At 39.9% G+C, this 234,543-nt stretch overlaps 14 protein-coding genes and 1 long non-coding RNA gene across 22 annotated transcripts in view; 6 read left to right on the forward strand and 9 right to left on the reverse strand.

Moving 5' to 3' along the window:
* Positions 1-3,811, forward strand: part of ppm1e (protein phosphatase, Mg2+/Mn2+ dependent, 1E) — a 67,864-nt gene extending 64,053 nt beyond the window's left edge. For all 4 annotated transcript variants that reach the window (XM_004561803.3, XM_004561805.3, XM_004561804.3 and 1 more), the window contains one exon: positions 1-3,811. This exon is cut by the window's left edge and continues 4,844 nt beyond it. The gene's annotated coding sequence lies outside the window, so the exon portion shown is untranslated.
* A 3,785-nt stretch (positions 3,812-7,596) lies between these two features.
* On the forward strand, positions 7,597-16,522 carry LOC112429853 (uncharacterized). The gene is made up of 8 exons (XM_076889388.1): positions 7,597-7,941; positions 9,689-9,807; positions 9,890-10,078; positions 12,410-12,553; positions 12,648-13,649; positions 15,020-15,178; positions 15,624-15,719; positions 15,798-16,522. Exons 4-8 carry the CDS (start codon positions 12,551-12,553, stop codon positions 16,116-16,118), a joined length of 1,581 nt encoding a protein of 526 aa, XP_076745503.1. The 5' UTR covers positions 7,597-7,941; positions 9,689-9,807; positions 9,890-10,078; positions 12,410-12,550; the 3' UTR covers positions 16,119-16,522.
* Positions 16,523-21,510: 4,988 nt separating this feature from the next.
* Positions 21,511-47,640, reverse strand: trim37 (tripartite motif containing 37). 2 transcript variants are annotated; one of them, XM_024803984.2, is made up of 26 exons: positions 47,403-47,640; positions 45,525-45,594; positions 45,259-45,360; positions 43,918-43,958; positions 43,431-43,547; positions 43,027-43,114; positions 42,788-42,910; positions 40,518-40,641; positions 39,334-39,401; positions 38,301-38,425; positions 37,981-38,031; positions 37,544-37,625; positions 37,335-37,411; positions 36,486-36,665; positions 36,272-36,386; positions 35,833-36,024; positions 35,346-35,479; positions 35,138-35,220; positions 33,105-33,353; positions 31,648-31,956; positions 29,440-29,586; positions 26,861-27,056; positions 26,663-26,754; positions 25,104-25,214; positions 24,030-24,072; positions 21,511-23,883 (listed from the first exon to the last, which is right to left on the reverse strand). In XM_024803984.2, exons 2-26 carry the CDS (start codon positions 45,543-45,545, stop codon positions 23,874-23,876), a joined length of 2,880 nt encoding a protein of 959 aa, XP_024659752.1. In that variant the 5' UTR covers positions 45,546-45,594; positions 47,403-47,640; the 3' UTR covers positions 21,511-23,873. The 2 variants fall into 2 exon arrangements, with proteins under 2 accessions (XP_024659752.1, XP_076745504.1); XM_076889389.1 differs by having other exon boundaries at positions 21,511-24,072.
* A 16,580-nt stretch (positions 47,641-64,220) lies between these two features.
* On the forward strand, positions 64,221-82,788 carry pou2f3 (POU class 2 homeobox 3). Of its 3 annotated transcripts, XM_076889391.1 has the most exons (13): positions 64,221-64,336; positions 64,660-64,716; positions 69,842-69,870; positions 71,382-71,483; positions 72,604-72,709; positions 73,261-73,349; positions 75,698-75,904; positions 77,405-77,546; positions 78,549-78,682; positions 79,358-79,522; positions 79,802-79,844; positions 79,951-80,065; positions 81,390-82,788. In XM_076889391.1, exons 2-13 carry the CDS (start codon positions 64,668-64,670, stop codon positions 81,430-81,432), a joined length of 1,224 nt encoding a protein of 407 aa, XP_076745506.1. In that variant the 5' UTR covers positions 64,221-64,336; positions 64,660-64,667; the 3' UTR covers positions 81,433-82,788. The 3 variants fall into 3 exon arrangements, with proteins under 3 accessions (XP_076745506.1, XP_076745505.1, XP_014264727.1); XM_076889390.1 differs by lacking the exon at positions 64,221-64,336 and having other exon boundaries at positions 64,591-64,716; XM_014409241.3 differs by lacking the exon at positions 64,221-64,336 and having other exon boundaries at positions 64,591-64,716; positions 75,728-75,904.
* Positions 82,789-84,013: 1,225 nt separating this feature from the next.
* On the reverse strand, positions 84,014-105,673 carry slc37a2 (solute carrier family 37 member 2). The gene is made up of 18 exons (XM_004561807.4): positions 105,146-105,673; positions 103,384-103,465; positions 102,527-102,617; positions 100,877-100,955; positions 100,649-100,784; positions 97,847-97,923; positions 93,833-93,999; positions 93,698-93,735; positions 93,460-93,621; positions 91,660-91,750; positions 91,489-91,551; positions 90,232-90,317; positions 88,921-88,969; positions 88,373-88,446; positions 88,209-88,287; positions 87,127-87,224; positions 85,989-86,053; positions 84,014-85,352 (listed from the first exon to the last, which is right to left on the reverse strand). Exons 1-18 carry the CDS (start codon positions 105,208-105,210, stop codon positions 85,337-85,339), a joined length of 1,518 nt encoding a protein of 505 aa, XP_004561864.1. The 5' UTR covers positions 105,211-105,673; the 3' UTR covers positions 84,014-85,336.
* A 1,472-nt stretch (positions 105,674-107,145) lies between these two features.
* ccdc15 (coiled-coil domain containing 15) lies at positions 107,146-117,108 on the reverse strand. Its single transcript, XM_004561808.4, has 10 exons — positions 116,658-117,108; positions 115,823-115,972; positions 115,019-115,114; positions 113,916-114,032; positions 113,723-113,824; positions 110,368-110,475; positions 110,183-110,286; positions 109,692-109,886; positions 107,895-108,043; positions 107,146-107,814 (listed from the first exon to the last, which is right to left on the reverse strand). Exons 1-10 carry the CDS (start codon positions 116,829-116,831, stop codon positions 107,765-107,767), a joined length of 1,245 nt encoding a protein of 414 aa, XP_004561865.2. The 5' UTR covers positions 116,832-117,108; the 3' UTR covers positions 107,146-107,764.
* A 573-nt stretch (positions 117,109-117,681) lies between these two features.
* psmg1 (proteasome (prosome, macropain) assembly chaperone 1) lies at positions 117,682-127,865 on the reverse strand. The gene is made up of 7 exons (XM_004561811.4): positions 127,649-127,865; positions 126,149-126,252; positions 125,190-125,335; positions 123,557-123,619; positions 122,289-122,487; positions 120,377-120,507; positions 117,682-118,174 (listed from the first exon to the last, which is right to left on the reverse strand). The coding sequence occupies exons 1-7, from the start codon at positions 127,765-127,767 to the stop codon at positions 118,097-118,099; spliced, it is 840 nt and encodes a 279-aa protein (XP_004561868.3). The 5' UTR covers positions 127,768-127,865; the 3' UTR covers positions 117,682-118,096.
* Positions 127,866-140,463: 12,598 nt separating this feature from the next.
* LOC143420692 (uncharacterized) lies at positions 140,464-141,566 on the forward strand. The gene is made up of 3 exons (XR_013100420.1): positions 140,464-140,667; positions 140,838-140,929; positions 141,484-141,566. It is a non-coding gene; the product is annotated as an uncharacterized LOC143420692 (long non-coding RNA).
* A 9,547-nt stretch (positions 141,567-151,113) lies between these two features.
* LOC101484903 (uncharacterized protein C11orf87 homolog) lies at positions 151,114-153,515 on the forward strand. Its single transcript, XM_004561812.3, has 2 exons — positions 151,114-151,501; positions 151,980-153,515. The coding sequence occupies exon 2, from the start codon at positions 152,066-152,068 to the stop codon at positions 152,495-152,497; it is 432 nt and encodes a 143-aa protein (XP_004561869.1). The 5' UTR covers positions 151,114-151,501; positions 151,980-152,065; the 3' UTR covers positions 152,498-153,515.
* An 8,487-nt stretch (positions 153,516-162,002) lies between these two features.
* mybbp1a (MYB binding protein (P160) 1a) lies at positions 162,003-188,023 on the reverse strand. The gene is made up of 27 exons (XM_014409258.3): positions 187,778-188,023; positions 187,098-187,193; positions 183,739-183,822; positions 183,582-183,656; positions 183,215-183,322; positions 182,929-183,119; positions 182,581-182,748; positions 181,966-182,083; positions 181,239-181,528; positions 181,017-181,127; positions 180,807-180,932; positions 180,471-180,677; positions 180,275-180,383; positions 180,083-180,176; positions 179,313-179,470; positions 178,306-178,428; positions 177,942-178,118; positions 177,010-177,183; positions 176,734-176,891; positions 174,889-175,023; positions 174,704-174,773; positions 171,419-171,550; positions 171,270-171,338; positions 169,215-169,328; positions 165,508-165,609; positions 165,302-165,426; positions 162,003-162,829 (listed from the first exon to the last, which is right to left on the reverse strand). Exons 1-27 carry the CDS (start codon positions 187,952-187,954, stop codon positions 162,487-162,489), a joined length of 3,834 nt encoding a protein of 1,277 aa, XP_014264744.3. The 5' UTR covers positions 187,955-188,023; the 3' UTR covers positions 162,003-162,486.
* An 860-nt stretch (positions 188,024-188,883) lies between these two features.
* On the reverse strand, positions 188,884-194,797 carry tbl2 (transducin beta like 2). The gene is made up of 7 exons (XM_004561813.3): positions 194,583-194,797; positions 192,391-192,512; positions 191,954-192,138; positions 191,521-191,672; positions 190,979-191,105; positions 190,486-190,638; positions 188,884-190,347 (listed from the first exon to the last, which is right to left on the reverse strand). Exons 1-7 carry the CDS (start codon positions 194,707-194,709, stop codon positions 189,888-189,890), a joined length of 1,326 nt encoding a protein of 441 aa, XP_004561870.1. The 5' UTR covers positions 194,710-194,797; the 3' UTR covers positions 188,884-189,887.
* A 1,459-nt stretch (positions 194,798-196,256) lies between these two features.
* On the reverse strand, positions 196,257-206,602 carry pom121 (POM121 transmembrane nucleoporin). The gene is made up of 13 exons (XM_014409234.3): positions 205,994-206,602; positions 205,131-205,337; positions 204,826-204,975; positions 203,060-203,140; positions 202,776-202,947; positions 202,597-202,685; positions 202,437-202,516; positions 201,632-201,750; positions 201,444-201,543; positions 200,770-201,048; positions 199,203-200,678; positions 198,555-198,653; positions 196,257-197,990 (listed from the first exon to the last, which is right to left on the reverse strand). The coding sequence occupies exons 1-13, from the start codon at positions 206,566-206,568 to the stop codon at positions 197,890-197,892; spliced, it is 3,528 nt and encodes a 1,175-aa protein (XP_014264720.3). The 5' UTR covers positions 206,569-206,602; the 3' UTR covers positions 196,257-197,889.
* Positions 206,603-208,393: 1,791 nt separating this feature from the next.
* LOC101485474 (G protein-activated inward rectifier potassium channel 3) lies at positions 208,394-213,330 on the reverse strand. Its single transcript, XM_004561814.4, has 3 exons — positions 212,837-213,330; positions 209,407-210,557; positions 208,394-208,930 (listed from the first exon to the last, which is right to left on the reverse strand). Exons 2-3 carry the CDS (start codon positions 210,530-210,532, stop codon positions 208,734-208,736), a joined length of 1,323 nt encoding a protein of 440 aa, XP_004561871.2. The 5' UTR covers positions 210,533-210,557; positions 212,837-213,330; the 3' UTR covers positions 208,394-208,733.
* A 123-nt stretch (positions 213,331-213,453) lies between these two features.
* Positions 213,454-223,228, reverse strand: zw10 (zw10 kinetochore protein). The gene is made up of 16 exons (XM_004561815.3): positions 223,004-223,228; positions 221,979-222,113; positions 221,759-221,857; positions 220,923-221,000; positions 219,574-219,733; positions 219,197-219,349; positions 218,721-218,918; positions 218,409-218,545; positions 218,133-218,315; positions 217,597-217,820; positions 217,280-217,351; positions 217,015-217,184; positions 216,627-216,757; positions 215,762-215,893; positions 215,375-215,577; positions 213,454-214,052 (listed from the first exon to the last, which is right to left on the reverse strand). Exons 1-16 carry the CDS (start codon positions 223,106-223,108, stop codon positions 213,932-213,934), a joined length of 2,301 nt encoding a protein of 766 aa, XP_004561872.2. The 5' UTR covers positions 223,109-223,228; the 3' UTR covers positions 213,454-213,931.
* An 895-nt stretch (positions 223,229-224,123) lies between these two features.
* mks1 (MKS transition zone complex subunit 1) lies at positions 224,124-232,142 on the forward strand. Of its 2 annotated transcripts, none has more exons than XM_004561817.2 (18): positions 224,124-224,436; positions 224,684-224,805; positions 225,603-225,655; positions 225,785-225,952; positions 227,055-227,149; positions 227,372-227,500; positions 227,852-227,956; positions 228,109-228,217; positions 228,317-228,373; positions 228,443-228,485; positions 228,582-228,644; positions 228,820-228,890; positions 228,983-229,052; positions 229,140-229,247; positions 229,654-229,787; positions 230,362-230,444; positions 231,130-231,227; positions 231,552-232,142. In XM_004561817.2, the coding sequence occupies exons 1-18, from the start codon at positions 224,360-224,362 to the stop codon at positions 231,653-231,655; spliced, it is 1,689 nt and encodes a 562-aa protein (XP_004561874.2). In that variant the 5' UTR covers positions 224,124-224,359; the 3' UTR covers positions 231,656-232,142. The 2 variants fall into 2 exon arrangements, with proteins under 2 accessions (XP_004561874.2, XP_004561873.2); XM_004561816.2 differs by having other exon boundaries at positions 227,052-227,149; positions 231,552-232,139.
* Positions 232,143-234,543: the final 2,401 nt, after the last annotated feature.

The raw sequence follows: 234,543 nt of genomic DNA on the forward strand, positions 1-234,543 counted from the left end.
GTTGATTTTTGCCACAAAAATGGGATTTTTGTTCTCCATTAGCCACCATTGTTTCTGTTTCTCCCACATACTCTGGATTAATTTAATGCCATCTGTCTCTTAGTCTGCTTTAATACTAGTAAACTAGTTATCCAGCTGAGCAGATATATAAAAAAGGTGGCGCACCTATATATTTTTTACATATTCGCCATGCTTTATTTGTTATTAAAGTCCAACTTCAAATCCAGATTATCAAGGGTAACCAAACGAAACAATAGCCAGCGAGATTGCAGCTATTTAATGAGGTTACAATACGAGCAAGTGCACAGACAATATAAAAGATGGATGTAGCCACCATGACGTTACGAAGCCTTAGGCGGAACTTTTTCAGTGTTTTGAAACTCGATGCGACAACTGATCAATCAGAACTTGTTAGCCAGTGAGTATACCCTGGATAATTCTCCTTTCTGACAATTAACAAAGTGGACCTGACGGTTTATTTGATATGACCTGAAACTCTGAGCTATATTTTTCCATAGGCTTCTCTAGGGCCAGAAGTCCTTTTGCAGCCAGAGAAGTCACCTCCTGCTGCCCTTTAAAAAAATGTATCTTGAAGGCACTTCCATGCTGGCTTCAGTTTTCAGGCCTGGAAGCTACACCCATTTTTTCATTGTCTATGCTAGCATACAGAAGCCCATTTTGAAGATGTAAGCCACCTGTACCCCCTCCTCCAACCCTCCAGCCTGTGAGTCCATGCACTGGTCCAAGAGGCCTGCTCACCATGGGATTACTTACCTTTGTTTCTTGTGTTTTGAGGTTTGGAAAGGCTAAAAATCTGGCTGCTACGCTTTTGTGTGGACATATTAATTCTTCCTGTAACACTGTACCTCCACTCTTTCCAAATGTTAGTGATAACCTGGATCTGTAAACAGTTCATCCACTTTCACTGGCTGACAAAACACCCAGCATCACTAACCCTGTTGCTGTTGTCTCCTGTAACCATCCTGTGGACTGAATAGTGACGAGCATGAGCAGAATGTACCTCATGTCCCAGAATGTCCTGACAGACTTGGTGAAGAGGGTCAACATGAGGTGTTTACTTTGTTTTTGTTTTTGTGAGGGTAAGAATAGTTTTTTGAGGAATGTACCGTCCAGACACTCAACAAACTACAGCCACTGGATCGCATTTTGTGGGACTGTATCTGCAGTGTTTGTCTCCAGAAGCGTGAAGATGATAGGCAACCAAGGAAATCAAGTCATTCTAAAAAAATCACTTAGGAATGGATGTGTGTATATTATGAGTAATGTGAGTTAATTGGGTGCTGGAGGAGTGTACATATAATAATTCTGTCTTGTAAATCAATGGTTTTAGTCCATCAGCTGGTGAGATATCTACTTGAAAAAGTCATGAAAACATACATTAAATTATTGGCTTAATCTTCTGCAATAGCTTTGATTTTTTTTATTAGTATCAGCCTTAAAAAATGCCAGTCATATCAGTAGGTTTGCGTTACAAACACAACCATTTTAGCTCAAAGATTAGAGCTTTCACAAAGCCTCGAACTCCAGGGAAGCAGAGCCGCCATTGGGTGACAGGGTCTTGTTATAATGATAGACATATGACAATGTTGGAAATACATTACAGGGTTACCTTGGCAACTGGAGCTTGGACTATCCACCAGCTGTTAGCTAAAAAGGCATGGGTGTGCGTCCACAAGCGACTCGCCTATAATTCCCAGCCAAAATCCTGCAAATGCATTGACAGGTTCCCAGATTATTGCCGAACATCTCTGATCCAAATTATGTCACTAACACCAAAAGGCAGCGTCCATTTCTATTATATTTTGTTTACTGCAGGGGAGCACAGTGGAGCAGTGGTGCAGTGAGGACAATGAGACAGTCCTGGGTTCAAGCCCATGAGCCGGCTGGGGTTTTCTCTGTGCCTCAGCTTCCCGTCACAAAGACATGTACGTTAGGTTAATAAACTACCTGTCAGGGTGTACCCTGCTTCTCACCATGATGGCTGGGATTGGCTCCGGTCCCACTGTGTGACACTGAATTGGATAACTGGAAGATGGACAGATGGATGGTAGTGATAGAGGGGAAATCATGGGTCCACCAAAGTTGTTAGGGTTCATCCTCTGGAAAGCATGAATTTCTGAACAAACTGTGGAAAAATAGCAGTAATACTATCAGAGATCAGTTGTTAGTCAAAATACAAATGCATGGAAGTGATGCAATGGTCTGTACAAGACCATACAAAAAGGAACAATCGCACCATTATTCACTACTTAATGATTTTTGCATTAAAGAAATGGTCCAGATATTCTCAATTAAGAATTAATAACTCTCCTAGGAGTTATTAATAACTCTCCTAGGAGTTATTAATAACTTTCCTAGGAGTTATTAATAACTCTCCTAGGAGTTATTAATTCTCAATTAATAACTCCTAGGAGAGACTCGAAAATTTCATTTTATTTACATTCATTTCTCTAATGCTTAGTTTAATACAGTTTTACTTTGGTTTAGGGTTGAAATATTGGACTATGGTGACATATCTGTCTCTTGAGTGAGCCGCTCACAGCCTGAATACATTTCAGATGCATTATTTTAGATCCTGAACCCATATCTGTTCAAGCAGAGAAACACTAAATATCCAGCAAACACACAGTCTGCACCATCTACTCCAACATAAAATTGTATTACATTAAGTTTGATGGTTTTTCATTAGAACGAGATCTCCTTTGATGTTGAGGTTTTGATATTTGGTGGCAGTTCTGCTCTGCTATAGGAAACTGCTGTGTGCACACTGACACTCTGAAGCTCGTTTTACTTGTGCCCACTCCAGCTTTGCAGTGCAGTTGTAGTTTTCGGTGTCCTGTTGTTCAGTTTTTCAAACCGTGACAGCTCTCAGTGACCAGGAATCCCCGCTGGCTGCATTCATGTGAATACAGTGTTACCCATCATACTGAAAAACCACAGAAGTTGTCACTGTATAAGCAAAGAAAGCATTTGCCATCATTCCCTGTGGTAAATCCTCCACCTTAGATCGAGAAACCCTACACTCCCGACCCGCTCACACTCTGCTTGCTCTTAATAAGTTCCTCCGAGTCGGACGTGTCCCCACTCTCATGATGAAAGCAAGCAGAGGTTCGGCTCTGCTCTCCCATGATCACCGTCCAACTATAGGGCCCTCTGTGAATCTGCACTGTGTCTATGTACACAAAAGCTTTTTCTTTTACTCTGTAAGCAATAATGACATTGCATTAAAGGCTCTCTGTGGGTTTGTCTTCTGCTGAAGGATGCAACAAAATACAGTTGTGTTAAGCCATACTTGAAAGGGCATAATGGGCGAGTCCATGAAGTCCGTTTCCCATTCATTTTATCTGCAGATGAGTCCTAATATGTCTCAGATCAGCTTTAGCATTAGATAGAAGAATGAATGTGAAGCTTTCTTCTATAAAAACAAAAACAAAGGAGCTGGGATAAAAGAGGCAGGATGTTTAAACTTGTATAAGCCATCTGTGTGCGTTAGAAAAGGAGTCCGGACTTCTGAGACCTATGCACTGCTCAAATGTAGACCAGTGGATATGTGGTGAGTTGGGAGTAGGGCTGAGAGTGAGAGCCTCTCCCCTTCTTGTCCTCCAGGCTTGAAGACAAACCCCATGATTGGCACTTCTTCAACATGCAGGTTAGGTAAAGAAAAAATTATAATAATAATAAAAAAAAATGTAAAACACACACTGAGTACCTGTATTATCTGTGTTCCTGTAGTATATAAATATGTGTATTGTAACTGGTGACTAATTATGTATATAAAGATTAGACCAAGTCTCTGGCTGATGCTTTTTCTTTAACTGTGACTGTCTGACATCGCATAAAAGACTGTCGGAAGCCAATGAAGGGAAGCCAAAACAGGAGAAATCTGCTCTCTCTTTCTAGTCCCTGTCAGGACTCTTGCTGCAGCATTTTGGATTAGCTGAAGGCTTTTCAGCGAGTTTTTTGGACATCCTGATAATAATGAATTACAGTAGTCCAGCCTGGAAGTAATAAATGCATGAACTTGATTTCAGCGTTGTCAGGATATTTCTAACTTTAGAGATGTTGTGCAAATGGAAGAAAGCAGTCTTACATATTTGTTTAATATGTGCGTTGAAGGACATGTCCTGGTCAAAAACAACTCCAAGGTTCCTCACAGTGTTACTGGAGGCCAAGGTAATGCCATCCAGAGTAAGAATCTGGTTAGATACCATATTTCTAAGCTTTTCAGGGCCGAGTACAATAACCTCAGTTTTATCTGAATTAAGAAGCAGAAAGTTAGCGGCCATCCAGGTCTTCATGTCTTTAAGACATTCCTGCAGTTTAACTAAATGGTGTGTGTTATCTGGCTTCATGGACCGATAGAGCTGGGTGTCATCTGCATAGCAGTGAAAATGTATGCTATGTCTTCTAATGATACTGCCTAGGGGAAGGATGTATAATGTAAATAGAAATGGCCCTAGCACCGAACCCTGTGGAACACCATAACTGACCTTAGTGTGTGAAGAGGACTCTCCATTTACATGTACAAATTGGTGTCTATTAGATAGATATGATACAAACCACTGCAGCGCAGTACCTGTAATACCTACAGCATGTTCTAATTGCTTTAATAGGATATTATGGTCAACGGTATTGAACGCTGCACTGAGGTCTAGCAGGACAAGCACAGAGATGAGTCCACTGTCAGAGACCATAAGAAGATCATTTGTAACCTTCAATAAAATATACTCACTGTACACTTTTTAGGTACAACTAATTTAACTGGTTGTTAATGCAAATGTATAATCTGAAAATCAGAGGTCACAGGAGAATGGCCGACTGCCTCGAGCTGCGGAAGAGCATCTCTGAGCACGCCACACAATTGAACCTTGACGCAGAAGCATTGGGCAGCAGAAGATCACACTGGGTTCCACTTATGGGAACAAGAACGCAATGGTAAAATTTGACTCAACATTGGAAAATGGAAGAGTGAAAAAAATGGTTCCTCAATTTCTGATGCAACATTTGGATGGGAAGGTTTGGCATTAGCACTATGACTGTATGGATCCATCCTGCTTTGTATCAATGGTTTTGGCTTTGGTCTCCAACTAAGCATCATTTAGCCACTACATACAACTCGTTGTATTGTTGCTGACCACATCCAACCATTTATGGCAGCAGTGTGTCCATCTGTATCTTCTGATGGCTGCTTCCAGCAGGAAAACACACCATGCCACAAAGTTCAAATAATCTCAAGCTGGTTTCTGGAACATGACAGTGAGTTCACTGTACTCAAATCACCTCCACACAGTCACCAGCTGACAACTTGGGAATTGGAGTTCATTATGTTTGGTTTAGTTAGGTTTTGTGTGTTTTACCCCTTCTCCTGTTTTTGTGGGCTGATCAGCCACTATTTAAGTTTCCCCTTTGTCTCGTTAAGTCAGGTCAGTTTGAATTATCAGTTGTGTTGTCAACTTTGAGTAGAGTTTTGTTAGTTTGACCTCTTTTATGGGCCCAAGATTTTGATTCTTTTTGCATGAGTTAACCAATTATGTTTTTTGGGTTAAATAAAAAAATCATTTTTTGGACTTTAACCTGTGCCTAAGTTTCCTTCACTGCTCGGTCCATCACAAGTGGTGTCAGGAGTGGGATCGTCATGTTGCATTTCAATAATATTAACAGGGATTTTGAAACCCAAAGGTAACTCAGGCTCTGTGCTAGGAGCTTCTCGAACAGCAGTATGTAGAAACTTCTCTTGCCTTCTCTGTCCACATGACTTACGAGACTTCCCGGGTGCAGTCTCTATGTCCGCATCATAGAAGGGCAAGGCACGGAGTGGGTGTAGGGACTCCTCTTTCTTCTTAGCTTGAGCTCTTGTTACTGCAACATTGCATGTATGACTAGGATTCAGCAAGTCAAACAACACAGGCAGATCTCAACCCAGCACTACTGGAAATGGCAGATTCTCTGCAACACCAATATTTAGAATATACGTTTGTCCTTGTACCTTGATGTACAGATCTGCTGTTGGATATGATCTCTCATCTCCATGAATGCAGCGAACAGGGATTGTCTCCACATTAACTTTATTTGCGGGTACAAAGTCTCGGTGCACAAGAGTCTGAGTACTTCCTGAGTCAACAAGGGCCTTTAATGGTTTCCCATCAACCTCAACTAAGGTCATTTTGAAACCATTCTCAAACTCCACTTTAGGCTCCACACTTTGTCGGGGCACAAAACACATCTGAGTTATTTTTGTAGAATTCTTTGGGCACATAGGTTTTGTGTGGCCCTCCATCCCACACAAATAACAAATCACAGTCTTGGGTGGAGGTCTTGACGGCATATTGACAGACTGGCTCTTTGGAGGTTTACTCACCCCTGCTTTCTGGTAGTGAGGGACAGATTTTGAACCACCTCTCATTTTCCATGCTGTGTGGCTCCATGGCTGTCCTTTTCTCCGTGCTGCCACAAACACATCAGCCAGCTCTGCAGCCGCCGCAGCAGAGTTTGGATTGCGTTCTTTAATCCATATCTGTAACTCAGGAGACAGCATTCTCAAGTATTGTTCTAAAATTAATATTTCACTAACCTCATGCACCGTTTTTCCTTTTGGCTTCACCCACTTCTCATATAACTCTTTCAATCTTGCATATAGTTCTTTTGGATTCTCATCAGGTTTTACCTCCAGTGAACGGAATCTCAGTCTATATGTCTCAGGATTAATGTCATATTTTTGAAGGATAGCTGCTTTAACTTTGTCATAGTCTAGAGAGTCATCCATATCCATATGAACATACGCACCTCTTGCTTTGCCAGTGAGTAAAGGAATCAGATGAAAAACCCAGTCCATTTTTTGCCACCGGCAAACTACAGCCATGCGTTCAAATGTTGTTAAAAAAAAATGTTCAATATCATCCTCTGTCAATTTTTCCAGCCTGGGTTCATAAAAGCGAGACTGACCTGACTGAGGATGTATTTGCTCATTACTGGAGCCAGCACAGGGAGGATCCTCCTCTTCAAAGGACTCTACCTCTGGTTGTTCAGGTTCCTCCATTTGAGGCTCAGGGACCGGGGAGGTACGAGCTTGCACTTCTACCTGCAACAGCTGAAACTGATGTTGCAGTGCTCTAAAGCTTCCTGCTTCCTGGGCCTCCTGCTGACCCATATGAGAACGAAGCATGGAAATCAGTTCTGACATTGTCAGCTCCTTACCTTGGCTCTCAGTACTATCCACCCCTCCAGAGGCTCCATTTTCCTCTCCTCCTTCTACTTGCTCTACCACTCCAACTGGCTGGTTTTGACAATCTCCTTTTGCTCCTCTGCCACTCCTTCCCATTCTGTGCATGGCTTGATGAGTGAAGAGGGGAAAAAAGAGAAAAAAAAATCCTGTGCCTTCAACTGCTGATCCCACTCCTGACACCACTTGTGATGGACCGAGCAGTGAAGGAAACTTAGGCACAGGTTAAAGTCCAAAAATAGATTTTTTATTTAACCCAAAAAACATAATTGGTTAACTCATGCAAAAAGAATCAAAATCTTGGGCCCATAAAAGAGGTCAAACTAACAAAACTCTACACTGTAAAAAATCAAACTTGCAGTTGTTGAGCTTACAGTCATTTCTTTCACAATTCAACAATAAAAGTTCAGTTGGCCCATAAACTCAAATACATTAAGGGTTTCAACTAATCATTTAACGTTTTGGAGCAAAAGTTGGTCTCAGATGAAATTTATTGCTGGCAAAATGAATGAATTCAAGTTTTACATGAGTTGAAGCTGTTGGCGCCTTTCTGTGCCTGAGTACGCATGCGCATCTCATATTTTTGGATGCTACGGGGTCTACTTTGCGCTTTTGCAAGGACTGAAAGCCACCTGCCCGTCTGCCTTAATGAGAACGTGAGGCTAGGAGCTGGATAGATCGTTCATCTCAAGTTTCTAAAGGCAAGTAATGTTTCTTTTATTATATCAGACAGTATATGTTTGAACAGTCTCAATTTGTCTGTTAGAAATATCACAACTGAAGTTCTTCGTATTTTTCCGAAACTTAGCATAGCATTACTTTCTTGGCTAAGAAGCCTTGTGGCTTATGGGTATGTGTTTACTATATCATTTAAGATTCCATGTCACAAACTACGTGCCATGTCACAAAACAATGAAAATCCGACAAACTTCGCTACTAAAGAGGCGCGCTCATATCTGACAAGCCTCCGCGACACCCCCTATGCGTATTTCATGAAGTGCAGTCTGTGGCCGCCATACCACCGAACGAAACAAAATAGGCTGGCTCACTCATGACCAACGGCAGCAACCCCCCACCGCTATTTAAATAAAATAAAATAAAGTTCGGGGGCGCCTGCTGCCATGTCGTTTAATTTGTTCGAATCACATCTAGCCAATAAAATGTGTGCTTTAGTTTCTGTGTGAACGGGGTGGTGGAGTCCTCATGGCCAGCGAGCTCCACTAAATGAAATATGAGATGTGACAATATAGTTTATATCGATATAGTCTACATTATCATTATACTCGTGGAGCCGCAAGTTTGCCTCTCTTTCGTCCACTTTTGTCTCTACGCTGTGTTACTCCGCCTCTCTCCTTCACTGAACACAACTCCCCCTCCCCCATCGCTTCACCTGCAGGCAACGACAAGATGGACACGGCAGCTATCAAAGAGGAGCTGGTCGGTAAAAAGAAAACATTTGAAGATTACTATTTTAGTACTGTCAGCGTAAAGTTAATGCCATAACTGCATTAACGGGGCAAATCTCCGTTAACTAGTTACCGCGGATCACCCCGTGCGTGGGGCTGAGTGGCGTTAGTGAGCTAACCGGGCTAACGCGTTGACGCACGGCCTAAAATCCTTTCATCTCAAAAATCGACAGTCTGCCTTATGTATGAATTCTGGTTGTGCTTACTGACCTCGAACCAATTTTATGTGGTACACAGCTTAAAAAAATATGTCAAAAAATGTTTTGGTACGACTTTGGTAAGCTATGAAGCTGCACTGCTTGATGGATTGTTGGAGCATTACGGCTACCGAGGAGCCTCGCAGAGTGATACGTACTCTGCTTCAACGTAATATTACCATATTATGCGTGTAAGGACCATAAATGGCGCCTGTAAGAGACACGGTTACAAAGAGGATTTCAAACTCCAGGCTGTCAGTTGCGCAGTAGAACTTGGAAACAGAGAAGCTGCAAAATCTGTCTTTGTTATTATGCTCAGCATCTTTTATTTTACATTTTGACTGCACAATTGTGAGCTTTTTGTTATGCACAAAACAACATTGTTTTGGTTTATTTATGGAGCACCATTAATAAATGCACTGATAATTTAAACAGATGCTTCAGGAGTTTTATCCCACTCATACTCTCAATCCAATGTTTGTCATTCTAAGTTGTAAAACCAATCACACAAAATTATCCTTGGCTTACATAATACATCCCAGTATACTGTTGGTGCATTCCATGTAGAATACAATTTGTTAATAATAAATTAAATAAATTAAACATTTGATGTAATGTATGTTTTGTAAATTATTTGTTTTACTGTGTTTCACATGGCATTTTACAAGGCAGAATCAGCTCACTTTAGTGAGCCAAAAAAATTAGGACAGGAGAAAAAAATTCTTAAGTAATGTCAGGAAGCTGGTATTTTATTTTAAAACTAATTGCTATTTTTATTTATTTAGAGAATTAAAAGCCAACTCCAGACCACTGCTTGTCCTGATTTATGAGGGACTGATGAGGAGTTGGTAAGGAGAGGAATCAGAACAGGAGTGCCTGCCCCCCGCCCCAAACGCATTATCAGGTAATGTAACTTTGGTAATTTGAGATTAATTCAGGTTTCTTTTGAATTGTTGACACTGTCCTCTCCTCTCTTCTCATTATAGCTTTTGTATGCAGTGCCAGTTCTGCTCTTTTGTCTGTTCAAGCCAAGAAGTACTCTTAAGACATCACCAGCTACGACATAGAAGAGGATTTTATTTGCCCTGTGTTTACAGTGACTGCGTCTGTTCGTTCAGGACACGAGGGGCATTGAAGTCTCACCTCAGCAGATCACACAACAGGGCTAAGAAAAGGCAGGAGATCTCAACATTTTTTTGTGATTTTTGTGAATTTAAGGAAAACTGCTCACAGCATACATTTATTTCACATATTTTAAGGCACTTAAAAAAAAATCAGACTGTATCCTGTCCTTTCCAAAAATGTGACTATGCTACCAACAATTTAACAACCTTTACGTCACACACAAGCAGAAAGCACAAAAACTCAAAAGATATAAAAAACTGTATTAGACTGATTTCTCATGCAAATGCATGTCCTAGTGAAAGTAGCTCCCCTGATAAATCCTTAAATACCTCTCAGGAGCCAGAGACATTACCAAGTGGTTCAGGTGTAGCATCAAGTGATAAAGAGGACAATGAGTTTGTAGATTACCAATGTCTTGAACATAAAATAGCTAGACTTTTTCTATGCATGCAAACATTGTTACATGTTTCTAAAAGTGCTTTGCAGAGAATTATTGAGGAAATTAGTGACATTTTAAAATTTTCTCAGGTTCATTCATTTCAAAGAATCAAACAGGTGCTTGCTGAACAGAACATTGAGGCAGATGATGATGTAATTAAAAATATAAATGATGCACTTTTCAAAACCAACCCATTAATTATCTCAACAGAACCAAAAGGTGCATTATCTACTGATTACAAGAGAAATATTTATTTCAAGAATAATTTTCATGTAATTGAGCCTACAGAGTACATCTACAAAGCGAGAACTAGAAATACATTTGTTTATGTCTCAGTAAACCAGGTCTTGGAGAACTTATTGAAAGAGAAAAGTTTCTTTGAAAAGTTAGCATTTGATAAAGAAATTAGTGAAGGTTACAGATCATTTAGAGATGGGCAGTATTTCAAAAACAACAAGCTTTTAGGATTGCAAGATACTTGCATTAGTTTAGCTTTGTATATTGACGACTTTGAAATATGCAACCCTTTAGGAACATCTCGAAAAATTCATAAAATAACTGCTGTCTATTGGGTTGTACTCAACTTATCTGCAAGGTTTCGTTCTACATTACACTCAATACAGCTTGCTCTTCTTGGTAAAAGTGTAGACGTTAAACAGTTTGGGTATGATGCTTTTCTTTATCCACTCATTGAGGATTTAAAATGTCTTGAAAGCACAGGGGTGTATGTTGAATCTTTAAATAGTTTTTTAAAGGGAACTGTATTTTGTGTCTGTGCAGATAACCTTGGGGCTCACAGCCTTGCAGGCTTTTTGGAGTCCTTTAATGTCGACAAATTTTGTCGATTTTGTAGTATTGATAAACATCAGATTGCAGCTCTTGATCCTACAGAATTTCCATTAAGAACTGTGGAACAGCATAACATTTTTCTAGAAGAGCTTGAGGATGGTCAAAGACAAAGTGTGTGTGGTGTCAAAGGTTCCTGTGCCTTAAGTGCGTTGTCCTATTTTCATCCAGTCACTGGATTTCCTCCAGATATATTACATGATTTCTTTGAAGGTGTTGTCCCTGTGGAATTGTGTTTGTGTCTTCAAGATTTAATCAGAAAGGGTTTTATTACATTTGAAGGATTAAACAAACGTATAAAATCATTTCCATATAAATTCTCTGATAATCTCAACAAGCCACAACAAATTACAAAAGCCAGTTTTGGAACAGGAAGAGTGAGTGGCAATGGACATGAAAACTGGACACTTTTGCGTTTGCTGCCTTTTATCATTGGGACCTGTATACCAGAACATGAGCCATCATGGGAAGTATTGATGGACCTTAAGGAGCTTGTTGAAATTGTTGTCTCGACAACTCTATCAGAAGAAATATTGTCATACTTGGACACCAAAATATTGGATCATCGACGATTACTGATAGAGACTTTTCCTGATTTTAATTTGAAGCCAAAACACCACTATATTGAACATTATAGTCATCTTGTGCGTTGTTTTGGTCCCTTAGTTGATTTGTGGACTATTCGATTTGAATCTAAGCACAACTTTTTCAAGAAAACTGTGCATGATGTCCAATGTTTTAAGAATATACTACTAACACTTTCTTCAAAGCATCAACAAATGATGGCATACTTGTTAGATGGTCACAGTCTTTTTAAACCAAGTCTGCATGTTGATAATATTGACACAGTTGACATCTGTTTCTTGAATGAAAATCTTCAGAAGTGCTTGAAACTGAAATATCCACAGGTAAAAGCTGTGTCATTTGCTAAATGTGTTTATCTGTATGGGACCCAGTATGTTAAAGGCATGATCATTTCATCAGGACAACTGAGTGGACTACCTGAATTCTACAAGATACTGAACATTTTGGTAGACTCTGGGAAAGTGTCATTTGTTGCTACAAAGCTCTCCTCTTGGTTTATGGAACACTACAGATCATATCGGCTTGACAGCAGCTACAAAGATCTGGAAATACTTGACCCAGAAGATTTGAATGATTACCACCCTTTAGCTGAATACTGCGTAGATGGACAACTGATGGTGACACCTGTTACGTGCCTCCTGCATTGAAAGTGATGGTATGTATTATTCATAAATAGTTTTCAGTTGATTACTTTGAATTTGTCAATTATTTAGAATTGCGCCCTTTTTTTTTTTGGTTTGTCTTCACAGGCCCTGTTACTGCGAGTCCACGTCAGTCCAAAACTTATCAGAAAAATCCAACTGTCCACTGTTCCAGAATCTGTGAAGCAGCTTCAAGATGAACTACAAGCAAAGCTTGGACTTGAAGGTGACTTTGCAATACAATATGAAGACCCAGATTTTGGGAACGCACTTTGCAACCTGATGGATATTAAGGAGCTACCTGCTGGACGGGCAGTGTTGCACCTCATTTGGGAGGAAAATGCATCAGCCTCGCCACCACAGACTCCATCTGATCATAGCGCTATCTCATCTATTGATACAGCCAGTGTGAGTTCAGCATCTTCTTTCAGCCCATCCTCATCCACAAAGACCTACATGCGTAGCACTTCACAGTGGCCAAATCCATTTCCTATCCCAACCTTTTCCTATGATGTAGCGTTAAAACTTCGCAAGGGCAATGAGGTATATGAGAAAGCAGGGGCAAATTTAAGTGTAACAAGAGACATCAAGATGGAAATTCTAGACAAGTTGGCACAAGAAATGTTTGCAATCAAAGCGTACCCTGACAAGAATGAAATAACATCTGTTGCACAGGAGCTAGTTTCCAAACATCCCTGCCTCAAAGAGCCTGGCAATGGCACAGGATATGATGGTTGGGCAACAAGCATTAAGTTCAAGCTTGGCAACTACCGTTCCAAGCTAAGTCAAGCTGGATGTAGTGAAGTTGCAGTCAATCGAAAAAGAAGAGGGGAAGAAGATGACAGTGGCTCAAATAGATTTTCCTTAAAGAAACCAAAGCGAGGTGAAGTCAACTTTATCCCTGATGGCCCAGAAAACTACAATGATGAGTCTCTTGAAAATGAAAGATGCATTTTGGAAGATGAAATGAAGAAGAGGGATAAGAACATGGCACTCATCACCCAAAAGATGGACATCACATTCTCTCTCAGGAGGAAAGAAGTTGTGGAGATGCAGCCCTTGGTCAAGGAAATGCAGCTCAGATGGCCAGCTCTCTTCTTGAAAGAACAGGTAAGATAATCTCTTAAATATTTAAAGGAAAACTTCCGTTTTTTTTTTCTTCTTCCCTTTTTCCCCAGTGTGGTCTTATTTCTAAAATGGAAAACGTTCATTTATTCACCCAGAAAAATTTCAAGGCATTTGGAGTTGTTAGAAAGAAATTTTAATCCCAATGTTACGAGTCAGTCGTTTTGCAAGAGAGAGCTGAGCCAAGGTTATGGGGAAAGGATTCACTGAGACAACTAAGAAATGCCTGAATTAAGCCAAAAACCACTCTGGAGGGTTTTTAATCTAAGGAAATAACATTAAAATGTGTTTAAAAGCTCCAAAAAGTTGATTTTACATGATATAGGACCTTTAAAAGCATCTGTTTGTATCACTCCAATATCTTGTAGAAAAGGTTGAAGGCTCGCGATGAGCTAACAATGCTAGTGGTAAAATATAAAAAAAATACTTGGCTCTAAAAATATGAAGCTAATTTTGGTATTACCAACAACTATTGAAGTGAAATCTATTTACTTGTCAACTTGCTGTGTATAATAACGGATTGCTTTTATTTCGCTCTTCTCTGGGCACCCAAAGCGCTTTACAATTCCACTACTCACTCACTCTCACATTCACACATCGGTGCAGGGAAACCACAATTGTAGCCACAGCTGCCCTGGGGTAGACTGACAGAAGTGACGCTGCCATATCGCGCCTCTGGCCAACACCAGTAAGCGGTAGGGTAAAGGGTCTTGCCCAAGGACACAACGACCAGGACAGAGAGAGCTGGGGATAGAACCAGCATCCTTCCGGTTACAGATGAGCTTCCCAACCCCCTGAACCACGGTCGCCGCAATGACTTGTCTTCATTGGGCATCTAGAATCTTTTGGTGCTGACCCTTAGCAGGCAACAGCCATGAAACTCACAGAACAGGATTGAGAAAGTCACTTACGTGTTATGAAAGTATACAAATTTGACCACAGGATGTTATTCTTACTTCATTCCTACATAACTATAAAATTAATGGAATTTTTTCAATGAATTTAAAATACAATTTATTGATTTATTTCTTTTCTGCAATGAATCCTGTAACAATTGAAACCATTATTTTGTCTTATCAACATTTGATTAGGTATTCTATAGACTTACTGTAAGATCTGCCGATCAGATTTTTCTTGGGTTTTTTTTTTTTTTGTTTTTTTTAATACGTCAGTTATAATTTGTACCACCACTACCACTAAAGGAAAAAAAAAAATCCAATCAAGGCCTGACCAATAGATCAACCGAGACTAAATGTTTTGAAATTAAGCTCTTTTAACCAAATTTGAAAACAATGTGATTTTTATATAATGTACCTTTAAAAGTTTTCTTCTATATTTTTTTTGTTGCTTTGTAGATTTGTGCGGAATTCTCACGCATTACCACCAAGGATCTCATGGGGACCTTCTTGACTGCCCTCGACACTTACTCACTTCGGCTGATTAAGCTGTATCGAATTAGAAAAGCTGCTTTCCGCAATGACATGGATTCCCTGTTGCAGAAGTTTGATGAACAGGTAATATATAAAAATGTATTTGTGTCTGGTTTATGAGGAACCTGAAGTTCCCACTGTAACGAAAGATACTTTATTAAATATTTACTAAATTGATGTAAAAATTGTTAGTTTTCAAAAAGTGTGTCCTGAATGGGATTATAAGCTAACAAGCAGCGCTGTGTTTGGCAGATTGCAGGTCATGACAGACAGTTCAACTCTCATCCCACTCATGGCACTTTTTGTTATAAATGTTGTAATAAGTGTGCTACATTTGTTGCACATCAAAATTACTTAAAAAATAAATAAATAAAAAAAATCTGACAAACATGACCAATTATCTGTAATAACCCATTTCAACATCTTATTTCTTAAGGCTGTATTTTGAGCAACAACACTTAATGTGTTTTAAAAACAAAATGGTAGGTTTATAAATGAGACTGAGTCTTATTTGATTTCCTTGTTTTAGGTCTCAAACATAGTCCAGCATCGACGAACCATCAGTTTGGAAGGGTTACCGATATTTGTTCGCGACGACGAGACCAAACTCTTCTTAACATGTCTGGTGAGTATGCAAATCTACTCAATCTTCAGTTTTGGTTTTCAGAGACTTATATGTACTGTTGTTTTTTATTTTGCATAGGATACAGATCCAGTTGAGAGGGCAACCCGAGGTGTTACGGTGGGCATCCTCACTGTTCTGGAGGACTACGTGGGACCCAACTCGCAGTCCACAGTGGTCAACACTGCCATTGTTTTGGAAGAGGACATTATTCTTGATGATCTGCCAGACCTTCCCACTGCCTTTGCCTACTTGTTTGGCCTACTTTATGGGCTCAACATGGAGTTTCCCAAAGAACTCAAGTACACATTTGAAGCTGTGCAACACATTTTTATGGAGTTGACATCTACCTGTTCCCAGAGGATAAGAAGCTTCAAAACCAAGCTCTTAACCAAAGTCTAACCTATTTGACAACATGTTCAACTCAAATACAACTTGTGTAAAACAGAATGGCAATTTGTTTTGATTTACAGTTTTTGGGTTTCGTGGCAAGTTGCTCTGAAAAAAGTTCATTTCTGTCTTTAAGAAAACTGTAAGGTGCAGAAAGTTCTGAATCAATGTCTTCTGTTCTAACTTTACTTAATGTGGCTTGCATGACTGATTGCAGATTTCATGTATAACATGTTATTATAAAATGTTGAAAGGTTTTATTCTAACTTGAGCTGTTTTAAACAATTTTTATAATCTGGTTTTAGGTACATTTGTACTAGTTTTATAACAAATGTGGCGCGATACTGAACTTCACAGGAAATTGGAGTGTTGATTACTATTAAAAGACAAGTGGTGGAAAAATTTGTTTGAAAGTTGTTTGCTGTATGGAAACCAGATAGAAGTTGTTCACATCCTGCCATCTGATGTTTTGAATCCGTTTGTTAGTGACTATCTATCAAGATAGGTTTGATATTCTGTCTGACAACACCACCTTTAAAATTGGATGAGTAACATTTGTTACAAAAATTTGACTTTTTTTGTGTTTTTGGAAGGACTTTATTTGTGGCTGAATGTTGTCAGTATGTTAAAAATGGCTGATCTCAAAAGTCAACATTGTCAGTGGTGCAGTTGTGTTTGAACACAAAGTTATTTGAAAATCAACTGTGTAAACATTCATTGGTACAACAGGGAGCACCTCATGAAAACTATGAAAGATACTTTTTCTAAACTTTAGGAAATTGATTGGCAAAACAAAAAAAAATATGTTGTGTAAACTTTAGGAAATACGTTGCCGAAACTAAAACTAATACCTTGTGTAAACTTTAGGAAATACGTTGCCGAAACTAAAACTAATACCTTGTGTAAACTTTAGGAAATACGTTGCCGAAACTAAAACTAATACCTTGTGTAAACTTTAGGAAATACGTTGCAAAAACAATAAAATATGAGTTGAGAAAAAGGACAATTATTAATTTTGTCAACACAAAAACATTAGCTAAAGCAACTTATCTCCTAAACTTGAAATTATAAGTTATCCATCAGAACCTAAAAACGTAAATGCAGTCGGTTGCCTTGAGTTTTTAAGTTTTAGCAACGTTTTTTTTTTTACAGTGTACTCAAAGTTGACAACACAACTGATAATTCAAACAAACTGACCTAACTTAACGAGACAAAGGGGAAACTTAAATAGTGGCTGATCAGCCCACAAAAACAGGAGAAGGGGTAAAACACACAAAACCTAACTAAACCAAACATAATGAACTCCAATTCCCCCCCCATGGTCCTGAGTTATGGCGTGAACCAATTTGTAGCCTTCCTTTAAACCTCGCTCCGCCCCTTTTCCACCTCTTGGCTCCTTAATCAAGGGACTGGAACAGCTGCAACTAAGGTAACTCAGAAAACAAAAGATTAATCATACATAACAGTGTAAACTAAAATGTGCGCACTTATTTTAGAATGCAGTCTATGTGGATATGTGAATTACCTCCAAACCAAAACCAGTTATTTATTGTCCTGTCAATAAATTCCTATATTTAAAGAAAGAAATGTGAATGCAATGTTACTTATAAGCCTCTACACTAACATGGTGATATTACCACTGTGTGGCTGTAAGTGCAGCCATCACACAACTATAAACCCCGTTAGTTAGTTTTGTATCTTTTATTAGTTTAATTCTAATTTCATTTTTTATTTCAGTTTCCTGATTGAGTTTGACATAATTATTTCTGTATTACTTTTACTTGTTTCTTTATTATAATATGTTTGATGACGCCTGACTCACATTCATGTAAACATCCAATTTGCAATAAACATATTAATCAAAATGACCACAAAAAAACATTAAAGACTAAAAAACATTCCATCTCTGTTGGATTTACTATACTTTAGTTTTGTGCATAATATACACTGCTTGGTCATAAAGTAACACGAGTCAGTAAACTGTCAGGGAAATCAAAATGCCAACAGGTGCACGAATGGTAGCATTGAGGTGTAGGTCCCACTGCGGGACGCTGGGTCCTCGTGTCATCCTCATGGAGTCCATCTCTGGCCAGAAACATGCACATGAGCAGACATCTGGAGGTCATTTTCAGGAACTCTGGCAGTGCTCTTCCTGTTCCTCCTGCTGCTAGGTTGTTGCCCTTTTATGGCCCCTGTCTAAACCATCTCCTGGTATCACCTCCACACTCTTGAGAGTGATATGAGAGAAAAAGCAAACCTGGATGGATCTGCCACCGCAACCCGAATGGGCTGCAGGTATCATGCCACTGGTACCAGCAGTGACAAGGAGACCAGGGAGGAATAAGAAGAGAGAATTGGTCTGTGGCACCGCCTTGGGTTTGCTCAGCTGAGACAGGTTCACAGCGGTTTCTGATTCCTGATTGGGCAGATAAATATCCCTGAAGTTTAACTGGCTCTGTGTTACACTGTGATGACCAAGTAGTCCCTTAATTATTTGAGCAGTGTACCTTCAATCAGTTTGTTTATTTCAAAAGTCTAGTTAGTTTTTATTGTATTGTATCGTGGTTGAGAGCCAGACGATCACTACACTTCTGTTTCACTACATTTCAAAAGGAAAAAACTACATACAAGTGACTTAAGCAGTGGTGAGGAGGACTAAGGTCCTCTACTGAAGCAACACCACCATGTATAAACCAGGCCAACAAAACACCACAAAGCTATTGAAAGTTCTTCATTTGAAGCCCTGAAAAGGTGACTCATCAGCTACATTTAATTAAATATCAACAGTAAAAGAATTAATTTACTTTGTAATTATTAATACTAATATCTAAGTGATAATAACCAAACAAATGAGAGGGCTCAGTGCTAATAAAATACTGAATTTTGACTTTGTTTCTTTCTTTTCTGTTTAAAACAGGGAGTTTTAGCTTCAGGGGAATTTCTTAATGTAAAACAAGTCAGGACTGTAAAAGATGGCAAAGAGTCATAACTAGCCAGTATTGATTTAATCTTCACAAAAACAACCTCTGTTGTCTTAACCCTAACCCCTAATACCTGACCCTTTTTAGTTTGGGGAAATTCTACTAAGTCCTGGAAATCAGGACAAAATGACTTAATTTTCTGAATTTATTTTTAAGGATTTAGTTTTGTTGTTTTTTTAACAGTGTAAATAACCTGAAGGTGAAGTGGAGCTTCTCTAGATTTTCAGTGAGTTTTAGGCTAGGTCTAATACTTATGTTTAAAGCTGAGTGCTCCAGTTAGGGTTAGATCTCATAGGGTCAGTCAGTGTTGAAATATTAAAAATAACTAAAGCTGTGTGAGAAATGTGAGAATTGAGCATTTGCCTTTCTTATGCAGTGAGGAAGAAGCAGAAAGTTTCTTGTTTTGCATTAACTTGAGAAGCAAAAGGCTTTGAGTTAATAAATATGTAGTTGCCCTCCACGACTGCTTTCGCTACTTGTCACAGGTCTGAGGCAAAAAGGTTTGGATTGGTTTAATTAACCTTTTCAGGCTGAAGCAGGTCACATTCACAAAAAGCGAAGGTTGATTTATTTTTCCTTTCCACTCCGATTAATCGTCTCACACCTTTTGGCCTCCTGAGCTACAGATGACGAGGATTTTCTAGCTCCGGTTACTGACTGAGCAGTAAAGCCAGACCCGAGGGCTCAATCATCCCTTTTGACTCCCGTGGGTGACCCCACAGATGGTCCCTCTTTTGTTTTCTTATGGCCTAAAATTAAAAAGCAGCCATCTGTGTAAAGGCAAAGAAGGTGAAGTCACTAATGTGGTCTGGTCAAACATGGCCCGAGGGATATAAAATCCATCCACAGAAGGTCTGACATTTTTTTTGTTCATTTGCAGCAGAGAATAAGAGGAAACCTGCACAAAGAGTTTTCACGTATGGCGAAGTGAAGCCACGGTGTGCGGAGATGTGATGCCGTAACAGGGCTTTCATGTGGAACGGTGCTGTCTGCTATTACATAAACAGCTTTACAAAAGTGAGCAGTCCTCCACATTCTTTCTATAAAAAGACTCATCACTTCACCCCTATCATAATCTGGCTTTATTCTCTCCATTCCAGCAGTTCAGGCTCCGAGGAAAATGAGAATCAGAGGTAAAAGGGAGAACGCGTCAATGTTTCTGTTCCTTATTCCAGTATGGAAACAGGAAAAGAACCGGGTTCGAGTATGGGAACCAGCGCGCGAATACTGTGTAAATAATGTGTTTTACACGTGACATTTAAAGATTCTCTGCAGTATTAACCCGTACCAGAGTGTAATAAATATGATTACTGATTCATTTCAATACACTGAGCATCTAATATCAGGGGCTCAGGTCTTTCAATTCAGTGAAAGCTGCTATTTGATGCTCCAAATCGACACCGCTTCCCTCCTGAGATCCAGACTTCTACATTTTGTGTCTTTCTGATGCACATTTTTGTCTTTGTTTAGCTGATTTGCATCAGTTTGAGGTCTCTTTGAATCTTTCTTGTATTTTCAGTCATTCTCAGTCCTGCTTTGAATCCATCTGATCTTCTTTCCACTGCTCACTTCCAGGTTGACTACAACGAATAAGGAGCATGCCCCTTCTCTCAAACCCACCATGTGCATGCTGTTCTAAACAACATCCATAAACCCTCTCGTTTTTGTTTTTTTTTTTTTTTTTACAATTACAATTACAGTGACAGGAGAATTAAACATAATTAAGTAAAAGGATGAAATACAAGCTGCACATACAAGGGCTCTGAATTCAAACTCAGGACCTCTGTAGTCTTGGGTTGACAGTGTATTACGCCTGTTTCAAGCCTAATTTTTGCACATCTCATTTTTGGTAATTTGCACTAATTCTTCCTCTTGCCATCATTTTGTGAGTCGCTTCAGTGCCACTGGATTTTTTTGTTGTTCCAAGTCTTTTAGTCCTGTTAGAATGTAAACCCATGATGAAAAGGTCACATGTATCAGAATTTTTAAATCACAAAAGGCTTTAGTCTGTAGGCACTGGGCGGAGCTATGGTGGCGATGTCCTTTCAGCATGTAGATGTCTCAGCCCTGGAGGTTTATCAACCATGCCAAACTCACAAAGACGTGAGTTCTGATAACTTCCAACGCTATGGCGGATAAATGGCATTCTCCAAGCCGCCACAGACACACCCGTTAACGAAGCTGCAAACGCTTCACCAAGCTTAGCATCACCAAGGTCTTTGGATGAGATTGAGAAACAAAATTGATCAAATTGAATCCCTAGTAGTTGGTTGGAACATAACATCCTAAAATAGCATAAGAAACAGGGCCAAAATTGAGTCTTAAATTCAAAATGGTGAACTTCCTGTTGGGTTTCGGCTACGGCTCCAAGAGCTTTACGAGCATAAGTGAGCTGTGGGGTACACAAATAAGCAACCGTGCTCTTTCTCAGTATCATAAAACATTTTATTTATTACACTCACAACAAAAAGAAAATATACACATAAAATTATAGACTGCAACTTCTGGAAATGTAAAACAAAAGCAGCTTTTGACAAAACAACATGTGAAGAATATGAGCTTTTCCATGTTTCGGTCATGTATGTGAAAGTGCGCAACAGTGGAACAGACGAAAAAGCAGAATTTACAAGATGAGCTGCAATGGACTTTTTCAATTATTAGTGTAAAGACTTGGTGCGCACAAGAAGTCCATCTTCTTTCAGTCCAGCTGTTAAAGCCATGTGCATTCAGGCACAGCCTCAAAAGAACATACTCCAACATATTTACAACACAAACTCCCGATTATGGGAAGAATAAGTGGCTTTTAAAATGAGTTACAGCTGAGGGGTGAAGGAGAAAGGTCTGACAGAGTGCTCGACATGTTTTCTCCCAGTGAAGTGCAGCAACAGCGTTTCACTCGTGTTCGCTCTGTTTGTTCAGAGAAGTGAGGTGAGAAATAATAAATCCATCAAGAAAAGCCAGCAGGGCAGCAGAGCACACGTTACATAATTACAGCGATTCTTATTAAGCTCTGCTGTCAACTCCTCAGAAAACTAAATGTGCCTCGACTTTAAAGGGTCAGTTCACCCAAAATTAGAAACACACTTTCATTCTATGCAGATTATTTTTGTTTAGTTTACTCCCCCACCCAAAAAAAAACAAAAACCAAAAACCTTCCATCCTGGGAAGTTTTCATTAGAAGGTCCCCACATATTTCCAATTAAATTATCAATGGTAAGAGGGTCTAGAAGGAAAGTCATTTTTCAGAGCTCCCCAAACTAATTAGCACTCACCTAGAGGTGCAGCAATTATTCAGTAAATCTAGATAAAGAGGAAATTAACGGGCAAACTTTCTGATTAGCCGATCGTTTTTTTCTGCGACAGTCATTTTTCACTCTTTGGAACCATTAAATAAGCCAAATGAAATCCTGAGAAAATGATCCGTAGGATTAATCGAGAGAGTACTAAGTAAATGCCCTGCGTGCCCCTCCATCGTGTCCATGTAAGAACAGCAATCTCACTAATAGATAACACTACGTAAGCTTTTTAATTTGGGTGTACTAGCCCTTTAAATTTTGCACTTTTGTGCCTGAGTACAGCCCACATACAGAAACTCTCCAGAGCAGATGTGCTGACACACCACATCAGGAACACAGAGGTGTTACTAATAATTTAAACAGAGCTACTGCCTCAGTTTCAGCTTTTCAATGCTCGCTTACTCACTGCAGACTTAAAACATGGAATAAAAATAAATAAATTTTAAAAAAAAGGCAGTTGTTTTAGTGGTGTTTGAATCTGTGGGAGTGGAGAGGAGCAGGTGTGGATAGAGTCCAGTAAAGCTAACAAAGATTTTTACAGAATCAAGAGAAGACCCAAACTCAGACTGCTCCTTTAAATTAATAATAACTGATGAGCTGCCAGGTGTGCTGTATGTGTGTCAGTCTCTGCGGGCAGAGGCCCGTTGCCCTGCAGTCACTGGTGTTTATGCAGATGTTGAACTGAAAACACCTGCCTGAGAGTCTGAGGGTCACCGCGGAGGCTGCGGTGTGCTATGAAGTTTCAGCCCACAGACTGCAGCGGCAGCTTCATAAACCACGTTACTCAGTTGATCGCTTAGCCTTTTCAAATGTCAAATAAAGTCTGACGCGGCTGTTATTAAGAGCGAAGACATTTACATGACTTACAAGGAAAGCTAATGGTTCACCTCGAGAAAAAGAACAAAAAAAAAAAAAACTGTGTGTCTGAAACGAAGCGTTTGAGCGGTGGATAAAGAGAGCCGAGTGGGTGAAGGAAGAGGAGAAGGTGCTGGGCCTGAAGGGCAGGAAGACTGAACTCAGCATGAACAGCACAGCAGTAGAAACACTAAACTCTTATTGACAGGCTACATATTATTTACATATATATGCTGTAGACAGGCCAGACTTAGAAAAGCATTTATACACAAGGAATTAAATAAAGTGACTAAAAAGCACTGCAGTCCTGCTTCTATGCACCTAACACTGTTAGAAATTCAGTCATTAAACAAACAGCAGTGTCGCCATTAGTACGTGGCTATTAAATAATGAGACTAACTGACTTACGTAAACCCAGTGCTGCTATATAACAGCCACACTGACGAGCAAAAAGCAGCACCGAGGGGTCAAACCCCCGAATGAAGACAAACCCAGAACAGAGAAAAACAACTTTAAACGCAAACGGTGATGTTGTTTGTCTTGAAGGGAGCAGCTCTGTTGTTTCTGCACAACATGAAGTGACGCTCTTAACAGTTATTTCATTAACTTCTGCCATGGTCCTATAATAAAGACATTCAGGAAACTCTAAGAAAAAAAAACAAGTGTTTGTTTTCAGTTCATGCATAACAAATAGTTTCTACTCTACAGCTGTGTGTAACTAGCATGTGTGTCCTCTCCAGCCATTATTGCATCGTTATTATGGCGTGAAGCTGGCGCCCTTCTGCGCTCACCTGTCAGCAGGTAGACTCATGTCATCAGACAGGAGCTGCTCTCCTGGAAGAAGTAAGGAGGAAAAACACGCCAATCTGTGTGTTACTCATAACACTATTACAACACAAAATCAGCATCTGAACAGGAGACAAAAAGTACCAGGAAATTCCCAAACATCTGACTATTAAATTATTTTAGCTATCAGTAATCCACAAATATACAGATGAGGGAAAAAAACAAAACAAAAACTGCCAGGGTCGAAATCATTAGTCTCTCTGATGATGTGCATCCTTTTTGCTGGATAACAGTCTGCTGTCTCACACACCACCCCTGTGGGATCCCACTCACCTCATCCAGTTGCTCTCATGTTTTAAAAAAAGTAATAAAAAGAAGTGGTACTAATACTCATCAAATATAGTCGCCCCCCAAAATCTGCGGGGATTACGTTCCAAGAGCACCAGCGAACTGTGAAAACTGTGGATTTTGGATGTGGTCAAAGAAAATGCCTATAAATGCCTTTAAAATAGTTTAAACCCTAAATATGCATTTGGGCAGCATCATAGAGCTTTAAGAAGAACAAAATGAAAAACACAAGAAAACTGAGCAAAACACTCGAGATGGCTACACGTGGTAAACTGATGATGCAGGAATGCTGGACTCCATCTGCCAGAGACGCAGTAAGGAGAAATGAATAACACCCCTGGACTGGCTACCTTTAAACCTCCTGCTTCTGAATACAGGGGTGGTACACCATCCCAATCTGCCTTCTCCTTAAAAAAAAAAAAAAAAGAATAAATAAATAAAAAATAGTAAAGGATGTGCAAGGCTGTACATGAACGATTATTATTTAGAGTCTAAGGAAAAGTCTGCGAACGACTGAAGCTGCGAACTCTGTACATGACTGTACATGTATACTATACACACACATACCAAAAAAGCGCTAGAGCAGAAAGAGAGGGAGGAGTGTGTAGAGATGATAACCACCAAAGAAAAAAGGGAAACATTAACAGATTCTGCAGAATCTGAACAATGATTTTAGTATCTACATCATGCACCTTGGCTCTGCCTCATTTCATGATGTGTGTGCTGGTTACCTGTGCAGGGTGGAGTGTGGTTGTCGTAGCGAGAGTTGTTGCTCTGCAGGGCCTCGTCCTCAGTGTCGCTGTCGCTGCTTGTAGCCGTCACCAGGACAGATGCCGGCTGATCTGCAGACGAGACGAGAAAGAATGAGACTGTTACACGTGTGCAGAACTCTTTAAGTTCCAACTTCTCAGGCACGCTCATAATTCAGTGTTACAGAATTCTTATTGCGGGAGTATAGGGTGTCTGGCCCATTGCTACGGGCCATTCGATCCCTATACAACTGCTGCAAGAGCTTGGTTCGCATTGCTGGCAATAAGTCGGACTCGTTCCCAGTGGGTGATGGGCTCCGCCAGGGCTGCCCTTTGTCACCGATTCTGTTCATCATTTTTATGGACAGGATTTCTAGGCGCAGCCAAGTAGCGAAGGGCTTTCACTTCGGTGGCCTCAGAATCTCATCTCTGCTTTTCGCGGATGATGTGGTTCTGTTGGCTTCATCGGGTGAGGGCCTCCAGCTCGCACTAGAACAGTTCGCAGCAGAGTGTGAAGCAGCGGGAATGAGGATCAGCACCTCCAAATCGGAGGCCATGGTTCTCAGCCGGAAAAGGGTGGAGTGCCCACTCCGGGTCGGGGATGAGTTCCTGCCCCAAGTGGAGGAGTTCAAGTATCTCGGGGTCTTGTTCGCGAGTGATGGGAGAAGGGAGCCGGAGATCGACAGACGGATTGGTGCGGCGGCTGCAGTGATGCGGATGCCGCACCGGTCCGTCGTGGTGAAGAGGGAGCTGAGTGTAAAAGCGAAGCTCTCAATTTACCCGTCGATCTACGTCCCTACCCTCACCTATGGCCACGAGCTGTGGGTAGTGACCAAAAGAACGAGATCACGGATACAAGCGGCAGAAATGAGCTTCCTCCAAAGGGTGGCTGGCCTCTCCCTTAGAAATAGGGTGAGAGGTTCGGCCATCCGGGAGGGGCTCAGAGTAGAGCCGCTGCTCCTCCACATCGAAAGGAGCCACGTGGGGTGGTTCGGGCATCTGACAAGGATCCCTCCTGGGCGCCTCATGGGGTTGGTGTTCCGGGCATGTCCCACCAGGAGGAGGCTCCGGGGCAGACCCAGGACACGCTGGAGAGATTATATCTCTCGGCTGGCCTGGGAACGCCTTGGTGTTCCCCCGGATAAGCTGGAGGAGGTGGCTGGGGAGAGGGAGGTCTGGGCTTCTCTGCTTAGGCTGCTGCCCCCGCGACCCGGCCTCGGATAAAGCGGATGAAGATGGATGGATGGAGAATTCTTATTGAATTGATGGATTTCACAGACTGTTACACACCGGCCCCCATCAGTCAGAATAGGGGAATGATTCCTTTTTTAAAGTATGCTGAGTGCCAGATGTTCTTTTTTAATTAAAGAAAGTATCATCAAGCTTCAATTTTGCAAACTTGTACCAAGACTAAATTAGACTGACTGACGGGGACACGGCCTTGTAGCATGACGCACAAAACCCTGCCTGGTATACAGAGAGCCAATCCAAATCATCAAACACAATCACTCCTGAGGCTCACAGTTAGAAGGTGAACCAACCTTCACATGACAGCAGCTGTGCAGACGGCACCTCCGGCAAGGACTGATGGGAGTTTCCTGAGCTCTCAGATTCACAGTCCAACGCAGCTGCCCTGCAGCGGGAAGAAATGAAAGACATATGGGACCCTGGCGTTCCATTACACGGCTGTCTCTTGCAGATATAATTTTTCTTGTGCGTGAGGAGTCTCTGGGTCGTACCCCAGGCTCCTGCTGCCACAGTTCTTGCTTGAAGCCATGTAGCTCGATGCTGCCAAGGTGAAGATGTCTTCCCTGGACCCCGAGGCCCCGTATAGCTGTTGCTCCATCGTATATTGCTGCTTAGAGGTGGAGGGCTGCTCTGATGCGGTGCTGAGAGACACCAGGGGTCCCTGGAGGCTGTCAGCCTTCAGCACTCCTGGAATGAAGACAAAAGCCAAGTCACGTGATGGAAAAGTGGGAATGTGCTAAGAAAAGATAAAACAGGGAGCTGAGTGGGTGTGACCATAAAGTAATATTGTGTATTATTTTTCTAAAAAAAAAAGCCCTGCTGGCGAATCCCAGAACCCATCAGTCATTAAACTGCAAATCAAATCTGGAAGCACTGAAGACACTGTCATAATAAGTTTCCTTAGAGCCTGAATAAAAGAAGCACTAGCGTAAGCATCGTCTTGAGGAGTGTGCAGAAATCTCTAAGTTCGACCTTTTTTGGCATGGCTTGCTCGTGATTCATTAAAATCAGAAGAGTTTATCTTCTTTGGAGCATGAAAAGTGTTTCTTGGGAATCAACGTCAAAGATCGTGGGACGTTCAGTTTGAAAATTCCACTATGAATAAGTTATAAATGCCTCTGCAATGAAGCAGGATTTTGTCTCATCCAGGTTCATCCTGGGTTTTCTGTACCACGGAGGAGGTTCACACTTCTTATCAGGGTATATCAGCTTGGTAACTTAAACTGCGAGCATAATTAGAGATCAACAGATATGAAATCACCGCCTGCTGATTAATTCCTTGGAAAACAGCATCACCATTCCTGGAAAAACCCTCGGACCACTGTGTGCAGACAGTAATATCTAATTTCTTTCCATTTCCCTGATGATCAGCAAGAAATACAAATTCTCGGAGACAATTTTATTGTTTCATTATTTTTCTGTTGGCTGTGAATAATTTTTATTGTTCTACAAGCAGAGCACTTCTTTGTATTTGTTGACCTTACATCCAGTGTGCATGCAAAACCAACTTAAAAATTTATTTAATAAAATAATTAATCTTCGGTATCTTTACACATATTTACACAGTTGGCGCACTTTCTTTCCAAGCTTCAAATAAGTTCAATTTCATTAACATAGTAGCTCTTTTATTCAGAGCTGTATGTATTAAATTAATGTAGAGTGATTGGTTATCTCACATCGCTGACTCATCTGGAGCAGCTGTGTTACTTTTATTCTGTATTATGGCTTTACTTGCTGATACACTTAACAGTGTGATTGTTCAGATGCTGGCAACGCCAACCATTTTTACGTAAACGTTCATACGCACATCAGGAAACCCTGGGATAACTAAAAAAGTTCATAACCAGCTTTGTGTAACCACTCATCGTGATCGCCAGTGTTGGGGTAAGTGAATCCCTTCATACTGCAGGTTTAGGAGAGTGTATAATGTCTTTGGATATCTATTTATTTTGATCAGATGGTGGTGCTACAGAATGTTCAGTGGATAATAAAAACCACTGTGATTTGCTGCCTTAACTTTATACCTCGTGAAAACCCTACTAGCAGTAACCCTTGTTTCCCTTTTCTGAACCAAACAGTGTCTGCTTATAGAACAAAATGACTGGGTTTACTGCAGGTGGTCTCCGCCTATACAGTTACCCCTGAAAAAAAAAAAAAACTATTCTAATGGTCATTAAACTAGGTCGTGTCAAAACTAATCATTATGGGTACAGGGGAGGTCATCACATATTGTCTGTATTGGGAAGAGAGTTACGATGATTTTTTTTCCCCAAATGAAAAACCTCATTTAAAACCCTTTAAGGGTTTTTTTTGTTACCATGATATTCAGAGTGTCTTAAAGGTGAACTAACTGCAGGCCACACCATAATACTGATATGAAAAGTTTTAAAAGCTCAACCTCTTAAACCACAATATATAATTTATGATGATTACATGACTCATAAAGGGGAGATCATGAACTGCACGTCTGAAGGCTAATCTAATAAAGTCACCTATAAAAGTCAGGAATCAGATTTTTTTTTTTAATTCTTATAAAAGAAAAGTGTTACTGTTTTTGTGTCGATGTTAAAACATAAAAGCAACTAAAGAATCACAAACTATTTTAAGTCTTAATGAAGCAGTACAGGGGAGAGTAAATATAAAAATCAACTGCAGAAACTTCAGGATCCATCAGGTGGATACTTGACTGAGTAAAGTGCACTCAAGCAGTCAAGCTCTGCACCCTAAATTTTCAGCACAATCACTGTTGATTCTCTAAAACAAAATCAAAAAAATAAATAAATCAACCCTTCTCTATCCATATTTTGTCTAAACAGTTGTAAATGTTCACCTGAAGTAACAAACAAATGATCACCTGACTCTGCCGTTTGTCTTTATTGCACTTTAAAGATCAGTGTTTCGGTTTTACAACATCTACTGTTCACGTCATTCTCACAGATTTGAATTCGGTTTTTTAGGACAATGTTACACCTTGGCTGTGATTTTATGCAGGTTTAAAGGAGAATAAAAAACAAACAAACAACAACAACAACAACAACAACAACAACAACAACAACAAGAATACACTTACCCTCTGCTCCTCCCATCCCATCTTTAGGATGCAGGCTGAGCTCCAGAGCAGCTTCTGCTCCCCTCAGGTCTTTTTCCATCTCCTCTGGACTCCTCCTCTTCACAACCAGAGAGCTGCTGTCCAGGACAGGAGACAGAGACTTCCTGGCTGCACACAGAACACAGACACACAAATGTAATAATAATAATAATAATAATAATAATAATAATAATAATAATAATAATAATAATGATAAAAACCATATTGATTGTGCCAGCAGAAGTCCCGTGAGCCTTGTTATCTGGAGTTTAATCTAAAGATAGTGAGGCAGGCCTTCCTGGCTTAGTGTAATAGGGGAATATGGAAAGTAAACTAATCCATCTCTTCCTAAGACTGTGCCAAAACAAAAACAGCATAATCTGTCCTGACAGAATAGAATCTCAAAAAGTCCAAAATTTCTCTGGGCACATTTTTCCAATGAAAAATTAGCCTGAATATCATCCACTGATGTTTCCCAGAGCTAGCAGGCAATATTACAAGTTTTATGCAATGATTAGGGTTTAAAAGAGTTTATTTCCCTTATAAGCTATAAATAAAGCTACAAATGATGTAAGGTTAGTTGGATCCAAAGAAGCAGCAAATATTGACTTTCAATGTTGTAATTAAATGGTAAATGGCCTGTATTTGTATAGGGCTTTACTTAGTCCCTAAGGACCCCAAAGCGCTTTACACTACATTCAGTCATCCACCCAGTCACACACACATTCACACACTGGTGATGGCAAGCTACATTGTAGCCACAGCTGCCCTGGGGCGCACTGACAGAGGCGAGGCTGCCGGATACTAGCGCCACCGGGCCGTCTGACCAATTCCCAAAAGACACAGAAAAAAAAGAAACTGAGGCTATGCCAACCTGTCAACTTGCTTCAGTCTCAGCAAGAGCATGTTAACCTGTTAGGTTTTAGCTTAGTGGATTCTGAGAGTATACGTATATCTGAGAATATAATGTAAACATCCTGTTCAAAAACAGTAAAATTTAGACCATGTAACATGTAACATATTGGAATCATATAAACACTTGGCAATAAATGAGTAATAAAAAATACTGGTGGCTCCCAGTGCTGTCCCTTAGCCTTGTAGTAGATACACTTGTGGTAAAATCCTATGTCGCCTTGTTCTAATGTCATTGCATTCAGAATATTTTCAGAAAACTTGACCTCTGACCTTGAGGTTAAAGTCGCCAGGCTTTGAAGTTGTCTGAGATTTTTAGTAGATGTACCTGTGGTATCAATATTTGAAAATATTAGGCGACTTCCTTCTTGAGTTATCACGTTCACAAACTCGGGTGTCCACACCGCCCACCCAGCCCACAGCAATAGCTCATCAGCCTTTTGCAGCTGATGGGTAAAAACGATATGTGTCAATTTAATATTTTGCAGTATTTTATGTTTCTGACCAAGTCCGCTTAAAAATGCTGGCCATCTGTAGTGCATTAATCTGCACTCTGCAGGCGAGTGCGATTTTTGCGACACTCGAGTATAACTTGGAAAATATTAGCTTATAACCAACTGCTGTTGTTGTTTAGCCAATTCATACTACTTCGCATGTGGCCGCTTTCTAAAAAGATACATAAAACCTGATTAGGTAGAACGGCAATGTCCAACTTGTCACTGTTTTCAAGATTGCAGGGCAACATGGTGGATTTTTACAGTGATGAACAGCTATACCTATTCAATAGATTTACTGTTCAAAAGCTAAAGAAAAAAATATCTGTAGGTCATCATGTACATTTTCTGTGATCTCCCAGCACAGATACGATGCTCTCTCTCTGTTATGTTCATTTGCTTTTGCAAAGCACCCCCCCAAAAATTTTTTTTAAACAAAAGTATTCGGGACAGCCCTACATATGAGTACCCTTGACAACTGACAGTGTGGCAACCCACACAGATTGTCTTCTCTATTCCGGTTTGCACATTTGCTGTGTACTTTGTCCACCAGAATAACATGCCATGCAAAAAGAAGCAGCATAGTTTTCACACAGCTCTTCATTTCTACAATGTTTTTTTCTTTTCAAAAAGAATTCAATAAATTCATTTCCTCAGGCAGAGATTGAGATAATCAAACGGACCAACTGTAGCGTGGGTAACCAGATAACTCAGATTCCCTGTTTGGTTGAAACTGTCACTGTTTACACATTAACACTGAACAGCTTGCAACAGCAGTCCTCACCGGGGCGGCAGGGTCTGGCTCGAGTCGCAGCTGCTCTCCCCACCAGGTCAAGCTCGCTGGGTTTATGACAAGCTGCCATCTCTGAATCGCCGTGATGAGACGGGAGCTCTTCAGCACCGAAGGCCCCAGATGGGCCAGGCCTGGGCTCCGCTGACCCCCGCACCTCCAGCACTTGACTCTTGACATCGGCCATCTTGCTGCGGACCTCAGCCATCTGAGCCTTGAGGCGGATGAGGACCCCCGAGTCCGGAGCTGATCGTCGCACCACCTGCGGACGCCGCTCTCGTTCCTTCCTCGAGTGAGGATGAGCTGAAGACACAAGAAACAAGTTAGAGAAGCAGATAAGGTGAAGCTCCAAATATACAGCTTAAAACTATGTTTGGGGCTATGGTCGCAAGCTGCATGGTGGTTCGGGGACCAATCAGAAGCTTCCCTGTTGGTACTGAGAAAAAGTTAAACATCAAATGTACCTAAAGTCTTTTCACAAACTGCATGGCAGTTATGCTAAGTTCGGTTTAAATTCTCCAGATACTCAGGAAAACACTTCAATACTTCCTTTATTACCTCCTTTAGCAGAGGATAGCGTCCTATAACTCACAACAAGTGGTGCAGATCACATAAATGTTAATTAACAGTCTGTTTCCTATTTCACGTAATAAACTGCTGAACTAAAGGTCTCAATGTGGCAAACATCTTATTTTATTTTATATTGTTTTTTTAATGACCTGTAAAAGTACGTAAGATGAGATTTTTGTAGTCCTTCAGATCACTGTCGTTTCAGACTTAATAACATCAGCTGTTACAAGGTGAGAGGGTAGTTTGTTGCCCTAAAAACTGTTTTTCTCTTTCCACCTTTCTTCAACGCTTTTAATCGAACAGGTCAAGAGAAAGTGGTTACAAAAGGATGCTGGTGGTAATGGTTTTGACCAATTTTTAAAGAAAAAAAAAAAAAATCCACAACAAATTAGCTCCAATGTTTCTCCTAGCAGAGGTGCTGGGACAATATTAGTCCCAAGAAAACTGATTTTGGTCTTTTTCTTTGTTCTTTTCACAAAATTCTTGGCGTTCGCTGCACCCTTCTTTCTGATTCCTGTAAGTTTAATTTTCCCCCCCTGAAAATGAAAAGTTTGGTCTAATGTATTTCTTCTCCATAGAAAGCAGCAAAACCGATTCATATCGAAAGCAAGTTCAAATCCATCAAAAGAGAAAAAGGATGAGACTGATAAGAATCAGCATGAGGCTCTCTGGTAATCTTGTGCAAACACAGCGTTTATCCCCAAAGCCTACAGAACATCCTACATGTGTTTTCTATACTTAAATATGTTGAAACCAGTGCTGTTTACATGCTAACCTGTGACCTTACAAAGTGTTTTTTATTTTGAGGAACTCCTGTGTCAGAGTTTGAGTAATGACTCCCAGTTTAGTGGGACTGATATTTTGTTAGCGTGCCTACAGACCTTGGCTGTGGAGGAGAGACACCGGAGGCCGAGGCTGAAGACCCCACAGGGATTCCACGCTGCTGCGCTCCTTCAGATCCAGCAGCTGGATCAGGATGACCGGGTCGATCTCCAGGAGGCTGTTACCACCTGGCCCAACAGCACCGGTGGCGGCAGCAGCAGCAGCGGAAGCTCCACTGCCACTAGTACTACGACCGGCAGCAGCTGCAGCACTACGGTGTAATGATCGCACACTGGAGTTGGAACCGCCTGCAGATCAGACACAAAAACAGGGTTTATATGGTTCATGTGTGGCTGTGCTTAAATTAAAAGAGGAATAAGGGGTTATTTAAGTGATTATTGCTCCATTTCTCCTTCCAAATATTCATGTTTATGTGTTATTTGAGCTGTTTCTTTATGTTGGAGATCTGGTGCTCTTCATTGTTACTATAGGTAACTAAAACTAAACTAAAAGGCATTGTGAAAAACCTTTCAGTTAACTGAAATAAAAACTTGATTCAAAAGTAAACGTCTATAGGATATATTGTGTCCTTAAGTTTTTAATATGGTTAAATTTGCCAACAAAAAGCCTGAGGAGGTTTTAGCTGTCTGAACTTCTTAAATTTTTTAAAATACTTTTTTTCCCCCTTTTTTCTTTTTTTAATCTTTAGACCTACTGAATCTGGGATTCAAGTTTAAGTGAAGCTCAACAGAAACACTGATCTGGTTTCAAGCAGCAGTGAGACATGTTATTATCTGTACAGCCCACATGAGTTTCTGACTGGCCAGTTTCCAGATGCTGGGAGAGAAAATTCTCTAAAGGTTTTCCAGACAAAGAAACCTGCATCAAAAACAGAGTTACAAAACAGGCTGGAGTCTCTCGCTGAATTGTAACCTAATCATAAAAAAATAAAAATTACTCCAATGTGGGATGTAAACAATATGCAGCAAAGATATGTTCAACTCTGACATCTAACACCCCCTCCCCACACATGTACACACACGGACACCAAGTGCTTCTATATCGGCAGGCTGCGAGGGGCATGGTGCACCAACACTGACTCATCCTCTTCATGCCTTTCAACACCAACACAGTCAAACACGCCTGAAGGAGCCGCTTTGAGGTCCACCATCATATTGCTGTGATCTGCCTCTACAGTTGTCAAACAACACAAATAGATTCCTAAAATTCTCAAACAGAGGCTGACTTTTATTTGCCTCAACTGAGGAGACAACAGGGCCTTTATTTGAGAAAGGACAATAAATATTTGATGGTTACACTCCGTAAATGGAGGGAATTGTTCAGTAAACCCACTGGGCTTTTGTAGCAACTTTTAGATGAACATTTTTGTCATGAAAATAATCAGATTTAACGGTTTAACTGCCCTACTGAGTTACAATGAGAACAAACACCATATTTTATTTAAATAACTGAAACATATTCATTTATACTATTAACCACAAGTTACAGCCCTCTAAGAAGAACTCAAGCATTTAGAAATCTTTTTTTTTCCTTTTTTAAAATCATGCTTTCATGTAATATGAATTAAGACTGGCTAAATTGCACTTGTATTTTGATTTAAGAGCTTCCATTTGATATTTCTAAGTAAGAAATAGAAGTTTATAATCAACTTTAATGTGTGAAAATGTCCTTATTTAGAACATCTGCTGTAAATGTACAACATTACACCTTGAGTAATGTGCATATTTAATATTACTTTAAATTGTGTTCTGCTTTATAGTCATTCATTATTGATTTCTCCTCCTGCTGATTTATACTTAAGAACAAATTAATGAAAGCTTATTTCAGGACACAATTTGCAGGGGTAAAAAAATAAACAGTTCTTTGTTGTTCAGCAGCATAAATCATGTGTTCACAAATCATGGTTCTAAGTTTGTTTCTGTTTGCATAGGTTAAATAATCCTTCAAGAACATAACGATAAAACTGACATCTGACATTTTTAACACTGCTGTGTGTTAAAAAAACAAAACAAAAACATGTCAGCTGTGGGAAACTCAAATCAAACAGTTTTATGAATGTTTTAAATTATACCCGTGGCTCCAGCCAAGTCATCAGGAAGCTCTCCTTCTTCTGTGTCCAGGTTGCCGATGAAGTCGACATCATTCTCCCCGGACCTGTGAAAATATTTCTGTTAGTATCCATTTCTTCGGCTTACCAAAGAAACCAAAGCCTTCATTATCAAATTACCACCAAGCACATTTTTTGTAGAAAGTTTCACAATAAAGCCATTTGTGCTCACATTGTCTCCTCGTCTATGTCATTCTCCTCGGTGTTGCTGGTGGCTGTGGAGCTCCCTGAAGTGCTGCTGCCATCCAGAGGGTTCACCTCCTCTTCTGTCAGACAGTCCACCTCCAGGTCACCGTCTGACAGCTCCTGGACAACAGAGGAGCCAGGCAATTAATGAGCTGTATCTCGTACAGGAAGACGCTGGATCCCAAAACCTCCAGCTCTTATTCATTTGATTTTTAATTAAAATTCAATGAAATGCCCCATAAAAAGAAAATTTTAACACCAATAAATTAATAGCTTAATAAATAAAATACCTAAATAATACTAGATAATTAGTAGTTTTTGACATAGTCATAACACCTCCAGTGAAAACATGATGCCCATCACCTAAGAAAACCTGTATAAGCTCAGCTATGCACAGACACCCTCTCGAATAAGAAAACATTAAGAAGCAATCAGCTGTTTTTTCAAAGTCAAGCAGTATTTTCCATCCTCACATTAGAGTCATCGTGTTGCGTCCTCTCTTCTTCTTCTCCTTTCTTATTATTGCTCAAAGTGGTCTGAATCTCATCGTCACTCTTCACCGAGCGAGGGTCTCTTTCAGAGGTCGTGGTGCCCGCAGCAAGCCTCAGGTCAGGAGGCGAGGAGCTGCGTGAGGTCTGACGGCGAAATAGCTCGATAGCGAGCCTCTGGAATCAGAAATACAGAGATTCGGGGAATATTATTTAGCTCAAAATAAACAGACACTTAATTATGGAAGCAACTCCAACTAGATGAGTCAGAGTGACTCAGAGACTTTGGCATCTTTGAAAACTTTGGAATCTGTTTACTCTAAAACAATGGCTGACGAGAGTCAGTGAATCCTAAATTCAACAAACAGTAAAAAAACAAAACATGCCTATAAATACAGAACACAAACACGGACAGACAGAGTACCTCTTTGAGATTGTTGATCTGCTGGATGTAGCCACTCTGGGCCGACTCCAGCTGGCTGATGTACCAGTACTGATCTCGGCACTTCTGGAAAAAGGTAGGTGAGCGAACCTGATAGCTGAGCAAAGAAAACCAATGATACTCAGTCACACTGGGATAAAAGATCTCCAACTCAACCTGATTCTACATGATTAGAATTGGGCGTGCGTGTTCTCACCGGAGGACCAGTGTGTCTGTCTGCATGTTCAGGTATCCCTCACTGGCTAGAAGATCAAGCCTGAAGAAGCGGTTGTAGCCCCAGCATTCACCGACCTCAAAGTCAGAGGCAAACTCCCGAATTATGTTCTTTGTGGGGTCACTGGAGGCCTGATGGACCATCTCCACACGGTACTCATATCTACGCATATCAAAGAGCATATCAACACACAGGAAATGCAGCAAAAGCAGAACTCATCCGGGACTTTTGAGGATGTATTTCTTTAAAGAACTAAAAGACAGTGAACGGATATTTAACACACCAAACTAGAAGTGATTAGTTTTTCAAGCCACAAGTATTATTGAGTCCAAGTAGGATCACCTGATTTTGGTATTAATCGGCTAAAAATGACAAAATTTGATGCAGTTTTCTCGTTAAATATTCAATCAGGGGTTCCCCTGTTGCTCCCCTGGTTGAAGCGGTAACACGTCTTTAAAACATGAAAGAAAAAGTATTATCTCCTCACTGATGCCAAACTCATTTTTCAAATATCCTATATCATGTAATGTAGTGGTTTTTGTTATACTGTGCATCTATTAGGACCAGATTTTCATTTCATTTTAAAACAATCTTGACGGTTTTATGAAAAACACTGGCTGCATTATAACTGAACATTTTTAATCTATGTGTCTTCCTGCATGTTAACTGTAAATTATTCAAATTGGACTTGAAAATAAATCTTTTACGCAAGTCAATTTAGCCCCAGGCTTGACTGTAAAAAAAATAAATAAAAAATTGTCACAGAAAGAAAACAGAGCAGAGGAGGAATTTATTGAAAGAGCAGTCAATGTACAACAAAATATTACATACTTTGATGTTTCGGGAAGTCCTGCAGACAGTTCGAGGAACACAGACAGATAGTTTCCACGAACCACACCGTTACCGTCCTGCAGAAACACAGAGACATGTGCTGCTTTAGCAAAGACAACGTGATTTCTGTCTAAATTACTACAGTCACAATAACCAATCGATGTCAGCTAGAACTGCAGCCAGGTTTTAAAAGGCATACATCAACTCACTGGGTAGACTTTGAGTCTCCAGCAGAGGCCAGAGATCTGCAGGGGAGGGCTGTAGACCGGGTCAGCCCGCTGCCTCAGGGTGCTACAAACAAACATATATCAAACGAGCTGAAACCCTATCAGGATGTTTTGATAGATTTCCCATTTGAAGCTTTTAACTGGTTATTTTTACTCTGACTCATTTTATTTTGCATTTATATTTGAGTTTAACTTGTAACATTGTAATAGTGTGTAAAGAGATTTTAATCTCAAGGAACTTAGTTAAATAAAGGCTAAATAAATTTTTAAAAAGTACCTTACATTTTTCCATAGTTTATAAAATCCTCAACAAAATTTAAGGATGGTGTTTGAAGATAGGAAGAAGCTGACAGTATGTCAGAGTGAGAGTTCCTTGTTTGTCTTCTCTATGACCAAATGCAGCCTCAGAGATGATTTACCTGAAGTTGACTAGAACAAAAGTGCTGGAGTCATAGGCAGGAACCAGCTCACTGAAAGCACAAAGAGGAAAGATGACTGCACATAAAAGCACAATAATTAACCTGTAGTTTACAGTCACTGTCAGGTTATTTCCTGTAGTATTATGAGCCATAAAATTTAATCGATTGATTAAAAAAAACAAAAAAAAAACAAATGGGAATCTCCTGCCACATAACATTTATTATTGATGATAATTTTTGTTATCCCTAGTAGCTAAGGCATTTCGTTGCATCCTCCCTGGACCGTGAAAAGCGTCTGGTGTTGCAGCTGAGGATATTACCTAGTGAAGTCTGGAGGGACGGGCGTGGTGACGAAAGACTGCATGGGTTTCCGGTGGACCTGCTGGAACATGAGGAGGATCTCTGGGCTCTTTGAGATCAGTTCGCTCTTACTGCAGGAGTGAAGCTGTTCAGCATACACACAATTCAGGAAAATCATCTCGTTACTGCCAGCAAGCAGCTGAACAATCGATGATGTGTTGATTTTTGCTCAGAAAAAATAAACAGTTAACTGAAATTCAACTAAATGTTTTACTTAATTCAGTAACAAAAGAAGCAAAGTCAGAATATAAAAGTTCATTTCTTAAAACAAAAAACAGTCTCCCACCTGACCCCCTCAAAATCTGATTCTTTTGTAAAAAAAATAAATTGTAATTGTAATTCAGTAAAATGTTACATTTATGCTATGAATATCTATGAAAAATAGTAAAGTGCAACTTTTTTGGAGTCATTTTACAAAATAACTTCAAGATGGTAAATGAGATGACCCATCCCTCAACGCTGCCAGTATTTCTGTATTTAATGTGCTGTAATATTTTCTGGCTGCTACTCTTAGTGCAGAAAAGCTCATGATTCATCACATCACATTGTAAGAAACAATCGTGCAAATGCAACATGCCTGCTCGCCCGATTTGTCGTGCAACATGCTCTGCTACTCAATAATGAATAAAAGAAGTTCCCACAGTGTAAAATAAAGCACTTACAGTGAATTCTCACCAGCTCTGCAGCCATTACATCATACTTTTGGTTTTATAACTTGCAGATGTATTGTTTGGATAGACCTCAAATTAGTCGTTTCCTTTTTAAAAACAGTTAACAGCACAGTTGAAACTTTTAAAATATTGCACCAGACACTTGCTATAAGAGAGGATTTAAAATATACCTTGACCTTAAAGACTGGAATAGTGTTGAATCAATGAGACAGCATGTATTGCTGTATTGTGTGTGGGGTTTCTCAGCTTTAATATTACACAACTAACAATATGCAGTAGGAAAAAAATGAATGGAGGCTTTGATCTGCTGCAGACGACCAACCTGATGCTCCACCTCCTGCAGCAAAGACTCCAGCAGCTCCGTCTCCTGGGTCAAGGACGTCTTCTGGCCTGATGGGGAGGAACGCAGTTCTATTTTCAGTACTCTTGTGCTGAATGTCAGCCCTGATGGAAGCTGCTGAGTGAGAGTGTGTGGGAGTGCAGGTTGTGTATGTGGGCGCCAAGTGCACGGATCCACTCAGTCCAGATAAATATTTCATATGTATATTACCCGCAGCTATAAAGGGCGCCTCTCACTGCTTTCAGTGGGGAGTCTGCGTGTTTTGTTGGGTGAAGGTCTCGACCTTTAGACACATTTAAAGCCAGTCTTGCAACAACAAGAAAACTAAACACTGCCATATATCTTTAACCTGTTAAAATGATGCTTATTCTATTGGGAATGCATAACCAGGTGGCGACAGAACTGGGATTAATTTATTTAACTGCTGAATATTAATTAATGACTACAGTTAGTAAGGGTGACCCTAACGTACCATTCTCTTCAGATAACTCTAAATATGTTTTTTCAGCAGTTTCATCTCTTATTTTTTGCAAAATCCTGCTGAATGCTCCTTAATTCATGTTTAATGATATTTTAATGGTAAAAAGATTTTATGTCACCCCGTCAGCAAAACATTCATTTTTTTAAAAATACTCCTGGCTCTGTATGATAGCCGAAATCTGGTCATCTCAGACATGCAGTTCTGTCTGTGAGTGCCCAAGCCCCACCCGCCTGCTTTTCAGCCAATCGGAAGACAATTGTTTGACCTTGTTCTAAACAGAGTTTGAACCATCTAATGGGCTGCAGGACATTTTTTTGAACAGTTAATCGTGCAAAGCTACTCTGGTGAAGTCAAAAAAATGCAGGTGAAAATGAGAATAATGTGTCCTCTCCTGCAGCCTAAAAGCCAGTCATTCAATTCAGCTTACCAGAGTTCTTTCAGTATTTTTACATAAAAGTAGGCAAGGTGTTCAGACATGGAAATAATGAGCTTGAAAGTGGTCAAAAATGTTTTTAAAATAAGATTTGAGGTCAGCTCTTTTTCAGATAAAAGCAATGCACTGAAATGATGTGTAATTAATTAAATTGAAGGTTAAAATGTATATAAAAAGCTAAAAAAAGAAAAAAAAAACATTTATCTGGACATCTGCTTTTGACAGTGAGTGTGTGCACAGTGTGAGTCCTACCCATGAGGGTGATGAGCTTATTCTTGAGCTGGTTATCCAGACGAGCGATCATCATTTCCACGGCGTTACGTATCTCTCGGACCCTCTCGTCTTTTGCACCCCTAACTGCCTCAACGTTCCTCTCCTGAACCATCAAACAAAACACACAAACACACTGTGTTAAATATGCGTTCACTGTGTCAACTTCACTGACAAGCTTTTATTAAAACAACAGTGCCATCTGCTGGATGTCAGCAATACAGCACGCCCATACTGTAGGCTGCGGATTTGATATCATTTTGAAGTCTAATCCTGTGTGTTGATTAGGACTGTTGTTCAATTCAATTCAATTTTATCTATATAGCGCCAAATCACAACAAAAGTTGCCTCAAGGCGCTTTATAATGTACAGTAGATACTTTATTGTTGTGGTCGCTATATCACAATGTCACATCTATCGTTGGATGTGAAGCATAGGAAATTGGGGGTAACAAAATAATTCAACTTATATGATTTATCAAGATGATATTTCATTTTCGAATGGAAGTATAATCACAATATACCTAGAGCTAAAATTTGACCACTATGATAATCTGGGATATGGAATTCAGATTAATGCAGTCCAAAGTTTTTGGTCTAACAGACAAACATGAAGGTATCCCGAGGCTATAGAAGCATCCTAAAAACTCTCAGGATACATCATTCAGTAGACACACAAACCAACAAAGTCAGGCACAATCACAGAAAGCATTTAGCCTTTTAAACAGGAGAGTGAGCTCATCCTCTCGCAGGACGTATTATATTCAAACAAAAAGCAAAAGCAGACTCCACAGACACTGAAACTGAACACAAGCTATGACGCAAACAGACTGAGTGTTTTTGCCTTGTAACTGACTTGCACTTATTTCAGCATTTATGGGCATTTTAATTTATTGTGTTATAGTTTTTTATTATCTATTCTTTGTTTCACCTTTCGTCTCACTCTGTCCATCATGTCAGGTGACACGATACGTGTGAAGAAGCAGTTAGAGAGTGGATGCTTTCATAAGAGAGATAGAGAGACAGGCAGTCTTCATACAACTCATCTATGTGTATCTTTCAGGAGTATCATGATAACAGTTCCCTGAGTTCACTGCTGTTTGCTTTAATGTCACTGCTCAAATTGAGAAGGCCAGAGTGACCCTCAGGTGCTCCTGAATCCCACCACCGAACTACAATAATGTAGCAGTGTAATCACACAAATAATGACCAAGAAACACTGCAAAGTGCTTTGTCGGGACATTTCATGCTGTACCCAGTTGACATTAATAACCTGAAACTTTAAAGTGGGCCTCAGAGGTCCTAAGTTAAAACAATTTCCACAGGCTCTTTGACTTAAGCTTTCCTCTACAAGTGGGTCATTAATTGGGCTCTATGGATTATGGAGCTGATTTTATTTCTTTGTGCAAAACAAAAATGCTAGTTATTTTTTATATTAATGTCAGAAAATAAAAACATTTATGCCTTTTCTGCATCAAAAAATGAATGTGTATAAATTCCTATGGCAGACAGTGTAACACATTGGCTTATCATAACAGTGGCATGTAAGATACAGCAATACATATAAAACTTATTCCTTCAGCAGAGAATCTAAACTCTACTTAAAGCAGCATAACTCATCGTGGTAATCTAGACCAGCGGTCCCCAACCTTTTATGCGCCACAGACCATTTTATGCCCGACAATATTTTCACGGACCGGCCTTTAAGGTGTCGCGGATAAATACAACAAAATAAAACTAGTACCGGTACCGAAAAAAAGAAGATTTATTCATAACACACGTGAAATGACCCAGGAAGACCGAGTTAACGATAAAAACGATAACAAAATAACGCTGAAACCCGATAAAAACCCTGAAAACCACACATTTCACACCTGAGCCTCAACTCTCGCGGCCCAGCACCAAACGACTCACGGACCGGTACCGGTCCGAGGCCCGGGGGTTGGGGACCGCTGATCTAGACAGCTAAGAAAGGACACCTTTGTAATACTGAAAACTGAGTTTGCCTCAAGATAACTCGCCAACCCATTAATAATTCTTCATAGTTGAGGGATGTTCTCTCCCTCAAGTCCCATGAATGTCAAGAAGAATTCAAATATGTACTAGGATATGAATCTGCAGTTAAAAAGATTTACTGAAGAGGTGAAGGTGAAAAGTGATGAGTGCACGAAACAGAAGGAGTTTGATCTGACAGGACAGTAAATATCAAACTATTGAGCATTTGTTGTTCATAAGAGAAAAAGCAGTCCTCACCACTTCCTGCACCAGACTGATGAGCTCCATGAGGCGGCGGCGCAGCTTGGCAACCTCCTCCTTCACCTTGGTCACATGCTGCTCATAAATCTCCACCAGGGGCTTAAAGGTGTGGCCGCCGTGCTGGAAGCAACCAAAACAGCAAAATTCACCGGACGCCATCTGACTTTTATGTAGCGGAAAACTCATTAATGAGAGCGTTTCTGACTTTGCCAACTATTATATAAGTGAAGCATTACCATGCCTCCCCAAAGGGCACACTGGTGACAGATGCATTTCTTACAGGTCCAACAGAAAACACTCAGCTTCTCGTGATGGTTCTCACATCTGCAGAGCAACAAGACAACCACTGTTTGTTTCCCACAACTGTACCAAATTTGATTGTTATTCTCTGAGTTGAGCATCACAGAGCATGTATAAGTAACCCCAACCAAAAAAAAAAAACCAAAACCAAAACCCTGACAAATATAAAACAATGGTGACACAGAATGAACAAAACTTCTTAAAATAACTTTTCATAGTTCTGGCATTAAGATTTGATTTATGAAGAGAAATTTAAGGAAGACAGGGATATAAAAATGACAAGAACACTTTCAACTCAGAAAACAGGACTGGGACTGAAAGACACTTGTCAAGAACTCACTTGTCTTTATCGTTGTCCTCATGCTTGGTGAGGCTGCAAAGCTGCAGGGTGTCCAGCTGCTGGGTGACCTCCTCCGCCCAGCGACAGTTGACAAGCTCCCTCAGCTGAAGTGGAGCCCTGTACAAAAGAATGCACACACATATTTTAATAACTGCATAACTATTCTAACATTATGAAGCAGATCAGAAAGTTATCTTGAGGCTTTTTGTCTGTTTCGCTACGTTTCATCAGTTTTATTGGTGTTCTCCTTGCCCATAGGATATACTAAAGACATAATATGCTTATGTCTTGCTGAATTAACTCACATCGAATTCATATGTATTCCACGCTGTTACATTGTGAGTTGTATAGCTCTTACACACTGTTTTTAGTCATTACTCTGGTCTTACCAGGTACCTTATGAGTTCAAACAAAATTCACATGGACCATGAATTATTCCACCAAATGTGATTAGTTATATGAAGTGTGTGTGTTAGCAGGTGCTTACCGACAGTGTGGACACTGTGCTCTCTGCTCCGTCAGCCATCGCTGTTACACAGGAGAGATTTCAGCTTAAATACAAGCAGCACAAACAGTCTGCCAAAGATTCATGATTCAGGACATTTTATATTTTTTTCTTATTTGTACATTCCTTATAAAGACCAAGAAAAACTAAACTACACAAACTGATCCTACTGAGTGTGAGGATAAGCAAAGACTGACTCATGTGAATCATCGGCATCCCACTGCTGCACTGTTGACCAAATATTATTGAAAGGGAACAGTAACAACTGTGGTTACTGTTGGTGGTTATTAACTTGATAAGTCATCTCAGTATTTATCAATGTAGCTATAAAACATGAAAGAAGTAGCGGTGGCAGCACGTGACCGATCCCAAAACCAGTCACCATCAAATTTTACAAAGATAAAAATAACATGTATAAAAAACACGAAGATCTTACACACATAACGGTGGGCTGAAAGATACACAGGTGTGCTGGACAGTGTGTAGTTTATTATTTTTTAAAAAGTGCTGTCTGAATGTTTGTGTGTTCTTTAAGGGTTTGGATAGTAAGACTGGAAAAGCTCTACATAAATCCCAACTGTGTGATTTAACAGACTTATCTGTCTCATCGCTTTATCATTAATGGCTCAATCACATTAGAGTAAAAATAGGACATCAACCTCATTTCAAGTTGGAAAAAAAAAAAAAAAAAAAAAAAAAAAAAAAACCAGCCTAATGCCTGGTGACTTCCATTATTTTATTTATTCCCCACATTCAGTGATTGATTTCTAGTAGTTGCATGAAAACAGTTGGTTGCCCAGAGGCTGAGCGTGAAACACCCTCAACCAGCAGGTGACCACTTTTAATCACAAGGTGGCTGCACAGTTTGGCTGCTTGGAGGCAACCTCTCAAATAATTGTGGTTTAAGTCTGATTCTATGATCACTCACGGACAGGTTGGCGAAGTTTTGCAAAATCTGCTGTCTATAAAAACGGACTAGCAACATGCTGCAAGCAATCTGAGTCAGTCTGCGCTAATAAGCATTTGCAACATGTGTTTCTGTAACAGGGGACTCGACAAAAATTGTTGGCAACTGGTTGCATTTGGTTTATATTCCTCTATAAAACCAAGGTTGTCAAGTACGTATGTTGTTTTGTGGCCCTTGTCTTTGAAACAACTATTAGAAAAGCAACAAGACTGTACGTTCATTGCACATAGTCGCAGTAATTTTGGTCACATCACAAAATTGATTAGATAAAAACTAAGATACTTGTAAAAACTGAATGCAGAGTTGTGGAGTGAGGAGAACATTTTCTGATCGCTGCTATGTCTAAACAGACTCACTCGTATACAGCTGAAGCAGCAGAGTTTGGAGCAATGTGGACAGAGGCGAGCATCCCTCAGTTTCTCCATGCAAATGAAGCATCGAAACACCTCAGCAATGCTCTGCACAGGGACAGAAGAACGTTTTAAACCGACTACAGCCACAGAACTCAAGACCACAGATTATGAAGATTAAACCATGCACATTACATGAATTTGGTAAGTAATACACTATACAATACAATATATAATGTAATACATCATAGGAGTCTAACAGTGAAACTGACCTCAACACTTTGCTCATCCATTTCAGCCAGTTTGATGTTCTGGGCCTCACAGACAAGTCAAACAAGTATTCTAAAAAAGAAAAACAGTATAAGGATATATCAATAAACAAACTGTGCTTTAGTTGGACAGTTGAAAGTAGGCACCTGACATTTGAGATCAAGGTTTGCAGGATTTGAAACCTCACAAGCATTTCAGAAGGTTTACAGATGTGATGTAGAAACTTGATGGCTTTACTGCAAGCACACTGAGAATGGACCCCTAATTTTTGCTTTAATTACTTACATTTCTTAAATAAAACATCACTGTATAGAAATAGTTTTTTAATACAATTTAGTAATTTTAAGTATTACTAAAACAAATAATATTACTTTTTAAAATAAATACATCACTTAATTGTTAAGTTTAAATCTATACTCACAAGCCACTTCATTATTACCCCCATTCAACTGGTAGTTAACACAAATATCTAATCAGCCAAACACACAGCATCAACTCAGTACATTTAGGCATGTAGACATGGACAAGACGGCCTGAGGAAGTTCAAACCGAGCATCAGAATGTGGAATAAAGGAGATTTAAGTGACTCTGAAGCATAGCTGTTGGTGCCAAATGGGACCTATGACTGCATAACACGTTGAACCTTGAAGCAGAAGATCAGATGACCACACCGAGGACCACTATTGACAGCCAAGAACACGAAAATGAGGTTCACCAAAACTAAACAGGACAACAGAAGATTGTTGAATTTAGTGTAAAAAATTGGTGCTATAAAGATGTGGGGGACATTTTTTTTGGCACACTTTGGATCCGTCATACTATGTGAACGTCTTTTAAACACCACACTTAGTATTGTTGCTGACTATGTTCTAAAAGGTGCTTCTAATGAGCTAATGTGCCATGTGAAAAAGGTCAAATCCCCTCAAACCCGTTTCTTGACCATGACAACAAGTACTCAAATGTCATTTACAGTAATCAGTCCAGTACAGTACCTTTGGGATGTGATGGAACAGGCGATTCACATCATACATGTGCAAATGAAACACCTGCAGCTGTGTGATGCCATCATGTCACTATGGACAAAATCAAAGGAACGTTTCCAGCTATTTATGCCACAAAGAATTAATGCACTGCTGAGGGCACAAGGGGGTCAAACCTGGTACTAGGAAGGTGTAATGTAGCTGGTGAGTGCATATGGTCCGGCATGACTGGAGCCTTTTTTGCAACTTTAAAAAGCAATTTACTCAAATGCTTAATAAAGAGAAAGTAGCATAAGTTGTATTTATTTATTTTTATTATCATTTAATTATTTCTTGTGAAAGCAAAAATGGCACATCTTTTACTTTAACATATCGTATATTAAATGGGGTTTGGAAGGTCTGGCCACATAAAAATCCAGGAATGTGCGGTAGTAAACAGCAGTTTTTTTCAGGTATTTTTTTAATATTATTATTATTTTTATTTAATATCCGAGTAAATGGGGAAAACGATCAAAATTGTCACCCCTGCAGCTCTAATCGATACTCAATAGTAGCACGTGGTGAAGATGAATGTAAACCTCAGTAACATCAGTGCAACTGTGTCTGTAGAGCACAACACAAACAGCGGGCTCGCCTACATTAGCAACAACATGACAGTTGTTGTGAACGGCAGCCTGCAATCTGTGCCAGAGGCCCAGCATCAGCAGACACAAAACCAGTCCGACAGCAGCAATGGCAGCAGCTATAGATGGAAGGAAGATATACCCTGACAGCAGCATATAGCAGGATAGCCTGAATACAAAAACATATATAAGTGCGTGTATGTATATTTATATATCTAGAAAGAGAGAGAGAGCTTTCATAGCTAGCTTGCTCGCATTAGCAGGGTCGTTCACTCACCTAGACGGAGAATCGGCTCTGTCCACCCCGCCAGATAAACAAACCACGGCTAACGGCTACATTATAATATATTACAACACCTCCGTCGCGTAAAGCACCGCAAAAAAATAAAAAAGACTAAAGTGCTACTCAGATTTAGCTGCGACAAAATAGACCTGACACTGTGCCGCACCAAGGATGGTATACAGCTGCCTTTCTACCTAAGCTGAAGATGTAACAGTGGTTGGTGAGAGGCTGTTTGTCCCCTAGCAATAACCAATCGAATGGCTTTTTTTCTTCTTCTATTAATTTTATGTGTTTGCAAGTGACAGAAAGTCTGTGGGGCTTTGCCGCCCCCAAATGGAAAGTTTGGGAAAGTACAGCGTAAACCTAAGGCAGGGCAAAGCACAAAGTGTACACTGTATATCGTAAACTGTATCGTATACTATATATAACTGTCTAATATATATATATTAGTATATTAATAATATGAATGTATATATATATATATATATATATATATATATATATATATATATATATATATATATATATATATATACTAATATGAATGTATATATATATATATATATATATTAGTATATATATACTAATATGAATGTATATATATATATATATATATATTAGTATATATATACTAATATGAATGTATATATATATATATATATATATATATATATATATATATATATATATATAGGTTAGAGTGAGACAGTTCAACTGCCAGACTGGGAGTAGAGGAAAAATTTATCTTAAAACCTTCTCTTTAAACTGCTGCTGTGTCCACAGTGTTCGGTCTACAGCTATTATTTGACCCTCAAGACGTAGCCATCGTTATTCTCTTTCCAACAGTGTGTCTTCCAAAGCTCAGAGATGTAAACTTTTTGAACTGTGTGGATCCAAGTAGGGGGATCACATTTCAGTCATTCAGTGATTAAAAGAATATGAACTTTTAATATTCTTTCGGTTGTTTTCTGACTCTATTTTCGTTTGTCATTACTCAGCTTTTTCTAATTTACATTTTAAACCTGTTCAGCTACTTTTCAACTTCTTCTGTGTGAACGTCAGCTTTCAACAGTTCTGCACTTTTTTCAGGTGAAAAATTCAGTATTTTTCAGCTCATTCAATATTTTTAACTTAACATTCAGCAAATATATCATTTCAGCGCGAAACATTCAGTTTCTTCATTCATTCATTCTTCAGAAAATGCATTTTCTAGCATTCATACTGAGAACATATTCATACTTACTTCATCACTGGATTGTTATTAACTTCATAGCTGGGAGGCAGTGATTACACTGGAACATTATTAACAATTCTGACACATAATAGTTTGAAAAAATCCCCTGGTTTGTTCTCGACACCCACTCACAGAACCGTATTAATTTTCATGGCATAGATAAAAGAAGGTGGTGGAAACATTCCTCCAAGATTTTGGTCCTTACCAACATGATAGTATCACACAGTTTTTGCATTTGTTGGCTGAATATCCAGGATGGGAGTGCCCCTTTTCACCACATCCAAAAGGTGCTCTATTGTAGTGGGATCTGGTGACTGTGGAGGCTACAGTGGGGCGATCGTGGCTCAAGAGTTGGCAGTTTGTCTTGTAATCGGAAGGTTGCCAGTTCGAGCCCCGGCTCGGACAGTCTCGGTCGTTGTGTCCTTGGGCAAGACACTTCACCCGTTGCCTACTGGTGGTGGTCAGAGGGCCCGGTGGCGCCAGTATCCGGCAGCCTTTCCTCTGTCAGTGCGCCCCAGGGTGGCTGTGGCTGCAATGTAGCTTGCCATCACCAGTGTGTGAATGGGTGGATGACTGAATGTGTAAAGTGCTTTAGGGTCCTTAGGGACTAATTAAAGCCCTATACAAATACAGGCCATTTACAGTGAACTCATCATTATGTGCAAACCAGTTTGAGTATATCTAAGCTTTGTGACCGTGCTGGAAGCAGCCATCAGAACATGGGTACTCTGCTATGGATGAATGGATCCATGCTGTTACTGTCACTGAATGCATATTTTCGTTTTCTCATCAGTCTCTATAAATCCCAGAATTGGTTGTGAAGGAAAATCCCAGCATACATCACCACCTATAACGGCTTCAGCTCTTCTGGAAAGACTTTCGGCATTGTTTAGGAGTATGTTTCGGGGAATTTTTGACCGAAAGCACATTTGTGAGGTCAGACACTGATGTTGGACGAGAAGGCCTGACTCACAGTCTCCGCTCTAATTCATTCCTAAGGTGATGACAAGTTCTCCTGGGAACTGCCAATCCCAGACTCATCCGTTGGCTCATCAGGCAGAGAAGCATGATTTGTCACTCCAGAGAACACATCTCTCCCCTGATGCCCTGATTTTTTGGCTCATGATCAAGAAAGCATCTACCTTAATGCATTTCAGTTGGCCTCTTTTACCTTTCTTTGAGGTTAACGATTAGTTATGTAAACTAAAAATGAACACCATGTCAGGCATTTTTTTCCTAACCCCCTTTGTTCTGTTGTTGTGTTTAAGTATCTGCTGTGGTTTAATGTGCTGCAAGGAGATGTGCCACTCTCTCAGAGATATAAAAAAACAGTCATCCCACAGAACAAGAGGGAAAACAAAAGGAGCTGCGCAACTTAGCAGAAGCACATGACTAAAGACAACAAGTATGTGAATGAATCTCGTAAAACCCAGGGAGTTGAGTCAGATGCTGTCTAACTGCTGGGTAAAAAAGTAAAACAGCAAAAATGTTAAACATGTTGGATGGTTAAATGCATTTGGGGATGAGGTGTTTTATTATTGCTTAAATTAAACAACAAAAAATAACTAGCTGTGAACATCAGCAGGATCTACTTCTCATGTTAAAAACTGTGACAAGTGTCATCAGTTTCTCATATAATGTTGTTACAACTGCTGTTGTAATGTTGTCTAAATATGCAAATCTCAGTGTGCAGGTGCCTCTCCGGGATTGGTGGATCCAAAGGACTGACCATACAGACTGGCTAAGTAGTTGGACACGACTTATTTAATGGCAGTGCATCAGGAGATCTTTTGTTACTTGCCCAGTGCCATTCGCCTTATACAGGAGTAGTAGGGGTGAACTACCATTCTGTTTGATTATATTAGGTTTTCCATAGTTAGGGGGGCATGTTGCTGTCATTTGGTTTCATTCTTATGAGCAGGTAAGTTTGTTAAATCGTTGAGGTAGGCCCCTTTTTGTTGTTGTTTTGGCATTAGGTCCATCTTGAAGTTATAACCACCTCCTTCTTTTGTGAAAAATAACCTAACGAATCAAATTATGATAAATAAATCATTGTCAAACTTTACCAGTTGTGTGATGTGGCTGCTGACGAGGATAGATCACCCTTGTGTTGTGGTCTGGCCACCCCTAGATGGGCCATAACAACGTAAATTTGCATGTTTTTCTGCTATTCCTGGGTTTTAGATGAATTATTGTATAAATGCATTCAATCAAAACCTACAGCACAGATCTAGATGTGCAAACATGAGCTGTTGAGTTAAACATATATGTGCTCCACCAAGCAGCACCTAGTGCTTTCATAGGTTACTAACATACACTAATACTATAAATGGCTCCTGCTTAATGAGGAGTTTTCTAACACGTTTACATGAAACTTAGTATTTTTTATTATTATTCCCCATTTAGTTCTATCGTTTTTTCAAATTGCTCGATATTTTAAACTTTTAAACTCATTTCAGTCCTCCTGTTATAGCATACAGAGCCAGGACAGAAACGTAGGACAAACACAGCAGAAATAAACAAAAAAAACAAATCAATTATCAGCGCAGGAATCTAACGTGAGAGCAAACCAGGAAATAACACAAGTGCAAAGCTGATATGAGCATTACATAAAAGAGGAAAAATGGAAACAATCCAACAGAAAGTCTGACAAAGACAGGTGAGGACAGGATAGACAGATGAAGGACAGATGGTGAGAAAGAGTTAAAGAATGAGGTGCATGTAAACATAATCCTACAGACGTGAAGACGATCAGTAAAAAATAGACAAAACATGTGAGGAAAACCCCCAGCAAGGTAATACAGGAAGTAACCAAATGAAATATACTAAATACAAGATGATAACAGAAACATGTAGGCGAGCATGTAGATGGGACAGGGTTACCATCAAGCTTCTGGAAAGGCCTTTCCAAAGCCCTTACCTCAACTGCATTGAAAATTTGTGGACTATGTGTAAAAGCTGGGTCCCTGTAATGAAACCAACCAGTTCAAACTAACTGTGCCACTTCTGCCAAGAAGAGTGGCCAAAATGTTCAGCCAGAATTATGCCTGGTGGCTACCAAGAGTGAATAGGTGAGATGCAATTTGCAAAGCAACATTTAACCAAATATTAGTGGGGATGTATGCATATATTTGACGCTGTATGACCCTGTGTAGATTAGAGATTACGTAAAGTTAAACTTGCACCCAATTCTTGTCTTTTTTGTTTTGTTTTGTTTGTTTTTTAAGTAATTAAAAATGTATGCTTTCAAATCATTTTGCCCTTGAAAAAGAACAGATCAATTAAACAAAAAATCATTAAATTACCGTGACATTAATGCCCATGATGAGTATATGAAAACTTCTGACCAAAATTGTATATACTGTTGATTTGACACACTCAACAGATATCAAACAAAACACCGTGGTTGGATGGCAGCAGATGACTTGCAACAGGTGGTGGCTAGATTATATCTATCTATCTATCTATCTATCTATCTATCTATCTATCTATCTATCTATCTATCTATCTATCTATCTATCTATCTATGCATATATATATATATATATATATATATATATATATGTGTGTGTGTGTGTGCGTGTGTGCATAGCGAGAGTGAGTACTCAGTACTTTGGGAAAGCTCCATGAAGGCAACAGAAAGCAGTGATGAAGATCTGACCTGTAGAAACCTTTTAACAACTTTTAAATCTATTACATCAGTATTGCTAACCAAACACTCTCTTTCTGGCATGTTGGATGATCTCTAAGCCAATATAAAAAAAAAAGAGCAGGGTGTAAAACTGAAAATAAAACATAATGGAGTACATCCAATCAGACCCCACCCCATGAGATCGTACAAGTCATCATTTTATGTATTAGTATCAGTGTTTCTTTATCAGCCTCTCACATCATTATGGAGGAATTTTGGCCCACTCTTGGTGTTTGTGGTCATTTGATTATTCATAGCTCTCTTACAGTTTTTCTCAGTCGCTTTGGTGCGTTTCTCAGAACACCATTAACATTTGCACAGCAGTTAGTGCATTTCCCAAAACAATTAGTGCAAACTGCAAAACCTAGTGGATAGCCTGCAAAAGCACGTCACATGCACAGAATTGATTATCCATACCTCAAAAGCAAGTATCCATGTCAATGAAACTGTCAGTGCCATAAAAATGAAAAGTCTTGACACCATCTTTATGAACAAGATAGTCAAATGGCATTGTCATGTTTCCACTATGACAGTTTATAATTTCAGTGTTTCCCATTGCAAAAACAATTGGTGACACCTGAAAATGCTGACGACAGCACTATGGCCTACCTGTACAGCCATCTGAAATGTGTGGTAAAGTCACTGTAGATGTTATGGGAGTCTTGGGAGTAACTGAGACACTGAATACGTACGTTTCACATTTCCATTGTGTAGAAGTGTTTGTAATCCTACAGAATTGTGCAAAAGAAAAATATGCTACAGTCACTTGTTCACTGTAGAATACATGTAAACATAAAATCACCCATTTGGTAGAGCTGTGCACTAATGTGAACAATAAACAGCACATGTAACAGTACAGTAAATCATTCTGGCACATCCAGACGTTCCTGTCTGTCTGGCCACATATTTTCATCTACATCACAACAGATGTTATCCCTCGCAATGCAGCGAGGAAAGTATCTCCTGGAGTGGCGAATCCATCCTCTGCAGGACCCTGCTGTGATGTCGTCACATGCTGCATCCATGGCTGCTAGCAGGGCCATTTGCTCATGTGGATTTCATTTTTCTTGAGTACTCTGTCAATTGTTGAAATTGAAACAGATTCAATATTGCCAAATACCGTGTAATTCTCTATGACAGCGCTTTGTATTTCTCTCAGCTTTATTGCATTGTTTGCAATGACCATTGTACAAATGGCTTCTTCTTGCTGTGGGGTAAAAAGGGGCCCTCTTCCGCCTTCGCGAGGTTGTCTTACAATCCTATGTGGTGCAGAGTAAACTTTTTGTGAAATTGCAAATACAGTACAGTAACATGTGATGTGTCTGAGATGGCACAGTACAGTACAGTGTATTTCTGTTTGCATACCTGTTTTCCCTACGGAATGTTTGAATGATTGAACTGACAGTAGTTCTTCCAATATTGGGTTGCACCCTTCGACCAGCCTCCTCCATGGTGAGGCCGTGATTGACAACATGGTCCACAATTGTAGCCCTTATTTCATTAGGAATCCGCCTATATCTGCCTCTTCTCCCTCTTCCCCTTCCCCTTCCTCCCCGCATCCTCACCCCTCTTCCACGGTGCTGACCTTCCATTTTGTGTCACAGAAGTGTAGAAATGGTACACACTAGCTCCTGCGCAGTTTATATATGCTTGCCAATTGGGGATTCACAGGATTCATCCATAATTGACAGTGAACAAGTTGTTTGTCATTGGTTACAACTAAACTTTCACTCGCCTCCTCATGAGTGACAGCTGTAATTCACTTCAATTTCGGAGACATTTCCAGGAACAATGATACAGAAAGGTATAGGATTTGCTTGACAGATGGCCAATATTTGGCATGTGATAACTAGTTCAACAATTTTGTGTGTGATGACTCAAGCAATGGATGTATGACTATTAGTTTTATTGGGAACGACTATTCAGCATCCATAGGTATGATTACTTTTGACTGACATGACATAAGCAAATGGAAATGTCAGAAAGCAGCAGGGAAATGTATGGAAGCAATTGATTCATGTCCAAAATCATTTGCAGTTTGTTCAGAGAGAGGAGAAATTGCTACTATGATGTGCACAAATGACTGAGTGTTGTGGAGGTTGAACTAATAGTTATGAGAATTTCAATTCTGATCTGAGAAACGCACCAAAGCGACTGAGAAAAACTGTAAGTTCCTGCCACACAATTTGACTTACAGTTTTTCTCCATTGGTTTGGCTCATTTCTTGAAACAGAAATTACATTCTCAAAACTCTAAGATCATTTGGCAAAACACTCTTACAGTTTAGCACAACACTATAGCTCACCTGCAAAAGCTCATATCTCTTCCAAAACTGTTCACTCAGGCTTCAATCTAAATCCCTTTCTCATTTAAACAGTCAGTGTCTCCAAAATGGCAAAGATCCTTTTCAATAGCTTTGGCTCATTTCTCGACACAGATCGGACATTCTCATCATTCTTGGTGCTTTTGTCAAAATAAACCTGGATGGTTGATCACAACAACATGGTCCACCTGCAAAAGCTCATATCTCTCCTAAAACAGTTCACTCATGTGTCAAAACTACATTTCTTTCTAATCTGAATAGTCAGTGCCCCCAAAATGCATCGTCCCCTTGGCATTGTGTGAGTGCTGCCATACAAAATGTTTAGATGTTTTGTCACTATGGCAGAGGTCCAACAATATACAACAGAAAAGAGTAGCCTCCAAGGTTTGACATCACAGATTGCACTCACACTACCAAGGAAATTATAACCATTTTTTATTCACACGCAAAGAAAGTTTCATACATATGTAAAAAAAAAAAAAAGTACATTACAGTAGTAAATTGTATGAACACAAAATCAAAAAACAAGGACTTATTCAGTGGTCGCTGTACTCATTCTCCCTCTCTTGTCCACTGTCTTCACCCTCCTGATTATTTACACGCTGTTGTCCGTCTGGCCACAGATTCTCGTCCACATCACAGCGGATACTTTCTCTTGCGATGCAACGAGGGAAGACACGGCGTGCATGCCGCAACCATCCCCTGCGTCCATAGCATGGAGCAGGGACGGCTGATCCTGAGCATGATGCTCATACACTCTCCAGCTCCAAGCAGAGAAAAACTCCTCTATCGGATTGAGGAAAGGAGAGTAAGGTGGTAGGAACCCCGTGATCATCCTTGGATGCATTGCAAACCAGCCCCTAATGAGTGGGCTATGGTGGAAATTGACATTGTCCCACACAATTACATGAATGGGTAGGTGAGGCCCTATGAGACCTCTCTCATTTTCAGTATAAAAATCGGTATAAAGGCGATCCAAGAAGATGAGGAGCTTGTGTGTGTTGTATGGGCCAAGACTGGGGATGTGAGTGGCCACACCATTCTCAGAAATGGCAGCACACATAGTTATATTGCCCCCTCGCTGACCTGGGACATCCACTGTGGCCCAGTGGCCAATAATATTACGGCCACGTCTTCGGCCCTTGGCCAGGTTGAAGCCAGCTTCATCCACGAACACCAGGATGTGAGGGGTCTCATGTCCTTCCAATGACATTATTCTCTAAAATAGAGTAAAGAACATAAAATCAGTCATACAGAAGAGTCATATACTACAGTTAGACAATTACATGTTCTCCCCCACAGGTTCAATATACCACAGGCCACTACTCCAGTGGTTCTAAACTAGTGATAGGCCTATGAGGAAGTACTGCAGGGGTATTTGATAGAAAGGGGAGTGGGAAATACTGATGACTTACTGAGATGTTACAGTAAAACCTACAGTAGTAGATAGATTTGATTGGGAGACAATAAAATAAGGATTATAATGAGAATTGTTTCATACAGTAAACTGCAGTTTTCTGTTGAAATTGTTAGTCAGATGAAGCAAATACTGATTCTGAAATCAGGTAAAGGAGGTATTGAAACCAAATAAGTGAACTACTGCTTACTGTGATTACAGGTAAGGTTATAATGAGAGACAACCAGTAACTGACTTACATTTATATACTGGTAGCGCAGCTCCTTCACTCTGTCAGAGTTCCTCTCAAATGGTACCCTGTAGATTTGTTTCATTGTCATCTGATGCTTCTTCAAAACCCGGTCTATTGTGGAGATGCTTAATGTGTTTATATTCTGGAATATATGATTGTCCTGAAGGATGGCATCACGGATCTGTCTCAATGTGATGGCATTATTTGCGGCCTCTTCCCCCTATTCCTCCACCACGCATTCTCAGTCCTCCTCTTCTTCTTCTTCTTCTTCCTCCTCTTCCTTGAGGAAGAACTTCCCCTTGTCCGTTTGCTTGGCCTTGTCTATCCATGTTCAGAGATCGGACTGGCTCTGGTCAAGCTCTATATATCTGTGTTTGGCAGCACACAATCATGGAACACACCTGTGTGTGACACTCCCCCTTCGTTAGTCTAGTTTCACCTGACTGTCAATGACTGTCATCAATTTATCAAATATTCAAAGAAATTCATATATGGTATTCATGGTATTATGTTCTTGACCAATTTTGACAATTGAACAGACAGTTGTGCATGCGAGTACTTATACAATGAAATCATGCTGACATGTTTTGGAGAGAATGATCATTAGACTGAGAATCAACTAATCAGTTTAGATCTACAAGATCTATTCATTTGGAAAATGTGCTAAATGTGGGCTAACTGTATAACTGTAGGCTACGTGTACTTAATCATTTGCAAAGATGCACTGAGACAATTGAGACATGTACTAAGGCATTTGCCATTTGATAAAATGAATGAGAAATGCCATTCTGTTGTGAACATTTGCCAAGAGGTTTGGAGGTTTGTCCATGTTATTTTGAGAATGTAATTTCTGTTTCAAGAAATGAGCCAAACCAATGGAGAAAAACTGTAATATGGGCTCTGGGCTATTGCAACACCTTGACTCTTTTCATTTTCTCATCTCATCGTCATCCATAGGCTTTCCCATGGCAGCCTTTCCAAATAAGGCACATGTCTTCAGTTTTCTAATTGTACTGTCATGACTTTTAACATTTAACATGCTCATCGAGGGCTGGAGAGCCTGATATGTAGCTCTTGAGCTTTTTGCAGTTTCTGACGTCTGATGAGGAGCAAGACTTGCTTCTTTAAGATGATTGCTGATGTCTTTCTTGCTTGGCACTGTGTTAACACACACTTGAATGCTGCAGACCAGCAAACTGCCAAAACCTCTGTTTTTTTGCTGTGTGGTTGTTTTTTGTTGACAGTTAAGCCAATAAACTCAAAGCAAAACTGGTGTGATGATGAAGACAATAGCGAGCTACTATCTTTATTTGCTTATTTGCTTTTTTAAGATGTCAAACACATGAGGTTACTTCATGAAAGCGCAAAGAAGAAATGCATGCACTCCTTAAGGCAAAACAGTTGTTTACTCTTAGGCCCACAAGATCAGTTAAGCTTTGGCTCAGGGGAAAAACATATGGGGAGTTTTTTTTCTTTGTCTATCTTCACCTGTACAGCACTACAGGTAAAGAAATATCCAACTGTCGTATTTTGTGGAGAAATGCAAATGGTAACCAGTACACCAATAATAACATTTGTTTATTCTGGTTTGAGAAAAGCAAGCAACAGTATATAACTATACAAAGATTGTCCTATATGAATATTAATATTACATATTAATAGATGTATAACACCATGCTACTGCTGTTTGTGTAATGCTTCAGCTGCCAATATTCCAGTAGGGGGCACTATAATCTTCATACTACACATTAAATTAGTGAAGTAATAAAATAACATATGATAATATGTTATACTACTCCCTACCCAATCCTACTCCCAAGAACAACTACCTCCTAAAAGTTCCACTCAACCGCTTTTGTTTAAAACTAAACTTACATTAAATTCATTTGTGTCATGGTTGGCTGTGTGGCAGGCGTGCAAGCAGGAGTGGTGGATCCAAAATGCAGGACTCAGACACAGAAGTTCAACTTAAAGCGCAGCTTTATTGCTGGAAACCCTCTTACTAACTAAAGGCATCAAAAGACAAACAAAAACGCTGGTGGACTAAAACACTGAAGCAGAAAACACTGAACTGGAAACACGGAGGCAAAACACACACAGCTTGTTGCGGGTACAACGCAACACTGACTCAGAGAAACACAGGGACTAAATACACTGGGAAGTAACGAGGAGAATGAGACACAGAAGGAGAGCACAGCTGGGGGAAATTAGAACTGACGAGACAAGCAAAGCAGGACACATTCACATAAGACACGGACCTTCAAAGTAAAACAGGAAGGATCACACAGAGACGCGAACTTGACACAGTGGAGACAGCAACTAAGAAACACAGAGACATAAACCATAAGGCAGAGGACTCTAAGAACCGAGAGACACAGAGGGGAAATCAAACATGCAGACACAGACTTACACAGAACAGAGGGGACATAGAGAAACATGAAGGGCAAGGGATCGAAACTAGAAACTCACACCAAGTACAATAATACAAAAATCACAAAGAACTAAAACGCTGGGTCAGGAGACCCAGGACCCTGACAGTACCCTCCCCCCAAGGGCTGGCTCCCGACAGCCCAACACAAGAAAACGAAAAAAAAAAAAAAAACCAAAAACCGCCCAAAACAGAAAACAACCTGACCAGGGCGGGCGGCGGGGGCCCAGGAAGGAGGGCACGAAACAAAAACACCAAAGCACAAGAAAGCCCCAAAACAAAACACGAGCCCAGAAAAAAGAACAATGCAGGGGGCTGGGCAGGGGGCCGACAGCACAGGAGTCCAAACAGGTCAGGGGGCCGGCTGTGCGGAAGCCAACGGCGGCGACGAAGGAGACGACGGAGCAGTGCAGGGGGCCGGCCGCGTGGAAGGCAGCGGCGGCGCCCCAGTGTCAAGCATACTGGCTGAGGCCCGGTGGGCACAGGACCAGGCGGGGCAGGACCAGGCGAAGCACAGGCAGAAGCTGGACCAGGCGTGGATGAAGACACGGAGGCTGGGCCTGGCGAGGCTGAAGGCTCTGATGAGGCTGGGCCTGGCGAGGCTGAAGGCTCTGATGAGGCTGGGCCTGGCGAGGCTGAAGGCTCTGATGAGGCTGGGCCAGACGAGGCTGAAGGCTCTGATGAGGCTGGGCCAGACGAGGCTGAAGACACGGAGGCTGGGCCAGACGAGGCCGAAGGCTCTGATGGAGCTGGACCAGACGAGGCTGAAGGCTCTGATGGAGCTGGACCAGGCGAAGCACAGGCTGAAGCCGGACCAGGCGAGGACGAAGACGAAGACTCGGATGAAGCCGGACCAGGCGAGGACGAAGACTCGGATGAAGCCGGACCAGGCGACGACGAGGCGGCCGCAGGTGGCGGCTGGACAGGCTCCTCAGGCCCTCCAGCGGAGACAGGAGGCTGAACGGGCCCCTCGGACCCTCCAGCCGACGAGGCATGAGGCTGGTGTGGTTCTCCGGAACCACCAGCTGACGAGGAGGGCTGCTGGACGGGCTCCTCGGGCCCCCCAGCTGAAACAGGAGACAAAGGCCGGAGCGGTCCCTCGGACCCTCCAGCGGAGACACGAGACGAAGGCTGGACGGGCCCCTTGGACCCTCCAGCAGAAGCCATCACAAAGCCAGCAGGCATGGAGTCCACTAGCAGACATGAAGGAAATGGGTGCTGTGCTGAGCACTGGCCCTGCTCAGACAGCACTGACACGGGGCACTTCCCAGGTGGCTGCTTAAACTCCAGGGGTCCAGCATCAGCTGAGGACTGGGACCTAGCCTCTGGGGAAGCCCTGGAGCGGCAAACAGTGCCAATGGCGGCTGAACCATGAAAAGCACCTTGAGTAGGACTTAGGCTTTCTCCCTGCATGGAGTGAACGAGTGGAACCGGTAATGCTGGAGCCAGAGCTACTGGGGCCTGCGCTACAGGCGGCACTGGAGCTACTGGGGCCTGGGCTGAGGGTGGCTGCGGGGGAGCTAACTGGGCTGAGGGTGGCTGCGGGGGAGCTAACTGGGCTGAGGGTGGCTGCGGGGGAGCTAACTGGGCTGAGGGTGGCTGCGGGGGAGCTAACTGGGCTGAGAGTGGCTGCTGAGCAGGCGACACTGGGAGCTGAGCTGCTGGAGACACAGGTGACACTGGTGTACTGGGGTGAAGGCAACGAGGATGCAGTCCCTCTCTTAAGGGAGGATGGAATGATTTAGTGATAAAGCTTGATGGGAACAGATGCTGATGCTGAGAATACCAGGCAGCGAGGGCTTCCAGGAGGGTAGCTGACTCTACCTTGCCTGGACCGCCCATGCCAAACAGTTCGAAGCAAATCCTGGCTCTCAGCGCTGTTATTAATTGTTTTAATCCGTTAATGTCCAAAAAACCAGCTGTGCAGAGGGTGGAAGACAAAAAGTTGTCGAAAAAGACCACCTGAAGGAGTCTCTTGGGGGTGTCCTCAGCGTGGATTACCTCCCGGCAGTAATTCCACAACTGCGCGAGATACTGAGACCGTGAGTCCGCAGGATCCATTTGATGGTTGCGTCATTCTGTCATGGTTGGCTGTGTGGCAGGCGTGCAAGCAGGAGTGGTGGATCCAAAATGCAGGACTCAGACACAGAAGTTCAACTTAAAGCGCAGCTTTATTGCTGGAAACCCTCTTACTAACTAAAGGCATCAAAAGACAAACAAAAACGCTGGTGGACTAAAACACTGAAGCAGAAAACACTGAACTGGAAACAAAACACTGGTAACACGGAGGCAAAACACACACAGCTTGTTGCGGGTACAACGCAACACTGACTCAGAGAAACACAGGGACTAAATACACTGGGAAGTAACGAGGAGAATGAGACACAGAAGGAGAGCACAGCTGGGGGAAATTAGAACTGACGAGACAAGCAAAGCAGGACACATTCACATAAGACACGGACCTTCAAAGTAAAACAGGAAGGATCACACAGAGACGCGAACTTGACACAGTGGAGACAGCAACTAAGAAACACAGAGACATAAACCATAAGGCAGAGGACTCTAAGAACCGAGAGACACAGAGGGGAAATCAAACATGCAGACACAGACTTACACAGAACAGAGGGGACATAGAGAAACATGAAGGGCAAGGGATCGAAACTAGAAACTCACACCAAGTACAATAATACAAAAATCACAAAGAACTAAAACGCTGGGTCAGGAGACCCAGGACCCTGACAATTTGGGATTTTCTAAGTGATTATTATTGATCAATGAATCATTCTCAATTATTTGTTTTTGCTTTTATTGGCATATATACACAGGCAAATAGTTTTAAGTGCTTAAAAGTAACTATCAAGCGAAAGCAAAAGTAAAAAGGGGAAAAAAAAGATAAACAAAGTGCAAAGCATGAAGAGCGAAGCATGAAGAGCCCAGCAACTATGGTCTCAGACCTCTTATTGTAACAACATGACAATTGACAACAACTCTAATAGAAATCCATGTGCAAAAGAGTTAAAATAGGAATGTCATCCTTTGGTGGTAGACATTAATATTGCTGCACAAATGTCTATACTTGCAGTAGATGGCATTTGACAAACTGGTATTGTGTTGTGCTCCTTGATGAAAATACACTGCATGTCCTCTAATGCTCTCAGGTCCAAGACTTATTCATGATTCCTAAAAGTAGAATGACAGGTAGAGCCTTTAATAACAAAGTTATTAAATCCGCCCATGAAATTTAGCCCAGTTTAGTTTCGTTTTTGTCAAAATTTCCCCAAGTTCTTTTTAAACTGAGGGAAACAGCATTTCTAAACATACTAGTTTTCTTTAGAATCATAAATGACTTCTATTTGCACACATTAACTGACAGAATTTCTTGAGAACTATCAAGAAATTACAAAGTGCAAAATAGTACAGATCAAACCTGGCAGACTTTGGAAGCGAAAGATTTCAGAGACTTTGGAAAGAAAACTAGTAAGAGATGTGTCTAAAGACCCCAGAACAAGTGCCAAGACACTACTGAATAACTTAGCCAAGTGAGGTAGTCTCAAAGAAGATGATCACTAGACCCTTGCACAGCTATGGACTGCGAGTTTGTAGACCAAGAAAAATTCCACTTCTGCAGATGAGACACCTTCAAGCCAGACTGAAGTATGCTAAAGACAACCTAGAGAAAGATTGTACAAACTGAACTTTGGTCAGATGAAAAAAAAAAACTAGAACTCTTTGGCTACAGAGATGCTGCTTATGTTTGGAGAAAGAAGGGAGAGATGCACAACCCAAACACTGTCCCAACAGTGAAACACGGTGGGAGGAGTCCAGTGGGTGGAAGGAATCATAAAGAAAGAAAGACGTGAAGAATTGAAAGAAAATGTCAATCAGTCCACAATAAAAAAAACTGAGTCTGGGTCATCACTTTGTCTTCCAACACAACAACAACCCATGCATACGTCGATGGAAGAAGTGCCTCCAGAAAACCAAAAAGAATGTAACTCACTAGCCTGCACAAAGCCCTGACCTGCATCCCATTAAAAATCTGTGAGGTGAACTAAAGACCAAGCACCATGCCAGATCACCAAACCCAGAGGACCTTCAGAGATTCATCAGCGAAGTGTGAGCTGGGATTGCTGAGGAGACGTGTGTGAGACTTATCCAGCAACAAGGATACATAACTGACACTTAGCATCAGGAGGCCTAATGATTTTTGACCCTGGTAGTTTTTGATTTTTGTAAACGAATTTTGTCTCTGTGCAAAGTAAAAAACATATAAGCATCTAAAATAAAACTATGAAAATTTCATTTTTATTTTATTTCATTCAGCCTAAAAATGATTTTTTCTTCTGCATCCAGTAGAAAAGAAGGTAACCCTTCACCATCTCTTAAGTTGTTGGGAGACTTCCCATGATGCACTGAGTGTTTATCCTCCACTCCTCTCTTTTCCTTCCGTGTTCCTTCCTCTTGTCTTTCAGCTATTTGTCTGTCCCTTCCTGAGCATGGTACTTGAGGTCTTGTCCTGCTGAAAAGGAGTTCTTCCTGCTCACTATTGTGCTATACCACATTACATGTAAATAGATGTACTTTCTTTTCATAACTTGGGATGTTCCTAACTTTCATGTAGTACTGTAAATATAAACTTAGGATAAATAAATGACTAAAATGTTGGATGTCTCAAATAACCTTAAAAACACTCTATATTTTCCAGCTAGTGGCAAGGCGATATGCCACAGTCACCTTTGTCTCTAGCCCTGCACTTTTTAATTCACACGAATCTTGTTTCTCACCTAGCGCCTAGGACCCCTTCAGATGTAAACACAGCTCCAAGCTGCCCAGCTCCTAATCCTCACAGCTGCTAACTACTGTGCAGGCCCTGCAGCCTTGAACTGTTCCCATTATCTCAACATATTTTAATGTTCTTTGAATTTCAGCTCCTTGACTGACTCATTTTTAAAAGGGTGTCATTTATTCTCTTATTTCAGTTTTGATTTGGTGAATTATTTGTTGGAGGGCTTTCAAATCTCACTCTGGAGTAGTGACAGGGTCAGTGAAATTTATTGCATTTCAGTACTCTCCCAAATGTCTCTTGTCCATGGAGCCTTGGCATATTTTGTTTCTATCTTATAGTTTTGCAGCTGTTATAGATTACATTTGTTTTTTTCAGCATGATTCAATTTTTAGTATTTGTTGCATGATATGAAAATATTTTTTTTCTCAAGACAGCCAAGTTAATACCTTCATGAAGGAATCACACAAATATCACTTAGTTATTCAAAACATACAAGGATAACTCCACATGAGGTTTTGGTACACACATGCACTCACACACACACACACACACACACATGCTCTAAAATTTAAAGCAAGCCCATTGTTGTTTTATGCAAAGTGTCTGAAGCTGGATAGGTCGCACAGAGACATATGCAAATCAGCCAGAGTCATCAGCAGGGTGTACTGCTGAGGTGAATGCTTTCCCACTTAGGAAAATCCTGATGAGCAGCAGTAAGAATTACAAAACTTCTTATTCCAACATTCACTTGCTTCCTTTTGAATACTTAGAGAGTGGAGGAGACAGCAACTGGAGCAGCACAGGCTTTTAACTCAAGGTGAGTCACTACTCCAACACCTCTGTTCATCAATGACATTTTAATATCTTTATTTCATTTTAAACGCACGGGTTGAGTTTTAAGAAGCGTTCCTGTGCCGCGTGGTTACGCCATATGGAGATGAGTGTTGTATGGGGCTATCGGCCTTGCTTATGAATATTACAAGTAGGGATCACACAGGAGTGTGTAAAGTTTGTGCGGTGGTGTGGAGGGGAGGGCGCATTAGAATAAACTCAAGATCATTTTCCTGGGTGGCCTGAGTGCTTCATTGTCCTGGTAAAGTTACAATCCTGTAGGAAAATCAGCTATATTTATCATTACAGATATTAAGATGAGCGCAGACACGGCAGAGCACACGGAGGCTCCAGGTGAACAGACGGGTAAGGATATTTTACCTTCTTCATGGTGCACGGATGGAGTTTGGAGTCTAGAAAGCTGTAGTTTTGGCCACTGCAGCTATCTTTGGGGAAAGATAGTGGAAAAGTTACAGGTTTATTTAATCTAATGTTAACATGGCACCAACAGCTTATTAAAATCTCTTTAAATGAAAATATTCTGAAATTTTAGGTACTTTTTATAAAAAGGTGAGGATCTTTATGTGTGACTTTAAGGTCACACATTAAAAGGCCAGATTGAAAACATAGATGGGTCTATGTTTCATCGTATTCAATAATATGCGGTGCAGAAATGTTTTCTGCTTTTAAAACAAAAAAAATGTCATTCATGCCTCATGCATGTAAAACATTATAAAAGCAACATGCACCTGTCTGGAAAAGGTGTATTTGTGTGGGGAAAATGTGACAGTTGGTTTCGCTTGAGGATGCCCAGAGGCTGAGGATGCCAAGCAGCCACGAAACAAAACCAGGAACCAGCAGCAGCAGAAAATGTGGAACTTTTACTCAGACAATAGCTGTGCGAGAGAAGTGAACAGCTCAGTTTCGTGGAAGTGACAAATGTCTGTACTTTTGCCAACATATGGTCAGGTGCACAGCTGCGTTTGTTTTCCCCACAGAAGATATTTTGATGCAGCTAATCATTTCATTAGTCATGTGATGATCTATTTTAAATGGATGAGTCACCAAATTAGTGACTACACATTGGTGTATCTGCAGATATTTCTATTTGTCTGGATGTTTCGAGTGGATTTTAGCCTCCACTCAAGCGCTCAGAAACTGAGTGTTTTAAGAGGTGCTTCTTCCCAACAAACACAAAAATGGGGACATTTTCTCTGGAAATAAATTGCTGTTGACGGTTTTGACATTGTTTTCAGTGTTGTGGGCAAACAGAAGCCCCATTGAGGTGGAGTGCAGATAGCAATCTCAGAGACAAACCTAAACAAATCAAAAGTATCTGCACGCTAACAGAGATACAACTAGATTTTCTTTTTTTTCCTATGTGAACTTCATAGTCAGGAGAATCAGGATGGGACAAAGTTGCCCTTTCTTAAAGGGCAGAATCCACCACAGACATGTTTGGACTATTGGATGGAAATGCTCTATTTACATTAGGCGCGGGAACACAAGTTTGAGTACAGCTTTCAAGAGGCATCATATACAGCACCTTCTTGCATGCTATGAATTTTCACACAGCTGGACTTCAAACAGACTTCCTACTTGAGAGATGAGATGTTAAAGACTGTTTAAAGCATGATATGGGAATGTGTGCTCTTGTATACAGCTTCGCCTGGCAATGTCTAGAAAAGTTCATCTGTATGTGAAAACTGCTCGCTTTGAGATAAACTAGAAAGCAAAAAAGGCAGAATATGAAGTGTTCTTATCTCAGGAGGATCTGCACCTGCACCTGCTCACTTACTGCAAACCTGTTGCTAAGAAATAATGTTTACCTTCACGCTGGATGCATTCCTTATGTTCAGAGGCGACTTTTATTTTCAGTGCAGGCCTGTGACAGCGAATGCTGTTGCCTGTATCAGATCCAAGTGTGATTAGACAATAGAAGATTGCGGTGAAAGGACAATAACCTCCTCTTTCATGTTTGTACTATTAAACAGGAAATAAAACATTGGTGTTTTTCCCCCCACTTTTCCAATTTAATTAAGCCCATGCTCACTTCATTTAAACTGGGTGCCTCACAGACTTGCAGGATCAGAGAGAGGAATCAGTGGGAGGATGCAGTTTTACAACCACACTCCTCACTGACACAGTTCCAGTAAGGAGTGAACATTATTGCCATTTTCCTTTGTTTATCTTTCTTTAAAACAAAGTCTTCCAGATGTCTGAAATGCTGCTCGTTTTTAACCTTAAATGTCACCCAGTTTCACTGAAAAGCAGCAAGCAAATATAGTTTTCCTGCAAATATCTGATAAAGTATTGACTTTAACAATTTTTTCAGCATCTTTAACTTTAAAAGGACAGCTACTGTACATAATCTATATCTTGCAATAACATTCTAGACTATGAAACACAGTGTGCCAGGCATTTTTTTAATGCTAATTTATTGTTAGTTAAAAAATTCTGTACATAGCAGCAACATTTAACACTTGTGTTTTAGCCAGTTTCATTTAAACTGCAGTTGTTCTATGCAGAGAAACAGGCTCATGGGAAACACAGGACTCAGACTTGTTGAAGGACTATTTGGTAACTAGATAAGATTAATAAAGAGAGGAGCCACGAAAACCATAAGAAGAGAGTTGAAGAAATTCTAAGGAAAATGAAAACAGAAAAGCAAAAACGCTACAAGAGCCAGCTTTTACATGGAGTTTACATGGAGCTTGGGTGAGGAGCAAAGGGGCAGGGCAAGGTGAAAAACACTGAAGCTTGACGAATATTTGACCAGGTGTGCCAGGAGGGGGAATTGTGTTTACAAAAATGTATATAAGTCACAGGAATATAAATAATATGATCTTATGCTCTTTGGTCTATAATTGTAAAGGGTTTTTTCATGGGCATGGAGTGTGATTATTTGTTTTTAAATTTATTTAGTTTCAATTTAAAAACATTTTTTAAATTAAGTTTTTTAATTAAGTAGGTAAAGGTGTATTGCATGTGGGCCCATGTGAAGCCACACTTGTCAAAGCAGTTCTAAAAAAAAAAAAAAGGTATATTTGGACTGCAAAAGAAAAAAAGAAAAAATAAGGCACATGTGCATCATTAAAAGGCCTTGAAGCACAAGCCACAGAAGTAATGGATGATCACAGGATCCTTTCCACTGTGAAGAAAAACTGTCAGAACTTCCATCCAGTGACACAACGAATCTAAAATGCCAGAGCATCTCTGAAACAGCACTATTGGACAGATGAAAGTACAATCAACATATATCCAAAACATTCAAAATGTGCTTTGCTAAAAAGGTAAAATAATCGTGTGGGTGTATCCAAACATATATGGACCTAACTATATCTCATTAACTATATCTCTCAAATAAGTTAACATGTTCAAAAAGGAGCAGGAAAAGGTTTATTTAATTGCTGTCCTTTCCAACTGTTTGGTAACTAATAATTATAACTTGTCTTTCCTGTTTATGCCCAATGCTATCATAACTCCTTCCCTGCAATTTGCTGACCAGAGCTCCATATTTAGGCTTTTTTGATGCCATGATTTTACAGGGCTTCATTATGGAGACAGTGCAGGTGGAGCAAATTAGTTTGCTGATAGGAAAACAGGGAAAATCAGAGTGACTGATTATTGTTAGAACACTTTGTCCATGCTTCACATGTGAACTTGTGACTATAAGCAGATTTTTAGGTCATTTGGAGAGTTAGGCAACAGCTGATGATACTCAAATATGTATGCTTTTCTTATCTGAAAGACCAAAAATCAACAATGAACACATTCATTAACTGTCAGATATTTAAAATACAACAATAGTTTGTTTCTGTCAACATATTGCCACAAATACTCACCAAAGCATCATGATTTGTGCTATTTGTGCATAAAAATAGTCCCCAAAAGGTGCACTGTGTACTTGTGTTTGAGTAACAGCGCCTGTTTTAGAATATGAAACTGTGAACATGTCACTTATTTTTAAAGCCTTCTCTTCATTTGGGCCAGAGCCAGGGTAGAGAAGTATTTTCAGATGAGCTAACACATCACTGCTTCTGGACCAGCAGATTATTCATAGTGTTAAGAATGTAAGGAGGGGGAGGTGGGAAACCTCTCTCTATATATAATATATCAAATATTTAAATGAGTAGAGTTTATTTTGTCCCATGTGCTCCCTGTGAAGTTTGTAATATCTTAGCTGGATTCTGTTCATTGTTTAAGGACTAACAGATGTAACAGATGAAACTTTTTTTCTTCTTTTAGTGTGCGTGACTTTTTGTGTCAATGCACGGTTTGCAAACATCGAGTATCTATGTGTGTGCGTAGACACAGGCTTCCTGCGCTCACAGCTGATTTGCATGTCTTGGTCATTTCCATACTGGAACCTAGGCTGTGAAGCTGGCTGTGCCATGGGGGAGGAGGTCTGGTTGGGAGTAGGTGACATAGTGATGGTGGTGAGGAGTTATGGGTGTATTTGCATTGTGTGTCTCCAGCAGCTCACTGCCTCTCTTTTCCCCAGTGCGCGCACACACGCAGTGCAGAGGGATAAATTTGACATTCAAATGATGTGAATTTATCCAGCACACCTCTGTGCTCTCCTCCCCTGTGAGATCGCTCTCTGTCCATTTAACATACGTTTAAAAGTGAGTTTTCTTGAAAAGACTTCAGACTTCTGAGCATCTGTGTGAAGAGGGGGCATCTAGATACTTAAACACCATTTAAAACATTTAAATATGGGATAAAATAATGAATATTAAGCAAAAGATTAAAAATAAAAAATCTAAATTAGTTTTCTTTCAATATCATTTAACAAGGTGCCAATTTTATTATCATTAAGTTGGTTGTTTAGTTTAGAAAACTTTAGAAATACAATAAAAACAGTTAAATGCGTACATACATGCTACCAAACTGATTCTTTCAAGTTGTATTGTCTGACTTATGATGTCTTCACACTTGCACTGAAGCCCTAAAGTTTCTTGTGAGAACATAAATGTGTGAGGTAGCGGCGTGTACTTTAAACAGTCTTTAATATTCTCACCAGCGTGAGAACATAGCAAGCAGTTGTCCTGTGAGTGTGCAGCAGGTGAGTGAGCGCCACGGTTCCTTCCTGCTGCTCTACCCAGGAACAGGTCTGAAGTGGATGTCACGTCGTGCTGTGTGTCACACGTGAGGAAGGGCAACTGCAGACAATGTCCTGACATTTTTCTTCAACATCTTAAAGTCAAGAAAGTCAAACCTCAAAAGTGATATTTTCTTCAGCAGCAAATTCTCACTTTATAAAAACCTGAAATATCTGATGTTGTTGCATCATAAAAAGCTAACCCTACAGCCTCATACCGATACATTTAACCTAACTCCAAATCTGCTTTTGCTGCATGCAGTACGACTGCCACAGAAACTCCTTTATTTAACAGCATTATTTCACTTTAATTTACAACAAAAGTTTGTCACAAATCAAAGTTTGATTAAGTCTGAATTATTCATTTTTTTCTGTTTTGACTTTCAGAGCGAAACGGAATCGACTTCAGTCGTCAGGTGAGTAGGAGCGCTCACGATATCACTCCCTGTGCTGAAATTTCCACGAACAAGCTCTCTGTTATCAGCAGCATGACTTGTATTGCTTTAAATACAGTAACGGCTTTAAACTACGATGTGTGTGTGAAGCTCACTGGTGCCTTTTAAGGACAAACATGGATCAGATTCACATTATTGACATGCACACATTTACTCAAACAACACATACATATGCTAAACAAATAACTGAAGAGCGCCTGTAACGTCTGACTGAGAGTAGCAGGGAGTGGATAACAAGCATCAAGAGGAAGCAAAGATTAAACTCAATCTCCAGGATCATGATATTGTTATTATTATTACTATACTGCTTTGGATGATTAAGCATTTTCTAATATTTTCATATTAACAGCTGCTCTCTGCAGCACCACAGTCCAGCTTGACATTGTAGGTTTTTAGCATTTTGGGACATATCTTCAGTGGTGAAAAAATAACATTTGCTGTGCTGTTATTGACTTTGCTCCCAAACTCTGTGGTTTGGGAAAAGCAACACTACTTACAGACCCAAGATACAGAGCCAAAAGTCAATAATTTCCCACATTACTGATTCCCAGACTGTTGTCGTCACTTTTTGGAACAAAAGCTGACTGACCTGAGCTTTAGGAGTAGACAGAAGAAATAAAAAATGATTGGTGATTGTTAGTTATTTGAAAATTTCCCTTTTGCTTATTCTTTTAGCAAATGTCACTCAAATGAGTAAATGGTAGATTTAGACATAGATATAGACAGTTTTGGTCTTAAACAAGTTTGCTGATGATAGGAAAACTGTATAACTTTCTGTAACCTTTGACACTCTAAATAACAAGGCTCATTTGCAAAATAAATATCCTACAGGCATGGGAACGGTGCTGAACTGACTAACTTTTTGACAGTTAACATCCTCAGGAAAATCTGCCTGCTCGCCAATGTGAATATTACTGTAATCTCTTTTGAAACAGTCTGCGGCTGTTTGGATACTTCTCCAAACGTTCTCTCTGGCAGAGGAAAACAGGTCTTTCAGTTCTCGAGCTTTCAGGAAGTGCCATCGCTCTCAGGGGTTAGTTAGTGGGGGGTGTGGGGGAGGGGATATTTGCATACTGACTTACCCAAAAGCAGGCAGAGAGAGTCTATCGTTCTTTGTATCGTGTTTAGTTACCAAACTGGTCTTGGCAAAGGTTCACAGGTTTTCTGTTTATGTGGTCTGTCTCTACACCAGTGGTTGCTAAACTTTTTCTAGCAAGGCTTCTTTTTGATTGAAATTATTCACAAACCCAACTTACGTGTTTTTGTTGGCCAGAAACAATTAAATAAAGAATTTAAATTCCGTTAAAATGAGATTAGATGTCAGATTCACTTATGTTCACTCCCATGGTTCCACATGCCTGGTGGCTCTGTGCCACAGGGGTCTCACACAGCTGTATGAGGAACGGTTTTTAATATCCTCATCAGAAGTTAATAGTTCATTGTGTTGTTTGGCTTTGTTTTCCACGTCTTAGATAAAAACAGAGGACATTCATGACTCACCTCATTCAGGCTCCACCGTAAAGACATGCCACCTGACACAGAGCTCTCCAGTGCACGGAGGTCAGCTGACTGGGGTAAGATATAGACTCAGATTTAAAAATGGGAGTGTATTTTATTTTCTTATAGGGCGTACTATAGAGTAACTCTCAGGGAATCAGTGGCATACTCTTATATTAATTTGATTGTTATTGCAGATGCATTCATTTGGAAACAGCTCTGTATTGAGAGTGCAGGAACTTTACTTACCTAGAAAACAACATGTTAACTAACATTATTTTCTGCTTTTACCTTTATTTCATATATTGGATATTTATAAACTAATGAAACCAAAGTGCTATTACAGATTAAACAACCCAACACTGATTGATTAGTACCATCTCAACCAGCTACAGAGGAGAATTGTACTTACATAGTTATGTATCCATTATGGTAACGCAATCTCTGTTTCTAAATGATGTGTAGAGTTTTACTATAAATACAAAAATCTTCAGCTTTAACAGAAACCTTAGAGCGGAGGAAAACTTTAAGAAATGCTAAAATCATTGTGCTCTTAGGTGATTAACTGACAGAAAAATATGTTTTTGTCTTAATACTTCAAATTCCTACTTTTGCATGTATAATTTTAACGATTTTGTATAATTTTTTTAAAAAAAATTTAATTTGTGAACTTTTTGACCAATATTTTGCATTTTAGAAATCTGTAGTCATTATCAAAGTACTTCAGCACATTTTATTGCTTTGGTAATTAGCATTATTCTTTAAATTGTGTTTTTGCTTTTTGTAAGGTAAGTGATAAAATAAGAAATCAAATGCAGTTTTTTTACTACTTCATCTCGTGTTTTATTTTAACACAATCATCAGGAAAAAGTAGCAACAAAAATCTAAATATAAAGTACAAGTAAATTAAAGTTAATTGACTTATTAATTTACTTCCATCCATCCATTCGCTTCCGCTTATCCTTTTCAGGGTCGCGGAGGGCGCTGGAGCCTATCCCAGCTGTCATAGGGCGAGAGGCAGGGTACACCCTGGACAGGTTGCCAGTCTGTCGCAGGGCTAACACATAGGGACAGACAACCATTCGCACTCACATTCACTCGCACATTCACACCTAGTGGCAATTTGGATTATCCAATTAACCTATCCCCACAAGTTGCACTTCTCACTCATTTTTCTTGTGGTGCTTTCTGCTCCAGGAGCTCACATCTCTCCACCCCATGCAGCAGCTGGTTCTGATGCCTCCTTCTCACCTGCCATCTCCCTCCCCCTTCCTGCTCTCCCAGAGTTCCTCCAGTCACCAAGGTGAGGTATCATAAAACATCCAGTCAGATCACAGCTCTGGGAATAGTTAAGACCAGTGCTTTCCTTTCAGGGGTTAAAGGCACCATTACATATTAGAACAGACATTTAATAGACAGCAACTTTGCACACCACATCTACACATCAGCTGGTTAGCTTACCACAAAACAACCTCTTAACGTGTTATAGCTTGTTTTATAGCTTGCTATCAAGCTTGTATAAAAACAGAAGCATAAAACCAAGCCTGCAGGAGAATTTCTTTCGTACCCAGGCAAAGTAAGTTAAACAAATGTCTTAAAGGAATAGTCAAACATTTAAAAAAAATAGGCTTGTTTTTTCTTTAAAATTGTTCAACAGCAAAATACTCTTGCTAGCAAACATCATGTGCATTTTAGCTGACTTGTAAGCTTATCCAAAATCTAACAGATGGCTGAAACCAAGAACAGTTTACCTACTTGGCCTTATGTGGACACCTTAGGCTATGTCAAATATTTAAATATAAACACACAGTCACAAACAGTAATATTATTATTCTGTGCTGTTTTTCTTTGCAGCCCTTCTGCAGCAGAACCTGCTATCTCTTCCTAGCCAGAGCCCAACTGGTCTTCTTCAGCATCAGCCTGGTCTGGCTCTGACTCCACAGGTAAGTCCAGAACACTTCCAAGTGTGCTGCACCAGAGGCAGACAATAAGACTACAGGTGTAAAACTGCTTTATTTCTGTGGAAGCACATTTGACAAACAAATGAATTGTGGTTAAGCTTTGGCTAATTTTAGATAACGGACAACTTTGTTGAGGTTTGGGAGACATCGAAGTCATAATACATTTAAAAAAAAATAGTTTACATCATCAAATCTGAAAAATGTTTCCACCTCACCTCCTCGGATTTAGCTGATTTTTATTGTTTAGTAACGTCGATCTGTTGATTGAAGGCATGCAAAATTTTACAATGCCTTCAAAGTTAGGTCCGAAAAATAGAATTTTCCAACAAAGTTCCAAGTCAGAATTTTCATCTGCAACTTGGAGTCCCAACTTGGAAAGTTGTAGCAGCCTCACTAATCTCACATTAATGGTCCAAGATGGTGGCGGTGAATGTAAACATAATAAAACTGCAAAACTTGTAATCTGTCCTTCCTTTGTTGTATATTTGTAACTTGCAAAAAAAAAAACCATATAAAGAGTGCTGACCAGGATCTGCACATGAACATGGGGCAGCATTGTGTTTAAGCACCAATAAAAAAAACTACTAGTGCTACATAAATTGCTTCAGCTTACTTAGCTGAGTTTAAATATGTCAAATTAATTTATATAGCCATTTTCACAGATGAAATTCGTAAAGTGCGTCACAGTAAAACACAAGAAATAAAAGTATAACATAACTTTACTACTGGAACAACTCAGGAATTACGTCACTCCCACCTCCAACATCCGGTTTCCGAGGTATCTGGAATGTGGAAAAAATAATAAATTAAAAAATTAAAACAATGGTATTCTCCTTTAACACACGCTACCCACTCTCAAGCTATGTCTTCAAAGCTTCAAAGGAAAAAAAACATCTACTTATGACTCTTTGTTTTTTTTACTTGAGATATTTATTGAAAAGTAATCATTTCAATCTATGAAAATCTTCCATTTCCTCCTGCGTGCGCCAGCGCATCACAAACTTCTCCAGCATCTAAACATGTTTGATCCAAGCTGTCATAAAGCAAATGTGAACACCGGTGATGTTTCTCTATTTCACAACCTTAAGTTAGATTTGCATATGTTAAATTAAGGCTATATTAGACATTTACATTGATGCAGAAGGAATCACAGCTGGAAAATGAGCCTTTTATCAATATGTAGGTAAAAAGGAGACCTTTCATGTGATATGATCAATTGTTTTGACCAGCCACCTATCAAACAACATGATGACATTTTAAGGATTCATGCCATGAAGCTCCCGGCGCACAGTTTTTGTGCTGATGTTAATGCCAGAGGATGTTCGGAGCTCTGCAGTTACTGAATCAGCAGAGCGTTGGTGACCCAGTGACCCTGCTCTGTAACTTTACGTAGTCGCCACTTGACGGCTGACTTCTGAACATTTCCACTTTGTAATAGTGCCACTTACAGTTTATCGCAGAATATCTAAGTGGGAGGAAATTTCACAAACTGACTTGTTCCACTGGTGGCATCCTCTTACAGCACCATGATCGAATTCAGTATGCTCTTTAGAACAATACATTATTTCACTATTGAGCTTATTTTGTGTTGTCTTTACCTAACCTTGTATAATCTTCAGGGATAGTGTTGCTTTTAAATTGGGAGAAAAATGAGTCAGTGAATTCACAGCAAGCCAAGTCAAATGTTCTGCATTTTGCACACTCTGTCTAAGGAATCATCCTTAATTTGACCAGTATTTCCAGTAGAGAGGAGACTCTAAATAGTCAGAAATTTGTATACGGGCTTCACATCTTAACCTAAAACAGAGCAAACTAATAATGCACTAAGATACACTGCCAAATGGAGGTTCAGAAAGCAAAAGAAGACAGTTGTTTGATTAAGTTTAGATATAAGGGGGAACAGTTACTACAAAGGATAATCCTCCTTTCTGACTCTTAGAATGATCATATTTTACAAAATGAACATGTTTTATTTATCGTGGCCTGGAAGTAGTTACCAATCACAGAAAGTCATCAGGAAAGTGTTTAATGAGGGTTGCAAAGGACTGTTTTTCCACAGACTTCTCAACAGTCCAAAGTCCATTAAACTCATAGCAACTCCAGAGAAGTCGCCCCCTGCTGGCCATTAAACAGAATGTGAGTTGAAGGCACCTCAGCTGGCTTCACTGTTCAGCCCAGAAAGCGATATCTATGATCCTGCCAGGAAACTAAACAGTAAAAGCTGAAGTTGAAGCTTTTGTCCTGCATATGCATAACAGTCGTTTTTTGTCTCAGTACAGTAAAAACTTGTGTTGTTGTTTTTTTTACCTTACATCACCTGGAAACTGAAGATTTCCCTCTGTGATGTTTCTCTGATCCAGGCTATGGGTCGCTCGGGTCTGGCAGGACCTTCCATGGAGAACCACATGGACATGTCCCACCTGCAGATGCCCAAACACATGTCGGTGCCTCCACAGGAGGAACCTAACGAGCTGGAGGATCTGGAGCAGTTTGCTAAAGCATTCAAACAAAGACGGATCAAACTGGGTTTCACTCAGGTAAATCAGGCCCTATAAAAAGACCTGAAAGACTGTATTCACTCAGTGCATTGACTGTTTTCTCTTTTTATGCTGCAAAAAATATAGAGAAAGTTACACAAGACTCTGGGTGTTGCAACATGCTCATGAAAACCAGATGGTAGTTGTGAGGTTTTGGCCTGTGGTGACCACGCTTAATTTATTCAGTTATGCATCAGAGTCCAGATTTTTTTTAAGACCATGTTTACATAATCTTATAATTAGAAATTAGGAGGCTGGAGCCTATCCTAGCCCATAATCCACCAATCATTCCATGATTTAGGTTTACACTGTATCTAGCTTCACCTTTATCTTTAAGTAATTAGCCTATATCTTACAGATTTGTTACTGCTTTTGCTTGGATACTTAATAATAATAATAATAATAATAATAATAATAATAATAATAATAAAAACATATATGGTCACAGTTAAGCAGGTTAAAAAAGAGGGCAAAGAAGGCCACATGTCCACCCTCATGATTTTATAACCACAAGTCATTTGGGAGGGATTCAAGTTCATGTAGATAAACGATAATCAGTTCCAGAAGAGTAAAACCAGACTCTGGCACCACTAAGTGTTTATTCAATATTGCTGGTTTGCTTCAAGGGAATTTCCATAAACCTTGCATGAGAAAATAGAGGGGCGGATGGATCGTTTCTGACAGAGTATTTACAAATTCGCCAGTACACCAGGTCTTGCATAACCCCCTGCAAGTCCTATACAGTTTTATTTATTTATTTTTTATTTAAAAGCTACAACTAATAATTCAGCCAATGCCTCTTTATAGCCTAGTGTTACCTGTTAAATCTCATTAATTGATTTTATAGCCTTATAAAAACAGTTTAAAGAACTTTAAAGAAAAAAGCTACAGATCCAAATGTAATGACCATTTTTCACAGTTTCTAAACCTAACCAAGTAGTTTTTAGTACAAAAATTTAATGACGAAGTTCATAGTGCATAAGTCCAACTAAGAAGTTGTATCCGAATAGTGATGAAACTTATTTAGCAAAGGACAGCGCAAGTGAGAAAGAGATAGAAAAAAATAAGTTAAACAGAGTGCAAAACTCAAAGTCATTAGGGAGGGATTTTAATTTGTTGCAGTGAGCCATGATCAGTTGTGTAGGAGAAAAACTAGTACTTGGCAGTCCTGAGTCTTTTTTTGGTTTGTTTTTTGAGAATCTCAAATAGTGCAGAAACCTTCCATGGAAGAATAGTTTGGCAAAGGGATCGTTTCTGCATTGCAGGCCTTGGTTGATCCCTAAATGTAAACAGTTGTAATTAGTAGATAAAGCTATCTAGCAAGTTCCCATGAAAGTCAAAAAAGATGGAAGTTGGGGAAAAAATAAGCAAAACCAATTGTAGGTTGAAATCAAACACAAACGGTGGTCTCATGGCTTAAAAACCACGATTTGCTGATTGAACTGCTTTTGCATGAGAGATCCATCAATGTTTTGTGTTCTGTTGTGTTTGTACTCACAGGGAGATGTTGGCCTTGCAATGGGAAAACTCTACGGGAATGACTTCAGCCAGACCACAATCTCTCGATTTGAGGCCCTGAACCTGAGCTTCAAAAACATGTGCAAACTCAAACCTCTGCTGGAGAAATGGCTGAGCGATGCCGGTACGCAGCAACTCTTATTATGTTTCCTATACTACCATTAAAATTGTAACAAACTATTCTTCCTCATCACAACAAGTTCATATAGTACAGCCACTGCTGATCACAGAAAATCAGGATCTGAAAATCTGCACAGTAAAACAATGTTTAACTGTTAATTATAACTGTTAATCCACCCGTACGTGCAAGCTTTTTAATCAAGACGATATTTGTAATGCTAAAATATAATTATTGCTTTGATTCATGAATCTACTGTTTTAAAAAACAGAAAAATAGTAAATCACAATTCTATTTTTATTTTTATTAAGATGCTAAACTACACTTATTTTACCTTCTTCCTTCGTGAATAGAATCATTAGTTTTAGTGGTTGAATGTTATGCTTGATTAATTCGTGACTTCTTAGTGACATCCTCAAATTTGGGTGTGAGTAACATGTAACGTGAGTTTTTTGCCTGTATAAATAGCAATATAATTTTTAGTTTTTAACACATTTTAGTTAGATTTCTAAAATGTGTGTTTTCTAAATCTAAATAAATTGAGCAGTATATTTTTGAGCAATAAATAAATTGTAAAAAATGCAGGATGCTGCATGGAGCAAATGTGGCAAATTAAACTCATGTAAGCAAATTAATGTTTTTGTTTTTTTTTTAATTATCAGAAGATTCAATAAATATTCAATTTTCTGGCTATCATTTCGCAGTCCAGGCTTTACAGGGTGAAGCACTATTTTATTTTTGCTATTTATACCTGAATTGGCCCTAATAAAATATGAAACGCCTGATCAGTCATTACATGAGCTAACATGCAGACATAAGAAGTCTGGATTTAACACTAAGGAATGCAGATATGACTGATGTTGTTAATCACACCCGTGGATTTACAAAAATGTCTGCTACAACTAAACCCATCAGATATCATCTTCTCAGAAATGTTGAATATGTAAAATACTAACACTGGGACACAAAATATGTTATAAAATCTAAGAATCTCATTTTTTACATCAGAGAACTCACCTTCTGACTCGATGAGCAATTCCAGCTCTCTGCCGGCCCTGATGGAGGGCTACGGGCGCAAACGGAAAAAGAGGACGAGCATTGAAACCAACATCAAAATGACTCTGGAGAAACGTTTCCTGGATGTAAGACTCATTCATTACTTGTCTTGTTTTCATGGTGAGCATGGTGAAATCCTTTATAACTGAATAAGCGTTACACGTTAATGAATACAACCTGGAAAAATCTGTCCTGTAGAAGGAGATATCTAAAACTTGGGTTAGTAAAACACAGTATGATGCAAACAAACAACATTGTTATAAGCTCTCCTCTGTTAGAGGACTTGTATTGTGGGAGGGAAGGTAAGAAAAGAGGTACATCGGGACTGTTAAGATGGTGGATGACTGTAGACATGAGCTGGCTGAATCCATGAACACAAAGAAATTAATAGGATAGTCCTGACAGTTGGCCTTCAGCCTCCACTCTTTGTTCCCTCTGCTGCCGTGCAGGCGTTCTAGTTTATGCAAATGTCCAACTACCATTGGCTGCAGTTTTGAGATGGGCCTCTCAGTCAAGAACATCCCCCGTGTGGACCTAACTGTCATCTGCTTTTATATTTGATTTTTATTTACAATTTAATTTTAATTTGATTGAGTTTTAGAATCTTTTTAGTGACGACCAAGTAATTTTCTTTTATCATTGCTTAATACGGTGCTCATTCAATAACCTTGGACACTCATTGTTTGTCAGGCAGATATCAACGTTATGCACCTCCTGTGCAAAATTACAAGGTCAAAATCGTGCATATTTTTGAATTTCAGAACCCTAAGCCCAACTCTGAGGAGATAACCCTGATCTCAGAGCAGCTGTCCATGGAGAAGGAGGTGGTTCGAGTTTGGTTCTGTAACCGTCGCCAGAAGGAGAAGAGGATCTACTGCCCGACATCAACTCTACCTGTCAAGTCTCACACCTACAACTCCAGGATGGTTAGCCACCTGATATATGCTTTCTTTGACTTAGGTGGCAGAGCACTCTTATGTCTGCAGAGAGGAAATGTTTAATTATCTTCAATTATAAAAGTCCAAGTATAGTGTGTAAGTTGTTAGCCACGCAAAGTAAACAGGTCTTAAGTTGGACTTTTCTTTGAGCCAAGCACTTTAAACGCCTCCCAAGAGGATTGGTAGATATATTAGAGGGTTACCTATAACCTGCTCTTTGTAATGCCAGTATGTTTAACCATCCTAACATCCATTTTATTGTTTCAGGCCTCTGCATCCAGGTCCTACAGCCCTCTGGCTTCAGGTGGAGGCAAGTCCCATCCAGCTTCAATAATGTGCCTTTCACTGTCATGTGTATACAGTAATCATCTGTATATGCGTACATGTTAAATAATATTTTAACCTTGTTTTTACAGTTTCTTCAAGTTCATCCCCAAATAGTATGAGCCGTGAGGCATCTCCCAACGGTCTGTCTGCAGCCTCCACCTCTCTAACCTCTCCAGTCAGTGCAGCTTCCTACAGCACGTCAGGGTAAGAAAGAGTCACACAGACATCCCGTTTTTCTGTAAAAGATATTTTTTCCTTCACTCCAGCATCAATATTAGTTTTAGGATGTCAGTTCAGGACGTTGTTACCATGGAGAGAGTGTTTCACAAGCCGTTATCAATAACTGGCTGCTTCACATCTACTCCAAAAACAATGGAAACTGTTTGTTTAACTTTTCCTCAGAAACTGAAAAAATAATTAATTTGCTTAGATATCCAATCCGTCAGCACTTAAATAACGTCTGTCATTTGAAATTTAAATGAGCAGTTTGTAATTTTATTGGCACAAGTTAAATGAGGAGAGTGATGCCACTTCCAATAAAAATAAAACTAAAGCCAATAAGCAGTTAGCTCAGACAAAAAGGGTATTTGAGATGGATTATGTGCAGGAGTTTAACAGATATGAAAAAGTGGCATTGTTGTTTTTGTTTAAGACTTTTCAGCACTCTTTTGCAACACACACAGACGTATTGTCAAAACTCTGATTATTACGCAAGCCTAGGAAGTATTTCCTCATAAATCGGCTGTGTGCCAGGCAGGATATGGACACACCATGAAAGATTCGGGGATGGAACATAAACTGAAGAACTGCTTTAATGCTGAAGTCTTACAAAAATAAAAAGAAACAATGGCAGAGCAGACAGCCGAGAGAGAGGACGCAACAAAGGGAAATAGGAACACTGAAGTTATAAACACACACGAGGTGACAAGGGGAGTGGATACACACATGACAGCTGAACCTAATTGAGAAAACAAGACAAGGGAAGTAAAATCTAAAACAAGACACTGAGATTCAAGGAATAAAACACAAGCCAAACTGAAGTCATGATGAAAAGCAAAACCTCAGAATATAAATGTAAAGGAACAAACCAGGAAACACTGTAATAAGTGAAATACAAAACTCAAAACAAATAACTCACAAGGAAGAGTCGGAGACCATGACAGTTTCCTTGTTTGTGTATTAATTTATTCAGTTTATTCTTCAGATGATTTGCTTGTGGAGCTTGATTTTCTGTATCTATATATCTATGTGGAAAAACACTGCGCTTGTAGGTTTTCCCCTTGACTGATGAGCTATTAAGATGAGTTCAGGTTTAAAAATAGGTCCAAAAATGAAGGACAACATATGTATATTTAGAATAGCATGGCTTTCTTTCATTAGTTCTGCTCTTTTTTTACATATACAGATTTAAATGCCAATATTAAAAATAAAACTGTGGACCTTTTTTTTAAAAATTTATCAGAATTGTTTCCTGTACTTTTTAAAGACATTTGCCTAAGAGCTTGCGATCTTCCCTCTGGTCTTTCAGGTCATGGTACCGCACATGGAACCATCCCACATATCACCATTGAAAAACTGTATGACATGAAGTTTTTGAAGGTAGTTTTCTTCTAGAAGGATGCATGGAGTCGCTCATTGTCCCGTAACACACATGGTTACAGCTACAGGTGAAAGCTCACACGGACACATGAGACAAAGAAGCGGGAGCAGCACAAGCAGAGGACTGCGTGCCACCACTCTTCTGTCAACACTCACTTCATTGCTCATGCAAGTCCCAACAGCCTTCAGCTGTTTGATTTGTGTTCAAGTGACTCTTTATTCAGTTGCAAATATGAAGAACACACACACAAATCACACACACACAAATATCCTAAACAATGGAGGGAAACGTCCTGTCTGAGCCTGTAACTGCCACTACTTAAAATAATTTATATTGCGCATCAGCCTGTTTATAATGCCATCTTTCTCCTCTCATCTGTTGTTTTTTTAATGTTTATATTGTATTTAGTGTTGATTTCAGGGTGTTTTTAGGGATTTTACAGGTTTCATGTATGTTTGTTAGTGCTGCAACTTACTACTTTTATTCAACACTGTACTCTCGCTGTACCTGAATAAGATCTGGACATGTCACATGAAACGACTTTATTTCAGTTAAAAAACACGTATTAAAACAAACAGAAATGCCATGCCCTGTGTCAAGCTCATTACAGATGAAACTTTGAACCATAATTTGAATTTCATCGTGCCATCTGGCTCTTATCAAAGCTCTGAATGGGCTATTTGTACGGTTCGTTAACAAATCACATATGTGTTAGACACTTTTATGGATATTGAGTTTTATGGCAGATGTGGAGGTTTCTTCAAACCGTTTAGACCCTTTGCGGGCAACTCAGTGAATCCTAGCAGTTACATTACCTACATCCTGAAATAATAACTGATGGGGATTTTTTGTGCCATTTAACACTCAAGTTTTCCAGAGAAAGTTGTAAAATATAAAATATCACCAGACCTTTTTTTTTGTTTTGTTTTTAGTTTGGAAGTGGAGCACTTAAGCAAGTGTTGACAGAGTTTCTCTTTATTTTGTAGCTCGTAGCTTGCTCTGTCCTCAGTTCACTTGTGTTTGCCTCTCTGCAGTTTCTGTTTTGAGTGTCCATTGTATATTTTTTGTCCGGGGTTAAAGTTTTGCAGTGGGACCAAACTCCAACTTCAGCCATAAAATGAAAACAGCCACTATATTTACTGTATGTTATGTAACGTTACAGCAGAGTCATGTTTTTACTGATGTAACTGAAGCTACCACTGTAAAGGTGAAAATGGAAACAGTGACGTGTGATCCTCTGAGTCTCAGAGAATCGTTTGTATTTACCTCATACTGAATGTTTATTAACATTTATTTACTTTCTTTCAATAAAAAGAGGTTGAACTTCTGTGTTGTTGGGGTATTTTTGTCATGACTGACAGTGTTTCATACCCAGCATTGGCAGTGTGTTCAGGATCGTTGTCATGCTGAAAAATGAAGTTGCTGCCAATCAAATGTTTTCCATATGGTATTACATGGTGGGGGGATCCAAATCTGATTTCATAATCCCATCAATTTTGACAAGATCTCCAATAGCACTGGCAAAGATGTTGCCCAACACTATGGCAGAGCCTCCACCATGTTTCACACTCACTGTGTCTCGACCTCCTCCACACACACTGATGAAGAATTGAACCAAAAGTTTAAAATTTGTAATCATCCTTCCATCAGACAGGTTGCCACTGAGCCCATTTCTGATGAGGCTTCAGTGAAAAGTTGATAGATTAACTGATAAGTGAAAAGTAGACAGTGTCCAAAGAAACACTTTCAAGGATACTTTAGAAATGACATGTCTAGTTTCTTGAACACAAAATATAAAGTGGTGAGGGGTGACTCGAGACTTTTGAACAGTTTATTTTTATAATTAATTACCAAAAAACAAATTCAAATTTCACATTTTTTGAGATGCACTGAATTTTAATTTATTCTCTCCAAGGCAGGAGGTAAATATGCACTCACACAAAGAAATAAATAACATATTATTAAAATCACCCACATCCACTGCACAGTAATATCTTTAGTTAGACCATATCTCAGTCTAATATCTTATACTCAAGTTTCCCCAAGTCTCAGAGTGTGCATAAACAACTGACGTGTTCAATTCCATGAAATCTTACTGTAACCCACATCTGAACCTCCCAATTAAACACCAAATGCAAACATCCAAAAACCGGAAAATTTCCAGTTTGAGCTCCGGCTTAAATATCGCATAATTTGCACAGATTGTTAAAAATCTCAGATTTCCAGTTTTGCCTCAGGGCATCAGGCATCGTCATCTCAGCTGCAGCTTTTATGTTCCTGTCATTCACCACCCTCATATATCCCCATGAGTAAGGAAATCCTATAAAATCAAATATTTATTTTTAACTGGCAGTGAATGAGGCACATCCATTGTGGTTTAAAAACACTTTCATGGTATTGATTCTTTAACTCTGTAATGTCAAGTTATTCATATTTGATACATGGCTTTTACATCAGTGTGACTTTTTTTCACCTGAAAAGCCTGACGTATACAATCAGACACATGCATACTGTAAGCAATATATTACACAGAAATGCCAGATGTAGCAAAATCATGTGCAAATTTCTTTTTTTATTTGTCAGGAGGCTTAATAAACATTCAAGTTTCAAAAAAGTTTGCATTTCTGGCGGTTTAGGCTTTACAGTGTTAAGAAACAATATTTAAAAAAAATAATTTTTCTGTTTGCTGTTCAATAATCTACACTAGAAACCAATCGTCTCTTTTAGTTTGAATCTACCACATACAGCAGTAGAACTGACAGCATTTTTATTCAACTTAAAAAAATCTTCCTTCAAAAAGTTAACATGAAAAGCTTCAGGGAAGTAGCTTCGTGACCCCATGCCTCATGCAAGACTGGTAAAACCATCTGATCCAACAGTCTCTAGCTTTAGTTAACTACAAGTAAACTACTTTGTAGTTAATTTCTTGGTAATTTTGTAGAAAAACAATCAATAATTCCCCAGCTTTCATCATAAGTACGTCGTACTATGGGCCGTAGATTGACATGACCTTGCCTAACTTTCAAGAAAATAAAGGAGACACAAATTATATTATATTATTATATTACTTACTTAGCTACTTAAAATTACATAAAATTGTATTTGTAGGTAAGTCATTTTTAATTTTCTGGAAGCTCTGGAAGGTTAAACCAGCTCATAATATGACCAAAACACTGAAAAGTACAACGTATTTGCAATGTAACATACGGAAATATTGTTTGTTTTTCTGCAAAATTATCAAGAAAAATGTTAAACAGTACTTAAAATTACTTATTCACAACTTAAATTTTATTACAGTGTACTTATGCCTGTAGTATTTAAAATTATTTACAGTATCACTTCTCTCCTTTCACACCACTGATTGTACTGACTACACACGTGGCATGTTACACGAACCCTGTTAGTCACGGCCACATTATAAAGTGTTAGCCAATTTCCAAATTTGAAATCACAAAACTTTCTTACTTAGTTCCTTACACTTAGTTTTCAGTTACACGGTGACTTTCTACTGCATGTAAAACCCTCTGAAGCAGTTTCTGACTCAGCCAGTGTTCCAGCTTGTTTGCCTAAAATGCCATTGAAAGGGCACAAACACCAAGGAGACAAAAAAAAAGACCCAATAAGAAAAAAAACAGTGTAAACCATTTAATGCTAAAAGAACATTAAAAACAAGTAAGAATGAGTGGATTAGTCCTCAAAAAGACATTTGTCTCCTTATAGAAGCATACTGTCGTACAGTTAGAAGGCTTCAATCATCAGCTCAGCAGAAGATTGTCCAAGTTGGAGGTTAAAAAAAAAAGAGTTAGTTGGTTGTACGGTGAGGTCAGTTTCATCATTGTTTCCTCCCTTTGTGTGTTTTGGTTTTCACTTTGATTTCAGAGCTCATTGAACCTGCAATAAAAAGTCACAGTTAGTTTAGAGGATGACAAAATTCCTGCAGGTAGAGGCTGATCAGAAAAACCGATACTATAATCATATGCTACACTGTTAGCTTAGCAGCAAACAACAGAGATGCACTGATTTCAGATTATTTCATTTCATTCTGTGAGTATATTCTGAAGAATAAATGACTCATGTTTATAATAAAACACCTAATCTGGATTACTGTGCAGATGTGTTCAGGTTTACAGAGGAAAACAAATTACTTCAGGGTTGGATTAAACTAGCACAATATAACTAATTCCTGTGCTTTACTTTTTCTCAAAAGTGTATTTTGTTGCCTCAGGGAAGAGCCAGGATAGTGGCTTCCACCTGCTTCCAGTTATTATATTAACGATCCTAATACATTTCCCCAGCTCCCTTTTTAATGCACAGGCATCCTTCTTTTCATGCAACCTCTAGAGAAACTGAGGCTTTTTTGTAAAAAGCCTTCCTATTGTGTTCCATCTTTACCGGCTGTGTTAAACATATTTAAACATCAGTCTTTTCTGTATTGGCTTACTTAATCTCTAGGGTTCCCCGAAATGAATGTAAACAAAGAAGGTAAAGGTCGAAAAAAGAGACAGTGGCGTTGACGATGATACTCACCCTCTGGCTCTGGGTCCACACCCACACCATCTCTGAGCTTCCTTGTAAACAAGCCTGGACAAAAACTGGAGCCAAACAAAAGAAGTGTCAGTTGGGGGTTTGAGTGGTTCTCATAAGTTCTCTGGCATACTCACAAACCACAATATTTAAAAATCATTAGGAATAAAAAAGGATCCATGTGGAGCTTAGTGAAATAAAGGTCCACAGGACAGCATTGGCAAACTATTGTTTGCTCCTTTTCTCAACATAAATCAAGTGAATTGAGGTTAGCTTCGCGGCGGCAACGTCTCGACTTAGGCACCGATATTCTGCATTGCACCAGTAACATACCAGTAATGTTACACAAAGACTCGTCATGTAACTTACATTGCCAATAATGGACTATTATGACATGAGACTGGTACCATGTTTGTGGTAAATATAACCGACTCTGCAGAATTGTATGTTCAGATGTTTCACAGACTCAGCTGGCTCCTTTATTCAAGACGCCAGTTTCACCGGTGCCAATTTATTTTTAAAGTAAACTATATAGATATACTATATAAGAAGTTCTGAGCAGTTTTTCTTTAATGTCCATTTTGTACCAAAGAAAGCTGTTAAAAAAACCTTCCAACTGCAATAAGTTACCTTTTCATTTTTTTGCCTATTCAGACATGCTTTGTTTTGCTACCTCACACCAGTCTGCTTATGTTTTCAATGTGAACACTGTACTGCACGTTATTTCTTTGTTAAATGAATGAATTACTAAATTTGTTTGTAAGGTTGTAATTTTGTTTGTTTGGTAACTTTAGCTGTCAATTTTGTTGTCTTTGTTGTGTTACACTCACCCACTTTAGTAGGCACACATTGGTAACAACCACGTTTATGTTTGTGATGCTCGAGTTGCTGCTGTGTGATTGGCTCATTAGATATTTGCCTTAATAAGCAGCTGAACAGGTGTACCTAACAAAGTGGCCAGTGAGTGTACAATGTTTAATATTGTTTTCTCGTATACATTTGTATCAGCGGTTTTATGCTGACACAATAATAAATTTAGGATGAACCACCACAACAATCCTTAAATTAACTGGTTGGCATTTGCATTAAAAAGGAACAAGTTTATTCTATGTGAGTGAACAGATAAAGATTGCTCTCTGACCAGGCAGGCTAAGACGTCAGCAGAGATGAGCATGTAGAAGACATTGTTCCAGCCAGTTGGTGAGATCACACCGGCCAGCAGAGGACCCAGTGCAGCTCCTGCAGAGAGCATAAAAATAAGTCATTAAGTGTAAACGCATAAAGTCGTCAAGAATTATTCAGACTTAAATGAAAAAGTCAGGAGGAAAAACACAAAATGGAAAAATAGCCATTTCCTTTTAAATCACACATTAAGTACTCAATTTTCTAGTCTCTCAGGACTTCATCAGTTTCCATCTTCTTTTTTACAGTTACACAAACTGCTGTCCTGAGTACAAAAGACAAAATAACTGTTTATGTTCTATCTACGCTTTTAATTTAAACCATGAGACAAATGTGGACAGAAATGCAAGGATGCATTAATTATATTAGAACTAATAGTCTCCGTGTTTTATAAAGAGTATGATATGAATACTAGTACATGACCACGCTACAGGACTGTTTAGTCTTTTGTTATGTGGTTGCTAGGCAACATGATGACGCATCAAGCCTAATTAAAGTTTTATGGATATACATTATAGATGTCATTTTTGTGAAATTACAGATCATACAGTGCTTTTATATGGTGCCATAGGTAAACTATGAGTAAAGTCCAATGTCTACCTCATTGGCAAGTGGTTGCTGGGCAACCTGATGACATCATAATAACATCGGATATAGAAAAAAACCTTGAGGGGAATAAGATGTACCTGCGTGTCGGGTTTCGTTTCTCATCTCCTGTTCACACAGGAGGAGTTCATGGGCAAACAAACTAACAGTAAGATGTAAGCTCTATTTTTAGTGTCCACCAACTCCTGAGGGCAATACAAACACTTTTAAAGGCTAAATGGTTCCACCATGATCAACAGATGGGTGCTAACTTTACCTGTCTGCAGTTTGGTGCTGAACAGGTGACATCTGGAAGATTTTGGGCTTTTTTGAGACAAAAGAGGCTTAAAATCCTCTGCTGACTTAACCAACTCGTTTGTTCCTTAGTTATTATGATAATTACAGATGAAAGAGTTAAGCTCAAGATTTTTTAACGTTTAGTCATGATATGCATACCTATTGATCCTGTCCCATCAATAATTGCGGTCACTGTCGACAGCGCCCTGGCGTTTCCTTTCAGACTCTCGTGTGTCCCCTGTGGCAACGGAAGCATCATTATGCCAATGGCGGAGACATTTTTAAGTAAAGCAAAGGATTTCCTATGATGCCTTAGACCTTACCAGGTCAGCAGATACAGCAGTTGTGATAAGAGCATAAGGTCCATTCACCAGGGCTCCACACAATAACAGCATACCTACACAGAAAGAAAAAGTATAAGTGAGGGCTGAATCCACAACAAGTCTATCTAATCTATTTTCAGTTCGAGCTAAGTTCAGGTCAATGTAAGCAAATGTAAAGAATCTGTGAGTTATCTATGCTCAAATAATGAATTAATAACTCTGAAATCTTTCTTTCTACTGAAAACATGATCAATAAATCAATGAAATCTTGCATCTTGTGATCAATTTCTAGACGTCTTGATTATCAAAAATGCTTTACTGTGCAATACTTCCTGTCTCCTCTTTCTGTCATATTCTTGAATTTTACTTTGATTTTGGCAAAGTGACCAGTTTACAATCATGACCATACGCTACATACACTCCATAATATTGTGTCATAAACTCTTAAACATTATACAAGAATGTAATTTGAGTAAACATTTTAACAACAAGGTGTTTTTAATGTGATTAGTATCAAAGTTAAAAATGACAAAATAAAGAAGTCTTACCGATTGTAGTACCGAGGCTCCTCTGCCCAATGTTATTATAGAGGAAAAGCTGAGAATAGAGCAAAACAAATAATCAGCCAATCAACTAATCGTGGAAAATCTGCACATGGGTGACAATTATTACAGCCAGAAACCTCTCTCACATCAGTGTGAAATATCATCCTGTCAAAAACATTAAATACACTTTGACTGAGAGAAGCTTCCTGAACTCAGATGACAAAACTGGTCAAAAAAAAAACTGGTCAAAATGATTAATAATTTTTACCCCAGTGAGAGAAATAACCCTGCTTTTGGAGCAGGCGTTAACAATGCTGCTCAGGATGTTTCTGTGTCATTATTAGTTAAAACCAGCAGATTTTAAAAAAACAAAGACAAAAACAAAACACTTAAATCTCCTTATCAAATTTTTTTTTCTGTTTTTTATGATTTGAACTGGTCAAAAACTGTGGTCGACATTTATAGCAGTGCTCCATCTGCAAGTCCATGCTATGAATAACGCTGGCTTTGCATTCAATGTTACAGTGTCTGAGATCAATTATCATTTCTTCTATTTGTGTTGTTTTTGGTAAAATTACCTTATTGTGGTTACACTAACATGGAGCCAAAAACACCAGCACACACTTGTGATTGACTTTTGTGAACAGCAGAATATACTGTCTGTATATACTGTATACACCTATCCTTTTTAAACAGCACTCTTAGACTGGGTGTTGATCTTTCATGAAGCGTGACATCACAGTGTTGCTTTAGTCACACCTCCCACACACTGAGTGATCTTCTGTAAAAAAAAAACTTGAACTTTCTGAAAACTTATTTGAACTTTTTACACTTGTTTTTAACAACTTCAAACAGTTTCTTGAACATAAGAATGAGCTCACTGTGCTCAAATAGCCTCCACAGTGACCAGATCTCAATCCAATCGAGCACCTTTGGGATATGGTGGAACGGGAGAGACACATCCTACAGAAACTGTGTGAGGCTGTCGTCTCAATATGGACCTAAATCTCAGATGAGTGTTTCCAGCACCTTGTTCAATCGATGCCATGAAGAATTAATGCAGTTCTGGAGGTAAAAGAGGGTCCAAGCCAATACTAGCAAGATGCATTTAATAAATTTGAGGTTTTTTACCCATGATGAAGGCTTGTATGCAGAAGCCTCTAACCATGGCAAGTGTTAGTTATTTAAATGAAAGTGTTGTTGACCTCTTGGATTTTTAAAAATCAAGTTTACACCAGCCACCCTCCCACCCCCCCGTCCATTTTCACTGCTCCACAATTGTATTATTAATCTAATATAAGAGGTGACACTCACCATGGGGGCAGCAACAACCAGCATGACGCAGCACGTCGACGCCCTCCCCCCAGTGTAGTCAGACACAAGGCCCGCCAAGATGCCTCCTGCAGACACAAAGACAGTTCAGTCAAGTTTTTCCTTCTTCCCACAAATATTTTCAGAGTTAGTCTCTTGAACTATACGGGCGGGTTGAAAATTTGAAACCTTTTAATTTGTCTTGTTTTTTCCACAATTGTTGAACCCCCATAACTGCTTAAGAGCAGGAGATACCTGCATGAAATGTTCACAGCTGAAAAACTTCACATCTACCTCACCGTCACCACCCACTCAAACCTCACAACCTGAAATCTTGCCTAAATTCAGAATCCTTTTGTTCTATCGCTATCACTGAGCATGGATATTATGCGATATATTATACTTTGAATAGTAAAAACTGCACAAATTTAAAGGTTAATTCAAGGTTATTTAAAGGTTAAAAGTTAAGATATTGACTGCATAAAATTGGGAGATTTTAATATTAAGAATTCATTAAAAACAAGTGTTCAAAAAAGTTTTTAGTTTTAATTTTAAAGATCTTTGTTTCTACAGAAGACTAAGATATCACTACTTATAATTGTTTATAATTAGTTTAAAATAACTATATATGTATTATATATTTATTATATTTTTACTTACTGCATAGTTTTCACCTTTGTATATTTCACTTGTATTTATTCCCCGTTACAGCTGTTGTTGTTTGTACTCAGAGTTTGGTCTTCAGGTCTCCCTCATGTTTCCCTGTACCATATCTGACCATCTGTCTCTGTGTTAGGTATCCCTGTCTTGCTTTTTCGTAACCTTTGTCTCATGTGTTTAACATTCAGTTTTCCTTTCCTAGTCTTGTATCCCAGATTTGTACCAGCTGTGTTCCCAGGTGTTTCTGATCTTCCTTATTATCTTGTGTTTATTTATAACCCCAGTTCTCCCTTTGCCCTTCCTCATGTCGTTCCTCAATGCTCTGCACCTCCTTCTCCTGTGTTTCATGATATTTCTGATATTTTGGTTTCCTATTGTGCAAACATTTTTACTTTCAGCATTCCTTTAGGGTTACAGGAATAAAGCTAAAGTCTTGAGTTTATTTTCTGCATTTGGGTCTAAATCCCGCCTGTCACACAGCCATATGTGACACAGTCACACTGCAGTGATGCATTTTTGCATCATGTTCTGCATCTTTATTTCTGGCAAAAACTGAACTGACTGAGTGATTTTACAAATCAAACAAGACTCAAAGCTTACCCAAGATTCCTCCGACATCAAATAATGTCGACATATCTCCTGCTTCTTTTGCCTCAAAATGTGCTAAAAAACAAAAACAAAACAAATGCATTAACTCTAAAAACTGCTTTAAATCACGTGAACTGATCATTAGGTTATCTTAATAGTAAAATGATGTGTGTAAATACTGACCAACATTTGAGATGTAGAGAGGAAGCCAGTAGAGGAAGGTGTAGCTGACCAGTTTGGCAAAAAGCAGACAGAGCGAGAACTCCACCACGCCCTGAGAGACAGAAAACATCATGAAAAAACCCTAGAAGCAACTTAAAGTGTCTGTCATCCTGTAATTCACCGTTAACCATCAGAGAGGTGCAACACAGGTGGAAATCAAACACCCTCCCCTTCTGATACAATGACAGGAGCAGAGTTGCGTGTCAAATCCATGCACGGTTTTCAAAACAGCTCTGACTCTTTCTCATGAACCCACAGTGAGGACATCGCTTAATTCCAGTTTATTCAAAGTCATTGGGAAATGACTGTGAGTCAACTCATGGGTTCTGAATTTCTTAGACCTTCTCACCTGCATGGGCCTTTCCCCATGCATAGAATAATTTGAGGTGATTAAAAAAAAACAACCTTTTTTTCAAGTGCACATATGATTGCAGATGACTATGGTTTCTCCTAGTTCCCTAGGAGATATACATGAACACAGGTACCTATAATGTATTTAATGTGTATCCATGTATCTATGCTTAACTCATTCACTGCTCAGGACCTGTTCATGCAAACCTGTCTTCATACCACTGATGAATAGCTGATCACAAAGAAAGAGGTGACTCATAGAAACAGTTTAACAGTAACAAACAGCAGAAATTCACCATGTTATCAATAATAATAAAACCCACTGGTAGTGTTTGTTAACCAGGCATACTGAAGAGTGGAAAAGAGTTATAACTCGTTTTTGATCAGGACTATTTGCACTGGCTAAATTTATAGAGTTGTAGTTAAACTGCAACTTTATAACTCTTATTTTGTCTTATTTTTCCTAACATATACTCACGTAAATTCCTAATCATTATCTTTGATTCACATTTATTATTCCAACAGAATCATTGCTGTTTCCAGCAGAAACCTCCAGGAAGGCGGGTCTTTGTGACAGGCATATTTATGGGAAAGTAATTGTTTCTCATAAGGTTCTTTCCTAAAGTCATAATAAACACTGACTGGAAAAATCAACTGTTTCTTTGACAGTTGAAGAAAAAAAAAAGAAAAAGCGTTAAGTGCCCCCAGGCGATTTCAGCTCTTCGTGCTGTCTGGCGGATAATTTGCTCGCTGCTGATTGGTTGGAGTAAAAAAAGAAAAAGAAAATAGGAGGTAATCGCTTAACAGCAAAAACGATCATCATCACGGGAGTGATCAAGTCAAAGTGAGTGAAGTAAAGGTGATAATAAGTGACGCATGAATTGGTCTCTAATTGTTGTGTCAAATGTGACTTATTTGTTACTAGGCAACAGTCTCATTATCAGCAAAGTAAACATAACAATGAGATTAAACGACCAATCACTGTCCCTCCCATCTTTAACAGGATAAACACACAGAGCCGTTTTCACAGGAGCCGCGTGGGTTTGTGACTTTCGAAGAAACAAAAGTCTCGTTAATAACATTAATAACGGCTCCTTTTCATTTAAGTGACCAGTTAAGACAGACAGCTGTGACAAAAACAGTCTGACAACCTCAACTTTAATAATATAAATATAAAAACAATTTGTGAATATTTTTCATTGTTAAAGAAACTTTAAAATAGTTTTTATAACGTTTGTTTGGAGTGATATTTTTAATTAGCCACTAGGTGGTGCCAAAGTTAGCAATTTTCAACCCTTGAGTTAAACTAAGCGTGATGGGAAAATTTTACTGTAAAATATGGCACAAATATCTGCACATTCAAAGCCAATCAATCACATTTCTGTGATTAAAGGTGCCATTTCCACTCACAGGTATGCGCAGCGCTCCGAGGAAGCTGATGGCCTCGCTGTGCTCCTCAACAATCACGTCTGGCTCAGTGGAGACGGCTCCATTGATGGATGGATCAACAATGGATGAGTCCCGCAAGAGAGGCGCCGTCTCACCAACCTCCTGACTCCTCTCCTGACCACTCTGACACACAAATAAACAGCTCAAGCAGACTTTTTCATGGAAAGAGGGGAAAGGATGCGTTGCTTTTGTAACTTACATGATGCTGAGGAGATGAGCAGTTCACGTCTTCAGGTTCTGAAAAGAGAACGGACGAAATGGGATGGGAGACATTAAATCTTAAAGCTCACTTTGGGGAAGTATTTTGGATTTTGTCTGACAAACGGAAACTCACTCTCAACCAGGAAGAAGAAGCACAGGACCCCAGTGCAGGCGATGATGATTCCGGGGACGATGAAGGATAATCCCCAGGCCGTGGAGACGAAGACTCCCGCAATGAGGGAGCCCAGGATGTTTCCCACTGAGGTGTGGGAGTTCCACACACCCATGATGAAGCCACGCCTGGCAATCAAAACAGAGAAGGTCACGAGAAGTTCTCCTGCTGAAAGTCAGTTTTACAAAATGGATTCATGAATGCTGAGCTGGAGTCTTGAAGCTTGTCAGAATGCCTTTATGTTGTTTTATGCACTGAAGACATTTGGGGAAGTAAAAAGTAGGCAAGAACTTAATTAGGGCTCTGGTTCATTAAAACAGAGATCACTACTGGGGTTTAAATGTGGCCTACTATGCTTTGCTTCTGTTATACATGTAAACAATGTGGCAAATGTATAAGTAATGTCTGCGAGCCACAAATTAAGGCCTAAAACTGTCATGTGTGTGTCAGCTGTCACCGCTTTTGTGAGTGGAAGGCCAGTAAAAACACACATTTATAAACGTTATGAATTTAAAAAGGGAGAAAAGAAAGAGTTTTATCTGTTTCCTGTTTCTCTAGAACTATCAGACACTGTGCAGGGTCTTGGATAAAGCCATCAGGGTGTTTTCCAGGTTTGTGTGCGCTTTTTTTTGGCTGACCTTTTGCCTTTTTATCTGAGAGAGCGTGTGTGCTGTGATGATTCACAATCATTTCTTGTGCTCTCTGATACTCTGAATCCTGGCACACAAGAGATTTGCAGGACCCAGACAATGGTTAACATATCTTAGCATGACCACAGGGAGGCAGGAAAACAGGCTTAGCCAGATTACAAATGTACATATGAATGAACAAGCTGATTGTTTAACTGACTAATAAGCATGATGTCCATTTTCTCTCACGGTTTGATTAAGGTAAAAAAAAAAACGTAACATGTTTGTTGATATGGCCAGAAAAAACCTGGTGAAATTGACATTTGGTGAACTTTGCAGGATTTTTGTGCAGGTGCTAGATTATTCAATATCCAGTTCTGAAACATGATGTATGTCCTTCTCATGCACCGCCTGTGCAGGACTTCCAGATGCAGCGGTTCACACAGGTTATCTCTCCACTCCAGATCTGTCAATCTGCTAACTTAGTTCCAACTGACATGTCTGCCTGAAACTTCATATTGAGATTTTCTTTGGAGTAAAAAAATCATTATGGTCGATACAAAGCTGCAGAGGTGCCTCTACTTGTAAGCTGAGGGGAGTCATTGAGAAATTAATACAATGACAGTAAAATGATGAGTTTCAATTCTCAAATATGGTGATTTTTCGACAGGTTTACTCTGTCAAAATCCTCGTATTTGTTACTTGTCTGGGTTTACAAAATGATATTTGAGTTGAATGACAGGTTAGGGATCAGTTTTGGGTTAAAAAGCAGTCATCTGCCAAAAACTGATAACATGTTTTTGTTTTTTATGTCCATAAATATCCAGGTTTATATTGTTAAATAGTTTGTAGTCATGTAGCCACGTTACATGGGAAAAATGTCTCAAGCTAAAGTTATCCACAGTTCAGCCAGCCACAAGCCGGGAGCCTCAGTATGAGCAAAGATCAAAGCAGTGACAAGCAAAATTATGGAGATGAATGAAAAAGAGAACAGTCCTGTTATCTGTTGAAGTTAAAATTTCATATGTACAGTGGGGCAAAAAAGTATTTAGTCAGCCACCGATTGTGCAAGTTCCCCCACCTAAAATGATGACAGAGGTCAGTAATTTGCACCAGAGGTACACTTCAACTGTGAGAGACAGAATGTGAAAAAAAAATCCATGAATCCACATGGTAGGATTTGTAAAGAATTTATTCATAAATCAGGGTGGAAAATAAGTATTTGGTCAATAACAAAAATACAACTCAATACTTTGTAACATAACCTTTGTTGGCAATAACAGAGGTCAAACGTTTACTATAGGTCTTTACCAGGTTTGCACACACAGTAGCTGGTATTTTGGCCCATTCCTCCATGCAGATCTTCTCGAGAGCAGTGATGTTTTGGGGCTGTCGCCGAGCAACACGGACTTTCAACTCCCGCCACAGATTTTCTATGGGGTTGAGGTCTGGAGACTGGCTAGGCCACTCCAGGACTTTCAAATGCTTCTTACGGAGCCACTCCTTTGTTGCCCGGGCGGTGTGTTTTGGATCATTGTCATGTTGGAAGACCCAGCCTCGTTTCATCTTCAAAGTTCTCACTGATGGAAGGAGGTTTTGGCTCAAAATCTCACGATACATGGCCCCATTCATTCTGTCCTTAACACGGATCAGTCGTCCTGTCCCCTTGGCAGAAAAACAGCCCCATAGCATGATGTTTCCACCCCCATGCTTCACAGTAGGTATGGTGTTCTTGGGATGCAACTCAGTATTCTTCTTCCTCCAAACACGACGAGTTGAGTTTATGCCAAAAAGTTCTACTTTGGTTTCATCTGACCACATGACATTCTCCCAATCCTCTGCTGTATCATCCATGTGCTCTCTGGCAAACTTCAGACGGGCCTGGACATGCACTGGCTTCAGCAGCGGAACACGTCTGGCACTGCGGGATTTGATTCCCTGCCGTTGTAGTGTGTTACTGATGGTGACCTTTGTTACTTTGGTCCCAGCTCTCTGCAGGTCATTCACCAGGTCCCCCTGTGTGGTTCTGGGATCTTTGCTCACCGTTCTCATGATCATTTTGACCCCACGGGATGAGATCTTGCGTGGAGCCCCAGATCGAGGGAGATTATCAGTGGTCTTATATGTCTTCCATTTTCTGATGATTGCTCCCACAGTTGATTTTTTCACACCAAGCTGCTTGCCTATTGTAGATTCACTCTTCCTAGTCTGGTGCACGTCTACAATACTTTTCCTGGTGTCCTTCGAAAGCTCTTTGGTCTTGGCCATGGCGGAGTTTGGAGTCTGACTGTTTGAGGCTGTGGACAGGTGTCTTTTATACAGATGATGAGCTCAAACAGGTGCCATTCATACAGGTAACGAGTGGGGGACAGAAAAGCTTCTTACAGAAGACGTTACAGGTCTGTGAGAGCCAGAGATTTTCCTTGTTTGAGGTGACCAAATACTTATTTTCCACCCTAATTTACGAATAAATTCTTTACAAATCCTACCATGTGAATTCATGGATTTTTTTTTCACATTCTGTCTCTCACAGTTGAAGTGTACCTCTGGTGCAAATTACTGACCTCTGTCATCATTTTAGGTGGGGGAACTTGCACAATCGGTGGCTGACTAAATACTTTTTTGCCCCACTGTAAGTGCCTCCTGATGCTTTTCTTTATCATATAAATATGTTGCACCTGACATATGATTACATATGTCAGGTAAAGGCAGGTTTACAGCAATTCCCCTAACACAAAGACTCCAGCAAACTTATGACAGCTTTTGCACACCTAAGTCACATAAAGGCTTATTTTGAACTGGACACCGTGTTCAGACTCAAAGATATCAATAGTTTTGCACTCAGAATTGATGAGGAGTTAATAAGGGAACTGCTCGAGAATCCAACCTAAAAGCGGAATTGATAATGGCAGTCAATTAGATCTTGTCAATACTCATCACCTATGTACACATACAATCTTCTTTTTAGTGTAACCTAACTTCTTTGACTGGCTGAGGTGGACATAATCAATAGCAGCAGTGCAAACACTGACAGACATGTGACTGTTACTATAAATATTGTTCTTTTTTCTGTTCCCTGCCCCTTTCTTTAGTGTATTTTTAGAGCCAATTATATATTCTTAATATGTCTGTCTGCTTGCTGTGCTTTTAGTTCTACTTTAGTGAGAACCAGTTCTTCAGGCTCATAACTTTAATTTATGATGTGAGTGTCGTCTGACCTACAACCAAGCCTGGTTTGACAATGTGCTTGTGTTTCATTCTGCTGCCATCAAAAAAAGAAAGAAAAAAGAAGGGAAAAAAGCAATTTCTAATGCACATTCAGCATGAATTCTCCCCCACTACTTACTTCCCCTTTCCAAACCAGTTGCCAACACAAGCCACCACTGCTGGCCAACCGGTGGTCTGCACCAGCCCGTTCATGACCTGCAGAATGAAACAGAAAGAGAACCTGGACTGTGTTAACGTTCTTCGTGAAACCCTGTAAACTCCGCATGAAGAGGAAAAGAAGAAGAGATCAACGAACATAGATTCTCAACATTCCTACACCAAACTGATATAAGCAAAGCTCTGCATGTGCAGTCATGTGATGCAGCTGCGAGTCATGTGATAAGTGAGATCTAAGAGTGACTAAGCCACCATGTGCTCTGTGCACGTTCAAGTGGAAAAGCTGCTAAGAGAGCTCTGCACTGACCTGCAGAGCTCTCAGTGGTCACGCCTGTAAGAGATGCTCAATATCCATACCTAAAGTGCACATGTTAACAGGTTAAAATAAACAGGATCATAAATGAAATAAATACTGTTGACCCAGTTTTTTAAATACTTCCGGTCACAGATTTCAATTTCTCTATTGCCATAGACGCCTTTTTTTTCTTACAAACTCAATTCAATTCAATTTTGAGGTAAAGACCTTAGAATAAACTCATTGTCCATTTATTGAATGAATCCTATTTTTATTAAAAATTAACTTTATTAATTTTAACTTTATTTATTGATTGATTAACTTTCCATGCTTTCCTGAGAAGTGCTGATGGAATTTGACTGCTGGTCATGTGACACGTGTGAAGCTCATGTGATACTTGAGAGGTGTAAAACAATACTGCAATCTGGCAACTGCACAAAGGTCAGAAAAATTAAATAAATAAATATTTTCCTGCATTTATAGGCGGACAAACTCATGACAAAGATAAGGGTGTGCAGCTTTTCTGCTTTTTATATATATATAAATCAAATATCTCCAGGTTTTTTTAAGCTGAGGTTTCAATTTAAAGACTTAAAAAACAGACTAAATAGTCTCATTACTGGCATCCCTAATTTATGGGAAGGCAACTAGCCTAAGCTGTGGCTGAAGCTAATTTTTTCACTTGTTTCTGAGCTAATCCAACCCATTGGCGTGTTATTATTAGTGGTCAAAAGGCGTGAAAAAAGCCCTGAAGTGAAATAACACTTTTCTGACAGCGCCTGTGTTTAAGACGAGGCACTGAGTGAGAGAAAACATTTCTACAGACCTCAGCGATCAGTAAAACCTGAGGTCAGCAAGAGACAGTTCATCTGATCACTGCACTTCCCTTATTTTTTCCACCTAATGCAGTTTTTTTTGTATGCTGCAGTTGTTCCCGAAATGGACACAATTTTGTTTATAGCAAATCAAAGTTTCCTCATTCTCAGCAGAGAAAGAGATTCAAAGACAATCCGTTTAGAAATGTAAACAAAAGGCTTGTGCAACATAAGATAAAAGGATGCAAATCTACTTTCTCTCTTAGACTAATACAACAGCTAAACTTTACTTTATGTCACAAATTGAACTGTAAACACAGTGTATTTATGCAGCATCTCTATCTGGGTTTGTGTCTCTGAAGGAGCACTGATAGCTGATAGCTCCAGGGAAGTTCTCCACGGTCACTGCAGCTGGCTGCTGTTCATTAAAGATGAAGTTAAATCGTGTAAAACTGCACTTTGCTTTTCATTTGTGTCCAAGTGTTAGATTAATCAGCTTCAAAGAGAGTCTATAATTTCAGTTTAGTTCAGTCAGGGCAGGCTCAGTGTTTTAACTGCTCAGTCAGGTGAGAGCAAAAAGTCAAACTCACTCCTTTAATTTTTTAAATCAAGAAAGTGTCAAAATGTTTCTACACTCTCTTCCCCTGTTTTTGTCTAATAGTGGATTTTTAACATTAAAACAATTACAGGACATTTACCGATTTACTTTCTCAACTGTGTGGCTAACGAAACCACCACTTTCTGTCACAGTCTGGCGAGGGCAGACTGTATGAATTGAAAAAAGGACCCAAAATGCAGACTCCAAGGAACAGGGAACAAAACTTGAATGTTAACAAAAGGTGAGCCGTTTAATATGGCTGGTAAAAAAGGTACAAACAAAGGGCAAGGCAAACTGAAGCAAAATTAACACAAACCTAAACTGGGAAATCTAAACAAACAATAAGAAAAACCTAGACAAGAAACTTGGAAGCATGGCATAGGAAACATGGCGTGGACAACAGACGACCTGACAATCACACACTGAAAATAGAGGACTTAAATACACAGCAGGTGATTAGGGGAAGTGGAGACACATGAGGAAACAGCTGACTAGGATAGACATAATGATGCACAGGCAAGAGTAAAACTAACCACATGAGCACAGAACACAAGACCCCTTTTCAAAATAAAACAGGAAACATGCAGACTTAGAAACGACAACCAGAACTTGACAATGTAAGACACAGACATGAAACGCATGAAGAGCAGGGGAGATTTAACATTGTTGGAAACACGAGGGGAAAATAATAACTAGAAACACTTAGGCATAATAATACAAACTTGATAACATAAGACACGCAGCATGAAACACGAAGGCTGAGGGGAAGCTTAAATACAGGGGAAGAAAACACAAGGAGTCTAATAACCAAATGAACTTAGATAACCTAATGAACAAAATAAACTCAAACTTAAAACGCTGGGTCAAAAGACCCAGGACCATGACACTTTCATGCTAGCAACCTAAATCAGCTAATGTGCTGATGAGCTCACATTTCAGCTCTTATTTATAAATGATATCACAGTCATATGCCCCACAATTGAAATAATAAAAGAGAACAGGATACATGAATCAGAAAGTAAATTAAAGGTCAGGTTTGTGGATTTGTTTCTTTACCTGGACGAAGGCGTAGTACCCCAGTGAGTGGATGTTCCAGTAGAAGCCGAGGCCAAACAGACATGTGAACAACCCACTCATCAACATCCCAATACTCAGGTAGTACCGCAGAGGGAGACGCTCACCAAATATCCCACTGAGAACATGAGAGATGATTATTATTCAGTGCAGCACATGCCCTCTCAGACAAAAACACAACAAGGTCAGCCAAAAACAGCAAATACAAACCTGAAAAACATCCCGATGGCATAAGCAACCAGAAAGCAGTTATCCAAGACCCCAAACAGTGTCTGATAGTTGTCCTGGTCTTTAACAAGAAAACAGAGAAAACTGTTACTTTTCTCCGCATCGGCGCGTATAATTTTGTGAGGTCTTCGTCAATTAGTACGGCTCACACACACAAAAAACTGCAGCAGAGTTCTGGACCTGTTAATCTCATTACCAGCTCCTCATTGTATTCCTGTCATCAATAAAATAATTCTTGTTTATCTTACTACCACATCCCTATGCTACAATGTTGTTTGGTCAGTGAACCTAGTTTGTTGTTAGGTTGTTGCTAAACAACATCATAATATATGCCTAATTAATATTATTAATAGCTCTTCTATCTTTAGCGGCCCCCTTTTTGTCAACTTTCTTCTGATTGGTTTATTTGCAAAAAAAAATGTTTTGAATGAACTGATGGGTGGGACGTCTGTGAACACAGAGTTGTCTGGCTCTCTGGTCTGACCATATGATGGACTATTAACCTATTACAGGCTCTCACACGATCACAGCTGGACTAGATTCAAGCTGAAAACTTAACCCCAGACTTAAAGTTGCTTGACAAAGAGGAAGGAATGATAGTAGGACCCTTTTAATATAATCCCTGTAATTTAGTTGCTTTCAAACTTGCCAGAAAAGTAACCACAGAGCACAGGAACTATGACAAGTGCAACTGGTGGTAATTCTCTGTTGTAGAAGATGTAATTGTATCTATCTTATAGCCAGTATTCTTCCAGTGCAGCTTCAAACACTTATCTCTTTTCTGTGTTTCTGTAACATTAACTAAAAGTTAAATATTTATCAGCTGCAGGTCTCACATGATCAGCTCAGTTTCACAGCAGCTCACAAACACAAACAACAACCTTGGCCATGACAGTGCAGCCTCTATGGATTTAGAGCACTAAGCTTAACTCTCCACCAGACTTTCCCCCAAAAAGTTCCAGGTACTGCAGATTTCATCTATTAACCTCAACTTCTGGCCACAGTGTAGCTGTGTATGTGGTTTAAATGACCTATAATACTAATGCCAACAAGTAAAGACAACTATACGTGAGTCAACAGCAGCTGGTGGACTTTAACCAAAAACTCTAATATAAAAAAAATATAAAAACACAAATATAAAACCAGAGCAAAACCACCAGTTCATTTTATAGTATCTCATAGTGGCTGATTTTAAAGTTTTCATCATAAAATGATCTAGAAAAGGTGTAAAATTTACTTGAACACCTCTATAATGTGGCCTCCAGTCTCAGAGAAAATCTACACCCACACTACAAACTATTTAGTTATCAGTGTACAGCATGTCCTTCGCAGTAGGTAATCATGCATCAACATACTTGGAATTTCTGGGGTACTACAGACGACAAACAAAGTCTCCCTTTTCCTTGTTTTTTTTTTAGTTTCAGAGCTTCAAGAAGCTGCTTCACCACAGCAGCTCCTCCTATCCATGCATACGCCACTTTTTCCACTGCAAACACCTAACCAACTGATAAATCATGTGTAGTAATAATTTGGTACACTGAAACTTTCTGAGAGCTGCAATTGTCCAAAATCTCATCTACTAGAAGTTGTGTTTCCAAAGCGAGCATTAATGACAGCAATTAAAGGACTTACCAAAGGGTGGCCAATCACACCAGGTAACATTATTGGTTATATTAATGTCTTTTGGCTGAATGACGTTGGAGCAGTTTCTGTGCAGTTCACTCTGAGTGCGAGAGAAGAACGTGGAAAGAAACCAATTGAAATGACTAAAACAGTAGTTGACACAAGCAAATGAAGAACCAAAGATTTAAAAAAATTATCTTCTATAGGTGTATAAATGTATAAAGATACAGTATAAGAATATGCCAGGATACCACTATTACCACAAACAACACACTGCAGCTCTCAGGGTGACAGGATCACAGCCTATGATTGTTTTATGACCACTTCATGAATACTTTGTAATTTAAACAATGAGGGGCTTTTACAGCATTTGACTTTAAAAGCCTTCATTTGCAGACCATTGCTGTATCATGCAAACACTTTCAATTGTTGCTTGACTATCTTTGATTGAAACAACAAGAAAAATCCCTTTAGCATATTCAGCAGACGTCCTTTAGAGCCGTTTGCTTTTCTACCAGCTTTTGTGCTTCAGCTGTTAATTTCTATGAATTTGTAAAGACACGAATACCTTTAATTGTGGCTGTGTCTGAGTTATATGTAGATAAAATTATTTTCTTAAAAGAGCGTATCTTCTGTTGTCTCCCTGATCTTGTGACAAGCTAAAGATTGAATGTTAGAAATTAGATTTAATCAATATATCTGTAAGGAGATAACAAATGAGCAGTGTTAAGGTAAAGATTTTATCCATTTTTGAGGGTAAAAAGTACAAGACAAGAAAGACATGTTCTGTCCTTCTAGAGAGCATTTGATCCTGCAAAAACACTGTTAATAGTGTTCATAAAAAGAAATTCAACTGTTCCAGTCACCTTAACAATGCTGATAGGTTTCCGTGACAAGTGATAGGCTGTGTAGAACAGGAAGGTGAGGATGAGAATAAAACCACGATACCTGCAAAAACAGACACATTAGAACCAAAATCATTTAAAAATGACAATCAAATTATCTTTATTATTCAAAATATCAAAACAGAATAATAAAAATAAACCTACAAAGAGAATAACTAAGGTATGCTTATTAATCATGCAGTGACATCAATTAAAATGCCTCCAGCACAAACACATGACACAAAACAGTAAAACTTTCCACTGACGTAGAAATATTTGTTTGGGTAACAAACTCACAGATCAGCTGTTTTCATGCTGGCTAAACAACACAAGTTAATAGGTGGAAAAAGTATTCTCAGTGCTCACATTATACTTGGAGTGTAAGGTGTTAATTTGAGATGCAAGAGTGTTAAATAATTCAAAGCCTACTTTTATTTGGTTTATGACCCTTGAAAGTTTATCTGTCTGTTTATCTTTTCAAAAGGAACGTGAACCTAAAGTTCTTTTAGTCCAGTGATTTCACCTAAATTGTTTGGAATTTGAGAGATACAGTACGAAGGTGTGTTTAAAGAATTAGGAATCAGGACAAACACAAATAAGACGCACATTTGTCTGAATTGATAAATAATGGTGAAGACTGTGCATACAAAAATGCTTGCAAAAGGTGGTAAACAAACATAAACACTAACTATCATCATCATTGTTTATGAAACATTCGGTTTTGTCTTATTATCATCATTTGATTATTTAGTTTGATCTTTGTTTTTGGAGAAATTTATACTATGCTGTACATTCAGGTCATTGAATGGTTTTCATATTCCGGCGTTATTATCATGGCAAACCATTCCAAGAGTGTTCCAAGCAGATATGGCGGGAGGAGTTAAGGGCACATCCTTTGTTAATAACAAACTGTGTGTGAGACAAACATTTCGTTTGTCCAGCACAATGTGGGTCAATAATTCAATCATTTGCTTTAATTATTTCAATGTGACCTTCTCAAAGTATATGAAACTGAAATAAAGGGAAACTGAAGTTGAGTCACATGATACTCTTCCTACTCTCGTGTACTCTCCTTTCCTCAAACATTTTAAGAATTTAAAGATGCTTTTTTCCCAGTTGCTGGCTTTTCTTTTGGTGGGGATCCATCTATCAGACTGGTCCGACTCATTCTGAGCTACACAATCCTCATGAGACTCACCGATGAAAACTCTCTTCAAGATTCACCCAGTTAGTTTCAGCCTGAGTTGTCTTAAGAAAAATTTGTATTTTCTATATTCAGTCAGATTTAGAAAAGCAGGAAATATAATGGAATGGCTCTTTACTGACACTTTATTTGCTGATAAATCTGGAGGTATAAATCCCTTTCGACAGTTTTCGGTTATTGCAAAATAACCCAGTGGTCGACACTGGAAACTGTGGCCGGCCACCTCTTAAAATGTCAATTTTTTTAATGGAGTTTGGTGGGATTCTAGATTCGCACAGGGGAAACCAGACGTGCCGGGTACAGAAAACAAGAAGTAGTAATACATTTATAACAGGAACTGAGACATTTAAAACAATAGCTGGTTACATGATAATGTCTCTGGATTTACTGGTCCCAGAACAGTTCACATTCTGACGGTTTATCGACTAGTTTGAGTCAATCATCTAACAGAGATATCAATCATTTAGCAGAGATAAGAAGCAGCAATCTCCATTACAGGGCTGCGTGTGCGCCAAGAGAACAAAAAGAATGGAAACTTACCAACTATCCCGAGAAAAGTTGGTGATAAGTCTTATCCCAGGAGCCAGAGACGACTTCATTTTCATTTGATTATTTTAAATATTGTGAGAAAACAGACTCTCAGCAGTGGGTCCCGGACATGTCTTCTTGGAAGCAGACGGATGTTGAGCAGGTACAGATGAATAAACGCAGAGAGCTGACTAACCCTGGATGAAAACAGAGGCAGTACTTGTGCAGTACCGCAAAATAAAAACAGACCTGTGCGCCTGCTAAAATAGAGGCTCACATGGGGTAGAGCTGTAAAGCAGCTCCTGTTGGGAGGTACCCGCAGTGAATCTCCAGCAATGCTCCATAATGACCGGCTTTTATACTTCAAGTACGCAGTCAGAAGAGCCGGCCTGCCTCTTAAACGCTGTGATACAAGTGTAAGACACCGCTGCTATTAATACTCCAATGTTGGTTTCGTTTTCCATAAGATTTTCCAGCCTCCCGGCGACAGCCTGTCCACCAGCCCCTATGCATGCGCATATGCGTGACGTAACGCAGGCGATTCAAAGACCCTTGTTTTGTCTAAACGGGGTTGGACAGTGGGTGGGACTGCTCAAAGTGGAGGTATTTCAATTTAAGTTAAAATGCAACAGAATTAAAAGTATCTGAAAAGCACGTGTTAGGCTCTTTAAAATGTTACACTTCAGATCAAAGTCCTTCTGACCACCTGGGTGCTCTGCAGGTATCCCCTCTGGGTACATGCCAGTGCAGTTATTTTAAAGAAATAGCCTTGATTAAAGCCTTTATTATTAAATATTTTATTCATTGTATTATTAGTTTTTTATTAATTTAAATTAGTTTAAAGTTGGACATTAAAAACTAAAAGTATTGATCAAATTATTTAAAAAGAGGCGTAAAATATTCAAGTTTCGCTTCTTATTCCAATCGGTTCACAATTTCATCTTGTAATTTAATCGTCAGCAAACAGTTAATGAGTAAATCAGTAAACTATGATATGCAATGTGTTGCCCAGCTCAGCATCTCCTCATTTAAATCTAAAATGTACATTCATTTAATTATTTGCACCTTGCATCTGGAACCCCGGGCGAGCAGAGGGAAATGGTTACAAAAAAAATTGCCGTGGTCCTCTGAATCTGATGACACAGACCGAGCGCTGGTATATTCTTCCCTGGACGTCCAGCGTTCGTGTCGCATACTAATTACGTCGCGGGACGCTCGGACGCGTTGCTATGACAACTACCCAACACATTGGAAGTTACTCCATTGTAATAAGGAAAATCAGTCCAGTCGTGGCGAAGGTGATCCGAGTCCGTACTAATGAAAAACATGTTAAAGCCTAACGGGACCTTATGGGCAACACTTTTCCAATCTTCTATCGATCATTTTTGGTTTGCCTGTTTTGTTGTAATTTCCTGAGATTGTGAGAGCATATCCTAGCAGATCAGCAGTTTCTAAAATATAAAGTTCAGCCAGTCAGGCATCAGCAACCATGCCATGTTAAGTCACTTAAATCACCTTTCTTCCCCATTCTGGTCCTTAATTTGAACTTAAGCAGGTTGTTCTGACCATGTCTACAAGCCCAAATACATTGAGCTGCTGCCATGTGATTGGAAAATTAAAGGATGTAACAAGCAACTGAATGGGTGACCTAACAAAAGGGCCAGTGAGTCTGATTTTTTGCCAGTGAATGAGCTACACAACTATGTAACTACAATGTAACAAAAATAACTGGAGCTGATGTTAAAAATAATAAAAGTGTAAATAACTATCACCATTTTAAAACATATAAATGTGCATCAGTCACAAAATCATGAAAAGGAATACAATTTTTAAAAGCAGACCACACCATTTCACAATTTGTATTTACCACAGAAAGTGACATTTATTTAAAAAAACAAACATAACAGAAGTGTTATTTGTTAAATGGAGTGCTAAAACAGGTCAACATGACTCTTGACCCACACAACAAACAGCAAATCCTCACAAGGACATTTTCAAGTTTAGTTGCTTACTCAGCACATTAACTACCGCCATTAAAACTACATACACAGAGTAAGACACTGCACAAATTCCTTCATTACCAATAAATAAATCAAAGCAAATTTCTGTCAGCTTTAATAAGCAATAATTAAACAAAGGAAAAGAGTTCAAAAGGAAATTTTATACTCCATGTCATTCTTCACAACCAGCAGAATAAATATAGGAATCTGACTGTTCAGTGAAAACATGATCAGTTTTCCAAGTATTAAAATCAAAGATCTGGGGAAAGTGAAGATGATCCGATAATAACGCAACAGGCAAAGACAGGAGTCAAAGGCAAAGAGAAACATCATGTTTGTTATTGCTCATTTAGAAAACAATCTGTGCACCAAATCATCTTTAAAACATTGAGATATTTCAGAGTAAAAGCATCATTCTGGATTCCCTCCTTAGAGCTACGTGAAACGTATGATTTTATTTCTGGAAGACAACAATAAACTGAAACATATAAATCTCTTCTATTGTGGAGGCTCAACATGTCCTGGACTCCTCAGTGCTAAGCGAGAGCACTGATCTGAACGTAGGCTAGAAAATGTACACAAGATTTTCCAAAATCTGAGACCGGACCTTCAGGCAGACATCAGCTTCCTTTTACTGCAAATCCAAACTCGCCAATGCTGAATGTAGGGCCTGGGCATACACTGCAGAACAAAAAAAATGTTTTCATGTAGTTGGATTGAAGCTCAGTAAGCAAGCAGATGGTTGCGTGTGAATTCCTCACCTTTGGGATTATTGTAGAAAACACAGTTGTTAGCGCAGGTGTCGGGGTGGGAGTCCCAGAACGAGGACGCACAGCAGCAGAGAGGAGGGAGCTCCAGTTTCACCTGAGACATTCGCTCCTTCATTTGAGCTCTCAGAGCTTCAATGAACCTGCAGAAATAATAAGGAGATGTTCAGCTTCACAAAGCCATGCATACATTTTTTTTAAACAGTGGTTTGTGAGGGTCACACTTACAAACAGGGGGTATCACTTTTCCCATTTGTGTAACTGGGACTTAAAATGTGATCAATTTTATTATATATTTATTACTGAAGTCACAGCTACAGTCAAGCTCATTTTATTTCTAACAACACAAAACAATTAGAAAGTAAAATTTAACTCTTCAGCCCATAGAGATGACTTCACATTCTCCCCTTCACTGTTGTGGGCCTGATCTCCGACAACATCGAGACGGCCTACCTGGAGGAGATTAGGAACCTGGAGACCTGGTGCCAGGAGAATAACCTCCTCCTAAACATCAGCAAAACTAAGGAGCTGATCGTGGACTTCACTACAAAGCAGGCGAGGAATTACAAACCCCTCATCATCAGTGGCACGCCAGTGGAGAGAGCGGACAGTTTCCGATACCTGGGTGTCCACATCACTCAGGACCTGTCATGGTCCTGTCACATCAACACCCTCGTTAAGAAAGCCCGTCAGCGTCTCTTCTTCCTCAGAAGACTTAGAGACTTCCATCTGCCACTGAAGGTGCTCAAGAACTTCTACTCCTGCACCATCGAGAGCGTCCTGACGGCAAACATCTGCACCTGGTTTGGGAACAGCACCAAGCAGGACAGACGAGATCTGCAAAGGGTGGTGCGCTCGGCAGAACGCATCATTCAATCAGAGCTCCCTGACCTGCTGTCCATCTACACCAAGCGGTGCAAGTCCAAAGCTAGGAAGATTATGATGGACCTCTCCCATCCCAACAATGGACTCTTCTCACTGTTGAGGTCTGGGAAGCGCTTCCGCTCCCTTAAGGCCAAAACAGAGAGAATGAGGAGGAGCTTCTTCCCCCAGGCTATTCGGGGCCTGAACCAGGTGTAGGACTGGACTCTCCCAAACACGTCACTATAAGACTGGACTCTCACACACGTCACCACACGCACCACCACACATTTCCTATAATCCTATAATTCCTATAATTTATAATCCTTATCTTTATAATCTCTTCTGCTATTTGCACATTCTTTACTGTAAATTCCTAAGTTAATTTGTACATTTTTTGTAGTAAACTGTAAATTGTAAATATTGTAAAACTTTTCTTGTCATTTAATGGTCGGGCATTGTACAGCTACAAGCATTTCACCCCCATGTCATACTGTGTATGGTTGTGTGTGCGTGACAAATAAAATTTGAATTTGAATTTGAATTCCCCTACTAATCACTTGTCAATATACAAAAATGTCTTGATTGATTATACACCACATCTCACTGGACCTGGAAATGGACCAGACTCTAGCCAGGAAGAGGCAGAAAACATTGATTGGGAGAAATATTATGCGACTCCAGATGAGTGGCAGAAAATGAAAATTAACCCTACAGACCCACATATGCCCCGTCTCTCAAATAGGTTTGCAGCAGGTTTACATCTGTTATCCTATTGGAGGCAACAAAAGCCTTCAAAATCTAGCCTTAAATAAAAATCAAGTAGCACTCTCCAATGACTGCAAACAGACTTCCACATTTAAACATCAGTGGATTTTCCTGTTTTAATTGCATTAGGTATATTCAGTTGAGTCTCTCTTGCTTAATTACCTAGCAGCTACTTTGCCTTTCTCCTCTCTTTTCCTCCTCTGTAACTCCACAGCTCTCTCCTCCTCCTCAAGCTTTAGTCGCTCCAGAATCAGCAACTCCCTCTCCTCCAGCTTCTGCTTGGCCTCTGCGAGCTGCTGAACTCTCTCCAGCCTCCTCTCCTCCTCCAGACGCATCTGTTCTTTCTCTGCTTTGATCCTTCAGTGAAGACAAGAACACACGAAAGGAGATTTTCACTGACAATAACATGTAATCTAAGTTTAAAGGAGGTTTTTTTTAAAATGACTTTGGATATCTATTGTATTCCAAGCAAGCTCACTGTTCAGCTAAGAAAACAAATGTTTTTATTTCCTCTACTGTGAAAATGTGTCATGTTAGAGAGATCTGCTGTTTGACACTTTATAGAGAGATCTCAGGATTTAGATTCACTTTAATGGAACACCCCAAACCACAAGAGGAAGCGATACAGCATGGTACGCCTGTCCTCTCTTCACCTTGCTGTCTGTTTCAGTTGCTTCCTGTGCTGCTTGTTCTCCTTCACTTGCTCTCTCTCGATGTTCATGGCCAGGCGGCGGTGCATCAGGAACTGAGACTTGCGCTGCAGAGACAAACACGCTGTCTGTGACGTCTGACATCAAACCAGTAAAGCCAAAGGTTTGTGCATGCTTCTGATTCCTACCTGTCTTTTCAGTTCTTCTTGGTCAGTCAGAGGCCAGATTCTGAAGCTGGATGTGAATCCCGAATCAGGTTGTGATTGTTCAGGATTCCACAGTGGACGTTCACTTCCCTGAAAAGCATACAAATAAAATAAAGACGAGTGAAGACTGATCTACTGACCCTCAGCCAAAGTAATGTATGTATGAAGGTGTTAAAAGCACATTATTATCAAAAAGTTGACATTTAAACAAACATTTCTTTTAATAAAAATAAAAATGTATTCCTCCAAAATATCAGTTTATAAGCATAAATAGATATTCAAATATTAAAAAAATGACTTTATTTTATTGGTTAATGTTGACACATCCTATAAGAACTCATTTTAATAAGAGTTTCCTGCACATTCAATCTCTGATTTATCCTATTCTCTGCTACAGAGCTACTTTGTTATATTTCCCTTTATTAATTAGATACTGTAGTTTGTACAGTATTTATTGGATAATACTTCCCTTAAAAGCCAGGTTAGATTCCTTGACCAATCAAAAAGTAGTGCCTTATTACTTAATGCTATAACTTAGCATTAAGTAATGCTATTAGTTAATAATAAGTAATAATTACTTAATGAATAACATCTGTAAAGAAAAACGCCTCCAAAAAAGCAAAACTGTGCCAATCATAACATAAAAAAAGAAAAAGACACAAGCATAATATACAAAAAAGCCTTTGAAGAACAAGCCTGAGATATTTGTAACCATTAGAGGTTACAGCTTTAAGAGACCTGACTCTATCTGAAAGATAGAGTCAAAAACATAGAGAGCAGCAACTTATTGACACTTAAATGTCTCTCAAGGAGGGGTTCAAAAATGTGGTGTTTGCCACCACATTTTCTCCTTTATCTTAACAGTTACAAAGAAGTATCAGTAAATATTGGCATATTTTATCTGGTGACCCTTCCACAGGTCATTTGTTCAATAATAAATCAATTTGTGCTAAAAACCTGAGAGAAATACTAGTCAGGGCTCATTGCCATAATTATTTATCCTTCTGCTTTTCTGCTGTACCAGGAGATAATCCCCCCATGTCTAAACTGGGAAGCTATGATGTAAGCGGATACCTTTTGTGCACAGATATTTGATATTGAATATATGTTTTTGTCATTTAGCTGCAGAATATTTATGGATTTTTTCAACATCTGTTAACTTTAGTGTTAACTTTCTGCCTACATATATATTTATATTTTTACACATTTATTTTTCCTATGTCTAGTGATTTTAACATCATAGATTATGTGTGTATATTGATATTGTCTTCACACTATTTTTTAAAAAAAAACTGTATTTTTGTATGTTGTGCTGGTTTTATTTTATAATTAGAGTTCTGGTTTCTGAATGTTACAGGAATCTAACCTGACTTATTGTGACTGTTGTCTGTATTAGGCTACCCTGATTATGACTTATTGCTGAAATATTTCTGCAATTAATAAATAAAGAAATAAATAAATATAAAGAACTTTCTACTTTTTTGCTGGCATCTTATCCCTTTTCTATTGGCCAATATTTATCTCCATTCATCCCATTAATCCCATTGATCCCATTAGTGCCCCCTGCAAACCTGAAAAGGATAAGTGGAGGCGAATGGATGGATGGATCAACAGTAGCAACTAAAAGCATTACAAGGTAGTGTAGTGCACTGAAAATGTATAACATTCATATGCATAACTCCATATGTACAGGCTGCAGCTGGTAAAGATTGAAGTTATGCCACAGTTAAGGTGCGTGCAAAGTGAGAAACATTTAAAACAAGTGACAATTTTAATAACACTCTAGTTTTTTTTCCACAGGTTTACTCATCCAGAACACTCACAATCTCGAAACACTGTTTTTTTAAGATACACACAACCCTGAGGCTAAACTCACATCTGTGTGGTTAGCTGACAGCTCACTCAATTTCCTGTGAAAACAAGTCAACACAAAAACAAAAGCAAAAATCTGTACAGACAGGGGAAGCCTGACATAAGCCTTACTTTATGTTACTGTCCTTGTTTGGAGCTTATAATGATTCACAAGATGTGAGAGGGAACTGGACATTATATTTATATATTTTTTTTCCATTATCCTCACACACATCCACGTCATTATCATGATGATGATGATGTTGATGTGGTAAAATTAAACATTACAGCCTGTAATGAAATAATGAAACCTGACCTGGTTTCAGGCTTATAATTCTGCTCTTTGAGGCGTTATATCATGCTCATAAACTTTGAACTATACGTGTTTTTGGCAAGAGTGAAACAGAGGCTCACTCTTAAATCTTTAGCCCTTGAAGCTCTTTGTTGAACTGAGTGCTTTCAGACCTGCTTATGGAACAGAATAACTGGATGTTGGTGAGGGTGGACTCTGCCAGTGCAGAAACCCAGGAACTTTTCTAATGGCCGTCAAACCACGTCTTTATCGGCATACACCAAAGTATCAAAACTCATCATTAAAGGTACAGCAGAGGTAATCAAATCTAATCTTTGTGGGTTGAAAGAGTTGAGTTTATCATCATGCTCTAGCCATCCCATGTAGGCAAAATAATTCTTAAGAATCCACATTGGACTTTAACATTAAGGGCAACGATTTACACTCAATAAACACTATGTAAGGCATTTAAAAATGCAGCAATAGAGAAGAGGAGAAAAGCCTACTACTCTTCCTAGCACTGAGCTTTCAGCCTGACATCCACCAACAATTAAAACATCAGATTTCCTGTTTACCATCACATCGCAAAAAGCCAAGTTCTGACCTTTGCTGTAATCGGTAAACTGCCTGATCATCAAACTTACTATCTACATCTTGCTGTTTTTAGCCTGTTTACATATGGTGTAGCTACCATGTAGCCACCTATTAATTCAACTTCCCATTTCTGAGTGGCTTGTCCAGCTCCCTGCCCTAAATATACCCAGCTTTATCTTCATTTTTGAGTGACTGAGGAGGAAGCATAGGGTCATTTTCCATAGACTTGTTTCTTTTTACAACCAGGAGTCACCCCCTGCTGACTATTAGAAAGAATGGAGTATTAGGGTACTTCCATGCAGGCTTCACTTTTAAGATCCAGAGGTTTTACATCCATCTTTTAAATACTATATGACATGAAAGTGAAGATAATTTTTAATGGAGGTGTACAGCAAGTTCCAAATTCACTGAATTTCAATGTTGGTTTTTGACTAAAAAAGCATCTTACAGTGTAAATGCTCCAAATAATTTAATCGTATCTGTAACTATGTGGTGGCCGAGTTGGTCGGTAAATGTGTGGATATAATGAATTTCACGTTAAGAAAAACCATTAAAAACTGAAAGGAATAAACATGGGACACAGTTTGAATATTCAGTCACCTTCTGTTGAACAAGTGGACATTCATGTCGACTGGTGAAGACAACATCATCTTCCTCTCCTAGAGCATCCTCCTCTGCTCCCAGAGCATGAGATTCTGCTTTCTGTGAGGTGAAGGGGGAAATGTTTAATTATAACCCGAATATGGAATTATGGGTTTGAAAAGAGGAACAAGCATGAGACACAGGCGCTCACATGTCTCGTTTGAGAGATGTTCCAGCTGCCTCCAGGAAGTTCTGACGTTGTTTCCTCTTGCTGCATCACCTGACAGGCAGCCAGTCTGAGTCTGACCTGCCTCATGCCTTCAGCAGACTGGAAAATTGTGGAAATAAATACAAATCCAGATTAATCAGTGTCACATTGTGTGAAGTCACACAAGGAACAGTGGAATCCTTCTGCAATCCAAGAACAGCACACTTTACACACTGCAAAATATAAACAATCCGACACAATAAAAAATAAAGAAAAAGAACATATACAGATAACAAGGTCTCAACAAATACAGTAGATGGACGTTTGAGGCAGATACTGCAAACTTCAAATAAATGTCTTTTGAATTCAATGATAATACTTTTAAAACATATTTTAAAAACTTTAAATAACTTTAAAGGCTGAATCCTATAAAGAAGATGACTATCAGTTTACAAGTGGGATGAAAACTCGATGCACCCCTGGTGGACAATAAGAAATGCAGACACTCTTTGTAAATATCTACATTACGTTAAATTTCTCAGCCACACCTTACCCACACACACGTCTCTGATCAACATGTCATTAAGGACAAAAAAAATATACAGGCTTAAGAGCTTCTTATAATCAGGAAAGACTTCGGAAAGCAACCTCTGAGGCCTACAAATGGAGCCACAAACTGCACTTCTTCTAAAGGCCATTTGAGGCTTGATGCGAAAGATCGTCAGTCTCAATAGACTCACATGTTATATGAGCACATTTACAGTTTTGGTCTCTATGGATACTTGCCCCCTTTAATGACACCTGTATGGTGGGTGAACATTTTATAATTCATCTGCTTGGATTTTGTTAAGCCTTAAAGTTAGGGTGTCGTCCTGTGACTGACAGGAGGTCCTAAATAGGCAGTCGTGGCCAATCAGTGTCTGCTAGGCCTCAGCTTCACCTATTTGAAGTAACTGAACTGAACTATTTTGCCATTTTTAACATCACTACCATCCTACCCTAAAAAGCAACTAAGCTGAAAGCACATCTAAAACTCACATCTCACTAAAGTTTAGTTCTCTGGAGGGTGCACACATTGTACCTGTAATTATTTACTAATATCTCACCTCCTGAGGTCTCCTCTCCATCACCCTTTGCTGTGCAGCAGTTCTCACTGTCTCACCTTCACGATGGGTCCAGATGACTCGCATGTCAGGTGTCACCTGGACAAAAAATACACCATATGCAACAATACAGGACAAGCAGACAACAACATCAGCAGCAGCAGGAAAGGCAATCAGAGGGCTCAGCTATCCGTGTGTTTAAAATGTGGTTTCACAAAGTTTTCTCAGATATGAGGAGCTGCTTCATCTAAGGGTTTTATGTTACATCAACATAATCAACATGCCATTTAATTAGATATTAAACTTAATAAAACACCTGGAATATATTTGATAAATTTAACAATGACAATGATAGTACATTACAATTTGTTTTACCTTTTCTAAATGATAGTCAAAATAACTCAATAATGTTAGCTATAAATCTGGTTAGCTGCAGTGTTAATTTCAGGTGGGAATCTGGGGTGAAAGGAACATAATTAACCCGTGGCTCAGGGGGTTGAGAATCGCATCTGTAACCGGAAGGTCGCCGGTTCGATCCCTGGGCTCTCTGTCCTGGTCGTTGTGTCCTTGGGCAAGACACTTTACCCTACTTGGTGTTGGCCAGAGGGGCCGATGGCGCAATATGGCTTCTGTCAGTCTGCCCCAGGGCAGCTGTGGCTACACCTGTAGCTTGCCTCCACCAGTGTGTGAGAGTGAATGAATAGTGGTATTGTAAAGCGCTTTGGGTGCCTAGAAAAGCGCTATATAAATCCAATCCATTATTATTATTACTTCATTTGTGTCAAGTTTTTTTTTTTTTTTTTTTACCACTGGATCTGTCTGCAGCTGCTGTCTCTTCTTGAACAAATGTGCTTTCTGTGCCACACGGTGGCGCACTTCATCCTGAAAACGCTGAAGGCTCTCTTCGTTCTCCCTCCTCTTCTCTGCCTGTAGCTCATCAGTCAGCAAAGCAAGAGTCTAAACCAAGACACAGGAAAACTAGTTTAGAAAACTGTAGTGAAGAAAACCAAGGGTAACTAAGACTTGCACCAGCTAACCTTATATAAAATTTGCATCTAGGGCAAGTCTACTTGCCAGTTAAATGTCCTTCTATTCTTTAATTAATGTAAAATCCCCCTGTGTCTATATTGATATTGATAAGTCTATAATCTTGCACAGTTGGAATTTAAATAGAAATTTTCCAGGTTTTTCTTACCAAATCACAAGTGCACCCATTCATTCATAGTCAGTAGAAGAGAGACAGAATACATGTGTGTTAATGAGAAGGAGACAGGTGTAATAGCGAAAGTGGATGACCACTCACACCAGCAGACAGTGCACATGAGAGGTAAAAAAGAGCGTGCAAGCAGGGTGGAGCAGGTGGAGATGAACATCAGGGTGATTTATGACAGTGAAATGTGAAATGTCTTAGAAACATAATTTTAAAGTGAAGAGTGATTTTAGATTAAGACCACCCAACATTAATAACAGTTATAATAAATGTCTAAATTGCAATGGATTAAACTCCTCCGGTGTGAATATTTGCTTATATATCGATAGTTCTTTAGTATGAAGTAAATTTAAATGGAAAGGAGACGGGAAGGAGAGCTTATGTCAACAAACAGTAACTGTCAGCAGTTAGCTTCTCCACATCCAAACTTACAGCCGGATGCTCCACGAAGTCTTGTCCGCCCTCCACCCAGGCTCCCACCGCCACCACCGCCTGGTTCCTCTCAGCCAGCACTCTGCTGGCTCTGAAGGCTCGGTGTTCCTTCATCCGCCCGACTGGAGCTTTGTTCCTGCCGTTTTTAGGAGCTATAACCCGGTTAGCATTCATTGGTAGCCTGGTAACCAGGCTAACGTTTTAAGCAGGGCTAACCCACAGACAGCAATATTTTTACGCGGGCTTACTACAGACAGACACAGCACATACATCGACTCTATTATGCACGATCTCCACTGTTTAAATGGCAAAAAATAATTTTTTTTTTAAAAGCACCTGTTACGAGGACCTGTGAACAATCTAGACCAACTGGTTTGTTTGAGTTTCGCTCACTTCAACTTCTTTGAGCGTTTTGGGGTTCACCGGCGCACTGCTGCCCCCATCTGGCCAGGAGGAAACACTGTCATCCCCACACACTGGGAAATGAAACGAGTCCAATCTGTCCATTTCATAAATTATAGTAATAATTTCATAAACAATGATTACATGCATACATATAACTTGAAAATGTGTAAGAAGACTTTATAATAAAGCATTTTGTTGCCTTTGTGACATGTTGCTTTCAGTTTTGTCTTTTTTCTGCACCAAAATGAAACTGTGCTTGCCATAAAATGGAAATATAGGCCCTTCTCAGCTACTGTTGGGCTTATTTTTGCTGTTGCCATAGCATGCACAGCTGACAGGAGATCAGTGGGAATAATGAGACATGCTCGCCCAAAAGGATATGTATAGCACTTAATAACTTCATGTGAGATTAATGCAAGAGATTATAGCTCAGAGGACACATCTATCAAACGTGCTTTTTCAAGGCTCACTAATCTGGGAGTGTTATTAGTTTTGCAGGCACAAAAACTCAGAAGGAACCAAAGGTTGACAGATTTCATCCAAGAATATTTGTACCAAATTTTATATGCATTCAAAAAATACTTATCTGACTCTCTAGAAAAAAAAAACCCAATAAAAATATTTATAAAATTGACTTTATTCAGGAATCAGAGAGGGAGGAAAACGGAGGAAACTTTTGAGCAGTTTACAAATCTGTAGTTTCAAGTAACCTCAGCTGTTTTTATCCCCGATGGAAATGTTTTTACGTGGACTGTCTGTATCACCTTGTGGAACGATTTAGCCTGTAATTCTTAAGAAAATAGTTACAGGCAAGTTAAAAGTTTATATATGTTCTCCATAAAGCTGCAACAGCTTTCTTGGTATGCATCTGCATTTCTTTGGAAACTTTTAGGACCTATTATTTATGGACAGACTGAAGTAAATAATTAAACTTAAAAGATTTCTAATATTTTTTTTCCTTAAAATGTCTTTATTTTAAAAAATGACAGCATTTTACGACAGAAAAATAGAATTACAGAGGGTGCAGCACGGACTCAGATGTAAAGATTGCTCTGAAGGTCGGTGGTCCTGACAAACTTGCGCAGGGCATCTGTGCTTGGAGACGGATCGAGCTGAGGAGAAAGAGAAATGCAGGAAATGAAAATGAAAAACAGTTTCGTTTCATTTAAATACAGCTTTTTGTTTTATAAACCCTCATGGATTTGATGACTGATGTTCTCTAAAAACTTGCAAGGGTTTCAAAGTATATAAAAGAGATCTCGGGTATAAATAAAGCGCATTTCCATCGTTACAGTAGGCACTGACAAATTTGCTGAAAAAAACAACAACAAAAAAACAACTCATCTTCTTTGATCTTAGACACCTGACTTGTGAAGTAACCAAAGACAATGTTGCCTGAGTCAGAGCTGGAGCATGAATCACTCTTGGATAATTCATCAGCAAGGGAAGAGCAGCTGCATCGGAAAGGATCGTTGATAATAAGTCAAACATGCAAACCTAAAACTTTCTTGGGAGATTTTAATCTGAGACTCCGAGGGCACTTTTTCGCAAAGTTTTATCAAATCAAAAATCTTAAAGGTTGAAAGAGAAAAATTATAACACAAGCTGCTGCTGGAATCCCTGCTTCTGGGTTTGGTTTCATTTGGGAACCATATTTCAGATAAATTCAACAGTGAAGCACTTTCATTTGGCTTCCACTCTGATTCTGCCTCTCCTGCACTGCAACAAGCCGTCAAGGCTCATGGGTGTTGTATGGATTAGAGCTATCCACCACGCAGGCCTGATGAACAAAAATGTGATTACTGACAAGATTAAGCCGTTAATGATCCTCGTAATAAAGTAAACCTACAGAAGTTTCACATGAGTTTAGATTGTGAACTGTGTCTACAAGAAATCTCAAAGGTCTAACCAGACAGTCTAAGGAGCTTGGAAAGAAAAGCGTCTGGACTTGTTTAAGTTGCTTGAAGACGTTTCACTTCTCATCCGAGAAGCTTCTTCAGTTCTAAGAGTCAAATGGTGGAGAGTCCCAGATTCTCTCCACCACGATGACTGAGAACCTTCACAGACGTCTAACCAAACACTCACTCTTGTGGCCCGGGAGTCATTTTTGACCAGAAGGAGTTCTTTAACATCGATTAAACCCATCTAGGACTACCTTTATTTATCAGAACAATATAGCTAAAATTAGAAATATCCTTTTCATGCTGAAAACTAGTGCTGCTGCATTTGCATCTTTTGTGAAGGATTATCAGTGTGAGATCTATGCAGATGTCCTAAAGTGGGTTGGAACAGGAGATTGAGTTCACCACAAAGCCCAAAAACATGTTAAACATTAAAAAACAACAGGAGAAAAAACAGAAAATGCAGTGGACGCTTCCTATTGTTTTAAATACTCTGTATGAGTCTCTGTTATAACGTTGCTTTTCTGGCTTCTGGTTAACTTGATATCAGGCCCCTCTTTGTGCAACAAGCTCCCAGTTAGGGTATAGTTAGGCTGGAAGAGGTGACCCTGAGCTATCCCGTAGTTAATGCTGCTGCAGGCTCAGACTGCTGGGAGACTTCCCATGATGCACCGACCAATCTCAACTCTGCTCTTCTCATTCACAATGCATCTATACACTGCTACTGCATAGCATTAAATTCTGTCTGCTCACTCCTGTAGTTTGCTTTGTATTGATCTCTCTCTGCTCTCCCTTTGTCTCTCTTCTCTTTCCCATCACTTCTCTGAGCCTGGTTCTGCTGGGGATCTCTTCCTGTTAAAAAGGTGTTCTTTCTTCCCACTGCCGCCGTGTGTTTGCTCATAGGTAATCTTCTGATCATTTGGGTTTCCTCTTGTACTATTGCAGGGTCTTTACCTTACCATATAACATGTCTTGTTATATGGTAAGGTTATTGCGTTGCTCTATAAATAAAATGTAGGTGAATCTTAAAATAAATAGAGGTTGACAACAAAATAACAAATGCTGAGCAACCTATTTACAAAATGAAAGTGTTTATGACTTCTCTTAATCACACACCTTTTCAGGAGACACTTTCTTTCAGTTTCACTCACTATCTGTGACTTTTAAATGACCTGTGGGAGCTCTGACTGTGGCTATTGCTCGAAAGACAGACCTTAAAATTGAAATAAACTTTTGAAAGTTTGCTCCTCAAACTTTACAGCTCTATTTCCATCAGCATTAAAACCTGCAGTGGCGTCATCGACTGGGGTTCAGCCAAGAGAGCGGCTCAGTAGATGTAGGACATTCGTGTGCATCCTTCCTTTGTGACCTTTTTAAAAGCCTCTTCAGATATAAAAAGGAAAAACAGCTCACCTGTATAGATCTGCCAAGTTTGATTAATACAGGCTTGTAGGTCTCCATGGTGACAGAGTCAGGGCCAATGACATCACTGTAACACTGGTAAACAACAGCGGCGATGCGGTGGACCTGGCAGTGGTTCAGTACTGATGAAACAGCACAAAGAAGAAGAAGACACCAAGGTTATTGATATGAGGTGTGCGTGACCGTCCAGTGATCTCCTGATGATACATCTGTTTGTTTGGAACCTGAGTCTTTAAGAGCAATCGCACCAAAAATCAGGATGCAGGACTTTGTGTTCTCAGTGAGTGGAGAGGAGCCTAATGGCACCACATTTCATTCAGTTGGCAGAAACTGTTGTCTAAAGCGACTTCTCAAACACACACAGACACACATCAGGAGCAAACTGGGGTTCAGTATCTTACTCAAGGACACTTCAACAAGAAAAGCTGGGAAACAAACACAGCTAAAGCTTTATTTACAGAACTTTTACAGCCTATTTCACTTTGTCCCATTACTGAAGAGAAAGACTGGTGCTGTGCAGCAGAACTAGGTGTTAAATATGTGTCTTTATAAAGCACCTTCTTAAAGCCACTTTAAACGGAATTCAAGACCAAATTGGAAATGACATACACAGAAAGTGAAAATATTTTCAAGTTAAAACACTGATCTCAGTTCACAATGAACAGTAAGATATTTTCAGCACCTCGCTTATTTCCCAAGGGGTCACCACAGTGGAAAGAGGCAGCTTGCCTGATGCAATAATCCCATTAATCTGGTCTTTGACCAGCACTTTGAGTGCATTAACTTGTGACCTCTTTAGGCTGGACTTGTGTCTCCATCCAGGGAGTTTTGGCATGTATGTGTTAACCACTACACCACAGAGCCCAGATACAAAAGATGGACATAGCTACTGTGACGTCAAACTGAGCTTTGGTGTCTTGAAACCTTTTGCAGTGGGCAAGGTGTGGATGTGATTGAAACCGCATGCTCACAACCCAGTGACACGTCAATAACAAGACATTAGCATGAGCATACGCCAGATAAACCATTCTGAAATTTAAACAGACAAAATTCACAAAATGGGCTTCATGTTTTAGTCAGCATGACTCAAATCACATGACCAAGCCCTTAAACTCATAAGCAAACAGAGGTTGGGGCCGAACGCTGCTTTTACTCAGACTTCTACAGTACTGGGGTGTTTGTGCAAGCACCGGTGTCGCCCTCTGGTGGTCATGAAAAACGTTTGAGGCAATTCCTTTGCTAAGGCCTAATTTATACCAGAAACATGACTTGTTGTATGTCTGTGAGAAAATTACTTCTTCCGGTTTCTTCTTTTCACAGTAATTGTCCTGGTCATCTACACTGTTTCAGATAAATGTCTTATAGAAGTAGGATAAAACTCCTGAGTTAACACATAAGACTCTATAGAAACTCTGTAGAGGGTTTTTTCATTAATTTATAAAGAATGGGAATACGGTCTGCAGAACTAGAGCCTGACCAGTAAATCACCTGGATTATATTTCTGGCTGATTTTGGCCTATCAGAGATTTATTCATGTATATGTTGTTCAGTAGGAGAATCTGGTGCTTGGCAGGTGTTGATTTCAAACATGGAAAGGAAACAAGAGGTGCACATGACACCAAAATAACTTAGGAAAGGTTGCCTAGAAGGCAGGAAATCTGGGTTAAAGGAAAATGCCTCCCTAACCCATCTGTAAGAATAAAGCTGCCATTCAATCAAACATCAAAGGCGTTTTTTTTCTGCTAAATTTGCACAGCAATACCACGACTGGGGAAACAGAGTTGCAGTTTTTTATGCAGCGTCTGTAGGTTTTCCTTGTGCGTTTGCAAAATGAGAGAGAAAAAGAAGTACGAACAGTTTAAGTCTGAGACATCCGAGTCACGCAGTCGTGCAACAGTAATACCTGCAGCTGCAAGTCCAGTAACTATGTTGGGTTGCTCCAGTGACTGGCAGACAGGCTGATCACCAAAAGCACTGGTGTGGAGAGAGCGCAGGAAGGGAGCGGAGCTGCCGCCCAGATAGTCTGCCGTCTTATAATCAGCCACAGAGGTGTCTGACAGAACCGTCACATTCAGCTCTCTGAGCTGCAGACAGTCAAACACCTACAGGAGACAAAAGAAACACACAGTCAGGCAAACAACACTGTAACCATGCTGGTCACGCTGAAAAACCTCCATGTCTCACTGTAATCTCAGTGTGTGGTTAAAAAAAAAAAGCCAGTAAATAAATAATTACTGTACACTCAGTGGTTGATTTATTACTGAACACATAAGGGACCTAATATGTACCAAGAAAACGTTCCACACTACCACCAGCCTGAACATTTGGCACGAAGCAGGATAGATCAATGTTGTTTACACCAAATTCTGGCAGCAGGACTGGAGACTCGTGAGACCAGTTGATATTTTTCTAATTTGCTTCTGTTTTGGTGTGCCGGTGTCTAGTACAGCCTAGTTTATTGTTCTCAGCCAAATGGAGTGAAATTTTCTTTGGTCTCCTGCTGCTGTAGCCAATTTGAAGGTTTAGTGTGTGAGATGCTACCCTGCTTTTGCACTATAACAAATCCCAGGAGATCAGCAGTTTCTGATCTCTATAACCAGCCTGTGTAGCACCAACAACCATCACAAGATCACACTTTATCCCAGTTCTCCTGTTTGGTCTAAAAATCTGAGCTTCTTGATCATGCCTGGATGAGATACTGGTAAATGTATATTATAGCAAACCTTATGCTTTATGATGCTGTTGTGCTTCACAAGTGAAACAAAAAATAAATAAAATTGTGCTGAACTAAAAGAAGAAAAAAAATGGGTTTAGAGACTGAGAAGCAGATGCTGGCCTGGAGGGCTCTGCACAAAGAAAAAACAAACTGTATATAAATGATGGAAGTTTGAAGTTTAAATGCATTAAACTTCAAGGGACAACTGCTGTAAAAAGTTTTATTTGACCTCTCTAATCTGAGTTTATAGGCTCAGCCGGTAGTTTCTTGCATGAAGCAGGGCTTTCTTTAAATCGGGCTTAGCTTATGAGCATTCAGTGTCAAAAATGCTCAGCTCAAGTCCTCAGAATGGGTCGCCAACAACCACTGGCTCACATTTCACATCATAAAAAAAGTCTAGGTTAACAACATAACACAATCTCCCTGCAGTTCTTCGCTTAGTTCATTAAACATACCTTTTCTGTCCACTGAAAAAGCTGGTCTTCTGCAACGTAGCACGACACCTGGCATATCAAAACCTTCAAGGAAAGAAAAATAAAACTTTTTATGCAACTTTCATAATTTTAAAAAACTAAACATTTTCAGACCTTTAATATTCAAATGCAATAGGATTTCCCCATATTCTAACTGATTAAATGAGTTTAAATCAGAGAAGAGTAAATCAACATTTTAAGCTCTGCAATAATTAGTTAAAGTTGTTGAATTAAAGTCAAACTAAACACCCAGAGGACCGACAAGTATGGATTCTTAAATATTCAAATAATCCAGAAGTTTGTGTGGCCATTTTTTGTCTTGAATATAGTGTCTCTAGTTTTGTTTTTTAATACTACTACAAACCCACCTACAAGGTATTTGCCACCCAAAACATTAAAGAAGAATGTACTTGACACTGAAAGACATGGGACCGGGAAATTTGGGGCCCCACGGAAAGACAAAGATTAGTTTAGGTGGTTCTAAACTGGCTAAACTGGGTGTGAATGTGAAAGAGAATGGTTGTCTTTCACTGGGATGAACTGTGACCTTTTCCGGGGTGTAACCCGCCTCTCACTCCAGGACAGGGGACAGGCTGTAGCCACCCCTTCCACTAAATACGTAGCTAAATTAGTTTGATTCAACACACACACTTACGTTAGAGCATTACTTTACTATTTAGTCAGTTAATTGTCAGAGATTTCAATCAGGAACATGAGGTCAGCAAACACTGGGTATTTTGCCTTTATCAAAAAACATAAACCAATGATTTATCTTCTAACTCACATTAAAGTTTTCTTTCCACCGATGACTGATTAAAGTGGACGCATTACAAACTTCTTCAGGCTTCTCGACTCTTCAAAGAAAAATCACGTTTATTGATCCTACACTGAACTGAGAGCTTTATTTAGACTTAATATCCCTGCTTTTGCTGCATTATTTTCCACCACACACACCAACTACTGTCTAAAACACACTCCCCACCCTTTAAATCAGCATTAAAAATGAAGGTTGTGCTAGCAGGACTTTTAGTAAATCAGTGATCTTTAAATTAATGGCCAACTGTCGCGGTATCTGCTGTCCACAGCTGCTCCTGTGGTCCCCCAGTACATTAAATCCCAGCAGCCACCTGAAGGCAGCAGGACACTCGTGATAAATCTGAAGCTTCCTCGGCAGCGCAGGAGCAACCGTTCACTACATTTATCTCGATTGAATCACGTGTGGCTGAGGGCAGGCGGTTCTGCACACAATCAACCGGTCGGTTATAACTCTGACAACAGACACTAGATTACCAGGGTTCATTAATCCTCTGTGTAATGGCCTCTCTTCCAAGTTTTGTAACAGAACCAGCATTTCATTCTTTACTCTTGCACTGCACGTAATTTATTCAGATTTTTCTTTTATGATATCTCATCTGTTTGCAGCTCGACAGCGAACAGGCCGCAGCCATTATAAAGTGCCCTTGATATAAATGAGCGAACATCTCAAACAGCACTTGAAAAATATTAAACAGAAGTTCAGGAGCAAACCCATTAAACTGAATGATCATCGAGTTCTCGACCATCAGGAGCTTTCAGATATATTTTGAAGTGCTGCCCCGCTCGGTGCGTCACTCACTGTTGGGTTGTCCTTGTGTCTGTAGAAAACACACGCTGATTCCTCGCAGCTTTGCCCCGTTACAGCTCGGCTCCTCTCGTTCCACACCGACGCACGTCCGATTGTATCCCAGTTTGGCGTGGACAGGATGTGCACTGACAGAAAACCTGTGCAGACAGAGTCTCTCAGTTTTAAAAGAAAGCTCACAAGTTAGTCAAGTGTTTATTTCCAAATAGGAAACATGAAATAACAAGAGCGCTACTGGTATCCCTTACGGAAGGGAACAATAGCAAAAGGAAAGATTATGAGCAAAAATAAAAGTCCAGACTTAAGATATTGAAGGTAGGCTTGAAAAACTAATAAGTTTATTTAACTGGGATTACAATATAAAGTGCCTTAAGGCAACTATTGTTGTCATTTGGTGCTATATAAATAAAACTGAATTGAAAAAGATCTGATGTCAACTGAATTTTTTCAGATCACCAAAATGCATGTTGTTGCTATCCCAGTCCACAGTAGTACACAGTGTTAGTGTTGCCGAGGGGCGTGGCCTACTGCCACCTAGAGCTGTGGATCAAAACCTCACTTCAAAGAAATAAAACAGTCACCAACTCAGTGAAAACAGTTAGTTAAAAAATTTTTAAAAACTACATATTCAAAGGTTCAAGACTCATTGAATAATTGAGAAAATAAGATGCAGATTAAGTGATGATCAAAACACAAATCCCCGACTGTCTGCATTATATTTCCTGCAGTGTTTTAGCACCATAACCTACTCGCTTCCCATGTCATCATTTTTAAAAGTACAAAAGATTCTTGGAAATATTCTGTTACTGCCTCTGAGTTGACATTTTGGTCCACCATGTTCCAGTGTCCCGACGGGGATATTAAATATTCATTTAATGTGTAATAACATTGGGCATCCAGTTAAACCAATCACAGGTGAGTCAGCAGACAGGACAGAGACAGCAGCAACTTACTGGAAGCATTTTGTCCCACAGCAAGGATGAAGTCTGAACACTGCAACTTGTTTCCAGACTTCAGCGACTCAGAGACTTCAGGGCTCCAGTGCAGATGAACCTCTCTGTTTGGTTTTGTGGAGAAGAAAGAGTTTAAAGATTTTTCCCCCAATCAACATTTTTATACATTTATAAAACTGCTCCTCCTAATGAGATCTGCCAATCCTGGGTTCTGGGCTTAGTGAACAAAATATTTAAACTCAGATGTTTAGACAGCCTTCCACACGTCGTTCTACGAAGATCACTAAAATCAAGTGTATTGCTGTAATAGGACGCCACTGTTGCAACAGTTTGAGATTTTTCTTTCCTCCCATATTCCATGAACAACTTTAAGTGATATTATGGGAATTGGGAAGCATTCAGAAATCATGTACAGGGCAGGATTGCTGAGGCATACAGAGCTTAAACGTCGCCTACGCGCTGCTTGCTCATTGAAAGCAGAGCTCCAAACTTCCCCTGGCATTAACATCAGCACAAAAACTGTGTGCTTACAGGTTTCCATAGATGAGCAGCTCCTGGAGGTGTAACATGAATGAAAAGAAAGACAAAAAACAAAATAAAAATCTATGTGTCTACTTTTTGCCTGTCATCACACAATGTGTTGGTTTGCCTTTGAAAAACTTGATTTTAATATATTGTTTTCTCTTACATAAAATAATCATGAAATGTGCTATTCTCTAGATCGAATTCTGGAAAAACTACACATACAAATACTTTCATGATTTTGTAATGGATAATGCCTCCATCTCACCCTTCCAACCTAACATCTTCCTCTGTCAGACCAACCCTCTGTATCTCCTCCTTCATTGCATCCATTATTTTTCTCTGTTGTCTTCCTCTTTCCAGCACCCTGAAAGCTTCACATTTAAAATCCTTTGCATTTAAAGTCCTTACCCTCACCTCCTACCTTTCCTTCTCTCTGGCAGCTTCCAAACACACATCTTCTCTTCCTCTGTCTTCAATCAGCAGCACTGATAAACCGGGCTTCGACTGATTTTTATGGAAATCTCACTCTTGAGGATGCCCTTCCTGACACTACCCTAACGTTTTGTTTGACTACTAAGTTTCTGTATTATCATTATTATTATTATTACTACTAACCATTTCCGTATTTAAGGGCATAATAGCAATGACAATGTTGCCATATCTTTTTGTACACTTGACGAAAGTGTTAAAAACTGGTTCCTGCATTACGTGTGTAAATGCTGTTTGAATGGGTGAACTGAAAACTCATGTGTCATGTTAGCTCAGTTAGCTTCAGCGGCAGATATCCATCCAGCTGACCGAGTAAGAAAATGCTTAAACTGGGATGATATGGTCTGCATACCTTTGTACGTCTTAGTATTTCACTGGCAATAATCTCTGAATTTCAGCGAGCTAACTAGCTAGATTAACTAAACCCGATTCCCCTCTGCATGCTTTTTCTGCGTTCACTCCCCGATGCTACAGCTAGTTATTTACCTTTTTTCCTCCAGCTCTCTGCGGATTTGCTCATCTTCCTCGTTTTCATCAAGCTCGTCGTCGTCTTCCTCCACAGCCCGAGAGTAAACCGACAGCACTTCCCCGAAAAACGTCGCCATAATCGTTGTGCTTTCAGAACAAATTGAAAGTTTAGCTACAGATTTTTCAGACAGGTAGCCATGACGTGCATGCCACGACTTCCGCCGGCAGCAGGATCTCTTCAGAATAAAAGCCTAATTTTAAACACTGAAATTTCAGAATAAATGAGTTGAGCCTACAAACCCAGATGACCAAACATGAGGTCCAGTGGACAGCGACAGCATTGGCCAAAATCGCAAAGAAATCATCTTTAATACTTCAAATTATATCAGTAAATTGCTGTTTAGCTCCTCCTGTGGGAATAGCAATATTTCACAATAATGAAAATACTTGGATATTTAAAAGTAGCAGTTTCGTGAAAGAACCACTCGATCTGACCAAGGTATGCAGAAGAGCATTTATAAAGGCACAACATATGAACTGAACTGATTTCTTCGACAAAACAGTGAGTTCACTGTTCTCAAATCCCCTCCAAAGTCTCCAGATGTCAATCCAACAGAAATCTTTGGGATGTGGTGGAATGGGAGAATCAAATCATGGGTGTGCAGCTGACAAATCTGCAGCAATCCCGTGATGCTATCAAGTCAGGACCAAAATCTCTGAGGAATGTTTCCAGTTGCTTGTTAAATCCATGATATGAAGAATTAAGGCAGTTCAGAAGGTCAAAGGGAGTCTGAACCAGTGCTGGAAAGGTGTAGCCAAGGAAGTGGCTTGTGAGTTTTGTAAACAGATCCTTCATTAAGAGGATCTTACTTTTAACATTTCTTTATAAATAATAATGATAATAATAATAATAATAATAATAATAATAATAATAATAATAATAATAATGATATAATAATAACAACAACAACAACAATAATAATAATAATAATAATAATAATACATTTAAGATCAAATTTGCTGTTTGTGGCCAGTGAAGTATGGAGTTTGACTCTCATAAAGTTATCTAAATGGTTGAATCTCTTAACTCCTTGAGATAAACTATGTCAGTGTGTTAGAGCTAAATAAATAGATGCAAACTATTTTTGCATTCAGTTATCTTATATGATAGTTTTTCATTTTTCTCCAGAGTGTCTTTTAACGGTGTAAGTCTGAACCATGAAATAATTGCCAGATTTTTTTTTAACTGGAGTGTTTATTGAACTTCTCTATATATTTTTTTTTTTAAAGAGAAAGAACTTAAATCTCAATGTCCATATATGAGTTTCAATTTTGGGAATTTATGAGCAATTTATTTAAGACAAAAAATGAGACTGTTCAGAGAATTTTTTTCTTTTTTCTTTCTTTCTTTTTTTTTTTGTTGTTGCTTACAGGAGGATTCCTGTTAATTTTTTTTATCGTTTCTGGGCTGTGAATGAACAGGACAAATGATTAAAACAAGAAAAGGTATTTCAATGTTCAAATGAGCAAGGGGTCAGCTTTAAGATCAAGCTTGAAGCAAGTGAAGCATAATATTAACATCTCATGTGCAGAAATACCTTGAATTGAGTGGCTCAAACATGCTGTGCGTGCACACGGAGAAGTGCAAAACCATCACTCCACACAATCCTTGGGGGAAGCTCAAAGCCCGAGGCAGCATGACTTTCCAGCGTTTTTCTGCCATTGCAGTTCACTCAAATCAATGAATGATTTAAGGCTGTGGCTCTCCATTGAATTTACATGGTGTGTGGTTTTACAATGCATACTGGCTTGAATACGACAAGCAATTAGAGTCGGGATGCCTGATGTACTATTTCTGGCCTTGGTAACGATCAGAGGTAAACTTGACATGCCACATGGCTCCACCAGCGTCTTCCTGGTAATGCATAATTAACACGAGAGGAAGAAAGCAGGAATACAAAATTTCAGAAGCTTTCAAATTACCTTCAGCTGTATAGCTAGCTGGAAACACAAGCCAAGTCATGTTAGGGCAAATTGGCCTCAAGTTGACTGCAGAGCATCCACCCCATCTATTGTATTGTATAATTCATTTTCCCGTAAGCGGTGCCCTGGGAGATGAGGGACAAACAGAAATGTGATGATATCAGCACAGCCATAAAAATACTTCATTGTCACCAGAAAACGTCTGGCGTTGGAAAGAGGGCTCGGATTAGAGGACAAAGTCTGGACTAGAATAGAGAGTATGCTCTATTACCAGCGTAGTGCAATAATGTAGCAGGAGGCCATAAACTAACAGCAGTGAGGCTTCCTGTCACAAAATGGAGCAACATGCTAGGGGGAAGCTTCAGGATGCTGTTAATGTAATTGATAGTAGAGAGAGGGGAGAGAGGGAGGAGGAGGAGGAGGGATGCTCTACAGCTTAACAAACACAAAGCCTCCAGGGCTTAAGAGAATAGAGGAATGTCAACAATGGGACAAACAGGGCATGTCACAACTTTACTGTCCATTAAAAATAGGACAGACAGTCAGAGGGGACAGATAAGGAGTCCGTCCAGCGGGGACGAGGGTTTGTCTGTTTGTCCTACACTTTGATCAAGAGCACCACATTCCTCTTGCGGTGGTTGGCAGGGGCGTGCTCATCTCCCCTTAAAAGATTTATCTCAACATACCCATCTTGCCTGCTGATTAAGCTGCATGAATTAGGCTTTTAAAGAAAATCGCATTATATAAGTAGAATGAATTCCAAATCAACCAAAACAATCTCTACTTAGAAAACATGAAATAAACAGAGCTGACACACAAAAGGAATGACTATGCTGTTAACACAAAGGTAAAGAGGGGGAAGGGAGAAAAGCGCACTGCTCACACCGAGAACAATTTGACAGTATTAATTATACACAGAAGAGGGTACTTTTCACACAGAGGCATACGAGACAAGGTTACCTTCCACACATTTAAGAGCATTAATTATGCGCAAAAGAGAGCGTAGTTCAAACAGAAGCAGACAAGACAATGGAGCTATTCATAAATACAGCAATTTGAAAGCACTTGTTATTTTTTATTGAGTCAAAAATGTATTTTGCTTACACAAGAGAGAGAGATTTTGACTCATGTACAGATTTTTTTTATTGTGTTGTTTTGCAGGTTTTCATATTTGTAAGATGCAATGTTTACATATTCAGGTTTATTGCATTTCCCTCTCTTTAAACTTGGCTCTTACTGTCAAACCTGCTGAATGATTGAGGTGCATACTAGGCAGGTGCGGATACCCAGAACTGCAAGACTCTCATTTCAATTTCAGGCAAGCTGCACTTTTAGTGCATCAGGATGAAAATAGGGACATAATTCCATTTTGGTCTGGAAACTCAGCCACCAGTCTCTCACCTCACTGAACAGCTGCTCCTTGAGGCCTTGCAGAGCTAGCTGAGTGAAATCAAGTCCTGGAAATGCTCTCGTCTAATTGACTGTCACCCTTAAGGACAAATGAAGAGTGACAGACAAGTGGGGAATCGATATTTGTCAAGAGAATCTGAGGCTCTTTTCTACATAGAGGTATAGCAAAACTAGGGATCAGTGCAAGGATAAAAGGAACTCAACCATCACAGTTATCAGTGAGCTGAATTGTTAATGAAAATGTTCTTAAGTTAAGTAGCTCTATATCAGATAATAATTAACTTGAGTTTTAGGACGGGCACAAAAATATCGAATAAATGCCTAATCTTTGTTGGGCTTCATGGACAGCAATTCATTTTTTCAAAGAAAATATGGGTTAAATATACAGGGTGGGCCATTTATATGGATACTCCGTAATAAAATGGGAATGGTTGGTGATATTAAAGTCCTGTTTGTGGCACATTAATATATGTGAGGGGGCAAACTCCTCAAGATGGGTGGTGACCATGGTGGCCATTTAGAAGTCCATCTTGGATACAACTTTTGTTTTTCAATAGGAAGAGGGCCATGTGACACATCAAACTTATTGGTAATGTCACAAGAAAAACAATGGTGTGCTTGGTTTCAACGTAACTTTATTCTTTCATGAGTTATTTACAAGTTTCTTTGTTCACAGCCATTGACATGTCGAAGAGGTTAACACGTGAGGAGCGGATCGAAATTGTGTTGATATCTGGTGAACACAGTAACCGGGTCATTGCAGCAGATTTCAATGCAAGACACCCTACGAGACCACCCATCTCCCATGCCACAGTTAGCAAACTGCTTGCTAAGTTTCATGAAATTGGTTCAGTGTTGGATTTGCCAAAATGTGGACGCAAGAAAACTGTCACTAATGAAGAAACATCAGTGGCTGTCCTAGCTTCATTCAGCAAGAGCCCACAGCGTAGCACTCGCCGCATGTCACTGGAGACTGGCATTAGTCAAACATCCTTTCGGTGGATATTAGCTACTCACAAATGGCACCCTTACAAACTCCAGCTACTGCAGCATCTCAACGAGGATGACCCAGATCGGCGCACAGAATTTGCAGAATGGGCAAAACAAAAATTGGAACAGGACCCTCAGTTCACGCAGAAGATTTTGTTCAGTGATGAGGCAAACTTTTATGTGAACGGTGAAGTCAACAAACAAAACCACCGCTATTGGTCTGACACTGACCCACATTGGATGGATCCCTCCAAGACTGTTGGAACAACAAAAGTGATGGTTTGGTGTGGTATATGGGGTACAACGATAGTGGGTCCATTCTTCATCAATGGAAACCTCAAGGCCACTGGATATTTGAAATTGCTACATGATGTTGTGTTTCCCTCTGTATGCACTGAAGCTGGCACATTCCATGAGTTTTTCCAGCAAGATGGTACACTACCACATTATGGGTGCCAGGTCCGAGCAGTTGAACAGTTTGATGAACAGTTTCCTGGAAAGTGGATTGGTCATTGTGGGCCAGTCGAATGGCCCCCAAGGTCTCCCGATCTGACCCCCTTAGACTTTTATCTTTGGGGTCATCTGAAGACAATCGTCTATGGTGTGAAGATACGAGTCGTGCAGCACCTGAAACTACGGATACTGGATGCCTGTGCTGGCATTTCTCCTGCGGTGTTGCTATCAGTGTGTGAAGAGTGGGAGAAGAGGGTTGCATTGACAATCCAACACAATGGGCAGCACATTGAACACATTTTATAAGTGGTCAGAAACTTGTAAATAACTCATGAAAGAATAAAGTTACGTTGAAACCAAGCACACCATTGTTTTTCTTGTGACATTACCAATCAGTTTGATGTGTCACATGGCCCTCTTCCTATTGAAAAAACAAAAGTTGTATCCAAGATGGCCGACTTCTAAATGGCCACCATAGTCACCACCCATCTTGAGGAGTTTGCCCCCTCACATATACTAATGTGCCACAAACAGGACTTTAATATCACCAACCATTCCCATTTTATTACGGTGTATCCATATAAATGGCCCACCCTGTAGATAACTGCCAATTGCTCTGATATAACACTAACACATCTAACACAGTGAAGATGGTTTGTGTTACATCTAGTGTCGTCTTTGTGAGTGTGGTGACAGAGATATCCTAGTTATTGGATGGATTATGATTAATGTGCTCCAGATACTCATGGTCCCCTTGGGATGAGTTGTATAACATTAGTGACCCTCTGGTTTTACACATTGGATTTGAGCTGAGCTAATGATACAAAAACAGCATTACTGTGGTAGATATTAACACCGGTGGGCACGTTTAATGTTTATTAGGATGGACTCCTTGTCTTTCTCTGCTGAATTTGCATGTTCTTCCCATGTTTGCGTGGATTCTCTACCAGTATTCCTGCTTCCTTCCACAGTCCAAAGACATGTATGGAGTTAGGTTAAGTGGAGATTTTAAACTGCTTGAATGTGAACATTTGTTTATGTGTCTTATTGGCCCTGCGATGGGTTGGCAGCCTGTCCATGATGTACTCTACCTCTCACCATGTAGGAGCTGGGATAGGCTCCAGCCCCCTGTAGCCCTGAACTGGATAAGCGGAAGAGAATGGATGGAGGGATGGAGTCCAATAATTCTGTGAATCCTTCTTTTTAGCTGCTCATTGATGGATTAAAAGTTTAGATGGACTGAAAATCTGGCTGGAGTAGCGTCACCTGTTCCTGACAAATCTCATGCTAGTGCACCCATATCCCACCAACTCATTACTAGCACATATTTCCAGATTGTTCCGTCTTTTAGAACTGCTATGGGCTCTGTTATGTATTCACGTATTTAACTGTTTCCCCTTCATCCACCCTACATCACCTTTAGTGCCTGCTTCCCCTCGGGCTCATAATCAAACACTCACTCTGGAAAAATTATTCACCTGTGAAGGACCTCAGCAGCTTGCCCACTCTTCACCAACCCCTATTCAATATTGTGCATTCTGGTCTTGTAATAAAAACCCTAAAAGTGTGTTTGTTGTTATTCTGTCTCAGTACCTGCCTTTACATCTTCTAGTTTCAGCTAAAAACATAACAATATAGAGAAGACCATCACAGATCCTCTAAAGACTGTACAAATACGAAACACAGGCACAGATCAGACTCATACCTGATTAGTTAATGACTGATTAACGAGTGATTCTCACTGTTTTTAAAAACCAATATAGAAAGGAACCAGCAGGCGAGTCTGTAATGTTGGTATCAGCTCAAAATAAAGTAATAACCTTTTGTAAAGCACATCAGTATAATTATGAATACTTGCAATAATTCAAACATGTGAGTGAGAGCCACAGCGGTGAGGCTAAACGCGACATGGGCCAAACTAATCAGAGAATAATCAGCTAATGAGGCCAAAAGATAAGTTTTAAGTTTCACTCTAAAGGGGAGCCCTCCTGATGTCATCAGAGAAATTATTCCAGGGATTATTTAATTATTGTGAAGTATAATGAACACTGCAGCCTCCTGGGTCAGTTAACAGGGCTGTGGTCTGCTGTATTCACCACTGAAATGCACATAAGGACAATTTTATTAAGGAAGAAAATGCAACACAGAACTTGGAGTCTTTATAGCTGCCGTGGGGGGTTTGGAGCTCTATCTGCGCACTGTCGCTCTCACAGGGAAACCTCAAACTCCCGTTCCGTCAGACCACCCACGAACACTTATTCAAACGTAGGAGTGTTTTAAAGTGCTCACTCCAGCTGAGCTGCATGTCTGTGTGCTGTGGGAGGAAAGTGGAGCGCCTGGAGGACTCCTACTCAGACACACGGAGAACATGCAAGCCCCACGCAGAGAGCATCAGTTGCTTAGGAACAGAATTGTTCATCTGATGTGGGTGTGATCACTTTTACGTAGGGTGTGGGTTTTATTCATGCAAACGTGCGTGAAGCAGGGGTTTCATAACACTCATAATGCCTGGAGGTGGGTGGAAAAGGTGAGCTGCTGCTTATGCGCCATCTGCCAGCTGAACAACCGGTTGCTATAACAATGCTGCTGCAAAGTGGAGAAAAGGATTGTTTTAGAAATTCAAAGCTTTATGAAATATTTATATAAACACTTTTACTGTGTGATTCACCCTTCACTTGTGCTCCCCACTGTCATATCTTGCTAAAAAATTAGTTTCACTAAACTAAACCTGCTTCAGCCCCCTCCAGCTCACTCCTCCAGCGTTATGTGGTTCAGTTTGTGCCCAAAATAGGTGCACCTGCACACTTTTTATGTCAGCTGAACTGACATAAAGGTTTTAAAACATTGCCTTTGACCACTTACCCTTATTCGTACTGATTATTTGTCATTATGTCCTGATTGAGTTGAAGTTATGTTTCTGCAAAGTGTTGTCGTCTCTGCATTGTAATTTGAATGGCAGGCAATTCAAAGAGCACACACGTGCATGGCTACCAGCTGAATAAAGTAATCCAGGGTTGCAGAAAAAAAGTCAAAAGTTTAGATGCTGTTAAAAAAATTTTTAGAGTCTGTTAGTATCTGTCCACAGAAGTATACCATCCAGGAATGGTGACTTTTTTTTTCTGCACAGAGGATTGGTGATTTAACTGTCACATCTCACACAAACCCTGCACAGGAGCAGGTTTGGTCTGCAGCAGGACGTGAACCACCTTAATATCAGTGAGAGCCCAGGCTGTTACCTGGATAAGCCCAAACCCTGCTTCCTTTATAGGTCTCCTGCTATGCTGGCATGTTATATTTTGAAGAAGCTAAATAAGTTAAATAAAGATTCTGCAAACTGTGATGTACAAGGATAAATATATTGATTTAAATTGATAAAATACAGGATGATTGCGTTTACAGTGTAGATTACTTGCTGACTTGTGTAGTTTAAATGATTCGTTTTGGCATTACTCAAAAACTTTAAGTGGTATTTTTAGTGGTATTCCAGTATTCCAGAAATATCTCCCTGTATATTGTAGGTTGAGAAGTTTAACTCTAAAGGTATTATCATGAGGCGTAAAATTGCTAAATTTTGTAAAGGAATTGTATCTACATATGTTCAGATGCATTCCTTTCTTTTTCTTTTTTGATGATGTATATTGAATTTATCTGACAATGTTCACTGACAATGAATAAAGTTCAAAAATACCTTCAGCTATGCTCCTTCCCATTAAAATAATGTAGGTCCCTGCTTCAGATTTGTGCCCACACTTCCTGCCTTCCACCATTGGACTACCAGTCCAATCAATTTCCAGCTGATTTACATTAAAGCAGGGCTGCCAACTTTCCATTTGTTGCATCTGTGTTTTACGGTGATCAGTCTAACTTTGCATCTGTAGTGCAGGAGAACATGCAGAGGGTTGGTGTGAAGAAGACGCTACGGATCGGGTGAGATGGAGGCAGGTGGTGATCAGCTGTGCAGCTCCTAAAGGGGCATAGGTTGGAGAGGAGATGGGCATAGAAAATGTGGGTGTCCTAGTGTAGCCCTGCTCTTGTCATGTGTGACCCCCTCGTCTGTCCCATTTTCTGTCCATGGACTTTATGTGATTAGACTATTATATATCATAAATCAATGTTTGAATTTAATTTTATGTATTATGTTGTATTCACACTTTACCGGTACTATATCCAGTTGTCAAGTATGGCATTATTTTTTCTTTCAGTAAATCTTTGTCTAACTGTTTGATTTTCTTTACACAAAAATGTGCTTAATTTAAATCCAATGTATTTATTTTGTTAACATAAAACATTATCAAGGATCAGGCAGGTATAGCTGTGTGGGAAGCAGCACCCAGAACTCAGGATATAGGGTGAGGTAATAAAGTGAGCCTTTAATATTGTGCTAAAATAACAGAAAGTCCAAGATAAACCAAAAGTTAAGCTCAAACAAGGGAAAGCACATATTAAGGAATACCATGGGGAACACACAGCAGTGACTGATGACACAACATTGGGCAAGGAGAGACTCAGACAATATATATACATAAATACAGTTGGATTGATGATTGAGGCGTCCTTAGGTGCAAAGTTTTTAAGACATTTCAGCTGTTTTAAAACTGAATCCACATTGAGGTGCTTCGTGTTCTACATGACGCGCATCTGAATCTCAAGTTCAGTAAGAAATGTGCATTCTCTCTTCTGTCTGTCTTCAGGACATGACACTTTACCAGTCTGTCAAACTCAATTTCGTCATTATCACTCTCGTCCAACAGTTTCCTCAGGCACCATCTGCACGCCGATCAGCCTCTGTTCACTTTAAATCCCTGCTCGTCTGTCATTCTGCCTTTCAGAATCTCATTTGTGCGACCCGCCTCTTCCTGGTCACTCAGAGAACCTCTCCAGCTGCTCCATCGCCACCCCCACCAGCATTTACACTGCAGGCGGTCATGTTCTACTTCCTGCCATCATTGCACTCTAATTACCAGTTAGTTCATTACTCAAACTTTGTGCTTCCATAAAGTCATAAAGTGGGTTTAAATTTAAGTTTAACTACAGTCACTAGGTTTAATTTTGGTCTTTTAGAAAATATTATTTCAGTTAAATTTCTGTTGCTCGTGGTTAAAAAGTCATCTTTCGGTTTGTTTGTTTGTTCTTTTGTTTTTGTTTTGAGCTCAGTATTTTTTTTTATGTTCTGTTTTCTCTTGTAAAAAAAAAAATCCATTTAAACCTTTTAGCTGTGAATAAAGCTTCTCCACCTGCATCCTTAATGGTGCGCCCTGCTGTGCTGGGATGTAACTGCTGAGCTGTGCAGATTTTGCTTAACTTGCTTGACTTTTGTTTTAAAACTGTTAAGATGTTTGCTATTTGTGAAAATAATTTTCTATTTTTTTCAGTTCAATTGTATTTATATAATGCCAGTTTACAACAACAGTCACCTCAAGGCACTTTCTATGGTAATACAATAACACAGAGAAAGATAAGATCATTTCTCATATCCTTTGTTTCTCAAGTATGAAAAGATTAAAAAAAAACTTTTGAATTCCAATTAAAGACTCTTTAAAGTTTTTGTAAAACTGGAGAAAACTGCAGCGGGTGGTGAGGGCAGCAGAGCGGGCAACTTCACAACTTCACTAACCCCCCTCAGAGACATTTATACTGGCAGACTTCAGCAGAAAGTCAGTTTCATCATCAAGGACCCCTCGCACCCTGTACACTCCCCCCCTTCCCTCTGGTAAACGCTACAGGTCAATCAGGTCAAAGAGAAACAGACTCAATAAACATTTCTACCCACAAACTGTCAAACATATCCTACCTCCACCCTGATTAAAGGTTAACTTCACTGTTAACATTTCTACTGCATTTATAAACTGTCACGATTTTGACCCAGTGTTTTGAGTTTTAGTTTGTTTTTATGTTTAAGTCCTTTAGGTTTTCTAAGTTCATTTCTATCATGCCTAGGTTATTATTATAGTTCTTTGTTTATTAGTTTCCCCTTATGTTTTCAACCCCTGTGTTAAGTCTCCTATGTCCTTCATGTGTTTCATGTCTGCATGTCTTTTGTTAAGTTCATGTTGTCAGGTCTGCGTTTCATTATGTTTCCTGTTTTATTTTGAAGAGTATTGTGTTGCTGTGTTCATTGTGTTTAGTTTTACTCTTCCACTGTGACGTTGTTATGTTCATTTGTGTCAGCTGTTTCCCCATGTGTTTCCACTTCCCCTGATCACCTCCTGTGTGCTTTTAGTCTGTGTGTGTTCATTCATTCCTTGTCTGAGCGTCTGTTATCCTACCTTGTCTCCATGATTATGCATTCATGCAAGGTCTCTATGTCCATGTTCCACAGTTTTGTTATGTTTAGCTCACCCAGTTTAGGTTATGATTTAGTCTTTGCTTTTGTTTTTTTTATTGCTAAGATCAGCCTTCAATAAACAGTTCGTTTTAATTCAATATAAAGTCTTGTTATTCTGCGTGTCCGCACTTGGGTCCACCTTCTTCTGCCTCAGCCAGACTGTGACATAAACCATATTTATTGTAGTATAATGCAACCAACATTCCTACCTCTATTTATAAACCGTATTTATTATAATGCAACCTACCTCTAGTCCTACCTCTTACTCAGTGTGTGCTACCATTGATCACATCGCTCCCCATATTGCACCTGCTCCTTTATATGGCACATATAACTTGTACATATCTGTGTAGATACTTACGTTATTAGATACATTCCCTATGTAGGTGCCTCTTTAACTTTAAGTCAAGTTAACTCTTTTTTTCTTTTCTTTTTTTCTTTTATTCTAAAGGAATTTCAATGTAAAAATCTACATGCTGCTAACGGAGATTTGCTAAAATGTGTTTCATTGATTTTGCAACAGTAACAGTAAAGATCGATTCTAATTCTTATCTGTGTTTGTCGGTAATAACACAGTAATAGTGCTCACTAGTCCAGCCCTGAACTAAACTCAGCAAATCTGAAGGTCTCCAAAAACAAAGATCAGCAAGTCAGACTCCCTTTAACAAAAATGTTAGTCTTAAGTATAATTCAAAGTTTTTGAGAAAGGATCCCCCAAACCATCAGGCCAGATAACCAACCTATCCTGGGCTTGGTTCCGCAGGAGACTTGTTCCTATTAAAAGGGAGTTCTTCCTCCCAACCATCACCAAGTCCTGCTGGCAGGGATCGTTTGATTGTCGGAGTTCTCTGTAGGGTATTTACTTTGAATTTAAATGGGTAAAACTTCCTTCTTACCAGCTTTTGTTTGCAAAGAAAAATAAACTAAGTTGATATAAGAAATCATTGTAGCTTGATTGTCTGCTCTCTTTTTTGGCGTCACTTGCTGTCTGAGTTGTCTTTGCCTCAGGACGACCTCACTTCACCTGCTCTGCCTAAATGCGTCGTGCTTTTGGATCCTCAAAACAATTACTAGATTTGTCATTTGAGCGCTGGATGACTGGGCATATTTGGAGAGAACTGTCAGAGATGGTGAATTGCAAGAGGGGACAGAAGAGCTTTTGGCAGGATGAAGAGTGGGGTGACTAGCAATGCAGTGGATCTAATATAGACAGTCTACAGTATTAAATCAAAGCAGCAAATATGCAAATCCAATTAGGGAACTAATTTATTGTTGTTTTGAAGTAACAACAATAACTATACACAAATGAATCACTTATTTGAATCACATATCCCAAATGCAGTCGGCATCAAATACAGGCAGACTAACTGACACTGACAGCAAAGAATCAGACTGAGGCCAGTGTTGGGCTCCAACTGGTCCAGGTGGAGCTGTATTGGTGTTGGGCAGGAAGCTGGATTTCAACACTGGTAGTATAAGTTTATGTAGAACTACAGCCTTGTAAAAGGAAAGTTTTAATGCAGTCCTGAGGAAAAAAAACAAATGCTTATTGCTTCCATAGGAAATAAGAGGGTAAGCAGCAGCCAGGTGCTGCTAATCAAATGCAGCTGATTAACTGATCATCAGCAGGTGTGAGCACCTCAATAAGTTTTGGACAGTTTTTTGCATTTGAACAAACCACAAGCTTTCTGAATGAATCCCCTCTGGAAAGATGTGGAGTGAAGATGTTTGGCCATAATGTGCAGTTCCTTTGCTGATATGATGGGCTTGGTTGCTATAGCCAGACACGGGATCCCCAATTTGGGGTCATGTGACAGGACGATAACTCCAGCACAGCAAATCTACAACAGAATGGATGAAAAGCAACAGAATCAAGGTGTTGGGGTTTATGGAGTTCAAAAATACATATGTACAATACATTATGTTGGGGGGAAAAAGGTGTTACTGATCATACTGCCAAATGCTAAAATGGTAGTAATGAAAAGCAGACTCTTAAACAAGGCCCAACAAAAGCAATTTCACAGTTCAAAAGGTTTATTTTCACAGGAAAAAGTTTCACAGGAGTGGATGCCAGCGAGGAGGGTTCCAGGAGACTGAGCGAGACTTCACCGGGAGAGAGGACAGGCAGGTTAATCCAGGTGAGTTTGTACATGGAGATTTTAGCAAGCCCTACCTACAATTCCTGAAGGTAAAAGGTTTTTAACTGTGAGCAGCAGCTTACTTTGAGGTGCCACTGGTTTGCTCTGAAGCAGTAATGGAGGTTGGAGGAGGGTGTGTTGGCAGGTGAGCACTTCCTGAAGAAATGAACCAACTCAAAGACGATAGGTGAATTTGCCTGAGATGAAAGTCGATTCATGGCATTTAGGAAACACTGGAAGGCAGTTAAATGTACAAACTTATAGGAACACACTGTTAAGAACAGAAACTCAGGATTGACAAATATGGGTAAAAAGATTTCTGAAGCACACCTGCATAGATGTATTTTTGACATCCTCACATATGTTCATTACTTTAAGAAAACAGTTAGTGGTTATACTGCATATCGTCTCCACACCAGCTGTAAAAAGAAACAGATTGTGCAAGTGTTCATGGTATTGTGCCCAAGCAGCCACCATAGTAATGATTCATTTTGTTTTAGCTAGCCATGATTCACATAGCATGTAAAAAGTCTATATGCATCTTCATTTTCCAGGAAAAGAAGATGCTTCCTGTCTCCACCACTACCAATACTATCCAATAAAGGCTGCATGCAATAAACCAGGACAGTTCCAAAAAGATGTGAAGTTCTTCTTTGCTACATGCTAATGTGTAGTGACAGGATCTTTTTTTTTTTTCCAAGGGGCAAAAAAACTACTTATGCATGATATTTCCCTTCTGTGTGCATGAGAGCCTCATTCATTCTTTCCCAAAGCCATTTCTGTTGTGCACAAAAAGAAAGTTGGCCTGTGTCTGTTTGTGTTTGTGTGCACGCATGCATGAGTGCAGGCATAGTAAACTGGCTTTTGTGCAATTCATTAGAAATTCTGCTGACAGAGACTTGCAGAGAAAGCAGTTGTGCGCGCGTGAAGGGAATAACAAGAGGACCACTCCTGCCCAGAGATGGCCTGCAGCTTTAAAGATATCAGCTCCCTCATATAAAGACTTATAACGTCTCACACACACACACACACACACACACACACACACACACACACACACACACACACACACACACACACACACACACACAAACGCACAAACACTGACTGGACATCGATGTGTGGTTAGTATTCGGGCCCACAAACTTTTCTCATTACAGCTGGTATTTCTGATTAACACGGGCTGCAGTGAAAGAGAATAATGTGGCTGAATAATAGGCAGGAAAATGAGGTACAGTGTCATTAAGAAACAGAAAAATGTAGTTTGAGCCAGTGTTTGGGTTTTCTGGCTGTAAAAGCATTTTATTGCGAGTTGCACAGGTGCATGGTAAATTCACAGAGGAACTTCTGTAAGGTTAATGCAGACTAGTTGAAGTAAATAAAAGAAATAAAACCAACAAAAAGGTGTTTTACAATAAATTTTAAACCTAACTGTCATGATATAATTAAATTAACAAGAATCTAGAATTTTTATCACGTCCAAGATAAATTCATTTATTTCATTTGCAGAATCAAATCTTTCTGAGTCTTTAGATGATGATGTCCTCTAGTTATTGCTGGTATTTTATTTTATTTTTTAAAGAACTGAGCTCAATATTAAATATTTAAAACTGTAATAATTTTTACATTAAAAGTCAGTCACAATATATATTGTTGCTTGCTGCATCAAACCCACTGAGAATGAGACAATTGTTTCAATCAGTCCTCATCTTTTCTCTTTTGATTCACTGCCTCTTCTCCTGTCAACCTTTGTTTCAGGTTACTTAGCCTGGCATTTAAAATAAAAGGGCTATAAACTCCCAGATAAACACAGCAAGCATCTGAACTTAAGAGCATTTGGCAGCTACAGGGACACAAGTTTGTATTGATAGACACCGGAGATAAAAGTATAGAGAGAGTGTCACAAAACAAGTGACATGGCCGTGAGAAGAAGCGAGCTGCACACACAAAATGACAGTTAATAGTTAATGAGGAATTTAAGCTAACAATGATGTGTGTGGTCGGTGTGGTTATTGCTGTGAGTGAGTGTATGAGTGCAGTGTTGTATAAGAAAACAAACCAGAGAGCAGCAAAACTCCAAAAGGGTGTCTCAAGGATTAGAATCACCCACAACTGAAATCTAAGGGCTTTCATAGAACACCAGTACACTGGGTCCAGGGTTGCCAGTGCTGGTTGTGGGCAAATCACATCTCCTTTCCCAATACCTGCAGAAGAGAGCGGCCACACAGGTAGCTGGAAAGAAAGGTGAATGTACACTCACCTGACATTTTTTAGGTACGTCTGTCTAATCAGCCAATCACATAGCTGTAACCGGGTGCAACTGAGCAATTAGACAAGGTCAGGACGACCTGCTGAAGTTCAAAGTGAACATCAGAATCGGGAAGAAAAATGATTGACGTCTGAGTGTAACTCCAGGACTACAGAGAATGCCCCGAAAAAGAGACAATATCCAGTGGGCAGTAGATCTTTTTTTTTTTTTTTTTTTTTTTTTTAAGCTGACGTCACATGTTTATTTATGGTTTGTAATTAGACCGAAGGTCCGATGTGACCAAATACTTAAAAACAGGGCAACAGTATTTTTACAATGAAAATCATCCTAAATGTGCATCATGGTTGTAAAAGTGTCATTTTGAGACACAGTGAATGAATGGTACACATAAGGGGGAGGTGAGTAAAAATGCCTTGATGATGTCAGAGAAGAGTGGCCAGACTGCTTTCAGTTAATAGGACACCAACAGAAAATCAAATAACCCCTTGTTATTTGATTTTCCTTAAGTCCACACTTCAGCCAGCTAAGAACAGGAAATTGAGGCAACTATTTGCTCAGTCTCACCAATATTGGACAACAGAAGTTTGGAAAAATTGCCTGGTCTGATGAGTCCTGATTTCTGCTGTGACATTCAGGTGGTACGGTAAGTATCTATGTAAGCCTTTGAAAGAAAGCATGGATCCATGCTGCCTTGTATCAGTGGTTCAGGCTGCTGCTGCTGGTGTAATGGTGCGGGGGATATTTTCTTGGTACACTTTTGGGCCCCTTAGTATCAACATGGCATCATTTAAACTCCACAGCCTGCCTGAGTATTGCTGCTGACCTTCCTGTCCATGCCTTAATGACCACAGTGTACCCATCTAAATGCAGAATGATGATTAGATATCACTCTGTATTGGATAATTAGTTATTATTAATCTCTGGCTCTCCTCCACAGTGTCTTTTCCTGTCTTCCTCCCTTCACTCCCAAACCGTGAGAGGGGGAAGACAGAACCAGGCTCAGGGAGGTGGCCTCTCCCTGAGCAACAAACAGCGTTGCTCATCACAAATCTGTAGCTCTGTTTCCTAAAATCTGAGCCCCCTGGGTGGGCTCCATGTGGATCACCAAAGTTTCTAATCTACCTTTTTCATTGTTGTAGTTTGATAATCAAGTTACCGTACAATATTTAATTAAATTTTGACAATTTTAAAGAGTAAAAAAACAAAGCCACAGGGTTTAAATTAGGCGTTAGTCTTCCTTTATTGAAGGGGTTTTGACCAGGAAATGTAAAAATTAATACTTGGAAATAAGATGTTCTAGTGGCTATCTGATGTCTTAAGCACCACAAAATACTTCACCTCATGATTAAAGGTTTGAGGAGTCTTAATTTTCAGACTTCAAATTGTGACTCAGTATTTTTACCTTAAAGAATAGCTGCCATAAAGAACCGTCACCAACTCTGCACTTCTACTCAGTGGCACGGAGCATCTCACCATCATCCCATTGTTGTGGTTTTATGGCTCACAAGCTCGCTGTTGTAGTTCATTCTCTCATCAGCCTCATTTCCAGCCTCAGCGGGCAGTGAAAAAACCCTGCTAAACCGACTGCTGTTTGGCATAAGGGCTGACAGCATACAGTGTGCAGAGGTGTGAAATTGGACAGGGTTTAAACTTCTCTCTGGAACTCGCTTTTCATCCATCACACAACCTCTTTTTGTGTGTACAACTGAGGGAAACCAAAAGGCTTCTAAGAGAGATGGTCTGAATGTGTGCACCGTAATCTCCACCCTTATGATTCATCACGAGATAACAAAGGCACACAAAAGACAAAGCCAAGGCGATGCCGAGTGATTTGCACCACCCCCGAGTGAGCAGGTGTAAATGTTTCTGCCTTGAATGTGACTACATGACACTTTGTATTTGAAAAGAGACCCTCTCTCTACTCTTCTACTCCAGGATTCATTTTTTAGATTCGGCCAACTTGACCTAGACAGCTGAGAGGAGAGGACCTGTATGAATATTAAAATAAGCGCTGTAATCACTCTCCATTTACTAGCCCACAAACATATGCCATGCTTTAAACTGTGCCTGAATAGCTGCATTAATCTTTCAGTATGCACTCATCTACTGTGAGTTCATCATCCAGGGACCCTCACTCCCTCCAAGGCCATTCATTTTTCATGGAGCCCCGACGGTGATGGAGCATGTCCACGAGTGCAACTGGGAAATTACCGTGAGAATCTTCAACACTTTGTGGTACGAACGCATATTAAAAGAAAATCACATGGACCTTAATCTAACTAAATGTTGCTTTCTGCTTTTTTATTTTTTGTTGTTGCCACTCATCTCTGTTTTATATCCCAAGCTGCATGGGAACTACTTGAGTTGAGGTGCAAAACATCACTGCCATTATCCATCCGTCTCTCCTTTTGAGGGTACTGGAGCCTATTCCAGGTGTCATAGGGCCAAAGGCGGGGTACACCGTGGACAGGTTACCAGTCTAACAAACAGAGACAGACAACCATTTGCACCTATGGGCAATTTAGATTAATCAATTGACCTATCCACACAAACTGCATGTGGTTGGACAGTGGGAGTGCTCAGAGGAAACCCACACAAACACAGGGAAAACATGCAAACTTCATACAGAAAGACTTCAGTCTAATGGTGGAATTGAACTATGCAGCAACAGTGCTAACCACTGTGCCACTGTGCTGCCACTACCATTAAACCCTGTATTTCCCTTGCACATCTCTGCTGCTTGTTTAAGACTCTTAAAGCCTGTAAGCAAGTTTCCAAACCATCGGGAACATCTGCTTTATTTATTAACCCTCTCAGGCTCAAATTAAACTTTTTGTTGCTAATGCACAACCAAGTCCTACAGTGATACTTCTGAGTAGAAAAAACTCATAAAATATGTATGTGGGGTAATCAGGTTGTTAGTTTTTAACTGTTGCAAATCGGCAACGCCTGCCTCGAGAGGGTTAAATCCAGAAAGTTAATTTAATTTCAGAACAAAAGATTTATGGCTTTTCAGAAGCATTTCAAATCCTATATTTCTGATGAGGTGCTAACTCCCCAATAAATGGCTGATGAGCCTTTACAGTGTAAAAAAACACCCCAAAGCTTCAACGAGATTAATGATAAAAAAAAAAAATATCGGGACATGGATATGAAACCCATTTGTTCTCATATTCATACCCAGCTCTTTTTGCTTTTATGCTTGTCAAACTTTAGTGAGTATTTCTTTTAAAAAAAAGAAAAGTATAATGTTGTCAGAACCCTCGAAAGAAAATGACTTATGACTTGTGAAAAATACATTTATTTAAAAAGGAAAATGTGAAAGATCAGCTCATATCAGCTCATCAGTAATGTGTGTGGATCTGTGATCAGTGCAAAAAAAATAAATAAAAAATCAAAGAATAAAGTAAACCAAACGACTTGGAATGAATGCAATGGAGACCGATTGCAAAGGTCCTCAGTTGAACAATTAACCCAGGTGACAAACATCACTCTAAATAAGCCACACCTCTAATCCAGGTAGCCGCCACAACCTGTGAGTGGATACAGAAGCCCCATCACATTGATGTTAAATGATGTTAACATGTTTTCCCTTCTTTCAAGAGGTTTCTGAGAACTTTGGAGATTATTAAAAGTCACATTAAGCAGTGACAGCTGTGCAGCTATAACACATGAATTTCTACTTAATATCTCAGATTACTCTGCTCTTATGATATGCAGAGACCAGTGCTTTCAATACAGCTGCTGTGGTTGCGTTTCAGAGAGGTGTGGGCTAAAGTGTCTGAAAATAACCAACTCTGTGGGGGACATCAGAAGAGAGAAGACTCACACCTCTAGCTCACCTCTACCCAAGGCTGTATAGGACTAAAATAGCAAGTATTCTGCACATGTAGAGCATCATTTAACCTTTAATAGGTTCTTCAAAGTGTTTCGGAGGAACGCACATGCAGCCAACTCTGCGATTAGCGAACACATGGGTCTCGGCCACCCACTTGTTGGCTCTAAGCACAGCAATTTCCTGTTGATGCTCTTATTGTTTCATAGGCTGTGTAATATGACAATGATTTACATTCATACTGGGCAATTCAGCATCTCTTGTACTGAAGTTTAATTCCAGTGTGCAAACCCTGTGGCTACGATAATGAACCCAAACAGATTAACTCTATTCAATTCAGAACAATTTAATTTTAAATACGCGATTTTAAATCATATGTCTCTCGAATGAGGTCAGCACTTTAAAACTAAGAGAAACCAAACAAGTCTCCAGTGAACATGGACTCAGAATTAAAACTGTCCTTTATTTGTGGAGTTTCTTTTTAGAGACTTCTAGCTTATGTTTTGCTTTTCCCAGCGGCCTCACTAGCTGCTTAGATTCACTTACAACTGGGGTGTCAAACATAAGGCCCGAGCAGGCTGAAATTACTCAAATCTGGCCTACTGGTCAGCTTTGTAAAGTCTAAAGGAGGACATACATTTCAGACATTTAAGTGCATTGTCATAGGTTTTATAGCTTTTTCTGTTAATAAAGACCTCCCCCATGGCCATTCATACTGTACCAAACTAATTAAGTAATTACTAATTAGTAAGTTATTGTAATTCCAGTGCTAAAACATTCATCTTTCCTATGAAATATGCCCTCCATACATTAAAAATAAAAAGACCAAAAATAAAAATAATAAAAATTAAATGTTGTCAAACAATAAAAACTTAACTTAAAGAAGAAAATGCACCCTGGAAACGAAACTGAATTAAAAACATATAGTCAAAGTGGAATAAAAGTAAAATCTAATTAGAAATTCCAAAACTACAACAACACTAATTTGTGGCAACCCATAGTTTTACAGACCTGCCAGATGTTGCCGATCCTGTCTATTGACAGAATCGATCACCTGGTTACTGTGTTGCTCTACGACGTGCTGAACCAGCAGCAGCTGACACCATCACAATCAACAAGACTCAACATGAGGAACTCTGGCTCTGTCCAGGCGGTGGGAGGGGCAGGCAGCACTGGATCTTCCAGTCTGCTTGAGGTATCATGAACAATGGCTCTCAACCCTTCGATGAATGTAGGCGCTATAAACTAGAATACATGAACTCCACAGAAGCTCCTTTTACGCTTTTCCTTATCTTTTGTCATATACCTATATACGGCTAAAATGGTGGATGCTTGTGAAACATCACTGAAGATTCAAATAATGAGTTCAGCGTATGTAAAAGTAACCTTTGCACTCTAATTGCTCAGTTTCAGGCAGAATTTGCTACACTTGGCTCTGTATCATGTTCATGAGAAGAAATATAGTTAATATGGGGCATCACTTAAGGCCCAGGTTCAAGTCTGACCTGCTGCCCTTTGCTGTTCGTCTTCTCTGCTTTGACCTCCACTTCCCTGACTAATCTTCACTAATAAAGGCAAAAAATGTTTTTAAAAAAACATACCTAATATGGTTACTTCACTCAAAGCTCCAGCTGTGAGCACAGAAGCCCCACCCACCTGCAGTTCAAACCTTCTCTTTGCAAGAAGCAGCCAATCAGAAGAAAGCTGGCTAAAAAGAAGTAACAACAACTCCTCTAACAGAGGGGACAATGATGAGTTGGATGAAGGCCTTGAATTATATAAATAAAGATTATAAAAAAAATTGTGTCAATCATGGAATCATGCACAGCTACTCCAGTAGAATTCAGGTATAAACATGGCGCTGGAAAATATTAATAAAGGTTGCCTTTATAAATAATAAAACATTTCATTTCCCCTATGGGGCATCCTGTTGACGTTATTAGCATCCTTAATAAAGCAGTCTGCAACACTCTGATGGCACAGATGTAATCTGAGGCCTCGAATCCAGTTTGAGTAACTGATCCAGCATTTCAAAGGTTAATGAACACCAAAGGGCTGCACAGCAGCTCCTGCTTCTTAATATTTTTTTTAATCATTCCAGCAATCATTTCATCGTTCCTCTCCCTGCCTTTGAGTTGAACAGCAGACATATGGTGATTACATTGCAAAATAATGTACCAGCCTGGCAATGATATTGTATCAAAGGCTGAGTGACTTTTAAAGCTGTGTTCACACCAATTTGAGAACAGTGCGAAAAAGTGAAGCCCTCTCATTCATTTGAATGACAACAGTCTAGCAACACAGGGAGGGTGTGAAGTTTATTGCCTGTTAAACCTCACAAATAGACAGCATAATGTTTACTGTGCATAAATTACCACTTTTCACACTACGAACTCAAACCCTCAAGCTGAGATACAAGGCTGCAGATTATCAGCGTTACGAAACAAAAGAAAAATGGGACTACGCTCATCATGAAATAAAACAGAAGCCCACTGTTTGCATGAGAAAGCAGTATTAGTGGCATACGGCATATTCTCACAATGCTTTAAAGTCTCAGTAGGTCGAGGTGTCCTCGTTGTAGAAGCGTCTCCTCACTTCTCCTTCACCCACACTTCTATATTTGGAGTTTGTGTCACAATGCCTGCAGTAATCTTCCAGTCAGGGAGTTGAGCTTATCTCGGTCGTGATTTCAATTAGAGGCTTTTTTTGTAAATTGTTTCTACAGTCATGTGAAAAAAATAAAAATATATTTGAACTAATAAACACCTGAATTTCTTTGAAACAGTAGTAGAAGGTGTCAAAAATCAACAAAATGTTAGGTTTTTTTAGTCATAATGTAAAAGAGTTATTACATAGATAAGAGTGAACAAAAAAGCCTGACGTTTATCACAAATTCAAATGCAGAAAGTCTGAATCAAAGGTTCAAGAGTCTGCTAAACGTTTTTTATCAACAACCTCCAGAGAAAATGAGCTGTGGGTGTCTTCGTGGATAAATCATTCTACCAAGTGAGGTATATTTCAAATGATTGTCTAATAGCACGTAAACGGCAAGAAGAATCTACCAGAAGTGATGAGCAATCCTAAATGTCTTCATAGGTTGGGCAGGTATCTCAATCAGAAAGACTGTGCACAGATTTTATTGTCGTGGGAGGCGAGCCATTAAGAAGCCCATTATGAGAGCTGGACAAAACCTGAACTGGAAAAGTGTCAGTCTCTGATTGAACTACAAATTCTGCTTGAGCATAATGAGATTATATCTGTATCAAATTAAAGCTGAACCAGAAAGTGAACTTTCATCAGGATAATTATGATCCTAATTGCACTAAAAAAAAATCCACAAAGAAATACACTCGGTAGTCACTTTTATGGTGAAAAACTTGCAAAGAAAACTTACAAAAATTGTATTACTTACGCCTTGCTAGGACCAGTCAGACTCCCTTCTACCTTTACTTTTCATGCCACAGATTTAAACAAAAAAAACAGTTCAGTGGAATTTTGGTCCATCGCCACCAAAACCTGCAATCCATATTTAGAGGGCTAACTGTATCTGGCTGTTCTAGGCTGATATAAAACTTCAGCAGTGTGAAGATCATGTATTTGCCCCCAGAACCCACACACTGAAGCAGATATTGATTTCCAAAGTGTTTACTTAGCAGAGTTACACCTGCGACAGCTTGATTTAATGAAGAGTTAAACTGATTTTCAGCTGTAGATCTGTGATAAATGCACAGAGATGTTCTCCGAGCACAAATCCCATAAAGTCTCATGGTAACAAGTGTAGGTGTGGAGCTTTCTAGCAACTTTAGAAGCAAATGAAATCCTCACAGCATGCACAGACCTACAAATGAATGCAATTTCTGTTATTATAAAGAAGCTTAAAATCTTCATAGCATGTAGGTTTGCAGCATTTGACTGACCACACCCTCAGGAATGCCACTGATAGCTAATTTTCCTCCTTATTTAGTCACCAGGATGATTAGTGTTTATTAGTTTGCTGATTGGAATGAAGCGCACGCACCGGGGTCATGTTAATACATAAATTACATCTCAGGGTGAAGAGGGGGGGGAACAAACAACCCTGCCAGCTGACTGGTATAGGAGACCTTTAATGCAGCTGCAGCTCTTCATTCAGATGCTGAGTGGAGCAGCGGACGGCTGGAGGAGGAGGGACGCTTTTCCAGGAAAACCAGACACAGCTCTATTCTAATCGCATTTTTGAAAAGCCCACTTTGATGCATAGTGAGGGAGTTTCCCTCTCTACCTGAGATATTTAGCTGGGGGAAAGCGCCGTCCTAGATGCAGACTGAGCGGATTGCGGCAATCAAAGCGTCCTGAATGATCGGAGCTCAGCAGCAGCAGCAGCAACAGCATCACATTGTATGAAATGCGTCACCGCGATCCAGTTTTCCCATTTACACACATCGGCTCGCCACTCACGGACCGCTTCCCGCACTGACTGTTTTATCAGGTAAGACTCCAGCTTTTTTCCTCCTCCTGTTTAAATATAGCCTACCTGCCTGAGCTGATGCAGATTATTATACTCTGCGTAAAGATGACATTCTTATCTTAAAACGCTGCTGCGTGGAGCGCAGAAAAGGGCTTCTGTTGGGTCTAAATCTCGAAGGCCTACACATTACAATAGCTGATGTATTGTCCCGACTTCTGCTGTGTCTTACATTCAAAGCAACGTCCGAATTTAATTCATTCATTTATTTTCAACCTGACCTGGGCGTATTATCTGTTAGGAGTTGGCACATTTCATCTAACACTGGGATTCAGTGCCATCACAGTGCCATCACAGTGCCACTTGCCATCTTAATTGTCTCGGTTTGGTTTTGTTAATGTAGAATGGATCAGCTAATGGGGAAACTGGAGGGCGGGTTTCTAATGTTCTGCCTCCACTGGAGCTGATCAAGCGGGTCTCGTGTGTCTTCTTTTCGGTGCAGGTAACCACATGCGCGGGCCGGTGTCACCGCGCTGAGCCCGGAGAGCACGAAGGGTACAGGGGTCAGTGAGACTTGGAGTGGCCGGGATGACAGCCAGAACCGCCGAGGCCTCGGGGCTGTCGGTGCCGCTGCACCGCTGTCACGGGGGGTTCCAGGCCAGTAACGGCACCTGCGCGGAGCAGCTCAGCCTATTTCCGCCGTTCTCCTCCACCCTCGCGCTTCTCGTGCTGGTGGCCGTGCTCGTGGGGATCGTCCTCGTTTCCCTGGCAACCTTCCACTTCCACAAGAGGAAGCTTCGGAATAGGAAGATCCAACGCGCGCAGGAGGAGTACGAGCGCGACAGTCGCAACCCCGCGCGCGCCGGGGCGAGCGGGGAGCCCGTGAGGCCGTGCGTCATCGTCCGACCAGTGAGATGTGAGGAGAAGCTCTCGTGTCAGAGCGCGGAGAGCGCGGAGAGCGGGGACGTGGAGGCGGAGGACAAACAGGCGCTGCACGAGACAGTTTCTCTTGACTGTTAACTTAGTGCAACTTCAGGGAACGAGACTGTGGAATAAACAGGAAAAGCAATAAGGCACAAAGAACTCCCACACCCCTCTGCTGCTTGTAGATGAATTAGGAAAAAAATGCAGAATACTGAGCAGAATAGGCCTAGAGGTAACATTTCACGGACACACAGATTAGCTGTGATGCCACACTCCTCCCTAAAACACCACTATTTAGCCAACTCCTTTTCTGTAAAGTATTTGCCTGCTTTGACTTTTGGGCCTCCCTCTTTCCCCCCCAGCCCTAAAATGTTGTTTAAACCTCAAATATGTTGAAACTTTAAATCCTCCCAGGGATGTGCACATCGTTGTGCTTAAATTATTGAGAGCTGGTGAGATAACACAGACCATAATGGCTCGCTGATCTTCCTTGGCATGTCCTCTGACACACTACCAGTATGTAGTTAGTCTATAATGGATGTTGTGGTGCTGTTAGGCAGTGCAAAGCTGCACATAGGCTATAGACAACGGCTTATTTGTTTGCTGTAGTATTTTTCCTTCAATCAAGTGACTTAGCATATTTGCATAAAGTACTGTCCTCCAATGTCTGATAGACATCTGTAGGTAGCTCTAGTTAGCCTGACAGGATGCAAAACCTTTTTGCTGTAGTTATGCACATAAGATTTTTTCTTTTTTCCTTTCAAGTGTCTTTAACGTAACTCTTTGGCGCTAATACAGTATTTTAATTTTTGAGTATTTATAATGTATTCTCTGAGATGTAATAAATTGAGAAATCTTCCAAGAGAGGCTTTCAGTTGAAGCCAGTCTTTTCTCTCTCTCTCTTTGTCTCTCCTGATCCTTAATATTGTATAATAGTGGGCCTACTAGAAATTCTGTGTCATTTATTATATGAATTCACTGTAAATGTATCCCATTATGAGAGCTGGAATGTTTGCAGTAACACCATCTTTCTGGAGTTCATTTAACCTGCCTTATCAAAGGAAAATGTGTAATATTCAAAGTTTCTAAATAAATACATGATATATATAAATACTTTATGTTAATCCCTTGAATGTGTCAGGACCACCTTTACTACTGAAGGAAATGTACAACTACACTGGAAACTGAATTGACAGGTACAATTTATCATCATGATTGCAGTACTGTATAGGTGACTGTCACGGCGGGGTGCGCCGGTGTGTTTTTTGAAACAGGACCCAAAAGCAGATGTGGACGAGGTGTTGCAGGTTTAAACAGAAAGTGATCCTTTATTTGGATGATTGCAGGGGTTAAACAAGGAACCCTAAGCAAACTAAAAACACACTAAGAAACAAATACTATGAAGGACAAGGACTATGACTATGACTATGACTATGGTGGGGATAACAGACAACCCGACAATGACATTCAGAAAACAGAGGACTTAAATAGGGGAAGTGGAGACACATGAGGAAACAGCTGACTAGGATAAACATAATGATGCACAGGGAAGAGTAAAACTAACCACATGAACACAGAACACAAGACCCTTTTCAAAATAAAACAGGAAACATGCAGACTTAGACACGACAACACAACTAACAGGCCTAACACACATGACAGACTAGACAAGGAACCAAACATAACCACACAGACATGACGTATGAACCAGGGAGACTTAGTACAGGGGAGATGACATAACTAAGAAACAGGACTACACAGTAATCTAGAAATTAACTAGGTGAACTAAGCTAAGGCACAAATAAATACAAAAGATACATAAACTCAAACACTGGGTCGCTCGACCCAGGACCATGACAGGTGACATTATGAAAATGTTTACATTTACATTCTTACCATTGCCCAATCCTCTTGGAGTGAACAAATGACCTTCCCAAGGGTCTCTAAGAACCCATGAGCCGTGAACTACTGGTGCTGAAAGCTGTGTCTACTGAATACAAAATCACATTCACTGCATATAGGGCAATATCGTCCATACAGACCCTATCAGTCTTGCCCACAGACACACCATCCTTGAGCTCAACTTCTTTCTGCAAGCCCCATCACATCTTATTGGACATTGGTGGCCATGAGTCGGCATCAGACAGCACGTTGGCTGGGTACCAGGACACCATGTTCCTAATTGTCCCCAGCAAAAATGCTTGGGAATAAGAAGCAATCTTTGGCAAGATGCCCCCTCTGGAACATGCACTGACAGCCCGCCCATCTATCTTATCTCATTGGCATAAGTGCAACAAAATGAAGCCATTTATCCTCACAGGAAAATTGGAAAAAGTCAGTGAAAGATGACTGATGCATCCTACATTTAAACATATGTTTACTTCACAGCAATTTATAGATTTGAAACCAGAAGGTCAAACAAATTATTGACATTTAAAATAAATACGTAATAATTAGAAGGATACGGTGCATTAAATGTTGCAATTCTATGTAGCTAGATCTGGCCACAACCTGCAGCAATCATACTCATAATTACCTTGTGCAACTCTTGCCTCTGATAAATGTGGATCTAAATTTTATTTATTTGGACGTGCAGGCATCTCTTGCCAACAAGGCAGGATGAGGAAGTACACTGACTTGGTGTCAGTAGCAGTGAAAGAATGAATGTGAGTGGGCATGGGCGGATGGAAATCAATGATAACTAGATAGTTTAAATGATTGAAGGTCAGTGTCTCAGAAGAGGTGGAGGGAAGTGGAACACAGTAGCTGGGGAGGGAAGTGGGTTCACCAGCCAGGACTCTATTGTGCCCAATGACTACAAATTAGTGGAGGTCTGTGGCTAAGTCTTTTATGATGATTAGTCCCTAAGAAGGGGAAGTCTGTGGCTGTCAGTTGTGGGCAATTCGTGGGAGTGTGTGTGTTGCAGTTGGTGTAGATTACTTGTGGGGTGCTACTACAAAAAGAATAGGGTGACTAGGCTAAGTACCCAGGTGGAAAGAAGTAGCAAAGGGTGGATAAAGGTGATTGACTAATGGTAGGGAGTTCAGTATCTAAGAATGGATAGAAGGCTCTGGCTATGAATGGACAGAGAAATGGAAGGAGGTCAGCTGCTATAAAATGACGAAGTATGTAAATAAGATTGAACAGAAATGCATGGCTCAAACTGTATGAAGTACTGGAAGAGCTTATCAGCTAGACTTGGCTAGGGTTGTCAAAGTTCAGTGACTAGAAATGGTTGGAAGCTTTGAATCTTTTAAAAATCTGAGTCTAGGAACTGACAGTGGAATGGTAGCTGGGGATGGATGGAAATCAATGGCTAGGAATCATTTGAGTGTCTAGGAATGGACAAATGAATGGTGGGAAGCTAGTAACCATAAATGGATGGAGGTTACTAGATAGAAATGGACAGATACATGGAAAGATATCGGTTATAGTGAAAGAATAGTGAAAGTCCATGGATACAAGTTAATAGAAGTGTCTGGCTCAAAATGTACATGGTAATGGAAGAGCTCAACAGCTAGGTTTGGATAGAGCTGTCACAGTTCTGTGGCTAGAAATAGTTGGAAGTTAAGAATCTATTAAAAGTCAGAGTCTAGGAGTTGACACTGCAATGGTAGGATGGCAGTAGCTAGGAATGGATGGAAATCAGTGACTGAGAATCAGTTGAGTATCTAGTAATGGACAAAGGAATGGTGGGAGGTTAGTAGACAGGAATGGGTTGAAGTAACTGGATAGTAATGGACAGACAAATGGTGAGGGATCAGCAGCTAAGAATTGATGGAGGTCAGTGGCTAGGAATTTACAGAGGAGTGGAAGGGGACACTAGGTAAAGATGGAAAACGGTTGGTGGCTAGGATGGAAGTCAACAGCGTACAAAACGAAATGGAAAAAGGGCAGTAGCTGTGATTTAAGTAAAGTCAAGGTCAAGGTCAAGGTCAGATTTATTTATATAGCACATTTCCAACAGCCGATGCTGCACAAAGTGCTTAACAATAACAATAAAATTAAAACCTACAATGTAATACAATAATAACAATAGAAACAATAGAATAGAAGAATTGAAACAATACTAACTAATTCAGATAAATCCAAAATGCTTGGGTCATAATGTGTTAAAAGCCAGAGCGTAAAAGTGTGTCTTTAGTAAAGATTTAAATTGCTCAAGAGTTTGAGCAGATCTAATATTAAAGGGGAGACTATTCCAAAGTCTGGGACCTGCCACAGAGAAGGATCTATCACCACGAGATTTGAGGTTAGTCCGTGGAATGGACAACAATAGTTTTGAACTAGATCTCGTGGGTTTTCCTGGAGCATAGGCAGAGAGGAGCTCTGACAAGTAGGGGGGGGCTCGGGCGTTGAGTGACTTAAAAACAAAAAGTAAGAGTTTAAATTGGATCCTGTAGGGGACAGGGAGCCAGTGTAAAGAGGCTAAAATTGGGGTTATATGCTCTCTCCGTTTGGTACCGGTTAGCAGGCGAGCAGCAGCATTTTGAACCATCTGAAGGCGATGGATGGTGGCATGATCTAGGCCATAATACAATGAATTGCAGTAGTCCAATCTGCAAGTAAGAAAAAGGTGGATGATACGCTCGAAGACGTCAGCCGGAAGGTATGGCTTTATCCTGGCTAGCTGTCTTAGCTGAAAAAAACAGGACTGAACTACTGCACTCACCTGCTTATTCAATTTAAAAGAACCATCAATGTAAACTCCGAGGTTTTTTACATGTGTTTTACAATACGAGGAGAGGGTACCCAACGTGCTGTCGATATGATTGAAATTGCCAAAAATGACAACCTCAGTTTTGTTTTCGTTTAGCTGTAAAAAATTTAATGATAACCACTGTTTAACGTCGTCAAGGCAGCGTAATAAGAGCTGCGGTTGATCTGATCCTGATTTTAAAGGTAGATAAATCTGTAGATCATCCGCAAGTCATTGTCAGTGCCTCAGAGTCACTGAGGGTTGCCAGTCTGGAAAGATTTAAGGAATTATGAGGTCTGTTTCGAGGAATTATTTAATCAGTGAGTTGAAATGGATAGAGATCAGTTGACGAATGTAAGCTGAAAGTCAATAGCTTTGAAATGGAGGTCAGAAGCCAGTAGCCGGGAATGGATTGTGATCAGTAGTCAGTAATTGGGAATGGATGGCGATAAGAGGTCAATAATCAGTAATGAATTATGACAGCTATTATCTATTATCAGACATATAGCTGCATTAGAAAGGCAGAGACAGAGGGCAGACAGAGACTTTTGTGACATAAGTTCACTTTGGGAATAGCCTACTTATCGTGTATAACCTCATTTAAAATTAATGGGGCCAGTTTTCACGGTTTTGTTGTCTCAGGAGGCATGCTCATCACCGCTCCAAATAGACTCTGCAAGGTGCGCTGGTTGGCCAGTAAGTGGAAATAGGGGCTCTAGACATTGTTTAATGTCTCAATGATGGTGCCATTATGGTTGTGAGTACTGTGTATGTCACCTAAGGCAACATGCCTTCATATAGGTCTACACATCAAAGTAAAACTATCTATATTAGCTTGCACCACCTTCTCAAAGGAAATGACTGCATTTTTTTTCTTTCTTTTTTGTCTTGTGGGATGATGTCCCAGCATAATTAGTAACTAAACATAATTTAAGGCTAAGCGGATAGAGAGCGACATCATCCAAATGATGATTTATAAATTCAATTCTCAGTTGTGAAGTAAATGAAGTGAAAATAATACAGTAAAACAGCTGCTAGTTTCACTTCTTTTAAAACATTAAAGTGACTCTACGTAGGTCAGCAAAAGGGGTGTGGCAGTTGGCATAATCGTTGCACAGAGTGTGCGCTTGTGGATGAGTGAACTTTGTGGTGTAGGATGTAGCACTTAATGGCATAACTCGAAGATGCATGGCGGGAGAGGGGAGAGAAAGAAAAAGAGCTCTATTCAGACGAGGGTGTGTGTGTGCAAGGATTTATGGTATAGAAAGATGCAGTCGCTGGTTTGGCTTGTTTCTCTGTTCCACACTGAGACATTGTTGCAAACTGTGTAGCTTGATGTTTGAAAAGAAAACCCAGAACATAAGGAATATTACCTCTGAATTGTCATGCGAAAAACAGAAATGTTTCTGCAGTGCAGGTGTAACATTACATCGAGACAGTGTGAAGATTTGGACCTTCTCCAAGCGGTGAAAGAACTCAGCTCAGGTTGTTCCTACAAGGCCTGGCAAGTAAACTACTGGGCGTGCCAATTAATGGGCTTCCGGTTGCACTCAATATAAAACCAACGCTTCTGCCAACCTGCCTGCTGTGGAGCATCGGACTTTAAAGGGCTACACATTAACAGAAGCAGCATGAGTGGGGGATTAAAAAAAAAAAAATTGAGTGATAAACACTTCACAGTCCACTGCGTCAGAGATTGGAAGATTTCTCAGTCTTTGATATGCAGCAGGAATTCACTGGAATTAAAACATTTCTCAAGGTGAAGGGATGAATTAGACGCGCGTCCGGTTACAGCTTTCTCATGCTGATAAGGCTTTGCCTGCGACTTTACAGCTCGCTCCGATTATTCCACTGAGCTGCATTAGCAGATTGGTTCTGGGCTCCATATCTCGGCTCAGAGTCATGACAAGTGTCAGTTCACTGTCAGGAAGAGAGGGAACCACTGCTCCCGTTCTCACCCCTGCTGTCAGGGTTTGAGGAGGATGATTTGTCACCACCAGTGTCTGTGTATATGCTTCATTACTGCGGGTTCAAGCTGTGACTGTGAGGGTACATTACCAAGAACTCAGGCAAGTACCTTCATGGCTCTGTGGGCAAGCAAGAAGGAATCGAAAATAAGATTTGTTCAAAGTGTGTATCATTTTTGATGTGCTGTACTGTTCTGCCCTCATTCTCCTGTAATTCATATAGGCCTCAGTTTAACTAGAACATTACTAACAGAGATGCAGTGGTCTCTAAGAAAATGGGTGTTTTAAATGGAAGCCTTAGAGTCATTGAAAGAGTGGAGTAGTCGCATGTATGTGTGTGAACTACAACACAGTGTTTTCTGATCATGATAGTATGTAAGATGCTTGGTCCATAATTTGATCTAAACTATATAAACTACTGGCTACAATTGTAGCGACCAGATGATGACTCCAAATGTCTACATTGTCTCATGCAAATTATCTCTGCTGATCACAAAATGACAGGAACGCTCATGTGGTTATCAAAATATCATGCAGGGAAAAGGGCAAAAATAATCCTTATGGTCTGCATCTAGTTAAGTTCCTTAAGAGAGGTCTGTGATTTTTTTTAATGATTAAAATATATTTTTCGCTCAAGTAAATTATATCCATCTTATAAAAATAACTTCAAGTTAAAAATCACATTCGGTGGAAAACCAAAGCCTCTTTAGTGGGAATCGAAATTTTTTGTATTTTTGAGAAAAACTCAACCAGTCCAGTTAGCTTCTATCAAAAGATTGTAGGGAAAAACAAATAAACAAACCCCAAAACAATGGCCTAAAAGAGACAAAAGTTCTGCAGAGCTGTGGGATTTGTTACTATGACTGATACAGGCAGTCACAAGATCTATAGTTAGTAAATAATTCAATAACAACATGTTATTGATCCATTGTGAGATTTTTTTTTTGTTTCTCCTGATGTTGTGTATGGCTGTGTTCCTCTTACCTTCACCTAAATAAAACTCATGATGTGTATTGATTTACTGTGTGTTCACCCTGCTTGGGTATTACAGTGGGTGCATTTTACAGCCATCGAGGCCCCACAGGACACCAGAATGTGAGTATAGGCCCGAACAGCAAATATGTTTCTCGAATGTAAAACGGCTCCAGTTGATACCCTCCACTGAATTTTCTCGCGGTGGAGAGGGGCTTTAAGATGAGATTACTGATGGATGGGGCTGCTGCCTGTTCACACTTCTGGAGATTAATGGCTGCATGGCTTCATGTCCTGTATAGTAATCCATTTGTGGGACACTGCATCATTTTCTGACAGCTGAATTAGGGTTCTGTGTGATTGCTCACCTTAGTTTATAGCACAAAGGCTTGGAACATCATATCCTGTGAAAAGGACAGTGACATTTTTCCTTATAAGACTGTTATGTAATGGATACACATTTCAGTCTACACACGGTGAAGTGAATTGTCAGAGGTTCTCCATTTCACAGACGAAATTAAACTATCCTTAAAGAAAACACAGATTATCGCTCAAAGCAGGAGTCTTTGATGATTTTCATGACTGGACTACAACCAGCAGTGAACTGGTTCCAACGCTAACATTATGCTGAACATTTTGATGGTTTTCTTAAGTCAAAATGGATGTGCTGTTTTTTGTTTTGTTTTTTTAATTAGGGCATTAAATAATGTTAAAAATGTTCATTTATAAATATGTGCGCACTGTGCTGTCAGACACAAATACCTCTTCTCCACTGGCACACTGCACATCTGGATCTGGTTCTAGCTTCTGAGAATGAGCCTACAGCTACTTTTTTTTCTCCCAAATATAATTTGGCTCCTACAAAAGAGGCTTTGGTCTTCCCCTGAAAGAAAATCCCCAGGGCTGTGATTTATAACCTTAAGGGATTTTTTGTTGTTGTCATTGTTTTGTTTGTTTGGTTTTTATAAATGGATATCATTTACTTAAGCTTAAAAATATATTTTGTTCACCCCCCAAAAAATTCACAAATCTCTGTTGAGTCCCAAACTTAACTCTATGCAACCCAATCAAGCTTAAGTGCAAAGCTACTACCACAAAGGCCCATTTTGAGCCACAAAGACCCATTTTTTCCAGCTGTACAAGCAGCAGCAGGGAACTACACTACCTGACCAATAAATAAATGAATAAATAAATTATCTGGAACTGTATGTGTCCCAAAATGAGGTCAACTAACTGCCTCCTTCCCCCCCCCTTTCTCCTGGTCTGTCACTTTAACCCTCAACACACTTTCTTCACTACAAAATTCTTTAAAGATTTAAACGTTGTTTTTTTTTTAAAAGTAAGGTCTTATATTGCCATGGATACAAAAACAGCATACTGTCTTATTGAATCACACTGCTGTATTAATCCCCCAGCTACAAACAGTCCCCAACAAATGCACCATTTAGTCCTGCTGGAGTAATGTTTTCCAAAACTCCAGAGCGCAGCTGTTTTAGGAAAATTATTGAACCTAATAAGCCTGGAGTACAGACATAATGGGGAAATCTCAGTGCACCAAGAAAGAAACGAACATATTTTGATGCCAGAAGAAAATCAGAACATTACCATAATGCTGATTCTTTATCTCTACATTACATTACTCTGTGAAAGGGCTAAATTGTAGTGATAAGCCTCAAGATTTATTAATATCCTGCTGTTTAGTTTTTGTTCTCAAAGTCTTTTTTTTTTTTTTTTGTTTAAGCCTGAAAATCTGCTGCACACTACCTGCTCTGCACCAAACAGAAATGCAGCAAAAGAGCCCAACTTTGTGGAACAGCAAACCCAAAACAGAGCTAAAAGAGACGAGCTGGCCACAAAAGTGTGTCCAAAGTAATGACAGTGGGGGTCCATAAGAGTAGGATGAGTTAACCATTTGCCAACAACCTCATCATATTAATGAAAAAAAGGCAATGAGATGTCAAAATTGCATTCTCAACATACTTTTATAAAAATTTTACAGGTTTAAGATTATTTCATAAGCCCATGACTTTCCAGTATACAATTGGTTTGTAGCTCAGCCAGTAATCAGGAGCTCCAAAAACATTACACCAACACCTCAAGCCTGAACTTTTGATCCAATGCATGATGGATCCATGCTTTCATGTTTTTCACACAAGTCCTTGCTGTTTCTTTTTAACATTTTACATACCTGAATAACAAAACTACATAACTGTTCTGAAGTGGAGGCCAAGTTGATTAACTTCCAGGAGGAAACATCACATTTATTTTTCTCATAACAGCAGTCATATACTGGGAAAAATATAGTCTTTCTTAATTCACTTCCCACACATTAAAAGCCTCGTAATTTGACATAGAAAGATGTGAGAACCAGAGAAAGACGAAAACAAAGCGTCTTCAAAGGAAATTACAAAAACGTTTCTGTGTCCATTTAAATAGGAGTCTCCACATTACATCTGCCCTCCTCCCTCTTTCTTCTGTTTGGGCTTCTTCTTCTTCTTGGCTGCTTTGCTCTCAGACTCCGTTTTACTCTTTTTGGCTGGGTTGGGCTGTGATGCTGTCGCGCCACCATTGGGTCGTTTCTGTTTATTTTTCTTGTCTTGCTTCTTTTTGCCTTGTCCTTTCTCCGTCCCTGGTTTATCTGTGGAGGCCGTGTTGCCTGCTGCCGGCTCCAAAACAGGCTTATTGCGCTTCTTACGTTTTTTGGTTTCTGGCAGAAAACCCTTCTTCTTTGCGGGGCCCGACTCTTGTTCTGTCTCCTTCTCAGGCTTCGTTTTTTCAGCTTTAGGTTTCCTGCAACACACACAAGGTCAACATGACAGATTTTATTTTTAAAAAAACAACTGCTGTGGTCAAGAAATAATTTGTTTATGTAAATAAAGTGCTGTATGAATCTACGGTTAAATGTGACTCGTTGTTTAAACTGTCGTCAGCAGGACTAGAAAAGCACTACATAAACACACATTAAGTATGCTAATGAATTTATGGAGTGCAACATTCGGCATCTTTCTTTAAGACACCTTGAGGTGTGGGCTGGAGTACCCAGGGATCGAACCACTGATCCTCCGATTTGCAGTCAAACTGCTCTACCTCCTGAGCATCGTAATCAAAGCACCGAAAACTGAATCATCAATCAATTTGAAACTCTATTAAAACACAGATTAACTACCCCAAACCTAAAACTTCAGAACAGTTTGTCCTTTAAATGTCCTTTACTCAGTATGTGAGGATTATGGAACTGAGGCAGGAACTTCTAATGGACATGAACAAAATTCAGAACAATCTAATCCAAAGAACGAGAAGACACTTAACATTCGTCCTTGATAAAATGCTGCTACTACTAACACTTCAAAATCCTTCCTAGTTATGACTTCCCATTTATTTTTACATTTTATTCTAGCAGAAATTACAGCAAGTCATTTATACCAGCAGCACACAAAAGAAAGGCTCAACTTCTTTGTCCTAGATTGTATCTTTGTATATTAAATACCATCACAGGCTGGCTTTTTTACATCCAGAAAAACCCGAGGAGATATAGAACAGATGGAGGTTTATTTAATCAATACTGGATATTCCCTTTGAGCAAAAAGAAAAAAAAGAAAAAAAGTGGATACTTGGCTCAAGGTGTAGAAAAGAATAGTGTCTTATCGCTCAGACAGGAAATAGTGTTTCTATTACTCAGTCAAAGGGTTTCATAATGGCAGAGAGAAATGCGTATGCTCATCATCTGAAAGTGGAAAAGTGATTTCTCTCTCCCCGTCTCTGTGTAAAAGTGTTTCGTTCTTTCCTTTTTTTTCCAATAATGCTGGTCATTCTCATTTTTTATGCTATCAAATAAAACATTTGTACCTTCAAATGCCTTTAAAGACATTTGAAAATAGAGCTTTAAATCACATCAAACGATACTGGGGTATATTAATAAATGAATATGAGTTTTTACTTTACCATCTTTTCCAATCTGGGCATTTGAACTGAATATCAATCTTATACAGACTCAGAAATTTAGATTGTGGATGGCTAGCAACATGATCCATTTATTTCAGTGTTATTTGCTGTGCTTACTATTCAGCAGCAGTGGCTGCTGGCTGATAGAAGGAGAGCTAACATAGCTTGGAGGAAGCATACCACACTGCTTTCCTTATCCTGCTGTCTTAAGTGTAAAGCGACTTGTTTCATGTCTGCTCCACTCCACACAATAAGGAAGAGAACTACTGCAACCATGATTAAGAGCAGAATGCAGGAGATACTCAGGAGTCAAGATACATTTGGTGAATAATAATGCATACATGCATGCATGCATTATTTTTACACTTTCATGCATTTATCTCCCAACAGAGATAGTAGGTGGGGGGGTCACATCAGGAAGAGCATCTGGTGCAAATTCAGTGTCAAATCAAACATGCAGAGCTACCCGCTGTGACGACCATTTGTGAATAATGGAGTAGCTGAAAGCCGCTTTGACTTTTGTTTTAAAGTCAGGAAAGCAACTGTTATTTGAGCCTTTATTTGATACCGGATCAGTACTCGGTCATCGGTAGATAAGCTGAGCTATCAATATGAGGATCCAAATTGAAAAAGTTGGATCCCCGAAACTTTAAAGTAATCAGCATATGAAAGGAAACGATGGTTTGCAGAAAGGTTTTGTGAGGTTACAGTCAGCTAGACCTTCAAACACCAAAATGTTATCAGTTCATCTTAAACAAGGGAAGATTTTTGCCATTTATCAACAAGACGACCCATAAATCAGAACTCCTATAATCAGTGCAGAAGCAAAATCATCGCAAGGATGTCCATCATTAAAAAAAAATCTCTGCCACTGAATGAATCTGTGCTGTTTAATACGTGTCAGTATTACAGGTTGAGAAAGTCTGCAAACATTAAAAAACTCCAGAAATACGACTTAGTGCACCGATCTTTCCCACTGAGTCCTTCTTGGGGGTTGGCAGCTATTAAGTAAAAGCCTGAGGATTACAATATGCACCCAAGCATGGTGTGATTTATACTTGTGAGCTCCTGGCACCCATGCGTAGCATTTAACAGAAGAAACGAGGATCGAGAACATACCCTTACATTGAGCTTCATTAATACGAGTTAAAATAAGCGACCCCTAGCACCAAACTGGTGTGTGTGGGCGAGGAAATCTGATTACTCACTTGCTGCACGGACACAAGGACTTTGCACAAACCTGATTTCTTCCTTTAATCTGATTTCTGCACAAGAATCACCTCTATAGCTCTTCATTTCAGAGATGCCGAAATAACTCACGTTACTCCAAAGTGTTTCATCACAGCCCAGTAGGTGTCTTCCAGCTTGCCGGTCTTCTTGAAAGCAATCACGCTGGTCAGGGACTGCAGGACCTGCTGGAGGGGCTCCAAATCCACAGACAGCTTCTACACATAGCATGCAACAGAGTCAGAAACTGGAAACACTTTACCTGCTTCTTCTCATCTCAACACTCCATGCAAACCTACCTGCTGGTGAACGTGCTTGACTATAAACTGGCAGAGCTCCAGAGTTTTCACCGCCTTCTCCTTCACCACCTTGCTCTCAGCATGACCAACTTGTCGAAGACTCTAGAAAGATGATGATAATGGGATTAGACTCATGTCCATGTTGGCCTTAACGCCTGATCCTGCTGTTTTCATTTGCTTCTGATTTGACAGCTTGGCCCATTATGCAACTACTGTTTATGGCCGCTGATTTAAACCTCTTGGTAGGTGAAGATGAACCTAATCAGTCAGCATTATCTTAACCATGTCTCCTGTGTTTATTTAAAACATGAGCTAATCACATATATACACTATACTCTGGGACCTTTTTCCTTTCAGATAATGATGAATGAAGGGGCTGCTCACAATCAGAGCGGTGTACCTGAGAGGACCATTTTATATTAGATCCACTCTCTTGGATCCAATAGTGGGAAAAAAAACCCCAGTCTGAAAGTGAGTATTTGGCTCACTTGCACATGGCTTCAGTATTTGAACTCCAGCCATGATTAATAGGAGTATCTACCATTATATAGGGCAGAAATAGAGGGGAAAACATAATAGCTCCACTTTAAGTTCTCTCTTTAGTTTCTCAACTCTAAACTGTCTTTTTATTCCATTTCTGCCACAACAAAACACAGTACAGACTATAGAAACCAACTGCATCTCAAACCTCCCCCCACCTCCCCCTTAGAGTACCAGATGAAGGATATAAACATAATCAGACGTCATCGAGTAATATATAAAAATAAGTGGTCATTTTGTTGCAAACCTCACGTACAATAACGACATTATGGTTGCGTGTTAATAATAGCCGCTGCAATACCTCCAACAAAGGATATAAATGGTAGGATATAATTTCCCAGCAGATCGTCTAATGGTGAATCTGATCTTTTCTAAATGAATATGACACATAACGTCTCTAATGGCCAAATGTTAGAGACAAAGAGTCCTTTTCATCTAGAAAGAAAACAGAGAAGACATCACATTCATAACACGCTCACAGTAAGAGAGATATCTAATGGGATCTATGTAGCTTTGTACATAGCCAACATATGTAACAGTGCAGCTCTGGCCCATCTGCATTCATCACACGTAGCATCCAGGTCTATCTGCATTTCTGATAACCTGACCAATAAAGACCATGTGCAACCTTAAACTCCATTACTGCGTGTCAAAGGCATGCTGAAGACGTATATATCCTCTTTATGACTTTTTTTTTTTTTTTGCCAAATTGAATCTGGGATGTTTTCCCCAGTTTCCTATTTAATTTAAAGATACTACACTGGTGAGCTGTGCATTGAATAAACGATACATTCTGCTCAAGATTTTCTTTGAGTCCATCTGGCCTTTAAAAATCAGATCTATAACTGACATCTGAGGACATAAAGGGAATCAATCTGAATTAGATGAAACAACTCGAAAACATTTTGACCTGACTTCATCTGGACAGCTGCTTTCTGTGGCACTGAACACTTCTGCTACACTCAGTCTGGCTACATGTCACTGCCTATCCCTTCATACAGATGGAGGTGGAACTGGAAGGTGAGCGGGGACCTTCTCATGCTACCAGTTAGGGCTGGGCCATATTATAACATGGTAATACCGGTACAATGTTAGGCAACGATAAGAAAATGGAATATCGCGATAGAATGTGGGTAAAAGGCGAGTGCCAGTGCCTTCGTTTTCATACGCACACGGCCGAAAAAGCATGACGGCAACGGAGAATGAGAAGGGAGAAAGCGGATCATTGAGTGAAACTGATGAACCAGAATTAGTTTGTAAAAATGGTGCCACTTCAGTGATGTGAAATTGGAATTTGTCCGTCAGACACATTTTTTTGTAGAACATGCAAGGGGGCCGTCATTATTGCCGTATTTGTCGGACTAAGGCGCTCATAAATCTCGGAGTAATCTGGGTCCTAACCTCCCAAAGTCAAACGAACACTGCAGCATCACTGACAGTTAAAAAAAATTGTCTAAATTCTTTCATCTTTAATAAAACGATCAGCATTGCTGCTTTACCAGGTGTAACTATGAAGTTTAACATCCAGGCATCCATAAAAACAGAATTTATTACACTTAAAGGAGTTAGAAGCTAGCAGGAAGTTAGCTCGCTAATTTCGCTAGTTACCTAAGTATGATATAGCATGTTCTGACTGAGAGATTTCTGAAAAAATTCAAACATACAGCTCTGCTATCACTTCCAACATAAATGAAGACAGGAAACTAAACAGCAGTGACGTTTGTAAGGTTAGTGAAGTTGGGCTAGCTGGTTTATAATGATGTGCTACGTGATCGCTAGCGACACAGCTATGTTAGCATAACATTAGCACAGTGAAGCTGGAGGATGAGCGCTAATATTTTTCCACTCGATGAAAGTTAACGTGAGAGTTTCTGGTGGTTAGGGACAAATGCAATCACATGTCAGGATGCTACAAACGGACCAAACTTCAGTTAGGAAAACAACTGAGATAATCCATCCACAATACGAGGTTAGTCATTAATATACTGCACCAACACAGGAATAGAGCAGCTGCGAGAGAATTCAGCATTAATGAATCAATGGTAGGGAAGTGGAGGAAGCTCAGGTTTCGGCTTTCCCCATATTCCAAAAGTGCTTCGTCTCTTTGCTATTACTGCCGCCCGGCATAATTTGCAGACGATGTTGTTTGTAGCCGCTGCAATGCTTTCGACCAAAACAGGCGCAGCTTGATGATGACACCATCAACATGCTCTATCGCGGTAGAGCGGTATAGTCAAAATCTCTACCGTTGGCCAAATTTATATCGTTTCTACCGTATACCGTTTATACCGCCCACCCCTATTTAAAACACATTATAATGTAAATGTAAACAGCTAAAAGGACATTTTAATGTTTGCTCCAGTACTTTACTATCTATCAAAATAAAAGCCTCCAAGAACAGATTGCAGAGGTTTTTAATTTAATAGACACTTATATTTGAGTACAACTATATCATGTTCCATTACATATTACCATAAATGTTTAAACATTACTTATAAATATTAAAACAGAGGAACAGCTGAGTTGGATAAATGAAAGCCTACACCTGCATTTTTGAAATATTGTTATTATATGATAAATAATTCTTGATGGAAGAGAAAAGCTAGGATTTATGTGCAATTTCTTTGAAAACACTTTTTTTCACGACTAAGTTTCTAAAGTAGTACAGCTGGTCGTGTCGTTTGGTCTGGGAGGAAAAAGACAGGAGGTGGGGTTATTTGCAGAAGACCTGCAGAAGCATGCAATTAGGCATGTCTTCACCCTCCACTCTCTGGAGGACACACAGAGGACAGCAAGAAGAGCAGCGGCTCTAATCATCATTTATCACAGGACGATGCAATCTCATAAACCTTCTGGAATAATATAATAAAAATGCGAACAAGCCTGAAGCATGCTGGTGTATGAATGCCTCTACTTACAGTGAGGACATGATGTGCAGCTATGGCCTCATGCTGCTATACTCAAGGAAAAATGACTTTCAATCAGTTCCACAAGCAGAGGTTTACAGAATTTAAATGAGGGAAAAGGCCTGCCATCGGGTTCAGTGTCTTGCCTGGGGAGGCTTTGTCATGTGAGGGGCAGAAGATCAAATCGCTATCTGTGTGATTAGTGGATAACTCGCTCTACCACCTGAGCACTGGCTATAATGCAGAGGTGTGTTGACTCACCGCTGCCAGCTGACCTTTGACCTTCTCGCAGAGCTCGGTCCACTGAGGGCCGCTCAGCTGCTGCTGAACCTCCCTGCTTTGCATCGCCCGCAACACCAACACACACGCTTGACCCTGAACACACACACACACACACACACACACACACACACACACAAAATGAAGCAAGTAAGACAAAGAATTTAAAGTTAAATTGAGCACTTTAATCAAAAATTAGCATTTATGATTTTTTATAATGTGTCCATGGAATAAAAGGCAGCTCAGACACAATGCTAACAGAAAAATCTCACCTCATCTCATTTCGAGATAAGAATAAACATGCTGAAATGTTTTTTAGTTTATTTTAAATGTGTCAGACGCCACAGAAACACATTTCTGAGAAATGTATTATTCACAAGGCTGGTTATCTAGATCATACTCACAAACTCTTTCTTCGGGCAAAGTTACTTAAATTCCAGGATCTGGTTAATTACAATACATCCATAATTTTGTATAAAGCTTTTACTAAACTTTTACCGGCAAATTTACAAACTAGATTTGAAATTCGAAAAAAGGTTTATAATGTGAGAGGCTTTGGAGAATTCAAATTACCCAGAACTCGAACAACCCGTAAAGGCTTTTGTGTGTCTGTATGTGGTGTGAAAATCTGGAACAGTCTGAGTTTACAACTGAAACAATGCAAAAATATTCATAGATTTAAATTTCTCTACAAACAGTTGGTCTGGTCACAGTATACTCAATGATGGTTTTTAGTGTGCTCTATAATGTCTGTCCTCTTACCATTGCTGGTATGGATTCCAAAATAAAATAAAAAATAAAAAAGTGTGCGTATGTATGTACATATATGTACTTGTGTGTGTAGATATATAATATATATCTACACACACAAGACACAGTGGGAAGGAAAAAGTCCCTTTTAACAGGAAGAAACCTTCGTCAGAAGCGGGCTCAGGGACGGGCGGCCATCTGCCGTGATCGGTTGGGGGTAAAAGACAGAACACGGGACAAAAAAACCAAAAAAACATGCAGCTAATTTCTCACATAACTGCTGGCGTCTCATATAAATGCAGACAGATTGACGGCAGCATGTTGGCAGTCTCCACTGATGAGTGCAACTTGTCTGCAGTGAGTCCGTTTGCAATAGGGGCCTGACTCAACTGGTTGCCAGCTGATTGTATTCTGGATATATTCCTATATAAAAGTAAGGTTACGCTTATGTCATTTTCTAGTTAAATCACTGTTTTACAGCTACGTTGTCACTATACTTCTCTTATCCTTAAAGGAAACTCTTTAAAGGATAACTCTGGTGATACTCTAGGAGCAAAACCAGCAATACATTTATTATAAAGCAAGTAAACCCTATATGGTATAGAGTCTGTCGGTGTATTAAAATGATTTGTGATGTCACATGCTTGTTAATGTGCATGGACATGCTGTCCTGCTGCTGTAAATACTTAGTAGAGCGATAAATGTAAATTAATGCTTGCCAAAAAAGTGCAGTTTGCTCCCAGCTGTTTCAGTCTTTATTTATTATAAATATTTGTGAGCTATTTTTTAGTTTTATATCTCATTAAAGGAGGAAAAGCAGGGAGCTACTAAAAACAGTTGACTTTATTGCTTTTATGGAATCTGTTGACAATATAATAAATACAGAATATCACCAGTGCTATGTTTTAATATTGAAACACCATATGGTACAATAAGTCAAGGATCCAAACTCATGAACAGGTCTACTTATTCAGAGTGACACACCAACCGAGGACTGGGCATCACAGCTTTATTTGAAACTTTACTCTAGCAGACAGCACCATATGAGCCATATGTGCTCTAATTGTTTAACTTGCTCATGTGGGAGTTTTCCCAAAGTGAAGATGATCTTAAGTTCTCAATCAGTTAGTAAATGATATCATCTTTCAGTTTTATTCCCATGGCATGATGGGAGAAGAGAACTCTTTCATGTTTGTCATTTAGGATTAGGCTGCTTAACTGTTCCTATAGTAAACAACAAAAACAAAAAACAAAACAAACAAAATTGGGGGGTTTAAAACTTTTTACCTGCTGATGTTCTCTGACTCCAGATGTGATGTTCTGCACTGCTGTGTCCAACAGTTTCACGCATAAAACCTGCAAATAACACACAGGTGTCAGTTACTGCTTCAGAGGCGAGCGGCTGCACTCGGACGGAGGTGTGCGTTTTTACTCACGGGGAATCTGACGAATAAGTCGATGAACATCTGAGCAGTGAGTGGGCTCTTCCTCCGGCTCATGAAGGAGCACAGAGCATCTCTGAAGATAGTGGAGACCCGATCCACGTCGACATTACCCATGAACTTCAGCTGCACACATCAAATAGCAAACAGCAGACATCGGGGTTCAGATGCTAATTTAAAGCAAAAAGAACAAGCCTAAATAATAAAATTAGTCATGGCTGGATTCCAGTTAGCCATTTGTGTTTTTACTGGGAAAGCATGCGATTATTCAAGTAGACGATCGCTGCTACTCGTGCTACTACAAACACTTTCTAGTACAGGGTTGGAGCTCCTTTTGCTTTGAGCACTGCTTTAATTCTTCATGGCGTAGATCAAACAAGGTGCTGGAAACATTACATTTTAGTCGTTTTGATATGAGAGCATCACACAGTTGCTCAATATTTGTCAGCCGAGTACAGTGAACTCACTGAGTTCAAGAAACAAGTTTGAAATTAATGCTGCATCAGAAATCCAGACTCATCAGACCAGGCAACTTTTTTCTAATCTTTGATTGCCTAATTTAGGTAAGGCAGTGCAAATATTAGCCTCAGTTAGCAGCTGAAGAGAGAAGCTCCTGGTGTGGTCTTCTGCTGCAGTATCAGAGATGCTCTTCTGCATATCTAGGTTGTAACGAGTGGTTATTTGAGTTACAGCTGCCTTACTATCAGCTTGAAGTACTCTGGCCATTTCCCCCTGATCTATTGACATAAATAAGGCAATCAATAAGATGGGTATGTGGGAAAATCCCAGCAGATCAGCAGTTTGTGGAATACTCATACCCACAATGATGCCACATTCAAAGTCACTTAAACTGCCTTTCTCCCCCCACTCTGATCCTAGCAGTTGTCCAGGTGCATCTAATGAAAAGCAGTCAACTGTTTCATGTAGCCACTTGCCGCCAGACACCTCTCTCCATGACAGGAATTTGTATGCAAGCAAGACTTAAAGACATGACAGCACGACTAACTGAAGCAGCTTTGCAGTACTTTGATCTTGATTATGAGCAGCTGTGCGTAGGCTGCCTACTTGAATATGAGTAACTACATTGTGCACAGGTCTGTGGAGGGAAATCTGCAAGAAAAGAAATCTGCCAGTGCTACCGCGGCTAACATTAGCCACACTCAGCAAAATAATATTTGTTTAATAAAAAATGTGATTAATGGCTTCAATTAAGACTATTTTCTGAGTGCTTTAGAAAAGGTGATTAGTTAGTAGTTAGTTAGTTAGTAGGTAATTAATTTCTTTTCTTAATTAGTTGCTAAGAACAACTATAATTTTCACTTTGGGTATAAATGTGAGGAAAAAGTTGTGAGGTGAAAAATGTGGTGTATAAAATGATGTCAGAAAAAAAAAAATCCAAAACACAGAGAACAGAGAACAGAGGTGCCCCCCGAGTTCTGAGCGCTGAGGATGTTAGAATTAGGACCAGCAGTATTTCAGTGTACAGGCACAAACAAACAGAAACACACTTTCATTTGCATGTTTTAACAGATATTTGCACATCATTTAGATTGAAACTTGACTACTGTCGTGTCTGCTTGAATATTTGAAGAGAGAAGAGCCATTATTTAAAATAAAAGGCAAAAAAACCCCAAACAGATTAACGGTAACACTATTTGTGGAAAAAGAACATCCACTCACTGGTGTGGAGGCGTGAAGAGACAGATATGTCAAAACTGGGACAAACAAATCCCAAACTGTCTGCTGGAACAGAAGCTTATTTAAGGAATCTTTGTCAATACACTTTTAATAACAAGTCTTATGAAAACATCTGACAGCAGCAGCATCACGCAACGCTGGCGACGTGCATGGAACATCTGGTGAATGCCCCCCACCACCACACCACCACCAATCAGCCTGTCATTAAACTGAGGATTCACAGGACTCATTTCATTATTAACAGATCATTTTCTTAATTAAAATCAATATAGACAAGTTGTTTGGATTTAACTTATTGTTATCAAGCAGTCACTGATTTCATGATGTCATCGCTACAGTTAGCACAGACAGCGCTGGCATTAATATTGGCTTTCTGTAGGGCTCATGTTCGTGCTTTTCTCCTGCTGGGTATTAGCTCTCTTGGGATAATTAAGGCTTGACTGCACAACCAAAACAGGAAGAAGAAAAGTGCTTTCGTCTTCTCTGTAGCTATCAGTAGATTCCCTAAGGTAGCTGAAATAATGGATGGTAGAATAAAAGCAGTAACTGTGGAAGTGGCAAGAGGAAAGAGTGCCCCACTGGCCGAGAAAGCAAGTAAAAAATGGAGAATCGAGGAAACTGAAAGTAACTCAAAACTGGACCACAGACGGGCAAACAAGTAGAAGAAGAAAACTTTCTACATTAATGCTAACTTTAGTACATCCTAAATAGTAATGGCTGGTATGGCTTATTTACAGTAAAATTAAAACTGAACTAGTAAAAACTGCCATGAAAATCACAGGAAACAAATGTTTCCAGACAACATAGGAACAAAAATTGTCATTCATCAGGCGCATAAAATGGTTAATGATCCCTCCTGTATCCTTTTTCACGGCACGAGCTATTACCCTCAGGGAAACAGTACAAAGCAAGCGGCTATAAAACAAACCGCTATAAGCTCTCTTTCCTCCCAGCATCTATTGCACTTTTAAATAGGACTTAGCCCAATTTAAAAGCTCTGGAGCCACATCATCGTGTAATCGAATGTTTGCTGGTGTCATATTATGGGATTTATTGTGGGAATGCTGCTATGTTTAGCACTGTTTGTCCAAAAAAAATTTTCCCACGTGGGAAAATAAAGTTTATTCTTATCTTCTTATCTTAAAAGTTGAGAAAAACAGAAAATACTCAGAAGTGAGTAAGGACAAAAGTTCGTTCAAGGACAAGAGAATAATCTGGTCAAAAGGGGGCCGAGTTATCCAGGACACTCCTCTAACCCAGTAAAGTCCAGAAACAGACCTGGAATCTGGTGCACAGCTGAGCACAACATGAGAGAAAACATAAGAACAGTACCTGCCTGTTGTGTAAATGTTTAATTACCATCTGTCTACTGACCAACTGTGTGACCTACAAGCAAAAAAACAAAACAAAAACAGAAAGCCTGTCCTGTCCTTTATGTGACTTGTTTTGGGTAAAACTGGAAGAAAAAACACAAAAAAACAAAACGTACACATTCTGATCTAGACAGGCAACCCCCTGCAAGCAGGTAAACATGATGGCTGAAATTAGTGTGTGTGTCTGTGTACTTGTGTGTGAACATACGTCGGCCTGCTCCTCTGTGGTCTCAGCAGGAGGGGCTCCTCGCAGCACTTTCACCACATACAGAGAAGCACTGCAGGGAGAAAACAACACACTTAAGGCAAAAATAACTCTTCTCACACATTTAGAAATACGGTAGTGTCACATCATCTTCTCTTCAGCTCCGTAAAAAAACATCACTGCTGTACCTGAAGTAGTAAAGGGAGACTGAGGAGTCAGACAGCTTCTGGGATTTGGTGACCAGCTTCTCCAGCAGGTCATGGAGCTCCCCCTGTCTGTCACCGGCAGTCCTGCAGTAAACCTTGGACCTGCACAGGTGGTTCCTATAAAAACAGAGACATCAAACACTCAGGAGGACCTCAGGGGAAGCTGTCATTACTCATCCATTCATCCACTTTCTTAACAGCTTATCTGACTTACAGTTGTGGTCAGAAGTTTACACGTACTCGTCATGGGCATGAACGTCATGGCAATTTTATCCCCTTTGAACTGTTTTTATTTTTTATTCAGATGATTGTGCAGCCTACATCTTTAATGACTTCGAAAACAACAGGGAATTTGAATTTAATATGATTAATTTGGTCAAACTTATACATACACCCAGAAATATGTGGTTCAATGTCCCTTTGATGAGAGGTGCGCATCAACCAGATGCACCTTTGTCGGTTTCCTGGCTTTGTGGCCGAGTTGACAAAACCAGTGAAGGCTGTTCGAGAAACTTAATGTTGGCCTGCTTTATTTATTCCAAAACCAGTTTTAATGTGTTTTTGGGTGCACTGCCTTGTTGGAACACACAAATGTGTTCGAGTTTCAACCCAGCTGTTCATTTGAGGTGAAACTGAATTTTAAGGTACCGCTAGTCCTCCTTCATTACTCCACCATTCCAGTAACACTGGCAGCAAAACAGCCACAGAGCAGACCTACACCATGCTTGGTACAGTGGTAGATTTCTAAAGCCTCACCTTTACTCCTCCAAAGATATCTCTTGTCATTTTGGCCAAACAGCTCGATCTTTATCTCATCTGACCATAAAACATTTCCTGGGTCGTTCCTGAACATCCTAACCAATTTCCTCTCATCTGAGGATGATGCAGTTTGGATCTTCTTCCATACGTTGGCAAATTGGTGAAACATAAGAATAACTTGTACTTAATCTACAGTTTAAAAAAAAGGCTCCAGAAGACCTACCCAACTTCTGTAAATCCACATATCTCCTTAGATCACTTTCCCATCTGAGTATTGGTCAATCCAATGAGTGCTGTAACTGCAGTTTTGCAGGAGGGCTCGAGCAGCCATGTCAGTTCAGAACAGGGTTCAAAGACAAACACACAGAGGGCTGAAACCCTGACTGACCTGAACTTAGTACTTAGATTCAAAGACATGAGCTTGGGCCATGTTAAAATCTATCACCTTGTCTTTTAGATACAAGCTGGGTACCTGAAACCTTCAACCTACTGCTTAGCAGGGTAGGGTAAGAAGTGGATGTATGCACACCCTATTAATTCTGTGTGTGGTGGTGGGTTTGGAAGCCATCTGAAACCCCAGAGCAATAAAGTAAATTTTATTAATTTGAGAAAATCTGTTTTGTCTAATTCAGCAGATTAAATTGAAATTTACCCCACTGATGTTCATAAAGTCTGTTATTGTAAAATTGTTCCTCCAAACTGATTTGCTCTGCCCACGTCAGAGATCTAATACAGTTAGAGAAACTAAACGTTCAAAAGCAGCAATAGCCACTGTTGAAAGAACATAAGCCATTATCCTCTGAAATTCCTGCCATCTATGGATTTATAAATTGTCTCTCAGTTTCTCCAAATACACTCAAATCACCAGCTTTGAACTTGAAATTTTACAAATTGCAATAAATAAAATGAAGTAATACAAGCAAAAGTGTTTTGTAGTTGATCTCCAGTGGATAAAAACGCTGACGTGAACATTTCAAATTAAACATGAGACATAAATCGCAACACCAAAGATTTAAAATTAATTATGACACTAACAGTCAGCTCAGTCCACAGCTCACATGTGTTTACCTGAATATGTCTGCTGTCCGGCGCAGGAAGTCCTGCTCCTGCTGGTCACTGCCGGAGCTCATTCCTCGCTCGATAATGGCGAGCAGAGGCTCAACCAAGCCGAGGACGAGAGGGCTGCCAGCCTGCCGCGCCACAAACACTTCAATCAGGTCCAACACCTACAAGAGCAAAACAATGGGATGAGAAAGGTCTGTATTTTACTTCTCGCCGTCTCTCCTCTTAGTGTCATGCTGTGCTGGGTTAAAGATGTGTTTGACAGGACTGAGCTTAAGCTACCTTGATCTTAAACTCTCTGACCAGCGTCTTCTCCTTTTGTAGTTTTGTCTTCTCATCCTTCTTGGCCTGGAGCTTTTTCTTCTGCTCTGAGAACAGCGCTGACAGACTCTTATCCAGCTCCATCATGGCTTCATCATCCAGATCTTCATCACTGCTGGCATCCTCCACTGTGGCCTGAATATGAAGTACAACTGTGTTACTTTGACATTGAAGCACTGAATTATAGCTCTAGCCTGAGGTCTCTGAGGTGAAACATCTTCTGTTAGGCTCCACCTAAACTTAAATTATTCTAGCTGAGCTTCAAACACATGTAGTAAAATTAATAAATGGAACTGGGAGGGAGGTGGGTTGCAAAGAGGCTTGCAGTTATGCTGCAACTGAAGTCGGGCTAAAAGAGCTTAAACAGCAGACAAAATACAGAATACTTGCTCAGTTTTTATTGCATCTTTCTAAAAATTAGCTGTTAAACAAGTTACTGGTGACGTTCTGTTGCAATTTTATCTTCCTGCTTTAGGCTAAAGGATGACAATGGCATTACAAAATACAGCCCAAAATGTGGTGCTGAGGAATACAATCTCGTCATCCTAATCTCTAATGAAGAGAGAGGTGGACTAATGACAAGATGTATGATGAATATTAATTTGCAGGATTTTGCTTTTTTGTAGATTTCATGCCAGCACTGTGGACGATGCTGACTTAACGGCTGTGAAATTTTAATTTTGGTCACGTTTTCTATTTACGCACATAAAATTTGCTCCCAGGATGACAAAGATTAATGCACTTAATGACCACGGTGTCTTTACACAGAACACTTTGGTGAATCCTAATGAACACTGCTGCTGTGATGAGCCTCTGCTCGGCCTTAGTGGGCTCTTTGTATTAAAAGTTCATTTGAAATCGGAGCGGACAAGCTGAAAAGCCTGACCACCCACCAGAGCATTCTTCTGCTGGAGGACCTTCATGAGCTCCATGCGGAAGTTCTGGTCCACTGGTTCCTCGTCCATCTTCTCATCTTCCCCTTCCTCCTCCTCCATTGCTTCATCTTCAGAGTCGTCATCCTCGTCGTCGTCGTCGTCATCATCATCATCAGATTCATCAGATTTGTCATCCTGAAAAAAACAAAAAAAAAAACAACTGAATAACTAAAATAAACGTTTTGTGTCTAAAAGAATAAACTGTAACCGTAAAGATAGAAACAATCGGCATGTGAAAGATAAATAATTTATGTTTGAGTAGAATTCAGTGCATAAGACAGAAAAAGGTTGATAACAGAAAATGCGTTTGACAACAACTGACCTCCATCTCCTCATCATCTTCCTCGTCATCCTCCTCGTTTGTTTTCTTCTTTTGTGTTGCGTTTGAGTCATCTTCGACAACCACAGCGGCGTCCTCTTCGTCATCCTTCTCTGGGTCTAAAACCTACACAAAATGTTGTTGTTACAAATAACACCGACTTTGTGCGGAAATCGCTGATGCATTCCTTTTTTGGCTGTTTGGCAAAATTAAGCAGGAAACTCATTATTTTAGGCAGATTTTACAAAAAATAAAAATAAAAAATTGCCGTGGCTAACCAACACATTACTCTTCACACAGGCTGTTTACCTGCAACCAAAGCCTCCACAGGTCAATAGCACAGGTGCAAAACAATCGTAAACAAAAAGCGTCCAATACCAGAAATCTGTTGTGTTTATAGATAAAGGCATAAAATAAATTTGCTCCATGGCTTTACTTCTTCAGGTCTGTGTAATCAAAGCCGAAAATAGATATCTGGCCTAAAATTAGAATAACATTGCTTATCTAGTTCTCTACGTAGCTATTACATAAATAAATAGCTACAGTTAAATAGCTGTTTGAAAATGGTTCCACAGAAAAGGCGTGAAAACACACTAACTTCATCGCAAACACATGTTTTGATTTGGGGGTTTTATGAGCAAACTAATAACAGTAGAAAGCTGCAATCTGGCAGTTTTCCTATTAAGATGTGTATCACCACCCTGGAAATTTTTTTTCAGGGGAATTGGAGATGGTCAGATTGGAAGCATTTGCTCAGTTAATGTGGAATGAACCAAAAGTGTCATCAGGAAACCCTGAAAAACGCAGAAACCCCACAGCACTCTTGGTGTATCTTTGTCACATGACAAAGAAGTGGTCATATTTAGGTCATGTGATGAAAGAAGAACAGAAAAAAAACTTAACTAATAAAAGGCTCTGGTTAAAGTTACATTACACTGATAACCTGACTTGTGTTAATTTCATGAGTGTCTACAGGGAATCCCGATAATGACCCCATATGTGTTACTTACATCTAAGATGGCGGTGAGGGCGGCTGCAGTAACGTGGGGGCAGATGGAGGAGAAGACCGTCTTGCACACCTGTCTGATATGTCTGCTCTGCTGGGAGAGCAGCGACAACAAGATGTCCACCATCACCTCCACCCACTCGGGCTCCTCCTGTTCTGTGGCTGCATTTCAAAACATCCAACACATTCATACACTTAAAAGCAGCACTCGCTTATTCATTCTCTGGCTTCCTAAGAGAAAGCACAATAAGCTAAGAACACAAAATTCTTTTAATTTTAATTGGAATAAGCCGATTATTAAGAAATTCTGCAGAAGGTGAACAAAATTATGCCGAATAATCTGCTTTTAGCTTCGCTTTTGGTCTCCACCAACTGCATGGACATTTCTACAGGGAGTATGAATTAATTTAGTTGATTAATTTGATCAAAAACGGGAGTAATTACTGATACTTAAATACGGAAGTTCAGTCTTACCTTAAAAAAAAGGTACAGCTTACAGACCGTCAAATATGACGCTAAAATATGTTTGGATTTCTAGGTTGTTCTGCTCACTTTCATTTTCTGTGAGGCATATTTCAAAAGTTTGGGCATAGCGAGGTTGTCTGTGTCCTGCTGCTTTGAGTGTAGGAAGCAGTGGGAAGGTAAGCACAGACATGAAAACAATGTTGACCTTCTCATAACTCCTGGCATTGCCAAAAATGCTCAAGCATTTCTTTATATATATGAAAAGAGATGTGCTTCGTGATGCTGCTGCTTTTTATCACAAGGCCTGACCTTCTTTTTTCTTTTTCTTTTTGGCCTTCTTCTCCTGAGCCTTCTCCATACAGCTCTGCAGGTCTTTCATGATGTCCAGCAGCTCCTCAGGGGCCTTTGGGAAGACAAGTGTTACTACGCTGCTCTTATTCAGCTAATTTAGGTTTAATGTGTACAAATAACCAACTGTAAACAAGCTGATGGATGCTGTACCTTGAAGAGATGCATGCCGACCAATAGGAAGAGCTGCTGGAACGCGCTGCTCTCTGCTGTTTGGCTTTTCTTTGCCTTCTTCTTCAGGTTTGCCACAGACTCCAGCATGCTGGAAGAAAACAAATCAAAAATGGCACAGGTGAATAAGCAAAACTCCTTTAAATGTAAAGATTACATCATATTCCAGCTTCCCTACCTGTCCCAGGCTTGTCTCTGCTCAGGGCTGAAGGGCTGGCTGCTCTGGACGTGTTTTGGCTGGTTAAGCAGGGCTTGCGCGTACTGAACCAGGTGGTAGATCCACATGGTGCCGTCAGCCGTCACACCCAGAACCCGCTTTTGGCTGACAGCTGCACCTTCGGTTGCGTCCTCAGTGAGCGGCATGTGGTGCATGGACAGGAGAAGTCTGGGTAGCGGAAAAACAGAAGACAGCTGAATGACAGCTCAATTTTTCTTGAAGAAAAAGATCAGAGAAATAAAGTACAGCCATCAGCGGGTGATATTTAAAAGTTGCAGAGAAAATGTCAATTCTCACCCGAAGAAAGAATTAATGAGCACGGCTCTGGTTTTATCGTCGATTGGGACAGAAAGCTTCGTCTTTGTCTCCGAGATGTCGGCCGAGGCCTTCTTGGCGCTGAAGAAAGCATGGAAAAAGACAAACCTGGGGAAAAAAAACAAAGAAACACTAGTGAATAACCTCCTCTTCATCAAACAAAGAACTTCACAGCGCTCAAACAAGTCTTACCTGGCCACATCCATGATGAGATCCTCTTGCTTCTTCACCTGGTGGTTGTCAATGATGGAGGCGAGCCGGGAAACAATCCACTTCCTCAGGCGGAATACAGATTCCTCCTTCCTGAGGAAAGATAATCAACAAGTTGCATTCATCCACTTTCCGTGCCTCTTTTGCCCTGTTCAGCACACATTCTCTGCACGATCTAGCAAAAACAACAGCAGATGCACTCACTGATCTTGTCCTCCCTTGCTGCCCTTCTTCTTGTGAGTACTGATGTCCAGCAGCTTGTCCAGCTGAGGCTGCAGGAATATGTCCTTAAGCCATTCCACATAGCCCTGCAGAGCTGCAGGCTGAAGGTGCTGCACCACCTTCCACACCGACGGCACCACGGGGTAGCCTCTGTTGGTGAGGGAGGAGAAACCCACCATCACTGCCAGCTGTTTGTCTGAGTCCCGACAGCCTTCCAAGAAGTCCGACACAAAGACGTCCATCTCAGGGGCCAGCTTGAAGCGGTCCGGTTTCTAAGAGTGAGAAAAGATGGAAGCGGACCTACATTAGCTTTAATATGTGTGAGCACGGCTTTAACATGGTGACTTGGCACTGATTCTGCAGGAAAGAAACCCTCATCAACAAGCTGGAAGTGATACAGTGCTCTACAAACCAGTGATATTGCTGCTTGGTGTCAACTAAAGTAAAATGATCACATGACCTCTGTGTTTGGTGAAAGACTGTAGGTCATTTGCTGGGAAATTTTCACTTTATGAATTATAGGCATGGCACATTTTACTACACAAATTACTACAAGTACAGTAACACTAGGCTCATTTTAGCAGGTCTTGTAGCAGAAAGCATTGCAAGCAATCTCCTCTAGTGTGCAGATTTTATTAGCTCGTCCCATTAGATGACATTGAAGAGTGGAAGCTGTTCTTTATAGTCAAGTCTAGACGGTGGCACTGACCTGAGCAGACACTACGTGTTCCCCATAGTTCATCATCACCTCTCCAGACAAGACGTCCTTCAGCTGGGCTGTGGACAGCAGAGGGAGGGTGCTGCCCAGCAGACGGAAGCTCATGTAACTGGACACAGATGGGAAAGCAGCAGAAGGGCTGAGCACAATGACATAATAAACAGGACAAATCAAAGAAAAAAGAAGAGTAAATCCTGCAGAAACAGGTGTGCTCTCTCTCCACCTCTGTCAAGTGTTACTAAAGCAAAGCAGCAAAGTGAGCACTAAACACAGCGACAATATAGTGTCAGATTTGCTGTTGCAGATTAAATCCTACACCCTCCTGCTCCAAGTTTGACTTTAAAATCAACACAAACTGCTGAGTTATTAATTTTCATGCTAAATTCCTGACATGAAGATGTCTGCACTTACGTCTGATACAGGATAACGAAGTCAGTGGTATTAAAAAAGTGCTGTTTCATCTAGTGCAGCACTCAGTTGTCTACCACAGTTAGTTCACATCTGATAAAACCATTTCCAGTGAGCATAACAATATTTAATTACTTCATTTTAAAGGGCTAACTGTTCAACGGGCTGCAGGCTCCCTCTAAAGCTGACAGGACTCACTGAGTTGGCCCCGGCTGTTCCTTTAACATGCCATCGGTGATGGCTTTATTCCAGAAGAGCTCAAAGCTGTCTTCCTTCAGAGAGAGCTTCAGGAGGTCCAGGACCACTGCTGGGAGGATGCGCTCCTTCTTCACAGCGTGGGCTGCCGTCTTCAACACTTCTGTTATTCTGCCAGACATCAGATTAGACAGTTCAGTCAGAAGCTGCTGATTAGCAGACCCAGAAGGGGAAAGTGGTGCATAATTATAGGATGCACTTACAGTAGTGTAGCCAGCACAGAGCAGTGCAAGCTAAAATGAACATTCAGATCAGCAGCAGAAGATGTGCGTGTTTGTGAAAGCTTCTTACTTGGGTATGTTGTCAGCGTTGATGATGGTGGAGGAGCCCAGCAACTTCTTCAGTTTCTTGGGTTTGAGGGTTTGTGGGAAGCGCTGCAGAGCTACCAGCAGCAGCTGCAGCTGCTCCGGAGTCCTGAAAGCAGATTCCAGGTCAGTCTGCAGGGCTCCCATGAGGACCTCCTCAAACACCTCCTCAGGGACCTGATGGACAGGATGACATACACTAGAGTCAGAAAACCCCTGAAAATAGTTGAAAAACACTATTTTTGTAGCAGTAACTAGGCTGCAGCTGTCACCTCAGCGAGGATGTCCATCATGGTCTTGGTGGGTAGGTCCTTCAGGTGTTGTTTGTGCTGACTGAGGCTCTGCAGGAGCTGCACACATCCCAACACCACCTGCGGCTCCTGCACAGAAACAAGACAGAGAGCTCAGAGACCACAACGTATTTGACAGAGCATCAGCTGTCCTGGATCTCCTCTGTCACCTGGATCTTAAATCTCTCGTGAAATTTACAACCGCACAAAGATCTGAAAGTGATGATGATGACACGATTGGTATCCCTTAAATATTTGCAGGCATCCTCAGTATATTGTCTCAGGCACATTCTCCTCTTTAATGCAGCAAAATTTTTTCCAAGAATGCTAAAAATGTGAGAAAACTTACCTTAGAGAGGCGGTTGGACTGGTGAAGGGCAAGAACACCAAACACGTTTCCAAACATAGCATTTCTGGAAAATTTCTGAAAGACAAAAGATGAAACAAGTTCAAAGATTGCATTCATCGATTTTGGTGCTAAAAGAGACCAAACACCCAAAACTCACCTTTTTAGCTCCTTGCAAGTTGTGCTTTTCTTTGATTCTGTTGAGTATACTCTGCAGGGAGACATCTTCAAAGGCACTCAAAACCTAAAAATAAGGGAAACTTTACTGCTTAGCTCAGTTATTATAGAGCACTTTCCTAACACTAGCAGCAAAACAGCATTTGTACACACTTCAAAACCCACATTAGGACCAATATATTCAGTTCAATACTCATCTTAAAATAAGGCAAAACTAGCACTTTAAATTGCATGACGCTGTACAGAAGGTGATACACAAATAAAGGGAGACTGTCCATGCTAGACAGAAAGCAAAGGATGATTCATTCAGGAGGTATGTCCATGTTTGACAAGGGGGAAAAACAAATTCCAGTGTACGTAATGACACCCTGGAAACTTCTGGCTACCACCCTAATTTAAGATGAATATAAAGCGGGGCTTTACAGCTGACTGGTTAGCTTTTAACATGATCACATCTACTCCTTAGACTTTTGAATTTGCTCTTTAATGAAGAGTAACAGCAACACATCTTGACCACTTTATTAGGTATATGTGTACATGCTGATGTCATAACCTATTGCTATACAAAGCTTATAGTGACACTTTTGTACGTACAAAAATGTGCCAAAAAAAAGGTGTGTATAAGTCTTTTACACACAAATCATCGCTTCTCTCTCTTTGTCTCTATCTTCTTTGTCTTCTTCATCTGCTTCTGTGACTTCTGTGACATTTGCCTCTTTCTCCTCATCTTCATCTTTGACATCTAAAGGTCATCACGGCAGATCATCTGAACATCCCCCCAGCATCTTCCTCTGTCGTGCCAACGCTCTGCAATGTCTTCCTTATCTACACATCATCATAAACCTGCTCTCTGGTCTTCCTCTTTTCCTCCTGGCTGGCAGCTCCGTATTAAACATCTGTTATCCTTCCTCTCTACATCTCTAAACCAACCTCAGCGTCACCCCTCTAACTCTTTAACATCTTTGAGATCAAAGCAGCTAAAAGCATCTACTCCCAGAAGCTGGAAGAACGGCTCTCAGCCAACGACCCTGCGTCAGTGTGGAGGGGCCTGCAGGAAATCACCAGCTACAGACGCCCCCCACCCACTATTGAAGCAAACAAAGACCTGGCCAACGAGTTAAACACTTTCTATTGCAGGTTTGAGACGGACAGACTCCCACCCCCCACCCTCCCCTCCCCAGGGACATTGCTTCAGACATTGACCCCCAACACACCTTCCACCTCTCCCCCCTTCACCCTGCCCCTCCCCAATCAAGACTCAACTACCACCCCCACCCTCCCCAATCCAGACTCAACGACCACCACCACCCTCTCCAATCCAGACTCAACGACCTCCACCACACCTTTCACCCCCCTTTCCTCCTCCAGGAAACTCAGAATACACACTCAGGATGTGAGCCGACTATTCCAGAAACAGAAGCCCAGGAAAGCCCCCGGACCAGACGGCGTCTCTCCCTCCTGCCTCAAAACCTGTGCTGAACAGCTGGCTCCCATCTTTACTCGCATCTTCAACAGATCCCTGGAGCTGTGTGAAGTTCCCTCCTGCTTCAAACGCTCCACCATCATCCCTGTTCCCAAGAAACCCACCATCACAGGACTGAATGACTACAGACCTGTCGCCTTGACGTCTGTGGTCATGAAATCCTTCGAACGACTGGTGTTAGCCCATCTGAAAGACATTACAGGCCACCAGCTGGACCCTCTGCAGTTTGCCTACCGGGCAAACAGGTCGGTGGATGATGCAGTGAACATGGGGCTGCATTACATCCTGCAACACCTTGACCGCCCGGGAACTTATGCCAGGGTCCTGTTTGTGGACTTTAGTTCGGCTTTTAACACCATTGTGCCTGAACTTCTTTCCTCCAAACTCTCCCAGCTCAGCGTGTCACCAGCTACCTGTCAGTGGATCACCAGCTTCCTGACAGACAGAAAGCAACAAGTGAGGCTGGGGGAGATCACCTCTGAAACCCGGTCCCTCAGTATTGGTGCCCCTCAAGGATGTGTCCTCTCACCACTACTGTTCTCCCTCTACACTAACGACTGCACCTCCAAGAACTCGGCTGTCAAACTCCTAAAGTTTGCAGATGACACCACTGTCATTGGCCTCATTCAAGATGGTGATGAGTCTGCATACCGGCAGGAAGTTGAGCGGCTGGTACTCTGGTGCAGTCAGCACAATCTGGAGCTGAACACTCTTAAGACTGTAGAGATGACAGTGGACTTCAGGAGACATCCCTCAACTCTGCTCCCCCTCACCATATCAGACAGCCCTGTGTCAACTGTGAAGACCTTCAAGTTCCTGGGTACAACCATCTCCCAGGACCTGAAGTGGGAGACCAACATCAACTCCATCCTCAAAAAGACCCAGCAGAGGATGTACTTCCTGAGACAACTGGGGAAGTACAGTCTTCCACAGGAGCTGCTGATCCAGTTCTACACTGCGGTCATTGAGTCTGTCCTGTGCTCCTCCATCACAGTCTGGTATGGAGCAGCCACTAAACAGGACAGGAGCAGACTGCAGCGGACTGTACGGGCAGCAGAAAGGATCATCGGCACCCCCCTGCCCTCCATCCAGGATCTGTACCTCTCAAGAACCAGGAAACGGGCAGGGAAAATCATCGCAGACCCCTCACACCCTGCACACAGACTTTTTGATCTGCTGCCCTCTGGCAGACGGTACAGAAGCCTGCAGACCAGGACCACCCGACACAGGAACAGTTTCTTTCCCCTCGCCATCTCCCTTCTTAACAGTTGACCTGTCACACTGCTCCCACTGCAGCTGCACCTTATGTACATTTTGTAGTATTCATTCCACCTCATTCATTTCTGTATTTTATGTATATAAGTTTAGATTCGTTATTTATAGTTGGTTTACACAGCTTTGTGTATGTATGTGTAATGTGTATATATAGACACTTGTGTGTGTGTGGGTGTGTGTGTGAGATTTACATTGCTGTGCTTGAGAGCCACCATCTACCGAAACCAAATTCCCTGTATGTGTCTGCACATATACTTGGCCAATAAACACGATTCTGATTCTGATTCTGATCTTTGGTTCTGCCACCTCCAACTCAGCTTCCTATTGTTTTGTCAGTCAAAGTCTCCAAACTATACATCATAGCAGGTCTCACAACCATCTCTTAGCACATAAAAGCCACATCCAGGAATTTTTATCACTTATGAAGATAAATAAAGAGGATTTTTGTTATTAAAAGTAGTGTTGAACTCCTGCACTGTGTTTATTACCCCCAACCCTGAAACAAAGAGATGTGGCTGAAGCTGTGGATGTGTGCGCAGAGGCAGGGCTGCAGACAAAGATAGATGGGGATAAACTCCACTCACCTGCCCCAGAGCGAGGCTGAACCCAGGTCTCGCAGTCTCCCGTGTGTGAGCCAGTCCATCCACCAGCCTTTTAAAGGTGTATTCCAACTCATCCTCCTGCAAAACATGAAGAAAGATGATTTAAAACTTTGAAACTACAGACACTTTAACACTGTGTGGAATCATATATATGCTGGAATATACTTATACAAGAAATACTACATACTAAACCTCAGACATTTTTATAAGTGCACTCTTTATGCTTCATCCTTGACCCTTGACAGTAAAATACTTTACTGTGCTTTACAGTATTTCTGCTTGCAGTACGGTAAGAAAAGGTTTACTATATTTTTAAGTAATTTTATTTAATGTTTTGATTCTTATACTGTATACAAGGTATTTTAACAAGTTTTGATAAAGTAGGTAGTTACGGTAATAGTGCCTTATGTTAATAATATAGGCCTGAAACTGTTATATGAGTATTTAAATTCTTGATACTTGAAATACTTCAGTGTGCCAATGACATCCTGTATGATATCCAGTCATATAATCAGTTACATATGAAAACATCTCCACCTCTCTATACGACACTATGTGTACAACTACTACTTCTAAAACTACTAGTGGAAAACTTCTGAGGAGTACATGTGCAGCGGGACCACGCTCCGTCTCTCAGTGACACCGATCGCAGTCTGCCTCACCTTGTTGTTGGTTTTTAGGTACTGTATCAGGTTTTCCACCGCCTTCAGTCGGACCTCTTGATCCGGTTTGGCCAGGTCCCAGAAGAAGTCGAGGAAGACCCGGTTCTGCTGCAGGTTACCGGCGGGCCGGAGCGGTTCCGCCGCCTTCACTGAGAGCTCCACCATCTCTACAGACATCTGTTCCAAATGCCACCACCACCTCAACTCATGCTGCTGCAGGGGGAACACGTGCCTCACTCACGGAAACTACATCCGGGTCAACTCACCAGCCATGTTTTTTTTTTTAAGAAGAAAAAACTTTATTGAGCGATTCACAGAAGGGAATATATAATATAATATAATATAATATAATATAATATAATATAATATAATATAATATAGTTAAAAGAGTTGTTAGAAAATGAGCATATATAGCCACATATTCAAATAATAATAATAATAAATAATAAAAATGTATCAATGCATTTATTTATTGAATTACATTTAATTAATATCATAAAACATGTTTTTGTTACCATGAGCCTTGTTTTAAGATTTATTTCATCCAAATGGTTAAAATAAATGGTGACTTTTTTCATTTGATTTTCCTTGATTTGTCCATCCATTACATTTTCACTAGAATTGGAACATTTTATTTTAATTTAACATTGCACTTTGTGTGCCTTTGTTTGAATATAAAAAATTCACTTTATATTTTCAATCTTTCATATTTATATTTTCAGTGTGAGTAACAAAACAATTTCCCTCTGGGATCAATAAAGTATTCTGAATCTGTTCTCCACCCTATAAATGACTTATAATTTTTTATATAAACTACTCAAGCCACGCATTACACTGGATCACCCCGTTTTTCTGATTAATATAACAGGCCCATGTCTTGGTCTGAAAGACTGGAAAATAACTGATTAATGTTGTTTAAGGGAATATTATTTATTTTTTTGGTGTTGTTTTACAAAATATTCATTCTGACAGTCTTAAAAAAATACCAAAAAGGGCACAGAGATTCAGAATGTCTTCTATTAAAGCTACAAAAATTAATCCAGACTGCACAATTGAATTAAGATACTTAAGGCCTTATTTTATACCCAAATCCTCATACACAAGCACACTGTAATCAAATATATGCCTTTATTCAAAACAAGTTACAAATTCTGCAAATCCTGAGGATTATTTTGATATGCTTTAACTTTCTGGGGATTATAGGACGCTCCAGACTTCCCCGCTACAACTCTGTTTGTGAGGATCAAATACACCTTCAGTGGGCTGCTAGGATGGACTGAGGAATAAGCTAGTTTTTCTTCCCCAGTTTCAGTGACTTTGAAGGTTATTTTTATCACTCTGACAGATCCGAAGAGGTGGTTTCACCTGTTTTCAAGATGCCGGACATCTTGCTCACACTTCTTTCAGTTAGTTGTACTTAAAAGGCACCTCACAATTTACGTTCTGCTCTGAAGTCAAATCGTCTTATGGTATTTGCACTGAATTGTACACCCATGTGAGAGTGCACAGGTGTCAACTGAGGCCGAATTTTTAACTCTCAATAGCAATGCCATTAGATAAAGCTTTAAGGATTTCAAAGAGGAGATTTCCAAAGATTTACTTTGGCTGTAATAAGCAGAAAATGAATTTTACTGCAGCGCCACCCTCTGGGAAAATATTACACTTTTAACTTTTTTCACAGCAGAAATTTTGACCTACCACAGTAGGAAAAGCAAAGGTGGACATTAACATTAGTTTGTGTTCAAAGTTTCACAGTGAGTCAGCACAGACAACACCTGGACTTGGAAATGAAGCACCCAAACCGACAGTGGCCATTAGATGTTAAAGGGACTGTTAATCTGTTCCTTTTTCCACATAGTGACTCTGAAGAACTATGAGACCAATTTCACAAACTATGACAAATCAAACACAATCACAGCACATCACACTCAGAAGTCCAAATGTCTCAAATCAAACGAAGCACTTCCATAAAAAGATACCTTTTATTAAACTGCATGCAAATCTCATCTTCACAGTCCAGATCATTAAGAGGCAGAGGTGACTATGCAAACAAATGATTAGCAGAGTCTGACACTGTCACATTCAGAGTGTGATTTCCTGTTATTTCTGTTTAGTTGGAGGGGGCAGCGAGCACAGCGTCCAGGGCACTCTGAGCCTCTTTGATCTGCTGCTGCAGTCTCTGCTTCATGGCCTCGTTCTGAGCCTTCCTCAGCATGTCCTGCATGTCTTTGATGGCAGCCCGGTAGCCCGGAGCATTGTGAAACACTCGGATAGCCTTGTCGCCACTGCACACCAAGAAGCGTCCGTTAATGTCAAACCTAAGGTCCGTGATCTCCATGCTGTGGACGCCGTGCATCTCCTCCTCCAGCTTTCCGCTGGCAGCATCGTACATGGCCACGTTGCAGCCATCGCTGACGGCCACCACCCGGCCGTCTGGAGACAAGGCCACCCGGCTGCCTTCAGACGAGCTGCAGGGAACGGTTTTCAGGAGGTAGGGATCCTGCTGCTTTTTGTACTCCACGTCCGTGTTCCATAGCTTCCACGTGCCGTCTTTGGAGACGCTCACCATCCTGAAAAATGAAAAGAAAGTATTACTGCTTAACACAGCAGGCTTCTTTACTCTCACCTTAACGTTTATATGCCATTTTATGTTGTCTCAGCTTATAAACAACCATTTATTTTCCATCTCAAATATTGCAGCGTATTACCTGCGAGAGTCGTTGGAAAAGGCAAATGCGTGGACTCCAGCAGAGTGGCCCTTCAGGTCAAAGGCTCGCACCACCTCTCTGAAGTCTCCTCCTTTGCCGAAGCAAACCTCCCACACCTTCACATCAGGAGTGAAGCCGCAGGACGCGACAAACCTGAGCGAATAGATGAAGCAGGATCAGAGCTCCCAAAGAGTGACACGCAATTCAAACACTTATTTTTATTTCGATTTTTATTTTACTGAATGGAATTTAAAAGTAAAAACAATATGAAGAAATCATCTTACATGTGGGAAAATTACTTTTCAGACCTTTACTTTTCTCAACAACAGTTTAAAGCAGAAGAACCTACAGCTCTTACTGTAAAACATCGCTTATAGACACTTTTTCTGTTTTAATGTCATGAAACAGTAAAACAATAAACTTACAGAGTAGATGTATATCATTTCTAAGCTTTCAAGTGTAAGCTGTGCAGTAAATAAGGAGTGGGACTGACCTGCCACACGGGGAGATGGCAGCATAAGAATTGGTTATCTGGTTCGTGTTGATAGAGGCCAGCACTTCTCCTTTCAGGTCCCAGATGTTGATACAGGTGTCGGTGGAGGCACTCATGATAAACTTGCCTGTGGGTGAGAAACACAATATCAGCCCCATAAACTGGTGACAAATACTGAAAAATCAATAAATCAATAAATCAATAAATAAGGTTTTAACAGATATTCCCTTTTTTGACAGCTTTCTTCTCATGTGAAACTAGAGTCAACTTTTGTTGCTTGTTGGTGGGTCGATTTTTTTCTTAAAACAGTTAGGCTGTCAAGAGGCTGACTAACCCAAAGACTGGACAAATAATCAGAGAGATGGAGCAGATGAATAAAAGAAACATTGAAATGAATTTACTGATTGTTAAATACTAAACCACAAATGGTTTCACACACTTTCAAAAACCCAGCTGGTGATAAAAACAAACCCTGCTGTGTTAACTGCGTTACTAGCCGATACTATAAGTAAAAACTTTTAAGTTATTTCGGCATTCTGTACCTGTCTCTGCGATGCCAATGTTGAGGATGGTGGCCTTGTGCTTCTGTGGGAAGTCCTCGGGAGCAGCTTTGAAGCTCATGGAGCCGTCATCCTTCTTTGTCATTTTGAAGATTCGTATGCAGTCTCCGTTGGCCAACCAGGTGATAAACGCCCTGTAGAGAAAAGGAGAAAATCAGTGAAGATTTTCTGAAGATTACCTCACCATAACTCTGGTTGTGTATAATACTTTGAAAAGGTATTGGTCCACTTACTGATTACTTTTCTTCATATTTTACATGCTTACATGTTTCAGATCATCAAACAAGTTACTTCACAAGTCTTTTCTAAACCTCTTTGACCTGGTTTATGTTAAACTTACACTAGCTCTTGTGTACAATTCACTTTCCTTAGGAAAGAGAAGAAATGCTTTATGTCAGTAAGTGTAGTTAAAGACCTGGAGTCAGGGCTAAACCGGACCAGCGTAGCGTGATCCAGCTCCACATTGGCTCTCAGACACTTGTGCTCGCGGTCCAGGAAGTCCTTGGTGCTCCAGATCCGAACAGTGCGGTCGTCAGCACAGGACGCCAGGTACTTCCCGTTACTGCTAAAATCGAGGCACGTCACATTTCCACTGTGGCCCTAAAAGGCACATGGAAACAAGTACACACATGCTGAAAAATGGCTATGGAGAGGGTGCAAGTGAAACCTTGTTAAATTATTTCAGAACAGCTCACTGAGCTGAGCGGCATCTAGACCAAAACAAAAGCAAGGCTTTTAACTCGCATAACCTACAGTGACTTAAAACAAACCAAACTCCGGTCTCTTATGAAAACTCTTCCTTGTCCTCTGAGGCTTTTACAATGTGTGTGTTTGATGATTGTTTCAGTTTACCTTCAGAGAGGCTGCCAGCAGCGGATGGCTGAAAGTGTGTTGTGTAGGTTTATCCTTGCGGCCACGCTGCTTCTCCTGCTTCTGCTTCTTGGATTGGGAACCCTTCACAGCACTGGCTTCAGCTGGAAGACACACAGGAAAAACATGACCATTGATGCCCACTAAGACTATTTTAAAAGGATATATACAAACTATTACTCAGATGGCTGTATATCAGGAGAATAAGCAGTTCTACTAATTGGAGCTTTGCTGCTTTGATCACTGGCTGCCTCAGTCTGCATGCCAAAGTATCCTTGGGGAAGATAGTGAACCCCAAGTTGCTCTCCAATGGGCTCATAGAGCATAAATATTAGGTAGTAAGTAGTTAGGCACAGGAAAAAAGTGCTTGTGTTAATAACTCTTGTAGTACAAAGCACTTACAAAACAGAACCAGTCCATTTATAATGCTATATGTTTAGCATTATATAGATAATAACATATCATATAGAATTTGTAATTTTGCACAATTTCTAACATAAATATAAACAAAATACACGTACTCATTTTGTTTTTTAGGTTTCCATTTTATTTCTTTACTTTTTATTATAAGTTTTTCTATTATCATTATTTAATTAAGTTGTGTGGTTTGTGTGGTTGGTCTTCTGTAATTTTACTAACAATATAAGTGTATCTAACTTTAATAAGCAGTCTAACAATAACAATGTACTCTTGTGAGCTGCTATGAATCCGTTATCTCTGGGGAAAAATCATTGATGGAAAGCTCTTGTTTATGGATCTTCTTCAACAAGCCTGCACATTAGCATGTATGTCAAAGCCCAGTCATAAGGAAAAGGCTAAGAACATAAAAAAAAGTTTTATTTCCACACATTTCATTTTAGAATAAACCATTGGTTATGCTATTTCTGAACATGATCTGGGTGTTATGAAGCATTAACAAACAGCTAAAAGATAATTGATGTGTAATTTTCCAATCCTTGGTATCATGACCCCCCCCCAAAAAAAAAAAAAAAAAAAACAAACTCTGGAAATCAGGGAATTAGCTCTGGGAGGTTTTCTATTCACTGCATGCAATGTTAACAGAATGTGGAAAAACACTCTCAGCATGATTATTATAGTGAACTAAAATTAAATTAAAAGCCAAGAAAATTTTGGAAATAAGCTATACGATTGAAAACTAAGAAAATGAAAAAGTAACCAAAATAATTTTTTTTTTAAAAACGAATTACTTAACTTCCTCCTTTAGTATAAAGACATACACATTAGGTTAACTGGTGACTCTTAATTGGCCATAGGTGTAAATGTGAGTATGGGCAGTTGTCGGTCTCTAAATTAACCCAGCAACAGAGTGGCAACCTGTCTGGGATAAGTGGAAGAAAATGGATGGATGTGATGGATAAAAATCTAAACTAAAACATCCAAAATAACTCAAACTATCCTCAAAAGAAAAACAAAATTCAAAATGAAACACAAACAAAACCTATTTAGACAACACAAAACTATAATAAGTTACTATTAAAGTGATTAACTCCAAGGTTATAAAAATTATGCCCAGGATTATTACTGTATTATTATTCAATTATAAATCCTATTACCTGGAGAAAAAATAATAGTCTAACTACGTCTTTATTAGTCCAAAATTTAATTTAATGTAAATTCTTCTTCAAACATAGTTAAACAGACTCAACATCAGATGAATGTGCTAACCTTCCTCTGTTTTATAACTTTTAAGTACTATCTTTATACAGTGAGCTATTCTACTTTACGCTGTAAAGCGCTTTGGGGTCCTTAGGGACTAAGTAAAGCGCTATACAAATACAAGCCATTTACCATTTACATGTACAGGAGTGTTGTCATTAACTAATGTTACGTGCTACAGATACCGATTTGAACCTTTGTCATCAATGAAGCGTTAAAAAAACAGGCAGTGACTCGACAGAAAGCAGTGCACCCATTGGTCTGTTAATGTGACAGTGACAGCCACTCAAAAGTTACCGTAGCTTGTACTTCTAGCTCTGAGTTCGTGTTAATATCGTTGGCACGGAGCTCTTTTGTTGAATGAATCGATTACTGAGTAAGTGAGTGAGTGAATGAATGAATGAATGAATGAATGCAGTATGACTGACTTGCCGCCTTCTCCACAGTCTCCCCCTTCTCCAGCTAGCTAGAGTTACGTTAGCCTGAGTGGCTCTTACCGGCAAACTCCGCTGCCTGCTCCGTTTCCTCTCTTATTTCTTCTTTCCGTCTGCCCACCGCTAACGCAACCAGAATAACCAGTGCACCCAGTAACAAAGTTAACGCGGCCAGAGCAGCTATCTCCATGTTGACACCCTTCTGCCACGTATTTTGCAACGCTAACGTCTCCTAAACTAACCCCGCACGACTGGGGCACCGCGCATGCGTCCTAATAGCACGCTTCATCTAAGGCTGCGTTCAGTTTACGACTGCAAATAGTAAATACGAGAATCCCCCGTCCCCAAACATTTCCGTTTATTTTAAATGTATATACAGTTTATTTTAAATGTATAAACATTCCGTTTCCATTCAGTTTGGCTTGCATGATTTTAACATGACGTTAAAAGACAACTTAATCTCTTAGATTATTCGTTTTCGTTTTTTTCTTAGTTTTAATGGCGTTACCTATCGTAACTGCCACAATTTTCACATTTCCTGTTCTGCGTGTAGTCATGAATGCAGCACAATCCGGGTATCAAATCGTCTCTAATGCCACCTAGCGGACTGGCGTGTGTGGAATGTTTGAAAACTTTTCAGGAAAAAGGTTGGAGCCATGCTTCCACGATGTTTACACCAAAATTTATATCCTACCATCTGAGTATTTCTGTAAAAATCAAGACTCACCAGACCAGGCAAATTTTTTTCCAGTTTTTTACTGTCCGTTTTCTGCGATCCCGCGTGAAGAGTATCCTCTGTGTCCTTTTCTGAGCTGACAGGAGTGGCACTGATTGTGGGGTGTCTGCTGCTTTAGCTCACCTACTTCAAGGTTTAACATGCTGTGCATTCAGAGATGCTCCTCTGCATTCCTGTGTTTGTAACAAGTAATTAAATGAGTTTTTGGATCAGTTCAAAGTTGTCAGCCATTTTCACCTTTCAAAGTTTCTTAAATTACCCATCCCCATGCTGAGTTGAACTTCATTTTGACCATGTCTACAAGCCTAAATAAATGTGATTTAGATATTTGCATCAAGTATACCTGAAATATTTAAAGTAAAAGCATGTATTCTTCAGGAAAGTAGCCATTTACTGTTCCGTGGCAAGTGGTAATACTTCCAAATATGCTTTAAAACGCAGTGTGATTATTTTCTGAGAAGAAAAAGAAGTTTGGACTTATATCTAGTCTAACGTTATATTGAATCTGATTTCAACTCCAGCTTTCTTGAAATTAAATCACTTAAATTTATTGGGACTAACTCGTAGACACAGTGCCCAGTAAAACACTACTTAGATCTCTCAGAGTATGTTGGATATCAATTCTTGACATTCTTGTTCTGTAAGCAGCATGTCATTAACAAAGCATTTTTCCAATGTGTTTCATGTTTTTGGCAGGGGAGAAACCCGAATTCAGAAGAGAAACCCACAGAAGCTTGGAGAAAAAAAAAAATCCAGACTCCATAAAGAATCACTTTCCCTTCTTGCTCTGCTGTTCATCCACCATGTGTAGCAAACCCCTCTTTAAGGGGCTCTTCTGATTGGATGCCCCTCACAAAGAGAGGTGTTAAGGATTACTCCTCTCATAAACATCATACAACCAGAAGTAGTAGAAGAAAAAAAAAAAAAACTATCAGAAACTGTGCGTTTGGAGAAGTTTGACGCCTGACAGGGTTTACTTGTTCATAAAGTGAACAAATTACTCAAAACTCTGGCCAAGTTTAATATGAGGATCCACTATTGTAACAGTATATACATGACAGAAAATAAGAACAATCATAACAGGTCCTCTTTAACTTCCTGCAACATTACTAAGCAATACTTGTATATCCACTACAAAAACAGCATACTGCTAATACACAGTATGAAGTATAGCCTCCACATCTTGGGAAGAAAATTTGGCGATCTTTAAAGGTTTAATGTGGAACATCCACAACTCACATTTTTATTTATTCAAATTTGACCATCCAAATAAAAAAAATTTAAAAAAAAAAAAGAAGAAACAAAGACAGACACCCCCCCCCAAAAAAAACAAACACAAAACCCAACTGGTAACGGCTCACTTTTCACAATAAGAGGTGATTATTACTGAGAACAGAGATCATTTGAATAAAACAGCTGACATCAACTGCTTTACTGTCCATGTTTGCTGCATGCTCAAAAACAAAAATAATAATAAAAACAAAAACGAAACAAAAAAAAAAATCCCTGTATCGCTGTGAGAGATCCAATAGAACAGACTGTAATTTTAGTAAATCTGACATAAGGTAGCAGTGACATTTCTGAAGTGGGGATGTGTTGCTGTGCAGATATTTAAAAACTCACCATTTATCACAGTTACATGTGCATTAACAGCAGGTAGGCTGAAGGTAAAATGTAACTGATTCTAGCAGATTTGTTACGTTTCAGTGAATTAACAAGGATTCAGTGCCTGGGCGCAAAGAGAGGTAGTCTGGCACAACAAACACACACACAAGCACACTCTCGTCTCAAGATTCTTTTCACAGGGAACAAGCTGAAGAGTTGGCTTTGGTTTGTCAGCGCTAGTCGAGTACTCATCCTACTCACATACTGACCTGCTAATTCAATCAGTTGGCAATCACTATCAAAAAAGGCCATCCACAGGAGGACTCTGGGAATGCTTGCAATGACAAAGAGTACGAAACAAGAACACAAGGGTCTGCACAAACTACGTTAAGACATTTACTAAGTCACCCTTTTAAGTGCAGAAACACATTATTCATTTACAGGGTCAGAGAGCCAATTAAAAAAATAATTTAAATGCAAACTTTACATTTACACTGCAGTGTTGTGTACCTTATCTGAATTGACTGTGCATTTCATCCCATTCAGACTCAGTCAGAGAATGTATTCAAATATCCAGGTAACATACAAACCAGCGAGCGTTTCACGTAAAAAAATAAATGTCTGAGCCGCAGCTCCACCTTTAGCTCGACTCAACTTTCTCCTTAAGACGAACCAATGGGAGTGTCCGTGTATGGTAAAAGGAAAAAGAACTTTGGATATGCTTATGTTCAGCATCTATCAAATAGTTTTTTCTCTTTCAAGTATAGTACATCATTGTGGTTTCTCTCTCCTTACTGCTGCATTCCCTCACTGGGTCATGGACTCAGTAGGCTAATGTGCTCTATCTAACTCGTCTGCAAACTTCGGGCCAGCACAACCCACTGGAGGAGGAGACGGAGGAAGCAGAGGGCATGGTGGTAGCCTGATGGGGTGGGATGTTGGGCTTAGAACAGAGCAATGTTAGCCAGGTTAGCCATAGCAGCAACAGCTGGAGTCCTTCCGAATGCGTTGTTGGAACGACGTGGCAGGCTACTTCTTCCTGTTGTGTTGTCGCCTCGCCTGCAGCCTCTGCCGTGCTCCGGATGTTTTCGATCCAGCTCCGATTGAGAAGGAAGGAGTTGCTGGAGATCCTAAACAAAATAAAAAATATATGGATATGTAACAATTTCTGCTACAAAGTATCCAGTTCTTAACAGTGGCATCAAATTTTCAAACTTCAAAACTGCCTCTTAATTTCATCTAAATTAGGATCAATATCAGGTCTGACAAGGAATTCTTATAGTGAGGCAACATGCTTTTAAGTATTTGGCTCCAATAAAAATTCCCATAAGCTTGCCTCAAGCCCACCTTTAATAACAGAACCCATGTGTTTCCACTTCAGCCTCACAGCAGTAGATAAACAGGCTAAATCCCACTACATTGCAATGCATAATGCTACAGTGTAGCATCCTATTACCAACAGAAGAGGTATAGAGTAATTTAACAAATTTATCAATAAAACTTTGTGATGGTGCTGCACTCTCACTAAATAAAATCAGAAGACTAATTTGTTTAAATCACTGGGTTACAGCTCCTTGAGAGCAACCATCGTTTAAACATCTAGCCACACATCCCTACTAAAGCCCCAGCTGGGCATCACCTCTAAAAAAAAAGAAAAAAAAAAAAAAAAAAGAAAAAGAAAATTGATGCCTCACCAAACTGAACAGCATTGAAGCCTTGGAGTGGAGTTCCAGGACTTCCAAAGGGAATTGGACCTCCAGCAGCACTCTGGCCAAAAGATGGTGTTGACGTTCCTGCAGGGAAAACAGCATGCAACTTCAAACACCCAACACCTAAAACTCTGATAGACCAACATAGTAACCTAACCACAGAAATCTTTCTGTCAGTGTGTGGCACAGTAGGAAACCAGCACTCACACATAAGTGCAACCATACAGCGATGTAAACAAACAAAAATGCAGCCCACCCTCCCCACTACTGAGACCCGTTAATTCAACTACTGGTTATGTTTCACATACCAATCATTTCAATTAATTTACTATCATTTACTGGTAATCAAAACTAAAATTATTTTAAGATATTCGCAACAGACAAAATTAGTGTAGTGGTTAACATCTTTGCCTAACACGAGAAAGATCCCTGACTTGAGACCAGGAGGAGACACAAAAAGGTCACCCGGAGTAAAATCTGTGCCAAATCAAATGTCTGGTGTGATAAAAACCCTTTCAAGCAAGGGAACAGCCAAAAGAAATAGCTAGCCAACATTACATTCATTGCTTGAACCGCTCTACAGGTGGGCTTAAGACATAAACAAGCAAAACAACAACAGTCTTAATTCCTTACCAAAAGCTGGTTTGTCTGTAGCAGCAGCCCCAAAGTTGAAGCTTCCCATCTGTGGTGCAGGATTATTGGAAACTGGTGTTCCAAACTGAGGGCACGGCATTCCAGAGCCAAAGTTAAATCCACCGGATGCTGGCTGAGCTGGTCCAGAGGGAGCCGGCTGAGGAGCTGCACTGCCAAATCCGAAGGTGGGTGTGGAGGAGCTCTGAGCCTGGGTTGCTGCACCGAAACTTGGTGGAGCTGAGGGTGCAGCTGAGGGAGCGGCAGTGCCACCGAAAGCAAAACCAGCAGTGCTGGCTCCAAATGCTGGTTTAGCTGGGGTACCAAAAGTGGCTGCTGTGGTGGTAGGAGTTGCCCCAAAGTTGAAAGGAGCTGGGGCAGGGTTAGAAGCAGGTGTGGATGACGCTCCGCTGCCTCCAAAAGTGAATGGCTTTGGCGCTGCTGCTGTGGAGCCAAAGGTTGTCTGAGCTGCTGGGGCTTCAAAAGATGACTTTCCAAAGTTGCAGGTTGACTGTGTGGTAGCAGGAGCAGCAGTGGAAACTGTGTTGCCCATGGCAAAGCCTCCAAATGAAGCAGTGGTTGTGTTCTGATTGGGTGCTGTCTGGCCAAATGTAAATACTTTCTGGCTGGCAGCCTGAGCATCTGGCTGTGTGGCACCAAATGCAAAGGTACCCTGGCTGGAGGTTGTGGTTGAAGCAGTAGCAGGTCCTGGAGTTGGGGCCGTGGCTGCTGCTGTAGTAGTGGTAGCAGTTCCAAACTGAATTGTGCCGACAGCATTCTGAGCCTGATTCAAAGCTGAGTTGGTGGTACTTGTTGTAGATGTTGTGTTCCAGTTTCCAAAGAGGGATTTCATAGCTGGCTGTGGAGCAGGCTGTGAAGTGGGAAGGGAGCCTGTGGATGTGCCAGCTGTGGTGGTTGAGCCAGAAAACAGAGATGGGCCAGCTGTGTTGCTGCTTGTTGATCCACCAAATACTGAGGCTGTACTGCTTGTGCTTGAAATTGTAGAGGCTGCCTTTGCACTTGCAAGGGATGGAGGCTGTCCAAAGCCAGTAGCCGCAGTGGCATCTCCAAAGATGGGTTTGAAATTCTGGACAGGTGGTTTGCTTTCTGAAGCTGATGTAGCTGAAGTGGCGGTGGCGGTTACAGCAAAGATGGGCTTAAAGCCTGAAGCCATTAGTGGGTTGGTGTTACTGACTGATGCAGAGCTGCTGGCTGGGGCTGCAGTAACAGCAGTTGAGTTAGATGTTGAGGAAGCAGAGGAGGCGCTGACCTGACTAGCCACCCCAAATAGGCTTGCCATAGGTGGGGTGCTGCTGGCAGCCTGGGAGACCTGACCCAGCAGGACCTGAGCAAAGGCGGAGGACTGCTGCACAGACGCAGAGGAGGACTGGGAGACTGCAGGGATTTGTGGGGAAGCCACTGTTGTTGATGCCTTTAGGATTGAAACACTGGGTTGTGCGGGTGTGGTTGATACAGACACTAAGGGCACATTGGGAGGAAAAAAACATGAGTGTACAGAACAAAGAAATTAAAGGTAGTCAAAATTAAATCAAGTGAAGAGCAGTTGTACCTGAACTTGCACTGGTAGCGGATGTGGGAGAAGGAGCACTAGCTTTCTTCAAAGCCTCCAGCAGTGGGTTGGGGGCTGCAGGCACTGTACCGGCACTGCTCACTGGATTGGGATCCAGGTTAATGACTGGGGTGGCAGAGCTAGATGTGGGCAAGGGAGCTGCCAGAAGGCTGCTCAAGGTTGTGGTGGAAGTTGTAGCAGTAGCAGTAGAGCCAGCAGAGTGGGCAGGCAGGGTGGAAGTGGTGGCTGAGGGGGAGACAGTCTTCTCAGGCTCTGGAGCTAAAAGAAAGAAGAGGGTCACAGACATGCTAGGGCTTTTTCCTCCATTTTGGTTGAAACACATTTATGTAGATTGACTTCTTTCACAATGGCTCTATAGTAATATAGATATATTTTATGTACATTTTATACATATCTCCATGCGATTTTTCTATACACATTTCTGTACATTGTTACCTGTATATACGGACTTCAGTTGCTTATGTATAAACGACCACTTTGTGTCTTTGTTTTATATTTTATATTCCCCTTACTATAAGAGCTGTGTAACAACAAAATTTCTCATCCGTGGGATAATAAAGGTTTATTCTTTTCTGTTCTATAAATATTTTTTCTGGTGTTTAAATCTTTACATGTGAATGAAGGGTTAACAGATTGAACTGAATGCAACTTACCAGGTGTCTCCAGGACCTTCTGTATCTTACTTATACCAGCCTTTTTCTCCTCATCTAGATCTTTAACAGTAACTGTATAACCCAGTTCAGGAGGTGGGGGCTGCAAGGAAGCACAAGGAGAGACTAAAAGCACTGTAATGGCTAAGCATGAGAACAGAGGTTTCTAATGAGACTGCAGTAATCCTTACCAGAGAAATGTGATCATCCCGGTTGCTGGACACCAGTTGAATCTTCCTTTTTCTTTTCCCACTACCACCAGAGTCTGACGAAGTATTGAGTTGGACCTTGGGCAATGGAGCCAGTTTGACTGGAACATCATCATACAAGGCACAATAAATAGAAAGCAATTTAATGTCTCTGAAGGTTTTTTTCTTTTAAGTCAACTGCATTCATGTTAAATTTTTGGGGCACACGGATTGAACACTGCACAAATCCCAACTTGTTGTTCGTTCATTCAGACCCACTGAATGAATGAACATTTGCCACAAGAAGAAAAAAAACAAAAACAAAAAAAACCCCAACAGCCTTTCTTGGGATGTTTCTGGAAACCATTTTCTTAAACCGAGTAATGAGGGGTCAAACTGGCTAATCAATTTCTCTAAAAGTAAAGAAGCAATCTGAATTAAGCACAATTGCAATGATAATGTTCAAACGCATGAGTTTGAGTCCCATTTGAAAACTCTGATAATATTCTTCAACAGTCTTAAGAGTTAACTTAACAGTAGAGGGCCACTAAGATAAACCCCATGCTGGAAAATGGGTCTTTAGGGTACAAGTGAATGAATTTCTGGGATAAGGAATGACTTTGTGTAAATAAAGTCTAACTAGCATTACCTATGATCACTTCCCAGCAAATTAGCTCTATGGATTTTTAATTAGTAGTAGAACTTTTCAGTCAGTGTTGCATAAATCTAAATAATCTGCTGCACAGAGCTGCATTTCTAGGACAGATGAATCCCTACACAACACAGCTACTCAAGGTATGACACTCACAAGAGACGAGTGTGTTGTCCATAGACGTGTGATCTGACTTTGCAGAGGATGCTGAGCTGGGAGACTGCGTGTCGTCCTCTCTGGAAATGAAACTTAAGGTTACAATCCGCAATACTGGATTAAATGTCAACAACTGATCAGAAGCCTAACAGAGACACACCTGGGTCTTTTTGAGATGCCCTCTGGAGTCTGACAGCGAGATGATCCAGGGCTGGACAGAGGGGAGCTGGGTGCTGACGGCTTCTTCCACTGTGAAGGGAAAACAAGATTTAGAGTGTCATAGCTCCACTGTTTCCTCTAGAATCCTGTGCGTCCTTTAATGCAGCAGAGAAGAGTTACCTGGTTGAGACCCAATGAAGAGCTGTAGGAACTCTGGATGGCATTTCTCCTGGTGCCCGGGGTTCCTCTTGGAGCATGAGCTCCACTGCCAGAGCTGATTGAGGATGTCCGAGACCTCTTCATAATGGACTCCTCAGTCAGTGAGGTCATCCCTCTTTTCAGACTTCCTGGCCTGGGAAAAGGAAAGTATTTCTCTTAATGCACAGGTAGCACCACACTATACTTCACCCTGCACCACAGGCTTTCATAAGACATGATCTAACTGTATGAAAAGTTTAACTTACTTAGGAACCAGCTGTGACGGCGTGCCATTGGGCAAAAGGGGTTCAAAAGCAGAGTGTGCACTTCCACCGCTGTCATTACGTCTTAGGAAGTAAAAAATTAATTAAAAAATAAAATGGAAAAAACCAACAACCATTTATTATTTTGAAATATAACAATAGAGAAAACTAGAGCAGGGCGATATGACCAAAAATATTTATCACGATATACATTTGAAAATTTGCGATGACGATATAACTGATGATCTAATTGACACTAGACAAAATACTTTACAATTCCACAACTTTATTATTGCAAAAAACCCATCAATGTATTTTCACTTAAACAAGCAGCTGTTTTTTATGTGCATTAAAGTTATATAAAAATGTAACAGTGCAAATTCCTTGCTGACAGTTTAATCAAAAGGCATTTCCAGTGGAAACTGGCCAACATATCATCAGCATAACCATGTATAATATCCACAAAACTTAAAAAGAGGTTATACACACACAATACGGTAATATTATGTTGAAGCACAGTACGTATCACTCCGCGAGGCGCCTGCCTAACATAGCCGTAATGCTCCGACAATCAATCAAGCGGTGCGGGTTCGTAGCCTAGTCGTACTAAAACATTTGACAGATTTTCGAGCGCCGTGTACGACATAAAATCGTTTCGAGGTCAGTAAACACAACCAGAATTCATACACAAGGCACACGGGATTATAAGGGGCACTGTCGATTTTCAGAAAAATCAAAGGATTGATTTTAAGTGTGCCGTATTTTCCAAACAACACGGTGATGACGACGGCCCGCTAACATGCTCTACCAAAAATAGTGCTTTGTTGTGTATCTGACGGACGAAAGCTAAACCAGTTCCACACCACTAAGGTTGCAGCATTTTTACAAACCAATTCTGGTTCATCCGTTTCATTCAACGATCCACTTTCGCTCTTCTCATTCTGCCTCGTCGCCATGTGCGTATGTAAACAAAGGCACTACGCACGCGTGTTTTACCCATATTCTATTGTGATATTTCATTTTCCTATCGTTGCCCAAAATTACACCGGTATTACCGTGAACGGTATGATATAGCCCAGCCCTAGAGAAAACCTATGTAAAATGTGCTGTGTTAAGTGTTAGTGATATTTCCAATTTTCTTGGCATCCAGTAACTCAAAACTGCATTTGAGCTTCGGTAATGTATTTATAGAAGACTTTAAGGCCACATTTGTACGTGTGATCTGTATCTATTCAAATTACTGGGGGAAAAAGGGAAGAAATGAATACAGCATTATAATGCAGATGTTATATGCATTCATAAGAATGCAAGGCCCCATGTGGGAGTGTATATTTTGTTGGAACATTACATTAGAAGAGTGAGCTTTCCAAGTGCACCACAAATGGACTGGGAAATGGTGTTAATAGGAAAAAGCTATTCATCCATTCTGTTTGCAGCTGTCCGTAAAGCTAAGAGACCGAGACAACTAAAAGCATCAACAGGCTGTTTTTCTGTAGCCTTGCTAATAACCACACTATGCATTACCTACAGACCAAGAAGGTTTAAACAAAACACATGATACTTTTTGTCTTAGGTTTGCTGTGCGAGTATAGGAAGTCCTTTTTTTTCCAGTCTATTTTTTTAATTTATTTCAGTTGAAATGTTTTTATACCTACTTTTAGTTTACTATAATAACCTTACAGCTATCAGACAAAAAAAAAAAAGTGTCACCAAGCTACATAAAAAGGCAAAAATATAAAGCTTGTCAGCATTCATGTGCTGCCTCGTACCTTCTTTTGCTTTTCTGCTCAGTTGTAAAGCTCCTGTCCTCGTCGTCCACTTCTCTCTTGCGGCTTTCCTTCAGCACCTTGAGGACACTCTCTCTGGAGCACGGATCGGCAGGCGCTCTGGGGAGAACGGCATAACTCAAATGGTCCATGCTGAAACAAAAGAAAGGTAAACAGCCATTACAAAAGTTTTATCAAAAGGGTTTTGACATTAATCTCTTAAAACAGGTTATGTTAGAGTTTAAAGAGATCTGACTCAAGCTGATGATCTAGACTGAAACACTGTAATGCATAGATCGCACAGAGACCTGGGGGAGCTGTGGTCAGGCCTGGCGATCTTCACTGTGACAGGGCTGAGGGCAGCCGGGGAATTGCGAGGGCTGAGGATGTTTTTCTTTCTGAAACCGTCCCATTTGACGGGAGGAAGGATTCCCACTGACGAGACACCCGGCTGCTGCAGGGGGTAGTGGCGCTGGGGTGTGATGGTGAACCTGCTCGCTGCTCCCGGTGTCTCCCTGCAGGACAGAACAATTAGAGGCCAAGGCAAAATGAAGGGTCTGAAAGTCTGCTTTTCGTAATCCCACAAATGGCCATAATAGATTTTTCTGGGAAAACCCAAACATATAATACTCACTAATATTACAGAAAACGTGAACTTTTGTTCCTGTCTCTGATATTTCATGTTAAATACCATTCGTCAGTCTCTATAATGGTTGGGGCGATAGCGGAAATAAATCCGATTGTCAGGTAAAAGTCTAATGCTTTCTAAATACATTACTACATTGCCAATACAGCAAACCTGCTAAATATGCTTTTCAGTACTAAAGTAATTTATATGGCCAACAATTCAAGTTTTCTGTCATAACTGTTCACAGATTGGAAATGCCGGTACTATATTAGTAGTAAATTACTGTAATGAGAAACTCTTGCACATGACATAACCTGTACAGATATATACGCATAGGGTTGCAGTAACGTGTAGCACATTTGGATAGCTGTGTGGAGCTACAGAGATCGCTCTGACGACTCGAAGGTTAGTCATTAAAAACCGCCAAGCTGCACCTTTAACCTTTTGAATTCCAACAACTTAACCGCCTCCATTCAAAAAGACCGGGCTGTATTACGCCGGTAAAACCGAGATGTGATTGATTTGATTTTAGCCTGAACATACCCAGCAAATGAAAGCCTTCTGTTTGGAGTATAGACGGCGTGGTTGGGTCTGGCCAGCTTTTCCCGGAGCTGCTCTCGGGGATTTCTCACAGCTCTCCGCCTCCCCGAGTCGGCGGTTGGGCTCTCCGGTTTCCCGATGTAACTCCCCATGAGAAAATCCCGGGGGCTAAAAAGAAAAGACTCGCTTGATAAGGATTCCTTTCGATAAACTCCGCTTTCAGCGAGTCTTTGACTTAAGTGTCCCTCTGATTCCCGGAGCTCGGCTCTGTTGTTGCCGCTGCTCTTCGCTCTCCCCCGTGCGGGTACCGAGACGCCGGTCGCCTCCCAGCCCCACAGCCAGCGCCGCAGTACGGCCGGAACGTTTAGCCCACCCCGAGGATTCGGGCCTAACCTGGCGGGAAGCGGTTCTCCGCTATGATAATAACAGACAATACAACAAACTGCAAGAATTAAGGTCACATAAAGAAAAGTGGGAATATAATAAAAAGCGAGAATAACTAGGCCTAGAGCAGAGAGAAGCAATAAATGTTTTTCTCTAGGAGACATGGCGGCAACGCGCCGCCGGAGGACTCTCATATCCCATCATGCTGTTCTTCCGACATTACTTCTTGGATTTATATTTGTATTCACGCGCATTAGCGCCATCTACCGAGGTGGGGCTGTAAAACGCCGCCAGTGTTACTGCTCATTAAATTAATCTTCCTTTTGCTGAACCTTGGACAAATGTAATGTAAACTCTTGTGTAAAATATATGTATGATTATTATTTTTATTTTTTGCATATTGGTCACACTTAAATGTTTCAGATCATCAATTCAATTTTAATATTAATTTAATTTATTTAGGACAGTGCATGTTAATGAACATAAATGTAAAAAAAATTACATGAATGTAAACATACCAGATTATAGCCAAGGGCTAATTTCCATCTGTTGTCCATAAAACATAAAGACAAAGTTAACTGGAGTAAACATAGCATGCAGTTTGTGAAGGGGATCCTGATAATAGTTTGGGAATGGTCAGAGAGGAGTCTTTCCAGGGTCTGACGTGGAAAGTCAGCGCCACAGGTCTGTAATCCCGGGGGCCGCTGTGACGTCTTCCACTCTGCGGGCTCAGATTCACCATGAACAGTTAATGAAAGACTCCTCAAAGCTGGGGGCACAGGCCTTGAGGACAAGGGGACTCACCCTGTCTGGTCGAGCAGACTTGCCTGAGTGGAGTCTTCTCTGTTCTCTTTGAACCTGGTCACGATCGAAAACGATAGGTGTGGGAGGGGTGTCAGGATTTTCTCAAGATTTTATGGTGCAATGTGTAGAGAGAAAGAGAGTGAGTGGCTTGGCAGTGGATTGCAGGCTAACTACAGGTAGGTCAGTGGGGGGGGGGGGGGGGGGGGCATTTACTGCAGTGTCAAATCTGTTGAAAACAAATCCAACTCATGGGATCTGCCCTCACCGAGGTGCTGAGTCTGTAACTGGGCTATGACAGAGTGCTAATGTCAAATGCAGCAGTGGGGTTAGCAGAGGGAGGAACATAAACAGCCACCAAGATTACATGGGTAAAATCCCTGGGCAAATAATCCGGCCTGAGTCCAACAGCGCACAGTTCAAAAATCACCAAACAACGGTGGACCTTTAAATTTAGATTTGCCATGCTACTCTTCTATTCATCTAGACAAGACCACAGACAAGTGACAGTGAGAGCAGGACATATGAAGCAATGTTGGTGAATCATTAGTAAAGAGGAACTGAGGGCATCTATGAATAGGATGAAAGTGGAAAGCCGGATGGTCCAGATGACAACCTGTAGAGGTATGGAGATGTCTAGTAGAGCGAGCAATGGACTTTTTGACCAGACTGTTTAACAGAGAATGCCTGGATGAGGTCAGGTACCCGGGGTCAGCCATCCAAACCAATGGAGAGGGGACAAGAAAGGTGAAAAAAAGAGTGCATGCAAGGTAGAATAGGTGGAGGCCGGTGTTAGGGGTGATTTGTGACAGAAGGATAGCAGCAGGAGTAAAGGGTAAGATTTACAAGATGGTAGTGAGACCTGCTATGATATATGGCTTGGAGCTGGTGTCACTGAGAAAAAGATAGGAGGCTGAACTGGAAGTGAGACAGCTGAAGATGTTAAACATTTTCATTGGGAGTGAGCAGAATGACAGGATTAGAAATGAGAATATCAGGGGGGCTGAGCAGTTTGGAGACAAAGTTAGAGGCAAGTCTGAGATGATTTGGACAAATGCAGAAGAAGGGATAGTAGATATATTGGACAAAGGATGCTGAAAATGAGGAAGCGCACAGAGAAAATGCATGCATAGGGATTGGTGTGACAGAAAAGGATGCTATGGATAGGGTGAGATGGAGGATCCACTATGGTGCCCCCTAAAAGGAACAACTAAAAGATGAAGAACAAAAAAAGAGGATAAATTTTATTTTACTTGATTTGAAATAAATCAGACACCATGTTATGTCAAAACATACAACAAGGAAAACAACAGAAATTATGGCCTCCCTGAGATTTATATTCATTAATATGATTGTCATTACTTCAGAGAATGTCACAGCTGGTGTACAAAAAGAGGTATGAAAGCCATGTTTGTCTTTAAAATTTAATAGATCATTGAAAATTACTCGGTTCACCTACTTACATAGCAAAATAATTAACTTTCCACATCAAGAAAGTAGATAAAATTACTACAACTGCAGATTCCTAGTTTCCACAAATAAGACCTGTTTTCAGTTTCTAAAATATAGATTCCTCATCCTTTGCATGGCTTCTGTTTCTTGCACTGAGTGGAGACATTTCGACTTCAAAGGTTTTGTCAAACGCACTGCAGTCCACGAGGAATGCTCCTTTTTCCAGGGAAATGCACGAAGCAAATCGGTGACCCCACAGAATCTCATCCTGTGTGTAGGATGTCCTTGCCTGGCATGTCATACCTGCAGAAAAGCATCAGCGGGTTAGGAACCGGTCACTTTATTGGAAAAAGATCCAACAGATTTTATCAGGACATAACTTTATTGTGTGCAAGTTTACATGAAAGCACATCTTTTTCTCTGCATTTATGCACTTTAGCCAGCACTGAGCCATAAGAATAAAGTTTTTTTTATAAACACAAATTTATTAATATTTTAGATGGTGAACAGTAACAGTAACCTTTTTCTTAGTTGGTTTCAGTTTGCCAACCACTCAAACAATGGCAAAAAAACTACCACAAAGCAGCTTTATGAAGATCTATGCTACTGTACGTGTTACTGTAACATCACAAAACAACCAGTAAACATCACAACAAGCAATAAAATCCCAGTTTAATAATAACACACATACTTAGCTCTTTTCAAAAATGACAAACAAGCAAAGTTGTAAACGTAGCTGTATCCATATTAAACAGCACAAGCACCACATTTCTACAAACCTGATGCCTCCACAATGCCTTCCAGGATAACGATAATCTCCAGTGTCTCCCTCTTCAAGCGCTTGGCCCCCACCTCCCAGAAGGGACTACTGTCATTGATGATATGGGCAATGGTTTGGGGCTCTACCAGGAGAAGCCTGTCTCCTCCAGTGTCATAGCCCAGATTGATCTCTGTCTGCTCCAGTGGGATGAACTCTCCCTCCTTGGTCTGCCTGGATTTGATCAGCTTGGCTCGGATCTTGGCGTCCACCATGTGGCTCTCTCGAAGGTCACCTATGCGGAAGAGCAAGCAAAGCTTCTCGTCACGCTCGCAGATGACGCAGTGTTTGCTGAAGATCAGTGTCTGGGCCCTCTGCTGTGGTCGGGAGATTTTAACGAACATACAGCCCACCATCACGGCATCGATAATGGAGCCGGTGATGGACTGGACCATCAGGAGCACCACACCCTCAGGACAATTAGCTGTTACCCTCCTGGTGCCGTACCCAATAGTCCTCTGGGTCTCCAGAGATAGCAGCAGGGCTGCGAGGTAGCTGTCCACATTTTCAAAGCATGCCTGCCACTGGGAGTCGTGGGCGTGTGCAATGTCGTCACGTAGCCAAGCATCTAAGAAGTAGATTGCACCAAAGGACATCCATGTGAGGATGTAACAGGCAGTGAAGACGAGAAGGAACCAGAGATATTTAAGATCTACTAATGTGGTGAAAATATCTGAAATGAAGCGACTCTTGTCTTTAATGTGTCCCAGATTAACCCTGCACTTGCCGTCCTTGGTGACGTAACGCTGGCGCTGATTGTTGGTAGTGACACATAGAGGCTGCTCGTCTCCCAGCAGCTTGCAGCGCCTCCTGAAGCTCTTTGCACTGTGCCGCTTCTCTGTTGGAGAGAGAGCAATGTTGCCCCTGAAGGTTGATTGCCATTGAGAGCTCAAACGTTTAAAGTGTTTGTTACGATGCATGTGCAGAGATTTCAAGGTGTCTTCTACTGATTCTAGAGGAGTTTCTTGGATGACGTCCTGTTGATGAACCTCATGCTCAGCTGGAGCGAACACCTGAGAGGAACTCTCAGGTGGACACTGAGGCCCCTCTTGGGATGGTGGGTGTGACGAGCAGTTAGTGATCATCATGGATCAAAGTGAATTTATCTGCAACCTGAAATTGCAGAAAATATTACATAATATTCACAATATTCCAAAAATATTGCAGAAAAATGTGGATATGGATGATGTGATGTGGCCAACAATGATTCAACATTGCACACAGTTCATGCTTTATTGTCGGGGAGAGTTAGTGTACACAGAACAGAGTGGCTGAGTAAACCAATGGCTCTAGTCGTGTAGACGTTCAGAAACCAAACCAAGCATCATAGTGAAAAAGAAAGGTAATATGTGTGACTTCAGACATGACATGGTTGTTGGCTGAAACCAAACTTCCATTCTAAAGTAATTTAAATTAATTTAAAACAACAATCAAAATAATAAATCTGGTTCTTGTCATCCTTTTACTGAATAGAGAGAACACGACTCAGTCAAACTATTTATAATTATTTTATTTAATCATCTTCCGGAAGAGAGAGACATGCACAGCCCAAAGCCATTTTGCAGATCTCTAGCGTTAGAAACCAAAAATGGTTTGTATTATTTTGGTCCTTTACACGTCACACATAGTTTCGATAAAAACAACTCCTTCTGTGTTACTTAGTTCCTACTTAGTTCTGTCTGGTTTCCTGTATATGCCTCTGCAGCTCTGCACTAAACTTCCTGTTTTTCAGTCTGGCTGAGCATTTGGTTTATGAGTCAAAGCTGGCCTTGCTTTACAGGCCTTTATTATTAAAATACATAAAACAATATAATCTAAAAAAAAGGACTAAGAACATATATTTATTCTTTAACTATGTATTTACTTATTCATGCTGCCAGGTCATCCTCTATTTATATTCAGGTGATTCACGAGGTTACCTCAGATTCAGATCAGCATAACAGCAGGTTTCATCTGTCTGAAGTGGGCTGATCAGTCACCGCTGCAACTTGTTGCACATGCAGGGATTGTCCTAATCCTTAAAATTAATCTGAACTACACCAAAGAATACAAAGGATTTGAAAAGATTACCAACTGTATTTGCCTGAAGGCTTAAATCTAGAAAGTAGTGTCCAGATGTGGCCAAAATTCATCTTGACTACATGTGTGCCCATCTGTGTAATACATTTACAGCTATCAAGCAACATGAGTCAGGGAGACAGGATTTTACTACAAGGAAACATTCGAAAACAAATAACAACTTACAATCTTAAATCTTTCTAGCCCATTTATGCTTTAGAGTTGCTTAAGGATTTTGAGCAACTAGTAGCTGTTTGTAGATGAGGGTGTCGCATATCTCACGTGTTGTATTGATAATATAAAACACCTAGCAAGATTTTTGTTTTAAAAATAACCATCAGCCATATGTGATAATTGTCAAATAAGATGTAGTCTATAAATAAAAAGTAAACTATTATAAAATATAGTAGTTTATATAGTTTAACAATGATAAAAAAAATACTGTGTTACAATAGCCAGTTACAATCAATATAATTTAATATGAAGCTTAATTATGAACTCAGTCCAGACATTTTGTAAGGTGCAAGAGTATAAACAAATATGGTGGAAATACAGATTGATATTCAATTAGTATTATCTTCTACAACTTTGTAACTTTAGAGGTTTTATATAAACAATAGTCATTTCCATACATGTTGAACTGCTGTGGATGGGTTTCAGTCTTTTTTTCTTCCTTTTTTGTTTCATTTTCAATGTAACCAGTCCTTGTGATGTTTTTTGTAACTATATTTACAATACGTTAATACTTAGTCAAAAAATATTTTGAGTAAAAAAAAATTACATTGCCAAATATTCCATGTTATGCTAAACTGACCTGATTGGGGCACTCAGACTGACTGCTACTCCAGGCAACGAAAACCTGAAGTAAGTCGACAAGTACAGTATGCATGTATTTTTAAATTTTTAATGAGTTATTTCCAGGATATTCATTGGAAAGTAGAATATGTAGCGCAGTTTAATCAATAAGGGTACTGGCAGAAAATAATTCACCCACATTAGACTGTTTTTTTGTTGTTGGTTTTGACAGGTAATCTTTGATGTTTCCCTCAATTTTCACTTTTTTTTTTTTTTTTACATTTTCCATATCCAATCAATCAGTTAACCAAATTAATCCAATGTATCATTATGAATAAAAATTAATTTAATTTAGATTCCTGTGAAAACAAGCATTACATAAATACCACACAACAGTGTATCTGTGTTTTCTATTGCTTAAAATACAGGACAAGTAACTGAGTAAGTTTAGATAAAGAAAGCAAAGACAGTATTAATGTCTTATAGATTGAGTTCACATGTTCAGATTTATTTACTGAAAACGTGAAAACCCCACATACCTCTGCAAAGCATATCTTAAGATGAACGCTGCTGCTGGTATAATGTAACTTCCTTCAGCTCATCGGGGTAATCAAATGGAGGAGGAGAGAGTTTAGAGTGAAGAGCTGCTGCTGTGGAGCTATGCAGCTGTTTGTCTCCTCCCCCTCAATCGTTCAGAGCACAAACACTGACAATGTTTTTTCATTCTTACAGTCTGCTTTCACAAACCTAATATGATTCACGGTGCATTCAAAAGCCTGCAACAGTTTTTGGAACATTTCAGCCCAGATACTCTCACCCTAGTCAGATAATTTAATCAGCCCTGAACATAATAAAACGTGGGTGTATACAGTTTTAACTTTTGTAAAGCGATTTGTTGAAATGATGCTGGAAAAAGTTCCACAAAAGCATGGACATTTAAGGCTGTTTTATAGGTCATCTATCAGTGGTGGCAGCTGTAAATGAAACACAGACCCGACCGAATACAATACAGGGATCAAATTAACGAATGGAACTTACAAAAATAAGCTGCTACTATATTCTCTGCATACTGAGCATTATGAAGTTGTATGATGGCAAGACCCATCACCAAGAACACTCATCATTTCTATTCATCAAGAACAGCCTGGACAAGGTCTCGAAAAAATTGAGTGTTTCGGTTTATTTGGATAAGTTATATCAGAACACACAGACACACATGGAAAAATTCAGTTTCACTGCTCAAACAAGATAATTTGCAATACTAAGTGCAAGGTCCAGAGCAGGTCTTTCACAACATAATGGTCCTTTAGAGGCGCTTAGGTTCAAACAAATAAACTCCTGAAATCACATCAGTAAGTTTGATTAATGAAGTGCAGCAAAGTTACCCTGAATACAGCATCATGTGTCAATGGAGGGCAAGGTTCTGGTTACACCTCAGGGGGCTGGGGAGTAATAAATCCCCAGTGACAACACCTCAACCATTTATGTGATGAGCTGTTCAGCCTGTATACATGTAAATGTTTATATTTTATGCAAATAACAGAAAATAGAAATGAATAAAGGCAAAGAGTCCTTATTTCCACAGTGGAAAAGTGCTGTAGTATCTTGTTGGGATTTTTTCTCTTTCCAAGAATCTATTTGATTTTGGCCAAAGCTGCAGCTCTCCTCTCCGTATTCTGAAACAAAGCTCGGACCAGATTCTTCACCTCCGAACTCGAGAACTCCAAAGCCAGCGGACCTTTACTGTCAGCCCACCTATGGAGACGAATCAGAGACAAGTCAGACAGCCACACAAAAGAAAAGAGATATAGTAAGATACTTAGATCTTCCAGTCAAAGACTATTAATGGTCCCACAAAGTCATTTTAAGACCAGGGGGGATAAATCCTTTAGAACTGTGGCCCCCTCCAGCTTTAAGAAGCAGCTGAAGACTCATTTATTCAGACTGGTTTAACTAGTTTTAGGCAGTATGATGTTTTATGTATGCTGTTATACATATTATGGCTATGTTCACACTGCAGGCGAAAGCGCATCAAATCCGACTTTTTTGACCCTATGTGACCCATATCCGATCATGGTATGACAGTGTGAACAGCACAAATCCGATATTTTCAAATCCGATCTGGGTCACTTTCGTATGTGGTACTGAATCAGATACATATCCGATGTTTCAGAAAGCGACTGCTGTTTGAACGGTGAAGGCGCATTAAATCCGTCTTTTACGTCACTGACACAAGACAGACGCCAATTATCAGCGCCGGAGAAGCGCCCGATAAGACATCGCGAACGCTTCCTGGCTATCAGGTGAAACTGCTGGGAAGACAACGTTGGAGAAACGTGACCATTTTATTTGTACTGCATAATCTGCAGATTCTGACAAAAATCTGCAACTATCCTTTGAAGCACCGCTCCTCTAAAACAGCAATAACGATAATTATTAGGTTATCTACATTATTATGTAAATAACAAAATAGCTTAAAGCAAAAAATTGGGAAACGTAAAGTCTTTATATTAAGGGCCATCAGTCAAACAATACTGTTTGCTCTGGTCTAAACAGAGTGCGTTGTGTGTGACATCTTCTTTTGCGCATGCGGGCCGCTTTGAGCGTTCACACTAGAGCGCGTTTGCTGTCGCATTTTATTTGTAGTGTGAACGAGCAGACAAAAAAATCGGATTTGATCAAAAAATCGGAATTGAGCATTAAGACCTGCAGTGTAAACGTAGCCTATGTTTTTATCTTCTGTGCTTTTTTTTTTTTTTTTTAATGCCAGTTTTTAATGCAAAGCACTCTGTGGATTATTTTCCTCCCCCCATGACAGGTACTGGATAAATAAATACATAAATAAATAAATATGCATGCATGTAAAAGCAGACTTATAAAAATTTATCAATGGAGAAATATCACTGTAAATTCCTACATACTAACTTTTCTTTTATAGCTATAAAAATATAACACCGTCACACTTACAAACAAGCCATTACCGGTAATTTAAAGGCTGAATGGATTAAAAGTAATGACAAGCCACTGTTACACCACACCTTTATGTTATTTTCTGTGTTGTGAAGTTTCTTTCTTACCTGTCAACAATCTCCTGCAGATTGGCCTGCAGCACGATGACGAGCTCCTTGAAGGTGCCCCACTTCTTCACATAGAGGGGCACTTCCTCCTGATATTTCTTATTCTTCTTTTCCTCAGCCAGAGGGATAAAGACCAGCGGGCCTTCATCAATTATAGTTTGGCACAAAGTCTGGAGATGGTTCCCATCCTCAGAGGAAATGTCCTATAGTGACAAATACAATCCTTATTAAAGATTAAATATGTCAACTCCGAGCATGTAACACAGCATCCTAGTATTAGAACCTGAATTTCATATTTCATCAACCAAAGACAACATCTTATTAGGGCTTTATTATGACAAATGTTTATTTGCTTGATTCGTCAACTTTAATTTCAGTAACGCAAACCTCTAGCATCATGACTTTGGCAGTAACTTCTGTGATGGCTGTGTTGAGGAGGTTGCCCATGGCTTTACAATAGATGCTGACCGGAAGGACATCCTGCCAGACTGTACCCAACTGCTTCAACTGATGAATAACCTGCAATCAAACAAAAAGATGAGTGGAGCATGAGTAAAAAGCACTGCACAGCCTAAAGGGTGAAAATGGACTAACATGTATGTAGTGCTTTCCTAGTCTTACTGACCACTCAAAGGACTTTGAATGGATATTTACATTATACTCATTAACTATTTAATAAGGATATCAATTAAGAAAGCATTTCAGCTGCCCCTCGTGTGGCTCTGATGGAATTGATCCCCCCATTTAGACACCCCCATTTACCACAGTCTTTGAAAAGCCTTATTGGAAGGTGTAACTTAACCTCATACGCCTCTTTTCCACTAGCACCTATCTGGCTCAACTCGACTCTTAGTGTTTTCTATCAGTTGGTACTACCTGGCACCGGGTACTTTTTAGTACCACTCGGCCAGGGTTCCAAGCACCCAAGAGTCGAGCCGAATGGCTCTCTTTTTCCTTAAGCCAAAGACCCAGCAGCAGACATTCCTCAGTGTCCTCCATTGTTGTGTTGCATTTGTGTCACATACAAATAATGTCACGGGCCTCCTTGCTCTAATGACCCCAGCTACACTGAGGTTATACTCAATTATAGTTCTTAAACTACAAAACCGAGTTTAGTCGAGTAAGAACAAGTGGAAAAGAGGCCTGATCATGATATACTTCTATTCAAACCTTCTTCTAACAACAGTGCTAACCACCACATCAGCTTGGTGCCCAAACTCTTTTTCTATAATGAGCATTTCTCCCCACTCACCTGCCGTACTGCTTTGCTAGCTGCAGTGTAGTTATCTTCATCATCCAGGTTGCAGAAATTGTGAGCAGTGGAAAGTCGCTCCAGCAGTTCAGCTCTCTGAACATTCAGCTGGGCTAAGAAGCATTGGGCACCTGCAAGAAAAAGAACAAAAAGGGATAAATGTTTTTGGAGAGATAAGTGTGCTCATATTTCAAAGCAAACTGTAGATTGAATGTTGGTCCTTGGTAGGAAACTTTTGCCCCGATTTTGCCATAAAGCCCCTTTCTCTCTTTGGTCCAGCGTGACAGAAACTTGAAATCAAATCTTGAGTATCTGAATCATTAATAATTTGCATCTGGCAACAACAGAGGGCAGTTCATAGTACGACAATTCATGACAGAATGCTTACCCAGTTTCCTGAATCCTGGCACCATGTCAACAAAAGTTGCGACGCCCTCGCTGAGAGGCTGCGGCAGGTGGTTTCTGAAATGGTGACCCAGGGTGAGTAGATGATGGGCCAGGTACATGCAGTTGTTGTGCTGGATGGCAGCTAGGTGAGGAAATTTGAGAAGGTTTTCCCTGAGTAACAGAGAAACAACAGTTACTCATTTACATTTTCGCAATACATGTACTGCTTTTGTCCGTCACATGTTATGTGATGGAAACAGCCTTACTTGTGGTACGTTGGCACAACATCGTAGAACAGCTGGAAAATGTTTCTCACAGTGAAGAAGAGCTGCAAAGCACTGCAAAGAAGAACAGAACAGTTTTCAAATTGAGTGCGTAAAGAATCAACCTTCCCCGTGCAGTGTAAAGTCTATATATAAATAAAAGGATATTTTGACCTAAGGTATTGAAATCACTTTGAAACTGCAACAGCTAAGGGACAGTATTAGATTTCTCATTTTAGAAAAGCACAGAAGGATTATTATCAGGACTCAAGCATACATCAACACAAAACACAGTGAGCTCTCTCAGAACTGTAACAGACCTTTGTGTTGAGCTCCCAACAGCTTCACACAGAGTGTCGAGTGCCAGCTCCATCAGCTGCTGCACTGACTCACTGATGCGACAGGCTGGCAGCCTCAGACTCCACGCAGACAGCTGCTTTGAGTTCTCCATTGTCACCTCCTCCTTTAAGCTCTCTGGCTTGACCTTGCTCTCTGAACTTGGAGCTGGCAGCTTGGGGAGGCGAAGTTTTGAGTCTGGTGTGATCTATTACATAAAGTTTGTAAGAAGGAAATAATTTGCAGCAGGGGTAATTACAAGCGTAATCACACATGCATGTAATTTTGTACAACTCCAGTGGAATAGTTATTTAAATACATCTTCACACAACAGTTTTTGTAGCATATTTAGGAGGTGGCCTGATGAAAACCATTTAATGATTTTTACACAAAGATCTTAAAAGGATAAGGAAAACTTCACAATATTAGCTAAAAATACAACATAATTCATTTTTTGACATTCTGTGGAATGTTTTTCACATTATGATAAGAGAACACTCAGACACTCAGCCTCACATACTTTGACTGTGTTATGCATCTTTGAGGTCATGAGTTTACGGGCTGCTACAATGACGTCCTTGCACTTCTTGCTGGCAAAATGACAGTTAACATCTCTGGCATATTTGAGCAGGTCTGTGGAATCACCCTGCAGATACTCCATCTCCTTTAGAGACTTCTCGAACTCCTCTGTTTCCTTTATCACCTTCAACACAAAAAGAGAACAAATACATAGTAAAAATGTAGTTGCGTGTATTATAATATTATTATACTAGACAAAGAGCTGTTAGGTCCATACAGTGTTGTATTTCTCCAGCTGGCTGCTGTTGGTGGGGATGGAGTGCACCAAGCACTCATGTATGATGGTGTGGGACATTTCCTCCCAAATCAGCTCCCCCAAGATAGCGGACAACTTTTTATCACCAATCGACACGTCTGGAAAATAATAAACAAGTGACTTGCCTCTTCAACAAGACTCAGATGCAATATTTCAGGTTAGCATGGATAATTTCTCCTCATATTCAGTCTGTCATTGCTTTCTATGTAATGACCCCAAAAGATGTAAAACCCAGTATGTATTTTACAACCAGTACGTGCAGCCATACTGTACCTAGGAGGTGTGAATGAAGCGTCTTGAGCACCAGCAGCAGCTTGTTGTAGACCTTTGAAGGTGCGCATCGCTCCTCGTCGCTCTCCTCCAAACACTGCAGGGCCAGCGTGGTTCCCTCACCCTGCTGCTCAGTCACTCTCACAGACAGAGACGCGTACATCACCAACGGCTTCAACATGTTCTTCAAAAGCACCTGACCTGAATATCAACAGAAAGCATAAGTGAGCGGGGTTCTGACCTCAGGTACATTGTGGTTCAGAGCTAAATAGATTAACCTGTCTGACTCACTTGAGAAACATCTTTAACAAAGAAAATTATGTTATAAAAATTGCAGCGCTGTACCACAAATATGGTATAGAACAGTCACACATTTATCATAAATATTTTAAATGAAATAAAGTACATACAAGGTATTATACACATTTTAAAAGAACACAAAAGTACTGCTGCTTTATGGCGGTGCTGCTTCTTCTTACTGAAGAGTTTGATCTTGTGCTGAAGGTCTCCCTGGATGGCCAGAGCTTGCAGGACAGAGCTCAGTAGTGTAGGTGGTTTCAGTTCGCCATCCTTACTGCAAGCATTGCTCAGTTTCAGCTCCACCTTCAAGAAAGACATCTCCCCTGCAGGCTCTGGGAACACACACCCAAAAGCTACAGCTCAAGTATACTTTAAGATTATCTTATAAAATCTAACTAATGTGTTCAAGCCTGTTGGGCACAATCGTGGATAACGTTCTCACCTGGAAAAAGGTGAGAGCTAGTTAGCAATAGAGCTTGGCTTGTTTATTTAGCACATGAAATGTGGAAAAGAGCTCACACAAAGAGTGGTACCCTGTTCTTTCAGGATGTCTTACCCTTTGTGGATGGTAACTTCCAGATGACGAGGCGCTTCCATTCATCTCCCAGGTGGTAAATGAGGTTCTCTCTCTGCACTGTCAACTCAGAGCTGAGAGCACTGAGGAGCGGCAGCTCAGAAGTCTTCCAGCGCTTCAGTGATCCCACACTTTTCCTTGCCTTCAATAAAAATATGACCCATGAAGTAGTCTGTTTATGTCCACTCAGCTACCGAGAGAAAGCATCTTACACAGGCAACAGGACAACAACTGTGGAACAGTAACCAGGTCACTTTAGGGAAACAGTTCCCCTCTTCTTCATTTAAAAGAGTCACATGTACGCAGGAGGCATTCCAGCCATCTTTTTCAGTCTATTTAACGCAGTTGTCTGGGGTTCTCTTTTTGTATAACTGAACAGCATTGTTAGTGCAGCGTATCTGGTCACAGTAACTGACACACACACAGACCCCAAAGGAACTAAAAAAAATCTTTTAACAATGGCCCATTTTATCATGGTATTTGTGTGATTGTATTTGTTCTGCCTCATCTTTACTGACACAGTCATGCCTTTTGTTTTTCAGCTGTACTTCACTTAGCTTAAAGCCACTGTATAGGCTCACTGGGGTGAATTGCACATTGGATTAGATATGTCACAAAAATGCCATTGAGTGAAAAGGCCAAACATAGCTACCTCTGTTTGAATTAACTACAAACAGCATACAACACTGACTGGCAGTGCTTTGTTCTTTTTTGGAACAGCTTTTATTATAATCACATTTATTTCAGATATATTGTAAGTGAACTTTCTGAGGAAGCAGGCAAATATGATCAAGTCATTACACTAGTTTTCAGTCACCCTCTGCTTTTTTCACCTCCACATTTTGTATCACTAAATATTTTAACTTGTTTGTGAAACATTAAAACAAATTTCTGTTTATCAAAATGAAAGGAAATGAAAGAACTTGTTAAGTAAGGTAACACAGACTTATTACCTTAACAGTAAGTAGAATAAATTAAATAGTACTGGACTGATGGTTAATGATTGCCTTTCTAGTAAGTTGAGCACTCAAAAAGTCTCAGAAGCTCACATTTATCTATGCTTAAGCACTTTCTAACATTCACACGCACATTCAAACTCCAATGGATGTTATTCACAACTCAAGGTTTGGGATCTCGCTCAAGGACACTTTGGCATGCGAACCGGAGGAGTCCGCGACTGAACCTCTAACCTGCTTTACCACCTAACCTGGGGCTCATGTGTGCAGTCACCTTAAAAAGACAAATTTTTGAGGCAGATAAATGCTGGTTTAGCGCTGAGTATTGTTTAAAGTAACCTAAGGCTGTGTGGACATGAATGAAGCAGCTCTTACTCTTTCCAGCCGGTTGGCAGCATCCACATACTTCTTCTCCAGTAAAGCCTTGTTGAATTCTTCCATTGCACTGTGAAACTGAGTCACACGGCAGATACATCAGTCACAGAAACATCTATACCGCCTTAAACACAAACAAACAAACAAACAAACAAACAAAAACCACACACACGCACAAAAAAAACAGGATCTTTGCTAATAAAACACTTTGTCAAGTGACAGAGAAGCTGGCCAGTTCACCCTATTTTTCAGGATAATTTACAATCATAACTCATTGTTATTATTTTTATCATTATTGTTGTTGTTGTTGTTATATGAAAATACATTAAAAACAAAAACACTACATAGAAAAACAGAACACACAAATTCTCAAAAAATATAAACACAAAACATACAAGAGAATTAAAAACGAACATACATGCAATTAAAAACCGATAAGAGATGATTAAAGGATCACGAAAAGAACACAAACGAGAGAAGAAGAGACGCTATCACATCAAAGCAAATAATTAAAAATGTGTTTTCTGAAGTTTCATGAGGAAAAATTGATTTTGCAAGTCTCAGCTCGTCATGCAGGATTGTTCCATGCCAAGGGGTCCTATTACATTTAAGTGATGCTAAAACTAGTAAGAATATGAACTTCTGCATTTTGAAACAGTTGGTGTGCTTTTCCCTTTATATTTAAAAAAAACAAAAAAACAAAACAAAACAAGAACAGTAGTAAAGTATCCTAGAGCAATAGAGACCTTTATTATGGGAGCTGTTTGGAGAAAGGACTGGTTGGAAGCATCCATGCAATTATTTGACTTTAATATAAAAACTCAAGAATAGTGTACCTCTTTTAGGTGTCCAAGCATTGTTATGATGACGGTATTTTTCTCCAGCTGTTGCTTCAGCTTTGTATATTCAGCCACGGCTACATGGACGTTCTGCACCTACGTCCACATCAACAAATACTTTAAAAGCATGCTACTAAGTTATACCACAAGAAAAACCTACTTCATGAAACAGAATGAGACCTGGTTCAACTTTCACTTTAAACAATTTCATACATACTTCATTCTCAATGCAGTTTTTTAGAGTGTCCATTTCTTTGGAGACTGCATCAACCTGTAACATCAGCTCCTCTGATGACTGGAGACTGGGCAGGAAATCGTTGTATCGCTTATTTATCATGTCGCACACCTCTTCCTGGAGAAAAGACATAAAGACAAACGAGTCTTTTATTTCATATTAATAATTATGAGACAACCATTTAACTTTTACTCATCTATAACCTGCTGAATAAGCTCAGATAGCACATTTTTGAAGTTTCTTAACGATTACAATTATTTGTGTGTTGTTGAAAATAAGCCTAAGGCTTAGTGTGTAGTGTAACTCCTATCAAAACACACAACAGTTGATATAAATACACTATGGTGGAAATCATGCAAAACCCAAATAAGAGCAGTTAAATTAATTTAATGCGGCAGACAAACGTGGAAGAAGGCTGTCAGAGCTGGCTAAAACTTTAACAGGTGTCCTGAAATCCTGTTAACTACAGCCTATTTATTACTATAAGTAAAGATATTAGACCTAAAAAAAAAATAAAAAAAAAGATCAGCTGGCGATAACTAGTCACCTGGTGTTTGTATCACCTACGATGCCCAGCCAGAAACATTAAGCCTGTTTAACCACGGCACGGCAACTCACATCATTCATTATAAGATCTGCATCAGACCAAAAGTCGTCTCTAAATCTAGAGAAAGCATAACTTATTTCTTAAGCTTACACACCTCCTCCCGTTGTACAGTAATATTTACAAGCCACGTAACCTAGGTGTCAGTACTGAGTCTGTACCACAGATAGCTTAGTCCAAATCTTGCTAAACAAACGAAGTTAACTCGCTTTGAGCTTTACTGACAGTCTGCATGTATTATCAGATTTTCTGGTTAATTTCTACATGCAGCTGAGTGTAACTTCAGGTAGTAAAGTTAAAGCAATGACGGGGACCTAACCGTAAACCCGCTAACAGCTAAGAGTTGGTTCAAACTTTGCGTAGCGCGACGTTAGCTGATGCTATGACGCTAGTCGGTGGTTACCTTTGTGTCCTCCACTTTTCGCGACATCTTGCTTATTTTGCCAGACAGATCCTCCTTCTCCAGTTTGCCAGAGCTGGCTAGAACTTCAGTCACAAACGACGCCATGCTTTTTAGTAACGTTATATTGTCCTAGCAAAACTGTGACAGGTCAGCACAACAGCAGCAGCTCAGGACCCGCCGACCGCTCTGATTGGTCCTCACTGTCGTCTTTGATTACGCCTGCAAACTGCTGCGAGATCAAACCACTACCGCCCCCAGGTGTTCCCGCAGGGTAGATGTAAATATTTTGGAAAAAAAGAGAAGAAGCTGACGCAAAAAGACAGTCATAAAAAAATCTTGTTAGTCTTTCATAATTTTTAATTTTATTAAACTTTTAAACGGTTTTAAATAATTTTAATTGTTTAAAATATATATAAAATACACACAAAAATACTGTCTGAAGCTCAAATTGTCTGGTTTATATGTGGAAATTTTGACTCGATTTTAACTTTATTTTATCCATGTCTTGTTTTCTTTTTCATTTACCTTTGGTCAATGAGCTGGTTTCAGTTTTTGTGCAAATGTACTGTTTATAAAGTTGGGGGATCCTGCAGTCAGGTGAGACTGAAAAAGTCACTTGGATGAGTGACGAAACGTTTCTCCTATTGTAAACGCTACGTCCAGATCAACAATTGTTTTGTTTCTTTAATTACCCTGCAAATTTTATTTGATTAACTTACTTATCTTAATGGTTAAATTTCATATACATAAATCCAAATTTTCTAACGCAAAACCATACTTTCAATGCTTTTTAAATAAAACCAAACTATATGTTAAAACTATACAACTTTCCCAAAATATAAAAGCTTTTAAAACCATAAACTAATGCTTCTTGTTAAATATTATGTGATTTTGTTTCTTGACTGTATCTATTTGTTTTTACACTAAACCCCCTGACATTATGTTTTGTTCATTTATATATTTACTTTGTGTTTTGTCAATAAAGTCTATTAAAAAACAAACAAACAAACAAAAAAAAACCGTCCAGATGACCAGACTCAACGCTTTGGAGCTTTGGTCAATGGGTGGCGATAATGCTGCTGTAATCTGGTGTTCAAACCGCAAAAAACTAGAAGAAGAAGAACATCGTTTATCTCTATGGCAACGACAACTACCAATTTGCCTCGCTTTGTCCACAAGTGTTTCGATTTATATTTTTATACACATATATACATTTTTTTTACTGCTTACATTTACACCTTTGACTAATGTCTTTCTTTACGAAATGAAAGTATCTGCACAAAGGCGTATGTGTGTGCTAACTGCAGCTAATAAAAAGTGCTACGTGAGGAGCTAACATCTCACCGCTAAATAGTCATGACAGATTGCTGGAACACAGACACCGGAGAAGCTGTCTATCGGTCCCGGGATGCTATCAAAAACTTGAAAATAAAGTAAGTAGCCTATGGTTGTATTAGATCGTATTTTATACGAGTATCGAAGGACAACTCATAAAGAAAATGAGTATTACTGAGACCGAGATGAGACATTTTTGAGCTGTTTTTTTCACCAAACTATTCCACTACTTTCACTGTTTTAAGGAAAGAATGTGAAGATTAGAAATCTACGTCTACAAACATATGTGTTAACGCCAAGACACGTTGTTTCCACGCTTTATTTCCATTTGTTCACATCCTTTAGGGTGCGCATAGAGAGAGTGACCTCCACATCAGCTCTCACACAGCATCTCCAGCAGCAGTTTCTGTCCCGGCAAGACAGAGGAGCAATTGAACTGGAAACACTGTCATCACAAGGCCAGACAGGTAAAATTACATTGAGAAACTACTTATTTTTTGCTTGGTTAGTGTTGAGTCGACGTTTGATTTCCGGCTTTCCAGCTTGGTTTTAAAATTTATGTTCAAGCTGTGATCATTTGCAGGCCTTGAAGTTTACTGAGGATGTTGCATGAGTTATTATGGCTACATAGCTCAAACCTCTAGCCAGTTTAAAGCTGGTATAAAGGTGGACTTTGCATGAAATAAAAAAGAGTGCTACATTTAAATTGGCAGTTAGTCGCCCTGAGTAAACTTTAATACTACAGCCTTTTCTGCACCAGTCCAAGCTGTCCTACAATACTTCCAACTACCCCGTTAAGCCTTCAAGCTTAGCCCATAAATAACAACACAACATTATTATCATTCTTTCTGTGTTTCAATGTCACTTGCTGAACAGTCCTTGGTGTTGAAAATGATCAGTCATCTTTCCTCATTTTCTCTTTCCTGTCCTCTTGTTCTTAAATTCTGAGAACAAAGTTCTCTTATTTTTCCTCAGAAACTGGCTGTACCTGCAAAAAAGTATAACTGAATAGTATTCCAACCATAACTTAATTCACATTCTGCATGTATTATTAACATAAGTTGTCTGGAAGCAACCTCAGGCTGCAGCACCTGAAAAATTGACATAATTGATACAATTTCTTCATTAAAGCCTCTATTATAATTAATTATTTATTAATGGTGTTCTGAACTGGGGCGTGGCACTTGTATTTGCCCATATTAGGATGGCTCTTTCCTTTGAGGCTTATTTTAATATCTTGGCATTTATGCTACTCTGACATCAGGTGATAATGAAGAGGAGCTAGTGGTTGGCTGGCAGGAGAAATTCTTCAGTCAGGTAGAATTTTGAATATTTAACATCCTACTCTCACTGCAAATTATATTGAAAACAATTGAAATGTTTACTATTTAAAACTGGACACTGGACATTATTACTTTACATTTCTGTGACTGTCTGTAATTCCAGTATGAAATGGAGCTGTTCCAGAACGAAGCAGCATGTCAGACCCCTCTGGACCGTCAGTACCACACAGAAGTCAAAGCCCTCAACAGGGGCAAGGGTCGACGCAATCGCAGAATTTTCACATACACCGATCATGACCGCTACACCAGCTGCCTTCCAGTACATCAGCTGGTAGGTTGCACTGTATTCTCACTGTATTTGTCCAACACGACAAGCATATTTGCAGAGGTATTCCAAAAGTAATGTTTTTTTTTTTTATAAATATATTTAAATGGGACACACTAAAGGCTAGATTTGGACCAAAAACATGTTGTAGGTTTAGAAGCAGTTACAGTATTTATCACCTATGAGTGTATCCCTTTATCATGTGACCAAATGGACGTGTTTACTGTAAAGGCTTTTTGCAGTCCTCTGTGTGTTGTGCTTGGTATTTGTGGCATAGTGCAGTCTGGCTATCCTTAAAAACCTTACACAGATCTATCAAGTAAAGTTTTGTGGATTATCATGTCTCATAAGACATGCCTGCCAGCAAAGTTCAAAAGCAATCCTTTTAACCACTCATTTAGTGGCCGCATTAGGCCCTATCATGATTGTTGTTGAACTTTTTGTGCCCAATAATGGCCATAATTTCAAATTTGCAGGGAACATGCAACACATTAAATATAAAAATGTAGTGCAGTGTATCCAAAGTGCAGGTGTACCTATCTTTAAGGTGTATTTTTAGTACAAGGACGTATAGAGTACATCATGCAGTTCATAATGCAGTTCATAGTGCAAATGAATGATACATCCATATAGTTTCAGTGCATAATGGTGCATAATTGCTCATACTTACTGAACAGGTGATGTTGAGGGTGGGAGAGGTTAGTGATGATGATGCTGGCAACCTTCCTCATGATTCTGGTGGCATATTGTGATGATATGGAGGGCAAACTGCAACCAGTGTTCTTGAAGGCTCTCCATAATACTTTTCAAGCTGCTGTTTGTCCTGACTGTTTTACCGTACCTGTCAGGATGGAGAAAGTAAGCATGCTGTCTGTGATGGCTCTGCTCACAGTACTTTCCCTGACAGTTTTTTTTTTTGATAACTCTGATAGTTTGACAACTTATTTGCTACACATGGTCTAGACTTTTCTCTCCAAAAGCAACCAGCTTTGCAGATTTCTAATTTTTATTTATTTGTGCAAAATAAATCTAAGACCCCAAACTGTGCAGTTCCAGCTTCTCTAACTGTGTTTGTGTGTTTCTTGTGACCTTGTGGCCCTCGCAGCAGCATGCTACTGACATATTTACCACCAAATCCAACCCAACCTTCCTGGCTGAGAGGATGGCCAGTGTGAGACACAGACGTCAAGAAAGACGCACCATGTGGGTGAAACTATGTTTTCAGATTGATTAAAAACCTACATTGTCTTTCCTCATTACATTCTGTGTATTATTTTCTATTCATCTTCCTGTCTAAATCCATTATAATCCACCTAATGATTCTTTTCCTAATGAAAGTAAAGACATAAAAATAGGATATAATCCTAACTCTAGGTATAAACATGTAAAAAGTAATGCTATATTATTGGCTGGCATGCTTTGCAGGGATTCCAGTGTCCCAAAGTCAAAAATCATCAACTGGGAGCCAACAGAGGAGTTTGTGAGGAACAGGCATGTGGTCAATAATGTCATGCAGACCATGCACATCATGGGGGACCTGGGCGCCAGTGGAAGGTAAGGGAGTCGGCTTTGTTCACACTTTTGATCTCTCATAAAAAATGCAGAAAAAGTTAGTCTTCATTTATTAGGCTTCACTTTCTTAGAACATGTAGTCTGTACTCTGTGTTGGTGACTTTGCTGTCTCTCAGATCAGAGAAATCCATTACCATTAGTATCCATTAGTATGCAGTGTAGGCCCTGCTTGTTTTAGCTTTTCGAGGGGCAGCTTGTCTTGCAGCACAAAGTGAAGGAGTTAGGAAAACTTTCAGTCTATCAGGCATTTTTCTTCTTGTTCTCCTATTACTAGGGTTGATTTATTCAGTGTTTCTTATGTGATTTTTCTGTTTGTGTTTTTTGTTTCCTCAGGCTGGGCCAGAAAGAAAATGAATGTTTGCTGGCAACTATAAAAACCGATGGCTGTGGAACAGTGATTGTAAAACCTGATTTTAACAAAGGCAAAGAGCCCTACAGGCAAGTCTTCAGCATCAGTGGAGATGCGTAGCTCAAGTTCTCACTGATAAATTATTATTATGTTTGATACTAACTGAAAAGACAGCAAAAGATCATGTCAGAAGGTGATGAATTAAATGCAAAGCTGGTGTGATGTTTGTATTGTTGTGCAGGATTGTAACAGAGGGGGAGAGGAGAGAAGTCTGGCGTCTCACTGTTGAGAATGTATCGGCATGTATGAAACCTGAGGACAAGGTCAGGGAGCAGAACATGTACAAAGATGTGAGTTCATCTTCATGCTTATTTTTTCAGGCTTCAGAAAAAGTATAGTCAAATAACAGGTCTAATCACACAAATACATCTACCTTTCTCTCTTTGTAGCTGTACATAAGGCACAAGGAGTACTTAAATAGCCTCGTGGGACAGGACTTTGAAATGGTAAGACACCTAAGGTCAAAGGATATAGTCACAAATTGTCTTTGTTCTTACAAGATTTTATTCCTGTAGCCTCCTCTAGGTATTCTGCGTTACATGACGAATGGAGAGATAGGTGAGTAGAAATACTGTGCCCATTTTTACAGATACTTTAGGAAACTAACAGACTTCATCATTCAAATGTCCTTTTTTTGTTCTTCTCTCTGCCCAGTCTCAGCTCAAGGCTTTGAATATGATAACTTGTACATCCACTTCTTTATGGAACTGCCCAACAGTGAGTCACATGTGATACTTCCAGTATGCAGATGCACTGTGCACTTTATAATGAATTCATTGCATTTAATTTGCCAATTCAGCCTATATTATTATTATTATTATTATTATTATTATTATTATTATTATTATTATTATTATTATTATTATTATTATTATTATTATTATTATTTAAGATTGGTCCAGCCGGCCATTCCAGTCTATGTCAGGGGTTACCCAGACCTGTCGGACTAAAACATTAGGGAAGGTGTGTATTGAAAAGAACTATTTGTTCAATATATTGACAGCATGGCTGTTTGATGAGATATGTTAAACTCTGTATGTTCTTTCGGCTAACAGGAAAACGTAGCTTTCTTTAGCTACCCCTTCCACTTCGAGGCTTTCTACATGACCGAAAAAGAGAGTGACCGTTAGTATCAGTAACAGATAATTGTCTTTAGGTGATTCACTGTTTTAAAAGGTTAAACTGACACAAGTTTCTTGTTTCTAATTTCAGACTCAGTCCCACAGTGGCCAGTGCTCTACTTCAAGGTTCTTTCACTGGACTCCTGGCAGCGTTATCGAACTGAAGGCTATGGCTATCTGCTGTTTCCTGCTATGCCTGGTATGCTATGTGTACTGGAAAACTGATGGATTGAAATTGGGGGAAAAAATATATATTGATAATTTCTCATATTCTAAGATTACACATTCAGAATAAACGGAAGTCCCAAACCCAGTTCAGTTAATTTACCCTATATTATAAATAAGCATGCCCTATGTATGTAGCATTTTTGCTTAGAAATGACTAAAATGAATAATCTTTGGTTAAGATGTCCTGTTCATCAAATTTAATCAGCCAAATGTTGGAGCTTAAGTTAACATTTAGAAAATATATTTTTCCAATTATTAAAATTTTGCATTTTAAAATTTTTATTTCAGATAAAAATGTTTTGATTAGTTATAAAAATCACAACTTTTTATTGTCCTGCATTATATGTTTTGTCTGCATTTATGTGTGTGCACGCCAGGTAAACACACGATGACATGTCACACATGGAGACCCCTTCAGATGGGGACGGTTTCTGCACTCAGGCGCTTCTTTATTGGAGGTTCTCCAGAGCTTGAGGACCACAGCTACGTCAGAATACCAGGGACATTCATGGTGGGGTCAAAACTCTGCAGAGGCTATATGGATCTGACAAATGTTTACACATAATTTAAGTGTATGTTTTTTCTGTTTTGCTTAAAGAGGATTAGATTTAAAGATTTTTATTTTTTTTATTTGTTTTTATGAATAAAAGATTGCAGAACTTAACAGCTGCTTAAAATGCCACACTGGATTATAAAGAAAATACTTAAACTTTAATTAGGATGTTTGCCTATTCAAATCATATTCTAATTCTTGATTTAATAATTAAATTATTTACATAATACAATTAATAAACCCAGTAGGCTTACTGCATTACTTAATTAAACAGGGAATGACTTATTTGTTAAACTACAATCTGTTAAACATTTAAATGTACCGTACAACAGCTTAACATAAGTTCTGGTTACAGCAATGTGTGCATACATGAGACCTTACAAATGCAGTGGATAAATTTAACTCCTGGTACAATTATGAAGGCATTCTTTAACCTTCTAGTTTTATATACATGTTTTATGTTATGTTAAATATGATCATTTTTGTTTTATTTTATTTTTTAATATGTCTGTATGTCTGTGTGTGGCTGCAGGGGGAGAGGCTCAGTCGCTTTGGCTTCTGCACTGAAACCACAGGAAGTGTCACTTTTAATCTCAACTGTATTCAGCAAGCCAGGTAAGTAAAGCCTGGCTTCAAAAAAGTAGCCATGCATAGAGTGCCTAAAAAATTTATTACACCACCACCCAATGTAAGGTTTATGCCACAGCTGCCCTAAATGAACAGTATTGGTAATTACCAAGATCTTTTCTAATGTTTTGTAATGGTTAACCACCAATTTACGTGAGCTATTTAATTGAAATTGAAATTGAAAATAGTAAAGAACACTATTATTGTTGTTAGTATTATTATTATTATTATTATTATTATTATTATTATTATTAATGAATGAAATGAAAACACGAATTCCAGTCTAATAAAAAGGAATTTGATTTTTAGTTTTAAACAAGTGTTTGACTGATTTCTAAAATATTTGTTTTCTTGTTTTTATGACAAGTAGTCTAATAAACTTGTTAAGTATTGTACCTAACATTTAATAGAAATACATGTACTACTTATATGGTTGGTATGCTCTACATTATCTGCATTGTTATAGATTATCACATTTCTTCAGTGGCTAGACTTTATTCGTTTCAACACAGCAGCAAATCTACAACTTCACAACTGTCTCCTATTTCACAGTCCCAAAATACACTGTAATTTTATTTTTATGTTAGTGCAGGTGTTGAAAATATAAACCTCTGTTTGTATGCATTCAGATGATCATCAGTGATAACATGAAATATTTTAATTTCATGTGCAGGGCCTTTGTTGATACCGCCATGTTGAAGAAGAGGAGACAGAGAGTTTTTGACCAGCTGGGAGGATTTAGTCAGCAAGGAGCTGTTTGCACCATCCTGGGTAAGAAGTCTGGATTTTCAGGACCCACTGAGCTTAGGCTATTAGTTTGAAAGCTAAACCCTGTGGGAGATCAACTCGCTGAGATACAAGTTTCTTTCAGCACTTCAGCCTGACATATGTGAGATATGGATGGATTGGTTATAGCTTGGTTTGTTTTCTGAGCTACAAAATGTAGCGTATTATTTCAGACCAGTTATATGTAAAATCAAGAAAACAGTTAACCTTTTTTTTCTTTGTTATTTCTGTTTATATTCGATATAAATTGCTATGTAAGCCTTCTCTGTATGTGTGTAGTATTCGACTGGTACTTTCTTCCTTTTGCAGAGGCCTTTCAGAGGGCCAGGAAAAAGATGCAAGAAGCCCGAAAAAGTCTTCCACAAGACCTGATCAGCAGCGCTTCCCAGCTACAAATCGAATCCTCTGCTTAAGTCTGAAAAATGGAGTAGGGCTGTTACTGTTATTTTTGGAAGTTTAGATTATAGATTATCACTGGCTGTGATATAAGTGCGTTTTTCTCACAAAGAGGAAAACCATGTCTGAATGTTTTAATCTTTGTATTTATGGCTAACATAGTGGATGGTGTACTAATAAAGTTACAATATGAGTGAAGCTGGTAGCTAATAGAGAGCAGAGCCATTATACCTGCTGTGTATGGTTGTACCTGGTAATGCATTTTTTTTTTTTTTTTTTTTAAAGTCACTGTTTATATTTGATTTCAATAAAGGGTCCGATTGTTGGCGTTAACTGAGGCTTTTAAAAACTTGTGAATATAAAGTAATGTTTTGAAAGTTTGGTTTTATATTTTCTGTTGGTTACTTCAAATCTCAATGTAGTTGCCATATTTGTTGTAATATAAACATTTTATATCAACTATTACAATTATCTTTAAATACTTAAAAAAAACATCTAAATCTTTTTTCTTCGTGCACTATATTTTATATTTGGTATATGATATTTAGGGGCATTCATACAGTAGTTTAAAGCTGTTCACAGTCTAGATTGTTTGCTTCTTCCACTGAAGCACAGGTTTTGCTTAATGCAGTTCAGCATCTTAATAGATGACTTAAATTCAATAGGATTTCACGCTTTCATTACTCAACCTTAGTTATCTGTAAGCTTTAGATCAGGGGTTGGAAACAAGCAGGACAGCAGCCCTCGAGGCCTGGAGTTCGACACCTGCGCTTGAGATAGTGGAATTAGGGCTGCCACAAACGATTATTTTGATAGTCGACTAGTCACCGATTATTTTTGCGATTAGTCGACTAATCAAATCCATTGAAGTAAAACGTACAGCTTATTGCACCAGCAGCATCTGCTCTTATATAACTATCATTAGCTTACAGCTTTAAGTGTTTAAGGTCTGTGCTAACTAAAAATAAAGACAAAATGATAGTTTATTAAATTTGAATGAAATTTGCAGATTGTTTCGGTGAAGTTTAATAAACTCCTTGCTAGGGGTGGGTTTTTATAATCGATTCATTGATTAAAATCGATTATGGCTTGGATAACGTAAAATCGATTAATTAAAATCCTGAATCGATTTTTTTAATATAAATTTATTTTGCCCGAAATGCCAGAATCTCTGGTGACATCTCACAAAATTTCAAGAACCACCAAACAGCTAAGACAGTAAATGAGAGCAGGAACACGGATTCTGCACAAAGACTTAAACACACAGCACGACCAGCGGATCAGAATCATTTAGATGTCGCCTTTCTCACCCGACGGCACGGACACGGTCGGGGCTGAAAGCCGACAGCTCACTGATTCTGATCTGTCGACGGGTCCGCGCTTTGTGTTCACGCCCTTTATGCGCTGATTCTAAAGCTGTTAGTTTGATCTCTTTCCAAACAATATTGACCGAACCAGCAGCAAAAGAAGATTCACATAAACATCGTCATGAATTCACTCTGACTTTTACTGTTTTGCTTCCACCGCGATGCACAGCTCTCTCTCTCTGTCTCTCTCTCGCCCTCTCTCTCTCTCTGTCTCTCTCTCTCGCCCTCTCTCTCTCTCTGTCTCTCTCTGTCTCTCTCTCGCCCTCTCTCTCTCTCTGTGTACTTCAAGAACAGTTTCCCTTTCTTCATTATTCGCTTGCTTGTTATGCACAAGTCTACCGTTGTTTACAGCGCTGTCGGCCGCTGTTTTTTTCCCTTTTACATTCTTCCGAAAAGAAAACCTCATTTCTGCTGTTCAATACTGAACAAATTTAAACTTTTTAAAATTATTCAAAATGCAAAACGCTTAACCGTGTCTCTAATAAAACCTCTGTAACTTCAGAGGTAATGTTCATATGTTGATTAATGGTTTTCTTTCGTTTTTGATGTACTGCAGAATATTTTTATAAAATCCCAGGCCAGGAAAACCACCTTCATGTTTTTCTGTGTTTTATCTTCAGCTACTTTGACACAAAGGCATCTGCTGTGATGCTTACACCTTTGATAAAGTCTTTCGTGTGTCAGCTTCCTTTTTATTGATACAAAAATATGTAAATGTACTGATCTGAATTATAATATTTCTGACTGTCAAAATTTCCCAGATTTAAATCGAATCGAATCGAATTAAATCGAATTAAATCGAATCGTGGATCGAATCGATTCGGGACCTTGTGAATCGGAATTGAATCGATTCTAGAAATCAGTGACGATACCCAGCCCTACTCCTTGCTATCTAAACTATAACAGGAAACCGGAGTAAATTCTGGAGCATCTCACACTTCTGATAATCAGCTGTCTGCTTGAGGTTTATTCAGCTGTGTAAAAACTATAACTTTAATCTCAGCCAAACCGATTCACTCAGGTACAAATAAAATACTAAAAAAAAAAGCCAAACAATAACATTTTTAAGTTATCTAAGTGACTTATATATGTTTAACCTGAGTAGCGTATTTGCCGGGAGTCCGGTGTTCTCACGGCTCTAGTGAGCCTAGCCCCCAGCTAGCTATGAGCTAGTGGGTAACAAACGTCTCCGAAAACTCGGAGCGCTTTTGAAAGTATGTGGTGTCTTGATAAACTGAGCAGATATTTGAGGTTTACACAGCTACATTCTCGCCTGAAAATATGTTAAACATTTATTTTGTGACCCAGAAAGAATAATAAGAGTAATATTAAAACTAACTAGCTGCCGCCATATCACAAAGTCTTAGAAAAAGTAAATATTTTAGATAATGTTGACAAATGTAAGACAATCCTAAATAAGTGGTTACAAAGAGACATCACAATTTTTGGAAGAATATTATTAACCAAAATGGATAGTTTATCTAGATTTATATATCCAGCTTACTCTCTATCAATATCGAATAAAGTTATTAAAACAA

Source organism: Maylandia zebra, linkage group LG10, assembly GCF_041146795.1.
Source record: "Maylandia zebra isolate NMK-2024a linkage group LG10, Mzebra_GT3a, whole genome shotgun sequence".
In the NCBI taxonomy this organism is placed as follows: Eukaryota; Metazoa; Chordata; class Actinopteri; order Cichliformes; family Cichlidae; genus Maylandia; species Maylandia zebra.

What these genes read in the sequence shown, in the direction of transcription:
- LOC112429853 (XM_076889388.1), top strand. An exon ending in TGCAGAAGTTTGATGAACAG is followed by an intron (nt 15,179 to 15,623) that starts GTAATATATAAA and finishes TCCTTGTTTTAG; the next exon opens with GTCTCAAACATAGTCCAGCA. An exon ending in AACTCTTCTTAACATGTCTG is followed by an intron (nt 15,720 to 15,797) that starts GTGAGTATGCAA and finishes TATTTTGCATAG; the next exon opens with GATACAGATCCAGTTGAGAG.
- trim37 (XM_024803984.2), bottom strand. Translation starts at nt 45,545, where the DNA reads ATGGATGAGCAAAGTGTTGAG. An exon ending in TAAGCTCATCACCCTCATGG is followed by an intron (nt 39,402 to 40,517) that starts GTAGGACTCACA and finishes CCTCCCCATCAG; the next exon opens with GCCAGAAGACGTCCTTGACC. An exon ending in AGATCAACAATCTCAAAGAG is followed by an intron (nt 36,025 to 36,271) that starts GTACTCTGTCTG and finishes TTCTGATTCCAG; the next exon opens with AGGCTCGCTATCGAGCTATT.
- pou2f3 (XM_076889391.1), top strand. Translation starts at nt 64,668, where the DNA reads ATGAGCGCAGACACGGCAGAGCACACGGAGGCTCCAGGTGAACAGACG. An exon ending in GAGTTCCTCCAGTCACCAAG is followed by an intron (nt 72,710 to 73,260) that starts GTGAGGTATCAT and finishes TTTTCTTTGCAG; the next exon opens with CCCTTCTGCAGCAGAACCTG. An exon ending in GTCTGGCTCTGACTCCACAG is followed by an intron (nt 73,350 to 75,697) that starts GTAAGTCCAGAA and finishes TGGAAACTGAAG; the next exon opens with ATTTCCCTCTGTGATGTTTC.
- slc37a2 (XM_004561807.4), bottom strand. Translation starts at nt 105,210, where the DNA reads ATGAAAATGAAGTCGTCTCTGGCTCCTGGGATAAGACTTATCACCAAC. An exon ending in CTTCTTCTTCCTGGTTGAGA is followed by an intron (nt 93,736 to 93,832) that starts GTGAGTTTCCGT and finishes TTCTCTTTTCAG; the next exon opens with AACCTGAAGACGTGAACTGC. An exon ending in TGATGTCGGAGGAATCTTGG is followed by an intron (nt 90,318 to 91,488) that starts GTAAGCTTTGAG and finishes TTGTGTCTGCAG; the next exon opens with GAGGCATCTTGGCGGGCCTT.
- ccdc15 (XM_004561808.4), bottom strand. Translation starts at nt 116,831, where the DNA reads ATGAATGCTAACCGGGTTATAGCTCCTAAAAACGGCAGGAACAAAGCT. An exon ending in CAACTGAAACAGACAGCAAG is followed by an intron (nt 109,887 to 110,182) that starts GTGAAGAGAGGA and finishes TCTTCACTGAAG; the next exon opens with GATCAAAGCAGAGAAAGAAC. An exon ending in AAAGGCAAAGTAGCTGCTAG is followed by an intron (nt 108,044 to 109,691) that starts GTAATTAAGCAA and finishes TTATTTCTGCAG; the next exon opens with GTTCATTGAAGCTCTGAGAG.
- psmg1 (XM_004561811.4), bottom strand. Translation starts at nt 127,767, where the DNA reads ATGGCGACGTTTTTCGGGGAAGTGCTGTCGGTTTACTCTCGGGCTGTG. An exon ending in AGAGAGCTGGAGGAAAAAAG is followed by an intron (nt 126,253 to 127,648) that starts GTAAATAACTAG and finishes AAAACCAAACAG; the next exon opens with AGAGGTTCATCTGCACTGGA. An exon ending in TTTTTCAGTGGACAGAAAAG is followed by an intron (nt 122,488 to 123,556) that starts GTATGTTTAATG and finishes TGTCTCCTGTAG; the next exon opens with GTGTTTGACTGTCTGCAGCT.
- LOC101484903 (XM_004561812.3), top strand. Translation starts at nt 152,066, where the DNA reads ATGACAGCCAGAACCGCCGAGGCCTCGGGGCTGTCGGTGCCGCTGCAC.
- mybbp1a (XM_014409258.3), bottom strand. Translation starts at nt 187,954, where the DNA reads ATGTCTGTAGAGATGGTGGAGCTCTCAGTGAAGGCGGCGGAACCGCTC. An exon ending in TCGGCATGCATCTCTTCAAG is followed by an intron (nt 180,177 to 180,274) that starts GTACAGCATCCA and finishes GTCTTCCCAAAG; the next exon opens with GCCCCTGAGGAGCTGCTGGA. An exon ending in AAGATGATGAGGAGATGGAG is followed by an intron (nt 178,119 to 178,305) that starts GTCAGTTGTTGT and finishes TGTTTTTTTCAG; the next exon opens with GATGACAAATCTGATGAATC.
- tbl2 (XM_004561813.3), bottom strand. Translation starts at nt 194,709, where the DNA reads ATGGAGATAGCTGCTCTGGCCGCGTTAACTTTGTTACTGGGTGCACTG. An exon ending in CGGTTTAGCCCTGACTCCAG is followed by an intron (nt 191,673 to 191,953) that starts GTCTTTAACTAC and finishes TTTTCTCTACAG; the next exon opens with GGCGTTTATCACCTGGTTGG. An exon ending in GCCATCTCCCCGTGTGGCAG is followed by an intron (nt 190,639 to 190,978) that starts GTCAGTCCCACT and finishes CTATTCGCTCAG; the next exon opens with GTTTGTCGCGTCCTGCGGCT.
- pom121 (XM_014409234.3), bottom strand. Translation starts at nt 206,568, where the DNA reads ATGAGAGTCCTCCGGCGGCGCGTTGCCGCCATGTCTCCTAGAGAAAAA. An exon ending in CCGTCACAGCTGGTTCCTAA is followed by an intron (nt 202,948 to 203,059) that starts GTAAGTTAAACT and finishes TCCTTTTCCCAG; the next exon opens with GCCAGGAAGTCTGAAAAGAG. An exon ending in GGCATCTCAAAAAGACCCAG is followed by an intron (nt 202,517 to 202,596) that starts GTGTGTCTCTGT and finishes TTTCATTTCCAG; the next exon opens with AGAGGACGACACGCAGTCTC.
- LOC101485474 (XM_004561814.4), bottom strand. Translation starts at nt 210,532, where the DNA reads ATGATGATCACTAACTGCTCGTCACACCCACCATCCCAAGAGGGGCCT. An exon ending in AGGCATTGTGGAGGCATCAG is followed by an intron (nt 208,931 to 209,406) that starts GTTTGTAGAAAT and finishes GCTTTTCTGCAG; the next exon opens with GTATGACATGCCAGGCAAGG.
- zw10 (XM_004561815.3), bottom strand. Translation starts at nt 223,108, where the DNA reads ATGGCGTCGTTTGTGACTGAAGTTCTAGCCAGCTCTGGCAAACTGGAG. An exon ending in CTGCCAACCGGCTGGAAAGA is followed by an intron (nt 219,734 to 220,922) that starts GTAAGAGCTGCT and finishes TTTTTATTGAAG; the next exon opens with GCAAGGAAAAGTGTGGGATC. An exon ending in CTAGCAAAGCAGTACGGCAG is followed by an intron (nt 215,894 to 216,626) that starts GTGAGTGGGGAG and finishes GTTTGATTGCAG; the next exon opens with GTTATTCATCAGTTGAAGCA.
- mks1 (XM_004561816.2), top strand. Translation starts at nt 224,360, where the DNA reads ATGACAGATTGCTGGAACACAGACACCGGAGAAGCTGTCTATCGGTCC. An exon ending in AGCAGAACATGTACAAAGAT is followed by an intron (nt 228,218 to 228,316) that starts GTGAGTTCATCT and finishes CTCTCTTTGTAG; the next exon opens with CTGTACATAAGGCACAAGGA. An exon ending in CTTTATGGAACTGCCCAACA is followed by an intron (nt 228,645 to 228,819) that starts GTGAGTCACATG and finishes TTATTATTTAAG; the next exon opens with ATTGGTCCAGCCGGCCATTC.